Genomic DNA, 241722 nt, shown 5'->3' on the forward strand with positions numbered 1-241722 from the left:
TGCAGCTCTGATCCATCTGTCCCCATGACATTTCATTATCCCTAATGCAATTTCCAAACCAGGGTGCACACCTCCAGGGGTTCTGAAAAACACAATAAGGGGTGAAAGGGATACCTCTTTTATGGCTAAATAGGTTGTTTTAAAAGAATAGATTGTCCAGCTGCCCGGTATCCATGTGTTCTCTTTCCTCTGACTGCTCTGCCTCATGTAAACTGCCACCCCAGTCTCCCTCGCCACTGGCCCACCTCATTCCCCTTCTGCCACTTTAACCCAGGGATGCCATCCATCTCACCCAGAACCTTAGTATTACCTCCAGCGCACTAAAATTAGAAGCAAATTAAAATTATTAGTATCCTCAAAGCCTTTAATCAAGGCCCCAAGGACCATCCATTCTCATTAAGAGATGCATTTCCAATACAATTTTAGTTTATTATTAATTATCACAATGTGTAAAATCTTTGCTATACTAATTACACATTTTGTACTACTAACATGTATTATGAGAACTATATCCAGAGGAAAAACGTTTTAACTTCTAGAGCTTTATGATCACAGGAAATATTTAAAAATTAAGTTTTAGTGGCGCCTGGGTGGCTCAGTTGATTAAGCAGGCCAACTCTAGACTTCAGCTCAGATTCTGAGCTCCCAGGGAGTCTGCTTGGGATTTTCTCCCTTTCCCTCTGCCCCTCGCCCTGCTTATGTGCTGGCTCTCTCTCTAAAATAAGCGGGTAAATCTTTTTTTAAAAAAATTAAGTTTCAAATTATATATATTGTTTTTTTGGCAGAGAAGTGTGATCAATAAAAGACTCAGGCATAAAAACATATTCAGATAGATTCTGTGGGGGAAGTCTAGTAGAAATATAATTTCTGACTATTAAGATTTTGTCACTTTTTTAAAATGGTTAGTGGTAAGATATATAATCGCTGTATTAGCTCCCATTGGGTATATTTAAAAGAATGAATGGAAAGATGATTGATTGATTGATTGATTGATAGACAGAATGGGAAATTATGTCTTGTGCAACTATTTAAAATTACAATGAAAAATTTTTTGTCAACTTAAAAATATGTGAGGGGTTCTTTAGGTCTTCCTATTAGGGTCCATAAACAGGGACTATGTTGAGGTTTAGGCTTTAGGATCTAGATAGAATCTGATTAATCCATCTTGATCCATTTATGGATCTGGGCACTGAGGACCAAGGAGGGTTAGTTGATTTTCCCAAAGTCACACAGTTCAGGATTCAGGGGTACTTGCTTGCTCATTCCTTTCACTACTTTGTGAGCCTCTACTGTGCTCTGAAATCCCACCAATTCTGAGGAATGAGGAAGGATAGCAAAAAGGGATCTCAGAACAGTTACTGAATGACAGGGACATCCCTTGGGTAGGTCGCTCTCTGCCTTGTGGCTGTAGCCCCAGGGGTCAGGCTGGGAGGCCAATGTAGGGCTCAGGACCCAGGGTAACCAGTTGGAGGACACACCTAAGGTTTTGATGGGCTCCAAGCTGGGGATTTCTCTTGTAGGGTTTCCCCCACCCCAATCCCCATCATGTGGCAGTAAGCCTAATCTTTGGGGTTCTGAAAGTCCAACCTGGGCCACCATCATCTCTCATACAGTACACCTTCCACAGGACACTTGAGTTTCATCTGTTGGCTGTCATAATAAACATACCAAAAAGTGATCCCATCTTAGATCTGATGGCTTGTGCATTGCATAACCACCATGGTTTGCATAGGGCGAAACTAGCCCCTCAGAGCCCTTCACACCAGACAGGGCCTGGGGCTAGGTCAAGGCCCTAGGGTCCGGTGCACCTAAGTGGATACCCTTGCCGATGTGCCTCCCCAGCCTGAGCTGGACGCAGTACCGTGCACGGCCACCTTGTGCATCCTGCAGTGGCAGGCTCTTGCCCTCAGAATTCAGGAAAGGAGCCGGATCATACTGATGATGAGGCAGACACAGATTTTTTTTTTTTTTAATAATTTCCAAGGTCTGGTTAGTTTGAATCTTCAGGACCCCTGATTTCCCTGTGGAGCAAACATGGTAAGGGTGGGGTGGGGTGGGAATGACCAGCTGACCAAACAGACAGGGAGACCCAGGAAGGCTGTGGACAGGACACCGAACAGCAGGCCTGGCCCTCTGACATGAACCAGAACATGGTTGGAGTGGGGACACAGGGCTAACAGGAAAGGACACAGGCCACTGTCAGGACACACATCCAAAGCTAGGACCCTGCTGACGTGGCAGCCCTCCGCCCTGGCCCCTTACTGCCCCCCGCCCCTCTCCCCCGCCTGCCAGCTGCCAACAGGGCTCTGCCCTGTGTCTGCCACACCTGTCACTGCCTGTCCTTGTCCAGGGGGGGCCCCATCAGCCCCTCCTCAGCTGCCCAGCAGAGCAGGCGGTTAGCGGGGAGGGAGGGAACATGGAGCGGGGGCCGGCAGTGGGGGCAGGGCTGGGGGCCGGGGCCCGAATCCGGGCATTGCTGGGCTGCCTGGTCAAGGTGCTGCTCTGGGTGGCCTCTGCCTTGCTGTACTTTGGAAGTGAACAGGCCGCCCGCCTCCTGGGCAGCCCCTGCTTACGGCGCCTCTACCATGCCTGGTTGGCAGCAGTGGTCATCTTTGGGCCCCTTCTGCAGTTCCATGTCAACCCTCGGACTATCTTCGCCAGCCATGGCAACTTCTTCAACATGTGAGTCCGCTGGAGGCTGTGGGCGCCGGCTCCCTGCACTCTGGGATCCCAGCTCCCACCTCCAGGTTTCTGTCCTCCTGCCAGTCTGGACACTAAAAATAGGCTAGGTGGTTGACGAGAAATTGGGAGGTGGGGGGAGGGGAACAGAGTCATGGGGTACAGGGGAAATCAGAAGCAGGGCTGAAGAGCAAATGTGGCTCCTGGAAGGATGAATGGACCTCTAAGGAGCCGACAAAATTTAAGTGGATGGGGAGGAAGCGGGGGAACAACGGGTGATACTATGTAGGACTGGGGACGGAGCAGCGTGGGAACACAGATGGCGTGGAAGCTGGGGTGGAGGGGTCTCAGTAGCTAGTCTCCCTTCTTCTGTGCCCACAGAAAGTTTGTGAATTCAGCATGGGGCTGGACATGTACCTTCCTGGGGGGCTTCGTGTTGCTGGTGGTGTTCCTGGCTACTCGGCGTGTGGCAGTGACTGCCCGGCACCTGAGCCGGCTGGTGGTGGGGGCAGCGGTGTGGCGGGGGGCCGGCCGGGCCTTCCTGCTCATCGAGGACCTGACCGGCTCCTGCTTCGAGCCTCTGCCCCAGGGCCTGCTGCTCCACGAGCTTCCAGACCGCCGCAGCTGCCTGGCGGCTGGCCACCAGTGGCGGGGCTACACCGTCTCCTCCCACACCTTCCTGCTCACCTTCTGCTGCCTGCTCATGGCCGAGGAAGCCGCAGTGTTCGCCAAGTATCTGGCCCATGGGCTGCCAGCCGGGGCCCCCCTTCGCCTTGTCTTCCTGCTCAACGTGCTGTTGCTGGGCCTCTGGAACTTCTTGCTGCTCTGTACCGTCATCTACTTCCACCAGTATACTCACAAGGTGGTGGGTGCCGCGGTTGGCACCTTTGCCTGGTACCTCACCTATGGCAGCTGGTATCATCAGCCCTGGTCTCCAGGGAGCCCGGGCCACGGGCTCTTCCCTCGGCGCCACTCCAGCCGCAAGCATAACTGAAGGAAATAAAGGCAAATCAGGCCTAGCTCTGGCTCTGCTCATCATTTGGTTGGGAGGGGGGTTGGGGGGCTCAAAAAGGGTGGGAAGGCTAAGAAGGGAGTCAGGCAGTCTCAGTTCCTTGGTCATTCCTTGCTGTTAGTGACCATATATGTCCTTCCTTATGCTTGATCTCCATCCCTCCTGGTATCCTTTCAAGTCTCCCAGTCCTTGCAGACTTCAAGCTCTCTGGGGGGCCTCTGATGTCAAGGAATGGCAATGCTAGAGCAGATAAAAGTGCCCTTTGGATATGGGCAGCACTCCCATAGAGCAGGTGCTTCATCTCCAGTCTGGTTGATTTGTTTTTTCTGCTTCTTCCACTGAATCCCTCTTCCGCCTTCCTTAAGGGCCTGCCTGCCTGGGCACATTCACATAACAGGTATTTTTTGAGCCAAGCATAATTCCCATGCCTTAGGAATAAGAAAGACGGGATCCCTGGGTGGCGCAGTGGTTTGGCGCCTGCCTTTGGCCCAGGGCACGGTCCTGGAGACCCGGAATCGAATCCCACGTCGGGCTCCCTGCATGGAGCCTGCTTCTCCCTCTGCCTGTGTTGTGTCTCTGCCTCTCTCTCTCTCTCTCTCTCTGTGACTATCATGAATAAATAAATAAAATCTTAAAAAAAAAAAGAAATAAGAAAGACAAGGTTTCTGCTGTTTGGGAGCTTAGGGGCTAGCGGGGGAAGCAGATAATTAACTCACAAATAATAGCACACACTTCTCTTGTGCTTACTATGTGTCAGGCAGAGTTCTAAGTGTCTCCAAGTTCTTCAAATAAACCAAGACATTTAGTCCTCATAACAACACTATTAGGTGGGTTTGGTAGTGTTCCTATTGTACAGTAGTGAAAACCGAGACACAGAGGTTAAGTGACTTGTTCACAGCTAGTAGATATTAAAGCCAGAATTAGAAACCCAGGCGGTATGGGTTCTAAACCAAGGACTAGCAACCACAGCCCTCCTGTGGCCAGACTTCATATGGCCTGAGAGTTAAGAAAGGTTTTTTACATTTTTAATGATTGAAAAAAACAAAGAATAATATTTTATGGTATGTGAAGATTACACAGAATTAAAATTCCAGGGTCCATAGACAGTTTTATTAGAACCTAACCCTGCTAATTCATTTAGGTAGGGTATGGCTATTTACCTGCTCTAATGGCAGAGTTAAGTAGTTTCTACAGACACCATACAGCCCTCAAAGCCTAAAATATTTACTATCTGGCCTTTTACAGGGAAAGTTTGTCAAACCCTGGTCTAAACCACACTATGTCCCCCCTCCCCAAATTAAATAGTAATAGTAGAGAGCTAATAGTAGAGAGCTCAGTGCTATGAATGTACTAAACCAGGTCGGTTTGTAATGGAGACTTGGCAGGGAGATACTTTATAAAGGATGATGGAGAGAGTTACCTCTGGAGAGGTGACATTTGAGCTGAGAACCTAATGACAACCCCAGGCAGGGAAAGGGTGTGTCAGGCCAAGGGACTGGTAAGGCCAAAGGCCTGAGGCAGGAATAAAGGTGATACATGACACAACAGGTTTAAGCAACAATGGAAGGCCTGGTTATTTGCAAGTGTAAGGAAGATGGCAAAGCAGTACAAAGTGAAGTTGAAGGAGAACAGGTGCCAGGCAGTCCAGGCAAGCCTTCTGGGCCAGGAAAGCCCTTTAGATTTCATTCTAAAGTAAACATGAAATTGGGAAAGAGCTTTAAGCTGGAGAGGTCTGTGTGGAGAGTAGAGAGGGGTGTAATCCACAATAAGGATCAGGAGGGAGCTGACCGGGCCTGGGTTGAAGAGGTGACAGCGGCTGAATGTCACCGCATGGGTCAGACGATGCCCGTGGAGCCAGGACTAGGGAAGGGAGGCCAGAAAAGATGGAAAGGAGCCAGATAAGGCTTATCACCGTCCCAGGCCGAGCAGGGACACAAGGGAACCAGAGTCCGGGAGCAGGGAGGTAGGAGGCGGGCACTGGCCGAGCGGCCGGCCTATGGGCTCCCGGAGGCGGGGCCGCGGTGCGTGGGGAGGCGAGGCGAGGCGAGGCAAGAAGTAGCAGGGGTGCTGGCCGTAGGCTTGGGGACGAAAGGCGGGAAGCGAGGAGGCGGGGAGGGAGAGGCTGGGCTTCGAGAGCAGGGCGGGGAGGGGAGGCGCGCTGGGGCGCAGGAGGCGGTGGCAGCGCTCCTCGCGGCCGGCAGGGGGCGCCCGGCCTGCCTGCCGCCCTCCGCCCGCTCGGCTCCGGGGCCGGCCCCGCCCCCTCCAGCGCCGCCGCTGGCCGCTCCCCAGGAAGGCCGAGCGGGCGGCGAGCGCCGCTTTCGCTTTCTCTTCCCCGTGCACGCTCCGCGTCTCGTGCGGCGCTAGGCCCCCCGCCCCGGCTATGGCCACGCTCAGGGTCCAGCCTGAAGCCCAAGCCAAGGTGAGCGCTGCGGGTTCGAGGAAGGGCCCGCTAGGGAGGCGTGGCTCCGAGAGGCTGCAGGCGTCGTGCCCCGCCCCCAGCCCCCGTCGCGGGTCTGGGTCGGGGTCGGGGTCGGGGTCGGGGTCGAGGTCGGTAGGAGCCCCGGTGAGGCCCGGTGCCAGGAGCACCTGTGCCCCGGGAGAGACAGGCGAGGTCCGCCTGCCGGGAGAGGCCGGCGGCCGAGGTCCAGCGGAGTGCGGTGAAGCGGAGAGCCGGCGTGGAGGGGAGGTCCGCTGGCGCGGGGCCCGGGGCCACACACGGACGGGTGCGAAGCTGCCCCGCCACCTCATGGCCTTTCCCACGGGAGGGCCCCCGGCCACTCCACAAGGCACTCCGTCCCTGCCCCAGTCGCAGAGGCTCTTACACCCGTCCTTGTACAGCCCAGGAGACCGGAGCGATCTGTTCTCACTTGGACCATTCGCCCTTCACCACCAGGAATGTTCTCATCCCCCACATCCAGCCCCACGGGGATCCACTTCACCCTCCCCAACCCCACGGGATGCGTTCCACCCGTCCCCAGGTCAGGCCCTTCAAAACCCTAAGGGAACGGTCCTCAAGTGAACTGGCCATAAAGCCAGGTGTGTGAAGGGCTGCCTGTGTCCCACAGGTGGACGTGTTCCGTGAAGACCTGTGTACCAAGGTAAGACCTGCCCCATCAGCACCCCACCCCTACCTAACGCCCACTGCTCACCCTTCCTTGCTGGGCAGTGTCAGCCCTGCTTCACTGCCTCGAAGAATATTTGATTCTGACCTCCGTTTTCCCCTACCCCACCTCACACACAGACAGAGAACCTGCTGGGGAGCTACTTCCCCAAGAAGATTTCTGAGTTGGATGCATTTTTAAAGGTATTAGGGGCAGCAAAAAGCTAGAGAGAGGGGTCAAGGGGAGAGTCTGGGGGGCCGTCAGAGCGAGGTGAGAGGGATGCCCTTGCCTCCAGCCCTCCTCCCACCCTGCACCAGGAGCCAGCTCTCAATGAAGCCAACCTGAACAATCTGAAGGCCCCATTGGACATCCCGGTACCTGATCCAGTCAAGGAGAAAGAGAAAGAGGAACGAAAGAAACAGCAGGAGGCAAGCTGGGAAGAGCTGGGAGGAGGGGCCCAATCATGGGGAAAATCAGCCTTCAGCCTGACTCCCAAGAGCTCCTCTCTCCCTGCAGAAGGAAGAAAAAGATGAAAAGAAGAAAGGGGAAGATGAAGACAAAGGTACTACTATGAAGGGACTGGAGTCTCACTTCCCAGGAGCTCTTCCCTGCCCTCACACAGTCCCAGCCTGGTGACTGACCCCGTTGCCCACTGCCTAGGTCCTCCCTGTGGCCCAGTGAACTGCAATGAGAAGATTGTGGTCCTCCTTCAGCGTCTAAAGCCTGAGATCAAGGATGTCATTGAGCAACTCAACCTGGTGAGCCCTCCCAATTCCATCTCTAGGCTTCAGATCAAATCCTTTGTCCTCCTTGGTTCCTGCTAGGTAGAACTTAGCACCAGCCAGGCCTGAGCCAGAGAGCACAGCAAATGCAGCCAGAATTGTGGGCCCTGGGGCTTAGGACAGACTTGGCATACTTCCCTCACCCACTGTGGGCAGGCAAGCAGAGGACAGGAACCTGGAAATTAGGTAGGGAGCTGATGTGGCTTTGATGCCTTTCCCTCTTCCCAGGTCACCACCTGGTTGCAGCTACAGATACCTCGGATTGAAGATGGAAACAATTTCGGAGTGGCTGTCCAGGTGAGAGCGCTGCCCCACTCCTCTGCCCTTCTTACTGCTCCAGTCCACGATGCTTTCCACTTTCCCCGTTGCATTCTTCCCCCAGGAGAAGGTGTTTGAGCTGATGACCGCTCTTCACACCAAGCTGGAAGGCTTCCACACTCAAATATCCAAGTGAGTGACTGCCCACTGGCACCTGCATTCACACTCTGCCTTTGCCTTGCACAGAGCCCTGGGCTCCCTCTTCCTTCTCCCACTCCATACCCTTCTACTTCCCACAGGTATTTCTCTGAGCGGGGTGATGCTGTGACCAAAGCAGCCAAGCAGCCCCATGTGGTAGGTGAGGCCTAAGTCAGGGTATATGGGTGGGGGAAGGATGCATCTGAAGTCTGGCCTGACCCAGCTCTCCCACAGGGTGACTATCGGCAGCTGGTGCACGAGCTGGATGAGGCAGAGTACCGGGACATCCGGCTGATGGTCATGGAGATCCGTAATGCTTATGTGAGGAAGTGAGGGCAGGGATGGGTAGAGGCAGCTTTCCCAGGCCACCTACTACCTGACCCTGTAGGCTGGGGGTGAAGGGTGACAGAGCTTAGCATCTCCATAATGCTAGATATGGGGCACCAGAGCCATTGGGGGCCTGTGGCTGACCCCCACTCCTCTCTGGCCCTGTAGGCTGTATTATATGACATCATCTTGAAGAACTTTGAGAAGCTCAAGAAGCCCAGGGGAGAAACAAAAGGAATGATCTATTGAGAGCCTCCTTTCATTCTGTAATGGGTCCAGCAGAGACTATCCTATCTTCTACTGAGGACTCCAGACTTTCCCCAACTTCAGCCCATTGAGGTTTCTCCCTCCCCTCACCTCCCAGGCACAATAAATAGTCATACCATTGTCCTTCAGCCCAGTCTCTTTATTAGATCCTGACCCTCCCCATCCCACCCCCCAGCCCTGGCTCAGGTATTTCCATTGGTGGGACCAACCCATTGGGTGATTTGGGTGTTCAGCTGCTGGTTGGTCCAGTCCTGCCGGATGTCATCAAGGTGGCAGTCAAAGTCCACAAGGTGCTGGTGGGCCCGGCCCTCCAGGAGTGCTCCCACCATCTGCCGTGACTCTTCCCAGTCCCTCCACATCACTCTGAAATAATAACCCCCGTGGAGGTCAAACTCAGCAGGCAGTGGGGCCAGACACTTGCCAGAGATTAGCATCTAGAGATGGACCCTTGGGGCAAGATCAAAGACAGAGGAGGCCCAGGAGCTGTGGGCTTCCAAGAAGAGGTGGAGGGAGTGGGGCACTCACAAGTTCTTGTCCTTGGGGACCCAGCGGAGACCATGGTTTTCCAGGACAATGACAGGGGGCACATGAGGCTGAGGCACCAGTTTCTGATTGTCCAACTGTGCAGACAAGGAAAGGTGAGGGTGAGGGTTTCAAGGATCCCCCTTCCTACTTTCTCACCAACTCCCCACCCAGGAACCCAAAACTCACCATAACAAGGACTGCATCAGGGAAGAATTCTGCAATCCGCCCAGCAATTTTCAAGGCCAGGGGCCCAGCACTGTGTAAAGGGAAGATCAGAGGAGTGAGGAGCTGACTATGGGTGGACCCTATCCATCTGAGCTGGATTTCCCAGATCTCCTCGATGATGGTACCGTGATGGCCTTTCCCTGTAGCTGGCCTGGGGGGCCAGACCTGCTAGAAGTTTCATACATAACTACTTAATGCTTGAGTGCAGTGGAAAACAGGTGCTCGGGACTGCTAGTCAAGGTGAAAATCAAAGGTCATCTTTTGGGAGGGTAATTTGGCATAGCCACCCAAATTTAAACAGTATATTATACGTATGCTGACCCAGAAATTCCACTTATAAAGAATTTAATGATTGGACAGTGTATTAACAAAAAAAAAAAAAAAGGAAACAACCTCAATATTTAAGGCATTAAATAAATCCTAGTACATCCATACTCATACTATATAGCTATTAGGATAAATTTTTTGGTGTAGACATGGAAAGATGGCAGATACTTACTGAGGAGGGAAAGGCAAATTACAAAACTGCATAATTTGATCCAGATATGTGGTTAATACAAAAGTACATAACTTTTTCTCTACATAAGGAAAAATTTTCCCCCCAAAAGTTACTGGTTGGGCTTCCTCTGTGCTCTTTTAGAACTTGGCCAGGCCAGCCACCTCAGTTCAAATCAGGTGCCAGCTTGTACTGATACACAGCTATCCTCCCCACCCCCACCACAGCTCTTCCAGGGAGCTCCTTCATACCCAGCCTAATGCCTGGTGGATATAGTCCCTGCTCCTAAGCATGTGACGAAGGAAAAATGGAAGGAATGACCAAAAGTTCTCTCGATCCTCATGCGGATCCTCATGCCGTAACCCTTAGCCTTCTGCCTCTGGCTACTCCACTCACCTCTGGTCGTCCAGAGCTGCATTGGCATGGTAGTACCCAGCCACTATCAGACCGGCCTGCGCGCCCCACACATCCACCTGCCGTGGGAAAGGGGCCATCAGAAACTCAATCGTGCGGCCCGCCCTGGAGGTGTGCACTGCTGCCAAGGCCGGGGATGGGCTTGGGCTAAGGGTGTTAGGGGGGTTCGCGGCGGTCGGTGGGCGTCCAGCGGCGGCACCTGGTTGAGGGCGACCTCCAGCATGACGGACAGGGCCAGGTGGCTGTGGAACAGGGGCACACAGTCGGTGAGACACAGACATTCTCCCGACCGCGGCGAGGGCGCCAGCAACAGCCCGTTGACGGAGGCGTGCGGGTACCGCGCGGCGTGCAGACACATCTTCACGTAGGCCCGGGCCGAGATCTCCACCTCCCCCATGGCGAGCGAGGCCCCAGCTCGCGTCCGCGAAGCTCCCTCCAGCGCCCCGGCGCCTTCCTTGGCCCCTTCCCTCCGCCCCCTAGCTTAGATTCGGCAGTGACGCAGACTCGGGTCGAAAACAGCCCGCCGGCTCCGGGGGACCCGGCCCCCGGCCCCCGGCCCCCGGCCCCCGGCCCCCACCGGCCCGGAACGCAGGCGGCCCGGTAAGCACGCTGCGGCGCGGAGCCCCGCCCCCGCCCGCCCCCCGGGGGCGGCCCCAGATCCGCGCGAGACTGGGGGGACTCCAGCCGGCTGCCCAGAGCAGCGCCCGCTTCTGGAGGCCCGCCCACATGGTGCTCCTTGATAGGCTCAAAGGTTCTCATTTTGCCCAATCATCGGCCGCCTCCAAACCTTGCCCCGCCTTTGTCTCCCGCGAACCACAGAAAACTGGAGAGAGCCGCCCGCACGCTGATTGGCTAGGCTGCTCGACTGCGGCCCGGGCCTGAGGATGGCTGGGTCTGAGACCTGTGCCGCCCGCTCCCGCAGGCCCAGCAAAGCCAGCCGGGTGGAGCGCGCGCCCGGCGCCAGGTGTCCCAGGGCGCCGGGTCTCCGAACCTGGGCACGAAGCGGACTGCCTTGCTCCTACTATAGGATGAGTGGATTTGTACTGTAGGCCAGCTCCATCGCTAACGAGCGGTGTTACTTTTGCCACCCAGGATATATGGCCCTTGGTTTCCTTAATGTAGTCTCTGCAGAAGTAAAAGAGGTAATTGGCTGAAGGAGGGGAAAAGAGAACAAATTTACAGACCCATCCTTCCCTTTATGTCCTGCGATATTATTTCCTTCAACACAGTGTCTTGGGAGTGTTTTTTGCCCTTGTCTGCTCTTGAGAAGGAGTCCCACCTTTCACCCATAATTCTCCCAGTGAAACCTCACTCAGGCTTGCTCTGAGCTGATGATGAGTGTTCTTTCTTCTTCTTTTTTTTTTTTTAATAATTTTTATTTATTTATGATAGTCACACACAGAGAGAGAGGCAGAGACATAGGCAGAGGGAGAAGCGGGCTCCATGCATCGGGAGCCCGACATGGGACTTGATCCCGGGTCTCCAGGATCGCGCCCTGGGCCAAAGGCAGGCGCTAAACCGCTGCGCCACCCAGGGTTCCCGTTCTTTCTTCTTTCCCTGATCTCAGCCCCAGAGCTTTCTCCAGATTTGCTCAGCTTTCAGTCCAAATTCCTGTAAGAGGTCTGTGCAAATGCCACTTCTTCCAGGAAGCACTCATGAGCCCCCCCCCAGATGGAAATGATCTTGCGAAATCCCCAAATACAGGCTACCTATATGGCTGTCATGACATGTCACAATCTCCACTCTGTTCTTCACGATGACTTCTTTCTTAAGAAAGAAGAACAGGACAGGCTTCCCGTTCATCTTTGCTGTCATGGCATCCCCTCTCTTTCCCACCAGTAGATTCACATTCAGTATCTGGACATAGGTGACAATAAATGCCTTCTGAACAAATGACACACACCAGAGGTAATCCACACAATCATAGGTCATTTATTTTTTTCCCTGAACTAGTACATAGATGGCTTCTCTTCACCTTTTGGGTTGATAATTTTCTCTAGGTTGCTGCTGATAATATGATAAAGCTCAGCCTGGAAGAAAGCCAGAAGGGTGGCAGTCAGGTTCTTGGCTTTTCCCCTATCCCCCTCAACCATCTCCCATAGGGGCTTATTCCATACTCACATAGAAGGCCCTCAGGTCCAGCACCATGGCCCTGAGCTCCCCATAGGCTGCTTCATCTCTCTCATGCACCAGGGCCCGGTAATCCATCTGGGATGTGGGAGGCAAAGCTGAGTCAGCCCCATGAGAGGTTGGGACATTAATCTGGTTTCCTCATATAGGGAATAGGTAACTTGAGGATGAGCCCCTTCTCAGCACCAAGAAATGGAATCCCACAGGATCAGCAGAGAATGGGGTCAAAGTTTTGGAATCCCAAATCAGTTTTTTGAGCCAATGCTTTTGGCTTAATATTTTCCATATTGGGAAGGTCAGAAAACAGACAAAGAAGACCTCTAGCCCCTCCTTCCTTGCCCCACCCCCAGCCAGCCTCAGCTAAAAGGCTGATGACTATCTACTCACTACATGAGTCTCCTTAGAGGCCTTGGCCACAGCATCCCCACGTTCTGAGAAGTACCTGCCAAAAGCAAGAGGATAAACACAAGAATGGGTAATGAGAAAGAACTCTTTCAGACCCTTTCCAGGGCTCCCCATTGTTCTGATAGGATTGCCCTGCTTTGGAAACCCCAAAGAAATGTCCCTGCAGCCGCCCATGCTGGTCCTTCAGCTGCCCTCACTTGGAAATGGTTGTCTGGAAGGCTTCCACTTTGGTCTTGACTGCATTCACCCTCTCTAGCACCTTCTCCTGTGATTAAAGAGAGAGAGAGAGAGAGATGGGAGGCAAGAAAAACACTTCGTCTCCTCCCTCCTTCACCCACCAACTTCCTCCTCCTCCCAGATCATAGCTAGTTCCTACCCCTCACTCCCTAAGTCTCTCCCTGCTCTCAATGTCCTCATATACCCTTTTCTTACCTGGATTGCCACCCCAAAGTCATTTCCATCCTCAATCTTGGGGATCAGGTGCTGGATCCATGTGATCACCTGAGTTATGATCATGTAGGAATCATTCAACAAACTTACTGGGTTTTTCCTTTTAGCTGCCACTTCCTAATAACTATATTTAATTGAGGACTTATTACTGTACCAGGCACTGTGCTATATAGATCTCATTTAATCTTTACAGCAACTTTTATTTATTTTTTTTTTTAAAAGCTGTTTCTTTTTAAAAATTTTTTTTTTTTTTTTTTTTTTTTTTTTTTTTTTTTTTTTTATGATAGTCACAGAGAGAGAGAGAGAGGCAGAGACACAGGCAGAGGGAGAAGCAGGCTCCATGCACCGGGAGCCTGATGTGGGATTCGATCCCGGGTCTCCAGGATCGCGCCCTGGGCCAAAGGCAGGCGCCAAACCGCTGCGCCACCCAGGGATCCCTACAGCAACTTTTAAAGATACATGTTCCTACTGTATTCAAAGGATGAAAAAAACTGAGTCACAGAGTGTCCAAGAAACTTACCTAAGGTAACCAGCTAGGTAAGTATAGACTCAGGATTTGAGCCCAAGCAGTCTCTAGGACCTAGGCTTTTTTTTTTTCTTTTTTTTTTTTAATTTATGATAGTCACACACACACACACAGAGAGAGAGAGAGAGAGAGAGAGAGAGACAGAGATAGAGACAGAGACATAGGCAGAGGGAGAAGCAGGCTCCATGCACCGGGAGCCCGACGTGGGACTTGATCCTGGGTCTCCAGGATTGCGCCCTGGGCCAAAGGCAGGCGCCAAACCGCTGCGCCACCCAGGGATCCCCTTTTTTTTCTTTTTTAAAAGATTTTATTTATTTATTCATGAGAGACCCAAAGAGAGAAGCAGAGACAGGCAGGGGGAGAAGCAGGATCTCTGAGGGGAACCCCCCCCTCCCAATACGGGACTTGATCCCAGGACCCCGGGATCACAACCTGAGCCAAAGGCAGACACTCAACCGCTGAGCCACCCAGGTGCCCCTAGGACCCAGGCTCTAAACCAACTCATGATGGCACAACACCTGCACTGTGTACCTAGTACAGAGGTGGGTTCTGACAATATGGAGGTGGACACAGCAGGCTCTGATTACAGGGATATCACTGTGAAATCAGAGGTCTAGCGGAATGAGAACCCAAGGTATCCAAACCCAAAGCCCAGAGGAAGTTTCCTATTTCAGAAACAGGTCCCTGAGTGAAAGACTTGCATCTCCAAAGAAGATGAGGGCCTGGCCTGGCTTGTCTTCCCTTTCTCCTTCTCCCAGTCCCCAGGCTTACCAGAATGCATTTTTCTTTGAGAGTCCAGACTTCTGGCTTAACCAGGGCAAGTAGGGCGAGAACCTTCTCATTTCCAGGGAGAAAGCCACACTTGGGAACTGTGAAAAAAAGGGCATTCAGGCCCCTTCTCATCTAGCAGTCAATGTGCCATCTCTTCTTCCCCAGCCACCCCTTCCTCTCTTACCTTCTTTCTTTTCCTGCTTATCTGTTTCCATCTAAGGTAAAAAAAAAAGGGGGGGGGGACAGTAGCTTCAGGAAAGTCTTGGGAGGTTGGAGGCCCATCATCTCCACCTGGTTTATAGTCTGAGCTTTGCATCCTAAGTGCCTCACCTCATCATCCTTGGGTGGAGGGTCTGGGATGGGGATGTCCAGCGGGGCCCGGAGAGAGGTCAGGTCAGCCACATTGAGGGAGTCCTCCTGCACAGAGCTCCTGTCAGTGGCGGCCCAGCCTATGCCCTTCATTCTGAGTCACAGCCTTCCCTCCAAGCAGCCCACCCACCCTCTGCCCAGGCTCAGGCCTCACACCATCCTAACGCTTCCAGTCCACCCCTCATAACTGTTCTCTGCATGCTGAGCCCAGTTGTTAGCTAGAGGGGGTGGGTGGAGAGGAGAGAGGCCTTGGGATGGGGTGTGAGGGGGTCCCCACCACTCACCTGCAAGAGTTGATTCAGGTGTATGATTTTCTGTGGCAAGAACCTGTAGAGGAACTCCTCTGCCTGTGGGTTACATTGCAAGGGTGGGAAATCTCGGAAGATGCTCCAGAGGTGTCTGAGAAGTAGGACTGGAAGGGTCCTCATAAATCATTGACTCTAATACTTACAAATAAGGAAATGAAGCCATGAGAAGTGAAGGGACTTGCCCAAACTGGGAAGTGGCAGACCAAGGTTAGGACTTTGGGGCCACACCTTTTCACTCCACACCAAAAGAGGGGAGAGGAAGTGGCAGAAGTAAAGAGAATATTAAGAGGAGTCAAACTAAAGGTAGAGATCAATAATTAGGAGCCTTGGGTGAAGGTCTGATAAGGGAAGTAGGGCCCAGGATGGATTTGGGGGTCACTCTGAGAGGTTTCTGCCCTCAAGTACTAGTCTAAGATTCCGAGTCAAATCGCTTGAATCTAGAAGACTTACCTCCTGGAAAAGATTTTGCCTGAAGACATCCACCTGCACAGAGAGCAGTACCCGGATGTTGGTTAAGGGTCTCAGTTGTCAAGAGTGAGATCCCACTCACACACGGATGCCCTCCAACTTGGCTCAGGCCCTCCCTACCACAAGCCACATCTCCCTGGAAGCCCAGGCTCAGTGCAGAGACTGGCCAGAAGGCAAGAATCTGGGAATCCCCGCCGGGAGAAGTGAAAGCACTAAGGAGAGGTCGAGTTCTCTGGCACGGCCTTGGTCCCCTGGAGTACCCAGCCTGGCCTCCATCCAGGAGGGCTCCCCGGCCCTTTCCTGGCCTCCCGATCCCCCATTACCTGTTTGCGGGCTTCCCCGCTCAGGCGCAGCGCACAAGGCTTGGCCATGCTGCTCCAGTTGCAAGATCTTGGGTCTCCAGGCTCGCCGCCGGCCTTTCGCTTTCACTCCACAAGTCCAGGCCCGCCCCCCTCAGCCCCGCCCCCTTCCTTCTTTCCCCCTCCCTCTGGCAGGCCGCCAACGGCAGGCAGCCCCTCAGTCATTCTCCGCCAGCTGCGACTAGTGGAGGCGGCGCGGCCTTGGTCACAAGCCCAGGGGCTGTCCGAGGGAGGCGCTGGGATAACCCGACAGGGGCTGCCCCTCGAAGGGGAGGGGCTTCCAGGGAGAGGTAAAGGCGGTCCCAGGAAAGTCCGGAGTCGGGGTGGGAGGGGCTGGAGAGTAGGGAAAGGGAGAGCTGAGTGGTGGGGCTCCCCCTAGGAGGCCCGACTGCAGGGAGGGGCCGAGAGGGATCAGAGTGGAAGTGGGAGGGAGGGCCTGAGGCTGAGGAGGGCGAGGAGGAACCTGGAAGGGGGCAGTCTCAGGGAATCCCTCCGGGAGCGCGCTCTGCCTTCTCAAGACCGACTAGGGAAGGGCCAGGACTCGCTTGAGTAGGGCCCAGACCGGCCAAAGCTGAGTCCCGGCAGAACGGGGCTTCCCCGGTGGGTACCGGAGCAAGGTAGACTGGTCTAGATAGAGGTTCTGAGCGAGACGAGGGGACCCCGCGCCTAGGGCCGCCGGGCACCAAGGCGGGGAAGCGCTAGTTCGGCGTTCAAGGCCCAGGCGCTCTGGGGGCGGAGCCAGGGACCACTTGCCCTTCTCATTGGCTGGGCCCTGGCTCCCCTCTTGGCCACGCCCCCTCGCTTCCTGACCCCCGCCCTGTCCCAACCTTAAAGCCCTCCCCTTCCCCTGAAACTAGGTTGCAATCCCGCCCTCTCTGTTAGTACTTCCTGTTCCCGGCTAACCCTGGCGCAGGGCCCGGGGCCGAGGAGTGACCGTGGCCTGGGTGACCTGGGGCGGCTTTGCCGACCGAGTCGGGCCGCGGAGCCGGACACCGGGCGGGAGGGGTGGCGTCCAAGCCGCGCGCAGCCCGCGCCAGGTCCCGGCGGGCGGCGCGGCTGGGGCTGACTCCGGTCTCAGGATGCCGGGGGAGGAGGAGCGGGCCTTCCTGGCGGCCCGCGAGGAGCTGTCGAGCGCCCTGAGGAAGGATTCCGGGCAGGTGTTTTCCGTAGAGCAGCTCCGGCCGCTATTGGTCACATCCCTGCCGCCAGCAGCCCGCTACTTGCAGCTGGACGCCGCACGCCTGGTCCGCTGCAATGCTCATGGGGAGGTGAGGCCCGGCCCCGCTCGGGAGGAGGACAGGGGACCTGCGCCCAGGGTGGGACTCACAGCTCTCCGCTCTCTGACTGCTCCCAGCCCCGAAACTACCTCAACACCCTGTCCACGGCCCTGAACATCCTGGAGAAATATGGCCGCAACCTTCTCAGCCCTCAGCGGCCCCGGTATTGGCGCGGGGTCAAGTTTAATAACCCTGTCTTTCGCAGTACGGTGGATGCTGTGCAGGTGAAGCCCCTGGGCCCCTTATGGGAGAAGGGGACGTGGCCTGGGCTAGGGGGTTGGTTAGAAAGAGCCTGAGGCTGCGCTTAATGGGGAGGGTTCCAGCCCTTTTGAGAAGGGGGCTTGGTGGGTGACTGGTCTGAATATGCGGTAGGGGGGCCGGGACGTTCTGCGATTGTATGGCTACACAGAGGAGCAGCCAGATGGGTTGAGTTTCCCTGAGGGGCAGGAGGAGCCAGATGAGCACCAAGTAGCTACAGTCACACTAGAAGTACTGCTGCTTCGGACAGAGCTCAGCCTGCTGTTACAGGTGAGATGTTGAAGTGTCTCTAGTCCTGAGGACTTAAATACCAGATCTGGGAGCCCACCCTCACTCCCAGAGGCAGTCTGGGGCCCTTCATGCTGCTGAACCATGGACATAGTCCCCATAGCAACCTGGGAACTCCCCATACTCTTCTTCCTGTGGATGTTGAGAGACCAGGGCTTTGAGGGAGGGCCTTGTCCTAGGGTTCCAGGTAGGAATGCTTCATACCTTGTTTGCAGAATACTCACCCAAGACAACAAGCACTGGAGCAGCTGCTGGAAGACAAGGTTGAGGATGATGTAAGGAAGGTAGAGATGGGGCTTTAAGACCTTATGACCAAAGGGGAAAGGGGTTTTGGGACACACGGTTGCCCTGCCCTTTTTTTTCTCAGATACTGCAGCTCTCAGAGTTTGCCCCCTTACTGAGAGAGATTGCTCCTGGCCGCCTCACCACACCCTCTGCCCCAGGTATCGTTTGTCCTATGAAGGGGGGTGGGAGCGGTTTCTAATAGACTATACTGATGGAAATTTGAGGCCCTCCTCTGTTTATCTTCTTTGCCCTTTAAAAGAGATTAAAATTGTTTCCTTGGGTCTGGATATGTTGAAAAGTAGCCTGATTTGTTCCCTTTCACAGCAAATTCAGATGTAACTTGGTCTTTTTCAGAAAGATGTTCAGTTTTTCTTTCTCCTATTCTCCAGGCTCCACTCCTGGTCCCTGCTTCCTCTGTGGTTCTGCCCCAGGCACACTGCACTGTTCAACCTGTAAACAGGCCTTGTGCCCAGCTTGTGATCGCCTATTCCATGGACACCCGTCCCGCGCCCATCACCTCCGTCAGACCCTGCCGGGGGGCTCCCAAACCACCCACCTGACTCCCAGGTGAGAGATCTTCTCTTCTGGATAGGAGTGAAATTGAGAGAATTTAAGAGTTACATATATATCTACTATACGTCAGTTTCTACGTTAAAGACTTTAATAGAAGGCAAGCAGCCAGTTACTGCCCTCCAAGAGGTCACAGAGGTACATATCAAGCAAGTAGCAGTCACAGCAAGATAGGTTATTATGTTGTGCAAATAAGATAGGAAGCGGAGGAACCTAGCCTAAAAGACTAGCTCAATCAGTAGGATTTCTAAGCACCTAGTATGGGTCAGGCCCCAAGTTAGGAATATCCATCAGCAAGATATGAGCTTTAAGTTATAATTTAAGTGTTGAATAGGCTATGGGTATGGAGTGTTCCAGACAAAACAGCATGTGCAAGGGACAGGGTCTGTGTTGTCCCACAGAGAACGAGGGATGCCCGGGAAAGAGGGACCGAGGCACCAGGGCCCCTCAGCAGACCACCTCTGCTTTTTCATTACAGCTTACCTGCCTTAGCTCCACTGCGGCCTCAGTCAGCATCCCTGCTGGCCCTGGGAGACAGCTCTCTTGTGCTTCCCCTGAAAGCTTCCCCTGATCCTGCAAATGCCCGTCTGCCCTGGCACTGTGCTGCCTGTGCCATGTTAAATGAATCTTGGGCAGTGCTCTGTGTGGCCTGTGATCGGCCCCGAGGCTGTAAGGGGTTGGGGCTGGGGATTGAGGGTTCCCAAGGAACTGGGGGCCTAGAACCTGAGCTTGCACGGGGTCGCTGGGCCTGCCAGAGCTGCACCTTTGAGAATGAGGCAGCAGCTGTGCTGTGTGCCATCTGTGAGCGACCTCGGCTGGCTCAGCCTCCTAGCTTGGTGGTGGATTCTCGGGATACTGGCATTTGCCTGCAGCCCCTTCAGGTAACCTACTCCTTCCAGCTCTTTCGTTGCACCTGTCACCACCCAGGCCATTCTCTATTTCCTCCTCTCCTGTTTTCTTGAGTTCCTCTGTGTCTTTCCCCCCAGCTCCCTACATTTGGGCCTCAGCCAGCCTTCAATTGGGTAATACTTTTTGCCTTCCCAGCAGGGGGATACTTTGCTCTCCTCTGCCCAGCCTCCAGTCTGGTACTGTATTCACTGTACCTTCTGCAACTCGGGCCCTGGCTGGGTGTGTGCTATGTGCAACCGGACCAGCAGCCCCATCCTGGTACAGCAGGCCCCCCAGCTCCATGCCAGCTCTTTGGAAGAGCGACTTCCTGAGCCACGGCCTCCACGATGCCTCAGTGCCCCCCTGCCCGGTTACTGTGGGGACCCTGAGAAGCAGCGCCAGGACAAGATGCGGGAGGAAGGTCTCCAACTAGTGATGAAGATCCGGGTGAGGATTTAGGCCTGGAATGAGGTAGGGTTGAGCTAGTAGGGGAAGGGAAAAGCTACAATGGATTAATACAAGTTCTTGCAAAACTTGCTGTTGTTAGCAGTAGCTGCCTCTTACTGAACACTTCTCACATGACAAATATCATACCATGTACTGCTGACATGATCGCTGTCAGCATTGTGGTTCGGGCTGAGGGTGGCTGGAGGGTGTCCTTCCTGATGGGCCATCTGTCTGGGTGGGACTGTGCCTTAGGAAGGGGAAGCTGCAGGTGCCTGTCCAGAGGAGGTCTTCTCAGCTCTACAGTACTCAGGCACTGAGGTGCCCCTGCAATGGTTGCGCTCGGAGCTGCCCTACGTGCTGGAAATGGTGGCCGAGCTGGCAGGACAGCACGACCCGGGGCTGGGTGCCTTTTCCTGTCAGGAGGCCCGGAAAGCCTGGCTGGACCGTCATGGCAATCTTGATGAAGCTGTGGAAGAGTGTGTGAGGGCCCGGCGGAGGAAGGTACCCGCTGTGCTGGCAGGAGGGTGGACAGGGTTGAGGACTATGGGTCTCAGAACCTCTCACACTCTTTTCCTTGCCATCTCCCTCTTCACTCCTCTCTACCCACAACTCGCAGGTGCAGGAACTCCGGTCCCTGGGCTTTGGGCCCGAGGAGGGGTCTCTTCAAGCATTGTTCCAACATGGTGGTGATGTGACACGGGCCCTGACCGAACTACAGCGCCAGCGCCTAGAGCCCTTCCATCAGCGCCTCTGGGACAAGGGCCTTGATCCCACTCCTTCCTGGGATGGGCCAGATAAGCAGGTACTAGGAGGAGAATCCACTTGGAAGAGCAGGGGGAAGGGTGAGGGTAGGATTCTTGGGGTCTGACAGCCACTTCTTCCCCCTGTACTCGAATCACATTGTAGAGTCTGGTCAGACGGCTTTTGGCAGTCTACGCCCTCCCCAGCTGGGGCCGAGCAGAGCTGGCACTGTCACTGCTGCAGGAGACACCCAGGAATTATGAGCTGGGAGATGTTGTGGAAGCAGTGAGGCACAGCCAGGACCGGGCCTTCCTGCGCCGCTTGCTTGCCCAGGAGTGTGCTGTGTGCGGCTGGGCCCTGCCCCGCAACCGGGTAAGCACATCCATCCCTACTGTGTCTGGCCTTAGAATGACACTGTTCCCTTTGCACCCTGCTCCATGTCAGCCCCTGTCTCTGGCCCTGTCTTCTACTCTGCAGTTGCCCATGTGCTCCTGATGGCATCTAGGAAGGGAGGGGCAGGAATAAACCACCTCCTGGCCTCCACTATTATTTTTTTTAGGGGCTTTATTTATTCATGAGAGACATAGAGAGGCAGAGACACAGGCAGAGGGAGAAGTAGGCTCCCTGCAGGGAGCCCAATGTGGGACTTGATCCCAGGACCCCGGGATAATGACCTGAGCCAAAGGCAGATGCTCAACTGCTGAGCCACCCAGTTGTCCCTGGCCACCATTATTTTTACTGTGCCACCATGAAGCATTTCAAACACAAAATGTAGGATTTCTTCCTCCATGCCCCCCCAGTGTATTCATCACCATGCTTCTGCAGTTATCAATATGTCACCAATCTTTATTCCATCTACACACGCAAAATTATTTTCTTTTTTTTTTTTTTCCAAAATTATTTTCAAGCGGGCAGCCTGGGTGGCTCAGCAGTTTAGCGCCTCCTTCAGCCCAGGGCGTGATCCTGGAGACCCGGGGTCGAGTCCCACATCGGGCTGCCTGCATGGAGCCTGCTTCTCCCTCTGCCTGTGCCTCTGCTTCTCTCTGTGTCTTTCATGATTAAATAAATAAAATCTTTAAAGATTTTTTTTTCCCAGAGACCCTAGGATCACGCCCCAGGCCGAAGGCAGGCGCCAAACCGCTGAGCCACCCAGAGATCCTGCTCTGTGCCATTTTTATTCTGCTTATAGGTTCATGTCACCACCAAGATACAGATTGTTCCACCACCGTTAAAGTAACCCTCTTGTACAATCCCTCTATGGCTGCAGCTTTCTTCCCTTCTTCCTGTCACCTGACAACAACCAGTCTGTTCTCCATCTCTAGTTTTGTCCATTCAGACATATTGTTTGTTTGCTTTCCATTAACATGAGTGCCTCTGGAGGGCACTCTTCTATTTCCTTGAGGCCTCAGGATTGTCTGTTTTCTTCCATCACAGTTTTCAGACATTCAGATTGCCTGCTAGGCACTTATTAGAGGTTGCCACATTGGCCAGTTGTTAATCAGACCCTGGTTTCCAGTAGACACCTGGCTACTGCCCCTTCCCCACTGCTGGCAGCTGTGGCTTCAGACCCCCTCCTGCCCCTGCCTCCTACAGATGCAGGCCCTGACTTCCTGTGAGTGCACCATCTGTCCCGACTGCTTCCGCCAGCACTTCACCATCGCCCTGAAGGAGAAACACATCACAGACATGGTGTGCCCCGCCTGTGGCCGCCCTGACCTCACCGATGACACGCAGTTGCTCAGCTACTTTTCTACACTTGACATCCAGGTACTACAGTCCCTAAGACTCAGGGTGCCCTGGCTTTGAACAGGAACCCTGCCCACCCACCACTTCTGCATCCTGTCCCCAGCTTCGGGAGAGCCTGGAGCCAGATGCCTATGCACTGTTTCACAAGAAGCTCACTGAGGGTGTGCTCATGCGGGACCCCAAATTCTTGTGGTGTGCCCAAGTAAGTGGCCTGCCCAGGGGAGCTGACTGGAGGGGGCAGGGAGGAGGGCAGGGTGCCAGATCAGGCCTCAGGTAGCTTTATACTCTTGTACCCACAGTGCTCCTTTGGCTTCATATATGAACGGGAGCAGCTGGAGGCAACATGTCCCCAGTGTCACCAGACCTTCTGTGTGCGCTGTAAGCGCCAGGTGAGGCCCATTCATCCTTTCAGAGTAACTTGCTAAGCTACTGACAGGTATCCTGTCAAGACTCGGGGTATGCTGAAGCATGGAACAGATGTGAGCTCTGGGGTCAAAGAGCTCACAGAGTAGTCAGGAAAGGAGGGAGGGAGGGTGAAAGGTAAGGTGAGGAGGAAGAGTGGGGAAGGAAGGCAAGAAAGGCAGTGAGGGAGAGAGAGAGCCTGAGTACACATAGCATAAGTTCTATAGTGAAAACAGGAATCTGAGATTAGGAATAACAGAATACACATACTTAGGATGGAAAGGTCAGACAAGTCTTCTCTAAAACGGTTTAATTTAAGCTCAGGCCTGAAAGTTAAGAAGAAGCCAACTATGCAAAGGATATTTGGGACAGAAAGAACAACACATGGAAAGTCCAAAGTCAGAAAAAGTGTTGTGTGGCTGGAGCCCCAAGAGCAAGGGTGAGAGTGGCAGGCGGTTGGAGAGGAGCTAGCTGCCAGATCAGGAAAGACCGTGAGGCCAAGTGAGGCAGGTATTTGCCTTTTATTCTAAGACTAACCAAGGGGTGATAGTATCTCATTTGCCTTTTAAAAAGTTTGCCATTTAAAAAAATAAAAAATAAAATAAAAAGTTTGCCATTTGATTGCTCACTTTGACGGCACATATTCTAAAAAGTTTAACTTCTAATGCCAAAAAGTTACATCTGTGTTATAAAACACAATAATAAAATGACCACCCAAGACCCTATTACTAAATCTCAGATCTAGAACACTGCCCATACTGTTGAAGCTGCCTGCCTTATGCTCTCCAAGGCACTATGGCCACAGGCGAGCAGGAGTGGAGGTAGAGACACCAGTAACCGAGGCAAGACCTGACCTGGCCTGGAGTAGGGTGGCCACAGCAGGGATGAAGGAAAAGGGGACAGGGCTGAGGTAGGTTTAGGGGGGTGGAAATACAACCTGCCGGTGAATGTGTGCTAGTACAAAGAGGTGAAAGAACCAAGCCTGGCCCCTCAGTTTAAGACTGGAGCAAACAGTGAATGACAGTAAAGTAAAGCCAGGGCCCACAAGGTATGAGAGGCGGGGTCCTTGGGAAGGGCCCAGGGTGGAGCTTTCATGCGAAGCTTGCCTTCCCTCCTGCAGTGGGAGGAGCAGCACCGAGGCCGGAGCTGCGAGGATTTCCAGAACTGGAAACGCAACAATGACCCTGAATACCAGGCCCAGGGCCTAGCCCTGTATCTTCAGGAGAATGGCATTGGTAAGGATGTGCCACTGGGCCTGTCTGCCCAGTCATTTGTTACTGCCAGAGGCTCTCTTCCCAAAGGCCTTCAGGAGCAGTGGCAGCACCAGCCCTGACCTGCTGTTCCTTACAGACTGCCCCAAGTGCAAGTTCTCGTATGCACTGGCCCGAGGAGGCTGCATGCACTTTCACTGCACCCAGTGCCGCCACCAGTTCTGCAGCGGCTGCTACAATGCCTTTTACGCCAAGAATGTGAGCCTGGAGGAGAGGGATGGAAGGGATTGGGGGCAGGGGAGGGATGCTGCCATTGGGTGTGAGGGGCAAAGGCACTAAGGAGTAGCCTAGGGGAAGAAAAGGGGAGGCCAGTGGGGGTGTAAAGCACCTCTCTCTGTTCCCTCTCCCCTTCTGCTTGCCTGCTTGCCTCCAATGTCTCCATCTTCCCCCCTCTTCCCTACACCCCTCATACAGGGGTTCTGAGAAGCCAGGACCCCAACCGTCTCCAACTTCCCCTCTCCCATATGGGTTTCCGCCAGAAATGTCCAGACCCTAACTGCAGGGTGAAAAAGTCCCTGCATGGCCACCACCCACGAGACTGCCTCTTTTACCTGCGGGACTGGACTGCTCTCCGGCTCCAGAAGCTGCTACAGGTCAGGGGTGGCCAGCCACGCTGGGTTTGCAGATTGCCCAGGGTAGAAGGCCAGGCACAGGGTGGCAAGAAAGGGAAGGCTCTGGGCTGGGCAATTCAGTAGGCTGGCATCAAGGGGAACCTAACGCCCACCCATCTGCCCCTCCTCAGGACAATAATGTCATGTTCAACACAGAACCCCCAGCAGGGGCCCGGGCAGTTCCTGGCGGTGAGTGTCTGAACAGGCCTCAGAGAAGGGGTGAGGGCGAGCTCCCACTGTGTTGTGGGTAAAGGGGAGGCTTGGGTCCATGCTCAGAGCTTGGCCTGTGCCCACTTGTGGCTTCTTGGCAGGTTAATTTCACTGGGTCTGGTTTCTCCATCTGTGACGTGGGAGTAAGACCCCTACTTTGTAGCTCAGCTGTTTACTTGAGGCCATATTAAAGCACTTGGCACTTAATCCTGATTTTCTTCTCCCATTTCCAAAGGATAATGATTCATTAGTTAACTCAAGGAATATTTAATGAGACTCAGGAGTTGCACTGTTTTAGATTCCATGAGGGCAACAGAAAGATGTTACATATGGTTCTAATCTACCCCACCCCTTATTACCATAAGATAAGGCCTTAACAGCATGAGTTAACCAGGCACAAAGGATCATAGTCCAGAGTTGTCTTGAGAGTATGTGACAATAAAAAAAGAGGGTACATGATTATGGACCAAAACCAAGCTTGGATAAAAGCAGGGCCTCCCATGATGGTGTCTCTAAGTACCCACTCCTCTCCGACCCCAACACCATTAGAGCAGTCCCCTCCCTGGAGGCTGTCTCCCATGCCTCATACCCCTCTTCTCTGGGGGCTTTGTGGTCAGTCACCTCCTCCCAATACAAGGATCCCTTCCTTCCCTTATCCTTAGGTGGCTGCCGAGTGATGGAGCAGAAGGAAGTCCCTAATGGGTTCCGGGATGAAGCTTGTGGCAAGGAGACTCCAGCTGGCCATGCTGGCCTCTGCCAGTGAGTGTCAGGCACGGCATGGAGTTGGGGGCAAGGGGATACACCTGGGTAGTCAAGGGGATCTCTGGCTGTAGTAGGTCCTGCAGGGGAAGTGAGAGGGGGGGCTCTCTGGGCAAGGGCGTGGCTAGGTAGTAGCCAGCAGTGCACACAGGGAGATAGTACCCACCACTACAAGTGGCAAGAGTCCCCGGTCCTGTTTGTCTGAGTACACCAGTGCCCAGCAAGGTGTGGGGCACACTTGGTTAATATTAGCCAAATAAGGGACCCCTGGGTCACTCAGCAGTTGAGTATCTGCCTTCAGCCCAGGGTGTGATCCTGGAGTTCCGGGATCGAGTCCCCCATTGGGCTCCTTGCATGGAGCCTGCTTCTCCCTCTGCCTGTGTCTCTGCCTCTCTCTCTCTGCCTCTCTCATGAATAAAAATAATAAATAAATAAATAAATAAATAAATATATATATATATATATATATATTAGCCAAACAGAAGAACAAATACTCCACCCTGTCATCTCTGCAGGGCACACTACAAAGAGTATCTTGTGAGCCTCATCAACGCGCACTCACTGGACCCAGCCACCCTATATGAGGTGGAGGAGCTGGAGACGGCTGCTGAGCGCTACCTGCACGTGCGCCCTCAGCCAGTGGCAGGGGAGGATGCCCCTGCCTACCATGCCCGCTTGTTACAGGTACAGCCTCCCTCCCCCCAGCCTCGCCTTTGACCCACACTCTACAAGTCTCCTGTCCAGCCTGCATCTGAGCTCTAGGCTTCCAGTGTTATCATTTTCTCTCTCCTCCTGCAGAAGCTGATGGAAGAGGTGCCCTTGGGACAGAGTATCCCTCGCAGGAGGAAGTAGTGGGGGAGAGGGGGGCAAGGATCCTCATGAGTGTCTCAAGGCCGAACCTCCTCAGGAACAGCTCCAGCACCAATAAAGAGGCATCTCCTTGCCCAGGCTTTTTGGTGGTCCTTCTTCTGCCCCACCATCTGGGGCACCAGGGAAAGGGGGTGAACAGAGAGCTTTGTTGAAAGGGCCGCCTGCAGCCCACCACAGGACCCTCCTTGGACTCGGCCAGGAAGGAATTGACACCGTGGATGGGCAAGGAGGCTGTCCCCAGCCCCCCACCCGACCTGGGCTTTCTCCTCCCCAGCGTCCTTTGTTCCTTCATGGAATCCAGCTGATATTTGAGGTCACCTGCCAGGCACCAGGCAGGCACGAGGGGGTAAACACAGATGCACGGGTGGTAGAGGGCTAGCCAGAGGCCTCCCGCCAGACTCCAGAATCCTGGCCTCCCTGGGAAGCGGCAGCGGCTGGCAATCAGGAGGGTCTACGGGAGCGGTGGGGGCCCTCGGATGCTGCCGCCCCCTGGTGGCGCGCGGTTGCCCTGCAGCTCGGACCACGTGATTTCTGAGAAGCGGCCGCGCCTGGAGAACTGAAACTTAGGGTGGGGACTGTAGGAAGGGGCGGAGAGATCTGGAGGGTGCCGGGCCGAGGGCCGCTTGCATCTTGGGACAGCCAGCTGGCCGCACAGGTAAGACCGGCCGAGAGTGGAGGTCAGCCCGGGTCTAGAGCTGGAAGGCCCGTCCGGATTAGAGTTGGGAGTGGGGTCTCCTGGGGCCCCTCTGTGAAACCGGAATCTACAGATGGCCTGTGAGCCGGGGGCGGGGGGGGGGGGGGGGGAGTTTGCCTGAGTGAGAGGCTGACCAGGGGTCAGGGGCCCCAGCCCTAGAAGTAAGGGGCAGAAAGCCCTGCTGCTAGATTGTTCAGAGGCCCAGCTCTGGCTGCCCGTTTGTTTTCCTGCCTTCTGGCCCTGCCCACTTCCGCCGCAGCCCTGCCCCACCTACCTATAGGGGAAGGGTGGGGGTCAAGGACCAGGTTGTTGGGGGGGGGAGTGGGTGAGGGACCATTGAGGCAGGCATCTCAGAAGCAGATACTGCTACTGCAGATGCTTGGGCTAGAGACCGGGCCGGTCCCCACGAGCCACACCAAGAGAGTTCTCTGCCACACAACAGATTTCCCAGAAAGTCTTAAAACTAGTACCAGTGTGTAGTTTCCTCCCAGATGTCACAGCCTGGGAGGTTAAAAGGGATGTGTCTTTTGTTGTTTTGTTTTGTTTGTCATTACTAGTGAAGGGACAAACCTCACCATTCGGCCTCAGAATTTTTGAGAAAGGTCTACAGGCAAAAGATAGATGGGATTCCGGGGTCCCTTGCCAGAATCCAACCCCGGTGGTAAGGATCTTGGCAGACATCCCCTCCCAAAGCATCAGTCCCACTGATGCCACCTGCCACTCTTGTCCCTAGGATGGCTTCAGGCAGGGCACGCTCCACCCGAAAGCTGCGGAACTGGGTGGTGGAGCAGGTGGAGAGCGGGCAGTTCCCGGGGGTGTGCTGGGACGACGCAGCCAAGACCATGTTCCGGATCCCCTGGAAGCATGCGGGCAAACAGGACTTCCGTGAGGACCAGGATGCCGCCTTCTTCAAGGTGACAGCGCGGAAACTGAAGCCTCCGAAGGAGGGGTGGAGTATACACTGAAGCTCTCACCCCCAAGGACTTGTGTCTGCCTGGGTTTCAGATAAAGGGGAGATTGGAGGGTAGAACCAGCTGCGTGATCATCACATCCCGTGCATGGTGAAAATGCCAACATTGTGAAGGATTTCAAGAGGGCAGTAGCGGAGCATAAACCTGAGCGCTGGCCCTTCTGTGCAGATGCTCGGGTGGCCCGTCTGCCTGGTGAAGCTGGTGCGAGTAGGGGGTCAGCCGGGGTGTGTAACATGCTGTCTCTGCTTGACTTCCTGTGTTTTGAAGGCGTGGGCCATATTTAAGGGGAAGTATAAGGAAGGGGACATGGAAGGCCCGGCTATCTGGAAGACTCGGCTGCGCTGTGCGCTCAACAAGAGTCCTGAATTTGAGGAGGTGCCTGAGAACGGCCACAGGGACGGAGCTGAGCCCTACAAGGTGTACCGGCTGCTGCCCTCCGGGACCCTACCCGGTGGGTGTCCCCTTGCCCCACCCCTCCTAGCAGCAGCAGACCTGCCTCTCTGCAGCCCCTTGCTGGTACCTCTGCCCCAACACTGTCCTTGGCAAGCTCTGCTGGCTTCTCCTTCCTGGTCCTGCCCATCCTTCCACGGCCTCCTGTCCTACCCTCTGTCCCCACTTAAGGCTCTGCCATTTCTCCCCTTCCACAATATTCCACAGCCCAGCCTGGGACCCAGAAATCACCATCAAAGCGACATCACAGCTCTGTGTCCTCCGAAAGGGAGGAGGATGAGGGGACCGCAAAGAATGGTGCGCCCAGTCCCTCCTTGCTTGCGGACCCCTTCAGAAATGTAAGAGCAAGGGTAGGAACGGGGTGGGGGGTGGGGCGCCTGAGGGCAGGGACCATAACTAGGGGAGAGGTGGGCCAACCATAGATCCTGTGTCTGCAGGAGGAGGTGGGGGCCAATGGGGGAACGAGCCGTTCAAACTTTGGGAGTAGCAGCAACAGCAGCCCTGAGCCCCAGGAAGGTACCACCTCCCCCGCCTCTGTTTGTCCCCCCACACCGCACCCTCTGGCCCTTGGAGTCCCCAGTCCTACTCTGAGCGATGCACCGCTGCTTCCCTTCTAGGCACAGGTACCGTTGAAGCCCCTTTCCAAGGAGATCAGGTGTCACTGGAGCTTCTGCCCCCTCCGGGCTCAGGTGCGTGGCGTTTCTGACTCATCCCTGCACCCTGTCCCCCCGCCTGTCTCCCTGCGGACATGCATGCATCATTGTGTCTGGCAGGGCTCATAGCAGCCCGGGCCCACCTTGCCCAGACAGAGGCACTGGTTTCTAGGCAGGATACCTGGCCAGACTCCAGACTCCAAACACAGCTCAATTCTCAAAAATACCCTCTCTACACTCTGTTCCCAGGAAATACACTTTGAGACATTAATTCCTGGGGGTCAAGCAGAGACCCAGGCTCTGGGACCTAAACTGTGAAGCCCTGGGTGATGGGAAAGTCTGGCAGGAGGCCCCTAGGCTGGTGAGGGTGGCGATTGGGCAGATGAGGAGGTGGCCCCTGGCCTCAGAAGATGAAGCTGCTACCCCTGTCCTCCCTTGGCTTCTCTCGCTGGACCTCACGTTTCTCATCAGCAAAATGAGGATGTGGGGTTCTCGAGGAGCCCCTCCTCATCCCCCAGGCCCTGGGGCTGACCAGGCGGACCCCTCAGGTGAAGCACAGGGGCAGCTGGTGGTTCTCTGTCCACAGACTACTCGCTGCTGCTCACCTTCATCTACAGTGGGCGCATGGTGGGCAAAGCCCAGGTGCAGAGCCTGGACTGCCGCCTCGTGGCCGAGCCCTCCGGCTCCCAGTGCGGGATGGAGCAGGTCGTCTTTCCCAAGCCTGACCCTCCAGAGCCCACCCAGCGCCTGCTGAGCCAGATCGAGAGGGGTGTCCTGGTAGCCAGCAACTCCCGGGGCCTCTTCGTGCAGCGCCTCTGCCCCATCCCCGTCTCCTGGAATGCACCCCAGGCCCCACCTGGCCCAGGCCCACATCTACTGCCCAGCAATGAGTGTGTGGAGCTCTTCAGAACCACCCACTTCTGCAGAGGTGAGGCTGTTCCAGCTGAGCTGAGCCCCTGGCTCCTCGTAGCCCCGCCCTGGGACTTGATAGGCTCTGCCACCACCCTGTGTTTCTGCCAGTAGATCCCTCATCACAGCTGCTGTGTGGCACCCTGCCCTTGCACCGTGCACATCCTGTGGGGCCCTGTGCTCCGCCCCGGCAGCTGTCTGGCAGCCACCCTTCCCTAGTCCAGGCCTCGGAAGATGAGGCTTAGGTGGAGCTCAGCACACACGTCACATCTCAGGGACTGCCCCACCTGGCAGCATGCAGTGACAGGAGGTGTGCCTAATGGGCCTCTCCTGCACACGCTCCCACACACGCCCTCTACCTACTCACGGGCCCTGCCACACTCCAGGCAGCTCCTCTGGTCATTCTTCTCCCATCCACTTCTGGAATTCTTCTTCTGCCTCCCTTCACCTGTAAATCTGGCCAGGAGTGTAGGGGACACAGAACGGGAGAGTTCCAGGGCCGTGGGTGCCCTTGGTGCGGGGGGGGGCGGTGAGTCAGCAACAGAGTGGGGCACCTCTGTGTCAGGCAGCCCCGGCTGCCAGGAGGACTCTTAAGTTTTCCAGCAGAGAGCTTGCAGGTCGTATAAAAATCAGTTACCTCAAAGTATTATTCGAGGAAGGGGCGCCCTTTGCTGTTTGCACATGGGAGTAGCAGCTTAGTTGCCACCGTTCCTCCTGGCATAAGGCAGCAGCCTCACAGCCCTGCGGCTCCAGTTCTGGCCCCACAGCCATCCGTCTTTGTCCATGGTGGGCCCCTCTCGGTCCCCTCCCTGCCTGTGGCCCCTGTCTTCTCTTTCTTCTAGCCCTTAACCCTTTTTTCTTCATCAGACCTGGTCAGGTACTTCCAGGGCCTGGGTCCCCCACCTGAGTTCCAGGTGACACTGAATTTCTGGGAGGAGAGCCCCGGCCCCAGCCGCACCCCAAAGAGCCTCATCACGGTGCAGGTGAGTTCAGGGCAGGGGAAGAGTAGGCTAGCCTGCCCCTGGAGGGCGTGTGTTGGGGTGGTTCCAGCAGGAGACGGGGCCTGGGGGGAAGACCTCCTAGGGTAGTGTCTGCTCTTGGCTGTGCTCCTGACAAGCTCTCCCCCACCTTCTCTGGCACAGATGGAGCAGGCCTTTGCCCGACATTTACTGGAGGAGACTCCAGAGGAGCAGTCAGCCGCTGTGTCCCTGCTGCAGAGCCTGGGAGACCCCGCTTCCTCCTCTCCTCTCTCTTCCTCCTATCTGCTTTGAAAGAGACTCATTCTCCACGCTGTTGGCCTGCCTCCCGCAGTGACAGTTCTCCGTGGTTGTCTCTGACAGCTGTGTCCTTCAACTGCTCATGTACCCGGCTGGTGGAGAACTCAAGGATGATCTTTATACCCCTGTTTTTTGTTTTTTGTTTTTGTTTTTTTTTTTTTTGAGATACACCTTTCATTTCTGAGGAACTGACCTGGGAAAGTCCAAATGGTATGAACTCAGGGGACCTTTCCCTCTTCCCCCAGTCCTAAAGCCAAGCACTTTACATTTTCTTCTTAGATGTTCACTAGGGATTTAAAATAAAATTTTTTGAAAGAGGAGTCAGTATCTGCTTTGTTGGGATGAAAAGGTAGCAGGGGTCACAGGGAAGTGAAAGAGATGTAAGGTGAGAGTGAAGTACTTGGGTTCTCTTCCTGCTGACCTCTTTGGGCCCCTTTCATCTCTTCCACCGGCAGGTCTGGCTAGGACGCTGTCTGGGCTCTGTGGGTTCTGGGCATGGGGAGAGGGGAGAGGTTAGCCACCCGGAAGAGCACGGCCTACAGCTGCTGTAGCCACCAACCTCACGTGGAAAAATCTGGGCTCTTCTCTTCTTGGCTAAGGCCTCCGATTCGGGCCTTACAACAGGCTTAGGGTTGGACTCTGGGCAGGAGTTCTAAATGAACAGGAGAACTTGAAGTTGCCCTCAAATTCTGGGCTACAAGCACTGGGGCCTGGAATAGGCAGCAGAATCAGAGGGAAGAGCTGCTGAGCCTCCTGTGCTGAGGGAGACCAGGCCCTGGCACCTCTTCTCCCAACACATGGGGTACTATCCTCTCAATGGGAGGGACTCCCAAACTGTTTTCCTTGCTCTACCTAAGCCCCATAGAAGACCATCTGGCCTAGGCTGCAACATCACCCACACTTGCTCACTGAGATTTGAGGGCTCCAGGTCAGCTGGCCCCTCTGAGCCCTTACCCCCTGGGTTTGCCACCAAACTAAAAGTTCTTCCTCTTTAAGGCCACTCGTCATCTTAATCTCTCCACTCACGTCCAGACCTAAGTCACCATTTAGCTGATGTTGCAGCCTCCAGCTCCCCTCTTCCTGTAGGGGACCCCAGATTGGAGGAAGAGGGGCTCCCAGACCAGACTCCTTCCTGTCAGACTGCTCTTGGAAGCCTTGCCTGGTTCACCTACGTGATCAAAACCTAGATGCCTAGACCCTCAAGGATCTTCCTACTGGCATGTTTGACAAACTTCAGTGCTGCCCTTGAGCCTTCCTGCCTCTTTGGATCTTCCTCCTATTCAGTCTTGACCATCGTCCTCCTGAGAAGCCAAGAGCCCAAACAGGCCTCTGCATTAGCAGGGAAGAACGCAGGTACTGAGTGCTCAGGTACTCGAACTCCAGAGTGCCCTCTGCTTGCTAGAATCCCTCCTGGCCCTCCTGTGCCCTTGCTGCCTCCTCAACTTCATCTTCTTTCTTTTATTTTTAATTTTAATCCCAGTATAATTAACATACAGTGTCAAATTAGTTTCACGTGTATAATTACTTATCCATTTCTTTATCGATGGACACCTGGGCTGCTTCCATAGTTTGACTCTTGTAGATACTGCTGCTATAAACATAGGGGTGCCTATATCCTTTTGAACTGGTGCTTTCATATTCTTTGGGTAAATGCCCTGTAGTGGAGTCGCTGGATCATATAGTAGTTCTATTTTTAATTTCTTAAGCACCCTCCATACTGTTGTACGCAGTGGCTGCACAGGTTTGCATCCCCAACAGTAGTGCACAGTTCCTTTTTTTTCCACATCCTCACCAACACATGTTGTTTCTTGTGTTTTTGATTTTAGCCATTCTGACAGGCGCAAGGTGATAGATCACTGTGGTTTTGATTTGCATTTCCCTGACGAGTGATGTTGAGCATCTTCTCATGTAGCTGCTGGCCACCATCTGTCTGTCTTTTTTTTTTTAAGATTTATTTATTTATTCATGAGAAACACACAGAGAGAGAGAGAGAGAGAGAGAGAGAGAGAGAGAGAGGCAGAGACACAGGCAGAGGGAGAAGCAGGCTCCATGCAGGGAGCCTGATGTGGGACTTGATCCCCAGTCTCCAGGATCACACCCCGGGCTGCAGGCGGCGCTAAACCACTGCACCACCATGGCTGCCCTGTCTGTCTTCTTTAGAGAAATGTCTGTTCATGTCTTCTGCCCAATTTTTTAATTGAATTATTTGGGGATTTTTTGGTGTTGAGTTGCATAACTTCTTTATATATTTTGGATACTAGCCCTTTATGAGATATGTCATTTGCAAATACCTTCTCTCGTTTAGTAGGTTGCCTTTTAGTTTTGTTGATGGTTTCTTGCACTGTGTAAAAGCCTTTAATTTTGATGTAGTCTCCATAGCTTTTTTTTTTTTTTTAAGATCGTGTTTATTCATGAGAGACACAGAGAGGCAGACACACAGGCAGAGGGAGAAGCAGAATCCCCTCCATGCTTCCCTCCATGCAGGGAGCCCGATGTGGGACTGGATCCTTGGACTCCAGGTTCATGCCCTGAGCCAAAGGCAGACGCTAAACCGCTGAGCCATCCAGGCATCCCTTATTTTTGCTTTTGTTTCCCTTTCTTCAGGGGATGCATCTAGAAACATGGTACAGCTGATGTCAGAGAGCACTACTTGTGCTCTCTTCTAAGATTTTTATGGTTTTAAGTCTCACATTTAGGTCCTTAATCTATTTTGAGTTTATTTTTATGTATGGTGTAGAAAAGTGTTCCAGTTTCATTCTTCTGCATGTAGCTGTCCAATGTTCCCACCACTATTTGTGGAAGAGACTGTTTCCCTTTTCATATACTTACCGCCTTTGTTGAAGATTCATTGATCATGTAATTGTAGGTTTAGTTCTGGGCTCTGTATTCTGTTCCATTGGTCTACATGTCTATATTTTTTAAAGATTTATTTACTTATAAATAAAAATTAAAAAAAAAAAAGGGATCCCTGGGTGGCGCAGCGGTTTAGCACCTGCCTTTGGCCCAGGGCGCGATCCTGGAGACCCGGGATCAAATCCCACGTCAGGCTCCCGGTGCATGGAGCCTGCTTCTCCCTCTGCCTGTGTCTCTGCCTCTCTCTCTCTCACTGTGACTATCATAAATAAAAATTTTAAAAAAAGATTTATTTACTTATTTTAGAGAGTGAGGGAGCGAGTACGTGTGGGAGGGGCAGAGGGAGTGGGAGAGACTCTCAAGCAGACACCAGACTGAGCACAGAGCTGACACGGGGCTCAATCCCAGGACCCTGAAATCACAATCTAAGCCAAAACCAGGAGTTGGATGCTTGACCAACCGTGCCACTCAGGCACCCCTCTTTGTGTCTGTTTTTATGGCAGTACCATACAGTTTTGATTACTACAGCTTTGTAATAGAACTTGAAGTCTGGATTATGATGCCTCCAGCTTTGCTTTTCTTTCTCAGGATTGCTTTGGCTATTTGAGGTTTTTTTGTGGTTGCATACAAATTTTAGGATTGTTTGTTCTAGTTTTTTGAAAAATATTGTTTTTCAAAGTTACTATTGCTAGGGATTCATGCTATTTTGACAGGGATTGCATTAAATCTGTAGATTGCTTTGGATAGTATAGACACTTTGACAATATTTGTTCACTTCATGAGCACAGAATCTCTTTCCATTTCTTTGTGTCATATTCAATTTCTTTCATCAGTGTTTTATAGTTTGCAGAGTACAGATCTTTTACCTCTTTGGTTAGGTTCGTTCCTAGGTATTTTATTATTTTGGGTACAATTATAAATGGGATTGTTTTCTTCATTTCTCTTTCTGCTCCTTCATTATTAGTGTATAGAAATGCAATGGGATTTCTGTACATTGATTTTGTATCCTGTGACCTTACTGAATTCATTGATCAGTTCTAGTAGTTTTTTGGTGGACTTTTTAAGGTTTTCTATATATAGTATCATGTCATCTGCAAATAGTGAAAATTTTAATTCTTCCTTACCAATTTGGATGCCTTTTATACCTTTTTCTTATCTGATTGCTGTGACTAGGACTTCCAGTACTATGTTAAATAAAAGTGGTGAGAATGAACATCCTTACCTTTTCCTGACCTTAGGGGAAAAGCTTTCAGTTTTTCCCCATTGAGAATGGTGTCACCTGTAGGTCTTACATATATGGCCTTTATAATGTTGAGGTATGTTTCCTCTAAATCTACTTTGTTAAAGGTCTTTATCATGAATGAATGTTGTACTATGTCAAATGCTTTTTCTGCATTTATTGAAATGACCATACGTTTTTTATCCTTAACAATATGACATATCATGATTGATTTGCAAATATTGAACCACACTTGCAACCCAGGAATAAATCCTTCTTGATCGTGACGAGTGATTTTTTTTAGTGTATTATTTGATTCAGTTTGCTAATATCTTGTCGAGGGCTTTTGCATCTCTGTTCATCAGTATCACTGGCCTGAAAAAAAAAAGAAGAATCACTGGCCTGTGGTTTTCTTTTTTTGTTTGTTTTTTGTATCAGGACAATGCAGACCTCATACAATAAATTTGGAAGCATTCTGTCATCTTTTTTTTTTTTTTTAAGATTCTATTTACTTATTCAACAGAGATAGACAACACAAGCAGAAGGAGAGGCAGAGGGAGAGGGAGAAGCAGGTTGAGCAGGGAGCCTGCCATAGGACTTGATCCCAGGACACTGGGATCATGACTTGAGATGAAGGCAGATATTTAACTGAGACATCCAGGTACTCCTTTTTTTTTGAACAATTTGAAAAGCATAGGTATTAACTCTTTTTTAAATATTTTGTTGAATTCACCTGTGAAGCCATCCAGTCCTGGACTTTTTGTTTATTGACAGTTTTTTGATTAATGATTGAATGTCATTGCTGATAACTGGTCTGTTCAAATTTTCTATTTCCTTCTGACTCAGTTATGTTTCTAGGAATTTACTCATTTCTTCTAGGTTGTTCAATTTATTGGCATATAAGTCTTCATAATATTCTTTTATGATCTTTTGTATTTCTGTGGTATTGGTTGTGATTTCTCCTCTTTCATTTCTGATTTTGAATGCTTTTCTTTTTAGTCTAGCTTTTAACAGTTTATAAATTTTGTTGATCTTTTCAAAGAACCACCTCCTATTTTCATTGATCTATCCATTTTTAAATTTTTAAAAAAGATTTTATTCATTTATTCATGAGAGACACAGAGAGAGGCAGAGACATAGGCAGAAGGAGAAGCAGGGTCCCTGTGGGGAGCCCGATGTGGGACTAGATCCCGGGACCCTGGAATCAAGACTTGAGCCAAAGGCAGATGATCAACCACTGAGCCACCAAGACATCTCTCTGCTCTAATTTTTATTATTTCCTTACTTCTTTCCTTTTATTGGTTTTGGGTTTTGTTCTTCTTTTTCTAGCTCCTTTAGGTATAAGGTTTGAGATTTTTCTTGCTTTTTGAAGTAGGTCTGTATTACTATAAGTCTTGCTCTTAGAATTGCTTTTGTCGCATTTCAACAATTTTAGACTGTTGTGTTTTAATGTTAATCTGTCTGTATTTTTTCTTAAGATTTTTTATTTATTTATTCACGAGAGACAGAGAGAGAGAGAGACAGAGAGAGAGAGAGAGAGAGGCAGAGACACAGACAAAGGGAGAAGCAGGCTCCATGCAGGAAGCCTGACGTGAGGCTTGATCCCGGGTCTCCAGGATCAGGCCCTGGGCTGAAGGTGGCGCTAAACCAGTGAGCCACCCAGGCTGCCTGTGTCTGTATTTTTTGATATCCTTTTTGATTTCTTCATTGACCCATTCATTGCTTACTAGCATGTTATTCAATCTCCATGTATTTGTGATCTTTCCAGATTTTTTCTTATGGTTGATTTCTAGTTTGATAGTGTTGTGGTTAGAAATCAGTTACATGGCATGGCTTCGATGTTTAATTTGTTGAGACTTGTTTTGTGGCCTAATATGTAATCTATTCTGGAGAACGTTCCATGTGTGCTTGAAAAGAATGTATATTCTGCTGTTTTAGGATAGAATGTTCTGAATATATATGTTAAATCCATCTGGTCCAATGGGTCATTCAAAGCCACTGTCTCTTTACTTTCTGTTTAGATGACCTGTCCATTGATGTAAGCGAGGATTAAAGTCCCCTACTATTAAAATAAAAATAAAAATAAAGTCCCCTACTATTATTGTATTACTATTGATTACTTCCTTTATATGTTATTAACTGCTTCATGTATTTGGGTGCTTCCATGTTGGGTGCATAAGTATTTACAATTGTTTTATTTTCTGGTTGGATTGTTCCATTTATGATTATAGTGTCCTCTTCCATTTTTCTGCCATACCCCACATCCAATCCATCAGCAGATCCCCTTGTTCCTTCAGAATCTATCCAGAATCTGACCACTTTTTTCTGCTTTCACCACTAACACTTTGGAACAAGCTACTGTCATATCTCTTTCTCCTTCCTTCTACATCTTTTTTTCTCCCTCCACTATTGTCCACCTTTGCCTATTCTCAACACAGTAGAGATTGTCTTAACACATAAATCTCATGTCATTCCTCTGCTCAAAACCCTCCATTAGCTGTTGACTCCTACAGAGTAAAAGCCCAAATCCTTACAGTGGCCTCTGTGCTCCTTGTGATGTAACCCCTATCTTCCTCTCTAACATCACCCCTTGTCATTCTTGCTCCAGGCTCCTTGAACTTACCATATTTCTGTCTCAGGACCTTTGCAGTTGCTGGGGGGTTTCATGTAAAATATCCTTCCTTCAGGAGGGTGCTTTTGCCTTCTCTCTTCAGAGAGGGCTTCCCTGAGCACCGTACGTAAACATGTAAACAGCAGCGCTCACTATTCTCTATTCTTCTACGCTGCCTCATTGTTCTCATAGTACTGGTCAGCACTTAACATATTTCTATTTGTATACTTGCTTATCATCTCTCCTTCCTTAACCCATAAGAACAGGGACTTGGGGCATGCCGGGTGGCTCCCCGGGTTTAGCACTGCCTTTGGCCCAGGGCGTGATTCTGGGGACCCGGGATCAAGTCCCACGTCGGGCTCCCTGCATGGAGCCTGCTTCTCCCTCTGCCTGTGTCTCTGCCTCTCTCTCTCTCTCTCTGTTTCTCATGAATAAATAAATAAAAATCTTAAAAAAAAAAAAAAAAAAAAAGAACAGGGACTTGTTGGTTCATTGCCCTATCCCCGGTGCCTAGAGGAGTACATGGCACATAGGCACATCATAAATACTTGCTGAACAGAGGGATGGATAAGTACATTACTCTATTTCTTATCTCCTACACTAGGTTCTAAGTACCTTAAGGGTGGATGCCCCCTTTGTCATCTTTGTGGCCCCACGTGAATTTATAAACATTGATATATGTACAGTGATTGAAACAATTTGTATTATTTAGAAACTAATTTAGCCAAGCACCATGGAATAGGTACTATAAACACTGGAACAGAGTTCCCAACCAGGCTGTCATTAAGAAGCTTTGTGATCTGGGAAAAACCATCATATGGGCCTGTTTTCTCACCTGTAAAATCAAGTCCTGTATAGCTTACAAGGACTAAATTTGGAAATCTGTCAGTTCTGACTTTCCGTGGTTGTAAATTTGGGGTATTTGACAAATGTTTACTGCCTAGGTTCCGGGAAGCAGTTGGAGAAAGAAAAAAAAAAAATCTCAAGCTTGTAGACTGAAGGAACAAAATAAAATAGGGTCAGCTCAGCCGTAGTAAGAGCCGAGTGTTACAGAGGCAGAAGCAAGCCCTGGGGTCAAGGCTGGGAGGGGCATCCTAGGCCAAAGTCGAGGCTGTACCAAGGCAGGAGGCAGGAGGCGCAGGGAGAAACAGTGGTTTGAGCCGAATGGCTTTTGTCCGCAGAGAGGTATGCCCCGCATCGCACAGAGGGGAGGTCTGTTTCAGCCAGAACAGTCAGAGCTGGAAAACAGCCGGGCAGGGCATGCCCATGATCTGACTTCCTCCCCATTGATCTTGGCGGCTTCAAGCCCACCGCACACCGTTTCCGCCTGCCCAGGTGACAACAGGCCCAAGGCTGCGCGCAGAGGCGACCGATCCTGGATCTTCGGTGCTTGGTTGGGCCTGGGTGGGCTTCAGGGGAAAGGGCGAGGTCTGACCTCAGGTCAGGCGCCCAGAATGGGGCAGGGCAGTTGCCCCGGGCATGACCCGACCTTTTCTAGTAGTTGAAACGCCCTTGTTACCAAGCCGGCTGGGGCCGGCTGGGGGGGCTGGGCCGTGCTCCTCGCTCATTGGTCAGCAGAGAAGTGCCACCGAGGAGCCCCTGTTACCAGAGGCGAGAACGAGAGTCCATTGGTCGGGACACCTCACAATGGCCCGCGGCACGTGGGCTCCTTCTGATTGGCTCGCTGCCCGCCCAGGAGCCGGGTTGCCTCGACGCCAAGTGGGCTGCTCGGCGTCCTGGAGCAGAGCGCCCCCAAGCCCATCCCTGCTGCCCATTGGCTGTTGTGGGGTCCGCCGCCATCTAATGACGAGGGAGGCGCCCGGCTCCCGAGCGCGCGCCCCCTGCGGCGGGATCTAGCCGCGCCGGGACTGCAGGTGCCCGAGCGGAGTGCAAGGCCCGGGAGCAAGGCCCGGGAGCCGGGAGCCGGGAGCCGGGAGCCCGCCCTCGGGGAGCTCTGTACCTCCAACCCGGAACCCGACCCGGAAGGCCCCGTAAGTTCGAAGCAGCCACGCGGCGTGTGAGCCCACTCGGGGCGGCAGGAGGGGGCGTCCCCACCGGCCTGTGCGCAGTCCGCGCCTCGGTTTCCTCCTCGCCCTAATTGTTTACCCGCCGCACGTCGGTTCCTTTACCTGGCTCCTGGGGGCCACCCGGGGTGCCGGCTCTCCAAAGCCTTTGCCCCGACGCTGTAGGGAAGCCCAGTGCCACAAGGGATTCAGATCGAGATCGAGGTCCAGCGGAGGAGCGGTGGGGACGAGGGTGAAAGCCCCGTGGGACGATGTTCTACTATCCCAACGTGCTTCAGCGCCACACTGGCTGCTTCGCCACCATCTGGTAAGGGCCCAGCCGTGAGCCCCGGGAGGGGCATCCAGGGGCCCCAGCCAGCGCTGCCCCCGCCATCCACCCCGTCCCCTCCTCCGCCCCCGCCCCCAGGCTGGCGGCGACCCGCGGCAGCCGGTTGGTGAAGCGCGAGTATCTCAAGGTGAACGTGGTGAAGACCTGGTAAGGCCGGAGGAAGGGGAGGAGCGGCCTGGCCTGAGCGGGCGGGGCAGGGGAGGAGGGCGGGCCGTGGCGCAGCGTGACCAGGGCGCGTGGTCCCCCCAGTGAGGAAATCCTGGATTACGTGCTGGTACGAGTTCAGCCCCCGCAGCCTGGCCAGCCGCGGCCCCGCTTCTCCCTGTATCTGTCAGCCCAGCTGCAGATCGGCGTGATCCGGGTCTACTCTCAACAGTGCCAGTACCTCGTAGGTAAGGCTGGGAAGGCTCGGAGATGGGGCAGAGCCGAGTGGCCCTGGGCTAGGCATGCGCTCTACCTTGCCACCCCTGCCCACAGAGGACATCCAGCACATCCTGGAGCGCCTGCACCGTGCCCAGCTGCAGATCCGCATTGATATGGTGGACACTGACCTGTGAGTGCCCCGGGGGCCTGAACCACTCAGCCGCCCGTGTGTGACCTCCCTGCTTGGAGTCAGCCCTCTGCCTCAGTGCTTGACAGCCCACATTTTCCCTCTCTCTCAGACCCAGCCTGCTGCTTCCTAACCACCTGGCCATGATGGAGACCCTGGAAGATGCTCCAGACCCCTTTTTTGGGTTGATGTCTGTGGATCCCACACTTCCCAGCCCATTCAGTATCCCACAGGTAGGCCTCACCGATGAGTTGACAGTGCAGAACGGGAGTGCTGTCCCTGTGCCAGTCTAACGCTGGGGGGCTGTCATGGTGGACCCCTCCCAACAAAGACGGCTTCACTCATCTATTCAAGGTCACCCTCCAGGCAACTCTTGTCTCAAGTACTCTCCACACAGTTCCCACTGCCAAGGCTCTACTGCAGCCCTTTATCATCTCTTAGCCCTGGGTTTCCTGTCCTTGTTCCTTGTCCACAACACCCTGACACCTCCACAGTTTAAGACAGCGCTACTTCCTTCTTTCAAAGATGCCTCCAGGGCACCCCGGGTAGCACAGCGGTTTAGCGCAGCCTTCAGCCCAGGGTGTGGTCCTGGAGACCCGGCTTCCTGTCCCACGTCAGGCTCCCTGCATGGAGCCTTCTTCTCCTTCTGCCCGTGTCTCTGCCTCTCTCTGTGTGTGTCTCTCATGAATAAATAAGTAAAATATTAAAAAAAAAAAAAAAAAGTCGCCTCCAGCGGTTCCCCACTACAAGCGGCTCTCCACGCCTGTGCTGGTGCTCACCCTCGTTCTGTATTAAGTCATATGTATCCGTATAGATATGTATCCGTACAGCAGACCTGGCTCCAATGTCACCCCTTTCTATGAGGCCTTCCCCCTGGCCAGGCCCACACATTGTTTTGGAAATGAGCACTTGGCTAGGGGCTTGTTTCACCCGTTGTGTGGACTCTTGCTGGGGTCCTATATGAACTGATCTTCCTCTTAGACTATAAGCTACTAAAGCTCAAATGTCTTTTCTGTTCCTCTATACCCCACAACACTTGACATGAGGATGCAGTGCTTCCTGCACAGAAAAACTGTTCTTAGGGGCAGGAACGGGAGGCAAGAGCAAATGGCGAGTGACCTCAGGGCATGCTCATGTCACAAGGCTTAAACACGAAGCCTTAATCTATTGTCTGAATAAGGTGGTGGAAGTAGGAAAACGGGCTGAAGATGAACCTTTCCTTTTTCCTCCCCAAAGATTCGACACCTCCTAGAGGCTGCAACCCCAGAGAAAGTTCTTGAGGAGGCCCCTCCTGAAGTCCCCATGGAGCCTCTGAAGCCAGGTGAGCAGAGAGCACCTCCTTCCCAGGAGAGGCGTAGGAAGGCCCAGGAACTGAAGAAATGACCATCTTTCAGCTTCTCTTAAGAGCCAGGCCCTGTGAGGGGCATTTTGTCACTTTATTTCTGCCTCACAAGAGTCCTGTGAGATCAGAATTCTTATCCCCATTTTACAGAGGAGGAAAATGAGGCCCGTAGTGGTTAAACAGCATAGACAGGGGCAGATTGCCAGTGACCGGCCCAAACCTGACCAGAACCCAGGCTGACTTGATTCTAGAGTCCATGCTTCTGCCTTACCACACGGGTGTGGGAATCTGGAAGGAAGCAGAGGGCCTGGTGTGACTCTCCTGCCCCTCCAGACAGGATCCCGGTCACTGTGCTGTCTCCAGAGGCCATCACCCTCCAGGAGGCGGAGCCAATCCGCATGCTGCACATCGAGGTGAGTTGTCCTGGGGCAACAGAGCCTCAGGCCTAAGGCCTGCCTCTGGAGGCTCAGCCCACCTTACCCGGCCCTGTCTGCTCCCCCATCCCAGTCCTGCCTTCTTGTCTCCATTTCAGCAGGCCTCCTGCCACTCACCTCTCACACCCCATCTCCTAGAGCTAACTGCCTTTTCCAGAAATGGAATTGCATTCCCTCTCCTTACTCCTCTTCTCGACAGGGTGAACAGGACCTCCCAGAGATTAGCCGCCGAGACCTGGACCTGCTGATTGCCGAGGAAGACGAAGCTATCTTGTTAGAGGAGCGGCTAGGCAGGCCTCTCCGGCCTCGTAGGGCCCCTCCGCCAGTGGATGGTCAGCGCCCTGGCACGGGCAGGCCGGGCTGGGGCAGTAGTGCTCCCATGTCTGCTCTTCTGTGCTCTAAGCCCTGATCTTCTCTGTGCAGTGTCCAAGGAGGAGCCCCGGGCTCTTGAGGGGGAGGCCGAAGTACCCCCACTCTCACCTGCAGCTCTCACACTGTAAGGGCAACACCCCCTTGGGCCAGCTAGGGGGTCTGTGCTGAGAGGGCTGACCTCAGTTCTCTTGCCCGTTTTCCCTCAGGGCGGAAGGGGTTGCAGAGCCACTTCCAGTCCTGGTCCCGGAGGAGCTGAAGCCAGCAGGCTGGGAGCCTGAGGCCCTACCTACTGGTGAGTGCCCATCGTGCCTGGGGCCTTCCCCAGCTACTGCAGCCAAGGGCCCTGGATTCCATCTTGCCGAAGGGAGGCCTTCTTGCTTCTTGCCTGGGTGGCTGCCGGGGTGAAGGGGTGTGGCAGATCTGGGACCTAGAATGTTGTTGCAGAGGTGACCCCTCCTCTGGAGCTGCGTCTGCCAGCCCCCCTCAGCCCAGAGGTGAGTAGTGCCCTTCCAAGCTCTCTCCCCCTTTGCCCTACTCTCACAACTCCCAGAGCTGCTCATCCCTACTCAGCTGCCCCAAGCCCTAGGCAACTGCTAGCCAACCTGGGTCTTTGTGCAAATGGTAAAAGGTGCCCCCGCCCACACTCCATTTTGTCCAGCCTGCACTTCCCAGGTGGGTCCCCTCCTGTGAGGTCAGAGCTGCACTTGAGGCCCTGCCCAAGCTCTTTTCCAGGGTGCCTGCGGAGCGGGTATGTGGGGCCTGTTTCATAGTCGGCCAAGGTGGCAGGAAAAGGAGTAATGGGTATCCTTGCCCCCCACCTCCCCTCTCCACTCAGAGGCGGCCTCCAGTGCCCCCACGTCCTAGGATCCCACCCGCTCGTCGCCGCCGCCGCCAATTATTGTTCTGGGACAAGGAGACTCAGATCTCCCGGGAGAAATTCCAGGAACAACTGCAAACCAGAGCCCACTGCTGGGAGTGTGTAAGCGCAGCCCAGGTTCTGCAGGGGAGGGACGAAGGGAGGGAGGCAGGCAGGGAGGGCCTGGGGCCACATATACTGCGCCTTCTCATCTCTGAGGCTGCACTGGGATCCATCCTCAGAGAGCACATGTTATAGGTCTACACATGTTCCTTCAGTGACCCACATAGCCCATCCATGGGCACCAGTTAGCAGTGAGCAGGGCAGGCAGGGGCAGAAGCCTGACACTTGGAAGGTCAGAGGCCTTGGAACAATGAATTGCAAAGAAGTGGAGAAGGGGCAGGGAGGAGTGGCTCACTCCTGTGTGGCTCTGCCCCACCTCCCCCTTACAGCCAAAGGTGCAGCCTCTGGAGAGGACCATCAGAAGCCCCACAGAGCTATTCCAAACCCCGACTCACTGTAAGGAATGGTGGGAGCTGGCATGTGTGTGTGTGTGGGGGGGGGAGTTGAACCCATATTCCTTGCTTGTTGTGTTCCTCATACCTCAGACCCCATCCCTGCTGCCCTCCCTCCCTTCCTCCCCAGCTGGCTGGCTGCCCCCAGAACTGCTGGCTCTCTGGACCCACTGTGCGCAGCCACCCCTCGGAGCACTCAGGCGAAGGCCACCTCCGGAGCCTGAGGAGGAAGAAAGGAGGATGGAAACCCCAAGTGATATCGAGGTAACTGCACGCCCTGAGGAGGGGTGCCCTCAGGGCCGGCCCCCTCTTGAGGTCCAGCAGGCTGACCTCTGGGCCCCTCCCACCCCCCAGGCCAGTGGCGCCAGGTCCTGTCCCCAAGTGCAAGCCTGCGTCACCCTGCCTGGGCGCTTCTGACACTTGAGGACTTAGTTCTCTTTCTCCCATCCCCAGGTCCTGAGAGAGGCCCAGGAGCCCAGTGGGCCCCTCATGCTGTCTTCAGGTAGGCACCTGGGGAAGGGAGGGGACCATCACCCCAGCCACTGTCCCAGGAAGCCAGTACCGGTACCCTAACTGCTGATGGTTTTTACTAGAGGAAGCATTGAACGTAAGGGGGCCTAGATCTCTTTAACAGTTTCTCCTACCTGTGTACTTTGAACAAGTCACTGCAGTGGCATCTAATTCAACTGAGTGGCCTCAAGGTCCCTGACCACTCAGATCTCAGCAGACCCCCTTGGGATCTTACCTTCCCAACAGAGCTCTCTCTAGAAACGGCTGAGGAAGAGAAGTCCCGTGCCAGCCTCATCCCCCCGGAAGAACGGTGGTAAGCCACCCACGCAGGTGACCTTGGGTATGGCCCTCGTCAGTGTCCCAGCCTGCCTCCCTCCTAGCTCCACTGACTCCTGTTTTCTCCCAGGGCCTGGGCTGAGGCAGAGCAGCCAGAGGCCCCGGTGTTGCCTGTGGTACCTGAGGTCCCTGAAATGCCCCTGGAGTTGCCTTTGGAGCTGCCCCCGGAGCCCAAGTTGCTGTCGCTGGAGGCCGTGTACAGGTGATGGGGAAAGGTGCCTTGGGGTGGGCCCAGGCTGGGACTTCGGCTCATAGCTCTTGATCCCCCCAGGGCTGTAGCCCAGGAGCTGCAGGCCAACAGGGAGCCTGATTTCAGCAGCCTGCTGTCCCCCTTCAGCCCCCGCTGGATGGCCGCCCGGGTCTTTTACTTGCTTCTGGGTGAGTGTGTGCGTGCGTGTGCACATGGTCGGGGGAGGGAGGGAGGCAAGGACACACAGGCCAGAGGCCGCTACACAGATTCCACCCCCTGACTGGGCCCATCCTCTTCTCTTGACCAGTGCTTGCAGCCCAACAGATCCTTCGCCTGGAGCAAGAGAAACCATACGGGCGCCTCCTGATCCGGCTGGGGCCTCGATTCCATTGTGGTTAGAACTAATTATAAAGCCACCGGGAAATTGGCTATATTAAAATACGTCTTCCTGCCTCTGTTCTCAACATGTAGCTAGCTCTATGCTTCCTGCTCTCGGAGCTACTGTTCAAGCAGAAACTGAACTGCCTTTATTAGGGAAGGATGGCAAGAATCCATTTGTATTGTCCGCGGCATAACAGATTGAACCCAGAGACACCCTCCTGAAGCAGCAAATCGGGGCTGAGATTCCAAGTGGGTGTGAGGCCCAGAATCTTTGGTAAGGCGTGAGCTGAAACTGGCCTGAGAGCCAGGCCCGGAGCCTGGCAGACTCGGTTCTCTCTGGCCTGGTTCAGCACCCAGTCTAGGTGAGGCCCAGGACAGCCTGGAGCTCCTGAGCTTTGTCACCAGGCAACGAGCCCAGTGCCAAGTGGAAGCTGTCAGTGTGCTGTCTGGCCAGGAACGTCAGGAGCAGCAGCAGTGCGGCCTTGGTGTCTGGTGGAGAGCGAAGAGGGAGAGATCCGGGGAGGACTGGCCCCCAGACCCCTAGCTGCCCCCCCTCCCCCAGCCCTGCCCACGACCACCACCCTCACCTGCGGGAATCTTGTTGTCAGCCAGAATGAGGCTGCAGATGCGCAGGAGTTCAGGAGCCACATCTACAACCTGTGGGGGTGGGGCAGGAGGGCTGACTCAGGTGCCAGCTCCCCTAGGTCCTGGGACCAGGGTTGAGGCAGGGCCTCCCACTGGGGGATACTTATAGCGTGATATTGATTCATATCCAAGACAACTGAGAAAGCCGAGAAAGACCCATGAAACGTGGGGGGATAATATTTTTTTTAAGGGGCCATATTGTGACCGAAGATAACTAGGTTAGACCCAAAGAAGCCCAGACACTCAGGGGAGGTCCACCATCACAAGTCTCTAGACACAGGACTGTTGGAACCTGAGTCCAGACCTCGCTGGTTGGCACAGACAAATCTCATTCAGAAAGCAGAGCTGCTCTGATTGGAAGAGATGGGGGTGGCCCAGAGATACATATGCTCCATGGAACACAGTCTGAAGGAACCCCAGCGCAGGAAGAAGTCAGCCTAGGGAAGTTGTACCAGGGGGTGCAAATGGCCAGGGAGGATGGAGCCTCCCTGGGGAAAAACACTGTGAGGTGAGAAGAGGCTCCTCCCCTCCCATTTCAGCCCTGGCTGCTAACCCTGGCAGAGTAATGACAAAGTGTCTGAGGGCAACTTAAACTTACTCCGCATCAACTACAAGGGAGGCCAACCCTACCTCTGGCTGGAGCGTCAAGCTCCCTCCCAGTTACCTGGTCAGGGCTGCTCTGATACAGGAAGCTGAAGAGGTGGCCTATAGTGACCCACTCCTCCAAGTCCTCCTTCAGTGGCAGGGCGTGCAGCAGGGCAGCCAGCACCTGGACACAGACATGCCTCAGGCCCCCTGTTCTGTAACCCTTGCACCCCCCTCAGTTTCCGTGCCCTGCTGGATGCCTGCAGCCCTCACCTGAGGCTCTGGTTTCCTGGTGGGACCGGCCATTAGCAGGCGGGCCAGCGCCCCACAGATGTTGTCACGGACCCGATCATGGCGCTCCCGTGCCAGGAGGGGCAACAGAAGCCCCAGCAGCTTGGGGAAGTATCTGGTTCCACAGTCAAGGAACAGGCCCATGGGCAGACATCTTCCATCCCCGAGCCCCAGAGATACTCCCAACCCCACCTGTGCCCCCTCCTGTAAGCCAAGGATACTCCTGAGCAGGGCGGCCGCCGTGCTCTGCCAGCACACCCAGCCCAAAGATGGCATTGCTCCGCACTTCGGGGTCTGCCTCCCGGGCAGTGCTCAATAGCACAGGGAGCAGCCGGGACACGAACTGGGCGGAGGCACCACCCAAGCCCTGAATGGACTCTGCCAGCGTCCCCACTGCGAAGGACTTCTCTGCCACCGTGCAGCCCTGTTTCTGGTGCGGGGAGGAGTGCAAGTCAGGCTGCGACTGGGAAAGAGTGGTGGGCTGGGCACAGGGTGCATGGGCCAAACAGGGTTTGAAGGCAGAGCGTAGAGCACTCACCATCTTGCACAACAGCAATGGTAAGAAGCTGGCAAAGAAGGGGGCAAAGGTGTCTCCCCCCACGGCGGCTGCCAGGGCAGGGATGGCCTCTCCAGCATGCTCTAGCAACATGGCATCGTATTCAGCCTGTGGGCCAGGTCAGGGGCTAGAGCACCAGGGCTGGCTCTGCAATGGTGGCACCTTCCGGATGCTCTGCCGCTGCCACAGGTGGTCCCCAGGGGTTACCCCTGGTTGACAGGACTGGCCCCTTCCAGGCTGGCCTTGTTTGAAGCACAGCTGCTTCTCCTGGTGCACCTACTCTCCCCGCTCTCAGTCCCAGCCACCCGGACCCCCACCTGCAGGAAGCCTCTCCTGAATCTCCGCTGCCTCAGCGGGAGCAGGGGTGCCTCATTTAGAGCCATTACCAACTTTTTAGCAGTTCTGGCTCCCCAAGGCCAAGGCCAGGTACCCTGTCCATCCCTGCCTTGGGGACACTACCCAGACAGCCTGGTCCCACAGTCTGGATTCGCAGCTCTCACCTGGTCCTCCTCCTCCTCCTCCTCGTCAGTGTCCTGACAGGCTGTCTGCAAGAAGGGTCCTTGGCTCAGCTTGGGCTCTCCTGCCCTTCTCATCTCTGAGAGGGGAGGAGGGGGAAGCTGGACCTTTAGCCTCTGACTGTCCCGCCTCCCTGCCCCGCAGCCTACCCACCCCACTCACCTTCCTCTGCAGCACAGCCCTGAGCATGCCACAGAGCTCAGCAAGGCGCCCAGGCGGCTGCAGTGCGAGGTGCCCACAGCCTCGCAGCACGCTAGTCAGCGCCTCCAGCACAGCCATCACCACCTGGCGCTCACGCTCCTCGCTCACCGCCTGTATATAGGACGGTAGCACCCGGGCCAGGGCAGCCTGCAGAGCTGGGGACATTATTGGCTGAGGCCCCGGTCAGGTCCTACCCCTTTCCCACAGCCATCCCCCGTCTCCGGAGGCCCCAGCATCCCCTGCTCACCTGCAGCGTTGGGTTCGGAGGGGCAGCTCTGACAGGCCTTGTGCAGTGCGCAGCAGAACTGCCCTAGGGCCTCATAGGCCGCCTTGCGCACATTCAGATGAGGGCACTGTGGGTCGAGGAGGGGCAGGAAGGGCCTGCCTCATTCATGGCTAACACAGGGCCCCTTGCCCTTGGACCCCACCCACTCCGTCCACCAGCCCCCTCACCTCCAGCAGCTTGAACACTTCTTCAAAGACACTCTCCACGTATGGAAGAAAGGCCACACTGTGGACAGACACACAGCCATGCGGCAGGAGCTCCCAGATGGGGCTCCCGGGATCAGGAAGGGCCGAGGTTTACCTGGTATTCACAGAGATCTCCCCTAGAGCAGCACAGGCGTCTTCCTTCTCATCAAAGAAGGCATTTTCCACGCTGTACCTACAGTAGGGTGGAGAGGCCGCAGTGATTAGGCACCAGTGGGGGCAGGTCCGGCACAGGGCCCTCATCCAAAGCCAGCATTCCTCTGACCAGAAGGGCACCCCTCCGCACCCTGAGATCTCAGAGTCCTCCTCCTCTTCCTCATCCTTGTCCATGAGCTCCTCCTCTTCCTCCCCATCACTCTCATCATCAAATAGAAGGAAGGATCTGCTTCCATCGTACTGAGGCTGGGCAAAAGAGACACAGCAGGGACTCTGGCTCATTTGTCACCCCAGGGCAGCCCTTCCCCAACTGACCCAGCCCACCAGCTCCCAGCTCACCACAATGCCCTCAGTGGAACGTAGTGACAACAGCATGAGGGTGGTGATTTGTGGCAGGTGGGGTGCCAGGCCCTCACCCATGAGCCCTGATAAAGCTGCGAACAGGCTGTACCTGGTGGAGGCAGGTGAAGGCTGTACAGTCCCACCTGTCACAGCCAGACAGAACAGGGAACCCCAGGGACACCCATGTCCAGAAACAGAGGACTGGGTTCCGGGCTTAGGGCTGTGGATCCAGCAGGCAGGGGTAGGAGGCATGAGGCAGGGAGAGGGCTCACTCACGTGCAGCGCCGCAAGTCAGGGTCGTCTACCTGGTCACACAGGCCCAGCCCCAGCTGGCAGCACTCCTCAGCCAGGGGCCTCATGGGCTCTCCCACTGCTCGAGCCAGCACCCCCAGGGTCTCTGTGGAGGCAAGGGCTTGATTAGTACTGGGATGCAATGATGACAAGCCAGACGTGTGCAAGGCCAAGACCTGGGAGACTAAAGTCGGCAGCTCACGGGTGATTCAGGAATCCCACCTATTTCTTAGGTATCCTGGGAAGAGAAGATACTTGTGCCACCCTGGAGTAGATGTCCAGGAACGCCTTGGCCCTTCTCTGGCACCAGGCAGCGTGCCTAAGAGCCCCTTACTCACCCAGGCTCTGGATCTGCACAGGCTGCAGGTCCCCGTGGCCTGCCAACAGGAATTCCCGCAGGTGCTCCATGATGGTGGGGAAGTAGGGCAGTAGGGAGGCCTGGGCAGCTGTGGCTGTGGGACAGATGGAATCAGAGCTGGAGTGGGGATCAATGGGACCACCTGCCACAGGCTCTGGGCAAACCCCATACCCAGCCTCCTGCCTCCTGCTCCTCACCAATGGCCCCCAGGGCGCTCACGGCCAGCTCCTTGGCCCGGGGGCTGCTGGGATTCCTCAGAGGCTGTAACATACACTCCATCAACTCGGGAAGGTAGGGCTGCACTTTAGGACCTGTGGGAAAGGGCATTCCTCTAACACCTAGACGAGGTCTCCTACATTCTAAGCACCCCCTTGTGCCTTGGGCTGACCTCTACCATCCAGCCCAGGGTTCCTCTCCCTACCACAGACAGTGGTTCAAGGGGTTCCATGTCCCACCGCCTTCATCCAGAGCTCTAGCTCTGTCTCCTCCCTTGCAATCTACCTAGGTTCTCCACGAAATTCTCCAGGGCATAGCAGGCTTTTGCAAGGTGGTTTGTGTGCCCGGGAGGCACTGACTTCAAGTAGGCAAGGAGCAGGGGCATCACGTCCCCAGAATAGCTGCTGATATGGGGCTGAGGAGAGAAAGGAGGCTCTGAGTCAGCTGACCAGGGGTGGGCCCCGCTTAAGTGTTAGTGGTGGCAGGGCGAGCTAAAGAGAGGAGGCTGAGGGGAAGCTGGTCCTGGAGATGGGTGGGGACTCTGCCACAGTGACCACCCACATTCAGCCTCACTGACCTGGAGGTTCTCTGAGAACTGGCCCAGGGCAAAGAGCGCAGCGTTGCGCACCACTTGTGATGGGTCCTCCAGGCCTTTGCACACGATCTGCAGCAGTGGGGGCAGCAGTCTGGGTGGGGTGGAACAAGACGATGCAGTCTGAGGGATAGGGCCAGAAAGCCTGAGGCTAAGCCCTCCTCATTTCCCCGGGGGAAACCAAGGCTTTCTCCGTCACCAATCAGTAGGCACCACCCGCTGGTCCCTATAGCTGAGGTGCCTATTTAAATTATCTTTCAAACCAAGGCACTTGAGACTGAGGGGAAACGCTTCTGATAATTAAGTTCCAACAAGACCAGGACCACCATGGACCATGTGGTAGTACTCCCCACAGCCTGCTCTCAATCCAGGGCAAAGGAAGAGGCACCTCTGTCTGATGTGGTCACCAGCTCCATCGGACAGTACAGCCAGCACCAGGAGCCCAGCCTTGCGCTGGTATGGTCTCTCACTCCGCAAGGCTTCTTCCAGCATGGGCATCTAGGGGAATGGTACTCTCCTGAAACCCTGCTGCAGGTCTGCCCAGCCCCGTGGCAGCCGGCCCTCCACATCTGCCAGGGCCCAAACATCTTGAGTGTCAGGAGACTTGGGGTGAAGGGCACCATAAGGACAGGGCCACACTTACCAGCAAGGGACAGAGCTTCTCAGGGGGCAAATGTAGTGCCAGCATGTCCACGACCTGAAAAAAGACAGGAAGACTTTGCAGGACTCCACCTCTGCCCTACAGCTACCTAACGCCCTGTCCCTACCCATGTCCCATATCTCACCTGTACAGCAAAGTGCTTGGGAGTCTCTCCCACCAGCCCAATCTCCAGCTCTTCCTCTTCTGAATCCTGGTCCTCAGGATCCAGCTGGCCCAGGGCAGGCTCGGCAGCCATAATGGGGAAAAGTGTGTGTAGCAAGGGTGGCAGGAGACGATTCTTTAGTAAGGCCTTGAGATGGAAAGGGGAACGGTGTCCCTGAGAATCTGCTCCTGAGATGGAGTCACATTAAAAACTCTAACCTTCAGCTCCTGGGAGGCTCAGTAGGTTAAGCATCCAACTTGTGATTTTGCTCAGGTCATAATCTCAAGGTTGTGAGATTGAGCTCTTCCTTGGGCTTAATGCCCAGCATGGAGTCTACTTGAGATTCTCTCTCCCACTTTCTCTGGCCCTTCCCCTGCTAGTGTGCAAATGGCTCTCTCTCTAAAGTAAATAAATCTTAAAAAAGAAAAAAAAGAAAACAGCCTCCTATGCCACAAAGGGTCCAAGCAGGAAGATTCCCAAACTCCCAGCCAGGAGTTTTGCCAGATCAAGTTTTGAATACTTAAGCATACCCCTGAGATGAACAGAAAGCCAAGGAGCAAGGCAAAGGGTAGAAACGGGTGTGTGGTAATGTACATCAGAGAGTACTTACCTTGCTCTTGACTTTAACCAAGAAAGTGAGGCAGCAGAGAATACGTACGCGTATTGCATCACCCAGAGCCACGTTTCTAGCCACCTGCCCAGAGATGAACTTGAATCAGAGAGAAGCAAGGAAATTCCCAGCAAGCAGCAGAGGTGGCGCTCATCCCTGGCTCACCTCCAGGCAGAATGTGAGGACCTCAGAGAGGTGGGAGGTGATGATGGGCACCTCGGATTCCAGCAATTCATCCAGGGCCTCCACAGCCTCACAGGCCTTTGCCTGCCAGACAGACAAATTATAGGATTACCATGCTCTTTTTTAGTGGACCAGCCGTGTGCTCCTATACTCTCCTTCCAACAGAGCTCTTGCTTAAATGTTCTCACCTCATCTAAAGGGATCAGAGTCTGCATAGCCACAATGAGCTTGGGCACCAACATCCGTGCGAGAGACTAGAGGACAGAAAGCAGAACGCATGCTCATTCATCTCAGGCCCCTAAAGCTGGCAGCTTCCTCAAAGCCTGGACACAGGAGGAGCCCAGGTACAGCCACCCACAGTATCCCTTCTCAACTGTTAGGGAGGACAAATGGCAAAGAAAGAATCTCAAGTATCTCTATATCCTGCAAGGGTGAGGACATGGAAGCCCAAGGCCAGAGAACCAGGGAAGGTGAGGACCCACATCTCACCACATCATCAGTGCCCAGGTAAGGGGCCATGGTGGTCAGAGTGCGCAGGGAGTAGAAGAGGAGCCCAGGAGAGCCCACCTCACCAAGGGTCTCATTCAGAAGCCGAAGGAGCTCCCGGTGGTGGGGTTGGAAGGCCTCAGGTCGGGAGGACACCACCACACTTAGCAGCAAAAGCCCCATCTGTCCAGGTATAGGGGATGAGAGAAAAAAGTTTATATGGTCTATCCAGTCTCTCAGTTCCTCCTTCCCTCCCTCCCAGCCACCAACCATGTGCTCATACCTCTCTCTCCGGGATGTGGGTGCTGTGGGTACTGTGCTGAAGAAGTTGCATGAGCTGAGGCCAGGCTTCCAGGCCTTCCTTTCGAAAAATGGTGGCTGAGAGCTGGGCCAGGCTAAGGCTCACAGAGTGCCTGCAAATAGGAGAGATTCCCCTCCACCCTCAATCACCCTCCAATACCCTCCCCAACACACACTGGACCTGTCTCCATGGGGTGGCCAGGACAGAAACCTCCAAGTGTGGGCAGAGGGTCTTTGCCAAGTTGGGACACATAAGACGATGGCTCATGGGGAGACCAGCAGCAAGGTGGGTATGTAATCTGGTGAGCCTAGTCTCACACTGAATTTCAGTTACATTTTTCTGATTCAGGTTTGGGAGACCACCGTGGCCCATTCTCATGAAATTTACTCTTCAACACAATCTTAGAATCCTTGCTCCACTCTCCGTCTAGAACTGAAATCTTCTCCCCTCCCCAGGCCCTGCCTGGAGCTGAAACGCAAGGCGGAAACCCATAGCGGTCTCAGCCTGGAGTCAGTCAGGATCCCCAGAAGAGGCAGGTAGGCACTACTTACTCAGTCTCCCTCTGAAGGGCGGTCAGGACTAGGGACTTGAGGCTGGAACACAGGTGGCAGGTGTGGGTACCTGGGCCGCCCAGCAGCCGCCCCGCCCCGGCCCCGCCCCCGGCCCCGCCCACCTCTCCCGATGCTCGGCAGCCAGCCGTCGCCAGCGGGTGCTCAGTCGTCTGCGGGTCAGCACGGCCGCGAACTGGCGGATCTGAGGCGAAGAAGCACGCCTGTGAGGGTCCGGCAGGAAGGTGCCGAGCAGGGGGCAAGCCGGGGCTTGACCGGTGGCGTACTATGGGGACGCCTGGCGGGGAGGGGCAGGAGCCTCACCTGAGGGTCGGCCGCCGAGGCGAGCAGGTCGCAGAGGGCGGGCAGGGCGGCCGGGTCCCGAAGAGCGGTCTGGAGCTGCTCGGTGGCCTGGGGGAGATGTCCGGGGGTCAGAGTCGGGCCTTTCCCACCGCCTCCCACTCGCCCCGGCCGGGCCCCCCGCCTGTCCCGTACCCGGCGGATGCGCTCGGTGTCCGGCAGCAGCAGCTCCCGCAGGAGCCGCTCCAGGCCGGCAGGCTCCATGGCAGCAGTCGAGCCGCCGCTCCTGGGCCGGGAGGGGGGAGGGACTGCACGTGGAGGCCCTGAAACCCACTTCCGGCGGAAAAGGCGTTGCTCCGGCCCCTCCCGTCGCCAGGGTGATTCAACTCGTTTCCCACTCGGAGCTCCGGCCTCGCCACTTCCGCCGGCTGCGCCGCGGCCACAGGCCCTGGCAGTGCAGGTTCCCCCAGCGGAGAGTCCCAAGCGCCGCGGAGAACTCGCGTTCCGTGCATTCCGCGGCCGACCGGGCTTTCTACGGAACAGTGCCCTTAACGGCAGGCCTCGAATTCCTATATCCAGACCAAACCCTCCAACTACAGGACCCTTTTTCTTAATAAATTTTATTTTGATAATTGTAAAAAGAAAGATCAGGACCAAGACTAAAGGCAACTTAAAAAGTTCAAATATATACTCCTTATATAATAGAGATTTGTAATTCCAGGCCCTCCCGGGGGAAGGGAGGCCCAAAAGGCAAAGGGGAAGGCAGCAATGCCATCACACAATTCAGCCACTCAATCAGAAGAGATCAATGGGCCCCTGGACGTGAAGAATGGGAGAGAAGTGCAACAGTTTTGCCACCCAAAACTCAGTCCATCTTGAGGTTGACATAGATATAACGGATGAACTTTAGGGAAGAAAAAAAGGAGATGGTGCCTAGCATGAGGAAGAAGACATAACCAGTGAGTAAGGAGTAACCAAAAAACTCTACTGTCTGTACTGCCCCTGACATGTTGGAGCGCCGGGCATAGTAGAAAACTGAGTAGAGGAAGATGAAGAGCCCAGTGGAGCCAACGCTCAGCACAGATCGCCACCACCAGCGGTAATCCTCCCCAGACAACTGGAAGTAGGTGAGTGCAATGGAGATGCAAGCCCCCACGCTCAGCAGGATGGCGAAGACAAAGAAGAGGATGCCATACAAAGTGTACTGTTCCCGACCCCATACTGTGGCAAAGATGTAGTACAGCTCCACAGAGATGGCACTGTGAAGAGAAGAGACAATACACAGCATTAAAGGGCTGTGTGCTGCCAGCACAGTTACCGGGGCACTGTGGAAAAGTGGGTCCACTCCACTCCCTGCCCTGGAGTTCCTGGCTTGCTGGGGACTCCTCCACCCATGACTAGCTGTGTTCATCTCAAGAATATCTTCCCTAATCTGTTGAGAGCAAGGATCTTGTCCGTTTTATTTTCTGCTGTATTATTCGCCTGGCACTAAAGGTACTCAGCAAATTGAATGAGCAATCATATGGGCTTCAAGCCCCACATGGTGCTTGTGGACACTAATGTCAGAAACCAGAAAGGTGGTGGAAGGAGCAAAGTCTCTGGAGAGCTTTCTAAGTGAGACAGCCTCATCTGTTTGAACTAATTCAAGCTGAGTCCTGCTTGGAGCTAGGAGAACCCATTTAATGATCTCTAAATGGTACAGCTAAACCAGGGATTATCACTCTTATTGGGTTAGGATACTGGGGAAAGAAAAGCCAGGAACCTAAGTGATGGCCATGGCCTAAAGGGAGGATACCTGAAAGGCAGGAAGCCTCCAACAGTCATGTGGATGAGCGTAGACTTGTACCAGGGCTGGGGTGGGATTTCCCGGGCGATGTTCTTGGTGCGACAAGGTGCATCAAAGGGGCTAGCATTGTTCTTCCCGAAGATGCCTCCAATGACAGTGAGGGGAAAGCCCACCAGCAGCCAAACCGTCAGAAGCAGCAGGATGGTGGTGGCTGGCAGAGCCTGTGTCGAACCATTAGCCCAATGCACCGAGTTCACCACACTCCACGTCAGGAAGAAAGGCACTGCAGGGACGGGCCCCCAGAAGGTGGGTCAGCAGGAGCTACATCCCCTGGGGCTACCCACTCAGATTAGACCTAACAGGAGATGGGTGAAGCATCCTGTTCCCAGGCAGACCTCACCCTTCCACACCTCGTTTCCTGTTCCTTATCTTACCAGCATCCCCTCTCCCATCTGTTATCATTAAGGATCAAGGCAGCTGTTACATGATGATCTAAGAGTAACACAATCCACCTGCCTCCAAGGGCCTATCCTGCTGTGGCATCAGTGATTCCTAGAATGAGACGTTCCTTTGGATTAAGGCCTTGCTTTCAGAAAGCCCTGGCTCAAACATAAATGTGATGGGATATATATCAGACAGTTAGGATTGGGAACACAAAAAGCTTCAGAATGCACATTATTACTGCCTTTGAGAAGACAACCTGGCTTGTAAGGCTACAATCGGGTAGCCACCTCCAAATAAAGTTTTTTTTTTTTAAAGAGGGAGTATCACAAAGTTAAGTTCCAGAAGGAGTATTATTTCACTCTTAATAATGGTCAAGAACACAGGTTCTCGGGACAGACTGGGTCTGAAACTTGCTTCACTCCCTTTTAGGAGAGTAATCTCAGGCAAATCACTTAACCAGCATGAAGTTCAATTTCCTCATCTGTAAAATGGGGACAATATTGCCTACCACACAGGGTTACTGTGGGGATTAAATGAGATAAAGCTACGTTGGATGCTTACCATGCTAGAACATTTTAAGGACTTAATTTGTGACTATGCAAAAGGAATGCATTCTTGTCTTTTGCATGGTTTTCTTGTTTCTTTTGCCCATGTTTATTCCCTTAAAGCCTTACTCTAACTTTGTCCCAGGTTCCACAATGTATTCTAAGCTTCTCAGTCGGCCCACCAGGCCAGCCCACCAAGGAAAGGGCAGTCCTCACCAGAGAAGAGGCTGGTGGTTAGAATGATGTTCCACACCCAACGCTCGCCTCCAATCTGCCGGTAGAAGTGGCTGGACACGTAGCCAGAGATGCAGCAGGTCAGGGCATACAACAAGATGGCTGCCGAGTTAATGGCCCCATGACGGTGCACATTGAACATGCCCAGCAGCGCCATGACAATAATGCCTGCAGGGTGGTAGTGGAAAGCCTGTGTCAGGTCTCACCTGTCGTTTTTCTGGCAACTTCAGAGGAATCAGACCCTTTCGCCCAGACCTAAAGTCTCCAGGAAGACAGTATAGTATCCCCTAATTCTGTTGTTTGGCAAACCCACAATGGAATATACACATCTGGGCAGCCCAGGTGGTTCAGCGGTTTAGCGCCGCCTTCAGCCAAGGGCATGATCCTGGAGACCCGGGATTGAGTCCCACATTAGGCTCCCTGCGTGGGGCCTGCTTCTCCCTCTGCCTGTGTCTCTGCCTCTCTCTCTCTCTCTCTCTCTCTCTCTCCCTCTCCCCGTCTCTCTCATGAATAAATAAAATAAGATAAAAAAGGAATATACACACCCTTTCTTTTTTTTTTCTTCCAATTTGCTTTCACACCTAGCATGGAGCCCAAAGCAGGGCTTGAACTCACGACCCTGAGATCAAGGCCTGAGCTGAAATCGAGTTGGACACTGAACCGACTGAGCCACCCAGGTGATCCTGTACACATCCTGTCGGACCCTGCCACACCACCCCTTAGGTATGCCCCTCACCTTGGACAGAAGAGAAGATCTGTAGATCTTTCCAGAACAAACCACCTCCTTAGTTCTACCCCTTGAGAGAAATCCCTGATTAATTTTATCACCTCACCAGTGCCAAGGGCCAGGAACTGGGCACCCACACCAAGCACAGCACAGAGCAGACCACGGTATGGAGGGAATCGGAAGACATCTGTGTGGATAATTTTCCAGCCATTGTCACCTTGGTCAAAATCATCACCAGAACCTGCAGATGTAGTCTCCTCGTCCAAGTTGTATCGAGCCAGGTCGTTTCGAAGCACACGCATAAGAATGACAGCCACAAAACCCACCAGTAAAAACACAAGCACCATGGAATTGATGATGGACAACCAATGGATTTCCAGTGTTCTGGGAAAGAAACCACCATCATCACCACGGCGCCTGTCACTCCGACGCTCCACTGAAGTCTCAGACCAGCGCACACTGTAGGTGTGGGTGAGGCCTAAGAACTCATCAGGTCGCAACCCATCTAAGCTATGGGGCTTGACATCCCTCACAGAAACGTTGGCAAATATAATTCGATCTCCATGGAATTCTAGGTGGAAGTCCAAATGGGTCCAGAGCCCTATCTTGTGGCTGTGAGGCAGGAAGCCACTCTCCTCCATGTAGCCCACAAAGCCACGGATTGGCAAGTCGTCCACTACAAATTCAAAGTAGTAGAGTTCCTCAATGGCCTGGCGCAGTTGTTCCACCTACAAAGAGCAAGTCAGGAGTCAGACAAAGCCTCCCAGCCATAGGGTTAGAGAAAGATTTCACTACTGACATTTTGGGCCAGATAATTCTTTACTGTGGGGAGCTGTCCTGTGCGTTGTAATATGCACCATCCCTGGTTTCTTCCCACTAGATGTCAATAGCAGCCCCTTACCCCCACCCCCCATGGTAACAATCAAAATGAGCTCCACACATTGCCAAATGTCCGGGCAAAAGATGTAGAAAAAGGAGAAAGGCAAGGTGTAAGGAGGTCTGGGTAGACTAAAGAGTAAGTGCCCTAAGAGTGTAAAGGAGCTAGTTAAGAAAGCCAAGAGGTAGGTATGGAAGGAAGCAACTATGCAGGAGTGACAGCTGGACCTTGTTACCAACAGAGCAGCTTGGAGTCAGGAGCCCTGGGCTCGAGTATCACTTCTCCAATTCAATATCCATGTGTCTTGGAAGTCACTTTTGAGCAAGTATGTTTCTTCCTCAACTGAATGCAAATAATATCACCTGTCCTGCCTACCAGTGGGGTTGTAGAAATCAAGTCAGCCCATTTCCATAGAGATGCTCTAAAACCATAAATTGTAAGGCACGGTTATTAGTTCCTGGGAGGGAGAGCTAAGTGCTCGCCAATGTGGAGTGGCTAACCTGTGCAGAACTGAGCTGCATGTGGCACAGAATTCTTTTCTCCACATTCTCCCGAAAGCGGATCTCGTACAGAGATTCGGCCATTCGGTCCCCATCCAGCACTTCACCCAGGCTAAGGCTTTTGTGACGGATCTTCTCAGGGCAGCAGACCGGAAGCTGATAGTAGTGGTAAGTCTCCTGAGGGTTGTGGTAGGGTCCCACTTTATTGACATAGAGAATGACGGGGTCACCGGTCTTGTAGTGTGTCACACCTTCCACCCGCGGCTCCTGGCCTCTGCCCAGCAGCAGTATCAGGAATGGCAGCCACTGGCAGCTCCAACTCCGCGGGGGCCCTAGGACTGTCATCCTTAAGGCGGTGGAACCTGTTTGGGGGAATCCTGCAGTTATGAAAACCAGGGATCAATTCCGGACGCCCCAGGTCAGGTCCTTCGAAACGAAGCCCCAGGGCTCCAATTTCTCCCCTTGGCCTCTACACCCCTCCCTCGAGAGGCGCCTCCGCCGACCCCCACACAGTGCTGTCTCTCCGTGCTCCGCTGCTCTCATCCTGTCGATCTGGGGTCCCCGTCCAGCAGCCCGCCTGCCCGGGACCTCCCGCGCGCCCCAGCCTGTTTCCATGGCAACGCCACGCGGCCTCGCACCTCGGGCACCTTCCCGCGGCACCCCCGGGGTCCTCACCGCACGGGTAGGGCTGGCCTCCGCGGCCCGTAGCTGCCCTTGGGCTCCTACCCGGGTCTCCCCGAGAGCGGCGCGCTAGCTGCGGCCGGGAGAGGACCTGACGACCGCCCGCCCCGGGGTTGGCCGCCGCAGTGCCTGTTCGCAGCGGCGGGAGCCACACCACGCGGGACACCACACCCGGCCCAGGAAGCGCTCGCGGACGAGCCTTCTCCCCCGGGAGCCCGGCCCAGCTCTGGAGAGCCCCCAAGGCTCGGCTAGCCCGCCCCGCGGCGGGGGACCCTCCCGGCGATCTGCAGAGCGACCCAGGACACGTCAGTCTTACCACTTCCGCCTCACCGGGAGGGGTCCTCGGCCCCGCGGGAAGCTCCTCTCCCGGAGCCTAGAGGGGACCACGCCTCCGCCGCTGCGGCCGCGGCGCTTCTCCGGCGGGGGCTACGGCTGAGGCCTGGCTGCGAGGACGCGGACGACCCTTCGGGGTAAGTCGCCGCCAGACCGCCCGCCCGTCCCTGGCAAGACTTGGGCACGGGCGGAGGCCGGGGAGCCGTAGCCCGGTGGGTGGCTGGGCCCACATCTAGCGGACGCCCCGGAGCATTTGCCGGCTGAACCAATGGGACTGGCCACCGACCGCAGAGGGCGAGCTCTGGGGGGCGGTTCGTGCCCCCAACCCGGGCGGGGCTGAGACTTTGGGCGTCACTGTGCTAGGGCTGCGCGACAGTCCAGGCAGGGGTCCTGGAGTCTGGATCTCACCTCACTGCTTCTCTCCCAACCCGTCACGAAAGGCCTCCCGCCGAAAAATAAGTACGTAAGTAAGAATATCTTGCCGAGGCTGCAGCGGAGGCCTTCCTGTTCCTATAATGACCGTCCCATGTTCGAAGATGGCAAGCCTGAGCCCGGTCTGGTGCTGAGGCACGCAAACAGGGTGTCAGCCCTTTTATCCGGTGAGTTGGGCAGCCTGACACGCTTATTGTTACTTTCAGGTTAAGAATCGTGGCATACGTTCGACTCTTTCGATGTTTTTGTTCGTATTTATCCGTTATGTGTTTGGGAATTTTGTATTGCAGATTATCCTGTCCTGGAAAAGTTTACACTTGTCCGTCGCCGCTATTTTTTTTGAAATTTATGTATTTATTCATGAGAGACACAGAGAGGCAGAGACACAGGCAGATGGAGAAGCTCCCTGTGGGGAGCCTCCGCTATTTTTTTTTAAAGGTTTCTTTTTTATTTATTTATAGAGACAGAGAAAGAGGGGCAGAGACACAGGCAGAGGGAGAAGCAGGCTCCATGCAGGGAGTCCGACGTGGGACTCGATCCCGAGTCTCCAGGATCACACCCCAGGCCGCAGGCGGCGCTAAATCGCTGCGCCCCTGGGGCTGTCGCGTCTCCGCTATTTTAAGGGGATGAGCCTTTAGGGGAGTTTCGAAGATCAGACCCAGGGCAGTGACTTCCGTTTGGCCACGTGGGGGCAGCATGTAAGTATGGAGACTTAAGGTTCCCTTTGCCTGGGGAAAGTGGTACAAGGGAAAAATCACAAGTGGCTTCAGGCCTGAAAAGTCCTCCATTTACCCACTTCTGACCTCTCTGCCCCAACCCTCCTCCCTGGCGGAGGAGGAGGTGAGGTTCCAGGAAGTAGGAGATGGGAGTTTTTTAGATAACCAATGAGTTTTGTAATTATAAAAGTAACTTAAAGAAGCCAGAAATCTGGGACCCTTTCTCACTTATTCCCTGGTCCCACCCCCCAGCCTCCTTGGATCATCGCCACTTGGCCCCCTGCTGCTTATTTCCTTAATATCTTCCAAATACTTGCCTTCCCTGGCTGCCTTGGTTCAGGTCCCATCCTCTCACTTAAATTACCATAGTAAGCCACCTTGCTAGTCTCCTGGTCACCTCTGCTCTTGGATCCATTTTCCACTCTGCTGCTGTAAAGATTCATATTTATACACACACTATATATATTATTTCCTGCAACAGTGGCTCTCAAATCTTGGTGTGCATCAGATTCAGCTAGAAGCTTATTAAAAACAGAGAGACCAGGGCACCTGGATGGCTCAGTGGTTGAGCATCTATCTGCCTTTGGCTCAGGGTATGATCCCGGGGTCCTGGGATCGAGTCCCACATCAAGCTCCCTGCATGGAGCCTGCTTCTCCCTCTGCTTATGTCTCTGCCTCTCTCTCTGTGTCTCTCATGAATAAATAAACAAGATCTTTAAAAAACAAAACAGAGACACCTAGGTCCACCAGAATCAGGATCTTAGAGGAGGAGGTGACTGGGCATCATTATTTTTTTAACAGGCTCTGACTTTGATAATTTTAACCAAAATTTGACCATGAGTACATAGGATAAACTCTAAAAAGCGTGGTATATGAGGCCTGTCAGACCTGGATCTTTATTACTTCTCCAGGTACCTTACCTTTTGGAACCCTTCCTGTATTCAGATTAGAATCTTGAATGCAGGGATGCCTGGGTGGATCAGTGGTTGAGCATCTGCCTTTAGCCCAGGGTGTGATCCTGGGTCTGGGGATCGAGTCCCACATTGGGCTCCTTGCAAGGAGCCTGCTTCTCCCTCTGCCTATGTCTCTGCCTCATTCTCTCTGTGTGTCTCATGAATAAATAAAATCTTTAAACAAACAAAAATGAATCTTGAATGCCATGTTTTCTCAAGCCTGCAAGCCTCATATAGTTCCCTCTGCCTAGACTGCCCAGTCTACCATTCCCTGCTTACCTGCCCAGAGACTCCTCTTGAACAGTGCAAATGCCTCCTCCATAAAGCCTGCCTTTACATCTTCCAGTCTTTGTTTATAGCACTCTTAATCTCACTGTACTGTTATTTTACTTATTTGTCTGTCTTCCTTGTTAATTACTAAGTACTCACAAGAAGACTATAATTTATCCATCTTGATATCTTTAGGACTTAGCAGTGTTTTTGTATAAAGTAGGCAGCTTAATACACGTTTCATGCATGAACTGGTTTACCTCCTAGACATGATGAGGGACAGAGCTGCCACCAAGCTACCTACATCTCCAGGGGCCAGCTACCTATCCAGAGGAGCAGGAGATGGGCAGGGCTGGGTGGGCCTCCTTACCATGGTGTGCCCTGGACAACTTATCTTGGTCGTTTGAGAATGTACATCTAGCTTCTAACAAACTTTGAAACCATCCTGCCAGCAGGAGCAGCAGGCTGTCAGATAGGAATTTACCAGTAGCCTATGGCATAATCCATACCATACCAAACTCCATAAATGGAGTTGAGGTTTTTTGTTTGTTTATTTTGGAGGGGGAGAGATAGAAATAAATCTGATTTTTCTCTTGTTCTTTTCCCTGCGTGCCCCCCCTCACCCTGTACACACATAGTCTTTAAATCCAGGTAACTGGGCAGCCTGGGTGGCTCAGTGGTTTAGCACTGCCTTCGGCCTAGGGCATGACCCTTGGAGACCCAGGGTCGAGTCCCATGTTGGGCTCTCAGCACGGAGCCTGCTTCTCCCTCTGCCTGTGTCTCTGCCTCTCTGTCTCTCATGAATAAATAAATCTTTAAAACAACAACAACAAAAAATCCAGATAACCCCTCTATCAAGAGACCACAATCTCTTGTTCTCTCATTCCCTCCAAACTTGTTCTTCCGTTTCACCGAGACCTACAACCCCTCCTTTTGTCCCTTTGGACTTTTTCTAGCTTGTGTTTCTAACCCATGCAGCTGACTCTGTATTCTATCATTTCAACTACATTCTTGCCTGTGTTCTTGATGCCTCTCTTCCATTATTCTTTCTTCCCAGCTGCCAAGGGAAACCTTCATCTTGGGTTCATCGGCCAATATGCAAGCACCTATACCCAACATGCTAAAAAAATCTTAACACTGTGTTAAAATCATGTGTCTATAAATTGTGTTTTTAACCTCATTTGGACCCCCCAATGCTGCCCAGTGATCCTGCTCATTTTCCGGATGAGCTCTCTTCCATTTCTCCACAACCCATTCTTCTCAAACCTCTGACTTCATCTCCCTCTTCTGCTCAGTTGACCTCCCTTACAGCCCCAGTGAGATATGCAAGCAGAAAAAAACACAATTACAGACACTACGTTAGATGCTGTGACAGAGAAAGTACTGGGGCTCTGGGATTACCCAGAAAGGAGGAACATCCAGTTTGAGTTTGAGTGGTCAGCAAAGGTGTCCTTAAAACAGCTCAGAGCTAAGCCCTGAAGGGAGAGTCAGGGTCCGCCAAGACAGAGGGAACAGCAGTGAAGGACAAGTGATTCTGTTTGGCTGGAGCATTACATGTATCTTAAGAGATAAAATTGGAGAGATGTTGAAGCCATATAAAATAATTTGGGCTTCTCTTTGGGGTCGGCCGTGGAAACAAGATGACGAAGGGGACATCATCATTTGGAAAGCATCGCAATAAGATGCACACGTTGTGCTGCCAGTATGGCTCTAAGGCCTGCCACCTTTAGAAGTCCACTTGCGGCAAGTGTGGCTACCCAGCCAAGCGGAAGAGAAAGTATAACTGGGAGTGCCAAGGCTAAAAAACGAAATACCACTGGGACTGGTAGAATGAAGCACCTGAAAATTGTATACCGCAGATTCAGGCATGGATTCTGTGAAGGAACGACACCTAAGCCCAAGAGGGCAGCTGTTGCAGCATCCGGTTCATCTTAAGGATTTCAACGATTAGTCAAAATAAACGTTCTGGTTTAAAAAAAAAAAAAAAAAAAAAAGAATTTGGACTCGATCCTGAGGAGAAAGGGGAGGCAATGAATTGTTTTAGGTGGAAATAAAACCAGTGTTATGCCTTGGAGTTCAGGGTGAAGACCTGAGGGGAACAAAAAGCTTGCTAGAGTGATCGGTTGATGGAGGTTTGACCTAAGACAGTGGCAGCTGCTCTGAGATCCCAGAATGTATTATGAAAGATAATTAGGAGGGAGAAGAGGTGACAGATTGGATGTAGGGGCTAAGGCAGACAGAAGGGTCTAGGATGACACCTGGGTGTGTAAATTGAAGCAATGAGTATAGAACTTAACAGAGAAAGTCTAGAGCAAGAACCTAAAGAGTTCAGTTTTGGACAGGGTGAGTTTAAGATACTTGAGGAAGACATGTCCATGTGCTGTCCAGTGAGCAACTGGTGCTGGAACTCCAGGGGACATCTGGGATAGAGATGAGATTAGGAGCAGTCAGCATTGATGTAATGTTGGGAATGGGTGAGATCCTAATGGGAGGACATAAAGCTTTGAGGAAATAAGGCCTGTGGTAGAACCTTCAGGATATGCTGGAGGGACAGATAAAGAAGATAAAGCTCCAGGGAAGTCTGAGGAATGGCTAGAAGGATAGGAGTAAAACTATAGAACTTAGGGTCATGGAAAGCAAGACAAGAATGCATTTCAGGGTTCACAGGTGGAGTCTATTACACCCCTTCGATCTGAGAGATCCTTGTAACCCTGTAACTGTCTTTACTTGTAGAAGTGAGGTTTTGCAACTTTGGAGTCTAGGCTTCAGGTGACCATGCAATTTCTCTTTTTTTTTTTCCTCTTAAAATTCAGTGCTATTATGTCAAAGAACTCTGGCTAGTCCACTGGATAGTGAGACCATATACAGCAGAAACAAGCCATCCCAATTAAGATGAGGCCACCAGAAGAACCAGCCACTGAGCCCACCTCAACTTGCAAAAGAAAAAAAGAAAAAAGGCAGTTGCTTTAAGCCAAGAAAAAAAAAAAATCACTTAAGGTTAAGATTCGTTAGAATAGGCTTCTCCAACACCTTGTAAGTCTCTGTAATATCCTCACACGTGTTTCTCATGCTGGAGAATACACTCTAGGAGCAGAGGGTCTCTGTTGGCGTTCTGGGCTATTTTGGCCCAGTACTCGCACACTGCCTGGCACACAGTGGGTGTTCCATAAACGTGGATGGTTGAAGGGACTAGATCTTGGCCGGGGCAGGGGGGCGGGCATCTCACCAGGTTGCAGAGGTTGCCTCCAGGAATATATTCCACAGTGCACTTCATTCTCAAGCCTCGTGGCCAAGGGCACAAAGAAGGTGAATTGTGAGGTATATGGAACACAGGACCTTGGGAGTTCCGTAACCAGGAGGAGAAAGAAGTAACAACAGCTAGTGGGAACAAAAAAGAACTGCTGCTCCCTTCATCCCCCTCCACGTTCCTAGTGGAGAGTTGAGCCCAGCACCCCAGACTCGCGTGACTATATAGGCAAGCATTTGGAGACTTAACTTTACTTTGGTATCCTAGCCCTCAGTAGCTCAAGGTTGGCTTTCTGAGCAGATAAATAGGCTTTTAAGTAGCAAAGTTCCCTGCTCTCAGCAAGCCTGACACCATGGGGAAGGGAGACACCTTGGAGATAGCACCAACCCCCTCTGCCTACCGCTCTGTAATGGAGGAGTACGGTTACGAGATGGGCAAGGTCATTGGCAATGGCTCCTATGGGACCGTGTACGAAGCTTACTACACAAAGCAAAAGGTCATGGTGGCTGTCAAGATCATCTCAAAGAAGAAGGCCTCTGAGGACTATCTTAACAAGTTCCTGCCCCGTGAGATACAGGTTGGAAAGGGGGCTGGAAGAGGGAACTCATACTGAGTTGCTAAAGACTTCTCAGAAAAGGGTAGGGTCAGGAAGCGGGCGAGCCAGCACACCTGCTCCCTCCCCCACAACCAGGGCTGAATGTCTTACTGAGCAGCAGGAAAAGGACTCCATGTAAATTCAACCTCTTTCCATTCACCCACAGGCCCTCACAAAGTAAAAGTCCAAAGCATAAGGTTCACCCACAGCCCACCAGCCCTCTGGAATTTAATCCTTTTGCATGGTTCTAAGTAGGTTAGCAGTGGGATGGCAGGAGGGCTGGGAGCACAGCCAGGGTTCTCCCTTCCTAGGTTTGATGGATCCCTCTTCTGGGGCCAGGTAATGAAGGTCCTGCGGCACAAGTACCTCATCAACTTCTATCAGGCCATTGAAACCACATCCCGAGTATACATCATTCTGGAGCTGGCTCAGGGTGGTGATGTCCTCGAGTGGATCCAGCGGTACGGGGCTTGCTCTGAGCCCCTTGCTGGCAAGTGGTTCTCCCAGATGACCCTGGGCATCGCCTACCTGCACAGCAAGGGCATCGTGCACCGGTGAGGGCACGGCCACCCAGGCTGGGGCCTTTGGGCTCTCAAGGGGGTATCATGCATGTCTCCCACTTTCTTCCCTTTTTTTCCCCCTCCCTCAACCTTCCTGGGTTATCTAGGCCTATTCATCCCCTCTATTTTAATGCTTTGCTCAAGAACGTTTATGTAGCAACCCTCTGTGAGCACAGCACTCTATGAAGTACAATGATGAGCCCCAGCGGTCCTCAGGTACCCTCCTCTCTCACCTCGCGGCTCTGCTCACAACTCCACAGCTCCTCCCTCTCTACCTTGTGTCCTCATGACTGTGCCTCTCTCCCACTCTGCCTTTCCACCTCTAGCCTCTGACCCCTGGCCCTTCAGCTCCCGGTCTAATACTGAGCCCTCTTCCCAGCCTGACCCCCAGCCTTTCTGCTGCTGGTAGGGACTTAAAGTTGGAGAACCTGTTGCTGGACAAGCGGGAGAACGTGAAGATCTCAGACTTTGGCTTCGCCAAGATGGTGCCTTCTAACCAGAGAATGCATAGTAGCCCTTCTTACCGCCAAATGAACTGCTTTACCCACCTCAGCCAGACCTACTGTGGCAGCTTTGCTTACGCATGCCCGGAGATCTTGCTGGGCTTGCCCTACAACCCTTTCCTGTCTGACACCTGGAGCATGGGCGTCATCCTCTACACTCTAGTGGTCGCCCGGCTGCCCTTTGATGACACCAATCTCAAGAAGCTGCTGAAAGAGACTCAAAAGGAGGTCACTTTTCCATCTAACTACTCCATCTCTCAGGAGTGCAAGGTGCTGGCTCCCCCAGGAGGGCTGAGGCCTTGGGGATAACCTACAGGGAGGGAATACCCATCCTAGGAGTCCCCACCCTGGGGGAGGCTCTTCCCCACCAGAGCAATCTCACACTTGAGCCCCTACCCTAGAGTAGTTGCTGAGGAGGGAATTAAAGGGCTACCCCTGGGCGTGTGAGGGATAAGCAGGTTTCAGCCTCTTGTCTCTTTAGGCCAGGAGGGGATTATGTAAGCGTTTTCCCCCAGGGAACCCTTCCTTCCCTTCTCCTCCAAGGAGATAGATAAATGCCAGGCTCTTCAAGATAAAATCAGGGCCATACCCCCTTTCACCAGAGTGGTGTGATGGGCTATCTTGCTTCTCTCCCAGGTCCAACAGCTAGTTGCCTGTGTGGCACAATGGGGGGCAAGCTCAGCCAAGACCTCTCTCTCCTCTGCCCTAGAACCTGGTCCTCCAGACACTATGCCAAGCCACCAAGCGTGCCACCATCCTGGACATCATCAAGGATCCTTGGGTGCTCAAGTTCCAGCCTGAGCAACCCACCCATGAGATCAGGCTGCTTGAAGCCATGTGCCAACCCCCCAGCACCCCTAATCGGCACCAATCCTTGGAAATCAACACCTAAAAGTGGTTGAAAGGGGGTTGAGAGAGGAGCAAAGCGGGAGGGTCTGGGGCTAAAAATATTTTATACCAATAATAAATCTATTTCTGATTTAGTTTTACTAGCTGGGGTCAAAGACATTCTTTCCTCAGGGGAACCTTAGCAAGAAACACTACTGAGGGTAAGAGGTGGATTTCTAACCAGTCTGGAACCAGCCATATTGGCACCTGTGAAGTCCACGTGGTAATTCACAATGTAGCACATATGCAGCTCATGGGAGAGAGGGTGCTGGGATGAACACCCACTTTTGGGAAGCTTCATTATTCTGGCTAAGGAAATGCTCACTATTTTGTATCTATGTGCATTCTAAATGTTCAAGTAGGGGGGTAGAGGCCCTGGCTGCTGTTTGGTTATGGCTCTATCTCTGTTTACTGTCCAAAGGGATGGCAATATTCTCTTTGAAGAACAAATATCAGGGGTATCAAGATGTGTGATGTATCTTGGTTCCTGCTCCCTCCTCCAAGTAGTTGTTTCACTACTGAAAAAAATCCCAGTGAATCATGGCCCCTCAACTAGTGCTCGTAGAAACAAACGACAAGGGCGCATGGGTGGCACAGGTGGTTGAGTGTCCTGAGCTGAAAAGCTCAGGGTCATTGGATGGAGCCCTGCATCAGGCTCTGTGCTCAGCAGGGAGTCAGCTTGGGGTTCTCTCTTCTTCCCCTGCCCCTCTTGCTTATGAACGCATGTACTCTCTCAAAATAAATAGCTAAATCTTAAAAAAAAAAAAAAAAAGTTCAAACCAAGCCAGAACCATGGGTTCTGAGTAAAGGAAAGCCAGTTGCTCCTTTATCCCCATATTGTCCCTCCCTTTCCTAAAAATGGGCTTTGCAAAAGGAAAATGAGTTCCTTTTGGGCCATCTTGGCAGAGGCATGATTGGGGGAAAGCAATGAAAGAGGACTCAGAGACAGTTCTATACAGTTCTAAGATAAATAATACTTGTGCTTAGCCTCAGCATTAGGCAGCTCTAAGACAAACCAACTTGAAAGATGAAATAGTACCTACTTAGAACATAGTAGGCCAAGATATTGTCAACGCCCATTTTTTTCTCTGTTCCAACGCTTCATTACTTCCTTTCTTACTCCCACTGTGATTCATTGCTTGAATGAAACAAAGCTCCAAAGGCCAGGGAAGGGTTTCAGATGTAGACAAGGCAGTATAAGCACTACAGTTCCATCTGCCCGATTTTATTGGGAACGAAGGCACCGTGACTACTATCAAAGAGAAGGGGGCCTGGGGGCTCCTCTCGCGCCAACATCCTTTTTCAGAGTTGGGCCAAGAAGGGGAGGGCAACAACCCCTTTCCAGGCAGGGTCACACTATCACCGCTCAGCAGGACCTCCCCAACAGGTAGGTTCCTTTAGCTTAGCACTTGGCACTTAAGGAAAAGAGACCAATGAAGGCAGTGCCGGGAAAAGCAACCCAGACTTATCAGGATACCCACTCAGCCAACTGCTTAAGTGCTGCTTCATCTTCGTCTGCTTCGGGAGCTTCGGGGACAAGGATACCCAGAGAAAGAAAGAAGTGTTAGGACCGTAGCAACTTCAACAATCCCCTGCTATAAACCTGAGAGTCCGTTGGGTTCTCTCTCCCCAGCAAAGAACCTAGAGGTGTGATCCTTCTGCTTGCTGGGCTGCTGCTAATTCCCAGAGCACCCTGTAAAATTAGGAGAATGGGCCTCTTTCTCCTAGCACTCGCAGCCCTATACCAGGAGGTATACAGCTTGCTGAGTGAGGCACAAGCTGGAATTTGGTCTTCATTCCTCTTCAGCCAGGTGCCCTTATGCAGTCAACAACCTGTACAACTGTAGCAGCAGCCCTCTCTGCTTGGTTCCTTTGAAGCAGGATATAAATGGAATAACCTTTTCCCATATCTCTCCCACCTCCTCAAGTCCTTGAGATAATAGTATAGCCCCGAGTACCTGGTCCCACAGGCAGATGTGTAGAGGGTACACTGGGCAGTTCAACGGGGGGTTCTTCCTCTTTGTCACCCACGGTTAACAAGTCCCGGGCCAATTCCTCCTGCTCCAGCTCCTCTAGCTCTTCCAGTAGCTCATCCTGGATATGGAACAACAAAACTGGCACAGTTAAGCATGCAACTCTTGGTTTCAGCTCAAATTGTGATCTCAAGTCCCTGATCTCAGGGTCATAAGACTGAGCCCCATGTCGAGCTCTGAGCTCAGCAGAGTCCACTTAGGACTCTCTCTCCCCCTGCCCCTCCCCTCCCATGCTCTCACACACTCTCTCTAAAATAAATAAGTACACTTAAAAAAATAAAATGAAGAAAGGAAATTTCTACTTCCAAAAATATATCACTTTTGGAGTGCCCCACATCCCTCAAACTTGCCCCATGATTCTCTTGAGTATTCCTTCTGGCTGGTCTCATGTTTTCTCCCATATTCCCTGACCCCTCACTCAATCACCTCATCTACAACATCTCCAAAGCCCACAGGCCGAGAAATGGCATCTGAAATCTGCTGGGCCACCTCCTGTTGTTCTGTAATGTCAGCCATCAGTTCATCCACCTTGTCAATGTCCCTGAAAACAAGGTATACAGTCAAGAAATCAGGCAACAACCCTCCTGACTCTCCCATCTCTCCTCCTGTCTGTGGCCTCAGACTGATAAATCCATGGGTATCAGAAGAGATCCCTGGGATATTGTACAGAGACAAGGCTGGCCTGAAAATTGGCAAGAAGCCACAATGGGGAAGACAGGCTGCACTGCCCTTTCTGAAGATCTTTAAAATTAGAAAAATCGGGATGCCTAGGTGGCTCAGTGGTCGATGTCCTGGGATCGAGTCCCACATCAGGCTCCCTGCATGGAGCCTGCTTCTTCTTCTTTTTTTTTTTTTTTTAAGATTTTATTTATTTATTCATGAGAGACACAGAGAGAGAGAGTCAGAGACACAGGCAGAGGGAGAAGCAGGCTCCATGCGGTAAGCCTGACATGGGACTCGATCCCAGGACTCCAGGATCACGCCCCAGGCCAAAGGCAGGAGCCAAACTGCTCAGCCACCCAGGGATCCCCCTATGGAGCCTGCTTCTCCCTCTGCCTGTGTCTCTGCCTCTCTCTCTGTGTGTCTCTCATGAATAAATAAAAATATTTTTAAAAAATTTTTAAAAATTAGAAAAATCATCTTTCCTCCCTGTAATGCTTTGGCCAGCAGAGATCTTACAGGAAGCAAGAAGACTGACCAAGGTCTAGCTGTCATAGCCATCTATACTGTAAATTCACATTCTGAGGTTTTAAGATTCAAATTATAATACCAATCTATTTTCCCCAGTGCCTGGGTCCCCTGCTTCCCTCCCCCCGTACCCACATGTCCTGGTAGGCCTTCTTCATGCCTTGGGCAGCAAGCTCCATGGTACGAAGCACTTCTGCATTGGTGGTGGCATTCTCAATGGCCTCACGCTGAAACTCCAGGGTGGATAATGTCCCATCGGTTTGTGCCAGCTGCTGTTCCAATCTTTTCTTCCTCCGCAAAGCCTGTAGGGCGGCTGACCCAGCCCACACCCTGAACATCAGAACCAAAATCCCTTGCTTCCCACCTAGGCCCGCCCCATTGGCACCTCTCCCCCATTACCTCTCTTATTTTTTATCCCATGCTTCTTGGCCATTTGTAACTCCTGTTGAATCTTCTGTTCCAGAAACTCCTGTTTCTTGATCAGTATCTTCTCTGTCTCCTTCAGTTTCTGTATTGCCTCCTCAGGGGTTGGCCCCTTCTCCTTCTTCCCTGGAGTCCAATCAAGCAGGCCCATATTATGTGAAGGAAGAATATTAGCCACCAGTCACTGAGTGCATAATGTGTGCGAGGCACTTCACTGTGTTATGAATCCCAAAATGACTCTCTACAATGAATGTATTATCTTCAGTTTACACATATGAAAAGTTACAGAGATGTGAAATTTTTTTGTTTAGAATCACAACCAGTAAGAATTGAGGAGGAATCGAAAGGTGGTAGTATGACTTCCAAATCCAGTATTCTTTTGCTATTCCAAGCTGCCTTTCAAGTAATTTCTAGGTTTTTTTTTTTTTTTTTTTTTTTTTTTTTTAAATAATAGACTTTGTTTTTCAGGGCAGTTTTAGGTTCAAAGCAAACCTGAGTGGAAGGCATAGAGTTCTATACACCCCCTGTCCCTACACATGCACAGCCTCCCAGTTATCATCTCCCAACCAAAGTTTGGTCTGTTTTTATAATCACTGTTCCATTTGCTGTCCTAGGAGATGCCCAAGGTCCTGACTCCACAGGATCAAACTGAATAAAGTACTGGGACTAGAGGGAAAAAAAAAAAAATCTGATCTCAATTTTCCCCTTCCTTTTCTGCACTTCTAACAATTAAAAAGAAAGAAAGAAAGAAGAAAGAAGAAAGAAAGAAAGAAAGAAAGAAAGAAAGAAAGAAAGAAAAGGACAGCCTTTGCTTAAAATCCTTCCACACTCTATTGCCTCTACAGGATAAAATCCAAAACTAATGAGAAATACAAGGCCCTTCTTGGTCTGGCCTTTGTTTACCTCTCCATCCTTTTTTTTTTTTTTTTTTTTTTTAAGATTTTATTTACTTATTCATGAGAGGCAGAGAGGCAGAGACACGGGCAGAGGGAGAAGGCGGCTCCCCGCAGGGAACCCGATGAGGGACTCCACCCCAGGACCGGGGGATCACCACCTGAGCCCCCCAGGTGTCCCTCTCCATCCTCTTTAGCACGCGCGCTCGCACACAGGGCCGCCAGAACTCCTTTCCCCCAAATACACCAGACTCTTTCCTGCTGTCCTGCAGTTACCTCTCCCTAGAGCATCTCAGTTCTCCACGCATACCTCTAGCCTTCTGGGTCACAACCCCCCACACTGCTTCGGCTTCGGCGCTTCCTGGTTGGTAGGAGCATCCCCGCCATGGAGTTGCTACCCTACACTGTGCGTGCCAGTTTTTGTCCCCCACCAGGAGCTTTAAGTAGGCAGTCCTCCTTCACCACCTCAGATTCCCTTGGCCGGCATAAAGGGTGCACCAGCGTTTCGGGAAGGGCTAGATGACGACAGCCGGGGACTCATCCCCCCCACCCAGCCTCAACAGTGGGGGCGTCCATTCACGTCTGGGGCCGGCCCCCCGCTCTTCCCTCGGGGGGCGGGGAAGGGAGGGCAGCCAGAGCCAGGCTCCCCGACAAGGCGGGGCCTCCTGCCACGTGAGGAGGCCTCGCTGGGCCGCGGACCGGGTTTTCGGGACCGCCCGGGGCCGCGGCCTTGCCCCACAGCCCCGCGGCCAGCACCTCCCGCCGACCAGCGTCGCCCCGGCTCACCCCTCCCGAAGAGTCTGCCGAGACCACTCATGTCCACCCTCGCTGGCCCGCCTCCGCCCCACTGCGCGTCCCGCCACTTCCGCCTTGCCCCCGGGAGGGAGCGGCCTCAGCGCTCAGACAGGCCTGGGCCAATCCCTCCTTGGGGCCCCGCCGCGACATCATCAACTGGAGCCGACCCGGCCACTTCTACCACGTGACCCGAGCCACCCCAACCCACCCACTCCCCTTAAAGCGGCCGCTTCACTTTGGGCTATAGAAAGGCCGCCCCCACCCCAACCCCAACCCCAAGGTTTGTTTTCCTGGAAGGGAGTGTGCAGAATCGTGGATTCCACTACTTGGGGCCAGTGGAAGTGTTCTTCAGGCGCTCGACAGAGCTCAGGAAACGGGGTGCGGACCGGGCGAGCACAAGGGGGTCACAGTTGGGAGTGCCCCGATGAAGCCTAATGCCGCTAGCTCTGCTCTTGGCCCCTCCGATAACAGATGCCGGCTACAACGCTAGAAAAGTAGATACAAGCCGGAAGCTCTCTTCCGTCGCACACAAACATACTTTAATAATTTACAAATACACCTGAAAATGCCTTCCTGATTTCCTTTCAGTTTTATGCCTCAAATGAGGCTCATCCACAGGCCTGGATCTCAGGGCCCAGCTTGGGCCTTCACAAATGTCTCTAGTCCTTGAGTTAGGGTTTGAAGATTCATTCCATTCTGGACATGAATGCAGGTAACTCCTAGAAAGAAAATAAGCCACATTTCATCAGGCCTTGTTGTCCTCTCACCCAAGGCTATCATGCAAACTACCCATCCTGTGCCTACCTGCCTAACCCCTCATAGTAACCCTTTCTCCTCATCCCCCAAAGGGCTAACCTCACCATTCAGTACCTAGTTTGCTGACGTCTACGATATTCCGCTTCTCGTCATCAAAGAAGATCATCTGGGAGAAAACAACTCCAGTCTTCTGCTGCAACCTGTGCAAGGAGGGGCAGGGAAGGGCCACGCTGGCTTCTTAGCTCCTTCCTCCTCTCTGGTCTCCCCGTTCCTACCCTTACCTCCGCTTACCTCTCAAAGTGGGTGACCTTGCTGCCTGGATAGATTTCCCGATGAACAAAATATCTGTCAAGGCCAAAGAGCTCCAGTAGCTGGTTGGCCCCTTCGATCTCCCCCGTCCTACAAAAAAGTGTCCTAGATGGGATCCGGAAGGCCTGGGCTGCAAGCCAAGTTATGTTGAACCAAGGGGAAATCAACTTGTTATTTTTCTGGGATAGGTAGGCATCCTCGGTCCTCACTCAACTCCCTAGCGTCCCCGTCTGACACAGGCGGCGCTGGGCCAATGTTTAATCAACAAAAGGCACCGGAGACGGTACCTCAGATACGCAAATAGGTGCAAATCTGCACGGCCCAGGTTCTTGCAGCCACCCGGCTCCGCGAGACGTCTCCCGCACGCGTCTCCCGGCGTGAGGCCGGCGGCGTTCTTCAGGGGCTCTCCTTACCGTGAAGCGGCCGCGACGGGCACGTCAAGGTCTTGCAACTGCTGCAGGACGTCAGGCACCTCTGGGTACAGTCGGACGGCCTGGCCCCGCCTATCCCGGACGGCCCCGTCGCTGGAGGGCGAGAGCGCGCTCAGCCGCGGCCCGGCCCGGCCCGGCCCGGCCGCCGCCCGCCCCGCCAGCGCCGCCTCACCTGCTCCTGTGGAACGGGGGGTCTACGTGCGTGTCCACCCAGAACGGCCAGAGCGTGTAATCTGCGGGAGGACGGAGGCGGGTTCAGGCTCGGGGCGCGCAGGCCTCGGGCGCTGCGGCCGGGGTCTGGAAAAGGAGAGCTCCCCAGGCCCGTCGCCTCACCGAGGTCGAAGACCGCCAGCTTCGGGAGCCGCGCCATGGCCGGGCCGGCCGGCTGCGCGCTCCGAGGCGAGGCTCTCCGCGGCGGCTACCCCTGCCCCGCCCGCCTCACAGAACCGGCGACTAGAGCGGCGCGGCGCGGGGCTGCGGCCGTGGGCCTGGAGACCGCGCCAGAGCGCCTTCTGCTGGGGGAGCGGGGGAGGGACCGCGGCAAAGCGCTGGCGCCCCGGCCCGGACCCGGGTCCGGCCTCTCCAGGGCACCTGCCTCCTTCTCCACTCCACCCAGCCTGGCCGCAGGGGGCTAAACCAGTGAAGCCAGGGAGAGGAGCCTCTGGCACTTTATCTTACCAATTGAGACCTAAGCGACCCAGAGCTTGTCACTCCCCAACCTTTCTCCAAATCTGCCTCTCTCTACAAGTATAGCACCCAGAGCCCTGAGCAGCACTCTAGCCACAACAGATGTAGTGTTCGTAAAGCCCTTGATTGAAGCCCTTCTGGAATCAGGCCCAAATGTCCAGTGGGGCTACAAAGGGAATCACTGTCCCGGTTTCTACCTCCCACATCAGTAGTATACTGGTAAATGTGCAACAACCAGTTTGCATTGTTTGTCACTTGTGGCCAATTTCAAGCTACCGGCATGAAATCACTTAGGGGATTGGGAAGAGATGCCAGTAATTAGATCTCCTGAGCTAGTAAACCCCGGTTCCAGACCACCTAGAGTGGACTTTCCTAAAGTCTGATAATCCCCACCCCAAGGGCACATTCCCCTCCATTGTCCTACTTCTTCAGAGGTGTAAATGAGCGTGAACGGGGCCCATTTCAGTCACATTTGTGCAATACAAGAAAGATTCCAGGAGGTTAGGAAATATTTTATTGACAACTAGGGACATGGCCGTAAGAGAGGGAAGCACACAGGACTGCAAACTAAAACCCAATAGCCAGCAAGGGCCCTTTGGGCCAGGAACACTGCATCCTGGGGTCCTCACCCTCTCCCACCAAACAAGACTGAGCATCCAGGAGAGGGGGCAGTGGCTCTGATATCCCACAGAGTGAGAGGATATATGGTGCCTCATTATGAGTGACAGGGTAAGGAGGTAAAATGGAGGGAGGGCCCATCACTGCCTAAGACCACCTCCTCCTCTCAGAGCCAACACCAGGTGGAGGACTGAACCACCTAGGATCTTGTAATCAGCTGCTGTCTTCTCATCATTCCTGCAGGAAGAGGGGGAAAAAAAGACCTTAGAAATACCATCTAGAACAGGATTCTCACACTGGGTTTCTTAAGTCTTTTTCCTGGTTTATGAACTCAGGTGAGAAAAAAAATTACATCTTTATTTTTACTAACCCTTAACTGACATTTGATATTTTTAATTGTGAACACAGGCAAAAAACCCACAGTGGTATTAGCAACATGAGCCACGTGTTAACAACAGAAATTATTTTCATATCATATTACAACTGTTTGCAAATATTTTGAAAATGTCAAAATTATGGTAATTAGACCCACTATTAGATCTTAATGTATTAACAAACTGCATATTATATCACAAACTTGTTTTTAGTAGTTTGAGAACTGTATCTCAATATAATTTTGTAAATCTATGTATTTTATGTCTGCAAAAATCTTATTCTGAGAAGGAATTCATAGGCTTCAAAGGATCTGAGGCTCCTCCTCCAGTATTTGCTCCCTCAACCTCATGTAAAATTGCCACACCTCATACCCATGTCAAACTCACATCTGTTTTCCACTGTAGATGAGCCGCTGCTGCTGTGGGGGGATTCCCTCTTTCTCCTCCACACGCTCCTTGATTCGCTCCACCTTTAGGGGTACAAGTAATCAGGGACTGCTAAGGGGTAGAACCATGGAAGTGGAAAGAACAAGAGCTATGCAGATAGCATGAGAGGGAAAAGGACTGAGTTCATCAGCATATCCACACAAATGTGCATGTAGGGAGACAGGCATGAAGTATTGGCCATATATTACCTTGTCTGTGGGTTCAATGTCAATCTCAATCTCCTTTCCGGTCAGCGTCTGAAACAGGCAAGTGTTTTATGAGTCCTACAGCCTAACATACAAGTTTTCTACATAAAACACCCTGCTCTGGTCTCTGGGGATCTACAGCTTCTGAGAGAAGCATGTTCGAGGCAAAGCTGCTTGAAGAATGTGACCCATACCTGTATCTATCAAACACTTTTAGGCTGTAGACAGTTTTGATAGGACAAGATGCTGTGAACCATTTTACCCCCCCCCCATCCTCCCACCCCACCTCATTATAATCCAAGAGAATATTGGCATTCCTTTGATGAGATAGCAGTAAGAGATGTTCTAAGGACAGCATGCCTTTGAATCAGGACACTTCTGTTTCCTTATTAAAGCTAGCAATTAACATATAATTTCTCAAATTCTCAGGGACACCAGAGACCACCTCTAACCAGCTTTTTGTTGTTGTTTTTTAAAAATTTTATTCATTTGAAGAAAGCGAGCAAGCACAAGCGGGGGGAGGGGCAGAAGGAGGAGAAGCAGGCTCCCCACTGAGCAGGGAGCCCAACGTGGGCTTGATCCCAGGACCCTGAGATCATGCCCTGAGATGAAGTCAGACGAGCCACCCAGGCGTCCCAGCTTTTTAAGTAACACTAAAATTCAATATTCCATTCTCCTCTAACTTCTCCAGACTCCTACCTAAGTACTAAATTGCAGCTCTAGTCTTGACTTCTTCCACAGGCTAAAAGCTGCTAATACATGTAATAATTACACTGATTGTATACTTTAAAATGTTGTGCTTCGGGCAGCCTCGGTGGCGCAGCAGTTTAGCGCTGCCTGCAGCCCAGGGCCTGATCCTGGAGACCCGAGATCGAGTCCCAAGTCGGGCTCTCTGTATGGTACCTGCTTCTCCCTCTGCCTGTGTCTCTGCCTCTCTCTCTGTGTGTGTCTCTATGAATAAATAAATTAAAATAATAAAATGTTGTGCTTCATCTAATTTAATCTCCCATTCACCCTTGCTTTTTTTTTCATCCTTGCTCTTAAAGCTCTATCTGCACACCAGTCTACAGTAATCCAGACCACACCAGCCTGATTAGGAATATTTCTTTGTTTCTACTGTTTTCTTTGTTCCCATACGCTCCCCCACTCTTTCCCAAATGTTCAAGGACCCTTTAGAATTGATGACTGGTTCCCAGCGCACTTTAATACCTATTGCTAGTTGTTTAAGTGTCAAACCCTCTAATTTACACTCCGACCTTCAGAAAAAACAGAAATTCATCTTCCTAATCTAAGCACAAAGCACAGTTTGACACATAAATGATGAGTATTTGTGAAAGGGCTAAGCACACAAATGATTACATTATGACCACAGCCAACATTTAATTAACACTTTCCAACAGCCAGAAACTCCCCTAAGTGCATCAATATATTTAATCCTTGTAAGTATTCATGAGATACGTACTATCACTATTACCATTTTATAGATGAAAATGGGGCTTGGATAAGTTAAAAAGCATGCCTATGAAATCAAAAGGAGAGTGTAGACCCAAACACACCCTCTGGTCCCAGTGCCTGTGCCCATTTTTTTTTTTTTTTTTTTAAAGCTCTGTACACAGTAACTGCCTGAGTCTCACTGGTCTGGTTTTGGGACCCAATGTATGCTGTGATAGGTTAAAAAAATAACATATGGTTTCTTTTTTTTTTTTTTTTTTTTTTAATTTTTTTATTTATTTACGATAGTCACAGAGAGATAGAGAGAGAGGCAGAGACACAGGCAGAGGGAGAAGCAGGCTCCATGCACCGGGAGCCCGACGTGGGATTCGATCCCGGGTCTCCAGGATCGCGCCCTGGGCCAAAGGCAGGCGCCAAACCGCTGCGCCACCCAGGGATCCCAACATATGGTTTCTACTTATGGTATTCACATTGATCAGCATGATGACAGTACTTAGGACCTAATTTCTCAACCATGAGAATCAGTTCAGTAAAAAAAAATTTTTTTTTAAATATTTTTTAAAGATCCAAGAGTAACTCCTTTAGATTTATTTGGGTGCAAAAGAGTAAATTACAATAGTGATTCTCAAGATTCTACCCCAACCCATGCTGGGCTGTGTGACAATTTATGGGAAAAATGACAAAAGTGAGATTTTTCATAAAAATATATTCAGGGCACCTGGGAGACTCAGTTGGCTAAGTGTTCAACTCTTGATTTGGGCTAAGGTCATGCATGATCTCAGGGTCATGAGATGGAGGCCTGAGTCAGGCTCTGTGTTCAGCTCAGAGTCGGCTTGAGATTCTCTCTCCCTTTCCTTCTGCCCCTCCCCATGTTCTCTAAAATAAAATCTTTTCTAAAAATTAAAAATAAATAAAAACTAAAAAAGTTCTGAATGACAGAAACAACATACGGTGTTTTCTTTAAGCCCTTTCGGACAAAATGAAAAGTTTGCAATTCTGTGTCATTCATAAATTATTTCACTTTATTGATCTTAATACTTTATTTTTTAAAAAGATTTTATTTATTTTGAGAGTGAGAAAGAGTGCACAGTAGGGAGGGGCAGAGGAAGAAGCAGATTCCCTGCTGAGCAAGAAGCATTAAGCCGGACTCAATCCCAGGACTGTGGGATCAGGACCTGAGCTGAAGACAGACACTCAACCAACGGAGCCACCCAGGTGCCCTGATCTTAATACTTTAAATGCAAGAATTCTTCAAGCAGATAATCTATTTCTAGATTAACTAACTTAAAGGAAAAACCTGAAACTTGAGCAAATATCCGAAGAAGAAAGTGTTTATTAAACAGGTTTACTGTAAACCATTAGGAACAGCCTAGTGCCTATTAATAAACTATTCAACTATGGTACAGAATGAAGTGTTTATTAGCAACAGTTTGTACACTAACACAGAAAGATCTAAAGAATGTATAATTAAGTATCATTTTCCATTTGTAGCTATATACATATGTATTTGCATAGAAGAAAGGATTAAAAGCATACATATCTCCTGTAACAGTAATTATCTTTGAGGAGAGTAGCACTGAGGAGAGGGTTTATCAAGGGTAACTTTCCCTTTATCTGCACTATTAAAATTTCTAATAAAAATATACTCCATGACATTTATAATAAACAAATACTCATTCTGATTTAAAATAAGAAATTTTAAAGAGTATTAAGTACCCTTAGAGGGGCGCCTGGGTGGCTCGGTTGGTTAAGGGTCTGCCTTTGGCTCAGTTGGTGGCCCCAGAGTCCTGGGATTGAGTCCTGCTTCCATTGTACTCCCTGCTCAGAGGGGAGTCTGCTTTTCCCTCTCCCCTTTGCCCCTTCTTCTACTCATGCGCTCTCTCAAATAAAATCCTAAAAAAAAAAAAAAAAGACTAAAAGAACTGCTCTCCCAAGGCTAGGATGCTTGGACCTAATGACATTAAGAAAAAAAAATTACTGGTTTGTAAAATTTAAAACTCTAAGGACTGGCCTTTGTTTCTGACTGTAGAAGCCTATATATCCAAAGAACAATCTGGCAAAGTGGTGTCCCCATAACAACACTTTAAGGAAGATAATCATGACTGTTAAAAAGTGTATCTATGACAATGGTCATTATAGCCTTTCGGTACTGAAAAATTACAATCAACCTAAATATCAAACAACTGAGGGTTAAATAAATTATGACAGAGGGAAAATTACATAATCCTCAAATAATGTGTGGAATAAGGATATAAGTCCAATTTTGTTTAAAAAAAAAAACCCACAAAATACATATGTGTATCCATCCATATGGTTTCAAAAAAATTTGGAAAGAGGGATCCCTGGGTGGCGCAGCGGTTTGGCGCCTGCCTTTGGCCTAGGGTGCGATCCTGGAGACCCTGGATCGAGAGTCCCACGTTGGGCTCCCGGTGCAGGGAGCCTGCTTCTCCCTCTCTCTCTCTTTCTCTCTCTCTCTCTCTCTCTCTCTGTGTGTGACTATCATAAATAAATTAAAATTTTAAAAATGTTAAAAAAATAAATAAAATCTTTAAAAAAAATTTGGAAAGATAATATTCATGAATGTTTTTATCTTGAGTTGTGAGATTATGGATGCTTTTAATTGTATCACTTGTGCATTTCTGTATTTTTCTTTTTTTTTAATATCATGGATACATTGTAATGAGAAAAATATTATTTTTAGAACAATGTCCTTGATGAGAGTATAAGAAAATGATTCTGTAAAGCAGCACTGTCCAAGAGATGTAAATGTAACGCAAACCACACATACAATTTTAAATATACTAGCAGTCACATTTTTAAAAGGTCAAATTAACTTTAATATTCTTAAACCCAATATATTCAAAATATTATCAATTCAACGTATAACATAAAACAATATATTTTGCATTCTTCTGTTCTAACCAAATGTTCAAATTTCTGTGTGCTTTTCATACTTGCAAGCATGCCTCAATTCAGATGGTAAATTTTCATCTGAAACACCTGATCTATATTTAAATTTCTTAATTTACAATTAAAAAAGTAGATTTACATACCTAACTTGTTCTGAGCATACTTAAGTTTTTCACTGACTAAATAAAGTCTCAGGCTTTATATTTATATAAGTAAAATTAAATACAAAAAAAAAAAAGAAATAGGTAACTCAGTCAGTCTCACTAGCAACTTGTCAAGAAGCGCTCAATAGCCCATGTGACTAATAGGTACTGTTAGAGCATTCCAGCTAATATGAGAAGTAACAATAAAATTAGACACCCCCATTTTGTAATCACCAAAGAATTGTAACAGACCTAGGCAATGACTAACATCATAGAATGCAAAACAAGTTGACAGAATTCCATACCATACCACCGTCTATAAATTATTCTCACAAGAACACATACAAAAGACAAATCAAGCTTCTAGATGTTATTACCAATCAACAGGAAATACTGAAGGAATATATATTAAAAATCAACACGGGAAGAGCGGCCTGGGTGGTTCAGTCAGTTGAGCATCCGACTCTTCATTTCAGCTCAGGTCATGTTTTCAGGGTCTTGAGGTGGAACCCTACCTCAGGCTCCCTGCTCAGCAGGGAGTCCGCTTGGGATTGTGAGTGCTTGCTCCCGCTCTCTTTCTCTTGCTCTCTAAAAATAAGTCGGGAGGCCTGGTGGCTCAGCAGTTGAGCGTTTGCTGGAGTTCTGGGATCAAGTCCCTCACTGGGCTCTCTGCATGGAGCCTGCTTCTCTTCCCTCTTTTATAAATAAAAAGTAATAATAAATAAATAAATCTATCTTTAAAAACAAAAAAGTCAGCATAGGAATGTAATCAGCAAAATCCAAACTGTGGGAGACTCTATCGCACCACCTAGTTTATTCAGCAAAAAGGGGAAAAAGGGGGAATTACAGGTTTTTTGAAAAACACTTAAGATCCCTATCAACCAAATGCAACATATGGATCTTAGTTGGACTCACATTCAAACTGTACAAAACAAATAAGAGAATGGGATACATTTGAGGATAGTGAGAACTCACTTAATCTTTTAGATGTGATAATTATAGTTAATTTAGAAAAAAAGTCCTTTTTTTACATATAAATACTAAATAAATACAAATAACACATGCTATGCTATTTGGGATTTGCTTCTTAAAACATCAGGTAAGAAAAAAAAAAACATCAGGTAAGGAAAGTTAGTGAATATAATTAAGATTGGCCATGAGGTGATAGTTTTTGAAGCTGGATATGAGATGCTTTATATCCTCCGCTCTCTTGTTGTATATGTTTGAAATTGTACATAATTAAAATTCAAAGAATTGGACAATTTTAAAAGACATTCTTGATATGTCTTAGTGCGTTTCTTCCCCCATATCTGGTCACTGTGACTTTGGAATACATTCAATGCTGTTTAGCAAGTCAATGATGAACCTAAACCCAACATACTGCTTTAGGCACCAGAGGGGATATAAAAGAAATTAAGTGATCCAGCTCTTGCCAACAATCTTTCTCTTTTTTTTTTTTTAAGATTTTAATGTATTTATTTGACAAAGCACAAGCAGCAGGGAGCTAGCGGCAGGCAGAGGGAGAGGGAAAAACAGGCTCCCTGCTGAGCAGAGAGCCCAACATGGGGCTTGATCCAGAGACCCTGGGAGCATGACCTGAGCAGAAGGCATTTAACCAAGTGAGTCACCCAGGTGCCCACCAACAATCTTTTCCAAGTAAATATTTACAACCAAGAAACGGTGAGACATACAATGACTAGAACCAGTATAAAAGGAAATGCCATATTGAATATTACTATCCAAACACAAGGTATAATGCCAAAGTGCTATGTTGGGTGAAATCACATCAGTTTACATCTGAATGAAGGGCTCCTGGGTGGCTTAGTCAGTTAAGTGTCTGCCTTTGATATAGAGGGAGAAGAAAGAGAAATGTAAAAAGAGAGTTTATTCTCTATATAAGCAAGGTATTATTTTCTATACACAAGAGAATACTGAAGACCTGTAGATGGTTCTTAGGCTAATCTATTTATTTGGCACTGGAAAGTAGTTTTTAAACTGTGCTAAAATTGTTGATCCAAGGCTTTTCAATTTTTGCCCCTAGTTACAGACTTGATAATTATTTTCATTAACCAAGAAACCTAGGGGTGCTGCAGAGCTAAGCTAATGATTGGCTTCTTGCCAATGCCTAAATGATAAGGAAGCAATTTCTCCCAGTAAATCAAGTATAAGAGATGAGAATCCTCTAAAATGAGTGTGTGTCTGTAGTGTGTGTGTGTGTATGTTTCCCTTAGTGGTGGTCAGTGAATGCAAGTATACAAAGAGTGGGGATATGTGCAAATTCACCGGAAATATACTTTTTTTTCCTATGTGGGATGAGTCAAGGATAATTTTGTAGAGTTTCTTCTGTTGTATTCAGGAAAATAAAACTGATCAACTAGGTATAATCCTCTATTTCTTCTGTCAGAGAGCTAGGTCATTTCACAATCTATACAACTGTTGAATTTCTATGTTGTACACTTGAAACTAATGTAATATTGTATGTCATTTATACTTCAATAAAAAGAGAAAGTTAAAAAAAAAAAAAAAAGTGTCTGCCTTTGGCTCAGGTCAGGACCTCAAGGTCCTGGGATTGAGCCCAGCCTCCGGTTCACCACTCAGCAGGTAGGGTTGCTTTCTCTTCCCCCCTCTGCTCCTCCCTATGCTCTCCCTCAAATGAATAAAACCTTAAAAAAAAAAAAAAAGCCGGAATGAAATTAACATTTCACACCTAGTTTAATAGCTAAAATAAAAAGGACATAACTAAAAATTAGCTAGGATATAAAGGAGCTGGAATGCTTATTCACTGCGAATGGGAATGTAAAATGGTACAACCCCTTAGAGAACTGTTTGGCAGTATGTTTTAAATTTACATAGATTTACCACACGACTCAGTAATTTCCTTAACAGGTATATACCCAAAGTAAATGAAAATATATGTCTACAAAAGAACTTGTATAACAATAGAAGCCGTCTTCATAACAGCCAGAAACAGGAAACAACTCAAATGTCCATCTACAGGAGAATGGCTAAACAAATTGTGATAGTCAATCAATGTAATACTACACAGTAAGAAGGAACTACACAGATACGACAACGGACACAATGCTGAAAGAAACTAGACATAAAATTACATACCCTATAACTCCATTTATATGAAATTCAAAAACAAGCAAAACTAACCTATGGGATTTTCACAGGGTATGGGTGAAAATGTTCTAGATCCTGATGCAGGATGTGGGGTCAAGGAGTACTAAAATAAAAAAGATTATTTAAAGAAGGGGCGTCTGAATGGGTCAGTTGGTTAAGCGTCTGCCTTCAGAACAGGTCATGATCCCAGGATCCTGGCTCAGTGGGGAGTTGGCTTCTCCCCCTCCCCCCACTTTTGCATGCGCTTGCAAATAAATAAGAAAAGAAAAGAAAAAAAGAAAAAAATTTAAAGATTTTATTTATTTATTCATGAGAGACACAGAGAGAGAGAGAGAGAGAGAGACACACACACGCAGAGGGAGAAGCAGGCTCTACACAGGGAGTCTGATGTGGGACTCGATCCCAGAACCACAGGATCATGCCCTTGGGCCAAAGGCAGGTGCTAAACTGCTGAGCCACAAAAGAAAGAAATTTACAGAAGACCTGTACACTGATTTTTTTTTTTTTTGTATGCCATGTTTCAGCTTAGACTCTGAACTTTAGAGTCTACATAGTAGGAGATACATAGTAGGAAAACCTGGTTGGAAGTATTACAGAGAAATAAAGACATCAATTAATGAAACCCTAGACCAGAATAAGGGTAATGGGAATGGAAAGAAAGTCAAGTAAAAAAGAAGTTCTCAAAGGAAAAATTAGGTTCTGTAAGTGAACAATGACTCTAAAGAATTGGGTTCCAGATACCTGGTAGATTGACAAGATCAGTATGAGATGAGTATTGGAAAGATGGCCTAAGGCTGAAGAGGATGTATTTAATTTCTCAGAGATGAGACATCAAGAGAAGACAAATCAGGAGAGATTTTGTTGCAAAGGACTGCAGAAAGAGATATGGGAAAAATTAGCTACATGGAGACGACAGTTGAAGAATTCACAAAGGAACTGTGCTAATAAAAACCTATAGTAAAAAAAAAAACCTATAGTAAAGAAGAGCTAACTAATTGCTTTCGTTTGCATTTAACCTATTTTTTAAAATGCAGTTAACAAAAAAGATGAAGGACACAGAAACCTGTTTGTGGAGGCACAAAGAAAAGTGTTTCAGGAAAGGAGACTTATAATTGTAGAGAAATACTAAACAAAAAATGGATTCAAAGAGACAAAATCTAGTAGTAGTCCCCAGACAAGCAGCACCAGCATCACCCAAGAGCATGTTAGAAATACAGACTCTCAAGGCTCACCGTAGACCCACGGAATTAGAATCAGCATAACAAAATCCCCAGGTGATTCTTGTGCACGTTTAAAGTGAAAAACCCAACCAGAACGCAGTGGTTTTTTTTAAAGTGCAGGTCTCAATCCATCAGTGAGTTATGAAATCTACCTAGAATGGAACTGGAAATATCAGAGCATTACCACATATGATAAGTTTTTTGTGTTTGTACGGGACATTAGTAAGATTTTCTTAGTGTAGGTAGGTTGAGATTTTTAGAAGTTTACAAAACCCTGAACATGACTAATAACCTCTAAGAGGATGTGAGAATCCATATTCAAAAGCATTCTAGTGTTTCTCAGACTTCGACAGTGACTCACACTAAGAATTACATACAGGCTAATAACACAAACGTGTTTCATATATATTGAACATATACATATATATAACGAGAACAAAAATTTCACAAAACAATATCCTGATATTTCTATTTTCTTTCTTTTAATGTTGCTTGAGACCCACTGAATTGATCTTGCAATTAGTGACTTTTAGTCTAATCAAAGTTTGAAAAACCATGATTTTTAACATGCTCTTTGGCCTCAATCCCCAGCTAAGAAATGAGTTGGAAAGACTGAAGAGGTTAAGAATGGCCGTTAAGCATGGTAAATATACTAAAGAGCTGATGACAGACTTACTCTGCAGTAAAAAGGTCAAACTAATGTTGCACTGCGTCAATTTTTAGTTTCTCTCTCGGTCTGTAGGTACGAAAGAAGCAATAGCAGATAGGACTAATGAGAGTCCGGAATTGGTGAAGAATCACGCGAGAGATGGAGATGTAAGAAACGCTACTAGTTCCAAGAACCAGGGCACGGATAACTAACCTGCCTCAGTCAAGGAAGTGAGGCTGGTCCAGGAGGCCCGGCTCAGAAAGGCAGGTGCTGACTGAACACACTCCCAGCTTTGGTTCCTGAAGGCCGGCTGAGACACCGCACATTGGCGACAGCTAGCAAAGGCTTACAGTCTAGCTCCTGAGAGGCCCTCGGTTCCCCAGGCTAACGTTTTTGTGCCGTGCTTGGAAGCAGTTGCGTTAGGGGCTGGGAGAAGCAGGTAAGAAGGGCAATGCAGAATGGAGATTACAGCTTATTCCTAGAATCCGAGAAGGCGAGCCAGGCTGCTGCTTGGCCTTCTCTATGACCGTGGGGGTTCTAGGAGAGCGAGACCCCAGACAAAGGCGGCCTCCATCTGGGTCATAGCACAGTCCTGGTGAGAAAGCAGGACCCGACCCGGTATTCGGGGCGGGGGGGGTCCCCAGCCCTCAAAGCCCTCTTGGGGGGGGCTACTTCCCATCACCCCTCGCGCGGAACCCTGAGGCTATCAGCACCCTCCAGGCTCGGGAAAGGCGTGGTTTTCCTTCCCTGCTTCTCCCGCAAGGCACAGCGGCCAGCCCAGTACCACAGCGTCTTGGCAAGGCTGGAGGTGCTCCCACCTTCACTTTAATTAGCATCTTCTTCCCAGTTTGGAGCTGCACACAGATAATTTGCTGCTTCCACCGCTGCGGTCGCCGCTGCCGCTCCCCAGCAATCCGCCTGTGGAAGTCACTTCTGCTTCCGGGTCACTGTCTGGCTCCACCCCTTCCCTTCCTCTTCCCCCCCCCAACTTCTTTCCACCGGGTTCCCGAAAAGCTCAGGAATGTTCCCGCGTTTCGTTTTAGTGGTGTCGTAAATAAAAAGAAGGCGGCGGTTTAGTTACAGCAGAGATGACGTCTCCGCGACTCTTAGAGTCCCTAGCGAGCCGGGGCTTGGAAAGCGGGGTCGAAACGAACTACCTCTCCCATCATGCCAGGGGACAGCTCCACCCGCTCCACCCTGGGAGTCGTAGTCTTCCGCCCCTCGGATCCAACTGCAAGCTCGGTGTGTGAACCCTGTTACCCAGAAGACCGCGCACTGCCGCTGCCGAAACCGGGATTCTCCAATTAATCCTTACCGCCCGCAATTAGCGGAACGTGTTGGCACGGCCCACAAGGCTCCGCGGGGCTGCACGAGGCTAGTTGCTAAGCAAGGGCTACTGTGGTCAACTGCCGGCTGGGCACGGCGACAGGAAGTGAGTACCCCTATTCCGGAAACTAATTGTGGGAATACGCCCCCTACTCCTACTCACCCCCAAATCATCCTCTTACCCCGAATTGGTCTTTGAAAGGGTAGAAGGAAGAGTAGTGGGGGCAAGGAATGCACATTTTTGGGGTCATTCACGACTCCATCCTAATTCTCCCCAACAAATAGTACCTGGGACGGAAATACCACGGGTACTTGCAATCAAAGACAGATAGAGGTGATAGACTGGAGGGACCATGCCTCAGCGAATGCCCTGATCTTCCATAATTTAAGCGAGGAGAAAGATGAGCCATGCCATTAGCATTAAGGCCTATGGGGAGATTGGTTCTGATCCCCCCCACACCTGACTTTTCTTGCTTTCCAGTTTTCAGATCTGTTGCTACCCCAAGGTCCCCATCATGCCTCACATCGACAGTGACATCAAACTGGACTTCAAGGATGTCTTGTTGAGGCCCAAACGCAGTACCCTTAAGTCTCGAAGTGAGGTGAGCCTGCTTTTCTAGTTGCACTGTCTTGACCCCAAGCTCCTGGTATGCCAGGACTGAGAATGATTCCTGGTTCTTTTCCTCCTACAATACTTGTTTATTTGATGGATGAAATGCTGTTTCCTGTTCATATCTGCAGGTGGATCTCACAAGATCCTTTTCATTTCGGAACTCAAAGCAGGTGTACACTGGGATCCCCATCATTGCTGCCAACATGGATACTGTGGGCACCTTTGAGATGGCCAAGGTTCTCTGTAAGGTAGGACTTCCCTTATGTAGGTTCCTCACTGATGACCAGTTGTGTGGGCCGACTGCAGAGGTATTTGCATCCCCACCCCCATCCCAAGTCAGCTATCTGGCAAGTAAGTTAGGATGCTCCAATTTACTTTTATCCATTTTATCCATTTTCTCCAATACTGATGCCCTTTATCTGGTAAGCTCAAAGGCACATGTGAATTAATAAAATTCAAAGCTAAGTTTTGCCCCATTTTTCTGATACATAAACATAACTTTTCCTTTTCTCCTGTCCAGCAGTTTACATACCCTGCCAACTTTTCCCACCTCCCAGATCATCCCCTCCAAATCACATTCATCCCTCCAGTTAACACTGTTGTTTAGGACACAAAATATCCACTGTTTTAGTCAGAAACTAAATACAGTTTGAGTGTTCAAAAATTCGTAGCTAGAAGATCCTAGAGAAGAAGCAGCTATTAATTTTCTTTCATGTCTACTATCCTTTTTCAATTTTTATTATTTTTAAATCTTCCTCTTCTTTAAGTCTTAGGTTTCTGGGAGTTGCTGGGATGTGCCCAAAACGGAATGTGTTTTTCTTATGTACAGGTTATTGTTCACTTTGAAAATAGAAGATGCTGCTCCTGTCAGTAATATTACCTGCCTCTATACTTGTAGCTGAGAAGGTAGATAGATACTGTGGGCACTCAAAGAACATATGCATTCTTCTGGTTAATCCATGTAGCCCTCATTGTTGGATTCTGCTGCTGCTTAAGGCTCTGTTAGCCTTAAGGACTTCATCCTTTCTCTCTTTTTGATCGCTGTAAGTTTTTGTGGAATGTCTGTTGTCACTTCTCTGAGGTTGATAGTTATACAGTTTTAGTACTTTATTGCTGTTGCAATTCACTAGCTGCTTAGGAATCTTCTTGTCCATTGTCCACCTGCTCTGCACAGTAGAGTTGAGGAATAGTGAATCTGACTTCAGCATTAACAAATGTGCTGGAATAATACGTGGACTTTGTGGGGACTGTCTTAATGCTTTGAGACTGGCTTTCAGTACTGCTGATGAATGCTAAAAAAAAAAAAAGATTTTAGAGGTATAGCCAAATTTCACAGTAATAATAAGGTTGGATATAAATATTTTTTTCTAGATCTCTTGCTTGGTATGTAATTGGATGTGCTCATCATGTCTCCAAGGTCTACTGACCTCGTGATTTTTTTTGTGTGTGTATCAGCATATTGATGGCAGAGTGTTGCTGAGAAAGCAAATTCAGTACCAGCTTTAGCTAGGTAGTGTTGATGAGTACAGCAATAGCACTTCCTTACTCCTAGCTGATACTTGACTTCCTTGGATTTGTCATTTGGAAGACTTGAGCTATCTCTGTCAACCGCTCTCTTGTCTATTTGCATGCCTGCACTTTTAAACCACAAGCACTAGTGGGATGCCTGGGTGGCTCAGTGGTTGAGCATCTGCCTTTGGCTCAGGGTGTGATCCCAGGGTCTAGCGGTTTGGGGATCAAGTCCCACATCGGGCTCCCTGTGGGGAGCCTGCTTTTCCCTCTGCCTATGTCTCTGCGCCTCTCTGTATGTGTCTCTCATGAATAAATTATTATTCATGAGAGACACACAGAGAGAGAGGCAGAGACACAGGCAGAGAGAGAAGCAGGCTCCATGCAGGGAGCCCGACGTGGGACTTGATCCCAGGACTCCAGGACCACGCCCTGGGCCGAAGGCAGATGCCCAACCGCTGAGCCATCCAGGGATCCCCAATAAATAAAATCTTTTAAAAAATAATAATAAAAATAAAGCACAAGCACTGGGGTGCCTGGCTGGCTCAGTCAGTGGAGGATGTAACTCTTGATCTTAGGGTTGTGAGTTCATACCCCACCTTGAGTGTAGAGATTACTTAAGAATAAAATCTTTATTTTTTATTTTTAAATATTTCATTTAAAATTTTCATTCATTAACAGTGGCCTTTGAGTGCCTTTCTCAAAGTACTGGGATATTGTTTTGCAATTTGTTGACCTAGAGAATACAAATCTGGTGAATTAATTGTATCCTTGAACTTTGTTGACTTAAGTACATGGAATGAAATGGACGTTTTAGGTTGTCCATGTCTCCAAAAAAATTTGTCCTTTACCCCAGTGGACATGGAGAAAGAATAGGGTAGCACCTTATTGGCTCCATTAAGGCCTTATTTTTTGTGAGCATTTAGACTCACTGAATTACTGCCAGTAAACGAACCAGAAGATACCAAATAGGTTAGTTCAGTACTGGGTTACCATAGGGGGAGGGGCTGAATCAGTGCAAGCAGACATTGGCTCCATCCAACCTCTTCATGGTTCTTTCTTGTCTGCTGCTTGTCCCACTGCACCAACAGCTTGCCTTTGTTACTTTTTTTTTTTTCTTAAGATTTGAGAGCGAGCGAGCGAGCATGAGTGGGAGAGACATAGGGAGAATCTCAAGCAGACTTTGTGCTGAGCAGAGAACCCAACATGGGTTTAATCTCATGACCCTGAGATCATGACCTGAGCTGAAAACCAAGTCAGATGCTTAACCAACTGTGCCACCTAGATGCCCCTTTATCACCATTTAAAAATTTTTTTAATTTATTTTTTAAAGATTTTATTTATTCATGAGAGAGAGAAGCAGAGGGAGAAGCAGGCTCCACACAGGGAGCCTGACGTGGGACTCGATCCCGGGTCTCCAGGATCATGCCCTGGGCTGAAGGTGGTACTAAACCGCTGGGCCACCCGGGTTGCCTTCTTTGTTACCTTTTAAATCAGAAGCCCTGTATGTGCCGATAGGTAAAATCCAATCCAGATGACTTAGTACTTAGTGTTGGACAAGCATTGGCTTATGGTATAAAGCCCTACTGGTATTTGTAGGGAGAATAATAGTTAAACTAAAATTCCAGCACAACCAGCAGTTTCTTCAAGTTGTTTTCCAAATTTCAGTCTATTTCTCCTCAAATAGAATACTATAAAGGTCTATTTCTAGCAAAAGAGATGCTAGTGAAGTTCTCTCCTTTTTGATGGCTCTTTCTTCTCCCCAGTTCTCCCTCTTCACAGCTGTCCATAAACACTACAGCCTCCAGCAGTGGAAAGAATTTGCTAGCCAGAATCCTGACTGTCTTGAGGTAATGCTGGTCCTTTCCTGATCCCTTCCTTATCCCAGTTTTCCAAGCATCTCTTTTTGGCTTCCTGGGGATGAACCCTCACCTTCCCCTGCTGGCTGCTCACTGGGTCATTTGTGACACGCAGTGGCGCTGTTTTCTTCATAGCATTTAGCTGCCAGCTCAGGCACAGGCTCTTCGGACTTTGAGCAGCTGGAACAGATCCTGGAAGCTATTCCCCAGGTGAAATATATATGCCTGGACGTGGCAAACGGCTACTCTGAACACTTTGTTGAGTTTGTAAAGGATGTGCGGAAGCACTTCCCCGAACACACCATCATGGTATGTTTCTGTTACCCTGTAGTTGGTACATTCCTCCTTTTACTCCTTCCTGACACTCCCATTTTGTTACATCAGTTCATTTCTCCTGTGCTGCATTACCATTTTCCTAGTCTACTGAATCATGTCACTGGGTGATAACCCATGGTTCCATGCTTAAAATGTTTAGATTGGTTAGTGCAGTTATCTCTGTCCCTCAACACATGCCTTGTACGTATCTATGATATATATTCATCTGCCTACTGAAGCGGACATGTACTAAAATCATATTAAAGGGGTTGCATGGAAGAGTTTTATTTTTTTTTACAAGCTTAGGGGACTGATGACAAGGCCTCGTTTTCTCCACAGCCTCAAGGGGTCTCTCTGTACTGTCCATACAAAGTAAATACAGCTATGCACATAGGTATTTAGCTTACATTACTATGTCTTTTCCTTTCTCTGAAGTCAGAGATTTTATGGCATAACAGCATAAGGACAGGGTATGTTTGGGTCTCTTGGAAAGAACAGGGAGATAATCTACCGTAAGTCAGCTCTGCCCTTGGTCCAGTTGGGCTCCAGCTTTACCCCTAGTGCAACAGTGACACTGGCCACTCACCCCCTTACCTCAGCTTGGGAAGCAGTCCTTTCCCAGTAGAGGGAACCTAGGTACCCTTCTTTGTAATAATGTTGGAAGGTTATGGTTCAGGTTTGGCGTGTATGAGAGCACACAACCTCCCCTCTCATTTTTAACCCTCAGAGTGCCCTGTTTCGATTGCTTTGTCTCAGGCAGGGAATGTAGTAACAGGAGAGATGGTGGAAGAGCTGATCCTATCTGGGGCTGATATCATCAAAGTAGGAATCGGACCAGGTAAGGTGGCTCACTGGGTGCCAAAGGCTACCTGTCTGGTGTCAAACGCCTGTGAACACTTCACCATTCTCATTGCATTCTTCTCAGGCTCTGTGTGCACCACCCGGAAGAAAACTGGAGTGGGATACCCACAGCTCAGTGCAGTGATGGAGTGTGCAGATGCTGCTCATGGCCTCAAGGGCCACATCATTTCAGTAAGGCCCAAGGGCAGGGTAGGGTACAAGGCTGCCAAACATCTTCTTTTCTGCGTGGTGTGGAAGCTGTGGTAGCGGTGGCTCAGGAGTCCTGGGTTCCTGTCAGCTTTGAGGTGGGCTGCAGGGACATTGTTCAGAATGCTTGGGAAATCCATGTTGTCTCTTCCTAGTGGTCCTTACTTTGCAGGATGGAGGCTGCAGCTGTCCTGGGGATGTGGCCAAGGCTTTCGGTAAGGATGTTGGGAGAGCATGGAGGGAGAGTCCTGTAGAAGAGGATAAGTCACCTCTGAGGGTCAAGGATCAGGCTTGGGGAGGCCGAGAAAGCCATTCAAATTCTCTCACAATATGAACCAGTAACCCTGAAGCTATAGTGTTATCTGGGGCAAGCCAGCAAGAGAAATCCTGAGACTCTGATAGAGACTGCCCAAGTGCAGGCCAGGTCCATCTGTAATATCCCCGGACTGTTGGACTAAAGTTAGAAACCTTTGCCCCTGGAGGACACTTGAAGCAAGTCTTGTTTGGCTGCACATAGTGAAAAGAAACAAAATGGCAAAAGGAGCAAAAACAACAACAACAACGACAACAGAAGCCAGGGAGGGAATCTCCAGATTCCTTTTCAATTCTTGGAGAAATCAGGCCCACTGAGGAGTAGAGGCCAGAGCAGACCAGGCTTATGTGGGTTGTGTGTCAGCTAGGGAAACAAAACCAGTAACATGTTAGACTCATTGACAGGACTGAGAATTTGGTGAGTTGCTTCTGAGGGTGGGCATGTGGGCACCCGGACCAGATTCAGTTCTTTTCCCCCTTCTTGATGCTGGCAGGGGCAGGAGCTGACTTTGTGATGCTGGGCGGCATGCTGGCTGGGCACAGTGAATCAGGTGGTGAGCTCATTGAGAGAGATGGCAAGAAGTACAAGCTCTTTTATGGGATGAGTTCTGAAATGGCCATGAAGAAGTATGCTGGGGGAGTGGCTGAGTACAGGTATGTGCAGAGGTCCAGGAGCTGAGGGTTCCTATAAAGTGTGACCAAGAGGGTGGTGGCAGAAGTCCTGGCTGCTGGGAGGTGCACGGTACGATTCTTGGAGGAAAAGCAGTGAACTGGGGTAAATGCCAGAGACCAGGGAAGAGCCATTGGGCTTATGAATCCAAAAGGGAAAGGTAAGAAAGTTTTTCCTCCTCTAAGGGCCTCAGAGGGAAAGACGGTGGAGGTGCCCTTTAAAGGGGATGTGGAACATACCATCCGAGACATCCTTGGAGGCATCCGCTCCACATGTACCTACGTGGGAGCAGCTAAACTGAAGGAGTTGAGCCGGAGAACCACCTTCATCCGGGTCACCCAGCAGGTGAATCCAATCTTCAGTGATGAGAGCTAGACCTGAGCAGCTGTGCCCTCTCAAGGCACTAGCACCTCCCAAGTGGGTTCCTCACCCATCCAAACTACTATGGCTATTTATCACTCAGTCATTTCCTGTTGTCTCACTGCTGAGGGCTCCTGCAGTAATTCTGTCCTCTGTACACACATAATGCCCAGGGCACACACTGGGGAGGAAGCGAGGCAGCCAAGCTAAGAAAATGAAGACAGTCAAATGCACACTGGGGACCCAGCATCCTGAAGATTATTAAAATGAAAAGATGCTGGTTCCTACCTAGGTGTTTAATATGGCTTTGATCTGGAAGAGTTAGGCTCTTGAAATCATGTTTTGGTAATGAGCTTCATTAAATAGGATCTTTGAATACCTAAAAAGCTCAGAAGTGTTGATGCATTTTAAATATCTCAATAAAGAGACCTCAGTGACTTTAAAGAGATTCTGAATCTTTCTGCACAAGCCTCGCATCTGAGTGGTGTTCCAGGGCAAATAGAAGCAGAGTTGGCATAGTAGAGTCAAGGACAGGAAGCACATTTTCCATGTAGTATCTCCATCCTAGTGCCACCACTCCCGGGTAATCTGGCGGCATGAGAGTTTACAAAGTACATCCTGGCATCATGACACACAGCTATTTCTAGCATAGCAAAGGGAAATTTCTCTATCAACCCTTCTTGGCACACGTGAACAACATTTTCCAGGGGAAGTGCTAAGGCAAAGGGATTCCTCCAGCCTTGGTGAGGCCAATTCTAAGGAATGACCTACACTAACTTGGTAAGAGCCTTCACTGCCCTCCCTCACACCAAGACCATGTTTAACAAATCCAAATTTAGATTAACAAGGATTACAGAGTTTTTAGCAAGGCAGGTACCACGCTTGGGGCTTCCACTTTATTCCCACTAAACTGTGTATAGAGCTGAGGAAAGAGACAGGCAGGGTGCAGAGGGAATTCTCATCCTATCCTAAGTGTCTGGACTTGTCCCTGTGGTCATGGAAGGGACAGACATGGCACTGGGGCCAGAAGCGGGGAGGTATTCATAGAAGGTGGGAATCAAGGTGTCAAACTTTGTCTTCTGATAGTCTTCCAGAGACTCCTGCAGAGAAGGGAGCAGGCAGATACTATCATCATCTCAGTCCCTGAGCCCTCCATATTTTGGTGGGTTTCTCTGGTTCTGCTCAGGCCCTTCCCCAGCTTTCTGTGCTTTCCTACTCACCCTTCCTTCCTTCTGGACATTTTCTTCTTCGTCAGAGTCCAAAACCAAGTCCCCTATGGTAATGACAGAGCTGCACAGAGATGGAGGACACACTGTAGGAAGGAAACCAGAGTCAAAGCACCCTTCTAGGGGGACCCTCAAGAGTCCCCAAGAGAGGAGACTGTCTGACCCAGTCCTGACTCAGGATACTTACCTGGTTTCCTGGCCCTAGGAGGGGACAGTGAAAGTTTCAGGGGGTCCACTGGGCAGACCAAACAATTCCTGCAGGGGGAGCAAGCAAAGAAGAGAGGAGAGGTGAGGGGAAAGCAGGCAAAGAATGTGCTGCTGGTAGGGAGAAGCAACTGTTCCACTCACTCTTCTTGCTCTGAAGCCAACAGGTCAACTGGGTTCTTCAGAATCCTTTCCCCCAGGATTGGGGACAGATTCTTAGACTTTCCAGTGGAAGCTGCTCTCGTGCCCACAGCACCTGCTGGATCTGCCATGTGCATCCCATGTTTTTCCTTGTTCTCCAGCTCAGATAGGACTTGGGATGGTGAACCCAGATTCCTAAAAGGGAACAGCATGACTGTGGGGCGCTCCTTATGGCCTCCCTTAGTGGATGCCCATCGGGACTGGATTTTTCGCCGGCCCAGAGGGGCCAGATTAAAGTGGCAGCCAGCTATAGGTACTGGGAGCTTCCTTGAGGCTGGTTCCTGAGGAAGGTATGGGCCAGGCCTGGCTTTTGGCAAAGGATGGTGAAGTGCCAGTTTTGGTTGCTGAGGAGGACTCTGCTCCGTGGGCTCTGTCATGCTCACGGAGTCAGTAACGGAGGACTCTGGAAAAGAAAATGAAGCTCTTTAGGACAGAAACACAATTCAGTCTGGTTTCTTATGCCTCAGGTCCATGTAACCTTCCCAAGAGCCCATCTCAAAAGGTTTCAGGCCAAACAATCCACCCTCAAGTTCCCTGGTACCTGAAAGTGGCCACCCCATGTCCACACCATATTGGCTCAAGGCAAAAGAAGAGGTGATAGAAACTCCAGGCTGCATCCAACTCAGCACATCCTGAAGCTGTGGGCAGAGGGAGAGAGGCATGAAGACCACAGTCCTTGATACAACCATCCCACACACTGCCCTTCTTTTTGCCCCAGGAAAACCTGCTGTGTTTGCAGTGCAGGCAGTGCTTTTTCTAGCTGACACAAGTATTCAAAAAACAGCTTTTCCATGGCAGCCAGAAATGGTTCCCCATACTCTTGTTCAAGTTCCTGCAGTGGGGAGAAAAGGAGGTCAGAGGAGGATTAGGAAAATCAACCGCATAATAGCTTCCAAACCAGCCAGCCAGTCTCACCTGCAGCTTGGAAGCCAAGTCCACTGGGGCCTCTGCTAGTTGCTTCACCTGTTGGCAAAACGTCTCCTGTGCCTCCGAGATCTTCCTCAGATCCTGCTTTGTCTGTTGAGCGTAATGAAAAGCAGTCAGTCTAGGGTCACCGGGACCCAGCGGCCGGAAGGAGAATCAACATCGTGGCACCCAGTGTTAACGGGGGAATAAGGCTTGTCCCAGGGATTACTCACAGCTTTGGGGTCCCGCACTACATGTCCAGACTCTGGGAAATGATGATGCAGGGCATTCAGAACCTGGGCCCACGGCCGGCCCTGCAGGATCAACTCCACCACTACCTGTGAAGGGGACTAAATTCACAACCTGCGCCTTGGGCCCAGCTGCCCTTTTCCAACCAGTCCCAACCCCTAGTGGTCGGACCCCATCAGGTCCGCTCGCACCCCGCCCTTTTCTGTCTTCCAGCTCCTACTGGCTCCGATACCTTGGCGTTTAGGCCCATACACAGGCGTTCGTGGTGGCGGTAGCGAACCAAACCGGGGGCGGCAGCGCGCAGTGACCGCAGGAACTGTAACACCCGCGGGAAGTGCTCCACGCAGCGCCCCCGCACGACTTGCCAGCTGGCGGCGGCGGCGAAGCGCAGAGCGGCGGGACCGGCCCCCGGGGGCGTGGCCGCGGCCGCGGGCTCCGCCCCCGGAGCGGTCCCTCTGGCTTCCATCCTCCGCGCGAGGCTTCGCGACTCCTCCTACGGGCGAAGCTTCCGGTGCCTCTCAGTGGCTGGGCTCCGGCGGTCCGCGCCGGGAAGCTCGCGATCCGCCGCCTCCCATGGGGCGCCCGAGTCCTGGAGGCCTTCAGCGCGCGCGGGCGGCTGAGAGGAGAGGAGAGGAGAGGAGGAGCTGGCCGGCCCCAGGGCCCCGGGTCTCTTGGCCGCGCCGCCGCCCCCTCGCGTCCGAGGGCTACCCCGCTTCCGGCTCTGCCGCAGTTTCCCTGCCCCGGAAAAGGGCGGCAACGGAGAGCCAATGGGCCAGCGGGCGGGGAGACGCGGCCTGGCGTCATAAGGCTACGCCTCCACAGCGGGCGCCGGCCGGGCCGCCCCGCCCCGCCCCGCCCCGCGCCGCCCCGCCCCGCCCCGCGCCGCCCCGCGCCGCCCCGCGCCGCCCCGCGCCGCCCCGCCCCGCCCCGCCCCGCGCCGCCCCGCGCCGCCCCGCGCCGCCCCGCGCCGCCCCGCGCCGCCCCGCGCCGCCCCGCCCCGCGCCGCCGTCTGAGCCACTGCGGTTCCGTTCCTGGAATGGAGCCTCCTGGCGGCGTCTGCTTCCACTAAGAATGCAACTGTTCCTTTCACGAAACAGGAGAGGGCGCCCGCCTTTCAAAAATGAGGTACTTGGGGCCCCCGGGTGCTCAGCGGTTGAGCGTCTGCCTTTAGCTCGGGGCCTGACCCCAGATTTCCGGGATCGGGTCCCGCCTCGGGCTCCCTGCATGGAGCCTGCTTCTCCTCCTCCCTCTGCCTGCGTCTCTGCCTCTAGTTCAGTGTCTCTCACGAATGAATAAATACAATCTTAAAAAAAAAAAAATGAGGTACAGAGTTTGAGAAAATAAAGAAGGTGGTTAACTGGGTGTTTTTTTTTTTTTTTAAGATTTATTTATTTATTTATCATAGAGAGAGAGAGAGAGAGAGAGAGAGGCAGAGACACAGGCAGAGGGAGAAGCAGGCTCCATGCACCGGGAGCCCGACGTGGGACTCCATCCCGGGGCTCCAGGATCGCGCCCTGGGCCAAGGCAGGTGCTCAACCGCTGAGCCACCCAGGGATCCTCCAAACTTGGTTTTCTCTGGATGATGGGACTGTAGGTAATCTTTTGTGCTCTTTCTGTTTGATAGCTTGTAGTTTTAAAATTAAAAAAGTTTCCCTTTTCAGATTTTTGTTGTGTGCTTACCCCAGCTAGTCCCTTGATGTGCCTGACTCACTCCTCTCCTTGTCACCCGTCCTGGTGCGTCTCCTTATTTTCATCACCAAGAATAGAACCTGGCACACAGTGTGTATTCTTTAAATGTGGGTTGAATGAATTACCTTCCCTGACTACCTTCCAGGGATATAGAGGAACTACCCTCGGCTCGGACCATCTCCCTTCCTAGAGGTAGCGCCTCCAGGATCCCTCCTTGACTCACCCTAGATGGGTCTTAGGTGAGCCACAGGGGCTGCTGGGCTGAGAACCGGATGTTATCTTCCCTCCTAACTTCTGCTCTTCCTCCTGGGCTCTGTATTTCTGTGCCCGCTGCCACTCCTGGCCTGTGAGTGAGAAACCCAGACCACAGCCCTTAACTCCGTCCTCCCTCCTCTCCACATCCAATCCATCAGCAAGTGCTACTTCCTATGGAATCTCCCAACCCACCCCGTTTTCATCCTCACTGCCTCTGTCCTGTTTCAGGTTTTCCTGTCTCTCACCCTCCCCACCTACAGCCCAACTCCTTTCTAATTTCTTTTCCACATTGCTTTCATCACGAATCTTGTGCAATGCAAAATTGATCACATCATTCCTACCTGAAAGCTCTAAGTTTCAAAAGAAAGCCCAAAATCTGAAACAGGGCAAAAGGGTTTTGAACTTGGCCAAGCTTCTCTTCATCCATATCCCTTGCCACTTTGCACTTACGCACCTACGTGCCAGACCTCAGCAAACAGGTTTCATTTTCCAAATATACCATGTTGCCTTACACTTCTATGCCTTGCACATACTAGATGATTCCTCTGTCCTTCTTGCCTCTTGGACTTGACTCTTATCTTTTGTGGTTGATAACCACTTCCATGAAGTCCATCATAGTTTTCTTCTCGGGGTCCTCAGTACATCTTTTTATTACCACCACTGTTGCAGAACCTTTTTTTGTAAGGTTGTAAGGATTAAATAAATTAGTAAATGTAAAGCACTTGGAACAGTGCCTGGCCCATAGTAAGTACTACATATGCGTTATATTTTCAATGTTTTTTTTTTTTTTAAGATTTTATTTATTTATTCATGAGAGACACAGAGAAGCAGAGACACAGGCAGAGGGAGAAGCAGGCTCCATGCAAGGAGCCCGATGCGGGACTTGATCCCCGGACCCCAGGATCACGCCCTGTGCAGAAGGCAGGTGCTCAACCGCTGAGCCACCCAGGTGTCCCTGTATTTTCAGTGTTTACATGTCTGTCACTCCCACTGAGTGGGAAACTCCAGGGAAGAGCTGGTTCCTTTTTGTACATGCAGCATCTTGTTTGTGTGTTTACAGCTAACACAACCAGCTCCTTTTTTAGCCTTCTTTCTCCTGTCTTAGGAGCCCCTTGTCTTGAAGCCTTGTTACATTCATAGGTTCAAAAAGACAAGTGGTCAGTCAGAGCTTAGAACTTTGGCCAGGTAATCTCATGGCTGCTGTGGGCGCAAGAAGGGTCTTGGGAGGGAGAACATGGGAAAAGTCCAGCTAAGAAGAAAAATAGAAGGTGGTTGTCCTCAATCCTTACATGCATAGGAGCCGACCCTTTGGGAGCTTGTTAAAACAGACTTCTTGGCCTCTGTTCCAGGGATTCTGGTTTGTGAGGCACCCAGAAATCTGAATTATTAACATCTCAGTTGATTTGAATGTAAGTGGTCTAGGGACTATGCTGGAAGAACCCTGAGCTAAGGGAACAGTTTCAGTCAGACCAAAACGAATCCTCCAAGTCACCCAAAGGAAAATTGACTGTGTGTCTCTGAGCATCACCTTCCCCTGCAGTTTCCTCTCTCTGGGGAGGGACCCCTGTCCCTCCATCCCTGGATGGCACCCAATCGGTGCTGCTCTACAAACCTGAAACCTGGGGCTTCTCCTACTATTGCTCCTCTCCGCCCTCCACCCTGCCACATCCTGTCCTTCCCCAAGTTCTGTGAACTCTGTCTCCTAGATGTTCCACCAAGCTTTCTACTTCTGTCCCCAGCACTACCACTCTGGCCCCAACTACCATCTTGGGCATAAATGACTATGATTGCCTTCCAGTCTGGGTCTCTGCATCCACACCAACCCAGCTCTGATCTATTCTTGATATGACAAGCCCAGCAATCTATCCAAAACACAATCTGGTCATGTCACCTCCAATTCCTCAAAGTTTTCAAAGGCTTCCCACTGGTCTAAGGCAGACAGAGATCCTTAATCTGGCCTATGAGGCCCCACAAGGTGTGGCCTGTGCCCCTCAACTCCAGCTCCTACACTCTGCCCTTTGCTCTGCCTTAGCCACATCATCTTTCAGTCTTGTTTACTCTTCCAGACAGACTTCCTCCCACCACAGGATCTTTGCACAGGCTATTCCTTCTGTCTGCAGTGATCTCTTCCCTTTCCTCTGCCTAGATATCCTCCAAGGTCACCTATTTAGAGAAAGCTTTCCTAACCACCACTACCAGGCCAGGTCACATGCCTCTACTGTAAACTTCAGAGCTATTTACCCTACTTTATTTCATGTAGTTATTCTGTTTCTTTCGCAGACTGCAAGCTTCCATAGGGCAAGAACTAGCATTGTCCTGTGCTTCAGCACTTAGTCCATTGCTTGGCACACATCACTGAATATTAGTTAAATGGGCAAAGGGATAGGTCCACTAGCCACTGCCATGGCTGGATCCTGCCAGTCAGTCTCTCCTGCAAAATTTTGGTCCAACTGTAGACAAATACACCCTTTCCAGGGTGGACCTTAGAACAACTGAAGGTAGCCATTATTTTTAACATGTAAAATAAAAAATTTAAAAAAACTTTATTTAAAAGAAAGTGCAACCACTATGATCCATAAATCTAGGAAACATTTGTAAGTCACATCTCATGCATTTTTGCCTTTATATTTGTAATTAGCTCCACCTGGCTTATCATCAGGAAAATAAAAATCTTTGGTGTTTTTATTTCTTTCAGAATTTCCCAAGCACTGCGTCCAAAAGGGCCAGCCTTCCAGCTTCCATGCTTATTTGGCGGAGAGCTCTGCTGTCCACAGGGCCTGCTATACTTCTTCCACCCACTTCATGTCCTCTTAGAAAATCAACCACAAAGGTTGGTACATGAGCTGCCAGGCTTCGACACTCAGGTCCAGCCTTTGCTCCCTGAGCCAAGGGGCTGCAGGAGCTTCTAGCATTAGCCATAGGCTTGGCCAAATCAAACCCACTTGGCGGGGGTTCAGGGACCCTCAAGCCTAGGATGGTCCCCTTCCCTCCTGTCAGGCCTCAGTTGAAGCTACCAGAGTCCACACTAGTGACCCCAACTTTAAATCTTGGGGCAGAAGGAATTAAAGAGAATACTGGTTCTTTACACTCAGGAAACCCTGGGCTACTGATGCAAAGAATATACCACCTCCCTAGTGATCAACTTTGTATACCAGGTGTCCCAGGAGAACCGAAACAGGTCACCAAGACTCTCAGACAATGACTGCTTCATCAGTCCAGCAGCAGCAACCAAGAGGGCAACTCTAGTGAATTTCTTAAAACCAAAACTATCTTCTGTTTATTTAGAAAGAAAAAGGGAGGGTGCCCAGGTGGCTCAGTTGGTTGAACATTTGACTCTTCTTTTTTTTTTTTTTAAGACTTTATTTATTTGTGGGGTACCTGGGTGGCTCAGTGGTTGAGCGTCTGCCTTTGGCTCAGGTTGTGATCCCAGGGTCTTAGGTTCGAGTTCCACATCAGGCTTCCTGCACGGAGCCTGCTTCTCCCTCTGTCTGTGTCTGCCTCTCTCTCTGTGTGTGTCTCTCATGAATAAATAAATCAGAAAGGAAGGAAGGAAGGAAGGAAGGAAGGAAGGAAGGAAGGAAGGAAGGAAGGAAAGAAGAAAGAAAGAAAGAAAGAAAGAAAGAAAGAAAGAAAGAAAGAAAGAAAGAAAGAAAAAGAAAGAAAGAAGTATTTATTTGCAAGAGAGAGAGAGAGAGCACAAGCACGGAGAGGGGCAGAGGTGGAGGGAGAGGCAGGCTCCTCACTGAGCTGTAAGCCCAACAGGGGGCTCCATCCCAGGACCCTGGGATCATGACCTGAACCAAAGGCAGACGCTCAACCACTGAGCCACCCAGGTGCCCCGAGCTGTCGCCTTTAAATTGTAAGAAGCAAACATCTCTTTTTTTTTTTTTTTAAGATTATTTATTTATTCGTGAGAGACACAGAGAGAGAGGCAGAGACACAGGCAGAGGGAGAAGCAGACTCCATGCAGGAAGCCCGATGTGGGACTTGATCCAGGACTCCAGGATCACACCCTGGGCCGAAGGCAGGCTCTAAACCACTGAGCCACCCAGGCGTCCCAAGAAGCAAACATCTCTTATGCCACTCAGCCCTAGGCCCCATTCTAGGGCCTGGGACCAGGGTGTGAACAAGACACAGAAGGTCTCGGTTCTTTTTTTTTTTTTTTTTTTTTTTTTTTTTTTTTTTAAATATGTATTTTATTTATTCATGAGAGACACACACAGAGAGAGGCAGAGACACAGGCAGAGGGAGAAGCAGGCTCCATGCACCGGGAGCCCGACGTGGGATTCGATCCCGGGTCTCCAGGATCGCGCCCTGGGCCAAAGGCAGGCGCCAAACCGCTGCGCCACCCAGGGATCCCCAGAAGGTCTCGGTTCTTACAGAACTCACATTTTGGAAAAAAGAGACAATTTAATAAACAAATACTCCAATGTCAAACAATGAGTGCTAGGCAGGACATGAAAAAAGATAGGATGACAAAAGCTAAAGAGACCAGGGGGCAGGAAAACAAATCAGATTGAGGGCCAGGGAAGAGCTCCCTGAGGAGGTAGCCTGAGCTAAGACCTGAATAACAGGGAGGAGCTGGCCTTGTAGGCTGGGGGCTGTGCTCTTCCAGGAGGAAAAGCAGGGGCCAGGCCTGTAGAAGGTTTTGAGCGGACGACTGACTCAATTAGATTTACCTGGCCATTCTGGCTGCTACATGTAGAGCAGAGGATTAGAGGGCAAGAGTGAAAGTGGGGGAAGTGATCAGGAGGCTGGGGAGCAATCCAGGTGAGAGCTGAAGGCAGCTCTAGTAGCTGGTAGTGGAAGATGCTGGACATCTCTGTACGGGAGACAGACCGTCAAGATTCACTGATAGACTCAACATGGGATGTAAGAGAAGTCAAGAATGACCCCAAGCTTTGGGGCCCATGAAACCTGGAAAGATGGAGTTGCCATTTGCTAATAGAGGGAAGCCCGTGGGAGGATATGCTAGAGGAAGTCAGGAAGTCAATCTTGGACACAATACATGGGGCGTCTATGAGATATCCAGTAGACATGCTGAGAGAGCAGTAGATAAGCAAGTACTGAAGTCCAAAGAAAACAGATACAATCTGGGGACCCAGTAGTCCTTAAAATCATGAGACTTGGTAGGGCTTGCCACGGCAGAGTGTAGCCGGATAGGGGAGCTCCTGGGTGGAGGCCTGAGACACTCCAACACACTGGGGCTGAGCAGGGGCTGCAGGAGGACCATGAGGATGGCCTGGAAGCCAAGACTACTATCCAGTGTAAACATGAGGTTTGGGAGAATATTTACTGCTGTAAGAAAATGCTCACCCCAGATTGCATGGGGGTGGGGTAGGAAACAGCATATGAAATGCAACATTAACAGCTAATTTCCATACCTGGTGGTGTTTGAGGCTTCTTTTCTTCTTTACAATTTCTATATTTTCTCAATTCTCAACATTGAACATGTATTACTTTTGTAAAAACTCTCAGAAGAGGACATTTGAAAATAAATATTGGAAAGTGGTTTTTGCTGTTCAGAGAGAACTCCAGACTATCTGTACCTCAAATATGTATCTACAAAAGGCAGTTTAGATCCTTCACTCCTACTGTAGATGCCATGGAAGGGAGGCAGTCCAACCCCACTCCAGGGGGCTGCCAAAGGGTTTTGGTCAGTAGATGCACCCTGGGGGGGCTGGGGGGGGCCTTGAGTCAAACACTCAGGGTTGTCCTTACGCTAAGCAGGCACTATCTCAAGAACTGCTGAGCTGGCACCATCGCTAACTTGTCAGCCAGGCTTCTCAGAACCAGGGGCGCCAGAAATGCCACCTGCATGCCCAGGACACACTGTGAGTCCACACTCCTTGGCCTGCCATGAACTCACAAATGGATGGACAGTTTCATTAAAAACAGTTCATTAAAAAAGTTTATTAGCATCTGTGCTGCCCTGTGCAAGTGAAGATTGGCTCCCTCCCCAGATGCCCTGGCCTCCCCACCTGAGCCTTTTGGGGAGCAGCTGTGCAGTGGGCACTTGAGTGCACTTGTGCACTTGAGGCAATGTCCTTGTTCATCTGACTCCAGTCCCATTGCTCCCGGCCAGGGGCTAAGCCCCACCTCGAGATGCCATAGGGATGGTCTCCCCCGAGGGACTATTGCCTCCAGCATTTGAAAAGAAGCCCCCACCCCCAGGGGCTGGAGCCACATCCACCTGGATGACACCATGCACCTGGGAGAGCTGTGGGCTGTCCAAGCTGGCGATGAGCTGGCGGGGGCCTGGCCGCACAGGCACAAACTTCTGGTGTAGTGTCACTGTCTCGTTGCCCCCAATGTCCCTGTGGGGAGAGACAGGGTCATAGGCCTGGAGTGACTGGTGGTAGAGTTTGGAGGAAGGAATGATGGGCCAGCCAGGAAAGAAGGAGCAGAAGATGGAGCCCTTCTGGCATTTCTGGGCTCAGCTGGAACCCCCATACCCACAGCCAGGACAAAGCCTAAGCCCCAAGGCCTCCTGGCCTTTGCCTCTGCGTAGCCAGTCAGCAGCCACCCTCCCAGCTGCCTGAGCTGGGAATCTTCTGGTCATCCTGGGACTCTTCTACGACCCCCTCAGAAACACCTGGACAGACACTGCTGCCTTGTCTCCCTCACCTCTCTATCACCAGTGCTCCTGCCCTAACCACACCATCCATCCCTAACCCATCTGGGGTTTCCAGGATGAAGGAAACTTCAAAACAAGACTTTGGGGACACCTGGGTGGTTCAGTTTGTTAAGCATCTGCCCTCAGCTCAGGTCATGTTCCTGGGATCCTGGGATACAGCCCCAAGTCAGGCTTCCTGTTCAGTGGGGAGTCAGTAGGCTTCTCCCTCTCCCTCTGCCCCTCCCCCTGCTTGTGCTCTCTTGCTTTCTCTCTCTCTCTCTCTCAAATAAGTAAAATCTTCAAATAAAACAAAACAAAACACAAGACTCTGGGGCTCAACACAGTATTGCCAAATAACTTCAGTTTTGCCAAGAAAGAAAGTGGAAGAAAATTATCCTCTGCTATGATCATCTTTCCTTTTTTTTTTTTTTTTTTAAATTTTTTTTTATTTATTTATGATAGTCACAGAGAGAGAGAGGCAGAGACACAGGCGGAGGAAGAAGCAGGCTCCATGCACCGGGAGCCTGATGTGGGATTCGATCCGGGGTCTCCAGGATCGCGCCCTGGGCCAAAGGCAGGCGCCAAACCGCTGCGCCACCCAGGGATCCCTATGATCATCTTTCCAAACTAGAAGGCACATTTTTAATACCCCAAAACATTGAAAAGATGCTATCTCAGAGAAAAAGAAAAATTCTCCCCAAGAGCAGACAAATGGCATCTTTAAAGTGACAAACACCTGTGTGCCTGTGAGAGACAAACATATGTGTGTCTGTGTGCACACACATACTACAGCGTCTTCATTTTCTCCCTTCTTCATGGACCTGGAAATCTAGTCCCAGACCATCCTTCTGGGAGTCACAATTTCACCAACCTTCTAACTGGCCTCCTTGCCTCCTATGTTCTATCTTATTTTTCTACTCTAGTCTCTAGTCACTCGGAAGTGAACTGAACTCTTCGAGGGCTTGGCTTCCTTGGTGCTTATGGGATGAGACTGCAGCTCCCTAACCCGACACACAGGCTCTCTGACTCAGCCCTGCCTGTGCAGCCTCATCACCCTCCACTGTTCCTCCTGCCCACCCACCCTGACAGCCAGCTCCTTCCCCTCCCTGAACTCACTCTGTTTTTGTGCTCTGCTCCTGGGCTGGTTCCAGGCCCCGCTCACGCCACCCCCTCAGTGAGGGCTCCCTTGAGCACCTCCTGCCCTTGGAAATGAACCTCATCCTGCCCTGAGCTCCCACAGCAGTCTGCTTGTGCGCTTTACACACTGAACACAATTGCATTTCCATCATGCCTGCTTGTGCCTGTTAGCATCTGTCCTCCCCTGCCTCTGCCCCGAACCCTTGCCTCCAGCCCTCTCTTCAACCCAAGCCCACCCTGGGGATCTTCTTTGGAGCCTGACTCTGTGCAGACACCTCAGTCCTCCAAGAGAAGGCACCACCACCCCAATTTCAAAGATGAGCTCTCCTTGGGGCAAAACATTCAGCTTGGAACCTGCTTCCAAAGGGCTTCTCTGGACCACCTGTACTCTTTTCTTCTACCCCTGTTAGGTGCGTGGTTTACAAGTTACTAAACTTCTCCAATTCTCACTTTCTGGTCTGTAAAACGGGAGTGAATGTAAAATGAGGGGTAGGATCAGATGGTCTTGCAGGTGCCTCTAAGCTCCATGAAAGAAGGAGGGAAGAAGTGGAAGGTGGGGAGAGAGATATGATCTACCTGTTAAGTTATAGACCTCATATCTAGACTTATAATATATAACTGGACATTACATCTATAACTTCATAGGTAGGCTATGCTGTGGCTGGTTGCAAATCTGCATTTTTAACTTGTGTCTACTTTTCCATGAATACAAGCTGCAAGTTGTTTAGGCTCAGGCCAGCCTTCCAAAGTCTACTTCATTCAGACTAGAATCGAACAGTACTATCTCAGAACAAAGCCTTTACTTGCACCATTATTTCCAAGAGAAGTTGCTTTCCAGCTTCCAGCTAGCAATGTCAAGACCCCTCCCAGTCCTGGCCTTTGGGTCAGCTGTGACCTTGCCACACCCACGTCTGCAAGCACATTACCTGCTATGGCTGGAATGTGCCTGAAACTGAGTGCAGTCAATGAAACCAACTCTCTGACAAGGACACCAGGAATTAGACATCCAAATGAGCACTGTCCTTCAATTATGTACTTGTTCAACCATGTTGCCAAGGCTTGAAACATTTTTAAAAACTTGAGAGTTTTCTTCAGAGCCACCGAAAACCACAGGTACATCATGTGCACCCAGTCTAGTCTCTCTCTGTCCCTCTCCCCTCAATGCCCCATAGACACCCTGTTCCTCCTTTACAGCCAAGGAGGACGGAAAAGAGCACTATTTTTGATGGAAAAAAGCACTATTACCCCCTTGTCCACTTGCCTTATTAATTAGTCTTTGCTCTAAATGGCTTCGGGCTGTTTCTCCAAAGTCAAACCTGCCCCAGAAGGCCCCCCTAAAGACATTCTAGAGACTATGATTCAGGCTGCGAGGGAAATTCCCCAGAAGAGTTTGGAACAGACTTCCAGCCTCCCCTGGTGACTGGTTTGGCGGTGACAACAGCTACCTGGAGGAGTAAGTCTGGAATGTTTATTAAGTGGCCAGTCACCCCGCTGGGTGGCACACCTTATGCTTAATGGGGTTTCCATTCCACGGCTTTTGATGTGCCAACAAGAGCAAAGTAACACCCTTCTTGGAATCTAATATATCTGAACCACCCGCATAGAGACCTCCCCCTTGGAGTTCTCAATTGTTCTGTAGACCCCACACTGGGTTCGAAGTAGTGAGGAGCCACAGAATGTCCAGGGAGGACCTGCCTTGAGAAACCATCATCCAACCCTCTTGTTTACTGGAGGGAAGGAAGACTGGGGCCTTTAAAGGCAGGGGTTAAGGGGAGGCTCACAGAAGCCCCACAGCTAAAGAGAAGGGCTGGATCTTCCCATGCTCAGCACATCTCTTTACTCCTAGGCAGGGGCAAGAATCAAAGGTCTGGTGGAGGTGCTGAGGGGACTCCAGCTCGGGGTTCCCTTGGAACAGGGGGACCTCATCTGTAGGTGAGAGATGCCTGTAGGGTGAGCTACCTGGGAGCCCCAGGCTGCACTCTCTAAGGTGACAGAGACCCACGTAGGGCAAAATGGGGAAAGCACTCCTTTGTGGCATATCGCATCATCCAGGGTCAAGGCTGGGGCAAAGATCAAGAAGGCAACTTTTCAGCTTTGGTCTGTTGGCAAAAGCGGGAGCCGCCAGCAGGCAGAGCCTGCTATGTGTCCAGTCAAGGAATGGGCAGGGTGGGCAGGGACCCTCTGCTTCCCCACCCAGCTCCTCCATAGGGGCCACCCCTTCCCTCAGGCACTCTTTGTCAAAAGAGGAAAGTACCTGCCCCTGTCCCCAGAAGTCTGATTTAAAGGTCAGCCTCTGGCCTTCTCTGCTTTCCCTCTGTGCTATTCCAGGGAAGGACACACCAGTGTGTGTGGGTCTATGTCAGAGAGGACAGCACAGGCCCAGGGACACAAGCCCTCAGTGTGTCCTCACTGCATTCAGAGCCTCGCCTGGCCAGGGCAGGGTGGAGGGTGGCCCAGGGGGGCGGGTGGAAGGCCTGAGGCACAAGGCCCTCTCCTTGGGAGCTGCTGCTCAGCCCTCATGGCCCTCATGGCACAAATGAAGCAATAGGCTTGAGAGCCTGCCTGTCGGATGTGCCCTGGTGGGAAGAGCACAGTCTGCCCCTATGGGCTGGGAGACCTTATGAGGCATGGCTGCCAGCTTCCCTATCGCAAAGTGGGGGTGATGGTGGCCATACTTAAAAATAAGAATGGCCAATAGAGGCTCACGCTGTGTGCCAAGGCTGATACTACTTTCCATGAGTATCTCACCCAGCTCTCCCAGCCACCTTTGGAGCCGGAACAGTTATCACCCCCACTTTCCAGGTAAGAAAATAGACTTAAAAGAGACAAGTCACTTGCTCCAGGGCACAGAGCCAGTGAGTGCTGGAGCTAGGACTTGAACCCAAGTCTTCAGGATCCCAAAGCTTTGCTTTTAATCACATGATGATCATGACTGTACTTTAAAGGGTTTTTGTGGTCTGCAAAGGAGATAATGATCTTCAAGTGCCCAGTCGGTTCCTGAGTGCTGGGCACGTGTTGGTGATGAGTTGCTAAGATTCCTAAGTGAAGTGTTGGCTCCCTAGTGAGGAAGGACCAGCCCAGCTGTAGGCACAGGGCAGGTCTCCTTAAATGCTGTTGGCACTGAACTGGGTCAGGAGGTATTGCTGGCTGGCCCTACTGGGTCCTGGCTGACTACTGTCCTGACCAAGAGAGAAAGCAGTGTGGGACCCGAGGCAGTCTGGGAGGCAGGAAAGGATAGGGGCAGGGGAGAGGCGAGACTCACCCCACATTGAGGATCTTGGGTCTCTGTAGCCCGGAGCCCTCAAGCCGGAAGACGACATTGGTGAGGGTGACAGGCAAGGGGTTCTTGAAGACAATCTGTACTTCGCACTCCTGGCCAACCACAGCTGCCCCCAATAACTAGGAGAAAAAGAGGCCCACCTCCACATCAGAGACCCCCGCCAGATACAGTGGAACTACACACTCCACCATACAAGGGAAAATTCTCTGCATCCAAACCTCCCCAAGTCCCACATTTCTGTCACTGAGAGAAATGGGGCTCCACAAAAGCCAGAGAAGCAACTCCAACCTGCTCCCCCACCAAAGCTTCTGCAGGGTTGAGAATATGAGATCCAATTTTACAGATGAGGAAACAGGCCCAAGAGCCCAAAGCCAGTCTCTGACCTCCTTCTCCTGGAACTGCTCGCCAGGCCAGGCCTCTCCCAGCTTACTGCTCTCGCTCCTTCCCCTAGTATTTCCCTCAGCCCTAGAGCCTCCCACACATCCAGCAACCAGCACTCACTGTGAGGGAGAGATCTGGGGTGCGCAGACGGAAGGTATGCTGTTTGGCCAGCACCTGCCCATTCTCCTTGACGTGGCCTGAGACATTGAGCAGCATGGACCCCTGGTCTACGAGTTGGGGCCGGTATTCCTTGTAGGCCACAGGCATGGACACACGTTCCGCTGCGGAGGAGACTCAAGGTGTCACCAGGACCTGCTTACACAGGCGCGGCCTCCTGGGGTCTCCAGGCCCATGGCCATGGGATGCCTGGCCATCAGTGGGGCAGGGCTGGGGAAGAAGCACTTACTGGACCCTGGCGCGAGCACCACTTCCTTCTTGCTCTCCTTGAAGACAGGCCCTGTAACACCAGTGTAGAAGGTGACTGAGAGGTAGAGATGCAGCTTCACAGTGCGGGTGCTGCTGCCGCGATTGGTCAGCACTACAGAGACTGTCAGGTCCTGCCCCATCACTGCGTCTTGGGCCTCCACCTGCATGGCCACATCCTCAGCCGAGTCGCGGTTGGTGTACACGTTGGGTTTGCTGCCATGCGCAGCTGCTGTCTCCACCGCCTTGCGCTCTGCTTCTGAGCCTGGGGGTTAAGGGTCAAGGTGAGGTTACAGCCACTTCCAGGGTGGGCACGTGCTCAGTGGAAACCCTTGGTATAGGCCAGAGTTGATGAAGCTGGAGGGATGGTACCTTCTGGGTGTTTATAGATGTGGGTGACATCGTCCTGCATGTTGGATCCAACAGCTTTTGTGATGATGAGCGTGCCAATGGCCTTCTCTTCCACATACACGATCTTGAAGCTGCCATCGTCCTGTCGCTGCCAGTAAACTTTGTCACTGTTGACCTGTTGGGGGAGTGTGGGGGGTGGAAGCCAAGAATGAGCAGGCCAGAGGGTCTGAGTATAGGCCTAACCCCCAGCTGCCTTCCCCTGACCTCCAGCAGGAGGGAAGGCAGGATCCAAAGGTTGGGAACTTCCTGGCACAGCCAAACTGGGAGACTTTCCAAGCTGAGCCAGATGAAGCCAGAGAGCAGAGAAGAAACTGGGAGGGTCCTTGCAGTACGTTTTAGCATTAATAACAGTAATCCCTTATGCTCCTTCACGGACTTTACAACTTATAAAGCAGGTTCGTACCCATTATTTCTTTTGATCCTGAGTACAGGAAGCACAGCAGCCATTATTATCACCCTTTTACAGTTGAGGAAACCTAGACTCTAGAATAAGTGACTTGCCCAAGATCACACAGCTGGTCAGTCAGCAGTGAAATCAGGACCAGAGAGCCCAGGCCTGACACCAGTGCTGTGGTTCTACCAGACAGCCCAAGAAAGCATCTGGAGCATGGCCCTCACCTCGGCAAAAATGAAGGGTGTGTCATACTTCATGTAGACTAGGCCATTCTTGATGGATTCCACAGAGCAGGGGCCACAGCAGAAGATCCCTGGGGGAGCAGGACAGAAGTGAAAGATCCAAGGAGGCCAAGGGGACCCTGTGATCCTGGGGAGAGGCACACCCAGCCAGGTGCAGTGCCCACTGCCTCAGGGGCAGGTGCCACCTGGTCCAACCCAGGGAAGTAGCACAAGGAAGAGCTCAGGTCGATTTGGGCCTCAGCCAACCAGGGCGGGGCTAAATGTGGGACAAGCCTGCCTTGATAACCAAATCATCAGCACATCCTTCCTCCACTGTCTGAAGCTGGATGTTGGCTGTCTGTGACCCCCCGAGGTCAGGACCATCCTGCATCAAGACAAACCCAGAGCCCATGATGGCTCTGCTTGCTGGCTGGGAAAACAGCCACCCTTCCAGAAAGATCCAGAAGAAATCCTCAGCTCTGTATCCTGTGGTGTGTCCTCTCTGTGGGGAGGTGGGAGGGGATCTGGTAGGAAATAGAGTCTATTCTCAGCATGCTCAGGAGAGTTTTCCGAAGGAGATAGGCTGGCAAGGGAGAGGCTTGACAAGAGAGGACAAAAAATAGGAAGTGCGGGCCATCCAACAGAAAAGAATCTTAGAAAACACCAGCACATCCTTTTACAGATGGCCCAAACAGATGTTAGAATCTGACAAGATAATCATATCAGAGAATGGAAGGAGCTGATATTTACTGAGTAGCTGCTATGTTCCAGGCATGTTGCTAATCTCTCTAATGTGTGATGATCTCATTTAATTCCCCCAACGACCCTATCTGGTATATATTATCCCCATATTATAGACAACACCAAAGCGCAAAGGTGCAAGCAACTTGCCTAAGATGACATATCTGAGAAGTGATCAAGCTGGAATATAGCCTGGGTCCTGCCCGGCCTTGGAACCCTTGCCTGGCTATGCACCTTCCCAGAGCGGGGACGGGAACTCAGATCTCCCAGTGTCCTGGGCCAGGCTGTTCTAGCATGGTGGGCATCACCGGCTTGCACAAGTCAGGGGCACCACTCATGGAGATGACTGAGAGGGAGGGGTCTGGCCAGAGAAGAGGGATGAAGGCTAGGCAAGCACCCTCTGACCTGGGGTGAAGAAGGGAGAGGTGGGGAAGAAGGCAGCAGGGAGCACAGTCTGGCTGCCTGGAGCTGGAATGTTGAGGCGGGAAGGGAGGGCTATTTGAGAATAGAGTGGATAGCAGGTCTAGTTTTTGCAGAAATGTGTGCACTGGGGAAAAGGTGATGTCAGCGATGATTTCTGAGGGCTCGGTAATGGGGGCTATTTTCTTCTTCGAACTATTTGAAACCCTGGTTTTATTCCATACTATGCATACAACGTAAAATGAGCAACGAAACAGTCAAGAGGGAAACTTGGGCGAAAGTGAGAATGTGTGAAGGGAGGGAGTCAGGGACGGGAGGGGCTCTGCCACTGACCTAATGCTCTGTGCCCTAGTGAGAGCCACTCCACTTCTCTGGGCTAGCACTACCCATGGGTCCCACAAAGGCTTGCAGTGGTCCCCATCCCAGCTGATCTTCAGCATCACCAGGGGAATTTTCAAACTTTCAGAAACATAGACTCTTCACATCAGTCTATTCCTGGAATGCCTGATGTGTCAGGTCTGGGATGGGACCTAGACATTTACACAAAACAAAACAAAAGCGTCCTGAGAGAATAGGGAAAATTTTACATTTTGTGTTATTCAATTGTATACTCTTTCCCTCCTTGCAGGCATGTATTACTTATTATAATGACCTTTCTAGCTTTAAAACTATACATAAATTATTATCTCTGGGATGTGTAAGCAAAAAAGCAAATGAGAAGCGTGGGTGTCTTAGAGAGGGAAACCTCTCACTGAACTCTCTTGAATCTTTTGACTTTTGAGCCATCTCAATATAGCAATCATAATAAATCATAAATAAAGAAAATCTAGGCAAAGAGTTACACAGAAAGGTGAAAATCAGCTAAAGTCCAATCAGTGATGCTGCCGGTAAGCCTGTTTACAGAAACATAGGGGTGAAAGGGCCTGACTCTGTAGGCCAGACTGGCACTGATCCCCGGGGTCTGTCCCTCAGGCTGGGAGACGGGCATGGGGCCACAGTGGGGCATAGGAGAAGGCAGGACCCCGGCTTACCGCTGCTGGTCTCCTGGGGCGTGGCGTCCACCACTTGCCACCCGTCAAAGCCAGAGGGCAGGTCTGGCCTCTTCATCCAGCAGTCATTCCACACGTGGAAGTTCCTAGATGGACACAGGGAGGGGCTGGGTCTGAGCCACCTGCTCAGGGCCTCCCCCGTGTCCTCTCCACATCCAGGTGTTAGGGGTGACCATCCTTCAACAGGGATGGGCAGCCCAGCCCTGGCCCCAGCCTCACCAAACAGAATCATGGTTCAGGTGCTCCAGGGGCTTCATGTTCTCGTCAAAGTAGATGTCCATGGTGAGGGATGTGTCTGTGTCATGTGCCGAGTTGAAGTTGGTGACAGTGCGGGTAGCCAGGCCCAGGCAACGCAGCACTGTGGAAGGGCCAGGGTTGGGGTTCACATCCCACACAGGGATGGGGTGGAGGCAGGTGAGTGAGGTATCAGGTGAGGAACAGCAGTGGGACAAGGCCACTGGGGTTCCCAAGCAGGGTCAGGGGTCAGGAGGCCTTTGGGCCAGGGAGCACTGGGAGTTAGGGGAAGCCAGCACACCTGCCCGACCTTTTCCTGCCTGGCCCTCTCTCTCCTCTCCCCTAGGCCTAAGTAGTTAACACTAATTAATGATAATTAAGGCCAGCCTACCAACCACCCCCTCAATCTGTCCCTGCACTATAGTCACCGCTGGTTGGGGCTCTGGATTCCCTCCCTCTTTCGTGTAGGGCCCAGGCTGCTCCTGTCCCAGTCCCTCCACTACCTGTGGTGGTCACAGCGGCGAAGACCCAGCACTGGCCATAGGGGACAGAATAGCCAGTGCGGAGGTAGCTGAGTAGGATCTCCACGCTGCCCACCCACGCTGAAGGGTTGGTGCCTCGAGAGTAATCACCAGACCAGTTTCCAATCAGGACCCCATTGTCATCCAAGGAGTTCACCTGCCCAGGACAGGATGGAGTGGGGTGGAGTGGAAGGGGAGGGTCAGGACCTCCCATGTGGTCCCCAGCTCTGCCCCTGCCACCACTCCTCAGGATCTAGCCAGCAGCCTAAGCCCTGCCTGCCACTCCCAAAGACATCAAGTCTTGCCCCCTCACCCCCCACCCCCCACCAGATCTGACACAGTAATGTGAATCCTGGGTGTGCCAAGTTTTGGGCTTGGCCCTACATTCCACAAGAGCTGGGACCAAAGCCAAGAAGGGTGGGGTGGGGCCACCACAGGAGGAAAGAGGAGTGAGACCCCTCCCATAATACCCTTTGCAAGAGGAGGATAGGGCTAAGTTCCTGGAGAAGTCAGAAAGGGCAGGAGCAGAGGGCAGGGGAGGCGAGAGGCAGATACATAATAGCACTCAGAAACACGGGGGTGCTCACCATGGCAGAGATGACCCGGGAGACACTGACAGGGTCCCCACGGCCTCCATATGGCATGCCCCGCCGGTCCAGAATGTATAGGCAAGCATCCAGCACCCCATGATCAAACTGGAGGGAGGGAGAGAGAGCAGAGGTGACCCCTTAGCCAGCAACCCCTCTCACCCCACTCCACCTGCCTTTTACTCCCACAAGCACACTTGGCCCCGGCCAGCCATACCTGCCCATAGTTCCAGGTCCGCTCACCAATCTGTGCTTCAGTCCCGTAGTAGATTCTCCCAGACTCATTAAGCACGTACTCCTGTCGCCAGTCCTCATGGTCCACGTACACGATGTCCTCTATGTCCCCAAAACACAGGCCTGGTCCCCTCTAGCCCTCTGCCTGGGCCCCACCTGCCCCTGGGCCAGTTCTGCAGGACTACTGTCCACAGAGGAGGAAGGGGGGGAACACCTCAAGCCTGACACCTCCTCCCTGGGAGGGTGAACAGAGCATGATAGAGATGGTGGGAGGAAGGTGATGGAACCAGGACTGTTCACCAGGAGACGCAAGGCTGCATGACCTTGAACTGTCATGCAGTTCATGCAGTCCACTATGCTGGACCTGTGTTTCCTCACGAGGACAATAGGAGGCTGGCTTCTCCTAGAGCCAGGCACCTAGGCACCTAGCCTAGGATTCTAGGAGGAAAACTGACCCGCCTACCTTCCCGTCCACACCGAGCTCTTGACTCCAGCAGACTCACCTGGGCACCAAGGATTAAAGAGGATGTAGATCTCGTTGTGGGGGTCAAAAGGCAGCTGGAACTCGCCAGCCTCTGAGTGTGTGCGGACAGTGAACTGAAACTTGCCGATGATGGCACTGGGGGAGGTGTGGACTCGGAGGTTCAGATTCTGCCCACTGGCCTTGGTCACCTGGGCTTTCCAGCCTCCACTGCCCCCCTTGCCCACTGGGATGATCACGTGGGTGCCCTTTCCCACCTCAGGGTTGTTTCCTGGAGTAGGGGAAGCAGCAATTAGCTGGTGAGGCCTCTCGGAGAGGAGACAGAGCCTTAGACTTCTCCCAGCCCCACCCAGAATGTGAATGAACCAGGTGTGTGTGTGTCCCTGAGTTGGGCCATCACCTTAGTCTGTGACAGTCACTGAGAGCAGCTGTCCCCACCCGATGCTTGCCCACATGCCAGGGCAGAGCCTCAGTCCAACATCCCAAACCTGTTCTCCTGACACTGAACTCAGGGGTGGGTAGAAGAGATGAGGCCACCATCACCTTCGCTTGTATGACTGTCCCAGTGCCTGGGCTGGAGGAACTGAGACACCCTGGCTGGGTCCAGATGCCTCTACCCCATGTGAAACGGCAGCCCAGATCCCGAAGGCCAACCCTGCCTACACCGTGGGGCTGTAGCTTCCAGAGCCTAGAGCATCCCTGGTGGCGGTGATGGGGGTACTTGGGAAATTAGAGGCTGGGGTGGGCCAGGCTAGGTCCTAATCAAAGGGTATGAGGAGTCGCCCGCCCCCGGCAGCAGCATAATCACCAGCCTGTGCAGTCAACGGCCACCAAGCAACGCGGTGAGGGAGGCACCTGCCCTGGGCCATGGGGACAGAGAAACAGAGAAACAGAGTTGGACAGAGAGGAGAGGGCTAGCCACACCCTGGGGAAGGACAACAGACCCAGAGAGAAAGACACACAGAAGCCACAATAAATAAGACATTGATTACAGCGACCACCTGAAGAGAAAGTATTTTGAAACAGATGCTCCTGAAGGCTCAAAGAGGGGGAGCTTAGGGAAATGGGACACCAGCACTCTGAAACACACTCCTATGCTTGCACCTGTCTTATCTGGCAGAGGTGAGGAGTGTGGTGAGGGAGGAACTTAAAGATATCCCTTTGACCCTAATACCAGAGCTGGGAGGCCCTGCTAGCCAGCGCCTCCACCTCCCCCCCACCCAATTCTAGGGCTTTCACCCTTCCACTGCAGGCCCCACTGACCAATAAGCAGCTCCAGGGCGACGCGATCAGAGGATTCATAGGGGCGAGAGAAGTGCAGAACCACGTGAAAAGGCTGCCCACGGCGTATAATCAACTCATCGTATTCAAACTCATCTGTGTGGTGCTCTCGGCGATTCTGGTCTGACCGCGAACTCAGCAGATCCACACCAGTCACCACCAACATGCCCTCTGCAAGGCCACGGCGCTAGGTCAGCAAAGCCCCCATCCTTAGCCTCCCAGGCCCCCCAGAGATGTCAGGATGAGTCTCAGGCCCCACTAAGGCCTTTCAGCTCTCAGAGAAGGTGGATAGGAGGGCCTCACCTCGGATGGTGCCATCTCCAGCTGCGTTCACACCGCTGGCCCGGGAGCCAGGCCGGCGGGAATCTGAGCCCCGGGAGTCGGGTCTTCGCCTTCCAGAGCCAGACCCTCGGTCTCGGTGGGGCTCAGGTCCCCAGTCATCATCTGCCCTGTTTCGGCAGGAGCAGCAGCCACAGCAGCGAGCCCAGAAGGAACGGCCTCCTCGACGAGACCGTCTCTCTGGCTCTGGCTCTGGCTCTGGCTCTGGCTCTGGCGAAGGTGTGGTAGGGGGCTGCCAGGGGATCCCGCCCCAGCGGCCCACATCTGAACGAGGACCATCCATCACGCCTGAGTGGAAGAAGCAGTGAGTCTCTGATCACTCACTCAGGTCTCCTGTACTTCGAATGCCCCAGGCAGCACACACAGAAGCCCTCCATCCAGAGAGCTGACTCCGTCCCATCCAGCAGACTGAGATGATCTTTTGCCCTGGAGATTCCCCCAGACCCAACCAGAGATCCTCCCCAAAGATTATTTTCAGGTTCACCTAGAGAAACTACCCACAATGCCGAGAAATCTTCTCCCTCCTACCCCCACAGTGACATCCACCAAACCAGATGCCCCATTGAGAAACCTGCTCTCAAGGACCCATCCCAGAAAGGAGTGGACACTTGTCACAGCCTCAGGACCCAGGACACAGACCATCCCTGGGAGATGCTCCCACCATCTGACAAACTGACAGCTACTCAGTTTGGATGTAGGAGCTGCCTGCCTCTAGGACCCATTCTTAGCAGATACCCCACCCAAGGCTCCTTGCAGAAGACAGGTGGGTGACATGTGGGACTCGGGGTCCTTGGCATTCTCCACATTGGGCCAAGCACCCACACAGAGCTGCAGGAGTGGTGGGGTGCTGCAGGTGCGGGAGCCCGTGGTCCCCGGGGCGCAGAGCTTCTGTGTCTGGGAACCTGACCAGGGCTGGCAGGCTCAGGCTGGCCTACACCCCACCTTGCTGGGGCCTGACCTTGGCCCCCTGGGCTCAGCACCACCATCCCCAACGGAGCCTCACCTGGTGGCGGTGCTGGCGACAGCAGCACTGAGTCCAGCAGCCAGGTCGGGACTGCTGGGACGGGGCTGGCGGCTGGCAAGTGGAAGGTGTGGGGCCGGCGGTATGTGGTTTATGAGGGGGAGAGGGCGGGGCTGAGGCGCAGAGAAGGGGGAGCCTGATTGTTCCATCCCCCCACACAAAGGCCGGCCTCTTGGGGCTGTCTCTGGAGGTAGGGGCAGGAAATGAGACCTAGGCACGTCCCCTTTCCCATTTCGAGGAACTGTGGAAATGTGATGACACGGGGTGGGGCCAAGGTCTGTCAGGACTCAACTGAGGGGAAAGTGGAAGGCTTTGGTGAGCCTGCCCCACAGATGGACCCCACTCCGGGCTGATTCCTGCCAGACTGGTGCAAAAAGGGCCCCTCTCCTGGCTGAGAAGCCCGTGGGCAAGGGGCCAGGGTGCCTTCCACCCATGCCCCTATGCAGTGTTCCCCACTCCCAGACCCCCTTTCCTGGTCCTGCCCAGGGAATCCTGGGATCCTAGGCTGCCAACTGGTGACATCAGCAGCCAGGCCCTCAGACTGGCTCCACCAGCCAGCCCCTGACCTGCCGGCTCTACCAGATCCTCTCACCCCCACACCCCTGTCCTTCCTTCTACCTCCGGCTGCTTCACAGCCCCTGGCATGAATGAACTGCCCCCAGCTTCCTGTGTCTCTGCAAGTTTGGGACTGGACTGAGGACTGGGGGGTGAGTTGGGGTAGGAGCAGCTTCTTGTTTTCCAGCCCCAGCCTGGGGGCTGGGTGAAGGCTCAGGCCCTGGCTCTGAGGCACAGGTGGGAACCGAGGCCCCCTCCCTAGACTGCAGGACACCCCCTCCCCTCACTGAGTGGTGGCAGTCAGCTGGAGTCCAGGATTCTCCAGCCTGGAATTCTTCCCAGAAATCCTGACCAACCGGCTCCAGGCACCTGCCCCTGTGTGGATCCCAACTCCACCCTGGCATCAGAGAACACCGGGGATGCCCCTGAGAGAGAGCCCTTAGGCAAAGAGGAGGCCAGGCATCTTTGGGGAGGCTCTCCTGAAAGTTCTTTGGGAAGGTGGGGGCCCTTTGCTTGGGATCTCTTCCCTCCATCCCGCTGTTGCCCTAGCTCTGCCCATGGGCCACTGCAGAGAAGACAGTGACAACAGGGTGGGCCAGATGACACAAGGAAGCAGAGCTGAGGAAGGGCAGAGTTTGGTGATGCATCGGGCTAGGAGGGGCCTCGGGGAGTGGGGACTGAGGCTCCAGGACCTGGCAGGGAGCCCTTCACACCTGCACTGACCTATACCTGCCCAGCTCCAAGCCACAGATCTGGCAGGGAGTCCACCTCCACCTCTAACACTCTCAGGGAACGCACAAGTACAAATCAAAATTCCAAGCAGGTGTCAGGTGGGTCAGCCAAAGGGCTTTGCTGAGGTTGCCTGCCTGTGCATCACTAAGAACATGGGAAGGGGCAGGGCCCCGTCGATTCCCAGAGAGCTGGGAAATGCCGTCATACTCTCCCCCTTCTGTTTCCCTTTCCCCACCTAACCAGTTTTGACTCAGTGCCCTAGCCCCTGAGCTGCTCCCCTCTCCTCCCTTCAGGAGACTCAAGTGCCTCAGGGCTTTATAGTCGGGATGGGGGGGGGGGCACCATGGGAGGGAGTAGACACCCAGCTCAGTGCCTGGGTGTGGAGGCCAAGCTCTGCCCATCACTCTGCATCAACACGGAAGAAAGGACACAAGTCTGGAATCCCCGACCAAGGTGCAGAGACAGCTGGGGCTTCGGCAGGCAAGCCCAGCAAACTTGGGCATGCCCTAATAGCGGCTTCCTCGTTAGTACATGGGCCTGACCATCTCATGCCTGAGCACTTGGGAGGGCCAGCTGAGATGGAGGATTTTTGAGGGCTCTTCAACCGCAGGATGCTACTCCAGAGGACAAATGCTGCTGTAACCCGTGGGTGGAGCATGGACACTCTGGTCAGCTCCTCATGGGAATGGCTTTCTGAGCTGTGGTGAATGAGCCAGGGCACAGAAGGTATCTGGAAGGGGCAGGAGTCACGGGAAAACTTTTCTGAGTCCTTCTAGTTAGACTTACAGCTGCTTTGTAGCCTGGCCCCAACCGGAACCTGAACCCAAACCCAATCCCAGCCCCAGCCCCAACTAGAAGGTAAACTCAGATTTTGCCGATTCTGGCCCAGCACCGAGACTTTGGTTCCCCGTGGTAAGAAACAGCTGGATTTGACATAAGATGAAAGTGTGAGAGAAAGCTGACACACCCTCTCTCCCTTTCTTTTCCAGAACAGATGGCAGAAGGAATGGTGGTGATGGTGGTGATGGTGGTGGCGGTGGCAGCAGCAGCGTAGCAGCCTGAGGGAGCCTCTCCATTGTTTATTCAGTCCCAATAAGTTAAAGAACGAGGGCAGAGAAGGGTCTCCTAGACAAGGATGCTGTTAACCAAAGGCAACAGCTCAGCCAGGTACTCAGAGGTGCCCACTGCTTGGCACAGGGGGTTGCCCTGCAGGTTGAGGAGGACCAGCCTGGGGCAGGAGGCAAGAGGCTGGAGCACCATGGGCTGCTGGAGGCCTTGGGCAGGAGAGTCAAGGAAAGCGTGCCAGGTTCCCCCAGACCCACGTGCTCCCGGGTGCCCATCACCATCTTCCCTCAAGAACGGGGACTGCTGCCTGGAAGTCTGGCTGACAGGCATCTTGCACATTTCCCTGGATGGAGTAAGGCTCCAGACTGCAAACCCCTGCCCATGGGGCCAGGCAGGAAGCCCAGGAGGTGGGCAGGCGTGGTATCAGGAGTGGTGGGCTGCTGCCAAGAAGAAAGCTAGCTCTGACTACAGAGGCATCCACAAATCAACAACGACAAAGGGTTGCTGAGCGGACATGCACACTAAGGCCTGCTTTAACTTTCTTTTCTTTTTTTTTTTTTTTTTAGTAGACTTCACACCCTACATTGGGGTTGAACTCAAGACTCAGATTAAAAGTCATATACTCTACCAACTGACCGAGCAAAGCCTCCCTAACCTCTAATTTTTTAAGTAAAATCATAATTCTAGACTTTTTAAATACAAAACTTCTTGATTTTTAAAATACTATGTGTTATCCAAGAGTATGTGCAGGGCGCTGGTTTGTGAACTCCAGCTTGAAGAAGTCACTCCCACCTGGCAAAACCACCAGCGCAACTCAACCATGCCCCACACAGCCCCAGGCTACCTCTCCTTAGTTGAGAATGCCAGAGCCCCCTTTCCCACTCACCCCGCTGGCTGTCTGTCCCTTCCCAGTGTGGCACCTCATCCCTCCCACTGTCTGAAGGGCCCTCAGAAGGAAGGATACGGTTGTTACACAGCGAGAGCTCCTGCAGCCGGGGCAGGTTAGTGACACCGTCCAGGGACTCTATGGCATTATCATTGGCCTGCAGGACCTGAGGAGCAGGGAGGGCAAGGAAGTCAAGGCAGGGCAGGCAGCTGTCAGCCTGGGACTGGTGTAAGCAAGCAGGGGGGAGCCCAGAGCGATCAGCTTACAGTGAAGGGAAAAGCTGCTGGGGGCAGGTCAGGTCACGGGAACAGAGAAAGCAAGGGGGTCACCTGCAGGGGCCGGGAAGATGTGGACAGCTCTTTGGAGGGTGGGCCGACTTCAGAGGGAGAGGAGAGGGAAAAGGACCACCCAGGACAGTGGTGGAGGAGTGCTTTACCTCAAGGCAGCGCAGGGCAGCCAGGGCAGGGGGCAGGGCTCGGAGACGATTGTGTGACAGGTCCAGATGAGTGACCAAGAGCAGCTGTTCCAGATGACAGAGTACCGTCAGATCCTAGGGAGGAGGATGAGACACCGAAGGAGACGTGGAGGAGGGTCCTCAGCCATTGCTCACGCGGCACTTACCCTCTGGGTCCCACACAGGCCCTTGGGGGCACTGGCCGAGGACAGGACAGAGCAGGTGAGACGCTTACCTTACGACCCTCAGCAATACACGCTCTGCATCAAAGACAAGGGACAGATGAGGGAGTGCTGGGGTGGGGTGGCTGGCAGGTGGATGGGGTGGAGGCAGCCTAGAGTGGAGGCAGGTACAGGGGATGGCAGAGGGTGCTGGAGGAGGCACAGCCGCTGCCAGAAGCGGACCTGCTGAGTCTGGGGGGTCGGTCTGAGGGCAGCGGAAGGCTGCAATGATGTGACCAAACTGCTGCAATGGAAACACTGACTGGGAAAGACTACAAAGCAGGAAAACAGCCTGGGAAGTTTGTCAAACATCTCTGGAAGTTACCCAGCTTCGGGTGCTGGGGCCTGCTCTAGGGAGAGAAGCATCGGAGCGGGGGGTGGGGGTTTCAAGGAGGGCTCACTGGGAGGGAAAAATGAAGATGTGACTGGTCCCAGAGAAGGGGGTGGCATGAGGAGGCCCTGCTGACTCAGGATTTGAGACTGGGTAGCACGAACGATGGGGCAAGTGACAGAAGGCAAGATGAGGAAGGGGGGTAGGCTTGAAGGGAGATGAATGCTATCTTGGTTAGGAACAAAGCCTAGAAAGGCACCTGAGACTGAGGCCAAAGCCAGGGGCACGGTGAGGCCAGACTGCCTCAGTTCAAGCCCATGGAGCAGACACCAAAGCTGGCCAGGTCAGGAGGAAGAAGGCAGTCCATACCTTGTGACCGAGGTGCAGCACGCGCACCTCGGCGTACTCCATCTTGAGCAAGCTATTCTCTAGCAGGAACTTGCTGCGCAGGTCATCCAGGTACGCTGCCCGCATCGGGTCCACAGCCTGGCGGGGAGGGGGATGACAAGAAAAGCCCATCAGTTGTCTTCCTGCCCCTCACTGGGCCTCTCCTGCAACCCCTGTCCTGTTCCCACAGGCCTGACTTGCCTTGAGGGTCTGAAAATACTGCAGTGTCTCTTTCTCATACAGCAGGGGGTCCAGTGCCCGCATCAGCAGGATGATGGTGAGCAGGCACCCTGAGGAGATGGTGAGGAAAAGGACTGTCTCTTCTAGATCCTCCTGTGCTCCCATCTCTTGAGACCCTTCCTGCTCTCCCTGAGAAGCCCTCCTGGAAAAGGACCTCCTCAGAAGAGCAGGATCTCAGGGAATGGTAGGGAATGGGGCCTCACACTTATTCTCAGGCTCCAGCTCCTGCAGCTCCTTACAGGATTCAAGTTCAGACTGCAGCACCGTGGACTTCTCCACTGACAGCTCACACCTGAGGATGGACAGGGCGGGGGAGGGGATGGTGTCTACTCTGGTACCAGTCATCCCTGGTATCCAGTCTGAGACCATCTGCCCAAGCCCCCAGCCTCCCAGCCCAGTTGCCTGATGTCCAGAGTTCAGAGCCCCTCCCCTTGTCTGTGTGCTTCTCTGTCATCACCTGAAAAGCTGCTCATCTGTGGCTGAGTCCCGGCACCAGCCCTCCTGGTGGCCTGAGAACAAGAATGGGTAGTAGAATGGGGCCCCCGTGAGAGCAGGAGAGGGATGAAAGTGCTGCCTCAAAGGGCAGAGGTTGTGTTACCTTTTAAAAGCACACACTCCTTTTGGGCATTGCCTGCTGTCCAAATGACACGAAATGTATGGTGGGGCAACTGGTCATTGAGGGAGGTGGCGGGCAAGTCACAGAGCTGGGAGCACTGGGTTAAGGAAATGCTTGAGCCTCACCACTTTTCTGACTATCCCACTCCAGCCCTGCCCCAGTCCCCCACTCTGCTCCTCGAATCCTGGGATACCCAGACGTGGCCAGGCCAGTTTCTGCCATCTGGGGTCCTCCATTCCACAGCCAAGGGTGACTCGTCCACCATGAGCAGCAATGTCTCTGTCCTGGGCCCCACCTGGCCCAGGGGACAAAGACAGACCTGTCAGCCCCACAGCACCAGACCCACATCTATGATGCTTTCTCGGAAAAGCTGCAGGACTCACCAGGACAGGCCGAGAGAAGGAGACAGTCAGACAGGCCTCATCTCGGCTCACGTGCAGGCAGCGCAGGGCATCCTGGGGGTCAGCTGGGGGAGACACAAACTCAGCTCCCCTTATATCCTCTTCTGTTCTTTCAAAACCCTAAATACCCAGCCTCTTTCCCCACTGCTCACCTCTTCCCAGGAGCCAGCGGTGATAGAACCAGGCGCTCTGATCATTGGGGTCAGTGAAGAAGGCGTTCTGTACCAGCTCCAGTTCTGAAGGGGCCAAGGAGCATGGGCTATGGCCAGGACCCTGGTGGGCTCCTGGCCACCCCAGCATCCCACCCTCCCCCTGGAGTGCTGCCAGCCCTCGGTTCCATTTATCTGCTGGCCTTGCACAGCAGCTGCATCTTTCCCACTGGACACTTGTGTTCCCTGCAGCCAGGGGCTGAATCTTACATACCCCCAAAGCCAGGCACAAAGTAGGTGCTCAATAAGCCCAAGCAGCAGGTTCAGGAACAGGGTTAGGTAACAAGGCTGGAAAGGCAGCACCATAGTCTTCCCCAGCACCCTCTGACCCTGCTGACCTTTGAGGAGCACATCCTCAGGGAGACGTCCCTGTGGTCCGGAGTCTGGCTGGGGGTGCAGCTGGGGCAAGAGACAGGAGCGGTAATGCCAAGAGGAGTAGTTGGAAAAGTTTCGGGTAATGAGGCTGTCAGTGAAGGCTAACTCCTCTGCAGGAGGCACAGCTGCCTGAGCGGCCACAAACCGCCGGTAGTCCCAGCAATGAACTAGGGGAACAGTGACAGCACATCTCAGAAGTAGGGCAAGGGGAGCTCCATAACTGGAACCCCTCAAGTTCTCTTAGAAGCCCTCAAGAAACACCCATGTGTGTTCTACAGGGCATTGGTTTGTCTCCATCAGCCCCTTTGCCATCAGCTCAGCAGGCCCATCCTGGCCATCCCTCCCCACTCTGGGCCTTCCTGAGGCCCCAGTAACCAGAATGTAGGGCAGATGTGGCTCTGTCAGCAGGCAGACACGTACAGTTCCGCTCATCAACCTCGAGGAAGCGGGCACATAACTCCAGCTCCCGGGCCCAGTTGGGCTCCGGCAGGCGGCCCAGCAGCCAGCAGCGGTGGTGCCAGGTACCATAGGACTTGGGGTTCACCCGCAGGCAGCTTTCCAGGAAGCCCAGTTCTGTCTTCACCAGAGCTGCCAGCTCCTCAGGGGACCTGCACTCAGAGGGAAATGGGACTCAGGGCCCTCCAGCACTCAACCTAAGCTCACCTCTGCCTTTCTACACCCAGCCCTCCACTACCCTCTGCCTATACCCCTGGCTGCCCCATTCTTCCTCTACCCCTGCACCCAGGCAGGGCAGGGCCAGTACCATCTTCCTGGGGCCCTGAACTCCTACGCACTTTTGGGCCTCCAGCCGCTGAAGCACCTCACGGCGACAGTTCCACAGGGTGGCAAAGTCAGGGTTGGCTCCCAGAATCTGGCTAGTCAGTTCCAGCACTGATTCATCCAGCTCACCAGCCTGGCGCTTGAGAAGATAGGTAGCAGGGTCAGAGATCAAATCATTCTCCTACTGTGAGGTTAAGTAGCATAATTAGAACTACTGAATATTCTGTAAACACATGCTACACAATAGGTACCACGCAGAATGCTTTATGGGCTTCTGGGTATCCTCTCAATGAATTTTCACAACAACTTTATGCAGTAAGGCCCATTTTACAGAAGAGCAAACTGAAACTTAAAAAAAGTCGAGAACTTGCCCAAGGTCGCACAGCTTAGCTTGTAAGTCATAGAACCGAGATCTAGATCCTGGCAGTCTGACTCTAAGGCCCAGCTCCTGGCCTCTGTGCTATACTAAGAGGCCACCTGGAGAAGGGGCTACCCCGAAGGGCCCCACCTTCTGGAAGACAGTCTGGGTGGCTGACTGGTAGAGCTTCAGCTTCTGCTCCCGCTCTAGCCTTTTGGCCTCCGCCTGCTCTTCCGAGGTCTTCACCTTCAGACGCCCGTGCTACAAGGATTGCGGGGGCGGGGTTGGAAGGGTGCAGGCTGCCTTGCAGGGGCAGGCCCCCCGACCCCCCAACTGCGGAGCCCTAGGTATACAGAGGGCAACGGAGGCGAGGCTACGCGGTCCGTGGGCATGCGGAGGTGAGGGGCTTGGCAGTTCTCACCATGGTGCCGGCTCAGGGTTCAGGACAGGGGAGGGGTCCAGAGAAAGCGCGAGAGACCTGGGGAGAGAAGCGTCAATCACGGGAGCCCCGCCCGCTAGCCCCGCCCCCAGCCGGTCCCGGAAGCCGCAGCGAGCCTGTGCAGAGGACCCCGGCGTGAGCGGGTCCCGGGACGCGCAGCGCTTGTCCGGGAGGAGGCGCCCACCCACGCTGGCGCTCGTACCCGTGCCGCCTTGCCCACAGCCCGATCCTCCGGGGCCGGAGCGACGGGGACCACTCCGCGCCCGGAGACTGCCGCTACCCGCCCACCCGCAGATGCCGGGCGCTCCCGCCCCCCGCGGGCGGACCCACCTGCGCCGAGGGGAGGTGTATGTGGGGCCCGCGGAGCTGAGGCGCCCGCCACCGAGCCCGGGCGTAGGCTAGAGCGGCTCCACGCCCGGCTCTCCGAGGCGCAGCGCCCTCTGCAGGCCGGGGAGGGGCCGGGGGCGGAGTAGGCGGGCTCGGGAGGCCAAATCCCCGTGATTAGCCGGCTGGTGCCTCCGAGTGCGCATGCGCGGCTGTGCCGCGCGCCTGAAAGCTGTCGGGCCTTGGATTTCGTCAGCTGCTCAAACTGTAGTTTTTTTTTTTTTTTTAATTTTTATTTATTTATTTATTTATGATAGTCACAGAGAGAGAGAGAGGCAGAGAAACAGGCAGAGGGAGAAGCAGGCTCCATGCACCGGGAGCCCGACGTGGGATTCGATCCTGGGCCTCCAGGATCGCGCCCTGGGCCAAAGGCAGGCGCCAAACCGCTGCGCCACCCAAGGATCCCCCAAACTGCAGTTTTTTAGACGGCCGGGGGCTCACGCACTCGCCATCCCGCTGACATCACTCTGGGACCGTGGCCGCCTCCTAGTTGCCACATCGAACGGGTGGAGTTTCCTGTCCTGATCTCCACTAACCTCTAGCTTTTATGTAGCCGACTTCCTGCCGCTTGACAACCTTGCCTGGCTTCTCCTGCGCCTCTCAACCGCTCTTCCTCGCTGTGCACCTTCTTCCGTAGATGTTGGTGATCGCCAGGGCCCTTTCCTCACCCTCTTTCACATCACACGCTAGTCCTGGGAGAACATTCACAAATCCAAGCTTTCTCCCGTTTGGAGTTGGAGCTCCCCGGAGCTCTGTCCTGGACCCACAGAGTATTCTGGCCTCACACTTTCTCTGGGTGACTTCATCCACAGTCATGGTTTTAATTACTCCCTGTAAGCTGATAACACTCAAACTTGTGTCTCCAGCCCAGATGTCTTGTGAGCTGTAAAAATGAACATATATATGTACACATTCATCAGCCTATTGGACGTCACCTGGGTGTTCCAGAGACATCTGAGACTCCTAAAGTAAAAGGTTTCACTGTATTCCATCCATTCTTTTTAAGTTTTTTTTTTTTCTTTATTTATGATAGTCACAGAGAGAGAGGGGCAGAGAGAGAAGCAGGCCCCATGCACCAGGAGCCCGATGTGGGACTTGATCCCGGGTCTCCAGGATTGCACCCTGGGCCAAAGGCAGGCACCAAACCGCTGCGCCACCCAGGGATCCCTATTCCATCTATTCTTAAACTTTGGCCTTTATGTTTCCTACTATAGGGAATGGCACTATTCTCTCCCCAAATTTCTGTAGTAACTCTTAAACACTGCACTAGAATTCAAGCTCATTTCTTCCCTGTTTGTTGAAAGCCTTTTCAATGTTTCCCCAATCTCTACTCTGTCATCTCCATTATAAATTCATCATCTGTGCTGCTGGATCAACTTTCCTAAAATGCAGGTTTGATCATATCACATCTCTGCCTAAAGCCTTCTGTGGCTCCTGGACCAGCTCAGGAAGGTTTCCTAAAGAGCCTTCCTGGGGTTCAAGGTGGCCAGTGAGTGTGTATATGTGACTGAGCCTATGTGATGTATTTGTGAGAAGTGTGTGTCCATGTGGCCTGTGTTTATAGCTCACATTTAAGAAAGTATGGCTTTAAATTCTTAATATTTCTTCCACATCTTTCTCAGGCTCTGCAAATGTATATATAGTGCCCACTATATAGTCTGTCTTTCCTAGGCCCTATAATGAATTACAGAGGAAAAGAGACACTTTTCCTGGCCTCGTGTACTTGTGGTCCTAGTGAGGAAAGAGTCATACCATTTATTAGTTAGCTTTGTGTCAGGCATTGTGACAGGAGCTCTGCGTGCACACAGGATTGATTATATGTGGAGGCAGTAAGCAGAGTACTTGTGAACACAGACCCTTCGGTGCTTGGGTGCACATCCTGGTTTTGCCACTTGTTAGCTGTGAGATCTGGGGCAACGGACTTTGTATCTTTGTATCTCCTTTTTCCAACAGTTTCATAGGAAAAATATTACCTACCTGTGAGAGTTGAAGTGAAGATTAAATAAAAGAATCTATGTAAAGTGCTTAGCTTAGAATAATCCTATATCAGGTAAGGGCTCAGTGAACAGTGATGGTAGTAATATTATCATTATTTCTAATCGTCATGAAAAACAGGACATTGAGGTTCAGAAAGATTAAGGGCCATCCATGTAGTAAGTGGCCATATAGGACCTGTGTCTGGTCTGATCCAGCTCTCCCACCTTACCAGCTGCTTCTTTCTTGCTTGCTTGCTTGCTTGCTTGCTTTCCTTTTTTTTTTTTTTTTTTTTTTTTTTTTATCACTACCTGCTCTTGCTTCCTGCTCTACACATGCTCTACACAGACTCACATGTACAACCAGATTCCTGGGACCACAGATACCCACAGGTGCAGATTTTCCAGGTAGTCTTATATCCTAGTCACTAAGAGAAGAGGAAAGAGGGTGGTTGAAGGCCAAATCAGGCATGAGATAACTTTTAGTGATTAGCTAAAAATTAGTGATAATTTTTAGTGATTGAAACTGGGAAGGTTGAATCAAGTTGGCTTGAGAAAGGAAGTGAGTCTCATGAAAGAATCTACTTCTGAGAAGACAGGGCTGGGTTTAGGAAAGAGAGGGCGGGAAGGGCATTTCAGGCATGTACTGGGATGTGGAGGTGGGGGAGAGAACTGACCTGGGTGGTAGATAGCCAGGTACCTTTGGAGATAAGTTGGAGACAAGAACAATGGAATTAATGACAAGCCTCTTGCTTTAAGGCAAAGGGAGCTGTCAGGAGTTATATTTGGTTTCCTGTGTGGGAGATGGGAACCACACAGGTGTCTGAGGGCCGTGATCTGAATAATGTTTAAGGAAGAGATCTTCCTGCCCTCTATGTCGAGGAAGGAACAAGCAATAACTGAGTACCAACTGAATCCCACACATGTTATTTAATATACTCACTGCCTATATCAAGTTGGTATTACTATCCTTATTTAAAACAAGGAAACAATGCATACAGTGGCTTCACAGATATTAAGTTGCTTGCCCAATGTCATACAGTTGGGAGGAAACACAGCCAGAATTCAAACCAAAGCCCGGGGTGGCTGCCCACCACATAGGTAGGAACAGCCATTGCTAGAGGCTCAGATTTGAGCTTCTTGAGGCCTAGAACTCTGGTTCTCTTCATGCTGACCACCTCTTCCGTGCCAGTTATTTCTTTGCAACCACTCCCCAACACACACACACACACACACACACACACACACACCACACACACACACACACACACTGACAATGTTCCTAGAACCCTGAGCCAGTCATGGACCGGAGCTGGTTGGAGGGAGGAAAGAGATCATGAGCCCTGGGTCAGGGCCCCAATCAAAGTTTGGCTAGAAGCCATGGTCTGGAGGCAGGGAGACTAAAGAAGAGGTGGGTACTGGCACTGGTGGTAGGCCTCGTGCAGTGTGACCATGAATGAAATCTCTTGATATTTGTTTAGTATCAGAGCTGGACCTGAGAGTGTGCTGGGTGCCAGGGATACGGTGCAGGACCAGAAAGACTTGGCTTCTGTCTTCCTGGAACTAGACTTAATGCAGTGCTTTACTAGGCCAGAACTTTCTGCAGTGTGGAAATGTTCAATGTCTGTGCAATCCAGTATGGTCACCACTCGTGCCATGTGGCTATTGAGCACCTGAAATGTGCCTAGTGCAGTTGATTTATACTAATCTAGTTTTAATTTATGTTCCAGCTACATGGGGCTAAGAGGCTAGTATTGGACGGAACAGGTCTCATGGGTGAGACAGACATGTCAGCATGTAAGCTAGGGTAGATCAGGGGCCCGTGAGGAATGGGTGCTGACCCAGACTGAGGTCAAGAGGAATTTGTTCTGGATCTGGTGATATATAATGGTTTATAGTTTGTTTTCTTAAACTCCTAATTTTTTTTTTTTTGTTGTGAAACTTGTGCTTCATTAAGCACAACATATATACTGAAAGTGTAAAGCTTTGATCCTCCTACTTTAAACTCTCCAGCCACAGGTATGGGAAAGGGGTTATCATGTAGAAATACAGGGAGTAGAGAGGAATGTGAGGAGGGGGCAGTCAGTGAGTGGAGATGGACCCATTATGAGGACAGACTTTATAATAATTGAAGCTGTCTAAAGATGGAATGAGTGAGTTGTGAGTTTACCATCATGGGAGGTAATCAAACAGGTGTTATTAAGCCACTTTTGGACAATGTGGTAGAAGACATTTAAGGACCCATCCCAAAGTCCTGAAAGGTTCTTTTTTTTTTTTTTTTTTTATGATAGGCACACAATGAGAGAGAGAGGCAGAGACACAGGCAGAGGGAAAAGCAAGCTCCATGCACCGGGAGCCCGACGTGGGATTCAATCCCGGGTCTCCAGGATTGCGCCCTGGGCCAAAGGCAGGCGCCAAACCACTGCGCCACCCAGGGATCCCCAAAGTCCTGAAAGGTTCTAATCCTTGGGATAGACCAGTGGACCAGAATGATAGAAAGCCCAAGAAGATCCTCTACACTGCCAATTCCCCCAGTCCTGGAGTTCCTTGAGCACTTGGCCTGAGTGCTTGGACTTTTTTCTCTTCTCTCTGCTCCCCAGTTTCTCCTGCCAGGCTAGGAAGATTCTTCAGTGGCCCACAGTGCCACCATATGCCCATAGCACATTTCCTGGCTGGGGAAAAGGAAGAATCAGGCTCACTGATGATAGGGGAGGGCAGACCCAAAAGACAGAAGGACCCCAAAGGGAAGTCCCCACAACAGAGCCTCATATTTCACCCAGGGCACAGTGGATGCTGACTCATGCTGGCATTTCTGGGGTAAGAGATGCAGGGAAAGCATCCAGGAATTGGGCTGAAAAGCTGGAAAAACTCCCCAAGCCAGAACTGGAGCCTCTGTTGCAGGAGCCAGGCACTACACAGGGGGTCGTGAAGATGACAGCATTGCCTTAAAATTGCTCAGAGTGAGATAGGAAGCTGAAGGGACTCTGTTGTAGAAGGGCTCCACTTCTAGACTCCTGGGTGGCTCAGTGGTTGAGCATCTGCCTTTGGCTCAGGTTGGGGTCCTGGGGTCCTGGGGTCCTGGGATCGAGTCCCACATTGGGCTCCCCTCAGGGAATCTGCTTCTCCCTCTACCAATGTCTCTGCCTCCCTCTCTGGTCTCTCATGAATAAATAAATAAAATCCTTTAAAAAGGCGGGGGGGGGGGGGCTCCACTTCTGTTTCCAGAGAAACATGGGTTTCATTTACTTATGCTCTATATTTCACCTTGCATCTGAGTAAACTAAAGAAGGACTCCTTTGTTCCCACTCCAAGAGGGAGGCTAGAAAGTTAGTCATTCCCTGAGTTTCATCCCAGGCCCCCAAACACCTGATAACATCTAAGAAGAACCAGATCCTGAGCATGTTGCAGGACATTAGCTTCAAACAAACCACTGTCGACATTGGTGTCAAAACCTCCTATCTTCAATGATTTATGGAATAACACCTGACATTTGCCTTTGATTGGGCCCTACCCTGGATGCCTGAAAGAACATGTACTCTGGACCTTTTTTCAATATAAACTCCTTAACCCCAAGCGATGGGGAGACCCACTCCTTTTCTGAGACACTCCATCTGCATACTCTGTCACTTATGCTATTCAGTAAACTCTGCTCTTACCTCCTCCTGACTCAAGTTTGAATTTTATCCTATACGAAGCCAAGGACCCTCTTGGCTGGTGCTGTGGAACCCTCTCCAGGTCCTTGGACCCAGCCTGCCTACATCAAGAGCACTGGTGGAGTTAGGAAAGTGGCCAAGAACTTCACTGCCTGGCAGGGCCTGAGAGGCAACCACCATTGCACAACTCCAGGGGGCCCTTTAGGTATAGGGCATATAAAATGTGAGTAGTGCCAGGCAGCAGCCCTGAGGTTTTATACCCACATGAGAAAAAAAGCCGTGGAACAAGGTAAGACTGTGTGTACCTGGAGCAGGAAGGGTTAGATGCTCGAGTTGATAGATGAACATAGGGGACAAACTAACTAGTCCGGGAAAGAAGGAACTGCTTCCTTGGGGATGGGCCCAGACCTTACCCCTTCCTTATTCCCTTCAATCATTCAACAGATAGCAACTAAGTGTCCTCTGTGCTGGACACAGTGACAGGCATGGGAGTCATAGTGTTGAGGAAAACACAGATATAGTCCTTGCCCTCATGGAGCTTATGGCCCAGTCCAGTAGAACTTTCTGGATGATGAAAATACTGTAGAGAGGCAGACAACTGTATAAGCAAGTGTAAGGTTACAGTCATGCCCTTATAGAGAGGGGTGTATGCTGGATGTGTCCTATGGTTGAGGGGAGCTGCCCTGTCTAGGGTGGGGAGATTTCCCAGGGAAGCGAGCTTAGGGCTGGGGCTGTCAGTATGGGATAGGAGCCTGGGTTTGTGGCTCGCTGCACACCTACTCTGTGCCACTCCATCAGTGAGGTCTATGGGGTGTAGCATCCCCATTTCCACTCTCACTGTGAAATACCCAAGGAGGCTGGTTTGATTGCATGTCCCCTCACCTAGCCTGGTGCCACAGCGCTTGCTCAACGAACATTTACACAATCCAGCCAATCATCAAGCAGCAATCATTGAGCCCCAGAACAGCTCACCCCACAGCAGTGACGGAGACCGCCCCTGCTGTCATTGAGCTTATACTTGAGTCAGGGAGACACACCTTGTAGAAACAAATACATACAAGAGGTGATTTTAGCCAGTTATAAGTGCCCCAAGGAGAATTAAAGAAAGGACTGACAAAGAGTTGGCGGTGGTGGTGGGAGTCCTGGGGAAGAATGAAAGAGTGAATGAATAAATGGTGAGCAGTTTAGGTCAGAGGATGCACACTGTGCCCCACTGGACTGGGGCAGGGATTAGGAGGGGAGCCAAGACTCTCAGATCCCAGGGTGGGGAGCTTGGGTAGGGAGGGGTCGTCAGGGGTGGCTGCACTCCAGGCCTCATGGGCAGGCCTGAGTAATGTGGGAGGTAAGGGACAGGGAGTGCTGTGGGATCTCAGTGCTCTGAATAAGGAAAGAGGACACCCAGAAGTGCTGACAGCAGCAGCATCATGTGCCAGTCTCCTGTGCACATTCATGACAGGTTTGAGTTCTGAGGGGAGGGGTGGAGCAGGAAGGGCCTGGAGTTGAGGTTCAAGGAACTTGCCTTGGGTTGGCCAGCCTCCCAGGGTTCCCTAGGGCCCCCAGAGCTGGCAGCTTTGCCAGGCAGTCCTCTCCCAGGCCCAGGCCACTGAACAGGAGGCAAAGAGACTTTGGAGATGTGTGTGATGAGTGGGATTGAGGCCAAGGGCTGAGGAATATAGAGAGCAGTAGTGTGGGGGAGGGTCAGTCCTGGGTACATAGGCGGACTGGTACATCTGATTCCAGGTGGGCAAGGGGGCCCCTCTAAAGGGGCTCCCATTGGGCCTGTGAGCTCAGCCACGCTCTGGGTGGTATGGACACTCCAGGCACTGTTCTGATCTGTCTGTAGGGTTCAAAGTTTCTGTGAGTGTGTGTGTGCGTGTGTGTGTGTGTGTGTGTGTGTGTGTGTGTGTGTGTGTAGGAGAGGTGAAGGGTCCAAGATCCAACCCCTGACCTGGGGCGATTGTCAACCTTATCTAGGGGATGGGATGAGGACATCTGTGGCTCTGATACTAGTCAAGAGCCAAGTGATTGTCAGATGTTCCCAGAAAGGGGAAGGAACGATGGAAGAAGGCAGAAGTTTCTGGTTGAAATGGGCCCTGTGAAGACAATTCTAGCAAGTGGTAATGGAGCTGGGGCTGGGAGGCAATGGCACCTTAGGGAGCAGATCAGCTGGAGCAAAGGCAAAGAAGGGAGAGGGTCAAGGTGAGGGAAGAGCAACTGTGACATTGGCCAGGGTATCCTTGGGTTGAGTGAACTTGGGAATCCTTTCACCATCCTGCCCAATCTCCATCCCTCTCTGCTAAAAAGAAAAGATCCTCCCAAACCAAACCAAAACCCGAGCACTAGAGGCAGGGGGGAAAGAGCCCACACTCTGGAGTCATACATTGAAGCTAGACACTTTTGCTATAAAAACTTGCAACCTAGACAAGTTCCTCAAATTTGTGAGCCTTTTTGAGTTTCCAAAGCTGTAATCAGTACCTGACCTCATGTGGCAGATGTGAAAAGATTAAGTAAGACCTAGGCGGATGGTCTAGGTCAGTGCAGGTGCTCAATAGATGCTAACTCCCTCAGCTCCTACCGTAATGCAAGTCTCTGGCTGGCTTAGTTTTGTTCAAGAGAAAGTAAAAGTCCAACACTGAGTTACCTTTGCTCCCACTGGCATGAGCCCCTCTAGGGATGCCAGCATTGTCTGTGGAGTTCTGGCTTTCCTTGTTTCTTCTGCAACCACCTCTCCAAGGAGTGGGGAGCCAAGACCTGCTCACTCTGGAGGACAGGTGCATCTGTGTCTGCATCTGCTAACAGAGATAGCAGCAAACTGACTCTCCTTCCTCCTTCTGCCTCTTCCCCAGCATTTCTCACAGGCCCCTCCATTTCCAGGGGCCTAAAATGGGGTCCTTTTCCCTCCTAGACTCCCTCATTGTCACATGAAGCACAAGCAGCTTCCAGCTCCTCTGCTCTTCTGGCACACAAGTTCAGGCAGGCCCCAGACCCCCAACCTCGCTCCAAGCCAGCTGGCCCACTTCTGAGCTCCCCAAGGCACCTCAGTACAGAGGGCAGCAGTGTTCACTCAGAGAAGGTCCAGCCCGTGCCCATCCTCAGCCCCTGCTCAAGGGTGGATTCTGCATCTGCAGCTCAGCGTGAGCTCTCCGGGCTGGGTCAACCTGGTCAAACGGGAAGCCCCGCGGCTGTGTGGATGGGCCAGAGCAGACACCCACAGTTGCACGCGGGGTGGGGTGGTTGGCCAAGGTGTGTGTCGGGGAGGGGCCAGCACAGAGATGAGCAAAGGCTGGGTAGAGGGGTAGGTTCCAGCTTTCAGGACAAGTCACTGAGGAGTTGTTCCCATCAGTTCCTGAAGGCCCCTGTGGGTGATGTGAGAGTGGGATGGGGATTCAGGCAAGGGGAAAGAAAAGCCCACATGAGGGCCCCACAGGAGCCCGAGCCCAGTGGGGGAGTCAAGATGAAGTAGCTGGGCGCAGGCCTGCCCATTTTCCTTCTCCTTGCTCCTACCTACCCATAGTCTTCCAAGGCCTCGATTCTTCTGAGATCTTTCTTGAGGCCCCTCCAGCTCCTTGGTCTCCCTATCCCTGGGCAGAGATTCCACGGTAACCTCAGAAGTCACTTTGCTACAGCCTGCCCCCATCCCATTTGGTCCCTGGTCCTCACCCACTTGGTTAGTCTACTCCTCCACAAAGCCCTGTCTCTGGACCCTTCTGCGTAGGCCCTCTCAGGTCCCCCATCCTTCCATTGCTCCTCCTGGCACCACAGCCCATCCTCTCCTGCTCCTTCCCTGGCCCCTGTGCTGAGTCTTCTCCCTGCCCTTCCATTTCCTGGTCATCTGGCGTCAGCTGCAGCCTCCTCTGTGCCCAGCCCTGGGCAGGGAAAGGTGACAGGTGCAGGCAGGCCTCATAAAACAAAGATCTGGTTCTCAAAGTGCTTTCAGTTATCACCAGGAGACAATGAGATGACCATGGGGAGACCCAGGGTGGGGACTCAAAGAAACAGGAGAGGTCAGCATAGCCAGGCTGCCTCCCAGGCCACACAACTCTCATTCCTTTCAGGCTTCACTTTCCTGGGAGTGTTACGACATCCTCATCTCTGCCTTTCCCTGCAAAATCTTTCGGTTCCTGCCTCCAGGCCTCCAGGGTCACCCCTGCTCATCTCTGTGCTGGCCCCTCCCTGACACACACCTTGGCCAACCACCCCACCCTGCATGCAACCATGTGTGTCACTGCTCCGGCCTGTTCACACAGCCGCCGGGCTTCCCGTTTGACCAGGCTGACCCAGCCCGGAGTGCTCACGCCAAGCTGCAGACGCAGAATCCACCCTGAGCAGGGGCTGAGGATGGGCACGGGCTGGACCTTCTCTGAGTGAACACTGCTGCCCTCTGTACTGAGGTGCTTTGGAAGCTGAGAAGTGGGCCAGCTGGCTTGGAGCGAGGTTGGGGGTCTGGGGCCTGCCTGAACTTGTGTGCCAGAAGAGCAGAGGAACTGGAAGCTGCTTGTGCTTCATGTGACAACGAGGGAGTCTAGGAGAGAAAAGGATTGCCTTTATGCCTTCGTATGTACCACTTATTTTTTAAATTAGAAATAATTTTAAAAAAAGAAATAATTAAACCTCCCCTTCCCCATTATTTAAGTCTCTGGCCAGTATCACTTCCTTGGGTTCTCTAATGGAGCTAGTTGCTTCCTCCAGTATTCTCAGGGCACTCCGTGTAAACTTGTCCATGACACTTGTCTCACAAACTTAACTAGTCTTTCTTGGTGTCTGACATGGTGCTGGGAAGGGTGTAGGCATTTAATACACAGTTTTTGGAAGAAATGTCAATCCCCTCAATGTCCTGAGACTGTTATTGGGTTTCTTAGATGTTGAATCTCTTGTGCCTCCAATCAAAACTCACTGTCCACATTTCTTTCCCTCAGAGCACTGTTACTCTATTGCTTGTTTTGAAGAGTAACTGATGCCTGTTAGGGGGAAGCAGGGTGCTGTACCAGAAAGAACACTGCCCTCTGTTTTCCTGCAACTGAGGACCAGTTAGACCAGGACTGAGGTAGGATTGAGTCCCACATCGGGCTCCCTACAGGGAGCCTGCTTCTCTCTCTACCTATGTCTTTGCCTCTGTGTGTGTGTGTCTCTCATGAATAAATAAATAAAATCTAAAAACAAAACAAAAACAAAACAAAACAAAACAAACAGGAAAAAAAAAAACCCCACTAGGTTTAACTCCATGTGATGTGGACCCTAGGGCCCTCAGCTCCCTCACTTTCTCTGGTCGGTGGAAAATCTAGATGGCTCCTAAGGTCTTCTGGGGCTGAAGTGAAAGTCCTTTGTGGGCCAGGGCCTGGTTTGTCTTGTGCTCTGTGCTCCTCCCAAAGCCAAGAATGGTGGTGATTGGAGCAGCGCACGTTCTTTAATATTTGTCAAGAGAAGGAACTTTTTTTTTTTTTTAAGCACTTGTTAGCATTTAATGAACCTCCCCCTACGTGGCTTCAAGCTAATAGAACGCAGGCACCCCCTACACCCTTTATCTTTTCCTCAGCTCTTCTACTGAAAAATTTGGCCTTCACGATGATAGGCTGTTTTGGGAGCTTTCCCTTTCCCAAAACTTTGTAGTAGCCCGATCACACATCGATAATAGGAGCAGCTCCAGTCTTGTTTTTGGCGGCATTTACCTGTGTCTGCTCACTGACTAAGGTCCACACTTTATCAAGGTTGACAGTTGGGCTAAAGCTCTGGTTTCTCTTTAAGTGGTAATGTCTCATACCGACTTTTCCAAAGTAACCTGGGTGATATTTATCAAAGTTGATCCTGTGATGATGCATGCCACCAGCATTACCCTGGCCTCCTGGGTGCTTCTGGTGGTTGCCAATGCGGCCGTGGCCATGGCTCATGTGGCCCTGAAGTTTCCGGGTCTTCCTCAGTCTGGATGGTATGTTGGCGGCCCAGAGAAAAAAGGGAGGAACTGACAACTTAGATGGCTACATACTGCCTTGTGTTTTATACATGTTATTTCATTTTATTCCCAAAGTGGTGGGGTCAAAATTTGTATGTAGGTTTACATGACTCTAAGGCCCATATTCTTTCCATAATCCCTTGCGGTCTTTAGAAGACAACCCCATCAGGCAAGGATTTGTTCAAATGGTAGCTGTGGAAGGCTGCAAGAGATCTAGAAGCCCTTATTCATATTGCATTTAGGCAATGCCTCTATCCGTCACCAGCCTTAGGAGATAATAGGAACTTTGGGTGGTGAGTGGAAGGGGGTGAGAGGGTGCTAAGAATATCTGACCACTGTGATCTAAATGGAGTGCTTGGGCAAATGGTGGCATTTAGGTACATAGTTCTAGTCATGTGCTAAGCCAGCTCTTTAAAAAAATAAAAACCCTGATTAGCAGCCTTTGTTGGTTTTTGTGGCTTCTATACCCTCACTGTGGCTAAATTCAAGCAACAAATGTGAAGTTACCACTGATTGCAGAGTTGGAAGAGAAGCACAGCCAGCACTCACAAGCCGGTGAACTGCCCTAGCACATCACTGGGACAGTAAGTAGAGCCGTTCCCAAAAGCCACAGGAAGGTCATAGCTCTGCACATGCTATGCAGCTTTGGGAAGCCTCAGCTCTCATTTTGCATTTTCCAAAGATTAGAAATGATCTTTGCACCTCTGACTGACAGCAGCCATCCCATTCCACTGATGGCCATCTAGGCTGTTGCTGCAAAGGCTCCCTCAGAGTGACTCTTGGCTCCTCCTTGCCACACACACCCTACTGCCTTGTCTCAGGCTGGGACAGCCCCTGGAGCAGGGCCTAAAGGGCTCTTGCAGTCAGTTCCTCAGGAAGCAATTCAGGTGATACCATCCCAAGAGGAAGGATGAAAGTATGTCATTACCATCAGCTATTCCTCTGCCTTTCACTTGGATTTGGGCATTACTTTCCTCCCAAATGCCAGGAAATCATAAATGCCAAAGAATCTGCCCTAGCTGCCCTGAAATCAGGCCCAGCTAGAAGGCAGCAGCCATCACCCAAAGAGATGGTGGAATGAGGGGGTGGGAAAGTCCTGAGACAGGAGTATGCCTGGTTCTGGTTGTGGAGGGACCTTGTTCCCCAGCTGAGGGTGTGGAAACAGTCCTCGCAGTCAAAGGGCAGGTGTCCTGAGATGGGCAGCTCTACAGGGAAGAGCATGAGCACACCTGGAAGAAAGGGGCTTTGTCCTGGGAATGGTACTCCTTGAGGACCTGAACATTTTGCATATCTTATAGTCTTTCTCTCAAGTACTTAACACTTTGCTGAGCACAGAATCAACAGTCAAAACTCACTGAAAGAGAAATGAGACTTTTATTAGCCCCCAGAATATTTTTTAACACTAAGGCAAAAAGTAAAATGTAGGGGCAGGTAAAATTAAGGCATAAAGGAGGATCCCTTAGGGGCCCCAGGGCTCACCCAGGAAACACAGTGGAAGCTTTCTCTTCCTATCAAGGGTATGCGGTAGGCAGAAGAGCCTGCCTTGTTTCACTGAGACCCACCCTACCATGTAGCCTGAGAGAGAACAGAGTTGTGACATCAGGCCAGGACGGTTAGAATTTGCTAGCGTAGAGGGTCATAATCCACTTGGGCATACGAAGGAAGCCAGGCAAGTAGGAGGCCAGCCAGCCCAGGCTAGAGGCATGGGAGAGAACCGAGCTCAAAGACAAATAGTCTTGGATGGGGCGGCCTGTGGACCACAGGAAGAGGAGGAAGGTTAGAGCCTCACTTCCCACTCCATAAACACCTCTACCCTGGCTGAAGAGCCCAAGTGGGATGTGAGGGAAGAAGGAATAGGGAAAGAGTGTGGGAGAAGGAGGAGTGAGCACGCAATGGAGGAAGGGAGGTCCAGGCTGGCTGCTGGGCCAGAGCTCTTACCATCCACATCCTGAAGGCTGTAGCGGCGAGCAAGGTCACAAGATGGCAGCACCTTCCCGCTCAGGCTCAGGATATCGGGGTCTGTGAGCACAAATAACAGCTGAGAAGGCAAGGAAGTGACACAGTGTGACAAGGTTTGGGCCCGATGGGACTGGGTAGCGCTCAGACAGGTTTGGGTGCCCAGAATTATTTCTCCCTATTCCTAGGAAGTTTCCTATACATCTTGTAAGCCAGTTCCTGAGGCTCCCAAAACTCAAACAGGGCCGCTTTGGGTCTCCAGAAGCCAGAGAAAAGAAGGGCATATTCCTCAACCACTTCCTGAGCTAGGACTCACCCTGCAGATTCTTCAGGCCCTTCTTGTTACCACCTGTCCCTAACCTCTTTACCTGTTGCCAAAGCCACCACACATTTGCCACTCATTTCTGTGGTCTCTGCAGAGGAGAAATTAGATCTGAGCTGAAACACAGGGGTCAGAGAAGTGAACGGTTAATCTCCAAGCGAACTGCCCACATTTCTTCCCCACTTTCAGTTTCTATTCCAGGAGAGACAGGCCCTCATCACTGTACCTGCAGGACTCAGAATCTTAGAAGGTGTTGGAACCACTTTTCCCTACATCCAGGTGAGCCCTGTACTCCGGCACCAGGACCCACTGCCTCTCCCTAAGTGGAAGCATCCTGGGATGTCAGCTATGTCTGGACCTCCTAGGCTAGTTTAGTGCAGGGGTCAAGAGCAGAGGCCTCAGGGCACGAGGCCTTTCCACTTATGGCATACATGACTTTGAGCAAGTTTCTAATCTTTCCAGGTTTTGGTTTTGCCATCTGTAAAATGGAGATATCTCCCTTACAGGATGAAAGGGCACAGCGTGTGTCCAGTGCTCAGCCTGCTGTAGTAGGCACTGGGGGACTGGCTCTCTGGTTACTGTCTTGTCATTGAGGATGGAGAGGCTGAGTCCTCTACATTCTCTACCTCCCTCACCCTCCTCTTGCCAACCTGTTTCAACAGGGGATCGTCAGTATTTTCGTTTTTCACCACGACCTCCTTCACTAGTTCTGTTTGCACCAACCCTGGCCACAGAGACACGTAGCTGACCCCATGGCGCCGCAGCTCCTGGGCACAGTCAGCAGCCAGCCTGTCGCACTGTAAAGGACAGAAGGCAGGGTAAGAGCAGGGTACCTGGCCATATCGCCTTCCTCCCCTGCCTTCCCTGCTTTTGCTGGGATGCCCAGCCCCTGCCCTTCCCAGGAGCCCTGTCTCAGCTGTCAATGGTCCCCAGTATTTTGCCACCCAAGAGCCCTGACAGAGGAATTATCTGTGGAGCGGCAGAGGAGGACGTGGGGGCCAGTGGGCTGTACTACTCTGACCACTGGGGATTATGTCTCCTGAGCTATAGGTACCATCACTGTCTGATGCCTCCCTAACCCGCAGCTATTGGGTCCTCACCGCAGCTTTGCCCACACCATAGGAGACATTGAAGAGATACCGCAGCCCTCCAATGGAGGAGATGACCACGATGAGCCCCTGGCCAGCTGGTACCATGAGCCGTGCTCCATACACCGAGCACAGGTAGTGGCCTCTAGAGGGTGGGGCAAGGAAGAAGAAGGAATAAATGATGTTCTCTTTGGCCTAGCTGCTGTAGCCCTGGAAGCTTCCTCTGCCCTCTAGTGGCTGCGTCAGCTGGGGGAGGGCCACATGGGGGTGGCTGCAGAGCTGGAGAATGAAGGGCTAGAGGCCACTTTCTGAGAGGAACACTCGTAAAACAAACCACCAATGGATGAGTGCAAAACAAAAACTCAGCTTTCCACCTTTTTTGTAGGGAAAACCCAGCACACACATACTCAGTAACCAGAAAAATACTTCATTTGCATGGGAAACAGGACCCTCCAAGTGGAAACAAGTAGAGGGAATTATATTTTCTTTTTTTAAAAAAAGGTTTTATTTGGGGATCCCTGGGTGGCTCAGCGGTTAAGCACCTGCCTTTGGCCCAGGGCGCGATCCTGGAGTCCCGGGATTGAGTCCCGCGTCAGGCTCCCGGCATGGAGCCTGCTTCTCCCTCCTCCTGTGTCTCTGCCTCTCTCTCTCTATATATATATCATAAATAAATAAATAAATCTTAAAAATGTTTTATTTATTTATTCATGAGAGGCAGAGACACAGGCAGAGGGAGAAGCAGGCTCCATGCAGGGAGCCCGATGTGGGACTTGATCCTGAGATCACGCCCTGAGCCAAAGGCAGACGCTCAACCAGTAACTGTGTACGTGAATGTGGGGGGAGGGGAGGAGGTGAGAACGTGTTGCTAGACTCCCAGAAGGCTCACAAAGGGGCCTTTATCTTGGAAAATTCATCAGGGCTCAGGGGCCAAGGTCTGAGCCTCTCTGCCTTATAGGCTCAAAACTCTGACTCAAAAGAGATCAGGTTGTGGAGAGCCTCTCTCTTTGGAGGGCTAAGTGTGTGGCGTTGCCAATTACCAGCTCTTTGGGCTTTCTTTTCTTGCCTCTTGGCTAACCATCCCTCTGTATCCTCATCATCTTTCTTCTACCTTGGAAATCACAGCTGGATTCTAATCCTGCTTCCCTGGGATTGCCACTAGAAGCTGTGGGTGTTCTTCAATGCTTTAGTCACAGATTTTCAGATAATCTCTTAGTTACTCCCACAGGTGGCTGATCACATCCACAGAGTACAGTTTCCAAGACGGCACCATCATTCCAACAATAAAAAAGAGACCCAAATAGTGTGTCATGCTAGGCGAACTCTGAGTGCTGTGTTTCATCTCACTCCTGTGCCAGATGTATGTGTAACTCTGACGTGGGAGTGCCCTTGCCTGCGGATCTGGAGTGAGGATGCGGCGGCTAAAATGGCAGGCACTCGCTCTTATGGACCTTCTCTTGATCTAAGACAAAAGAATTTCTTCCCCTAAATATTTTTGTTAATGACAGCTACAGGTGGTATGCCTTACTGAGGAAAGGAGGCTCCCTTCTGGGCCATGCATTTGGATGTGCAGAGTGAAGCAGGAGAGTGGCCAAGAGCAAGTTCAGATGAAAATTCATGATAGAAATGAGGTAAAAGTCAATGTTCCCAGGTACAGATCTACCTGAATGGAAATTCTCCAGAGGTGTGAGACAAATGGGACAAGAAGGAGAAAAGGGAGATGGGAAAGGCAGAGGGACAAGGAGAGGGCATATGGGGAAAGGTCCAGGCCCTCAGCTGAGTGAGGGAGGAGAACCCAGCTCTTGGGGTGGGACAAAGGGAACACTCACCTCAATCCAACATTATTGATATCATCCCAGATGGAGGCCGGGCTTTCCCAGAATGCCTTGTTAGTGTTCTTCATAATTGCCTGGAAGACACAGGGAGTGTGATGAAGGATGATCTGAAGGCAGGAAGGTATGAGGGCTGGATAATGAAAGGGACAGTGAGCCCAGGATGAGGACCCTGGGGTCAGAGGGGGAGGTTAGGAATGTGGAGCTGGAATCAAAGTTTAAAGGGTACCGGGACTCCGGCATAGGCATTGTTGACTAGCACATCCAGACGCCCCTGCTGTTCCCGATCCACTTGCTCAAACAGCCTTTGGACTTCACTCTCCTGGCTTGAATCACATACCACGGGCACACACTGGCCCCCTCGAGATTGTGCCTGGTGAAGGACAGAGGGTGTATGAGTTTATAGTTGCAGATGAGTGTGAGACATAAGGCAACTCTTCAATTCCCAGCATGAGGGGGCCCTGCCGGCAAGAGTAGGAATGGAGACCAGCAGCTGAGGGAAGATGGTGAGCAATACCGCCCTCTGGTGCCTGTTTGAGGAGCTTCAGGAATGCGAGGTCCTTTCCCTACAGACCCAAAGGACTGGGATTCCAGGTTTAAAATCTACATTCACTGAGGACTACCAGCCGCAAGGCCTTGAACTCTGCTAGTGGAAGGCAAGGGACAAATAAGGCAGGGGTGGGGAGGTGGGGGGGGGCGGCTGCTCCTGGGACAGGAGTATCATTCTTTTTCCTTATCCTTGTTCATTTCCATCTCTCATGCCCTGAGCTCCCACCCTTCACCACTCACCATGTAACCCCTACTGTAGTTGACACTAACAAAAATATTTAGAGGAAGAAATTCTTTCGTCTTAGATCAAGAGAAGGTCAATAAAAGTGAGTGCCTGCCATTTTGGCCTCCACATCCTCACTCCAGATCCACAGGCAACGATGTATGTGTCCCACGTCAGAGTGACACATACATCTGGCAGGGGAGTGAGATGAAACACAGCATACAGGGTTTGCCTAGCATGATACACCAGTTGGGTCTCTTTTTTTATTGGTCACGATGGTGACTCTCATTCAGTCCCAGCCCTCTGACTGTCACCTCGCCAGTGCTCCCACCTGGTAACTGAAAAATCAAAACTCTCAGCTATTTCTACTTTCCGTTCTATCACACCCTCCACAGATGTATTCCCATCCTCTAACTTCACAGGAAGAAAAATTCCTTATTCAAGGCCAATCCTCTTATTCTCCAGATCCATGCTCTGGGTCCCACCCTCTTACCTCCTTGCTTCCTAATTGCTCACCCATGCTCCCAGAGCATTCTGCATCTGCCTCTGATTGCCTGCTGGGCCCTATCTTTTAAAAGCAGAAGTGACATTTTACCAGTCTTGGTTAACCTCAGTGGTTCACACAGTACCTGGCAAACCACATATTTATTTAACTGAAATCCAGTAGAAAAGTCAAGTGAGTATACAACTCAATAAAGTCTTGCCTAAAGCAGAGGAAAGCACAGGTCTACGACGGTTCAGTTGCAATTCCTAAACCCCTGAAGGTCTCAGACAGAAAGTTTTTTCATAAAACTCAGTGGCAAAATTTGATCTGACCTCAAGTTATTTATGGGCTTTATTTATTCTAGTTTAAGTATTCACATTTTGTTGAGGAATATCATGGCTTCAGGTAAGGGATCAGTGGAAGGTGTGGTTTTGGGCCCTGTGGTTCAAGAGGAAGCACCCACCTCCTCAGCAGTGGCCTGCAGTGTGTCCATATGGCGGCCTGTGATGTAAACTGTGGCGCCCGCTTGGCAGAGCTGCAAGGCGATGCCGCGGCCAATACCCCTGGAAGCACCAGTCACCACGCACACCTTGCCCTTCATAGAAGCTGCCATGGCTCACAAGCAAAGGGGGAAAATCTGTGGAAGCAAAGACTTGCTCTAGAGAAAGCCTACGAACTGTGTATATGGAAGGGTGACCTGGACAGTGTGGGGGGGGGGGAGCCAAGGTTGGACTCCTATGAGCAGAGACAAGTTTCAGAACGGGACAACAGTGCAGGCCCCAGGGTAAGGCTGTTGGTCCCTTTTGGGAGGCCAAGGAGTTGGCCACTGCCTTCCTGCGAAGGGACCGTCCTGGGACTAGGACTATGACCCCCAGGGGCTGGGTGGGCCTGTCCCCGGTTAGACACATACTGGGACCCTAAGAGGGTGCGGGATGCTGGCACGGCGGCCCCTCACGGCAGCTCCACGCAGGCTGCCGGCTGTCTAGAGCTCTGGCCTCTGGCCTGGCCTGGCAGGCCGAGCCCGAGGGCGCGGCTTCCGGGTCGGGGGCGAGCCTGAGGCCCCAGGGACCCCGAGTCCGAAGGAGAGGGCGCTCGCGCCCCTTACCTGACGCCCGCGCACTCTCCCGGCGCCGTCAAGCCCGGAAAGTCTTTGGGCTCGAGAACTGCGATTCCAGCTCCGGGGGCGGGACGCGGTGATGCAACTGGGCCAGAGGGCGGCCCAGGAGGAGCCGGGGACGTGGAGGAGAGGCTGAGTCCGGGACGGTTCTCAGCCGGCACAGGGGACGGCGACCGGAGGCGGGGCGACCCAAGAGCGGGGGCGCGGCCTCCCGGCGAGGGGCCGTCGCGGGGCTGTGACGTGTACGCTGCGCCCCAGCGCGCCGCCGTTCCTGGACTGCGCGGGGCCTCGCGCGCTCCTGGCTGTCTGAGGATCCCTGTGGCTTGGGCAGGACTTCGCGGACGGACGAGGCGCTTTAGTACTCATGGGGCTGGGTCCGCGCTCCCCGCACAAGGCGGGGCGCGGGGTCCCAGCAGGTGGCAAACGAGGGCGCGGGGCCGAGGGGTCAGGGCGCCGCCCGCCAGGCCGCCGGCGGCCACACTGCGCTCCCGCGGAGGGGAGCTCGGAGCCGGCCCTCGGTGCGCACCCTCACCTGAGCCCCGAAGCCCTGGGGTATTTCCGCCGGGCGCTGGCCGCCCTAAAGGAGGCTCCCGAGCCCGGAGAGGAACGAGGTGGGGAGCAACGGCGGGGTGGGACTGAGAGGGATTCTTTAGGCAGAAGTTCCAGGACACGCAGGGAAATTTTCTCGGGTCCCCAGGGCATAGGGACTGAGTCTCATCTCCCACGTCCTCTTCATCGCTCCCCGCTTCTCCCTCCCTCGGCTAACTGATGAAACATAACCTTTTTTTTTTTTTTTTTTTAAGATTTTGTTTATTTATTAGCGAACAAGAGAGACAGCACTAGTGGGGCAGGGGCAGAGGCAGAGGGAAAGGGAGAAGCAGGCTCTCCAGTCGAGGGAGCCCCACGCACGGCTCATCCCAGGATCCTGAGATCATGACCTGAGCCACCCAGGGGCCTCTAATGGAACATAACCTTATCCTACTCTCAGTCTTTTTTTTTTTTTTTTTTTTTTTAATTTTATTTATTTATGATAGTCATACAGAGAGAAAGAGAGAGGCAGAGACACAGGCAGAGGGAGAAGCAGGCTCCATGCGCCGGGAGCCTGATGTGGGATTCGATCCCCGGTCTCCAGGATCGCGCCCTGGGCCAAAGGCAGGCGCCAAACCGCTGCGCCACCCAGGGATCCCTCAGTCTTTAAAATATTTCTTTTGTCTACCCAGAACTGATGGTGCACAATGTTTTGAAGGAAGTGGAGGCTCAGGCCCTGGCCTTGGCCACAAACAGGACTGGCAGTGAGATTATGCAGGAACTGTTGGGATTCAGTCCCCTGAAATCTCTGTGTCGAATCTGGGCTGCTTTGCGCTCCAGCTTACGCCTAGTGGCCTGTCATCGATGTGGGGTGCATGTATTGCAAAGTGCTTTGCTGCAGCTGCCTCGGTTGTTGGGGAGCCTGGCAGAGAAGGAAGAGGCGGAGGATGTGGAGGAGGAGGATGGCAAGGATGGACCCTTGGAGACCCTGGAGGAGCTGGTTTTGGGACTAGCCTCTGAGGTGTGTGACGATTTTCTTTTCTACTGTGGAGACACACATGGCAGCTTCGTGGTCAGAACTCTGCTGCAGGTGTTGGGAGGGACTCTTCTGGAGTCTGAGAGAGCCAGACACCGTGGCTCTCAGTCACTTGGTAAGTATATGAGGGAGTGAAGTGGACCTAGAGGAGAAGAGAGCTTAGGAAGTCCAGAAGAAGGGAGTAAGCAGAAGAGTAATTCTTCATGACTGAAGAATTAGCAGAGAAATGAGGATGAGGCTTAACAAAGCAAAGATTAGTGCACACAGAGGCCCAGTGTGTTAGTGTGTTTGGGGGGACAGCTAGTAAAATGAGCCAGGGGTGAGAGGTGATTCGTTTGAGCAGTGGATGTCAGGCTTTTTTTTTGTTAGACTACAACTTACAGAATTTCTTTTTTAAAACATCACTGAACTTGCCTATACTGGACGCAAACAGAACTTCAAGAAACAATACTCTTTTTTTTAAGATTTTAATTTATTTCTTCATGAAAGACACAGAGAGAGGCAGAGACATAGGCAGAGGGAGAAGCAGGTTCCATGCAAGGAACCTGATGCGGGACTCGATCCCAAAACCCCAGGATCAAGCCCTGGGCCCAAGGCAAACGCTCAACCGCTGAGCCACCCAGCCGTCCTGAGAAACAATACTCTTAATATATGCAGTCCACTTCAATGTTTTCCTCTCGTTTTTTTTTTTTTTTTATTCTGTTCTATTCCATTGAAAAAGTGCTAGTCAAGATCCACTAAAATGATTTCATGATGTACTCATAGGCAGTGACCTACATGTTGAAAAACTTCGGGAAATAAGGTTAGAGAGTTTAGATGAGGCCAGATTTTGGAATACCTTAAATTCCTGACTGAGAGTTGGCCTATCTCCTATGGACCACTGGGGAGCTGGTGGAAATTCCTTCGAAAAATTAAAACTCTGTTCAGTCTTCCAGATGTGAAGAGATAATTCATACGTGTTCTGCATGTCTGAGCTGAACCCTTCATCATCTCTGGAATTATTTTCCCTCCTGGATGGTAGTCTGTGATCCCAGCACTGCACATGTTTTTGATCTTTCAGACACACAAAGGGCCCCAGCTCGGGAGTGTAAGCCAACTGATTTTGAGGTCCCTAAAACCTTCTTGAATCACCTTCAGGACCTGAGCTCTTGTTTTCTGAAGGACATTGCTGGTAAGGATGGTCTAGGACCTGTTTTTCTGGAGGTGATTGTCATCATGCAAAGCCCTTACTTAGATCAGTCTTCTTCCTCTTCAAATCTGATCTGGTTTGATATTTCAAAGACTGATTAGAGCCTTTAGGTCTATAGCCCCTGGTACCTTATTGCTTGAGGTTTGAAGTTTGTCTGGATTTTGGACGAAATGCTTTTATTATTTCTGCCCTCTTCCACAGTATTTATCACTGACAAGATCTCCAGCTTCTGCCTTCAAGTGGCCTTGCAAATCTTACACCGCAAACTGCCCCAGTTTTGTGCTCATCTCTGCAGTGCTGTGATCAGTTATCTGAGTAGCCGCAACTCCTCAGCAGGCGGCAGGTATGTTCAGGACCTCAGGATCCTCCGAGGTTGATAAGGCTGTGTGAAGTGAATGGAGTGGTGTGGGTGTCTTAGATGATGTACAGTAAAGGCTGCCTGGTGACCTTCTCCTTGTCTATAGCCCCCTACTGCTATTTCTGCGGGATCAGACGAGCTCCAGACTCCTGGAGCAGGTTCTGCTGGTGTTGGAGCCCCTGAGGCTCCAGAGCCTCTTTGAGGATCACTTCCAAGGGCAGCTGCAGGCCCTAGCTGCACACCCTATTGCCAACTTTCCTTTGCAGCGTTTACTGGATGCTATTACTACCCGTGAGCTGGTGAGTTGGGAACGGGGCTGGATCTGTTCGTGTATTCCGTTGTTTCTGCTACTCTTTGTTCATTGGGCTTTATTTGATTGTGTGCCTGCCCCGGTGTCTCTGGTGGTGTGCTGGCCATTCCCCTTGAAAGGTTATTCCTGGGGGCTTCTCAGAGCTTAGGACAAAAGTGCCTTCTTCCCAGAAAGGATTTGTGTTGGCTTCTCAGATGCCAGTACCAGCAGGAGACTGGCTTAATCCAGATTTGCAGCTTGAGGTTCTATGGCCCATTCAGACTCTGGGTACTTGGCTACAAATCTGTATGAGTGCTGGACCTATTGCCATAGTTTCTTTTTTCCTTTACTGCTTAGCATGAAGGCATACTTGCCTGTGATCTCATGGATTGGGAGTTGGGGTAGAAGAATGGATTTAATTCTAGTATCCCCTTATCTTGTGCTTCCCCCAAGTAAGGCAGTACTCTAAGACTGCTCCCTTGTCCTAGACTTTATGTGGCAAAACCAAAATCCTGATATCAGCAATGCTTATCTAGCATTTTTATTTGTTTTCTGAAGGAAGATATCTCTGAATAACTTAATCCGTTGTTACAGAATGCCAAAGATTCTTTATTCTCTGTCTCTCCTCAGCTGTCCCCTGTGTTTGAGGAGCTGAGCCCTGCCCTGGAAGCTGTGCTGGCTCAAGGTCACTCAGGGGTGGTCATTGCCCTGGTGGGGGCCTGCCGCAGAGTTGGGGCCCACCAAGCCCAGGTCCTGCAGCTGTTGTTGGAGGTGATGTTACCTGCAACCTGTTTATGCCCTTAGTTCAAATTCTACCTGTTAGGGCTTCTCTGAGCTTCAGTGGTTGTATCTCTGGACTCAGGAGGTCTAATGCCCAAGTTCACAGATAGAGAAATGAAGCCAAACCCATCTCATAGCCCTGGAATGAAAATTGTCTCCCAGAACTAAGAGAGCAGTTTGTTTAAGGACTAAATGTCTATTCAACCCTATTATGTGTATAGAGGCTGGGAATATAGCAAGGCAGATGAGATTCTGCCCTCATGCAACTTACATGTTCATGTCTCCTGAATGCTTTCCCCTGTCAAGAGAGTCGGGGTTAGGGATGAGGGAGTTGGTTCTCAGATTCATCGTGTTTTGTCTTCCCCTGTAGGCATTCCACTGTGCAGAGCCCTCTTCCCGGCAAGTGGCCTGTGTGCCTCTCTTTGCCACTTTGATGGCTTATGAGGTGTACTATGGACTGCTAGAAGAGGAGGGGGCAGTGCCCGCAGAGCACCAGGTGAGGTAGGGGAGGGGCCAAGCCAGTGACTAACTGGAAACCAAGAATTAAAAAGTCCTTCACTCTGGTGTTGCAGGTGGTGAGATCTCTGGCTTCATCTAGGCAGAGGTGGCAGTTTGGTGGCTGCCTCTTGATTCCTTCTGTCTGTCCTTCTAGGTGGAAATGGCCATGGCGCAGGCCCTGGGGCAAGTGACAGTCCTTGGATCTCTGCTGCTCCAGCATCTGTTGCACTTCTCTAGTCCTGGTATTATACTGCAAAGTCTGGGTGCCTTGACGGGACCACAACTTCTGACTCTAGCCCAGAGCCCTGCTGGCTCCCACGTGCTTGATGCTATCCTAACCAGTCCCTCCGTGACACGCAAGCAGCGCCGCCGTGTGCTGAAGACCCTAAAGGTTCTAGTTTCTGTTTTGATTCCCCCACTGACATCCATTAAAAGAACATGAGCTTGCCCCAAGACTGTCTTTCAGAGTCAAAGAGAGAATATATAGTTCCCAGACTCTTTTGACTCAGACTGTAAACTTCTAAAACTTCATTTCACCTTTGCCCTCCCCAGCATACCTTTGTGGACTGCCATAGCTTATCTTGACCTACCTTGCTTATCTTACTGCAGGGACAGTATGTGGCTCTGGCCTGCAGTCGCCATGGCAGTCGTGTACTAGATGCCATCTGGAGTGGAGCAGCCTTGGGGGCCCGGAAGGAAATTGCTGCTGAGCTGGGTGAGTACCAGCACTTCTCTCTGACCTTTCCAAACTTGACTCGCTCCAGATGGCTGGGTGGCTGGGGAGGGGACTTAAATTCAGCAGACTTCAGTTCTCAAGGGTGGTGTGGCTATGGGTTCTTAGCAGTCTGCTCCCCTCCCCTTCTCCTCTGCTGAGTATGCAGCCCTGTGCCCCTACCCCTTCTCACTTCCCTGCTTTGGAGAATGAGGTATTAATTATTCCAAGGTCAACCCAGAGCTCAGGGAAAATAGAGGGACCTTCACCCAGAGAGAGTCCCTTTGAGCTTGGTGGGTGACTGCATGATCATACTTAACGTGAGTGGTTCCATTTGCAGGAGAACGGGACCAGGAGCTGATAAGAGACCCTTTTGGCCATCATGTGGCTCGAAACGTGGCACTGACTACTTTCCTGAAGCGCCGAGAGGCTTGGGAACAGCAGCAAGGGGCAGTGGCCAAGCGGAGGCGGGCTTTGAACTCAATACTTGAAGACTGAGGCCTTTGGATCTGGGATTAGGTGTTGATGGGGGAGGGATAAAAGGCATATCTGTCCTTTCCCCTTTGTAGTTCAAGTTGGAGTCAAAAGTCTTAATAATAAGTATTTTTATATTTTTATTGGAAATGTTTTTGTTATTTTGGGGAGAAGGATATAAAGAAATTGAGATCTCAAGGTGAAGTCAAAGGCTGAATACAGTGCACTGGGAAGCTTAGGGACAGGAGGAATTGCAAGAAATCTTGATGTAGCAATGGTCAGAGTGGAATGGAATCAAGATGCTTGGGGATGGGCTTGTGGCCTTTTAGGGTAAGGGGGAAGCTGGAAAGATGGCTAGGAAGAGACAGTATTCTTTGGGAAAGGATATAGGCTAGAGGTATAAGGCCTTATGCTGATGGGACCTGTTGCAGTGGGGTCAGAACACCATGGGGAAATTGGGTGAGTTCTCTCATCTGCACTATTCTCAGATCTCCAAAGCCGATGCTGTCAGAGTCCTTACAGTGTGTCTTGGAACAAATCTAGTGGCCGAGAGCAGCTCAGAGCCCCTTCTCAGTAGGGATGGAGGCGACCCTGCCGCTGCCAATGCCACTGCTCGGCCCCTTCTACTAGGTGGCGAAGGCTGGAGGAAATTCCCAGCAGCATGTGGCCTAGGCCTTGCAGCAGTGCAGATGTCCAACGGAGGAGCTCCCTGAAGGGCAGAGACAAGATGGAGTTGGGTGGGTGGGGGAACCTGGGAGGAGGCCATAGAGGGGATTTTCCACAAGGGAGCCCTAATAGGATAGGTAAATGCAGGAATTAGGGGGGCTGTGACTGTAGGGGGATGGGGAAATATGACATGTTGGTCTCTGACCTGAGTACTTTCTTTGGGCCAAGTCCTTGAAAATCACAACTCATGGAGTAGAGCCCGTAGAATGTGGCTTTGACATTGAGGCTGCCAAAGAGGTCTCGAGGGTTTTGCTTGTATACGTCGAAGGTGATGCGGGCGATGTCTTTGCTGTGCTTGGGCTTCTCCCGACCCAGGCCATATGACAGCATCCCACTCTGTAGGGCACATATGACAGCATCCCACTCTGTAGGGCATCTCCATCGGTGCAATGCATTCTGACTTGTGGATACCCACCACTGTTCCCCATCATCACTGGGTCAGACCCACCCTCACCTGGACTGTTTGTCCCCTATGAGGTGTCCCTGGCAACTCTTCGCCTCTCTTGGTACCTCTGATCATGGTTGGGCTCGAGAAGCTTGAGAGAGATGTAAAGGACTGGTGGCCCACAGCAACCCCACCGTGGGCCTCTTACCCTGCTGGGGCTCCAGCTCTGCCCACACTCCAGCACCATCAGGCACGTGTCATCCTCCAAAAGCTGGAAGAAGTCCTCACTCTCCACAGCGGTCCCATCCTCCTCCAGCACCAATGTTAGCATCCCACTCAGCAGGAGGGCCTCTGTTGCCTGCCCAGCCCCAGGAAACAGGAAGAAAGGCGGGGAGTTTAGCCATGCTTCCCTCTCTCTCTCCAGCTACCTCGCACCCATTGGTTGGCTCTAGATACTGATGGATACCCCAACTCCACTTCCCAGAAAGTTGCCAACCCTTAAGATGGCTCCAGATCTTGGTATTGTTCAGTTGCTGGGGGTCCCTCAATAAGGGTTGACTTTTTTCCTCTTTGCTCCTATGTCATCGTCCACATTATTGTCTTCTCCCCCTATTCCCCTCTGAGCCACTCTACTGGCTTGGAATTGAAAAGCAATCTTGCTTCTGTTGAGGACCATCCTTCAGTCTTCTCTCCAGTGACCTAGCTCCCTGTCCCCCTGCCCTTGGAGAGCCCTCCAGAATGGTTTCCTACAACAATGATCCTTAACCTTTTTAGTCTTTGTTAGTGCCAGATATCTATGTAGCACTTGACATACGTGGCCCTCTTTGACTCCTCTCAACAACCCTGTGAGGGAGGTGTATCATTATTTCCGTTTTGTACATGAAGAAACAAGATTTGATAGAACGAACAACTTTCTACAGGTTGATATCAGCAAACCAACAAGTCTTCATAGGATCAGGACTTTAAGTTGATTTGTCATACAAATTGCCTTTCCATACTGATTTCTGAAAACCAATCCTCTGACCTCCCTCCCGCGCCCCCCTCACCCCCCCTCCGCCCCCATCTATTCCTTCCTCTACCCACTGGAAGAGAAATGAATTGACCCAAATACAGCATGGTCATTGGGCTGACCATCCCCCTCCCCCCTCTTTTTGCCCTCAGAGGGAGGGGCAGCCATGTAACTAACCTCAGCCTTTCGGTTCACTCCAAGTTCTCACTCTTCTCTTGCCCCCTGGCTGCCCCCACAAGAGGAACTTAGGGATCTGGCTCACTTACCTTGTCCAGCAGTTCCTGGCGGGTGGCAGCTGTCAGACCTTTCCGGGTAGTCCGCTTGTGATCACAGACTCGGAAGGGTCGCTGGGGTGGTGGAGGTGAAGTCCAGACTTTCCGGCCAAACTCAGAGCTCATATTGGATACTGACCTGGTAGTTGGGAAGAAAGGTCAAGAAGTGAGTTTGATGAGTGCGATGGGGGTGATTGGAAGTAGGGTGCTTGGAAGAGTTAGGGAGGGATCTAGGTTTGGAGATCAGAGAAGCCTAGGGAGAGAGGGAGAAACCATGGAGTGGGAGTGGTGAATGGTGATTCCATAGCTGGAGAGGCCCACTGTAGAAAGTGAGGGCGGGGAGGGGGAATGAGTGTCGGTCTCCTAGGGGCTGGATGGAATTTTGTTACCGTGCACTATGGTCAGAGTTGGAGGGTAGAAAGGAGGGTTAGAAATCACCTGAGCAGGCCACTGGGGTTCAGGGCTGAGAGGTACTCCATGGTGAAGGGAAGGAGCAGGGGAGTTGCCTCTCCCGGTGCGTTCTAGGCTGGGTAGTTCTCTCCTGTGCAATAGTGGTGGTGTTTTGTGTCACAGAGCTGGGATTTCAGCCCCAGGGAGGAGGGGGATGAGTCAACCCGGACTCTGGCCCCCCCTGCCAGGCCAGTAAGAAGGGCAAAGTCCAAGGGGGAGGGAAAGAGGAAGGAGGGGCCTGGATGGGATCATGGAGGTGGGATTGAAGCCCAGAGTTTCTCGAAAAAGTCACTTGAAGCTTGTGTGTGTGTGTGTGTCTGGTGGCGGTGCGTGCTGAGGATAAATGGGAACTATATAAGAGGATGGGATGTGATCTCTGGTCTTTCTATGGAGAGAATTTCTAGGGATAGTTTCTGGTTCCCAATCCTTGAGAAGCTGCATGTATGTGATGTGTGCTGTACTTGCTGCCACCTACTGTGAGAGCTGTAAACTGCAGCTTTGGGAGTATAGGGGCCAGGCTGAGGGTGGGATCGTGGGTAGGACTTGGACAAAATGAGGAGTGAGGCAGTGTGCCAGGGTGGGCTGTGAGGGGAGGATGGATTGTGCTCCATGGATCCAGGATCACTAGGATCCTGTAGGGGACCCTGGCTTCCCGCTTTCCTGCTTCTTCCTCCTTGATCTAGGGGAGGGGCTGGTTCTTCAACATTTCTCTGGCTTTGTTCTCCAGAACTGCTCTTTGTAGCCACACTGAATTAGGCACTTTCTCTCTCATCTTTCTCTTTTGGCCACTTAATGGGCATGAAGGAAATGTGAAGAGGGGAGGTGTCCTTTGAGGGCATTAAGACTAACTTTTGGTGCTCTGAGTTCCATCTCTGATTTCAGCCACAGTTGTGGGGGACGTTTGTATAGAAGCCCAGACTCTCACTAAGACTGAACCCATCACATGAGTGTAAATCTGCTTTCCTGCCTAGGTGTCTGAAGCTGTGGCAGCCTACTCAGCCCCCTGACAAGTGTATCATGCCTCTGGGACAGCCCTCAAACCATGGGGGATACAAGCTAGGCACCAATGCCCCGGTCTTCTGTCTTTCTGGAAGGCATTCTGTGTAATTCTGAGAGCTTCCTGATCCCTACTGAAGAGACTCAAGAGCATATTCTTCCTCGCTTTCTTTTCCCCTCTTCTCCCCTGCTCCCTCACTCCTGCTCCCTGAGCAGACCTTCCAGTTGCAGGATTACCTGTACCCACGCCCTTAATTCAGGCTGTGCTTTGGAAATAACCCAAACTGAGACAATACTGTCCTTGCCCCCAAGGAGCCCCCAGTTCCAGCTGCTGACTGGGAAGGGGTCTTTCCCCTTACCTCAACTTTATCAATGTACCTGGTCTCCCTCAAATTTCTCCATTTCCAGGCTTTGCCTGACCTTTTCACCTAGAGGAGACTTCTTGTCAGTATGTCTCTACTAACGCACCATTTCCTTTCTTCTTATCTTGTATCTTGATGTGGCCTGGTGTTAGGGTCTCTTCGAGGTTGTGTGTTATGATTCCTCAAGGAGGTTATAAGCTCCTTGTACCTCCGTGCACCCCCATAACTCAGCACCAAGACTGGAAGCTGTCACTAACAGCCCAGTGAGAGCCCCTGGGGAGGGGGGTGGGGGATGACTGGGGCAGGGCCTAAGGTAAGAGATGACAGGTGTAGGTAGGAAGCTGAGGAAGCTGAGTTTGGGTCACTTCTGCTGAGTGCAGGTCAGGGAAGCCTGAGAGCATAACAGGCGGCAGCAGGGTTGGGGTAACTGGGGCCAGAAGTGGGTGAGGGATGAGTGCAGATACATGACCCAGAGTCAGGATTCGGCCGTGTCCCCACTCACCTACACAATCAGAGAACATTACCTGTACCCTTCAGCTTCTCCTGTTTCCCAGGGAGGCGGCCTCTCACACGCCTGGACGTGTTAGTGATGGGAAGGAGTAGAATGCCCGAGGGGGCCCAAGAAAGGCCTGAGAAGAGAGAGCTCCACCTCATCGCTCCTCATTCTAATCTCACACTGCAAACCTGACAGGAGTAGACACCTCACCCACTGCTGCTGCTGCGCCTTTCAGCTTCTCCATGCCCCTTGTACGCCTCCGAGCCTACTAGCTCCCAGCTGGGTAAGTAGATTGGCTCAGGGACCTTTACTTCCCACTGCTCACTTTGAGCTCAGGCGTAGGAAGGGGGCTGGCCAGAGGAGGGGCCCAGCTAAATGGGTGGAGGTGGAGGTAAGGGAGAGCCTGGGAGTCAGGACTGGGGCAGGAGATTTGGGTTCCAAGAAATCATGTTTGCGTTGCGGCTAGGGTCTTCTCTCCTAGACAGAAGAGACAGAAGCAGGAGGAGACACAGTCCCTTCTCATCTGGCAGAAAGGGGTACCGTGGGCTTTTGCCCCGACCCCTGAATGCCTTCCATGGCCCTTTCCGTCCCCCTTGGTAGGTGCAGAAGAATGTCGGCCTGCTATCGGCCCCCGGGGAACGAAACGTTGCTGAGCTGGAAGGCCTCGCGGGTCACCGGCACCGCCTTCCTGCTGCTGGCGGCGCTGGTGGGGCTGCCGGGCAATGGCTTCGTTGTGTGGAGCTTGGCGGGCTGGCGGCCCGCACGGGGGCGACCGCTGGCGGCCACGCTCGCGCTGCACCTGGCGCTGGCCGACGGCGCGGTGCTGCTGCTCACGCCCCTCTTCGTGGCCTTCCTGGCGGGGCAGGCGTGGCCGCTGGGCCAGGCGGGCTGCAAGGCCGTGTACTACGTGTGCGCGCTCAGCATGTACGCCAGCGTCCTGCTCACCAGCCTGCTCAGCCTGCAGCGCTGCCTGGCTGTCACCCGGCCTTTCCTGGCGCCCCGGCTGCGCAGTCCCGCCCTGGCCCGCAGCCTGCTGCTGGCCGTCTGGCTGGCCGCTCTGCTGCTCGCCGCCCCGGCTGCCGTCTACCGCCACCTGTGGGGAGACCGCGTGTGCCAGCTGTGCCACCCGTCGCCGGCCCACGCCGCCGCCCATCTGAGCCTGGAGACCCTGACTGCCTTTGTGCTTCCCTTCGGCCTGGTGCTCGGCTGCTACGGCTTGACACTGGCGCGGCTGCGGGGTGCCCGCTGGGGCGCTGGGCGGCAGGGGTCGCGGGTAGGCCGCCTGGTGAGTGCCATCGTGCTGGCCTTTGGCTTGCTCTGGGCCCCCTACCACGCGGTCAACGTTCTGCAGGTGGCGGCTGCGCTGGCTCCGCCGGGAGGGGCCCTGGCAAGGCTGGGCGGTGCAGGCCAGGCTGCGCGAGCTGGAACCACCGCTCTGGCCTTCTTCAGCTCCAGCGTCAACCCGGTGCTCTACGTCTTCACCGCCAGGGATCTCCTGCCCCGGGCAGGCCCCCGCTTCCTCACGAGGCTCTTTGAGGGCTCAGGAGACGCCCGAGGTGGCGGCCGCTCCAGGGAGGGGACCATGGAGCTCCGAGCTACCCCTCGGCTCAAAGTGGTGGGGCAGGGCCACCGAGGCGGTGGAGATCCCGGGGACGGGTTGGAGAAGGACAGTCAGAGATGGGACCCTTGACTCCAAACCCTACAACCGGGCCTGCCTCTTCCCTATTCCCTTCCATCGTCCCTCCCTGCAGAACTCAGGGAACCACTCTGCAGCATTTGGGGGATGCTTCTCTGGCCACAGTTTAGATCTTTCTGGGCAGAATTATATACCTGGGGCAGGCCCAGTTTCCTCCAAACTGAGGGATTGCAAGCGGTGATGGTATTGTGTGCTTGCGGGTTGCCATGTGCCCATGTACCAGAGCTGCTTACTTATTGCCAATAGCTACTGTGAAATACACTGGAGTGGGGGCATTCCATGATGGCTTAAGCATGCCCCCACTGGTAGTCCATCATGCTTGAGTTGTACTGAAGCCACCTGGTTCCCCACTGGGTCAGTCCAAAGCTGGGCACTGCCAGCCTTCAGTGGCATCTTGACTTATCCTCCTCAGCCTGGGTGGCCTGGTTCCCTCAGGCCAACCTATTGAACCACTCTGGAAATAAAGGAAGAAAGAGGAAGGAAAGGTATAGATGCTTGAATGAGGAATGAGGATAGGATCCATTCTTTGGGGTCTGAAAGAGCTGAGTGAAGAAAACCCTGGCTCTGGAAGGGGAAAGACAATCTGTGGAGTTTGAGAGGAAAGCTTTCCTGTCTTGCAGTTGGTACTGTTGGGGAGGAGCCCTGGGAGTCAGATTTGTCTTCCTCTCTGAAGCCAACTCTTTTCCCAAAGTTCACCAGAGTTCGGGAGCAGGCACATGCTCACCCTGGGGACATTTGGGGCTGAGTTGGGGCTGAGATGAGCAGGTCTGGGGAATGGTGTGGATGTTTGGAGGACAGGAAGAATTTTTCAGGGAGGTGCCACCTCTCCTTTGTCTCCTTTTTTTCTCCACCAAGTCTTGACTCCTCCCAAGAGGAGAAGTTATTGCTCCTGCATAGCTCCCCCTGCTGGCTGTTATTCAGCACCCTCCATACTTTTTGGCTGCGATCTTTTGGAATGCCTCCATCTCTAGCTCCCCAGACAGTTCTGGATCCTGGCCCTTTTGCATTTGGGGATGTAGGATAGGATTGTTTTTAGTGGATGACCACACACAGGTGTGGTCACTAGAGTGACCAACTCATCCCTGTTTGCCCAAGACTTTCCCAGTTTTAGTCCCAAAAATTCTCTTGTCCCAGTCCTCTCAGTCCCTGGCAAACTTAGATGGTTGGTCAACTGAGTGCTCCCTCAGACCATCACCACAAGTTCTACTCTGGTGATGTTTACATCACCCAGGCAGAGGCCTAGAAATAGCAAAGGAAATTCAGGCCTCAGGGTCACCCAGGGCCACCCAAACTGAGGCGGTCTGGAGTTCTGGATCTAGTACCTAGATTAGAGTATCTAGTCTGAAGATGGAGGAAGAAAGGCCATTGAGAGACATGGGGTTGGGGAGTAGTTTGTTAGAGGAGGCAAAGACAACACAGCTTTCATCAGAAGGAGCCTCTGATTGACCCTGAAACAGCAAGCCAGAACTTTCATCCTCAGACACCGACGGCAGGGGCTTTTTCCTGTTCTCATGTGCCGGGGCAGAGGCTCCCTAACTTCCTCTCTTCCGTAGCCCCTGTCTCACACAACTTCTGTGGTCAGAGAGCCCTTCCTCAACTCTGCCTTCTTGCTGCGGTTTCAGCACATTTCTTTGCATCACATCCTCTGCCTCATAGCTATTGGGTCAACTCTGTGGTGGCCTTTCTCGAAGCAGAGAAAGTGGGCATAAGGGTAAGGGACCTCAATGACCATCCTTCTATGCCACATCTCTCTTGACAAGTGAGAGTTGGCAGGGAAGCAGTATGGCTCACAGGCAGACCAAAGGAAAGACTTATCAGATCTTAGCTTCTGCAGGAGAGGTTAAAGGGGGAAACTGCCCTCCCTCCAAGCAAGGAGAAGAGTGGCCTTTTGGGGGGCTGTTTCCCTTTGCACATTCCTGGTTTCCCCTCCTGGCAGGGCAGGTGTGGGGCATCACTGCCCCCACTTCCTCTCTCTATGCTCAGCCTCTACTTTCTCTGTCCAGTGGGACTGGACAGCCAACTACAGGAAGGTAGGAAAGAGGTCGTGCTGACTTCTTTGCTCAGTGCTCAGATCTTAAATTCAAATCCATGTGGCAGTGGCCACATGGGCAAGCACAGGGCAAGTGGCCAGGGAAGGAGGAAGAAATTGACATTTTGTACCATACTAAGGAGATCCTTTGGACTTTGGCTTCTTAGAATTGAAACAACCCTTTTAAATGAGGGAATAGGTGGGAGTGCTGGAAGAGAGCCCTCCCTCTCCAAAGTCACTCATGGTTTGAACCCAAGCCAAAGACAGGGTGCTGTCCTCTTTAAGTCCTGATGTTACCTAAACCCAAACCCATAACTAAGCCACACGTCTAACCTACACTTCCTGTTAATCTAAAAATCTACAATATTTATACAACATATAAAGATACCCAACCTTCTGGCCTCCCAATCTGAGTCCATTTCCTGTCTCTGGCTTCCTTCCCTCCTTCTCCTGTATGACACAGTTTATTACTCTTTCCAATTCTCCAGTCTAGACCTGCATTTGAGGCCACACCCGAGCCTATTCACTCCCCTCACCCTCTCTTTCCTCTCACTACACCTTCCTAGGCTCTTCTCATCTGGTCCCACCCCTAAGGAGTCTTCCTCCCTGCTAGGCTCTTCTGGAACACAAAGACTATCCCCCCCCCCCCCCCCAGTGAAGGGAGGGCTAGGAGTTTCAGCCCCACCCTCAGGAAGATGTATCTTCCCCCTCCTCGGCTTCTCGGTACTTCCTCTCTGGCAGACTTAGCGGACAGCACCCAGGTCTGGGGCTGGGACCCTGGAACTGGGGCCAATCTGGGAATAGGCTACGCCACTCTGCCCTGACCTTGGGACTGGCACCAGTTTCCAACCACTACCCAGCAAAGCCTGTAAGTAAGTATCCTGGGAGTTGGGGAAGTAGTGGTAGAGCAGGATACAATGGTGAGAGAAGGTGCAGAGGAATTTCCAAAGAAAGCCTGACCAGTGGGAAAAGGACTGGGGAGGATTTCTTCTTGTCTCCTATCCACAAACTGCTCGCCATCCCTATTATTCCTGGTGGGCTCTGGGCATCTCTGGAGAAAGTGGGTATATGATTGAAGAAGTCAATGGGACTGAGCAGGCTAAGGGCCTGGCAAGTGATAGAGAAGCTAGCCTTTTGAGGGGTGCATCACTGGTAAGAAAGGCCCCTCTCCCCCATTTTGTTCTGGGTCTCAGAAGGGAAGGAGGCAGAAAGGTTATGGAAATACTACTGCTGCTACTGCTCTGTATTTTGCAGTGGGGTCTGTGTGTAGGAAGGAGCCCCATGGTCCAGTTAGAAAATTAGTCTTTTTGCTCAGCCAGATCCCCCGAGGATGGGTCTGTTGGCAGCGATGAAGGCAGGAGGTTGCAGAGGGGCAACTGACACTGCTGATCTTGGAGACAGGCTAGAGTACTCAAGCTAGGAGTGTCCAGGGTCTCAGGAAACCTTGGTCCCCAACCCTCATGCTCATGTTCGCCCTCACTCTCCAGGTCCTTGCAGTGGCCACGGACACCACATCGTGAGCAGCACCTCCTCACTAGGTGTCATGTTCATCATTCCGTTGACTATCATCCTACTGTCAGTGGCGCTGGCTGTGGGGCTTCCAGGCAACAGCTTTGTGGTGTGGAGCATCCTGGTAAAGATGCGGAAGCGCTCTGTCACTGCCTTGTTGGTGCTGAACTTGGCTGTGGCCGACTTGGCTGTACTGCTCACTGCCCCCTTCTTCCTGCACTCTGTGGGCCAAGGCACCTGGGTTTTTGGACTGGCTGGCTGCCGCCTGTTTCACTATGTCTGTGGCGTCAGCATGTACGCCAGCGTCCTGCTGATTGCCGCCATGAGTCTGGACCGCTCGTTGGCGGTGGCCCTCCCTTTTGTGTCCCAGAAGTTTCGTACCAAGTCCGTTGTCTGGTGGGTGCTGGCAAGCATCTGGGTGATGTCCTTTCTGCTGGCCATCCCCGTCATCATGTACCGCACGGTGCTGGCACCGACCAACCAGAGCCTGGTGTGCTTCACCAAGTACTCCAGCGAACGACTCAGGGCTTTCCATCTGCTCTTCGAGGCCCTCACCGGCTTCCTGCTGCCCTTCCTGGTGGTGGTGGCCAGCTACTGGGACATCAGGCGCAGGCTGCAGGCCCGGCGCTTCCGCCGCAGCCGCCGCACCGGCCGCCTGGTGGCGCTCATCATCCTGGCCTTCGCCGCCTTCTGGCTGCCCTACCACGTGGTGAACCTGGCCGAGGCGGGCCGGGCGCTGGCCGGCCAGGGCTCGGGGCCGGTGGGCGTGTGGCTGCGCCTGGCCCGCTCCGTGTTCATCGCGCTGGCCTTCCTGAGCAGCAGCGTGAACCCCGTGCTGTACGCGTGCGCGGGCGGCGGCCTGCTGCGCTCCGCGGGCGTGGGCTTCGTCGCCAAGCTGCTGGAGGGCACCGGCTCCGAGGCGTCCAGCACCCGCCGCGGGGGCACCCTGGCCCAGACGGTGAGGGGCCCCGCCGCCCCTCCCGAGCCGGGCACCTCCGAGACCCTCGCAGACTCCATCAACCCGCTCCAGTGAAGCGAACTGAACTGGGCCTGGGAGGTGCTGCTGGCGCTGCTGCTGGTGGGGGAGGGACAATGGCCCTTCTCGCGGCAGAGCGCCCCCCACGTTGGCCTGACCTAGTTCTGTACCCTGAGGAGGAGGAGGACGCCGGCGGGGGGAGGGGCGGGGGAGGGGCGGGGCAGCTCTGCAATTCAAACGAGTCTGAGGGTACCTGGGTGGCCCGGTGGTTGACCGGCTGCCTTTGGCTCAGGGCTTAGATCGTGGTCCCGGTTGTCCTGGGATGGAGCCCACACCAGGCTCCCCGCAGGGAGCCTGCTTCTCCCTCTGCCTGTGTCTCTCATGAGTAAATAAATAAAACCTTTATTAAAAAATAATAATAATAACGGGGATCCCTGGGTGGCTCAACGATTTGGCGTCTGCCTTCGGCTCAGGGCGTGATCCTGGAGTCCCTGGATTGAGGCCCTGCATGGAGCCTGCTTCTCCCTCTGCCTGGTTCTCTGCCTCTGTCTCTTTCTCAGGAAAAAATAAATAAAATATTTTTTTTAAAATAAAATAAAACATAAAACAGAAGTCTCAAGCTGGGTCAATCCTGTGTTGGGGGTGCCTGCCTGTGTGATGGGCAAGGGGGGGTTGCCACTGGGTGCTCTTATGGGGGTCCTTCTCAATGGCTGAGAGGCACATCCTTTGGTGTCCCATGACTTTTGGTTTTGGAAGGGACACAAAGATACAGAAACCAGACCCTCCTCTCCTCCCCTATTCTGAGGCAGGTGCTCTGCAGATCATACTTAGAACAACACAGGTCTACAGACTCCTGAAGAAGCTGACCAACGAAGACCACCCACGTGGGCTTATCACTCCAGACTCCCTGAATCAGCAGACGTTCTGAGAACATGTGGCACTGCTGGGGACCTCTCCCCTGAAGCTGGTGATGGTATCACTGTTACCATGGCTCCAGCTTCCTGCTACTCATCTTTGTCCTTTCAGTGGGCAATGTTCTAGGTCACTGCCTTCCTTCCCTCCATCTCCCAAGGAGGTATTACTTGAGAACAAAGTCATCAGACCTTAGGCCCTGTAATTCTGCGTGTTAGCACTCTGCCTGCTCCCAAATACAGCCTGATGCCTTCTGTGACCGTGGTCACTCTTAGGAAATGAGGATTCCCAGAAGTGAGAGGGACAAGTCATACTTTCTGAGGGGTGACTGTTGTTTTAGAGAGCCTCAGACTGGCTCTGTTCCAACTGCATTTTAGGCAGATGGTAGTAGAAGTAAGTATAGTAGTGGTAGTAGTAGTATATTTTTTGAATCTCTCCTATTCTTGGAGAAAAAACAAGAATCCATGTGCAACATGTGTAACAAACTTAGGGTATCAAGATATCACACAGACCCTCAAATATGAACAAGTAGGAATGAACCATGGAAGCTTCCAGTCCCACATAATATAAGCACCTGCACCCACAGGAATCTGAGGGACATGAGAACAAGAGAATCTCAAAACTGTCTGCAGGTCTTGGCTGGAAAGCGTGGGTCAGTTTGACGATAGCAGCAGAAACAGGGAGTGACCTGACAGGTCATTTCCCAGACCTCTCACCCATGCTGCTTAGGAAGCACAGAGCAGGTGCTTATTTAGTGGTTATTGAGTGAATAAAGGTCAAATGACATTTTCCTAGCTACTCCTTCCCAATATTTGTGGGTGGGAAGCAGAAAGGACAAATCCTATTTTGAGTCATGTGGCTAACATTCTTTATCTTTCCAAAGTGTACTAAATACTGGAATCAGGCAGGGAGGCTGAGGCAGTCCTCAGCTTGTGAAGAAGAATCACTCCTTTCTAACACACTCATGGTCATACTTGCATACACACAGACACTCAGTTTAGCCTGGGAAGAAGCATCCTGCTGAGAGGCAAGCAGGAAGTGATCTGCAGCTATACCAGAGAAGCTTCTGACATCAATTGGCCTCAGTGATACCAGAGTCGGGTTTTTTGTTGTTGTTGTTTGTTTGTTTAAAGAGAGGAGAAGGGAGTGCAGAGGGAGAGGGAGAGAGAGAATCTTAAGCAGGCTCCACACCTAGCACTGACCCTACGGGCGGGGCTCCATCTCACAACCCTGAGATCACAACCTAAGCTGAAATCAAGAGTCGGACACTTAACAGACTGAGCCTCCCAGGTGCCCCCCGAGTCCTTTTATTGAGGATCTTAGAATAGAGAGGGTGGTTGGGAGTCTCAGCCTAGGGTGGCTGAGGGAGGGCCAGTTCGTGTCAAATCTGTGTTCAGGAAGTAGGTGCAGAGCTGCCCTTTGCCTTTGACTTTGATGATGCCCCGGCTGTAGCAGGTATAGCCTAAGGACTGCAGCACCTGCGCTGTCTCTTCAGTCACCTGCAATTGAAAGGTGTGAGTCGGGATACCTGGGTGGCTCAGCTGTTAAGCCTCTGCCTTTGGCTCAGGGCGTGATCCTGTAGTTCCAGGATTGAGTCCCCACATCGGGCTTTCTGCGTGGGGCCTGCTTCTGCCTCTGCCTGTGTCTCTGCCTCTCTCTGTGTGTCTCTCATGAATAAATAAATTAAATAATAATAATAATAAAAAAAAAGGTGAGTCTGGAGTGTGGGGGTGGCCTTATCTGATCCCCCCATCCCATGCCTCCAATGTGGCCTCCTCACTTGGATCTTGCCCAGAACTCCTGTACTTTCCATGCGGCTGGCCACATTCACCGTGTTGCCCCAGATGTCATACTGTGGCTTCTGGGCCCCAATCACTCCAGCCACTACAGGTCCATGGTTCAACCCTGACAAGAGGTATGGTAAAGAGAGGCCCTGGGTGGTGGGCAGAATTTGAGGAGGGACAGGGGAAGGGGAAGCTCCAGGAATTGGGGTGAAAGGCCTGGAGTTCTTAGAGGAAAAGAGGGCCTGGAGAAGTGTGGCTCAGGGAAGGAGTGGCTGAGCCCCAGAGCTCCTGGCCCAGCAGCTTCATGCTCCATCCCCAAGGAGGAGGCTGGAGGGGGCTGGGGGTGAGCTGGGGAGTAGCTAATAAAGGACTTAGGGGAGGAAGAGCTTGGGAAGGTGAAGAGGAAGTCCCAGACCTCCCCAACAAGGGAGGGCCCTCACCCACACGTAAGCGGAAGTTGTTAAATGAGTGCTTATTGATGACATCCAGCTTTGATCCAAGGGCCACTGCAAACTCCACCATGGTGCCCAGGTGGCTGCAGCTTCGCTCATCATCCTAGCAACAAGCCGGCCCCACAAGATGGGTCAGTGAGGGCCCAGCAGTGTGAGCCCCTCATGGGCTGATAGCAAAGGAAGGGGTGCTGTACCTGCTGTGCGTCCTGTCCAGAGGTGGCATTTAAGCCTGTAGCTGCCATGTAGGTGCTGCCAATGGTTTTGATCTTCTCCACCCCACTAAACTTGGGCTTTGAGAGAAGCTGTACAGAAAGGAGGCTGTGTCCCCAGGCTTTCTTGCTTTCTCCCTCCTCCCTCTCAGAAGCCCAGCCCGAGGCCTTTGGAAATGAAAGGACCAGGTTGTGGGGGCAGGATTTGTGGTGGGAGGGAGAGTGGATCGTGGGAAGAGTTTCTGGAGAGCTAGAGGATCAGAGAAGGAGCAGCAGGGCCAGGGAGAGGAGGATGGGCTCCTGGCTGGAGAGCAAATGGGCAGGAGGGACTGGTGGGAAATTCTAGCATTCAGAATGAAGGATCTGGGGGACCCTTGGAGTTGTCACCTCATCAAAATCAGCAATTATCTCATTGAGCAGCCGCAGGCACTCTAGACCCTCGTGGTTGATGTTGGATTCAGAGTAAAACTCCTTAAAGTCTGGAACTGAGGCGAAGAGGACACAGACACACTCGTAGGACTGGTGGTAGAGGTCCTAGGGGGTGAGACGCTGGGATGAAGGAGCAAGCCACGTTCCTCTCCTTGTGGGTCTGTCTGCATGGGCCCTTCTCCCTACGTCCATACTCTTACCCCTGTATTTAAGAAGTATTGGAAAGGAAGGAGGGGATAGGGCCAGGTTATCCCAGGGATGTGTGACTTGGGAGTCAAAGACTAGGTCTCATGATGATTCGAGGAGAGACAGGGGTTTGAACTCAGGATCACCTCGTAGCAATGTGAAAGAAGTCTCTTCAAGAATGGAAATGGTGTCAATGGGTATCATCTTTCTATCATATCTTACTGCTAAAAGGTGGTAAGTCAGTTTACAAAGATGGCTACTATTTGGAAGATCAAATAATAGGGAAAATGGGACAATGAGAAAATAAAGGTAAGCTGGTAAAGATGGAATCTTATTTGAGGTTGGTTCACAAAATGGGTGACACGAAGTCCTTGTTCGTCCTAGATTCTGGCTCCGGGCTTTCTAGTAGCCAATGTGAAGATAGAAACAGGAGCAGTTACAAGAGTCCCAGTGTAAATAAGAGAAGAAACCAGGAGATGTAGAACTACTGCCAATTTTGAGTACAGAAAGCTACCGGTGGGCAGCCCCACTGGCGCAGCAGTTTAGCACCACCTGCAGCCCAGGGCATGATCCTGGAGACCTGGGATCGAGTCCCACTTCGGGCTCCCTGCTTGGAACCTGCTTCTCCCTTTGCCTGTGTCTCTGCCTCTCTTCTCTCCCTCTCGATCTCTCTCTCTCTCTCTCTCTCTCTGTGTCTCTATGAATGAATAAATAAAATCTTAAAAAAAAAAAAAAAAAAAGAAAAGAAAGAAAGAAACCAGTGATGGCGTGAAGCTGTGAAACAGCCCCTGACCTGTTTCTTTTAACATTCCTCAAGAGAGGCCAAGAGTATTTCTATAGCAGACAGGGTGAAGTGGTGGTGGTACAACTAAAATGGTGCAAATATGTGGGTGACCTTCTCTGATGGTCTGATTATAGTACGAAATTTGAGGATGGCGATTAACATCTACAAATGGAAATTCCCATGGTGTTGGAAAGTTCTATATATGCAACATCTAATATGGCAGTCACTGGCCATAAGCAGCTCTCAACCACTTGAAATGTGGCCAGTGAGGCTGTGGAAATGAAGGTTCTATTTTAATTAATCTTAATGTAAATGGCCACACATAGCTAGTGGCTACCATCCTGATAGTGCAGGGCCAGAAAGCTGCATGGACTGTGGACTGTGTCCTCCACACAACTCCCATTAACACTCGAAGGCACAGAGTCGCCATGAGTTGGAGAGGATGCTCCTTCTAAGTAAGAACTTAGAACTCAGAGGTTCTGTGCTCACCAGATGAAGCCTAAGAGCTCATGAAAATAGAGGCACTATCTGACAGGAACAGGCAGCCACTTGACCCACCAGGGGCTCTGGGGAGTCCAGAGACGTGGGGCCAAGGGCCAAGACTCTCATCTGAAACTAGTCCCTATGGCATCTGGGGCTCAGAGTCTGGGGTGGGAGTCACCTCGTTGCGCCGGTTCTGACCAATGAACTGGGGGGCCACGTGAGCAGGGAGCACATTCTCCAACAGCAGCCGAGTCAGGTTCTCCATTGTCTCTGTCTCCTCCTGCTCCTGCCGCAGCTTCTTCTTCCACAGGAAGTCCAGGCGGCAGTAATACTCATTCTGGCAGGGTGGCCAAAGGCCCAAGGGGAGATGCGCAGTGCAGGGAGAGCCTCAGCTTCTGAGTGTTCACCCCCCCAAACACATGATGCCCCAAACTGCACCACTCCCCAGTCTAGAGAGAAGGCTCAAGGGGCAACTATCCCCAGGGAGGCTCCCCTGAAACGAGATTCAAACTAAGGGAGAATTGGCAGTGGATGCTTTCTTGTGGGTGGTTTTCCTGGACTTAGGGTGGGAGGGATGAGGGAGGGAGGATTTGAGGGCATCTCCCTTGGGTAGTGAAGGAGAAAGAAAGGGAACAGGAAGTTTCACTTAGAAGCTTCCAATGGGCACACCGTTTGGGCTCAACCCTGGAGATGTAAGATTGAGGGAAAGGGTGAGAAAGACCAAGTCACAAATATGGGAAGCCCTAGAAGGCTGAACTGGGTGACTTACCTGCCGAGCCAGGACAAGGAGGGTGAAGAAGAAGATGAAGAAGGAGATAGCTCCCATCAGTTTGGGCTCCTTCAGTACCCCTGGCCTGCAGAGGCCACGGATCAGGGTTGCCCCTTGCCCTGCCTCTTCCTGATGGCCTCCTCCCTACCCCCAGGGCCCATGTAGCCCTCAGCCACCCTCCCCCTTTGCCCCGTGGTTGGTTCAGGCCAGTGAGGTGAGGACAGCTCTGCTTTGCTCCCAGAGGGCCTGAGCACTCTGTCCAGTGGCTGTGCGCACCTGGAGTCCAAGGGATCCGGATAGAGGTGGGAGATGAGGCAGTCGGACAGCCAGGCATGGGAGTGCAGGAAGAGGGAGCAGGAGGCCCCCAGCCACAGCAGAAGCAGCAGCAACTTCAGCTCGAAGCTCATGTGCAGGAAGAGGGAGCAGGACAGGAACCCCAGCACGCAGCAGTGCATAGAGTACTGTGGGGCCAGGCAGGGCGGTCAAGGGGCATGGCATATGCCACAGGTGTGAATATCCCAGGGCTCCCTGCCCTGCCCTCACAGGGCCCAGGTCCTAACCAGGGGACGGGGGTGTCATACACACAAACACACATCAAGTGTGTTTTATGTCTATCCCAATCCACCTGATGGAATGTTTTTCAACTAAGGAGGTAGGGGGAGGAGCCAAAGAAGGCTCTGGAGAAAGAGATTCAGGGCTATGAGGAACACTCACTGGGATGCTGATAAGAGGCAGGGACCCAGGGAGTTCCCAGGAGAGGTTGAAAGCCACGGAGGACACATTGGGAGCCCGGAAAGGACAGTTCGATGCTGCCGGTAAGAAGAACTGCAGAAAGAGGTGAAGGGCTGAGGTGGGCAGTCGGCTCACCTTGGGTATAACGGTGGCTTGTGCTGGGTTTCAGCTGACCTCGGGATGAGTCAGGGCCAGACTCCTCCAAAGGGGAGGAGTCTGCTATTTCTGGCTAGAGAGGGAGCCCCAGGACTGGGGTCAGGGATGGAGGAATGGGTGTCCTGAGCACTAGTCTGCCAATGGATCCACTGTGTGATCTCGTCAGCCACTTAACCTCTCTGGGCCTCAGCTTCCTTTTCTGTAACTTGGCTGGGGGATGATTCCTAAGGTGTCTTTCAGGGATAGAATTTTAGGAATGATTATAAGTTCTGAAAAATTAGTCAAACTCAGCTACAAAATCATAGTGAGTGAGCACACAATGAAGATCTGCCTACATAGGAAAGATAGGATGTCCACCGAAGTGTTATAAACAATTACGCAGGTGGCAGATTGATTTTTTTTCTTTATACTTGTCCAACATTGCCAGAATCCCCTGGCCTCAGTCCAGCTGCTCTCCCAAATCCAGGAGTACCTGTTCAACCTCTGATAGGTCCAATGGGCCCTGATGGGGGTGAATAGGGGCCCCTCTGCCCTCACCAGGCTGGTAACAGCCATGACAAAAACGAGGAGGATGGTGGCAGTGCCCAGGGCAATTCGCAGTCCAGGCCGGGTGGCCACCAAGCCAGACAGTGTGGGCAGCCAGTGCAGCATCTTGGGGCCTTTCAAGACACACCTCTGTGGAAGGAGCACAGGAATCTTAGCCATGGGGCTGGGGGACTCCCCCATCCCTTGGGCCAGGTCGTGGTAAGGGCCCAGCTCACCAAGCTTCCACCCCCTAGCCCACCTCACCGTCAGGTGTTCTGAGAAGCAGACGAAGAGGAGGAGGAGGAAGAGGAGGAAGGTGATGCTATAGGTGATGGCCAGAGCTGGAGGCCTAAAGGGAGACAAGAGAGAGAGGACTTGCCGGGTCAGAGGAGGCTCTGTGTGTCAGGAGGGTGCTGTGCAACCTGGTCGGGATATGTGAGGAGGAGCAGTCCTGGGGATCTGAACTGGCCCCCAGTGGGGTCTGAGCTGAACAAAGGCATTACACACTGATGATCCAGGAAAGCTGAGGGGGTTGAAGGCAGTGGTGGGGCGTGGCAGGAACTAATGAGGTAGGGTCAGGGGGCTCATGAAGGGGCCGAGGCTGCATCAGGTCAATCTCTGGGCCTTCAGGCCAAAAGGCTTTCCACCTAGCTGAGTTTTGGACAACTCCTTGCAGCCCCTCCTAGCCATGAACTAAAAATGAGGACCTGCTTTCTAAGTTCATTTGCTGTGAGATTTGAGCTTCTCAATGGAAATAGAACCTGTTTTATGGAAAAGCTGTTAGGACCCAGAGACAGGCATGTGAAAGTGCTTGGATTATGTAGGAAGTCCACAGGATGTATGATCATAAAATGAAGGCTGTGATTATCACTGCTTCCCCAGAACACACGCTTCCTCTGTGGGTCAGTCAGTGCCTGAAGCCAAGGGGAAGTGGGTAAAGGAAGAAAGTGTGGGTCAAGGACCAGGAGGAGCCTGGTGGTATGTGTGTGAGTCAGGGCCCCCCTTGCCTGGGGCACTCTCTCACCTGTTGGTCACCAGCATCTGGATGACAAAATTGGAGATGAAAACCAGGAAGGTGCAGGCTGCATAGTATTTGAAGGCAGGGAGTGCAGAGAGTCGATACTGGAAGGGCAGGGGTCAGTATGGAGACAGGGCCCACCAAGGCTGCCCATCACCTTGGAGGTGCCAATTTGAGGCAAGAAGTGCATGTCCGGGCCTCATGACCCCACCCTCCAGTGCAGTCTCTGGTAGCCCCTCCAGGTTCTCCAAGGACCTGCCCTTCTTCCTCCCATCCCCAACTAGTAATTCAATTTACAGGGTGATGTCCATTTGGAGAGAAACACAAGCCCCTCATCCCCGGGATCACAAACTGGTCAGACCTGGGAGGTGAGGTGCGTCCACAGGGCTTGCCCCCGCCCCAAGGCCGAGGACCTAAGGTTAGAGGATTTTCCGCTGCTACCCCCCACACCCACCTCTTTCTCCAGCTCCTTCTCTCTGAAGTACAGTGTCAGTGGGTTGAAGTCCTTTGACTGCTTCCACTGTCTGGTAGGAGGTAGGGGGTGGGCGAGGAAAGGGAAGGGCAGAGCAGGGCAGGGTGGAGACGGTGAGGGGGGGAGGATGGACAGATGTGTGTTTTCCTGGGGGGAGCAGGGAAGCCCTTCCCTTCCCACCAGGACATCAGGAAACACATCTCTCCTCTACCTTACTGCAAGGGCCCAGCCCTCCCGCCCCTCCCGGCTGCCTTTTGTTCTCCATACTTCTGAGAGTTGAGCTGTTCGATGACCTGGAAGAACTTGGCGTCCCCAGTGTCCAGGTCATCATCTAGTCCCCGGGGGGTACGGCTCCTGCACAGTAAGAGCCCAACCTGTCACCATAGGAGATTCTCAACAGTAGGTGGGTGAAGCAGGAGCAGCCCCCCACCCAGGGAGGATAGAGGCAGGTCACTCCGACAGCTGACAGCCTCGCTGTCAGAGTTGCTGGGGCCTCCTCACCGGTCCAGGCTCCACTGGGGGCTGAAGGAGGCCAGCGTCTTCTCCTGTGGGGAGACCACAGCAAAGGGGGAGATGAGGAGATGCTGAGCATCCTTGAAACCTCTGCCATGAGGCATTCCATGTCTATATACGTCCTTGGCCTTGAGCATTTGATGTGAGTTCCCCCTGCCTCTAATGACTTCCTCTTTCCACCAAATCCCACCAGCCCTTAAGGGAAGGGTCAAACCACATTTATTCCTTAAAGTTTCTTCCTGATTCTTTAGACACCCAGGGTCCTTATGCTCTTATATCCTTGGTTCCTACCACTTATGAGACAACCCTGTAGGCTTGAGGAGTGGTCATCTTCCCTAAGGACTGAACAAATCCCAAAGGCAGGGATTTGCCCATCACCCCAGCATGCCAAAAAATCCTCATTGGTTTGAAGTGAAGCAGCAGAACATTCTGATTCCCTTGTGGTCAGGCTGAGCTGAGAGGTGGTGGGAGCAGAAAACAAAAAATGGAGAAGAAAGGGAAAGAGGAAGGAAGAGAAACAAACCTGGTCACAGCCATTCTTTTCAGCACCAAAAGGAAGGTGCACTGTGTGCAAAGATATGAAAGTGAGAGGACAAGCAAAGCAGATAAGACAAGTCCCAAGAAAAAGAATGAAGAGCAGTGGCCACTGCCCGGGACCAGGGGTCTGTTGACTGTTCTTTCCTGCTCCTCTGGCTTATATGAAGGCCACAGGGTCACAGGGGCCCCCAAGCCCAATCCTAGAATATAGGAGAGGGAGAGGGGAGGAAAAGGGAGATTAAGAGGGATGATCTAGGTATGAGCCCATTTATGCCTCTAGGTCTGAGCCTAACTTTTTTCAAACTACCTGCCTGCCTCTCCATCTTGCTCGATGCCTGTATGTTATTCGAAGGCAGGGAAAATGTTTTATTCATTTCTGTCTTCTCAAGAACTAGCCCAGCCCCTGCCACATAGTAGGTTCTTTAAAATTGCAGGAGGGATGGGTGGATGGTGTATACTAGCACCAACACTGCCCTGCCACCTGAGTTCCCCACTGTTTAAGGGTAAGCTAATGTGATTCTCAGGATTTCTAACATTTGACGGAGGGCTTGGCACTTCAGGGGCTGAGGACTGAATTCTGGGCTGATGAGGTCCTGCTTCCGGAGATACCCTTGAACTAGGGGTTCCTACTTCTCCATCCTGACATTTCTTAGTCTGCACACTAGTGGGGTCTTGGGGGAGTCTGGCGTGGGTTCTGGGGGGCATCTCGCCATGGGCATTGCACCCAGCACTGTCTCACAGTCCCCAGGCTCCCACCAAAGCCCACCCTCTGCTCTACCTCCACCTGGGGTGGGGGTGGGGGAATCCTGCAATAGCCAGCAGGGTCTTAGATTCTTTCTTTCTCTCTCTCCTGCTCACTCAGCCCTTCTGATCTTTCTTCTACCCCATGTTAAGGCTCTGAATTAGGTATTCTCCTGAATCACTGCTGTGACATCCCCCCATTCCATAGTGTCTACTAATCTCTGGCCTGCTTTCCTGCTAGGTGGGTGGGGAGGGGAGATGGATCATAGAAAGGGTACTCTGGAGTCATCCCATATATCCAACTGGGTTGACCCAGTAGAGAAGATTCTGAGAGGATGATCTGCAGAAAGGTGGCTGGAAGATCAGATAAAATGGAGGAAAGCAGGCTGAGAAGCTTAATCCTGGGGCAAGCCTTTTGGATCATGGCCTCAGTTCCTGCAAGAGAGGGTTCTGACTGCTTGTGACCAAGCAACAACCCTTAGAACCAGCTGTTGTGGGGGATGAAGGCTGGTTTCCTCTCTTCCCTCTCTCCCCAACCCCTGACTGCTCAGGGTGACTTCCTTCAAGACCATGGGAGATTTTCACTGTCATCTCATCTTATCCTGACACAAATGCTGGAGAGGAGGGGCAATAACTGATTTGCACCACCTTCCCAATCCTAGTGGGGATTAAAAGAGAGTGTGCAGTCTCAGGAATGGAATTTGATAGAGATGTTTTCTGGTGGGAATGGTTGTGAGCACTGGCTTTGGAGCCAGAAGTGTCATCTAGGTCTTTGTGGTACTGATGGAAGAGGATTCCAGAGTGGACGTTGGGGAACAATGGACATAGTGCTACAGGATTTTGCAACTCAAGTGAGCTCAGAAGACAGTCATCTTTGCTCTTTCTCTGGAAAGAAGGGCAAGGAAAGGTCTGAGCCAGTGACTGGAGCAACCAGACAGTTCAGGATCTTGAGAGGTCATCAAATGACTCACTGGTGGTGGGTGTGGGGAAGTTGGGAGGGCAGTGGGGGTGGAGTCAGTAAGTCCTAGGGCTCATGCCAGAGGTGCACTTACCGGGAGAGGGGTGGAGGTGGACACGGGGCTCTCTAGGTGGCTCAGGTGGGCAAAAGGCTTGGCTGCGCCCCAGGACTCCAGGTAGCGGGTCATCAGCACTGAGGGACGCATTTTGGGGCCCTCGAGAGAGGATAGCAACCCTCCTGCAGTGCCCTTCTCATCCTCTTCCTCAGCCTGGGGCATATGAGGACTGAGAGTCAGGATCACAAACATTTTCTACATCTTCCCAACACTCCTTAGAAGATGGGGTCTCCTCCCCCTCAACACACACACTGGGATCCAGGAATTCAATCTCTGGCATAGGAGAGAAGATCAGGCCTGTTGGTTGTGGGTGGTTAGGATGGGCCAGCCCCTGGGGGCCAGACTGGGCTTTTACCCGGGGATCGATGACTAGGTAGGTAGGCTCCCCTAGCTCCCGAAGGTATGGGTCTCGGTGTTCCATGGCTGCATCCTCCACAGCATAAGCCCCTGCCAGCAGGGCCAGGGTAGCTCCTGTAATATGTACTCTTCTGGAAAGAGGGGGGAGGGGGAATCAGGAAGGAGGGCCTGCAAACCTCTCAGTTTTTTTCAAGGATCCTTCCAGAGGTCTGACTTTAAGCAAGGCCCTGTGCTACAGGATATGTCTCCCAGCACCCCTCCCGGCATGCTAGGATCTCCCTTGAGTTCCACGTGGGATTGTGCTCATTTTAGGGAATTATGAATCGGGTGGCAGCATGTGAGGGGCCCGTTTGGTTTCTTCCTGTGCACTCCTGCAGCCCCACCTCTCACCCTGGCACGCCACCCGCCTCCATGTGGTTGGCCAGGGTGACATCATGGGACCAGACATCATACTGCCACTTCTGCAGCCCGATGACTCCGCAGAGCACACTGCCTGAATGCACCCCCACACGCATGTTGATGTCCACACCGGTGGCTGCCCGGAGTTTCCTGAGTACATAGGGCACAGTCTGAAAGCTGCCTTTGACCCTATGAATGCCACACCCTTCCCTCTCTCCAAGAGGACTTCCACTACCCTGCCTGCTGCTCGCCCACATCCAGCCCTTGGTACCCCTCCTGCCCACCCACCTGAGCTGACCTGATGGCCCGGCACATGTCCAGCCCCATGCGCACGCAGTTGATGGCGTGGTCTGGCAGGGAGAGCGGTAGCCCAGAGACACAGTAGTAACAGTCTCCCAGGATCTTGATCCGCATGCATTCATGCTCCTGGGAGTGTGTGTGTATGCAGGGGGAGGGAGGCACCTGGTTAGAGGTCAGAGGAGGCACAGGGCAGCCAGGAAAAGTGGGAGCAAATGTGATATTCCTGAAGAATTTTGCAGTTGGGAGACTCGGTCAGATCTAGGGATTCCCTTAACTTGATATGGGGCTAGCTGAGGTCTGTGGGTCTCCCCCAGCTTTGGCATATGTAAGGTATATTCAGATTTGAGCACATGAAAGTACCCTCGAGAGACTGAGGTTTTCTGGGGGACACCCAAAATTAGGTTTGTTGGGGGCATCCCTGGGGTCTGAACAGGTGGCTGGGCTGAGCTTGGCTGAGGATGTACAGGGCAGAGATTTCCCTTGGAAGGGCTCCCTAAGATTAGAACATATGAAAATCTCTCTAGATTCGGTATAGTGTCCACAGGCCCCTACACTGGGGGTTCTGAGCATATTTGGGGGTGTTGTGGTTGGGGCATCTGTGGAGATGTTGAGAAGTCTCTCCAGGTTTGAGATGTGTGGTGAACAGCTCCATACCTGGGGTTGTTTGAGAGGGTTTCCTACTTCCATTGGAATATCTTCCATTGGGATACATGGGCTCTGAAATGGGACTGGGATCTTAGGTGTCAGGAGTTTCCCTTGGAAGGGGCTCTCCAGGGTGGGGCATTTGAAGGGCCCTGGGTAGGAAGGGAGGCCCCCTCTGACCTTGGCAATCTGGTCGAACTTGCCAAAGAGCTCGTTGAGCATAAGCACCAACTCCTTAGGGGAGCACTCACTGGCCAGCCGTGTGAAGCCCACGATGTCAGCATAGAGCACGCTGGGGAGGGCAGATTGCATCACTGGGGTCAAGATCTCAGCCCATGCCCCTCCTCCCCTCTGGCCATCCTTTCTCATACCTAACTCCTTGGTGTCTCTTGACATAGAGGCTATGGAAGTTGTTGGTGCTCTCTGGCCGTGATCCCTGTCCAGCCTGAAGCCGGGCCATGATCTCTGCCTTCATCTCTCGAGCCAAGTAGGCAGGAAGGATGGACAAAAGAAGGTGTTCCTGGAGAAGATCACCATGAACATCAATCCTCTTGCAACCAAAAGCCAGGAGTCCCAGCCTTCCAACGACTTAGGAGCTCACCCACTTCTCCAGTCCCACTAGATGCTTCCCAGAGGACTCCCCCCCAGATCTCCCCCTTCACATAAAGCTGGGCCTCAGCACCCCATCCTGCACCATTCACATTTAGGGACTTAACTCCCAGCACCAATGCCAGAGTTAGAGTTCTTCGTTTCATATCAAAAAAGTGCTTTTACAAGCTTCAGGTCTTTTGAGACGTAACACAACTTTCCAAGGTGCACAGTAGCCACGTTTTACAAAGGAGGAACGAGAAGGGCAGGTAACCTGCCCAAAGTCATTTGGCCTGCTAAGGAGCCCAGCTGGGTGATATAGACAACTCCTTTCTCAAACCCCGGTCCTGCCCAGCCCCCGGCCCGAGGACCTGGTGCTTCTTCTCCGTGTCCAGCCGCCGGCGCGAATGCAGCGAACGAAGTGCCTCCCGGAACGTGGCGCGCAGCGCACGCTCCATCAGCGCCTTGTGGTACGCTCCGGCCACATTCCCACACAAGAACAGCACCGCGTTTGCTGCCAGCTGTGGGAGAGGGTCAGCCTCAGAGGGCGCTCTGTGGGAGTGGGAGTCCTCAAGTGTATAGCTGGAGTTGGTCCCCAAGAAGGTTGAGGAGGACTCTACAGTTAGAGATCTAAGAATTTCCAGGTAATTGGTGCCACCCTGGGGAGTCTGTAGGGGGGCTTCTCCTCCCCTGCAGTACCCCTGCTCTAGACTTGGTTGTGCACCAACGAGGCCTCTTAGGTCTAGAAACCCTTGCACAAACCCTTGCACAAACCCTTGCACGTTTCCTCTGCCTGGAATACCACTCCACCATCTACCGTCCCTCTGCGTCCGCTGCAGCACAAAACTACTCAAGCTCCAATTTTATATTCCCAGTGAAGTTTCCATCATCCACCTCTGTGCCCACAACTCTGGCTCCCTGGTGAAGTCCCTTCCCCGTGGGCCCAGGCGTCTTCTGGTGTCTGCAGCATTGTGCTGCACTGGTGTACCCGCTCCGTGAGGGCACTGTCTGGGCGTATGTGTTAGTACCTGTGCTTAGCATTGCGCCCTTCAATGGAGTCACAGCTCAGTGAGCGGCTGGTGCATGCTCAGAGGAACAAATGGTGCAGGGCGCAGCCGTCCCCGGGCTCAGACTGGGCTACCAGCGTTCTCACCTGCGGCAGTAGCGCGGGCTGGGAGTCCGGCTGAGGCCCAAGGTACAGCCCAAGGACCACCAGGTGGGAGAGTGATGAGGCAAGGCCCGCGGCGGTGGCATCCCGCATACCCAAGGGCAACATGGCGTACACAGTGAAGATGACAAAGAGGAAAAAGGACACCTGAGGGAGAGGGGCATGGGAAGCTGCCAGCTGCTCTTGGCCTGGGAGTCCTCCTGCCCCCTGCTCCACCTGCCGCTCGCTCCTCTCACCTGGTCCCAGGCGCTCACCAGGCCCCCAGTGAAGAGGAAGCCATGGCCCAGCCCCAGGAGCGCTGCCCACACGAGGCCGGACAGGGGACGGGTCCAGCGCTGTAGCCGTTGCTCACAGGATGCCAGGCCCAGCAGCAGTGAGAAGCCGCCGAGCGCACACAGCACAGTGATCAGGAAGCCTGGGTCTGAGGCTAGATCCTGTGGGGAGGGGCTGCTTGCGGCAAGACTGGAGTGCAGAGTTGGGGAGCTCCTCCAAGATGAAGAAAGGCAGCCCCCTGGGACACTTCTGAAAAGTGTCTCAAACTCAAGTAGGAAAAGGAGACAGGGCACCTGGGCTGGTCATTCAGGTTAGGTTGAACCATAGGATGTTGCCAATAATCTGTTTAGAATCTGCAGAGCTATCTCATACGGTTCAACCTGTATCTCACCTATATCTCACCGGTATGTGGCAGCAGGGCTTGAGGCTTGGGCCACCTACCCAGAGCCTCTGGCTAGAACCCATATTGTGTATTTGTGAATCCGGGACCTTTCTGAGCTTGCTTTCTTGTCTGTCAAATAGGAATTCAAGCACCTTCCTGGGGTCCTGAAGCAAGCGAAAAATCCTACCTCACAGAAGGCACTTAGGAATGAGTGTATCTGAACCTGGCCAATTTGCTCAGGAGATTCCCTGCTCTGGGCACAAGGTTGGGAATAGCCCCTACCCCCACCCTCCAAGAAGTGCCCCAGCGGCCGGGGGCACCTGGAACCCCTCTCCTTGGCAGGCCAGGGAGGAGCACCACACTTTGGCCCTCTGGGCGTCAACCTCCTGCTGCTGCCCCTGCCCTGCGTCCCCACCTCTTCCTGGACTTCGAGGTGGCCCGGCAAGAATTGGTCAGTTTAGCGGCTTTCCCAACTTGCCTCCGAAATGTGAAAAAACTTGGGAGCAGGATATTTCCAGAAATGGAATTGAAGACCCCCTTTCTTCTAAAAACAAAAAGAAACTGGAAATAGCTTTATTTGGGGACTAAATGTGAGTGGAATGGAGGGCGTCTTCTGGGAGTCTATGGGTAGGGCTGCCCCACAGCCCCCGTGAGAGAAAGAAATCCAGGAAACAGATTCCCCCGGGGCCCAGTGTAATTTCCCTTCTGGAAAATGGGAAAACCCGCTGCTGAATTCCCTCTAGGAGGAGGAGATCACGGAAGTCTGTCAGTACCCTGAGAGAAGTTAGAAGCACCCAGAGCTCGGCTTTCCCCAGCGGCCCAGCGGCTGCGGCCCAGAGAGGTGCAGGGACTCGGCCTGACCCTGTGGTGGGGTCACCACAGCCCCAGCCAGGCCCGCACGTCTTTCCTGGGTCCCAGCAAGGAGCGCACACCGGGAAGAGCTCGTCCCAGGTCCGCACCCCGGAGCGCCCTCTCGGCGTGGCCCCCGCCACCCCGGAGCCCCGCGCGCAGAAGCTGCCCCTCACCCTGCCGCTGGCCGAGGCCACAGCCAGCACGGCCAGGAGCGCGCAGAGCACGATCCCCAGCAGCAGCAGCAGCAGCGGGTACTGCTGGCTCAGGCTGTAGTAGGTCTCGTAGAAGAGGTCCTCGCTGGGCGGCGGCCGGGGGCTGAAGAGGCGCGCCATGGTTGGCCCTGCCCGGCTGCGGCGCGGGCGCGGGCGGAGCGCGAACTCGGGGCTGGGGGCGCGGGCGCGGGGCCGCGTTAGTGCCGGGGCCGCTCCGGGCTCGCTGGGGTCAAGCCGCGCGCGGGCCCGTCCGCCCGCGCTCCCTGGGGCCGCCCAGCCTTTTCCCAGCCGCCTGGGAGAGGCTGCCGGCGCCATCCCTCGCTCCTCCTCCCTCCAACCCAGCCGGCAGGGGTGTCCGGGCAAAAGCCTCATCTCCGGGGGGACGGGGCTGGGGTGGAAGCAAAGCAGCTTCGGGTTCCTGCCCTCCCACCCCACGCCCGGCCCCGCCCCAACTCACGGCCCGCGAGGCTGCCGCGGCTGCTGGGCGAGGCCCGAGGAGGGAGCCAGGGGAGCCGGTGGTGGAGCCCCGGCCGCCGAGGAGCTAGTGGCTCAGGGCCCCGGGCGGCAGGCGCTTCCCTCCGGGCGCCGCGGCCCCCTCCCACTTCCCCGGCCGGACCGCCCGGCCCCTTCCCGTGCGCGGCGGCGGACTCCCCAGGCCTCCTCCCTCCCTCATTGTCTCCCCTAACACTGCCGTCGCCTCCCCCCTCCGGTCCCCTTGAGAAAGGGGAATGGGACTGTGGGAGATGCGAGGGGGTGGGCGGGGCGGGGCGGGGCGGGGGAGCAAGTGTCCAAATGGGAGTGGAACCCTTGGTCACAGGGAGAATGCAGCGGTGCTGGAGTCAAAGGCTGATGAGAACGTAGGGAAGAATGTGGGGCCCAATCGGAGACTAGGACTCGGGTCGGGGTGGAGGGGGTTGCCACCGGTCCCCTCCCCTCCAGCCTGGATGCAGCTGCCGCGCAGTCTGAACTGTCCCTGTGGCGCCGTCCAGCCCCATGGGAGGGGGCACGTCTGTGTAGCTCTGCCAGGCCATAGCTCTCCACTCCAGACACCAGCTGAGGGTCAAAGGGCTCCACCTGGGAAGCAAGGCGCGAGGGAGTGGAGGCGTTGAGGGCTTGTAATGGAGGAAAATAAGAGGCTGGGGGCATTGTGCAGGGCAAGAGGTGTGTGGTGTCTTTCAGTGCCCATGGAGAGCCCTTACCCCAGGACCCCAGTGCGGAGTCTCCATAGCCCAGAGGAAAATTTGGTTCAGGGTGGGGTCTCACGGGATCTAGAGGAAGTGCTCCGCCCAGAGATTAGAGCTGCCCCAGGAGCCAGGCCTCCCAGATTCCTTCCTGCCGCCAGCTGGGGCCTGACCTTGTGTGCCACACTGCCCACCCCCCAGTCCTCAGCATCCCGCTTCCGCCTCAGCTACACCACAGGGCCTCTGCCTCCTGCCTCCTTAGGTGTCAGCTCTCCAGTCTCCTACCAGGGTCTCCACCCCTGGACCCTGGCCTAAGCCTTAAGCTTCCAAATATGGCACTTTGGTTGAAAACCCACTGTGTTTAGGGTGCCTGGGTGGCTCAGTCAGCTAAATATCTGCCTTTGGCTCAGGTCATGATCCCAGAGGCCTGGGCTCCCTGCTGAGCAGGAGCCTACTTCTCTCTCTCCCTCTGTTGCTCCCCCTGTTTGTGCTCTCTCTCTCTCTCAAATAAATAAATAAATAAACAAACTTTACAAAGAAACAATCCACTATGTTTATTGACTGCTGTGTGCACAAAGTCAGCCCCCAAAGAAAGTCTCAGCTAATTGCCCCGAGTCCAAGAAGTAGCTAGATGTTTCTTCCTACCAGCCCTGCAGCTCTCTCCAGGCTTCTTGGTTCTTGTGGTCCTCCTTGTGGTCCTCCTTTCCGACCTACTCGTGTGAGGCCCACTGCCAGCCTCTACCCATGCTCCAAGGTGCCTGTCCTTGCGTGGACAAGGCAGTTCCTTCTTGTATAAACCTACTCGTGTGAGGCCCACTGCCAGCCTCTACCCATGCTCCAAGGTGCCTGTCCTTGCGTGGACAAGGCAGTTCCTTCTTGTATAATCAAATAGTTGTTGTCTCCCACCTGCACCGCACAGCTGTCACATATGGTAATAGGGCTACCTATAAAAGAAATTGTGGTGGTAGTGGGAGAGTTAAGTAATTGGAAATTCAAAATTAGGAGACACAGGGTGGAGGGGCAGCGGCACCTTGTGTCCACCCTGGGGAAATGCAAGCATGGGGTCTCCAGGCCGGCTGTGACTGAGTCAAAGTGGGCCTTGGGCATTGGTCTTTGTGCTGCCCCTTCAGACCTGGGTTTGTAGAAGCTCAAAAGGAGTGGCAACTAATGTCTGAGACCCTGACACTTGGGTCTTTCCTTCTAGGAGCCCCTCTGGACCAACATAACAACAGCAGGTTAAGGGTTCACAGAGCTGATTCTGGGACAAGTCTGAAGGCCCAAGGCACATCTAGTCTCTGCTATGTCACCTCAGCAGGATCCAGTCCCAGGGGGTATCAGTTTCTTCATTTATGAAATGAGAAGTTTGGGGGATTTGGCCACTAGTCCTTTCTCTCTCCCACTACTCAAGGTATCCTGGATCTACATACAGTCTTGAGGAAGCCAGTAGAAGAATTGAGTAGGAGAAAGGAAGAAGTGGGGAGCAGGTACCTGGTATTGGATTAGGCCCTGGTGCCCTGGGAGGCCAGTTGGTGCCACGTCTCCTAGCCCCCTGCAAACGACACAGCTCTCTGAGTCTTCCCTTCCTGGAGCCTGTTCCCCTGCTGCAACCCCCTTAGTCTCAAGTTTCCCTAGCAAGGGACACAGGATTCATGGGAGTCCTAGCGCATCCTCTAGTCCTGCCAGTGTCTCACCTGATTCCCTTCAGGTCCAGGACCTGGGGTCTGAGCCAAGTTGGGGCTGGCCATCTGATTTTCAAAATGTGAAGTCTCTGGAGTTTGGGGAGATGAGGCTGTTGTATCAGAAGGTAGCCCTGCTAACCGGGCAGGCTGAACCTTGTCTCCCTGTGCCCTGGTCGTCTCAGGAAGGTTTGTCGATTTTTTAGGAACAGAGCTGGGGGACTCCTTCAGACTTAGTTTGCTTAGCATTTCAGAGGCTGTGATATCATGGCTTCCTGTGGTCCCCCTAGGGCCTTCTGTTTCTATCCCTCCTGGGCCTGGCTGGGGGGCAGACAATATCCGGCTGCCTCTATTTTCACACAGGAACTTCTTGACCTGCAAGGACAAGGGGAGATTTCTGGGCACGGAGGTGGGAGAACCAGCCTAAACCCAAGGGAGGAGTCTCTTGTTCCATTATATATATATATTTAAGATTTTATTTATTTATAAGAGACACGCAGAGAAAGAGAGGCAGAGACACAGGCAGAGGGAGAAGCAGGCTCCCTACGGGGAGCCCAATGTGATCCCAGGACCCCGGGATCATGCCCTGAGCCAAAGGCAGACGCTCAACCACCGAGCCACTCAAGTGCCCCATCTTGGTCCATAATCTATTACCTGGGAACTGAGTGGTGAGATGGGGACAGTGGGGACAAAGATTAAGGCACACTGAACAGTGGTCAGTGAGGAGTCAGCGAGTGGCCAAGGGAACCATGTTGTGCCATCCTCGCCCAGCTCCTGGACTGGGGGGTGGCACTAGACACTCACTGTGGAGACCGCAGCATCCATCTCCTTATTTACCAGATTGAGGGCTTCCTCAGTGATCGGATGGCATTCTGGAGACAAGGCAAGGTGGGTGGCAGGCAGGTGAGCCAAACTTTCCCAGGCAGAAGCCCCCTGCCAACCAACCCAGCCTACCCTGGCTGCCAGCTAACAGCCAGTTCACCTTGGAAGGAGGGCCTGTCCTTGGGCTCATGGCTCCAGCAGTGCTGCATTAATGTCTTCAGTCTTTCCAAGCCAGGAGTCTCAGGGCTGGGCAGGGGCAGCTTGGTCAACGGGGGCCGGATCTGCCGCTCACACACTGCTTCCCGCACCGGTGATGTCTGGGCCACTACTGGGTTGGGGGTGGGGGACGCAAAGAGAAGACATTCAGGACCACGAGTTCCATCGTGGAAGCGGGAAAGGAGTGTGGTCCAAGGGAGGTGAGGAGAAAGTCTGAGCAGGTAAGCTAGAAGAAGAGGGCTTGGAGGCTTGCAGGAGGAGGGCATCTGGAGTTAAGGATCCCAGTGTCTGCCCAGAGTCTTACTCTCAGCTTCTCTTCCAGCTAGCACTGCCCACATTAGGATCCCGAAGCTGCAGGAAGACACAAAACAGGCCTGGCCCACCTTCTGGCAAAGTCTCCTTTCCCATATGCAGTTCCCTAGAAGCCCAGAGATGTGTAGAGATTTGGAATGTGTGTTTGGAGTGAGTATCTTACCTGTAGACATCACTGGCCATGGACGCCTTTTGGTTTACATCAGACAACAGTTCTGGGGCCAGGTAGGCTGGGGCTGACTTCCCAGATCCAGCTCCTGACCTTGAGCCTCTCTGAAATGTGGACAGGCCAAAATCCGCCAGCTGTAAAGGGAGAGAAGAAGGAGAAGGTAGAGGGTGGATAGGGCCAGGAAGCTTCCAGAAGCCCCTCTCCCACCACAAGGTAGAGGTCCTGCCATAAAGAGGGTTATGACGGTTAGGGGAATGGTAGGACTGGTGAGGCCTTTGGGTTGGAGGCCTGGGTCCCCTCTTCATGGGGCTGGGTCAAGGTCTGAGTCTCCTGGGCTAGGTCAACCATGGGTCTTTTTTTGTTTTTCTTAAGATTTATTTATTCACGAGAGACACAGAGAGTGAGAGGTGAAGACATAGGCAGAGGGAAAAGCAGGCTCCCCACAAGGAGCTCAATGCGGGACTCAATCCCAGGACCCCGGGATCATACCCTGAGCTGAAGGCTAACACTCAACCTCTGAGCCCCCCAGGTGTCCTAACAACGGGTCTTTTGGCAGACTGGTGTGGGGTGGGTGTGTCTGTGGAACTGACCTTGTTGGTCAGGCTCTCATACCTGGTGTGGTAGGGGCTAAAGCTCCTGGGTGGGCTTTGACCTTTGGGCAACCCTGTATCCAGAGGGAGATGCTGAGGGTATGGAGTAGAGAGGGCTGCACCAGGTTCTATGTCCAGGGGCTGGGCTGGGCAATGGATAGGCTGACCTTGGCGTGCAGGTCTGAGTCCAGCAGGACGTTGGAGGGCTTGAGGTCTCGGTGCAGAAGCACAGGATTCTGGCTATGCAGATAACACATCCCCAGCACCACCTCCTGCAGCAGGCGGCTGAGGAGTGGCCAGGGCCGGGGACAGTGGGGCTGCAGCAGTCCTACTAGGGAACCATTTTCCATAAACGGAGTCAGCAGAGCAGGCCCACAGGCATATTCCCACTGCAGCTTCTGGGTGACTCCCAGCGGGAGCAGCAGGTGCTGGTTACACAGACTGGCCATGGCCCTCACCTCCCTGGATATCGCCTCCCTGCATTCCAGGAAAGAGTGGGAGTAGCGCTCTGTTCCTGGAAGATCCGTCCCCTCCCTATTCGGGCTCCCAGCACAGCGGCCCCTCCTCCTCGGGCAGACCCGGGGCGGCCGTCAGCTCCGGTCACTCACCCCTCCAAGATCTTGACCGCCACACCTGTGCGCCACGTCCTGTGCCGCGCGCGGAACACGGCCCCGAACCCACCTGCGCCCACGAGCTCGGGATTCTCCAGTTCCTCGACAGGCACCACGGGGGCTCGCGGACCGCTCTGCCTGAAAGAGGGGCCCGGTCTTGCAGCGGCTCCGCGGACGGACGCCCACCTGCCCACCTCCGTGCCCCCGGGGGCTCGACGCTCCCCCGGAGGGCCCAAGGCTTGGAGCCGCAGCCAGCCCTCCACTGACCATAACCTGCCGCCGGACATCGGGTCAGAAAGTGCAAGTCCACACGGGCCGAGTGACTTCTGGGAGCCGGGGCGTGAGAGGGTCAATCTCCAGGGCTAGGGCCCGGCCCCAGGGCACGGATTCCGCTTCCCGGTTCGCACTTCTACGCGGAGGGACGGAAGGACGGAGGGACGACAGCACTTCCGCCCTTGGCTGGGCCGCTGGTGCACGCCCCGGGGGTGCATCTGCGGGCGGAAGCTGGGCGGAACCTTGGTCTAGCCCAGGGCTTCCCCCCCCCACCCCGACCTTTAAAGATTTTATTTATTTATTTCTGAGAATACACAGAGAGGAGAGAAGCAGAGACACAGGCAGAGGGAGAAGCAGGCTCCATGCAGGGAGCCCGACGTGGGACTCGATCCCGGGTCTCCAGGATCAGGGCCGAAGGCTGCGCTAAACCGCTTGAGCCACCTGGGCTACCCTAGCCCAGGGCTTCTGACTTTGTGGTGGGCCCTGGAGGCCAACGGAAGAGAGTGCTTTTCTTTACTAACTCATGTTTCCTGAGCACCTGCTGCCTGTCACAGCCAGCTTAGCTGTCACTGAGCATTTAGGGTGCCGCAGGAGTCCTCATCTGCGGGGAGCCCACAGTCCACTCCTGCAGCTGGTGTCTGTCCCTTCTCGCACAGGATTTTTGGCCCCACCAGCTACTGGGCCTGGGGTGGGGAGGCGATGGTCCCGAGGAGGGTTCTATGTTGCTAGCGCTCAGCGATCCCCCAAATGCCCTTATGATCATAGCTAACAATTCTATAAAGCTCAAAAGTACCAGGTACATATTTTAGCTTACTTAATTCTCATGTCAACCCCAGGGAGATTGGTACTGCTTTTATTACTTCTTTTTAAAAAATATTTACTTATTCACGAGAGGCACAGAGAGAAAGAGAGGCAGAGACACGGGCAAGACACAGGCAGAGGGAGAAGCAGGCTCAATGCAGGGGGCCTGATGTGGGACTCCATCCCAGGACTCAATTGCAGGACTCCAGGATTTCGCCCTGGGCCTAAGGCAGGCGCTAAACCACTGAGCCACCCAAGGATCCTCCTTTATTCCTTCTTTATGGATGAGAGAACAGGCACAGGTAGCTTAAGTATCTTGCCCAAGCCAGTAATGGAGCTGACCTCAAGCCTAGCTCAGAACCCTCAAGTGTTCCCATTTTCAGATAGGCTTCACTGCGCTACCTCCCAACTGGCCCTGAATGTGGCTAAAGAAGGTGTGAAGAGTCTAATAGTGCAGTGGAAGGTCCCTGTCGGTGTTCCTGTCCAGTCCCTAACAGCTAAGGCAAGCCCTTGCATTGGTAGTGACTTGACTCCGAGGGCAAGGTGGTCAGTTAGATGAATTGGCCCAGCCAAGGGCGTCTGGTATTGTGAGAGACACTGGAGGGGAAACACATCCCTGTCCTCCCCGTCTCCGGTCCCACCAATGTCTCCATGCAAATTCCCTGGTTAACATGTGTTCCCAACAAACATATACTCTGGACAAGGGCCTTTGGGAACTCAGGAGCTTGAGGAGGCTTAAGGATGCAGGGTAGAAAAAGATGTCTGTGTTTTACCCACTCCCTACTCTCCACTCCTGGGCTGGATACCCAAGGCCTGACTGGAGGTTGTGGAAACTCTGTGTGGAAACTCTCTGTACTGGGCACTCAGTCCTTCACGGGCAGATCCAACTCTCACTGGAAGATGATCACCTTGGTATGCACTTTCCATTCTGTCCAGCAGTCCTTGGGCTCTGCTGGATGGAGCAGAAGTGGCCAGCGGGTTACTGTGGTTTCTGGAGCAGCTGGAAACTCCAGGATCCATACCATGAGTTCTGGTGGAGTCAGTTTGTGCTATTTTGGAGCTATTTAGGGAATTCTAAGACTGTAGTCTCTTTTAATAGCCAGGACTTGGTAGGCACTCAATAAATATTTGTTGAATTGAATTAATAAATAAACAACCAAGACTTTTGGGGCTTCCTTACAACTTTGGTCAGTCCATACTCATTGGGAGGAAAGAAGGAGGTTGAGCTTCCTTAAGGTTTGGGGGCTCTCTCTTGTACCCGCATGGTTGACAGAACCCATCCGAAGTCAACTTTATTGTAGAGACAGGGTGGTATCTCACAAAATATAAAGGCAAGTGCAGCAGGTCCTCAAACAAGTCAAGTCAGGAGTCCAGAGCCACCAGAAAGGGTAGCTATCCTTTTCATGATTCTCTTTTGGGAGAAGACCCTGGGCTTCACTTGAGGGGGAACAGGCAGAAAGGCATTAGAAGGGTGCTTACCGACCTTTTTTTATGGCAAGTATCTTCAGATTGGGGCAAGCAGCTATAAATGTGGGATTGGGGATAGTGTCAGAGCCTGAACTACTTTTTGACTCAAAATAAACCAAACCCATTTAAAAGAAGTTGGGGTACGGAGAGGAGCCTGGAGTAAGTGCCTGAGAAGACCCTTTGCTTCTCGCTGGTGAAACAGAGTTGATCCCTGGCTTTTGGAACTGTAGCCTTTCCTGAGAGAGGGGGAGAGAGAGAGAGAGAGAGAGAGAGAGAGAGAAAGAGAGAAGAAATTGCATGAGGAGGGGTGGGGGCAGAGGGAGAAGAAGCAGAGGGAGAAGCAGACAGACACCCAGTTGAGCAAGGAGCATGATATGAGACTCGATCCTAGGACCCCAGGATCATGACCAGAGCTAAAGGCAGATACTCAACCGACTGAGCCACCTAGGCACCCCAGAACTGTGGCCTTTCTTGAGGCCTAGTGCCACTGACCCCTTACAGAGCCTTTGCCCTGTCCCAGGCTTTTGGAGTCTATTTAGGTGTCTCTCATCCCTTCAGTTCTTTGCTCCTGATTGTCTTTGGTTACCTTCAGCCCATCCCTAGGACATGCTCTGGTTCCCTATCCTTAGTAGTAGAGGTGGGAGGGCAGAGAATGTGATTTATTTTTATTTTTATTTTTTTTTTAAATTTATGATAGTCACAGAGAGAGAGAGAGAGAGAGAGAGAGAGAGGCAGAGACATAGGCAGAGGGATAAGCAGGCTCCATGCACCGGGAGCCCGACGTAGGATTTGATCCCCGGTCTCCAGGATCGCGCCCTGGGCCAAAGGCAGGCGCTAAACCACTGCGCCACCCAGGGATCCCGAGAATGTGACTTCTTTTCTTACATATTCTACCCTAATTCTTTTTTATTTATTTATTTTTCCTAATTCTTTTTTAAAAGATTTTATTTATTCATTTATTTGAGAGAGAGAACATAAGCAGGGGGAGGGGCAGAGGGAGAGGAAGAAGCAGACCCCCCCCCCAGCAGGGAGCCTGATGTGGGGGTCAATCCCAGGACCCTGGGATCATGAGCTGAGCCGAAGGCAGACACTTAACTAACTGAGCCACCCATGCACCCCACCAAATTCTTATCTGTCATTTGAGTAAGAGATTCCAATTATAGGTCAAATTTTATTAATTGAGGGGATGGCAAAAAGGATTATGGAGAATTTTCATTTTCCTTAGTGTTTGAATAGTTTATATTAGCATATATTACTTTTATAAACAAAGAAATAAGAAGTTCATATGTATGCAATAATTTAGCAGTAAGGATATTCACCGAAGTATTGTTTAACGTAGTGAAAAAATAGAACCCTAAATATCCAATATTAGGAAAAGGATAAATTTATATTATAAAGATTATAAATAAATTATTCAATGGATCACTATGTAGCCATTAAAATGATGCTCTACACCTATATTTATTAACATGACAGATGTTCATCATATATCAAGTTGGAAAAAAAGCAGGTTACAAAGCAAGATGTACCATATAATCACATTTTTGTTTGTTTGTTTCAAAAGTTCTCTTGCAGTAGTATGACAGAGTTCTCAAAAGCCTCCCATAGCAGGATACCTAAATGCTACATAAAACATAACCAACATGTTAAAAAAAATTCCTTAATGAGCTTTCAAGAAAAGAAAGGTAATCTCCCCAGGTCATCTCCTTAAAACTAATAAAATAAAACAACACAACACAAAAAGTAAATAGTAAGTAAACAGAAAGTCAACTAAATAGAAGTGTAGAGTTTTGAGGGCTAGGAAGGGGATATGGAAGGTTGGGGAAGAACCACAGAGTGAGCCAGCCATAGGGCCTAGGAAGGTGGAAGAACTAAATGTGAGACACCCTTATTCCTCAAAAAGTTGGGAACCTCAAATGGGCTACATTCTCAGTGGAATGGAAAAAGTACACCTGCTAACAAAGGGAACTTACGAAGGAGCCTGTCTATAGTACTCGTTAAAACTAATAAAAATGTTGATTTCCATGTGAGATCTGCTCTTACAAGCATCTGTGGCCGGAATTTTTACTTTCCCTTTGACCAATAAATCGTAAGCTGAAAATTTTCAGTGGCCTCAGATTAGTAATACCTTCTGGAATCTGGCAGGAGTAAACTAAATCCTCCTTAGAAGAAAGCATGCTCAGCCCAAGCTTCTGGATTAAATTCTGCCAAGAATAGACTCACCCCCCCAAATTTCCAAATACATAAAAGGCCTCAAAGCACCATGAGGAAGAATCAGCAGAAACAAAAATCAACAGATTTGGATCTTTAAGGACTTCGTTCAGAATTTGGAATAATAAGATAAAGAATTTAAAGGAGCTTCTAGGGGCACCTGGGTGGCTCAGTGTAGTAAGCATCCAACTCTTGATTTCACTCAGGTCATGATCGCAGGGTCCTTATGACCCATGATCAAGCCCCAAGTCTGGCTCCCTGCTCAGCAGGGAGTCTGCTTCTTCCTTTCCCTCTGCTGCTCCCCTGCTTATGCTCTCTCTTTCTCAAATAAAATAAATAAAATTTTTTTAAAAAATTGATTTATTCATTCATGAGAAACACAGAGAGAGAGGCAGAGGGAGAGGCAGGTTTCCTGTGGGGAGCCCAATGTGGGACTTGATTCCAGAACCTGGGAGCCAGACCCTGAGCTGAAGGCAGATGCTCAACCACTGAGCCACTCAGGTGCCCCTAAATAAAATCTTTTTTTAAAAAAATAAAGAGCTTCTGTGAAATGTTTAAAGAGATAGAAGATGGGATAGAAAAAAAATGAGCAAGGAAGAAGAGATTATAAAAAATGTCCATATAGATTTAGAAAAAATAAAAAAGAATATCAAGAAATTTTAAAAAGTATGTAATATTGGGCAGCCCTGGTGGTGCAGCGGTTTAGCACCGCCTGCAGCCCAGGGCATGATCCTGGAGACCCTGGATTGAGTCCCACATCGGGCTCTCTGCGTGGAGCCTGCTTCTCCCTCTGCCTGTGTCTCTGACTCTCTCTCTCTCTCTGTCTTTATGAATAAATAAATAAAATCTTTTAAAAAAAGTATGTAATATTAAAATTGAAGTTGCAATGCTTGGTTAAATAAATAACAGAGCTGAAGAAAGAGTGTACCAAAAGATGAATCTGAAGAAATTCTTCAAAATGCAGCAAAAAGAGACAAGCAGATAGAAAAATTGTTAGACCTCATTCTTCATCTCTCAATTATCTAATTGGAATCCCATGAGGAGAAAGGGGAAAAAAAAGTTGGGGTGAGGCAATAGTTGAGGAGAAAATGGCCGAGATTTTTCAAGATTTGATGAAAGACATAAGTCTACAAATATGGAAGCACAGTTTATGCCGAAAAAGGATTGCTATTAAGAAATACACCTAGGAGATCCTTGGGTGGCTCAGCAGTTTAGCGCCTGCCTTTGGCCCAGGGTGGGATCCTGGAGGAGTCCCAGGATCAAGACCCGCATTGGGTTCCTGGCATGGAGCCTGCTTCTTCCTCTGCCTGTGTCTCTGCCTTTCTCTCTATCATGAATAAATCAATAAATCTTAAAAAAAAAAAAAAAGAAAAAAAAAAAAGAAATCCACATCTAGATACATTGTCAGTAAAATGTAGAATCATGAAGACCAAGGAACAATCTCATAGGCTAGAAAGAAGACATAGATCATCTACAAGAGACCACACCTGAAACCCCTAGCACACCTCTCACAGCCACAGTAGAAACCAGGAGACACCAGATTGACTGAAAGTGAAAAAAAGGAGGGGGAAAAAAGTGTCAGCATAGAATTGTATACTTGGAAAAATTATTTCTTTTTTCTTTTTGTTGGAAAAATTATTTCTTTCAAGAACAAAGGCTTAGAAAAAAAAAAAGATATTTTCAAATAAATGAAAACCAAGTTTAACACCAACAGACTCGTCCCTAGAGAAATTTCTAATGGTTGTGAACGAAGAAGTTAAAGAAAACTTACCTCAGACAGAACTTGTGAAATGCAAGAAAAAGGGAAGCCTGGGTGGCTCAGTGGTTGAGCATCAGCCTTTGGCTCAGGTCCTGATCCCACAATCCTGAGATCTGAGTTCCTGTCTCAGACTCCCCGCAGGGAGCCGGCTTCTCCCACTGCCTACGCCTCTGCCTTTCTCTCTCTGTGTCTCTCGTTAATAAATAAATAAATAAATAAATAAATAAATAAATAAATCTATTTAAAAGAAGGAAAGAAAGAAAGAAAGAAAGAAAGAAAGAAAGAAAGAAAGGCAAGGAAAAAAAGAGTAGTTTTCCCCAAAATTCAACTGCAAAACCAATTAGCATCATATCAGACCCAAGGAAATGGGAGGGTGTGGCTCATTGATTTATAAAAGACCCGCTACAAGCGGGTCTGAGCGCCTGGCTAGCTCAGCCGGTTGAGCAGGAGACTCTTAAAATAAAAGACCCGCTAGTTGGGTCCCTGGGTGGCTCAGCGGTTTAGCGCCTGCCTTTGGCCCAGGGCGCGTTCCTGGAGTTCCGGGATCGAGTCCCGTGTTGGGCTCCTTTCTGCCTGTGTCTCTGCCTCTCTCTCTCTGTCTCTCTCGGTGGATAAAAAAAAAATCTTAAAAAAGAAGAAAGGCAAGTAAGTATAAAAGACCTGCTACTGACAACTCCACTTCTGGGTATATACCCAAAGAAACTGAAAGTGGGGACTCAGATATTTGTACACCAATGTTTATCACAACATTGTTCACGGTAGCTAAAAGGTAGAAACAACGTAAGTGACCATGAATGAACGGGGATATAGATATGCTTATTTACATATAACAGTATTATTTAGCCTCAGAATACAATTCTGACATATGCTATGATGTTGGAATACAATTCTGACATAGCTACAATGGAGATGAACCTTGAAGCCATTACACTAAATAGAATAAGCCAGTCAAAAAAGACTCATATCATACAATTCCACTTATAAGAGGTACCTAGAATAATTAAATTCTAATTATTAGTGATAGAGGGAGAACCATGGTTGCCAGGGGCTAGGGTGGGGAAGAAATGGGGAGTTACTTTTTTTTTTTTTTTTTAAGATTTTTATTTATCTATTCATGAGAGACACAGAGAGAGAGAGGTAGACGCAGGCAGAGAAGCAGGTTCCCTGTGGGGACCCTGATGCAGGACTCAGATCTCAGGACCCTGGGATCATGACCTGAGACAAAGGTAGATGCTCAACGATTGAGCCACCCAGGTGCCCTGTTTAATGAGTACAGAGTTTTAGTTTGGGAAGACGAAAAAGTTCTGGAGATGGTGATGGTTACACAATTATGTGAATGTACTTAATGCCACTGAACTGTACACTTAAGCATTATTAAAGTGGTAGATTTTATTATGTATGTTTTTTCCACAACAAAGACCTGCTAAAATTATGGTTCCATGTTTTAGATGGGGAGATGTGAAGATTTACGTTAATAAACATTTAGTCATTTGATTTGAACATTAAACTTTACTGGGGAGAAAGCAGAAGTATATATTTATATATAATATATGATGTAGGAAAGATGTTAGGGTTCAAAGTCGACAGCCAAGAAAGAATTCTTGAGATATCTTTCAGTACAAAAAGGTAGCTTTATTAAAGCACAGGGTCGGGACCTGTGGGCATAAAGAGCTGCACTGGGGTCAAGAGGAGTGGCCCATTATATACTTTCAAGTTGGGAGGGGTTTGGGGATAGCGTAAGTCTCTAAAGAATTTTGGAAGCAAAGTTTCCAGGACTTTGAGGGCGCTAGCTATTGTTAGGAAAAGGTCATTTATCACTGTCTGGTAAACCCTGAGTCATGAGACCCATCAGATGTATATCAGTGGGTCATATACTTGGGGGATGATTGTCAACATAAATCTTGGAGGGAGAGTAGAGACAAAGGAAGTTTCCAAAGGGATTTTTATATGTTAAAGTTTTATGTTTACAGGGCCCTGGGGGGTTGGGCTAAAATTGCCCTTTGCCCTTAGAGTATTAACATGGGGGCTGCTGAGTTCCTATAGGAATTCACTCTGCCTGTTTCAAGGACTTGTCCATGGGCTGCAGAGAGTAAGGAAATTTAATTTTTCTTTTGCCTTTGTTTCCCACACCAGTATATATATTTAGAAAAATATAATAATATGTATACATTTTGTAATATTATAATATATAATACATATTTTTAAAAATAAATGGACAAATAGAAAAAAGTTATGACTAGTGAGTTTACAGATGATTTTTACTTTCTTTCTTTTTTTAAATATTTTATTTATTTATTCATAGAGACAGAGAGAGAGAGGCAGAGACACAGGCAGAGGGAGAAGCAGGCTCCATGCAGGGAGCCCGACGCTGGACTCATCCAGGGTCTCCAGGATCGCGCCCTGGGCTGCAGGCGGCGCTAAACCGTTGCGCCACTGGGGCTGCCCTGATTTTTACTTTCTTATGTTTTATGTTAGTATTTTTAAAATTTGTATTTCCTAACTTTCTGAAAATCACAGATACTACATTTCAGCCTCTTTCCCCCAGGACATCGATGCAGTGACTTCCCTCTGCCACCTGCCCTAACCTGGAAATCTACCCTGAAGCTGGCTCTTGGTCTTCTGCAGTTACTAAAAAGGCCTACTGGCATCATCTTGGATACGTGTTCAAGTTAGCCCTTGGCAGTTCAATGATGAGTTGGATTTTGACAGACGTAAACCCGGGAGAAGTCATTCCAGTCAGAGGATGTTGTGAGCAAAGGTCCAAAGGTTGTGAACTTTGGAAAAGGCACGAGTCCAGACTAGCTGAGTGAACTGCACCCCCCGCCCGCAACCCAAGCAGTTATCAACATCGCTGTCATCCACCATGATAAAAGCTGGTTTTCTTCACACTTGATGGTTCCCAAAGCGCTTGGTCAGTTCTAGGTTGGACCTATTGTCAAGTTCTAGACATAGAAATTCAAAGGCCTCGTTCTTTTGTGTGGATGTGAAAAACAAACAGAAAATGATCAGGATGCTTTTTTATGGCGGCGGGGCAGGCCGCTCCTGCCTGTCAGGGGCACCCTTATCTCTGCTCCCAGCTGCGGAGAAACCAGCCCTCACCAGAGGGGGTAAGAGGGAAGTATGGGCAAATATGCTATCACTTTGGGGGACTGGGCTGCCATCAATTTGGAAAAGTTACAACACGAACTCCAGAGTTTGAGCGGAGTTATGGGGAGAGTGTTCCCCTTGGAAAGAGATCTGTGATACTGTGATTCACAATAAGAAATATATCCGACCCCATTCCTGGAACAGCGCTCCCAAAACCTTGGAATTTCCTGTGAGGAAAGCGAAAAAAGGTGTCTTCTGTTATGTTAATGAGGTGACGTTCTGGAAGCCCTGAGATAACCTTAAGGGAGGGGGCTGGTTGTCAGGGTTGGTTGCCAGTCACGTAATGGGAGGCCTGAAACTTTCAGTTCCACCCCTGACCTCTGTGAGAGGCGAGATGAGCTGGAGGTTGAATCCATCACCCGTGGCTGATGATTTGATCTGTTGTGACTGTGTAATGAAGCTTCATAAAACCCCGAAAGGATGGGGGCACCTGGGTGGCTCAGTGGTTGAGCGTCTGCCTTTGGCTCAGAGCCTGATCTCAGGGTCCAGGATCGAGTCCCACATCCTGCTCCCCGCAGGGAGCCTGCTTCTTCCTCTGCCTGTGTCTCTGCCTCTCTCTCTCTCTCTGTGTGTCTCTCATGAATAAATAAATAAATAAATTTTAAAAAAAGAATAAGTAAAATCTTAAACACAAATTGTTTTTCCTTAGCAAAGCTGAGAGAATGATGATTTCACAAAGAACCATGCTGCCCCTAGGGCCATCTGCCCCCACAAAATGGAATCCCTGCTCATTTGTCATCTGTTTCTTCACAGAGCACATCAGAATAGCGTTCTCTTGGCAGATTGTCCAAGGCGGGGGAAGCTGGGAAGGGTAACTTCTACTTTTTTTATTCCATCTTAGTGAGATGGGACTAAAAAGATTTTGAGCAGCCATCAATGATGAGTGCACATATAGGACAATCATGACGTACTTTCTATTATTGTGGAGTCCTTCTCTCTTTGCTTATTGTGTCTAGTTAACACTGAAGATCTAATTTTGATATTCTCCAGTCCCTCTCATCCCTGGGGGGTGGGGCAGGCCACTGCTTCAAATCGCTTCTTCAGCTGGTGTTCCCTTTATTTATGTATTTATTTATTTTTAGAGAGAGTTGAGTGTAGCCTGATGGCCAAAGGCCTATGCTCTAAGGTCAAGACTACTTGGGATTGAATTCTGGCTCTGTAAATTACTAGCCATTTGACATTCAGCAAGTTACTCAACGTCTCTTGAGTTTCAGTTAATTATAGTCCTTACTGGATCCGATTGCTGTGGCGCTAAAATGAAAGAAGGCAAGGTACCTGGGTGGCTCAGGGGTTGAGAATCTGCTTTTGACTCAGGTCATGATCCCAGGGTCCTGGGATCTGTCCTGCATTGGGCTCCCCGTGGGGAGCCCCGGTTCTCCATCTGCCTGTGTCTCTGCCTCCCTCTGTCTCATGAATTAATAAAATAAAATATTTAAAAATAAATACATAAAATGAAAGAAGGCATGAAAGAACGCAGCACATTTCCAGGAAAGCATTTCCAGTAATGCCTTCATTAGTGGTAGGCATTCATGCAATAAACATGACTGTGTTTTCAACCTGAGGAACATTTCTAGTTCACAGTGTATTTGTAGAGCAGAGAAAAATGATTTAACCACCGCTCAGTGAAATAGCTCTTCCTTCTTCTGGTAAATTCTCAGCCCCACCCTTTCCTCCCTTGGCCCCTATAATGACTCACTCCTCAGGTATTCTCTCTTCTTTCTCCCAGGCTTCTGTCCTGAGGGAGTGATTAAGGAAGTCAGTTGTGTCCCTGACTGTAGTTTTGGGGAGAGAGGACTTTAATCCTGGCTTTTGGGCTTCTTAGTTGAAAGGTACTTGCGTTGTGTGCCTGACACAAAGGTGCTCCACAAGGTTGAAGCGCAGGTTGTTGACTGGAGGGTGGGCTTTGGGCCTGAAGCAGCTACCTTTGGTGCTCCATGCCACATGTCCTTGGGCCACCTTTGATTTGAGTTGTGGTTACGGTTGCATGGATGGTCCCATAACCCTACCAGTGCCTTATGCAACAGGCCTGTCTCTGCCTCAGTTAATAGAAGTGTGGTGAGAAGAGAGGAGCTAATGCTGAGGACAATGCTCACACAGTAGAGAATTGTGGGCCAGGGCCCCAGCCTCCTGTCCTTTGAGGTTCAATTTATTATTATTTTTAAAGATTTTACTTATTTATTCATGAGAAACACACAGAGAGGCAGGGACATAGGCAGAGGGTTCCCTGCAGGGAGCCCGATGCGGGACTCGATCCCAGGACCCCAGGATCACAACCTGAGCAGAAGGCAGCCGCTCAACTGTTGTGCCCAAGATTGCGAATCCAAGAAACCACCAAGGAGCCGACACCGATGCAAGCGCACGAGGGTTTATTAACAAGCTTGAGCTTGGGTCCAAGTACACCCGACACAGCAGAGCAGGGACTTGGACCCCGAAGTGGGTTACAGCTGGGTTTTTTATAGGCTGGTCTAGGGGATTTTCTGAAGGGGTGGAGGAATTTCTCAAGTTCTTGTTTACATTCTGATATGGGGCTTAAGGGCATTGAGCTCTGTTCTCTTTCGAATATGGGACTTTCTACCAGGGCGTGGGCTCTTTTGTCTTTCTGATATGGGATTCTCTGCCAAGGACATTGAGGACATTCTGCATTCTGTTTTTCCTATAAAGTTCAGCTCTTATTCACAGGGGCCTAAGATGGCTGTACTTGTGCTAATGCTAAACTTGAGGTGGAATGGCCTTGATTTTTCTTGGCCTCCACATTAACCACTGAGCCACTCAGGCATCCCTTGAGAGTCAATTCTGAGGTGCCTTCTATAGTTCTGCAGAGGGTCTCCTGCTGAACTGAGTTCCGTATCACTAGCTAGTTCAATATGTACCTGTTGATTGGCCTTTTCTTCTTCTCTAACTCACATTTTCTGCTCCCTCCTGATGATCCCTGGGATCACCCTGCAGGAAGTCCCAAGTTCTGGTCTCTGGCACTGTTTTCAGGGGAACACAATCCAAGCCCTCTGCCCTGTTTCCTCCTCATTGTTTCTCCTCTGATTGTCTTTATGACTAGGATCCCTCCCTGTTTGGAAGGAAAGGGGAAAGGAAGGGAGCAGAAACACTTTAACTACCTCAGAGATGGGGCCCAATTGTATTCTGATATTAAGATGTACTAGGAACTCTCTCTGTTAACTCCCTCAAATTTTGGCAACAAATCTGTGAGACATATTACTATTAGCCCCATTTTATGGATAAAGCTGTCCAGAGGCTGTGAGAATTTAAGTAACCAGCCCAAGGTCATACAAGAGCCTTAGGACAGGGTGCCTGGGGCACTTAATCAGTTAAGCATCTGCCTTCTGCCCAGATCATGATCCTGGGGGTTTTGGGATCAAACCCCATATCTGGCTCCCTGCCTGGCAGGGAATCTGCTTCTCCCTGTCATTCTGCCTCTGTGCTCTCCCTCTCTCTCCAAATAAATAAATAAAATCTACAACAACAACAACAACAACAACAACCACAACCACAACAACAGAAACAGCTTTATGGCAGAGCAAGTTTTTTATTTTTTTTTATTTTTTTATTTTTTATTTTTTATTTTTTTTTTCAGAGCAAGTTTTAAACCCAGATCTCTGCTCTTTTAGCTACTTGCCTTTAAGAACTAGGTCCTTTGGGGGATCCCTGGGTGGCTCAGCGGTTTGGCGCCCCTGCCTTTGGTCCAGCGTGTGGTCCTGGAGTTCTGGGATCCAGTCCCACACTGGACTCCCTGCATGGAGCCTGCTTCTCTATCTGTTTGTCTCTCTGTGTGTCTCTCATGAATAAGTAAAATCTTAAAAAAAAAAAAAAGAAGAAAAGAAAAAGAAAAAACTAATTAGGTCCTTTGATAGAAGTTGGAAGCAAGACTTTGAATCAAGGGAGACTATTGAGTTTCAAGAAATATTTTAACAGGGCGGGGGGTGGGGATGACTGGGTGGCGGGCACTGAGGTGGGCACTTGACAGGATGAGCACTGGGTGTTATTCTGTATGTTGGTGTTGGACCCTGGCTCACGGGTGCCAACGTGTCCCGGCGGACGCCCCAGAGACTCAGACCCCAGACAGGCAGATGCAATTAGCAAGAGGGTTTATTGGACGTTTGCGCAAACGGGCTCTCCGCCTCCGAAGAGGAAGAGAGCCCCGATTAGCAATTACAGGTATCTTTTAAAGGCAAAAGGAAAAGAAAAAAAACGCTTAAAGACAAAAGAACCTCGGGAGTCGCATAGCATTCAGGTTATTGATTTCACAGAGGGTCAACATGAACCTATTCAGGGACATTCTAATCAGGGTGTGGGGGGAGATGGTTTTCTTATTGTAAACAGAATGCTTTTAGTTGCTAAAATTTCAGGAAGGCGCCTGGATGGGCTGCCTCTGGATTAGGGCTGGCCCTACTTACAAGGGGGGAGGTTTCTTCATTGGCAAATTGAACACCAATAAAAAATAAATTTATTATTAAAAAAAACTTATTAGAGATAGGTAAGAATTTAGTTCCTGCTTTCATGTAGCAGAGATGTTTGAAATCATCTCTCTCCAAATGCTATGGAATTGATTTGAGAATGGTACTATGTGTGCAGATCTATATTTGTTATCTTTGGATGGAATTTTCACACTGGAGAAAGCTTGACAAAGATATTGCATGTCTACAAAAACCAATTTGCTTATTGTAATTGGGTATGTTCCTTTCATATTATTTAAGTTGTGTGTTTGAATAAAAGCTTTTTCTCTATAAAAAAATATTTTAGCAGCTTTATCGATGTAGAATCGATATTCAATAAACTGCACATATTTAAGGTGTATGATGTGATGAGTTTTGACATATGTTTATTCCCATAAAACAATCACCATGATTAGCATGAGGAATGTATTTATCACACCATTTATTTATCTATGACATTCCCCATTTCCCAGCAACCACTCATCTCCTTTCTGTCACTTAAGACTAGTGTATGTTTTCTACGCATTTATTTATTCGTTCATGTCATTTATTTATTTAATTACATTTATGTATTTATGTATTAAAGTAAGCTCTAGGCCCAATGTGGGGCTTGAACTCCAATCCAAAGATCAAGAACTGCATGCCCTATCAACTGAACCAGTCAGGCAACCAGCATTTTCTTTTTTAAAGATTTTATTTATTTATATGAGAGAGAGCCTGGTAGGGAGGGGCAGAGGCTGAGAGAGAGAGAGAGAGAAACTTAAGCAGACTCAGCACTAAATTCAGAACCTGACGCGGGGCTTGACCTCAGGACTGAGATCATAACCTGAGCGTTTTGGCTCAGGAGTCAGAAGCTTAACCAATTGCACCACCCAGGCACGACACCAAATTTTCTATTTTATATAAATGGATCACATAGGGGATCCCTGGGTGGCTCAGCGGTTTGGTGCCTGCCCAGGGCGTGATCCTGGAGTCCTGAGATCAAGTCCCACATCAGGCTCCCTGCATGGAGCCGCTTCTCCTCTGTTTGTGTCTCTGCCTTTCTCTTTCTCTTTGTGTCTCTCATGAATAAATAAATAAAATCTTTTTAAAAAATGGATCACATAATTTTTATTCTTTTTGTCTGATCTGTCACTCAATGTGATTACTTTGAGATTCACCCATAATTGTTGGGTGTACCAAAGATTCACTCTTTTTTATTGCTTTAATAATATTCCGTTGAACCACAATTTCTTCATCATTTACCTGTTCCTGGACAAAATTTCTGGCTATTACAAATAAAGCCCCTATGAATATTCACGTACAAGTCTTTGTAGGGACATATACTTTCACTTCTCTTGGGTAAATATTGAGGAGTGGAATAGCTCAGTCATATGGTAATATATGTTTAACTTCTGAAGAAATTGCTAAATGGTTTTCCAGAGTGGTTGTACTATTTTACATGCCTACTGGCAATGTGAGAGTTCCAGCTTTGTATCCTTTTCAACATTTGGTATATTGAAGTCTCTTTTTTAATACTAGCTATTCTTTTTTTTTTTATTTTATTTTTTAAATTTATGATAGTCACACACACAGAGAGAGAGAGAGGCGGAGACATAGGCAGAGGGATAAGCAGGCTCCATGCACCGGGAGCCCGACGTGGGATTTGATCCCGAGTCTCCAGGATCACGCCCTGGGCCAAAGGCAGGCGCTAAACCGCTGCGCCACCCAGGGATCCCAATACTAGCTATTCTTTTTGTTTGTTTGTTTGTTTTTTATTTTATTTTATTAAATTTTTTTTAATTATTTATTTATGATAGTCATACAGAGAGAGAGAGGCAGAGACAAGGCAGAGATAAGGCAGAGATAAAGGCAGAGGGAGAAGCAGGCTCCATGCACCGGGAGCCCGACGTGGGATTCGATCCCGGGTCTCCAGGATCGCGCCCCGGGCCAAAGGCAGGCGCCAAACCGCTACGCCACCCAGGGATCCCTGTTTGTTTTTTTTTATTACTAGCTATTCTGATAGGTATCTCATTATGGTTTTAATTTCCATTTCCCTAATGGTTCATGAATTTGAGCCTCTTTTCATGTGCTTGCTTGCCATCTATATATCTTCTTAGAGGAAATGTCTGCCAAAATTTTTGTCCATTTTTATTGGGCTTCTTGTTTTCTTATTATTGAGCTTTGAAATTTCTTTATGTTTTATGTATCTATTTTTCCTTTCTTTAGTAGATCATGCTTTTGGTGTTATCAATAAGAAATCTTTGCCTTAAAAAAAAAAAAAAAAAAAAAAAGAGTGCCTGGATGGCTTAGTCAGTTGAGTACCTGGCTCTTGGTTTTGGCTCAGATCATGGTTTCATGGGTCCTGAGATCAGCCCTGTGTCAGACTCCACACTAAGGGGGAGTCTGCTTGAAGATTCTCTCCCTCTGCCTCTCCCCTCACTTGCATACATGTACTTTCTCAAATAAATCAATAAATATTTAAAAAGGAAAGAGAGATAGAATGAGAAAGAAACCTTTGTTAATTCAAGATCACCGTGATTTTTCTCTTTCCTTCTACAAGTTTTAGAATTCAAGTTTTACGTTTATATCTGTTAGTTTTGTTCTATTTTTTATTTTTTTAAAAGATTTTATTTCTTTATTCATGATAGACACAGAAAGAGAGAGGGGGCAGAGACACAGATAGAGGGAGAAGCAGGCTCCATGCAGGGAGCCCTATGTGGGACTCGATCCCCGGACGCCAGGATCACCCGCTGGGCTGAAGGCAGGTGCCAAACTGCTAAGCCACCCAGGGATCCCCTCTATTTTTTTAATAGATCTATTCATTTTAAAAGTTCAGAGATGGGGGATCCTAAAAAGGATGGCATCAACCAGGGAGAGCCCATGAAGAAAGAAGAGGGCAAAGGACAAAGAACCGTGCATAGTGGGGGATCCCAGGCAGGAACAGAATCAGGAGACGATCATCAGAGTCAACCACTACTGAAAAGGCATCTAAGTTTGGGGATCCCCAAAAAAGAGCCTGAGCATGGTTTTAGGTTCAGGTAGACTTTTGGGAATGGTTCACAGGAAGCAGGAATGAGGGAACCTAGAGAGTAAGACAGGGAAGGAGGAAAAGCCAACAGAAGGGTGTTTTTTATTGAGATTGTAGTTGTGGGCAATAGAAGCACTATTCCAGTAGAACCTCCAAATTTAGAGACTGCCTCCCAGGATTGTCCACCTGAAAGATAGGGGGTTGGAATATTCATCCACCAAGGTCTGTAGACATTGCTTAAAGATTGCATCTGGGGCACTGACTCCCTTGCATTTACTGGCTGTGTTTGCATCAGAATTTGGCAGAGAGGGTTGGTGAGCAAGCTCCCATTGTGTGGAATAATGACCTGTGATGGTTACTTTTATGTGTCAACTTGGAGGGTATTTTTGGATGGTATTAACTTTTAAATCAGCAAATTTTGAGGAAAGCAGCCTTTATAATATGGGTAGGTGTTATCTAATCAGTTGAGGGGATTATCTAGCAGACTGCCCTCAGACTTCATTTGTACCATCAGCATTTCTAGGTCTCTTGCCTGCTGGCCTTTGGGCCAAAACTGGGATCTCAGCTTTCCTGAGTCTTCAGCCTGCAGGCTCACACTGCAGATTCTGGACTTGGCAGTCTCCATAATTGTGTGAGCCACTACTTTGTAATAAATCTCTAAAATATATATTTAAATACACACAGGTACAAGTGCACACACACACACACACACACACACTCCTATTGGCTATTTCTCTAGAAAGCCCTGACTAATATAGCCCCGAAGCAGAATGTTAATCAAGGTACAGACTTGAGGTAGGATGCTGGCAGTGCAAGGTGAGTCTGACCTCATATGAACTGTCCACCACAGCTGTGGCTGAACCCAGAGATGTAACAAGCATACCAGAGACACCTGCTAGAAATGATAAACAAGGTAAAGACAGCCCATGGGATTTGGTAGCAGAGGACTTGGGTGACTTTTGTGAGAGAAGATTTGTTTCATTTTGAGTGAGTTAATGAGTGCATAGGATCTGAGGAAGTAGGAGAGAGAGCAGAGATTACTATTGAGAAATTTGGTAATAAAGGAAGGAAAAGAGGCCTATTAGATGTTAGATTAAGCAAGAAGATGGATCAAGGGATTCCTCTCTTTTATTCTTCTTTTTTTTATTTTTAAAGGGGGGATGACTTGGGGCTGTGGAGAAGAGGGAGTTGCAGTAGAGAGGGAAGAGTGACAGGCCCTAAGAGAGGGAGTACGGATCCTGAGTAGTAGCTAAGGGTGGTTTTCAGGGGCTCAGGTGGAAGGATTAGGCTCGCACAGAGATAAGGATATAGTTTTATAAAAAAGTTAAATAAATAAATAAATAAATAAATAAATAAATAAATAAACAAACCAAATAGGAAATAGGTACTACATTATGTTGAAGATATAGGAAGGAAAGCAGTTTCCATCTGCTCAGAGAAGTAGGGAGGAGAGATGGAATGTAGAGTAGTGGGAAAAACACAGATTGATAGACCTGGATGGGGATTTAAGTTTCACCATTTCAGAGTTGTTTGTCTTTGGGAAAACTCCTTAATCTGTATAAATTTCCATATGTATAAAATGGGGAAGCTAGTATTTACTTATGGTCAACAGGTAGATGGAAGTATATATGATGATATGATATGATAGTACAGTAATAAATGATGCATATATTACTGTATCTGACACATAACTGATATTCAAAGATAATTATTATTAGGTAAAGCACTTTTCTGAATGGGAAAAAATATGTAGGACTTGGGCACGCATCAGCTACTATGGGAAGTGAGATACAGAGAGGATCATTTGGGTTGTTTCCATTCTGGATGTTACATTTGATTAATAGATTTCATTTTTCTACTGAATTTTTCCATATTATCATTTGTTTTCTCAAATTAATTGTAGTTATTTCAAAACCCGTGTCTTGTAATTCTAATATCTGGTTCAGCTGTGGGTCTGTTTCTATTGAGTATTTTTTTTTCTCTTGGTTTTCAACCATTTAATGATATCTTCTGGTATGCCTGGTAATTTTTGATTGAATGATAGTATTTTTTTATGAAAAATTGTGGAGATAGTTGTGTGTCTGGATACTTTTAGGTTTCTTCAGTGATGATTTTTTTACTTCTGGTAGGCAGTTAGGATAGAGGAAAATCACTTTCATCCAATATGGAGTCAAGCTCATTTGAAGCTGCGTTTCAGTCTTAGTCTGGGTTCTTCCATTTCTTTTTTTTTTTTTTTAATTTTTTTTTTTGTATTTATTTATGATAGTCACAGAGAGATAGAGAGAGAGGCAGAGACACAGGCAGAGGGAGAAGCAGGCTCCATGCACCGGGAGCCCGACGCGGGACCCGATTCCGGGTCTCCAGGATCGCGCCCCGGGCCAGAGGCAGGCGCTAAACCGCTGCGCCACCCAGGGATCCCTGGGTTCTTCCATTTCTAAATTATCCTTTGTGCCAATTATCAATGAACGCCCAGTTCCAAATCCAGTCTTCACTTCCTGCTTTGCAATATTGGAGCTAGAGTCTGTGAATATTTCTTTTACCAGCTGGCACAATGTTAGGCATTGTCAGTAGAGGGTGCTGTAGGAACACTGGAGGAGTAAGAGGTCTTTTCCTAGTTCTGGTGTTCCTCTGGCCAGGCTCCAGTGGCAGGTACAACTTGTTCAGTGCTGGCTCCTGCAGAGTAAGGCAATCTGCACCTGTGCCCAGTGACCAAGAGCTTGACCTGGCACCTCCTTGGGTGGCTTCTCAATGAATTGCAGCTGATGAAGCAGCTTCATGCCACCACCATGACTGGAAAACTTTGCAGTGAGTTCTAAGGTATGGAATCTCAGCACACCAATGACTCCTCCACCAGCTAGTGAGTCACAGTTTTCTTAAGTTAGGTCTGAATCTCAGCCCTGGGAGTTTCGGGCAGGGTGGGTGATCTTCCTTGACTTATTCCAGCCTTAGAGGTAATGGTACTTTCTTCTATCTGTTATTCCTGTCTTCTTTAGAGTTCTCTTTTCTTCTTACCAAGCCAATCTCTCAGTACTCTAATACCCTATTATAGTTGACATTTTATATTAAACTTTCTTGGTTCAAAATCTTGTGTGATTTCTGTCTCCTGATAGAAGCCCTTACTTATACAGCTTTAGTGTGAGGGTGTAAGTTCTTCAGTCTCTCTTATTGAAACCCTGGGGTGGGGATCCCTGGGTGGCGCAGCGGTTTCGCGTCTGCCTTTGGCCCAGGGCGCGATCCTGGAGACCCGGGATCAAGTCCCACGTCGGGCTCCCGGTGCATGGAGCCTGCTTCTCCCTCTGCCTGTGTCTCTGCCTCTCTCTCTCTCTCTGACTATCATAAACAACAACAACAAAAAAAAAATTAAAAAAAAAAAAAAAAAAAAACCCTGGGGTGTCAGTGAGGGTCCTCCTTCTTGATAGGTCTTGAACTCCATTTTTGTTTTCTCAGTACTGTAAGACTGCTGAATTTTTTTCTCAGACTCTTACCTAATAATTGGGGACCATTATTCTGTCTACCACATCTTGTTTCTCATGAACCATCTATTCCAGTATCGGATAAACAATACCAGATATTAGTCACCAGATCAAAGTGCAAAGAGCACTTAACCTCAATATGGTATCTCCGTGATGGTAAATTAAATGATTGCTCAATAAGTCTTTTCACTGATTTGTAGATAGGATTATATATAGGGAATATGTGGGACATTTGGAACTGGATTTGAAGTAAATATTGAGCAAAATGAAATGAGACTCCTTCCATATCCTAGCAAAGCAAGCTAGATGAGATTCTAAGGGACCAGGTAGCAATTCCTATAGAACAAGTTAAACATGATGAGGGATGTGGAATTTTAGGATTTGATTTTGTTTCTGATAGTATTGGATAGCTGAATAAAAATTTTAGAACACAGAACACCCATCCGAAATCACAGGAGAAAATACAGCACAGTTGTATGCATCTTTCTCTATAGATGTCAAATATAAACTGAATGCTGAAACTGATCTTGCATGTTGGTGAATTGCAGATAAATTTTCTACCTTATCAGGATTCTGCAGTGATTGGGGGATCCGGGTGGTTCAGTCAGTTGAATGTCAGACTCTTGATCTCTGCCCAGATCTTGATCTCTGCTCAGGTCTTGATTTCAGGATGTGGGTTTGAGCCCAGTGTTGGGTTCCATGCTGGGCATGGAGCCTACTTAAAAAAGAGAGAGAGAAAGAGAGAGAGAGAGATTCTGCAGTGAAAGTAAGAATAATGATTTTGGAAAAAGATCAAGGTCTTGACAATCCAAATATGGACATAAGAGGGACTCCTGGCTGACTCAGTTGGTGGAGCATGTGATTCTTGATTTTGGGGGTGAGTTCGAGCCCCATATTGGGTGTAGAGATTACTTAAAAATAAAAAAAATCTTTAACCCCCTCCCCCCCCAAATATGGACATAAGAAAAGAACTAGGAGTCTTGGGAAAACTCAATCCTATGGTCTTCTTTGAAATGTTTTTTTCATCGTGTCCCTCTTACAGAAGGGAGAGTGCTTTACCATTTTGCACCCCATATCTTACTCTCTTTCCTGTGACCTGGATGAACCAGAGGATGAGAAACAGTAACATGTCAAAGTAAATAAGAATGATATTCAGAAGGAACTGCAAGAAATTTCTAAGGCAAAATCTGGGAATTCTTTTTTTTTTAATATTTTATTTATTTATTCATAAGAGACACAGAGAGAGAGTCAGAGTGACACAGGCCAAGAGAGAAGCAGGCTCCCCGCAAGGAGCCCGATGCAGGACTCCGTCCCAGATCCCGAGATCACGCCCTGGGCCAAAGGCAGACGCTCAACCGCTGAGACACCCAGGCATCCCAAAATCTGGGAATTCTATGTGACCATGAAAGGTGTGTGATCATGAATTTATTTAAAAAGGGAGAACATAATTTTATTTAAGAAATTTCTTATGCTTGCAAGATTTTTTTAAAAAAGATTTTATTTATTTATTCATGAGAGACACAGAGAAAGAAAGAGAGGCAGAGACCTGGGCAGAGAGAGAAGCAGGCTCCATGCAGGGAGCCCAATGTGGGACTCGATCCCAGGACCCCAGGATCATGCCCCAGGCTGAAGGCAGGCGCTAAACTGCTGAGCCACCCAGGGATCCCTGTTGGCAAGATTTTTGCACTTATTTATTTATTTATTCTTCCAAGATTTTATTTAAATTCAAGTTAGCTAATGTATATAGTATTGGTTTGGGGAGTAGAATTAACACCTCATCAGGCAGCCCGGGGGTTGAGTGGTTTAGCGCCGCCTTCAGTCCCGGGGTGTGATCCTGGAGACCTGGGATCTTGTCCCATGTCCGGCTCCCTGCATGGAGCCTGCTTCTCCCTTTGCCTGTGTGTGTGTCTCTCCCTCTCTCTCCCTCTCTCTCTCTCTCTCTCTCTTTCTGTGTCTCTCATGAATAAATAAATAAAAATCTTAAAAAAAAACCTCATCAAAACAAGTGCCCTCCTTACTGCCTATTACCCATTTTAGTCCATCCCCCTGCCACCTCCCCTCCAGCAACCCTCAGTTTGTTCTCTATAGTTAAGAATCTTGACAGAATATAATTTTAGATTGAATCAAATTAATTGCAATAATGGTCTATAACTTATATTGTGAATGCTTAGCCCACAAAAAGCTCAGCATCTCCCATTTTAAATGTCTACGGTTTTGCTTTTTGCATGGTTATTCAGGAGAAGCAAAGTCCTTGCTGAGATTTGAGAGAATAGTGTCCCTGGTTAGAAAGTAAGGACTCTTGCTTTATTTTTTTTTTTTTTTAAGATTTATTTATTTATTCATGAGAGAGAGAGGCAGAGACACAGGCAGAAAGAGAAGCAGACTCCTTGCAGAGAGCCAGATGCGGGACTTGATCCCCACACTGGGAATCACACCCTGAGCCAAAGGCAGATGTTCAAGGGCTGAGCCAGCCAGGCGTCCCAGACTCTTGCTTTAGACAACGTCATGGACAGTACTCTAAAAATAGGATAACCATAAATCTCATAAAGCTGTTTCTTCTGAATTATAAGATGAACTTGTTCCGTATAATACATAATGTGGATAATTGTGCAGTAAATCAAGAAAATATCCTGTATTAAAGGAAAGAGATTATATGTATAATTGGAATTTATGGATAATCCCCAAATCCTATTTCTCTAGTTTGCAGAGCCTGCTAATTGGCCCCAGGAATCTGTCTCCCCATTTTCTTTTTCTTTTTTTAAAGATTTTATTTATTTATTCATGAGACACACACACACACAGAGGCAGAGACACAGGCAGAGGGAGAAGCAGGCTCCACGCGGGGAGTCCGGAAGTGGGACTTGATCCCAGGTCTCCAGGATCACGCCCTGCACTGAAGGCGGCGCTATACCGCTGAGCCACCCGGGCTGCCCCCCATTCTCCTTAGTAATAGAACATGACATTTTTAGCTAGACATAGGAATAAATACACTTGGAACAAATATACTTCCCAGCCTCCCTTACAGCTATATGTGGCTATATGACTAAATTCTGACCAATTGAGAGTATAAATGGTGTGCGGACAGAGAGGGTGTATATTCTTCTGCTCTTCTTTTTTCTTCTTGGTTTAGATATGGTCATTATGGGGATCCCTGGGTGGCGCAGCGGTTTGGCGCCTGCCTTTGGCCCAGGGCGCGATCCTGGAGACCCGGGATCGAATCCCACATCAGGCTCCCGGTGCATGGAGCCTGCTTCTCCCTCCGCCTGTGTCTCTGCCTCTCTCTCTCTCTCTCTCTGTGACTATCATAAATAAATAAAAATTAAAAAAAAAAAAAAAAAAAAAAAAAAAAAAAAAAAAAGATATGGTCATTATGGCTGGACGTTGAGCTGAATCCTTTATGGGTCTTCCATGAAGTGGAATGCTAGGGATGGTGGAAGAGCAAGATAGAAGGAACTTGGAAGCCAGATAGTTGTGGAACTGCCATAATAAGCCCTTGAGTGAAGAAAAAAAAAAAAAAGAAAAAAGCCCTTGAGTGCCTACCTGTTGAGCTTTTATATGAGAGAAAAATAAACTTCTATCTCATTTAAGCCACTAATAGGTCAGGTCTGTATGTATACGTAGCCAAGCGTAATTCTAACTGATGCACCTAGTTATTTAAATACCGTCTCTTACCAACTCTTCAGTTGGTCAACAACTATCTTCTATTAATCTCTGTATCCCAGAGCTTAGCATGGTGTGTGGCGCATAATAGATGTTTGATAAAGGTTCCTATCTATCTGCTCCACAGTGTCTGGTGGGGGACTTGAAGGCTGGTAGCTAGAATCATCACACGTGTAGCAGTCGATGTTGAGACTGAGATTTTAGCTAGGGCAATTGGCTGTACCACATACATGTGACTTCTCCATGTGACTCTGTTGTCCTTGCAACATGGCAAACATTGAGAGAGAGAGAGAGAGAGAGAGAGAGAGAGAGAGAGAAAGAGAGAGAGAATGAGCAAGCCATCAAGCTCCAGACAGAACCTATATCCTTTCTATGAGCTAATCTTGAAAGTTATTGTATGTCATTGGTTAAGGCAGTTACTAGCCCCTGGTCAGAATCAAGGGGGAGAACATAGACCTCTCATCTCTGGGTGGAAAGACTAGCAGTTACACTGTAAGGAGGGTATGTTGAATGGGATAAATACAAAATAGAGTCTGTCATAGTTGGCCTGTTAGTCATAGCAATTCACATTCCTCCCATATTCGCCCCCTGCCCTTAAAATCTTCAAGTCTCATCCCATCATGGCATCAAGCTCAGGTACAAGGGCCCAATCTCATCATCACCTAGCTCCTTGACCTCAAGCTTGAACACATGCTCTGTAATAAATCACCCCAAAAGTTAGTAGCTCCTTCCAGGTATGTATCATCTAATTGAGAGAGAAGTTGTAAGCATGTGAAAAGTTATATACAAATAAAAAGGGTTTAACAATAACCAACGTAACATTTTTTTCTAACTATTTATCTGTTGCTTTGTGTAAGGAAAAATCTCAAAAATTTTAAAAATTGATATTTAAGCATAAGAAAGAATGTATTGATACCTATGGCATGGATTGGTGTACTGATACCTATGGCATGGATGAACCTTGAAAACATTACGCTAAGTGAAAGAAGACAGGCATGAAAGTTGATATATTATGTGATTCCCTTTATACAAAATGTCAAGAATAGGCAAATCTATGGAAATATTGGTTAGAGGTTTCTGGCAGTTAGGGGAATGGGAGAATGGAGAAGGACTACTAATCACCCTTTTTTGGGTGATGAAAATGTCCTGGAATTAGATGTATATGGTGAGGGTTGCATAACCTTGTGAATATACTGAAATCCATTGAGTTGTACACTTTCAAAGGGTGAATTTTATGGTAAATCCCAAAACATTTAAAGTTGTTAAAAAGTTTTCTTTGATCGACCACTGAGTGAGACGGATGAACAAATCTGGCTCTATTGTCTATATGGGAAGATCAGTTTTTACAAAGTCATTGACAAATTTGCAAAATTAAAACCTGGAACAGAAATTGTAATGTTATAATTCATTCCTATGACAGGTCAATATATAAATTTTCCTTTTTATTTAAAATAAAATAAAAATATATGTATATAATTACAATTATTAACCCATTCCTTTTTTCCTTTTTTGTACTGTAATATATATACAGTATGAAATATGCACACATTACCGGCATATAGCACTGGCATTACTATGAGCATATTAGGTCAATAAAAGAAAATTTGTACTCTATATTTCTTTTTTTTAAAGATTTATTTATTTATTTATTTATTTATTTATTTATTTATTTATTTATCAGAGACACACAGAGAGAGAGGCAGAGACATAGGCAGAGGGAGAAGCAGGCTCCATGCAGGGAGCCCTATATGGGACTCCATCCCAGAACCCCGGGATCATGCACTGAGCCAAAGGCAGACGCTCAACCACTGAGCCACCCAGGCGTCCCTCTATATTTCTTTTCTGGCCATGATTATTCTTCATATCGTAATTAATACTAAAAATAATATTTGTTACAGAAAAGATGGGCTTTATTTTTTTATTTTTTATTATTATTTTTAATTAATTAATTTATTTATGAGAGACACAGAGAAAGGCAGAGATGTAAGCAGAGGGAGGAGCAGGCTCCAGGCAGGTAGCCTGCTGCGGGACTCAATCCCAGGACTGCAGGATCACACCCTGAACCAAAGGAAGATGCTCAAACACTGCCACCCGGGCGTCCCAGAGATGGGCTTTAAAAATGATATACTTCAGTTGTCAAATACGTAAGGTATACCATTGATGTTAGATGCTGTTATTGAGAGTCTAAGTCAGAAAAAAACCAACGTGTAGGCTGGGATGGCAATGAAGGGAATAGAAAGGAAGTAGATAGATACTGGATGAATAAAACTGATACTTCTTTACAGTTATGGGGGCAAAGAAATATAATTCCAGCTTGACAATTGGCAATTCTTAGGGGCTTTGTTTATAAGTTAGGTACCTAATGCCTAGAACTGCCTCCGAACATAGAGGTGCTTTGATACATATTTTTGTTTGACTGAATGATCTTGTACAGGATATATCTTAGCTGACTCATATACTCTCCAATCATCTTTTTCCTCTAGCTGTTACTGTAGCAACCAACTCTTTGCAGGTGTCACCTGACAGTATCTGCTTCCAACTACAGTTCCTATCTTTTGCCTTTGCCTGTGGACTCTTTTGCTGTAGTCTTGTGGGGCATCTACCATTTCTGACATGTGTGTAAACCTGGAACAGTGAGGGAATTAACACTCAAGGGGCAACTTTTGACCATTGGGGGGGCGGGTAAGAGTGAGTGTATAAATATTCCTATGTCTCTTTCATAAATATTTTTAAATTAAATTAATTTATTTATTTATTGGGGCATCTGGGTGGCTAAATTGGTTAAGCATCTGTCTTGGGCTCAGGTCATGATCTGAAGGTCCTGGGATCAAGCCCTTGTGACAGGCTCCCTGTTAAGTGGGGAGTCTGTTTCTCTCTCTCCCTCTGCTCCTTCCCCTGCTCATGCTTTCTCTCTCTCTGCCAAATAAATAAAATCTTAAAAACTATATTTATTTGAGAGAGAGAGTGAGCAAGAGAGAGGAGCAGGGGGAAGGCAGAGGGAGAGAGAGAAGCAGACTCCCTGCTGAGCAGGGAGTGTGGAGCTCCATCCCAGCACCCTAGGATCCTGACCTGAGCTGAAGGCAGAGGCTTAACTGACTGAGCCACCCAGGCACCCCTCCTCTCTATGCCTTTTTTCTTTTTTTAAAGATTTTTATTGGGGCACCTGGGTGGCTCAGTAGGTTGGGCTCTGTGTTCTTCTCAGGTCATGATCTCAGGGTCCTAGTATAGAGCCCATGTTGGGCTCCCTGCTCAGTGGGGAGTCTCCCTCTCCCCCCTCCCCCAGCTCATGCTCTTTATAGCTCTCTGTCTCGCATAAATAAAATCTTAAAATATATATATTAAAAATTGTATTCATTTGACACAAAGAGAGTGCACAAAGCAGGGGGAGGGCAGCAGAGGGAGAGGCAGGCAGAATGGGATGGAGTCTCATTCTGGGGCTCCATCCCAGACACCCAGGAGCCCTTCTATGGCTCTTGAATCACATTCTATGTGGCTCCCAGTGGGACAATGCTCCAGTTGCTCAGATAGTGATCAGCTGAGTACCACATCCTTGGGCCTGCCTTCCCAGTTTCCCTCTTCCCATTCCCTACCTGCCTTGTCTCTTGTGATTGCTTTCCACAAAAAACTGCCTACATGTCATTCTGGCCTCAGGCTCAGCTTTTTGGGGGGATGCCAGTCTAAGACTGATTCTGTGTAAGATGTGGCATGGAGGAATTTGCACTGGTAAAGGACACGCAGACTTAGCTGTCACTAACCTTCCTTAAAGAGATGGGCACTTTTATCACCATTTTCATATGCACACGTACTGACAGGAAAAGATCGCCAAGCCATTTGTAAAGGAGAAAACAAAACAAAACAAAACAAAACAAACAAACAAAAAAAAACCAAAACCAAGTGGAGGAAAATGCTTGTAGCTACGGTCTCATGTTCCTGAAAAGAGTAGGTGTGTGTGCGTATATGCTGATAAACGTCTACAAAATAGTGGTCTATCACGGTTTGCTATATAGTTTTGTATGGCTTGAATAGTTTACAAGGAGAATGTATCTGTGTATTTAAAAAAATAATATCGTCAGTCACCAAGGCCGCGGAATCAGCCCTCCAAGGGCCGAGAGCGGAAGGCAAAGCGCTGCACCAACACAAGGTGAGATGGCAGGGCTGTGCTCAGGTTTGCCCGCTAGGGGGCAGCGGAGCGAGGACAAAGGCTCGGCGGGCGAGAAACCTGGGACAGCCGGAGGGGAGGGTGGCTGGGTCTTTGCGGTAGCCAGGAAGCAGAAGCGTAGGGCAACCTAAACCTACAAATACCCGCTTTTCCAAAGGCAGGACGTTGCAGAAGTCATAAATTCCATCCCTTTGCCGCAGCCCAGACAGATCGGAGGGTTTTCAGACTCCAGGGGATGCCCCCCTCCACCGCCCCGGAGAGGAGCTTGGCACTCTGCGCGGTCCTCAGGCTCGTTCGTACCACTTTTGCGCTCAACAACTCTCCCCTCTGTTCCCCTCCTTACCCCCGCCCAAAACCCGCAGAGGGGAAATTGAGTCACTGGGAGGCGAGGCCCGAGTCGCCAGGGCTGTGTGTGCCGACGCCAGCCCTCGGGGCCTTCCAGATGCTAGGAGGGGAGGGTTCTCCAGGAAAATATACAAAGGCGGGTGAGAGGGGGAGGTGGCTGGCTGGGCAGGAGCTGAGCCAGACACATGGAGAAACGCTGCCCAGGATCAAAGGAAATATGACATTTGAAAAGAATGTGCACGTCTGCTTGTGCAGCGGAGGGGGGGCGCTGGGCGGCGTGTGGGGAAGCAGGGGCTGGATTAGGGTCTCTACGCGTGCCCCTCCAGCCTCCGCTGCCCTCCTCCCTCGGCACCCTCCTCTTGGGTGGAGGCTGGTCGCGGGTCTCAGGGTGTTCCTTGCTCTCCCTCCTCGTGGGTCTCCTTCCTTTATTTCCCAGATGAAACTGGAAGGGAAATGTAACCTGAGGAGACCAACCGAAGTGGGGGTAGAAAGGAAAATCAAACCAGGCCGCCTCCCCGCTCGGCCTCGGAACATTCTTCTCTCCCCGCCGGCCTGGCCTCCAGTCCCCGCCCCCTCCAGCGTCGCGGTCCCGGGCTCCCAGCCGGAGCAGCTCCGCACGTCACAGGGGTCCCCGGGGGCGGGGGGGGTCCCCAGGGCGGGCCAGCGGGAGGACGGGAGGGAAGGGAGGGGAGCCGCCTCGGCCGCTGCGGAGCTCCGGCTCGCTGGGCCAGCCCTCCCCTCTTCCCCTCTTCCCCTCTTCCCCTCTTCCTCTCGGCCCGGCAGAGCCTGTTTCTCATTAGAGTAACGGGCGCGGTCCCCGCCCGGCTCCCGAGTGTTTGTAAACGTCTGACCCGAGGGCCTGGACTTAACCCTTGAGTTGCGGGTCTGGAGCGCCGCTGGGGGCGCAGCCCTGAGCTGGAGGGATTTAGGGTAAAGGCCGCTGCAGCCGGTTAGAGAGGTGTGAAGTAGACCTCCGGGGTTGGTGCCGGGGGTGGGGGGCGACATGGTACCTCCCACCCCCGGTGCGGCTTCCGAGTCGAGGACCTCCGCTCTAGCTCTCTCTCTCTCTCTCTCTCAGCAGGGCCCCACCAGGCCTGCCCTTCCAGGAAACTCCAGTCCAAGTCTTCCTTCCTCCCCTCGCCCAGGTGACAGGTGTCCAACCCTGAGGCCCGCACGGTCGCCGGGCTCCGGGCTCTTAGAAAACCTGGCTGGGACTTCCCAGGCTAGTCGGAGCGGGATGCTCGGATCGAAGATTCATTCCAGACTACAGTTCCAGGGAGGAGGGAGCCGACTTCCCGTGGCGGCTAATTAATGGCCCCTCTGGGTGGCTGGGACCGGGGCAGCGGTAAAGCCCGGCCTGGATCACCGCCCAGTAAGGGGCTATGGACTTTGCACAGCGCCCCAAGACGCCTAAAAGGTCTTCACCTTTGAGGGTCGGGGAGAGACGGTGGCTGGAAGGGCTGACTCGGCAGGGCTTCCAGAGAGCCGACGCAGGGCGGCCTCAGGCGAGGGATGACCTTTTCCTTTTCCGAGCAGCCCGCAGCCACTCTGAACCCCAGAGCCCGCTGGGCCTCCAGGCTTGGAGCGAAAGGGGAGGAGAGGTGTCCTTCCTGGGGAGTGGCCGGTTGCACAACTCTTTAGAACTTAAGAAAGGGTATCCCGGGGCTTCTCTGCACGATGAGCCCAGGAAGGGGCCGCTTTAAGGCGCTCGGACCCGGAGCCCCCGAACTTAGACCAAGCTGGGGGTGTGCGTGGTGGGGTGCACCCTGCGGGATGTGATTGTCACGAGTGCGGGCCAATAAGCTGCAGTACGGTCGCACCACGCTTGAGGGACCGTTCTCCAATTCAGTTTTGTTCTCTCTCTCTTTTTTCTAAGGGGAGGGACCGGAGCGAGGACAGAGGGAGGGAGGGTGGGGGAGGACGAGGGGCGCGTGGTTTTCTCATCTCATCCCTGGAGGAGGGGCTGGAGCATCCCGGGCAGCCAATCAGGGACAGGCTGGGGGGGGCGCTTTGAAGAAGTTTGGGGAAAAAAGTTTGGAAAAGTTTCTATAATAACGAGGGGGCGTCCGGAGGGAGGAGGCAGCGGCGGAGGAGGGGGCGTCTCAGAGAAGGGGAGGGAGGGAGCCACGGGTGAAGATACGGCAGCCTCCTGAGCTCCCCCCTCCCACCCAGGCCGGGACCTGGGGGCTCTGGCCGGCTCCATGGGGGCAGCGAGCTGCGAGGATGAGGAGCTGGAATTTAAGCTGGTGTTCGGGGAGGAAAAGGAGACCCCCCCGCTGGGCGCGGGGGGGTCGGGGGAAGGTTAGTGCGGGGCTGGGAAGGGGGCCTTGGGGTCAGCGAAGGAAGGGCCCGGGGACCCCGAGTCTGGGGATTTTAGGGCGGCGAGCCTGGGGTGGAGGATGAGGGCCTGGGAGGTGGAGGGGAGTCGCGGGGCTCCGGGGTCTGAGGCGGTGGGGCTGGGGGCCGGGCACCACTTTCTCCTTTTTAGGTCGTGACTGGGGTGGGGGCGGGGGTGCCGTTGGCTGCGCGCCGCCTCTCGGCTGGGCCGTCTGTCACTGGGATGGGGCGCGGGGGCAAGAGCGGCCGCGAGAGCCCCGGGCGCCGTCAGGGGCAGGGGGGCCCCGAGCCTGCGGCCGGCGGATCGGGCCCGGGGCCGGCGGACCCGACGCCGCGGGCTGGGGGAGCTCCCGGGCCCCGCCACGGCGCCCCTCCCCCCCCCCCCCCCCCCGCCGGCCGCAGGGAGAGGCGGCTGGCGGGGACGGAGCCGGGGGCGGCGGCCGCGGCTCTCACGGAATCCGCGCTGCCCGCGCCCCCTCCCGGGGCCGGCCCGGCACGCCGCATCCCCTCCGCCGCACCCCGCCGCCAGATGGGGGGAGCGAGGGAGGAGCCGCCTCCCCTCGTCGCCACAGCCCCGGCGCCCCCCCCTTGGCCACCGTTGCGATGGCAACTGGGGCTCCTGCCAGCACCGTTTGGGGGTTTGGGAACCGCTGCTAATTGGGTTCATGTGTGAGTCGCCCCCAGCCCAGCGCAGCGCCTCCCTAAACACGCCTCCAGGCCCAGCTCCAGCCCCTCTCCGGCCGGCCGGCTCCCTCACCTTAAGACCCGCCCCGTCTGGTACCCCGGGTCCCAGGGCCAGGGGCTCAAGGCCTGGGACGTCTGGATCCCTGTACTCCTCGAGTCCAACTTTGTTTTTGTCTTCGTGGCTCTGAAAGGCACCTAGGAACCTGTGCTGAGGAGGGGGTGGCATAGAGGACTTGGAGGGCAGGTCACTCGAGGGACCCAGACGTCTCACCTGCTTCTCTTTGTCCCCATGTCCCGTGGCATCCCTCTCTCTGTCCCCCTCCCTTCCCATTTTGACAGAGCTGGACTCAGAGGACGCCCCGCCATGCTGCCGCCTGGCCCTGGGGGAGCCCCCTCCCTATGGCGCTGCCCCTATTGGCATTCCCCGGCCTCCACCCCCTCGGCCTGGCATGCATTCGCCACCACCCCGCCCGGCCCCCTCACCTGGCACTTGGGAGAGCCAGCCGGCCCGGTCAGTGAGGCTGGGGGGGCCGGGAGGGGCCTCCGGGGGGGCTGGGGGAGGCCGTGTTCTTGAATGCCCCAGCATCCGCATCACCTCCATCTCTCCCACGCCTGACCCGCCGGCCACGCTGGAGGACAACCCGGATGCCTGGGGAGACGGCTCCCCCAGGGATTACCCCCCGCCGGAAGGCTTTGGGGGCTACCGAGAGACAGGGAGCCAGGGCGGGGGCCCCTTCTTCAGCCCCAGCCCTGGCAGCAGCAGCCTGTCCTCGTGGAGCTTCTTCTCCGACGCTTCAGACGAGGCCGCCCTGTATGCAGCCTGCGACGAGGTGGAGTCTGAGCTGAATGAGGCGGCCTCCCGCTTTGGCCTGGGCTCCCCCTTGCCCTCGCCTCGGGCCTCCCCCAGGCCATGGACCCCCGACGACCCCTGGAACCTGTACGGTCCGAGCCCCGGAGGCCGGGGGCCAGAGGATAGCTGGCTGCTCCTCAGCGCTCCTGGGCCCACCCCGGCTTCCCCACGGCCCGCCTCTCCATGTGGCAAGCGCCGCTATTCCAGCTCCGGAACCCCGTCTTCAGCCTCCCCAGCTCTGTCCCGCCGCGGCAGCCTGGGGGAGGAGGGGCCCGAGCCACCTCCACCACCCCCACTGCCTCTGGCTCGGGACCCTGGCTCCCCCGGTCCTTTTGACTACGTGGGAGCCCCACCTGCGGAGAGCATCCCGCAGAAGACCCGGCGGACTTCCAGCGAGCAGGCAGTGGCCCTGCCTCGGTCTGAGGAGCCTGCCCCGTGCAATGGGAAGCTACAGTCAGGAGCCGAGGAGGCTGCGGCTCCTTCCGGGGGTCCTCGGAAGGAGGTGGCCGGCATGGACTACCTGGCAGTGCCTTCCCCACTGGCTTGGTCCAAGGCCCGGATTGGGGGACACAGCCCCATCTTCAGGTGAGGATTGTGCCTGGCACCACCTGTGTCTCCCGCCATCCCACTGAGGGAGCAGGAAAGTCAAGGGATGGGTTTCAAGAAAGGTCCTGGTTCTGTGCCCTTGGTATTTCAAAAGAGAATCTGAGACCAGCTTGACTGCTGCCATTTTTCCGGTTTGGGGGAGAATTAAAAGACAATACAAAACAAAATCAAAACCCCACCCCCTCCAGACATAATTTGCAAAAGGACAATCACTCCCTGTGGACCAATGAGGTAAAACCTCCCACCACCCAGAAGGATCACTTAGGTGAAGAAGGAGTGCCTCCAGTGTCCCCACCCCCCACCCTCCCCAGCTCTGTGTTGGCACTGGCTGGGCTTGAACTTGGCTGGATTTCAGCCTTATGCCGGGTGGCAGGAAGTCTCCCTTCTCTCACTTTAATTTCTAGGGCCCAGATTTATTGATTAAAAGGATAGCTGCTAATTTGAATAAAATAGCTGGCAAGTCAAAGGAAGGATTCAGATGAAAATAAGCAGTTCTTGCAGTTCTTGCAGTTCTTGCACTCCTTTCACTCTCAAAGAACCCTGCCAGCTTCAATAATCCTAAATCTTGGGATGTCAGATGGAGCTGGCTCCATCCAGGAAAATTTCCTGGGGAGGAAAACCTGAATGCCTGTTCCCCTGGGTTCTTGTAGGGCAGGGTTTCACACCCCCAGCACTATTGATATTTTGAGCAGGATAATGATTGGATGGGGCTGTGGTGGTCACAGATGACTTAGCAGCATCCCTGGCCTCTGACTACTAGACACTAGTGACACTCTTCCTCTAGCTGTGACTACCCAAAGTGTCTCCAGACATTGCCAGCCACCACCTGGAGGATGTCTTCGAGCTCAATGCAGGAAAGTTGCCCATCTGTAACCCCCAAATTTCTGGAACTAACCTATCCAGGCCCAACTAGTAGAAAAGGTGCTGGAAACAATCTTGGCTTCTGTCAGTCACTGGCTTGCTTGGCCTGCTGGATTCTAACTCCTTGGGCCTCAGTTTCTTTATTTAAAAAACAAAGGGATGAACCTCTGAGGACTTTTCTAGTTTGAAGTGGTATTTCTTTACTTGACTCTTCCTATCCAGGTCTGGGGATTAGGATTAGGATTAGGTCTAGGTTCACTTCTGTATCCGGATGAATGAACCCTTGTCACCCCAAACCTTGTGCTCAGAGCTGGAAAAAAGGGATTCTCAGGCCTGCTGCCATCTTCCATGCCCTCATCTCAAGGGACCCTGAGAGGGCTGTGTCTTCTCTCCCGTTGCTTCTGGGTTTTTGGACTGTTTTATTTCTGCTGTGATTTCCTCTCTCCCACACCCACACCCCCTCCTCCCTCACATCGCAGGGAGCTGGGCGCAGTGCTTCTCTGACTGGAGTCTGGGGCTGCAGATGCTCAGTGCTCTTCTCCTATCCAGGACCTCTGCCTTACCCCCGCTGGACTGGCCTCTGCCCAGCCAGTATGAGCAGCTGGAGCTGAGGATTGAGGTGCAGCCTAGAGCCCACCACCGGGCCCACTATGAGACTGAGGGCAGCCGAGGAGCTGTCAAAGCTGCCCCTGGTGGTCACCCTGTAGTCAAGGTAAGGGGCAGGGGGCAGGCCCCATAGCCTTTCTCTTCTCCAGTCCCAGATCCCTGCAGATGGGCTCCAGCTGGGCTGACCCATGGCAGTGCCCTTTCCCACACTCCTCAGCAATGACCCTGCAGGCGGCCTGGGGGAGGGGCTGGAGTTATGGCAGGAAGGGTGCATTTCAAGGACCCGGATATACTTTCTACTCCTCTGTCCCTCCACCCCACCCCCACCACTCTTCCCATGGGACACCAGCCTTCTGTCTACTCTGGAAAATGGTGGCGTGCCAGATGTGGGGGCTGGGTTAGGCTGAGGCCAAAGTTCACTGGGAGTTAGGTTGTCTGTTGAGTTGGGCCAGTCTCTCTTGGAAGATTTTTCCCCTTTGCCCAGCCCAGTTTGGGCCTTATTCCAAGAATAACACTGTGAACTCCAGGCCACGTTTTCTCCACAGCTGGTGCCCAGTCTCCACCCCCTACCCCCAATCCTTTTCAGGATATCCTTTATCTTTCACCATCCTCATCCCCTGGTAGACTGAAAACCCAGGGATGGCTGGAGGATGAGACAGTGGGGGATTTCAACTGGGTGGCCTCTCTCTTCCCTCTGCCAGCTCCTAGGCTACAGTGAGAAGCCACTGACCCTCCAGATGTTCATTGGCACGGCAGATGAAAGGAACCTGCGGCCTCATGCCTTCTATCAGGTGCACCGTATCACGGGCAAGATGGTGGCCACGGCTAGCTATGAAGCTGTAGTCAGTGGTACCAAAGTGTTGGAGATGACCTTGCTTCCTGAGAACAACATGGCAGCCAAGTAGGTCCCCAATTCATTTCCCCTCAGTTTTCAGGCTTTCGGGCCAACCCTCTCCATGAGGTCTAAGCTAGGACCACTCTTCCTCTTCCCAGAAGAGCTAGATCTCACCTCTAGGAGGAGGTTGCAGGCTTCTCACCATCTAGAAGAGGACTTTGGGGGCTAGGGAGCACCTTGGACAGACCACCTGTGATTAGAAAAATCACTCCCCTCAGGCTCCCAGAGGAAGTCATTCAGGGCTTTGGATGAAGGGTGGGGGCTTCCCTCTTGTGGAGGCATCACTCTTCTGGCTTCAGCTAGGGGGCTTGCCTTCCACTCTCTGCCTTCAGCATTGACTGTGCTGGAATCCTAAAGCTCCGGAATTCAGACATTGAGCTGCGGAAGGGGGAGACAGACATTGGGCGCAAGAATACACGTGTGCGGCTCGTCTTCCGGGTGCACGTGCCCCAAGGCAGCGGGAAGGTCGTCTCGGTGCAGACAGCATCAGTGCCCATTGAATGCTGTGAGCAAAGAGGCCCTGTGCCAGCTCTATGTCTCTTGCCACTCCTTCTCTGCCGGTCTGTCTGGCTTCCTACATCTTCTGCATCGTGTTCTGTGTCCTGTCTGTCCCATGGAGCCCTGAAAAGGACTCAGCACTTATTTCTGTTATGGAGGAGGTGGAGGCAGTGTTCTAATTTATCTCCGCTGCACACTCTGTCTCTGGGCTGGACTAGAGTGGCCTTGTCCTCCATCTGTCCCTGGGTGGCTCTGTGTACTTGTTTGGGTAACTCTGGCCTTAGGTGACCTTGTTCACCTCTCTCTGTCCAGGCTCCTTACCTGGTCTGTGTGACCCCAGGGACACTGTTGATTTCCTTGTGTGTCTGCTACTGGGGAGTATTCCTCCAGGGTCCTGTGGCAGTTACTCCAAGGGCGGAGGGGTTTGCAGAGGAGGCTGTCCTCTGGTACACAGCCCAGCCAGCTTCTTTCCTGCACTGCTCTGCAGCCCAGCGCTCAGCCCAGGAGCTGCCCCAGGTAGAGGCATACAGCCCCAGTGCCTGTTCTGTGAGAGGAGGAGAGGAACTAGTGCTCACTGGCTCCAACTTCCTGCCAGACTCCAAGGTGGTGTTCATTGAGAGGGGCCCTGGTGAGTACCCACGGGGTGGAAGATCTCTGGCACTGTCACTAAACTAACAAGCTGAGCCTTACCTGTAACAGAGAACAGATAGATTGCCCTTCCCATTGTCCTGATTCCCATAGGGAGATGGGTATAGCAGCAATCTCAAATGCTCAAGAGAGGGGCGCCTGGCTGGCTCAGTCAGTAGAGCATGTGACTCTTAGTCTCGGAGTTGTGAGTTCCAGCCCCACACTGGGTGTAGAGATTACTTAAAAAAATAAAAATAAAAAATAAAAATACTCAAGATGATGAACAGATGTAAGAAGTCCACATTCGTTTTATTAAAGGGGAGTCAGCTTTGACATAATTTACTCCCACGTGGATGGGCTGTAAAGAGAAGGGAAGAGGGGACTTATACCCTCACCACTCCTGAAACCCTCCTGAGTTATGGCCCTGGTGGCACAGCCATGATTACAAAGCCTGTGAAGCGCCTCAGGTCAGCTGCAGGGCTGGAGAAGGGAAGACCGAGGGGTCCAGGTAAAACCACCAATCTCCCCTAACCTTGCCCATCAGGAGCCCCCGCCCCTACACTCAATATAGCACCCTGAGACTACATCGAAGCAGGTTCAGAGGTCCTGGATCTTGAGAATGGGGTCTTATCTCATTGCCTTCCTTCAAGCTAGGACCCTTTCCTACCCTTGAACTTCCTCCCAGTACTATCATGGGAGGGGATGTTTGGAGCTGGATGGGAGGGTTCAAGAGTTGTCTCCATCATGAACTCTCTCTGGTTCCTGGGCTGGCCTTGCCATGTCTCTTGGTTTCTGTTTGCTACCTCTTCCATCCAATTGAATAAACAAGCAGTGGGCTCCTCTGTGAGCCAGGCCCCGTAGGGGACTTTTGAGTCTGGCCTCTGCTCTAGCAGGAGGAGAAATGGCAGGGGGGCAGAGGGAAGGGGCTGGGAGCTGGGCTGGAGCTCTGTGTTCCTCCTGCACAGATGGAAAGCTGCAATGGGAGGAGGAGGCCACGGTGAACCGGTTGCAGAGCAATGAGGTACCAATGTCACTAGGGCACCAATCCTGGGTGGGTAGTGGGAGAAGTCAGGAAACTCCCAACTATGTCTCTTACCCATGGGAATGGAGTCCAGAAGCTACCTTTGCTGGAGGAGGTGGCCTGGCTACTGTAGAAGCAGGCTCATCTCTAGGGAATGAATTTGATGTTACACAAATGAAAAAAAGTGAGGAGATGGAGTTTGGGTCCTTGGAAGGGCTGGGTTGAGCCTGGATCCCTGAGGGCTCCCTGGCTCATCCTGTGCTCTTTCCCAGGTGACGCTGACCCTGACTGTCCCCGAGTACAGCAACAAGCGGGTATCCCGGCCGGTCCAGGTCTACTTTTATGTCTCCAACGGGCGGAGGAAGCGCAGTCCTACCCAGAGTTTCAAGTTCCTGCCTGGTACACTCTAGGATGGCCCATGGTGGGGGTTTGGGAGGTGGGGGTGTGGGAAGCTGAGGCAGGGGCGAGAGACATGCAGTGCCCCATCATGAGGGGCCACGGGAGGACTGAAGCCTGGGGACGGAGACATGGTTGGAGGTTTTGTAGTGGGGAGACTGTTGGCCCTCTCACCAGCGTGTTCTCCTGATTTACCTTTTGCCTAGTGATCTTCAAGGAGGAGCCTTTACCGGACTCATCTCTCCGCAGCTTCCCTTCAGCACCTGGCCCCCCCTTTGGCACTGACATGGACTTCTCACCACCCAGGCCCCCTTACCCCTCCTATCCCCATGAAGACCCTGCTTATGAAACTCCTTACCTGTCAGAAGGCTTCAGCTATGGCACACCCCCTCTGTACCCCCAGACGGGGCCCCCACCGTCCTACAGACCTGGCTTGCGGATGTTCCCTGAGACCGGGGGTGCCACAGGTTGTGCCCGCCCACCTCCCGTTTCCTTCCTTCCCCGGCCCTTCCCTAGTGACCCCTATGGAGGACGGGGCTCCCCATTTCCCTTGGGGCTGCCATTCCCTCCTCCAGCCCCCTTTCGGCCTCCACTGCCTTCATCCCCACCGCTTGAAGGCCCATTCCCTCCCCAGAGTGGTGTTCACCCCCCACCTGCTGAGGGATACAATGAGGTAGGGCCAAGCTATGGCCCTGGGGAGGGGGCTCCGGAGCAGGAGAAATCCAGGGGTGGCTACGGCAGCGGCTTCCGAGACAATGTCCCTATCCAGGGTATCACGCTGGAGGAAGGTGGGTGTGCGACTGGGGGCTTCGAGTGTGAATGTGTGCAAGAGATTGCTCTGCATGTTTGCTGAGGGCTGGAGTTTGGCTTCCCAGAGATGGGGCATCCTCGGTCCCTCAGGGCCAGTCGGAGGGTCTCAGGAGGCAAGTGCTCGGTGCATGTGGCCACCTGAATCCAGTTAAACTCAGTTCCAAAGGGTGCATGGAAAACCTGCCCCAGCCCTTCTGCCTCTGCCCTCTGCCCCAGATCACAAAATCTCAGGGCTAGAAGCACTTTCCAGCTCATTTAGCATAGCTCCCTCAATTTGTGGATTTAGGCACTGAATTTCAGAGAGGGGCAGGGGGTTGCAGAGGTCCCAGTCAAGCATGCTTTCCCTTCCTCAGCTCTCCCCTGCACATAGTGATTGTGGTCAGGATTGGTGTTGAGGAGCCTTGTTATTTTGTGTCTCCTTCTTACTCCTGACTACACACACCTGCAGCCCTGCTGACAGCAACTGCCCTAACCTTGTAGGCCAAGCCAGCAGGAAAGGGCTGGGATGGGGGCCTGGGAACCCACATGGATGGAACTGAGCGAGATTTGATTGGGACCAGATATCAAGACACATTGGGGGAACTGAGGCCCAGTGGAAGAGAAGCCAGTGGAGGAGGACCCTAGAGGCATCCTAGACTGAGGCCTGCCTGGAATGGATTGGGGGTCTCTGGAAAAGGAGGGAACCAGTCCCTAGCCCAATTGTTCAACTGCCCCTCCTTTACAGTGAGTGAGATCATTGGCCGAGACCTGAGTGGCTTCCCTGCACCTCCTGGAGAAGAGCCTCCTGCCTGAAGCATCGCCTGGCAACCCCAGCTTCCCCCAGCCTTGCCCACTTTCCCTTCATCCCGGGGTGGTGGTTCCAGAAGCTTGGGGCCAACCTGGCTCCTTTCTCCAGCTTTTGTCTCCTCTCCCCTTCCCCTAGCTGAGGTGTGGCCCTTGGGCCTGGTGCTGCCTTGGAGGACTAGGATGGGAGTGGGGCCCGAGGCCAGGTGCAAGGACAGACTGAAACTGGAGTGAAGGCTGTGTCTAGTTGTGTACAGGCCACGGTGCTGGGAGGCTGGGGACAACTTGATGGATAATAAACTGCTCACTTACTAGTGCTTCAGGCTCCAGAAGTTTTTGGAGAGAGAGAGAGATGGGGCAGCTTACTCTAGCCCTGGCTCAAGAAGGCTTAAAGGTTGTATCCCAAAGAGTTTCTCAGTGGAGGGGTGCTGGGGAAGATTTGGAGGGACTCCAGAGACTCCCCAGCTGGGGTGAGGTTGGGGTCCAGGGCTGGAGGAGGCCTCTTCTCCACGTGGGTTCAGATTCCTTTAGGAGCTTTGGGATGGTGCCCAGGGACTTGTGTGTTTTCAAGTTCCTTTCTCTTGCTGCCGCTCAGATAATCCTGATTCAAGATCACGAAACACCAGTCTAGTCTCTCTCCCTCATTTGTAGAGGAGAAATCCCAGGCTCAGAGAGGGAAAGGGGTTACATAGCTAATCAACTAGCAGGGTGAACACCATACTCCTGGGCACCTTCAGATACCCTGACCCCCGGGGCTCAGGCCCCACCCAGGCCTATCTCCTTGGAGTAGGGTTGGGGGTGAGGGAGGGCTGGCATGGATCCATCTACACTGGATTCTCCCACCTCTGGGGGCTGTGAAGACCTGGAAAGAACTGTGCTTCAGAGGTAGACTGGAAACCGAGCAGCTCTCCAGCAGCTTTAGCTACCACTTGCCCTGGCTCAGGGCATTGTATGATCTCCTGGCCTCTCTTGCAGGTACACCCACATGTTACCACTGACAGGCCAGGGTTGGAAACCTGGTTTACCCCAAATGACAGGCTATGGGATCAGATAGTGGGTTGGGGAGACTCAGACCTTGTCTGCCCTGCTCCCCTGGAGCCTGGCACGAAGTAAGGATGGAGTACCACCAGGCTAAGTTGGTGAGACCTGGTTGCAGGGGGCCATACTCAAAAGATATTCAGGGAATTAGTACTCAAGAGACTTGCCTCACCTAAGGCTGAGGGGACCTCTCTATGCCCAGTGGGTCCAGCCTGGCAAGTACCTATATTTTCAGAGGCAGGTGTGACAGACACTGGATTGAAGGACCAGAAAACCAGGGTGATACCTTCTCCCCACCCTCTTCCATCTGGTTGCTGCTCAAGATGCCTGGCTGGTGCATTCAGTCTCTTAAAAAACAAACAAACAAACAAAAACAAAAAACCCAAAAACAGAACAGTTCAACTGGATAAGTATTTCTTTAAAAAAAAAAAAAACTTTTTAAAAATAATTAATTAATTAATTTAGAGAGTATGAGCAGCAGGAAAGGCAGAGGGACAGGGAGAGAGAGAATCTCAAGCAGACTCCCACTAAACGTGGAACATGACCCAAGGCTCAGTCTCATGACCCTGAGATCATGACCTGAGCCAAAATCAAAAGGTTGGTTGCTCAACTGACTGAGCCACCCAGGCGCCCCAGTAAATATTTCTTGTATAGGTCTTGTTGTGGAGGGGGGGGTGCAGTAAATATTTTTTTTTTTAGACAATAGTTCTCTCGCTCTCTTTTTTTTAAAGATTTATTTATTTATTTATGGTAGACATAGAGAGAGAGAGAGAGGCAGAGATACAGGAGGAGGGAGAAGCAGGCTCATGCCGGGAGCCTGACGCGGGACTCGATCCCAGGACTCCAGGATCGCGCCCTGGGCCAAAGGCAGGCACTAAACCGCTGAGCCACCCAGGGATCCCCCGCAGTAAATAATTTTAATATGGGGTATAGAAGGAGCAGAGATCAGGGACATGTCATCTAGCTGTGGGGTTAGAGGGAATTAATTACAGGGTGACAGGATCGGGACGGGCAGGTTAGACAGAGCTACCAGAATGGGTCAAATCCTGGAGGAGAGAGGCAAGCAAGGAAGGCTAAGGAATTGAAGGCTTGACATTTTGGAGGAGCAGGAGAGGTTCTGTTTGGTGGGGATGGGATATAGACTAAGTTCTGACAGCTGGAGACTAAAGGATTGGAGAAGTAAGCAGGGCTGGATTCTGAGGGAACTTGTATCCATGCCAGGGAATTTAGAGTTATACAAGGATGGTGGGAGCTTTCCCACTAGAAGGTAGGCCTGAAGCTGGGCGTGATACAGTGGATCCTGCCTTGAAAGTCTTCCTGGGTTGAGCTGATGTCTGCTTCCCTGTGGGGCTTGTTCTGCCCTCTGGGCCCACACTCTACAGGCTTAACCCCTCTTCCTATTGGAATCCTGATGTGGGTCTGCCTCCCAGGGTCATTGTCTCTTCGCAGGATCCCTATAGACATCCAGGTCGCTGAGGCTGGAGTTGAGAGAGAGAGAGAGAGGAAGAGGCCAGATCTTTAGCTGGTGCCAAAAAAGATTTTCTTGGCCAGGGTTTCCCAAAGTGTGGTCTGAAGATTTCTTGCATTTGAATCACTGGGAAAATTTTTTTGTTTTGTTTCGTTGTTGTTGTTTTCAGATTCTATTCTTTGAGTAATCTCTACACCCAATGTGGTGGGCTCAAACCCACAACCCTGAGATCAAGAGTTGCAAGCTCTGACTGAGCCAGCCAGGTGCCCCTGTTTTGGTTTTTAATGCAGATTCTTAGGCAAACTTTGACATACTCAATGATATTCTCTGGGGGCAGGGTCCAGGTATCTACATTTTGGAAAAAAAAAAAGCATTTTATTTATATATTTATTTGAGAGTGAGAGAGCAGGGGAGTAGCAGAGGGAGAGGGACAAGCAGACTCTGTGTAAATGTGGGGCCTGACGCTGGGCTGATTCCAGGACCCAGAGATCATGACAGGAGCTGAAATCAAGAGTTGGATGCTTAATGGACTGGACTGCCTGCCTTACCCAGGTACCCTGGTATCTGCAGTTTAAAGAGTGCCCTAGGTAATTACTCAACAGAAGAATGCTTGAGAACTAGAGTCATTTGTGTGCTCCTTCCCATTTCAAACTCTAAAACAGCTCCCCACCCCCTTCTCACAGATCTTGCCTGGGCTGTCCTGGGTGAGGCCACCTGGAAAAGTGTTCTTAGGGGAGGGGAAGGGCACACACATTTTTTTTAAGACTCTTTTTTTCCCCAATATTTTATTTATGTATTTGACAGAAAGAGAGAGAGAGAGCATAACCAAAGGGAGCAGAAGAGGGAGAAGCAGACTCCCCACTGAGCAGGGAGCCTGATGTAGGGCTTGATCTCAGGATTCTAGGATCATGACCTGAGTTGAAGGCAGACACTTAACCCACTGAGCCCCGGGGACACACATTTTTGACACTGCAACCCATCTCTCTCCTCACCTGGCTGTTTTGCTGCTAAGATAATCTCAGTTCTCTTGAGGAAAGTTACAGAAAAAAAATCCTGGAAATTCCAGATGTGGGAAGGGTAAAAGGGGTTTGGCTGCTTTTTTGGGAGCTGTTGTAGTGGCCTCAGTGTCTCATCGCTCACTTAGCCAAATCCTCACAATGTCCCCCATGGGCCCTACTCTATGCCAAACCCTGTGGGCATCACCCTGGGGCTTTACTGTGGAGGAGCAGATAAACCAGTCACTAGTAGGGGCAGCCTTCCTCCCCAGAGATGAGAATGAGGTGATTTTATCTGAACTGTCCAAGAGGCAGAAATGGCATGTTGCTATGGCAACACTGGGAACTGGGCTTGAGAGAGAGTGTCAAAGAACATTTTACAAAGGCAGGTGATTTTGAGCTCGGTCTTCAAGAGGGAATGGGAGTTTTCTGAATAAACAAGATAGGCATGAGAAGGGGTCATGCCTGAAGGTTAAAATGTGAGGTCAAGACCCACTGGTGGGAAGGAATCAGACAAGGGATGCTCTCTAATAGGTCATGCAAAGGACTGATGGGTCAGAGAGTCTACAGGTGTGTGTGTGTGTGTGTGTGTGTGTGTGCGTGCACATGCGCTCATGCCTGAATGATTTAAGATTTAGAAACTGTATAGAGGGGACACCTGGGTGGCTCAGTGGTTGAGTGTCTGTCTTCAGCTCAGGGCGTGATACTGGGATCTAGGATCGAGTCACACATCAGGCTCCTAGCAGGAGGCTTGCTTGTCCCTCTGCCTGTGTCTCTGCCTCTCTGTGTGTATCTCTCTTGAATAAATAAAATCTTAAAAAAAAAACTGTATGGAGAAATAATGGTAGGGAGATCAGAATTGCAGTAGTTTAGGCAAGACAAGTTTGGGCTTTACCTACTGATTAGCTTAGCTAAACAGGTTCAGCTAAGTTGGGGGATCAGGCGATAGAAGAGGTCCTGGGCTGGAGCCCTAACTCAGCCATCAACTCTGTATGTGATCTCTAGCATGTCCCAGTCCTAACTGGGCTCTAGCTGCCTCATCTGTACATGTTTATCACGGTCCTACTATGCAGCAGCCTCTGTGGTAGCTACTGGGGATAGAACAATAAGTGAGACAAACACAGATCCTTCTCTCAAAGTTTATAATAGCTGGTTAAGGAACACTGTGTAATGGTGGGGACATACTGGGGGGTTTGGGATCTTTTAGAAAGCTCACTGAACCTGTCCTTTCCCACCGTTTGTGTATCTCTTAGAGTAATGGTAGGTGACTATGTTTTGAGAGAATCTATTGAATCTGTCCCTTTTCAGGGGTGTGGGGGACAAGACATCCCCTGGAAGGGATGGATATTTACAATGTCCGTTATCCTGGATGAAGAGCATCCAGGGTCAGGAAATGAGGATTTGTCACTCAGAACTTGGGTAACATTAGAAGGAGCATTTCTATGTTTTTCTCTCTTGGGCCTGAACCCTGAGGGATGTAGTTAGACCTGCGTGTTTCCAAGTGATCTCTACTACAGTGAGGCAGGATCCTGGCAGGGCAGTAAGTCAGAGGGCCAAGGTTGGGCAAGGTGGCAGTTGTATGAGTAGGTGGCATGACATTTTATGTTCCTCTGAGTAATTCTTTTCAGCTCTTTCTGTTCTCTCTTTAAAACTTATTTTTTGGGCAGCCCAGGTGGCTCAGCAGTTTAGCGCTGCCTTCAGCCCAGGGCCATCCTGGGGTCCTGGGATCGAGTCCCACATCAGGCTCCCTGCATGGAGCCTGCTTCTTTCTTTCTGCCTCTTTCTCTCTCTCTCTGTGTGTGTCTCTCATGAATAGATAAATAAAATCTTTTAAAAGAAAGAGAGAAAGAAAGAAAGAAAGAAAGAAAGAAAGAAAGAAAGAAAGAAAGAAAGGAGGGATCCCTGGGTGGCGCAGCGGTTTAGCGCCTGCCTTTGGCCCAGGGCGCGATCCTGGAGACCCGGGATCGAATCCCACATCGGGCTCCCGGTGCATGGAGCCTGCTTCTCCCTCTGCCTGTGTCTCTGCCTCTCTCTCTCTCTCTCTCTCTCTGACTATCATAAATAAATTAAAAAAAAAAAAGTTTTAAGAAAGAAAGAAAGAAAGAAAGAAAGAAAGAAAGAAATTCAGTGTGGTAGGTGGAATTGGGTCACCCAAAAAGATATGTTCCAGTCCTAACTTCTAGTATTTTGAATGTGACCTTATTTGGGAATAGGGTCTTTGCAGATGTATTCAAGTTAAGATACAGTCATACAAGGATAGGACAGGCCCTAAATTCAATGACTAGTCTCTTTATAAGAGAAGTTTGGACACAGAGACACAGAGGAGAGGCAAGAAGAATTACATGTAATGACAGAGGCAGAGATTGAAATGATGTTTCTACAAGCCAAGGAACACCAAAGAAGGTACAATAAAGGACTAGAACAGATTCTCCCTCAGAGCCTCCAGAAGGAACCAACTCTGCCAGACTTCTGGACTCCTGAATTATGAGAGAATAAATTTCTATTGTTTATGCCCCCTAAGTTGGGGTGCTTTGTTATGGCAGCCCTAGGAAACTAAAACATTAAAAAGGGGCTAAAAGGATGGGCACCTGGCTGGCTCAGTAGGGAAAGTATGTGACTTTTGATCTCAGGGTTGTGATTTCAAGCCCCATGTTGGGTGTAGAGATTTACATACATACATACATACATACATACATACATAAATATTGGGACTCCTGGGTGGCTCAGCAGTTGAGCACATGTCTTCGACTCTGGGTTTGATCTCGTGATCCCGGGATCGAGTCCCATATCAGGCTCCCTGCATGGAGCCTGCTTCTCCCTCTGCCTGTGTCTCTGTCTCTGTCTCTCTCTGTGTGTGTCACTCATGAATACATAAATAAATAAAATCTTTAAAATAGATAAATAAATAAATATTAAAAAGAAAAAAAGAGAGGGAGAGAAAGAGGGGTGCCTGTGTAGCTCAGTTGGTTAGGTGTCTGGCTCTGACTTTTGGCTCAGGTTATGATCTCAGGGTTGAGCAACTGATGCTGGGCATGGAGCCTACTTGGGATTCTACCTCGCTCTCTGCCCTCTCCCTCCTGCCCCACCTCCCTTGCCACCCCACCCACTCACACCCATGCACCCTGTATGCCAGCCTGCTCTCTCTCTCTAAAAAAAAGAGAGGACAGCCTGGGTGGCTCAGCGGTTTAGCGCTGCCTTCAGCCCAGGGTATGGTCCTGGAGACCCACGATCAAGTCCCACGTCGGGCTCCCTGCATGAAATGGAGCCTGCTTCTCCCTCTGCCTGTGTCTGTGCCTCTCTCTCTCTTTCTGTGTCTCTCTCTGTCTCTCTCTCTCATGAATAAATAAATTTCTTTTAAAAAAAATAAAAAGAAAAAAAAAGAGAAAGAAAAAAAGAAGGAAAGAAAAATAAGTGTTTTTTTTTTTTAAAGATTTTATTTATTTACTCATGAGAGACACACAGAGAGAGAGAGAGAGAGAGAGAGAGAGAGGCAGAGACACAGGCAGAGGGAGAAGCAGGCTCCATTTCATGCAGGGAGCCAGAGGTGGGACTCAATCCGGGGTCTCCAGGATCACACCCAGGACTGAAGGCGGCGCTAAACCGCTGAGCCACCAGGGCTGCCCGGGAGGACCTATTTTTGAGGTGATTCAGTTAGGCTGGAAAGTTGATGTTGGCTACTGGTGGAAGGTCTCAGTTCATTTCATGGGCCTCTCGACAGGGCTGCTTGGGTGTTCTCATGACATGGCAGCTGGCTTTCCCCAGCATTAGCAATCTAAGAAGTCAAGGTGGAAACTTCATAAGCTAGCTTCGGTCATCTCCATTATACTCTGTAGTTATACAGACCAACCCTGACTTACTGTGGGAACAACAGGAGGTGAGGGTCCTATGGGCTATCCAGGAGGCTGGTACCACAAATATGAATCTCCATTTATTCATTCATTCAGCAAATATTTACTGGTGCCTGCTATATGCCAGGCACTGTTCAAGACACCAAGGATACAACTTCAAACCTAACAGACACATCCCTACCCTCATGGAGCTCACATTCTAGTGACACTTCACTCACTCAATATCTGCTTGAAACAATTTGGGACATACTGCTTCACAGGGACATAGAAGAGTAAATGAGAAGCGTGAGTGCAGAATGTTTAATGCCAAAAAATAGGGGAAACTCATAATACCATGAAACTGGGGCTTCTGACTGAGGCTTGACATTCTGGAAGAGGCAAAAATGAGAGGGAAATAAACAGATCAGTGGTTGCCAGGGAGAATGATTAGAGAACATGGAATGGTTGACTATAAAGGCACAGCCCACAGGAATTTTTAGTACAATGGAATTGTTCTGTATGGTATGGTGGTAAATACAAGACTACCCTATTATCAAAATCCATAGAACTCTACAAAGACCAAACTTAATTGTATTCAAATAAAGAAAATCATTGAGTCTCAGGATATAACATATGAATTTAACTGTACTATACATATATATGAAAAAGGTAAGTGGGGGGGGTACACTTGGGTGGCTCAGTGGTTGAGCATCTGCCTTTGGCTCAGGGCATGATCCTGAGTCCTGGGATTGAGTCCCACATCAGGCTCCCTGCAAAGAGCCTGCTTCTCCCTCCGTCTGTGTCTCTGTCTCTCTCTCCGGGTCTCTCATGAATAAATAAATAAAATCTTAAAAAAATAAAGAAGAATTCCAGTGAATAAATGTAAAAGGTATAAGTGAAATAGAAAATCACCATTAGACCATCACATTAATAATTGCTACATTAATAATCCCTAAAGGCAAGATCCACTGATGAATGCTAAAATCAATAGGTAAAACTTTAAGGAAGAATAAGATAATATCTGCAGGCTTCAAACTATCTATTCCAAAATAGGGACGCCTGGGTGCCTCAGCAGTTAAGCATCGATCAAGTCCCACATCAGGCTCCCTGCATGGAGCCTGCTTCTCCCTCTGCTATATTTCTGCCTCTCTTTCTCTGTGTCTCTCATGAATAAATAAATAAAATCTTAAAAAGGAAAATCAATTTAGGTAGGTAGTTATTCTTTCCATTCTGTAAAACAATTTTTAAAAAAACCAAGATGTGGGGCAGCCCCGGTGGTGCAGCGGTTTAGCGCCGCCTGCAGCCCAGGGCCTGATCCTGGAGACCCGGGATTGAGTCCAACGTCGCGCTCCCTGCGTGGAGCCTGCTTTTCCCTCCGCCTCTCTCTTGCTCGCTCTGTATCTCTCATGAGTAAATAAAATAAAATCTTAAAAAAAATAAAGACAACCCCCCCCCCCCCCAAAAAAAAAAAACAACAATAAGATATACTAATTACTGTGAGGGTTTTAAAATACAATCCCAGGCAGCCCGGGTGGCTCAACGGTTTAGCGCCACCTTCAGCCCAGGGCCTGGTCCTGGAGACCTGGGATGGAGTCCCACCTAGGGCTGCCTGCATGGAGCCTGCTTCTCCCTCTGCCTGTGTCTCTGCCTCTCTATGTCTCTCATAAATAACGAACAAACAAAATCAATCTTAAAAAAATACAATACAATCCCAAATTCTTTGATACCCCTTGCTTTAAGAGGGAGAGCTTACTTAATTTCTCTTACCTTGAATGTGCCATGGACTTAGCAACCTGCTCTAATAAATAGAGTTATGGAAAGGGAAAAAGAGCAACTTTACAACAGAGAAACTAAGCAAACACCACCTTAACTGCGTGAACAAGGTTAACACCATCAGGAATAATTCACGTTGCTATCGGATGCCTCTGATATGATGCATTGAGAAGCATCTATCATTTCTGTGATATTCTTTCCCAAATCCCATACCCTCAGTCTAACCTAAGTTGGGTAACATTCTACAAAAGATCTAACCACAAATCTTGAAAGGAGTTGAGATTTGAATTTTCATTTTGAGGACAAACACATGCTATATGTATATATTGATGCCAGGTAGGGAGAGAAATTGTAATCTTGTTTTTTTTTTTTAGATTTTATTTATTTATTCATGAAAGACACACACACAGAGAGAGAGAGAAAGAGGCAGAGACACAGGCAGAGGGAGAAGCAGGCTCCTTGCAGGGAGCCTATGTGGGACTCCATCCCAGGACCCCGGGAACATACCCTGAGCCCAAGGCAGACCCTCAACCACTGAGCCACCCAGATGCCCAGGCCTTTCACTTTCCACTGGACAATAATTCTCAGGTCTCCCCTTTCTTCCACCCAGGCAATTGCTGTCTGCATCCTTGCCCAGGCTGGAGAATCTGAAGAGAAGAGAGACCTCCTTTCTTGCCAGTGCGACCTGGCACAGCTTCAAGTCCTGCCCCGGGTAGATGGCTGCCTCTCCCTCCAGACTGCCCCAGGGGTGAACAGTGTCCAGATTATCACCCAGGGGTGCTGGGAAGGTGACTGACACCAGGGGGCAGCACTAACCAAGTGGAAGGCGGGTGGGCTGGGGGTGGGGGTGGGGGCAGGGGAGGAGGAGAAAGGTCAGAAAAACAATGCCCCAGGCCTCTGTGAACTTCACGTCTGATCTTCTAGAGCGTTTTCTCAGACCACCCTTTGCAGACTGGCTCCCCTCCCACTTCTCAGAATCCTCTGTCCTTTGGCGCTCAGTAAGCAGAGATTCGCCTTGTTAACTGTATTTTTAGGGAGCTTTCCCTGTTTCCCCTGCCAGATTGTAAGGTTCTAAAGAGCAGAAACAGTGTTTATAACTTTGTGCCTTCTTGTGCAGTGAATAATAAAAACTGCCATTTTGTGATGCATATTAGGGGAGTGCTTTATGTATTTTAACTCCAAGTTTGAGGCAATCTCGAACTAAGGCTAGGAGAGATGCTCTGAGAATAGCAGTGACACAAATAGGTAACAGGGGAACTCACTCTGCTCTGAGCACCTCCTCAAGCCCTTTACATGAATCATCTCATGTTATCCTCTCCCAACAATCTTGGCAAGTTGTTTCTATTTTATCCCTGTTTCATGGATGAGGAAACTGAGGCATAGAGGGCTTAAGTAATGTCTAGAGTCACAGTTCCCTGGGGACAGTTGTTGAGCCACCCAGGGATCCCCCCACATAGGTGAAATCAGATTAAAAGTAAACATCTGGGCACCTGGGTGGCTCAGGGATTGAGCGGCTGCCTTTGGCTCAAGTTGTGATCCCTGGATCTTAGGATCAAGTCCTATCTCTGCCTATGTCTCTACTCTCTCTCTGTGTTTCTCATGAATAAATAAAATCTAAAAAAAAGAGAGAAAAGAAAGAAAAAAAGTAAACATCCAAAGAGGTGTCTGAGTGGCTCAGTTGGTTAAGTGTCTGACTTTGGCCTCTGGTCATGATGATGGGGCCTTGGGATTGAGCCCCGTGCCAGGCTCTCCACTAAGTAAGGAATCTGCTGGTCTCTCTGCCCTTCCCCCTGTTCTTACTCTTTCTCTTTCTCTCTCCTTCTCTCTCTCAAATAAATAAAATCTTTAAAAAGGGGGGGATGGTAAACATCTAGGACTCCCTTCAAATGAGGCAGCCAGGCAGCCCAGAGATTGAACTTCAGAATTTTAATCAAAGGTCTTCGGATTCATGCTTATGTTTGAATATCATTTGCTTATTAAGTAGTAAAATGCCAGAGTTGGACTGGTCCAAATGGTATCTGAAATCTCTTCTGATTCTAACACTCCAGGAATTTATGTTGCAAATGGCGGTGTGCAGAGGAGCCTGTAGAAGGAGACTGCCCACTCAGGATTGCTAAATAAACAATAGGATGTCCTCATCCCCTTTGAAGGTGTGGGGTGGGAAAGAGGTACATAGGTGGGGGATATGTGGAGATGAGGGGCAGAACTTGTTCTGAGCCCCCACTGAGCCTTTTCCCTCCATTCTTTAAGTCCTTTAAGGATGTTGCTCAGCCTCAGAGAGAGGTCTTCTTCATTCTTTGTCCTCCTGGTGGCAAAGGGCCAAGGAAGAAAGTGGGCCATTGCCTTGGCCTGCCTTGTTACCTGGCCAGCTGTGACACCCTGGCTGTGCAAAGCCATAGTCCTTAGATTCAACCAAATGTTGGAATGCTTTATGAGCTCTAACAGAAATGATGCTGTAGAGCATGAAAGGTTTTCCAAGGCAGAGAAGATTAAGTTTCAGTTCCATTTTGGATTGTTTTTGGATTATTTCTCCATCCTGAAAATCCCAACACTTCTTAACTTGTCACCCCATTGGCTACCAGCTATAACCGTGTCTGGTTTTGGAGTTTCCCAGTTTTGGGTGGCCCTGGCTCCTTTCTGTTTCCTGCCTCCATCAAGATTCCCCATCCTTTCTTTGAGGTTGCAGTTGGTCAGAGTGATCTTCTCTTGCTCTCCGGAGATGTAACCAAAATTCTTGTTGGCTTAATCATTAACTAGCCATCCAGAATTCCATTCTAGTATGCAGTTTACACTACTAATCCATCTTATTTATTTATTTATTTATTTATTTATTTATTTATTTATTTGAAAGAGAGAAAAAGAGAGAGAGAACATGAGCTGGGGGGAGGGCAAAGAGAGGGAGAAGCAGACTCCCTGCTGAGCAGGTGAGCTAAAGGCAGACACTTAAGGCAGATACTTAACCAGCTGAGCCACCCAGGTACCCCACTAATCCATTATTTAGCAAACACCATTTTGTTTTTTTTTAAATTAATTAATTTATTTATGATAGTCACACACACAGAGAGAGAGAGGCAGAGACACAGGCAGAGGGAGAAGCAGGCTCCATGCACTGGGAGCCCGACGTGGGATTTGATCCCGGGTCTCCAGGATCGCGCCCTGGGCCAAAGGAAGGTGCCAAACCGCTGTGCCACCCAGGGATCCCAGGAAACACCATTTTGACAAGGAATATGGAACTGTAGGGAAAAGTGTTGGTCTTTGTTGGGATTTAAAAGGCATATATAACAAAGGCCTGTCCTCAAGCATGCTGCAGTAGGAGTCTATCATACAGCCACATTTATTTCTTTGCAAAGGACTTATTTAGTAGAAAGTACCAGGCAATGGTACACACTGGGGGATACTAAGATCAGTAAGATTTGATTCCTGTCTTCCAGGGGTTCACACGTAAGAGATCACTAATGGTGACTTGAAGAGTTTGTCTGGTGAGTGTGGTGTTTTAATAATTTCTGCCTCTTCGGGACGCCTTGGTGGCTCAGTGGTTGAACATCTCCCTTTGGCTCAGGGTGTGATCCCAGGTTCCTGGGATCAGTCCCCCATTGCAATCCCTGTAGGGAGTTCGGGTTCTCCCTCTGCCTATGTCTCTGCCTCTCTCTCTGTGTGTCTCTCATGAATAAAAAAATCTTAAAAAAAAAATTTCTGCCTCTTCTCTTTTGCTATAAAATAAACCATCCCAACTTAGTGGCTTAAAACAATAATGATTTACTTTCCCTCACCATTCTGTGGCTTACTCTGGTGGTTCTTCTGCTGGTCCATCTGGGCACACTCAGTGGGCAGTTTAGCTAGTCGGTCCTGGATGGCCTCACTCCCACGGCTCCTCAGATGGGACAACTAGAATGGCTGATTAATTTGCTTCTCTCTGACCCAATGGCCTCTTCCTTTATGGGGTCTCATCCTCCTTTGGGTGATTCTGGGCTACTTAGCATTTTTAGAGGGTGAAAGCTAAAGTCACAAGGCCTCTTGAGGTTTTGGCTCAGTGTTGCAAATGTCACTCTCACTGCATCCTTTTTAAAAAAAAAAAAAAAAAAAAAAGATTCTATTTATTGGGATCCCTGGCTGGCTCAGTGGTTTAGTGCCTGCCTTTGGCCCAGGGCGTGATCCTGGAGTCCTGGGATCGAGTCCCACATTGGGTTCCGTGCATGGACCCTGCTTCTCCCTCTGCCTGTGTCTCTGCCTCTGTGTGTGTGTGTGTGTGTGTGTGTGTGTCTCATGAATAAACAAATAATGCAGGACATGAGAGACACATAGAGAGAGGCAGAGACATAGGCAGAGGGAGAAGTAGGCTCCCTGAGGGGATCCTGATGCAGGACTTGATCCCAGGACCCCAGGATCACAACCTGAGTCAAAGACAGATGCTCAACCACTGAGGCACCCAGATGCCTTACTCCCACTGTATTGATCAACACTTCCAGTGTATTGATCAACACTAGACACAAGGCGAGGCCAGAATTAGAGGTGAATAGGTGAAGATGACTTAACCTTTGATGGGCAGAACAGCAAGGTCACATTGTAAAGGGTGCCTATGTAGGGATGGGAGAAATTTGTGGCCATGCTTTACAGTCTACACAGTGCTGACATAAAAACAAAAATGAGATTTTACATAAAGATCAGATTTACTATTTTTTCTTGAAAAATGAGATTTGGCAACAAACTGCTGAAGCTGAGTAACTACTGGCCCATTTTACACTGGACATTGCATCTCTAATCTTTGCAGTCCCCACCACTCTCAAATGCTTATCCCGGGCTCTACTCACTCAATAGGTCTCCTGCCAATGAAAGTTTTCCTTTTGGGGAGATAAACAAGGGAGGCAAGCAGACTACTGGGACTCCTTAGGTCCAGGCCAATAGGAGGGGTACTCTTGATGATGGCTTTTTTTTTTTAAATTAAAGACAGAGGTTAGCAAGATATTTTGCATTTGTTTTTAATTTTTGGTACAAAACATAGAAAACTCAAACTAAATCACACATTTAAAAAAGCTGATAAATACCACCAACCCCCCCCCCCCAATTTCAGAAAAATAGCATGGTATTAAAAAATTATTAAGTGCTTGATGTGGGTTAGTATGACTTATATCTTTGTGTGGCCATCCCAGGTAAGGCAAAAGGAATATTTCTGAAAGCCATTTCAGCACAGGAGTGGCAAGCTATAACTGAACTCTGTGTGGAAGTTACTACAAGCCACACAAATCAATCCCACTAAACTTATAATTAATGTATCTCTAACCTACCTTCCCTTTTGCTAGATCCCAAAACTGTCCTTTGTTCCTCAGACATCACCTGACACAATGGGAAGTATGACAGAAGAAGTCTGAAGGGAAAGACACAGTAGTCTTACACACTAGGGTTAAAATATCTTTTGTGCATGGGGCAGCCCTGGGGGCTCAGTGGTTTAGCGCCGCCTTTCAGTCCAGGGTGTGATCCTGGAGACCCGGGATTGAGTCCCACGTTGGGCTCCCTGCATGGAGTCTGCTTCTGTCTCTGCCTGTGTGTGTGTGTGTGTGTGTGTGTCTCATGAATAAATAAATAAAATCTTTAAAAAATATATTTTTTGTGCATTTCACAAAAACATGACTGTGAACACATGACAGGGGTCTGTGCTCCAGAGTGCCCCCTTCAGCCTCTGCTTCCTCAGTACAGGTGCCTCTGGTTGGTGCCAGCTGGTGGGCTGGAGCAACCTTCTCTTGCACTAGGCTTCATAAAGCTATGGGGCACCTGGGTGGCTCAGTGGTCGAGTGTCTGCCTTTGGCTCAGGTCCTGATTCCAAGGGCCTGCGATTGAGTCCCGCATCAGGCTCCCTGTGGGGAGCCTGCTTCTCCCCCTGCCTATGTCTCTGTCTCTCTCTGTCTCTCATGAGTAAATAAATAAAATATTAAAAACAAACAAACAAACAAAAAA

The 241722-nt window shown here is 51.2% G+C and overlaps 25 protein-coding genes, 3 long non-coding RNA genes and 2 pseudogenes across 76 annotated transcripts; 13 read left to right on the forward strand and 17 right to left on the reverse strand.

Annotated features, from left to right (window-relative positions):
- Positions 1-2088: 2088 nt before the first annotated feature.
- On the forward strand, positions 2089-3698 carry FITM1 (fat storage inducing transmembrane protein 1). Its single transcript, XM_026007580.2, has 2 exons — positions 2089-2682; positions 3061-3698. Exons 1-2 carry the CDS (start codon positions 2417-2419, stop codon positions 3671-3673), a joined length of 879 nt encoding a protein of 292 aa, XP_025863365.2. The 5' UTR covers positions 2089-2416; the 3' UTR covers positions 3674-3698.
- A 2220-nt stretch (positions 3699-5918) lies between these two features.
- On the forward strand, positions 5919-8752 carry PSME1 (proteasome activator subunit 1). The gene is made up of 11 exons (XM_026007581.2): positions 5919-6110; positions 6757-6789; positions 6933-6995; positions 7110-7220; positions 7309-7354; positions 7453-7550; positions 7803-7871; positions 7957-8024; positions 8132-8186; positions 8265-8351; positions 8526-8752. The coding sequence occupies exons 1-11, from the start codon at positions 6072-6074 to the stop codon at positions 8604-8606; spliced, it is 750 nt and encodes a 249-aa protein (XP_025863366.1). The 5' UTR covers positions 5919-6071; the 3' UTR covers positions 8607-8752.
- Positions 8743-10908, reverse strand: EMC9 (ER membrane protein complex subunit 9). 2 transcript variants are annotated; one of them, XM_026007583.2, is made up of 5 exons: positions 10484-10908; positions 10267-10343; positions 9336-9405; positions 9150-9244; positions 8743-8987 (listed from the first exon to the last, which is right to left on the reverse strand). In XM_026007583.2, exons 1-5 carry the CDS (start codon positions 10679-10681, stop codon positions 8807-8809), a joined length of 621 nt encoding a protein of 206 aa, XP_025863368.2. In that variant the 5' UTR covers positions 10682-10908; the 3' UTR covers positions 8743-8806. The 2 variants fall into 2 exon arrangements, with proteins under 2 accessions (XP_025863368.2, XP_025863367.2); XM_026007582.2 differs by having other exon boundaries at positions 10267-10897.
- A 1285-nt stretch (positions 10909-12193) lies between these two features.
- On the reverse strand, positions 12194-16821 carry PSME2 (proteasome activator subunit 2). 3 transcript variants are annotated; one of them, XM_026007591.2, is made up of 11 exons: positions 16035-16821; positions 15694-15726; positions 15220-15282; positions 14897-14983; positions 14751-14781; positions 14567-14664; positions 13252-13320; positions 13017-13084; positions 12802-12856; positions 12406-12492; positions 12194-12314 (listed from the first exon to the last, which is right to left on the reverse strand). In XM_026007591.2, exons 1-11 carry the CDS (start codon positions 16080-16082, stop codon positions 12234-12236), a joined length of 720 nt encoding a protein of 239 aa, XP_025863376.1. In that variant the 5' UTR covers positions 16083-16821; the 3' UTR covers positions 12194-12233. The 3 variants fall into 3 exon arrangements, with proteins under 3 accessions (XP_025863376.1, XP_072617355.1, XP_025863377.1); XM_072761254.1 differs by having other exon boundaries at positions 15220-15381; positions 16035-16277; XM_026007592.2 differs by lacking the exon at positions 13252-13320 and having other exon boundaries at positions 16035-16798.
- Positions 16822-17149: 328 nt separating this feature from the next.
- Positions 17150-26773, forward strand: RNF31 (ring finger protein 31). 7 transcript variants are annotated; one of them, XR_012002103.1, is made up of 21 exons: positions 17150-17338; positions 17425-17571; positions 17720-17875; positions 18109-18177; positions 18261-18336; positions 18568-18745; positions 19227-19629; positions 19793-20083; positions 20336-20584; positions 20700-20885; positions 20990-21196; positions 22418-22591; positions 22674-22772; positions 22870-22959; positions 24093-24207; positions 24323-24441; positions 24658-24836; positions 24986-25043; positions 25727-25823; positions 26339-26507; positions 26622-26773. XR_012002103.1 is itself a non-coding variant. In XM_026007584.2 (21 exons), exons 1-21 carry the CDS (start codon positions 17150-17152, stop codon positions 26673-26675), a joined length of 3240 nt encoding a protein of 1079 aa, XP_025863369.1. In that variant the 3' UTR covers positions 26676-26773. The 7 variants fall into 7 exon arrangements, 5 of the variants coding, with proteins under 5 accessions (XP_025863369.1, XP_025863372.1, XP_025863373.1 ...); XR_012002104.1 differs by having other exon boundaries at positions 18109-18168; XM_026007584.2 differs by having other exon boundaries at positions 24723-24836.
- A 444-nt stretch (positions 26774-27217) lies between these two features.
- Positions 27218-31967, forward strand: IRF9 (interferon regulatory factor 9). 2 transcript variants are annotated; one of them, XM_026007590.2, is made up of 9 exons: positions 27218-27348; positions 28121-28301; positions 28626-28809; positions 29016-29146; positions 29246-29324; positions 29426-29497; positions 30048-30389; positions 31238-31353; positions 31513-31967. In XM_026007590.2, the coding sequence occupies exons 2-9, from the start codon at positions 28122-28124 to the stop codon at positions 31639-31641; spliced, it is 1233 nt and encodes a 410-aa protein (XP_025863375.2). In that variant the 5' UTR covers positions 27218-27348; position 28121; the 3' UTR covers positions 31642-31967. The 2 variants fall into 2 exon arrangements, with proteins under 2 accessions (XP_025863375.2, XP_072617353.1); XM_072761252.1 differs by lacking the exon at positions 27218-27348 and adding an exon at positions 27349-27467.
- Positions 31968-35882: 3915 nt separating this feature from the next.
- On the reverse strand, positions 35883-40598 carry LOC140599340 (uncharacterized). The gene is made up of 2 exons (XR_012002107.1): positions 40460-40598; positions 35883-36094 (listed from the first exon to the last, which is right to left on the reverse strand). It is a non-coding gene; the product is annotated as an uncharacterized lncRNA (long non-coding RNA).
- REC8 (REC8 meiotic recombination protein) lies at positions 40543-46251 on the forward strand. The gene is made up of 19 exons (XM_026007605.2): positions 40543-40661; positions 40761-40829; positions 40932-41074; positions 41160-41235; positions 41345-41465; positions 42469-42553; positions 42908-42987; positions 43208-43340; positions 43432-43504; positions 43587-43672; positions 43825-43874; positions 44216-44359; positions 44689-44755; positions 44882-45015; positions 45205-45253; positions 45508-45574; positions 45668-45799; positions 45869-45975; positions 46095-46251. The coding sequence occupies exons 1-19, from the start codon at positions 40606-40608 to the stop codon at positions 46184-46186; spliced, it is 1764 nt and encodes a 587-aa protein (XP_025863390.1). The 5' UTR covers positions 40543-40605; the 3' UTR covers positions 46187-46251.
- A 40-nt stretch (positions 46252-46291) lies between these two features.
- Positions 46292-55080, reverse strand: IPO4 (importin 4). The gene is made up of 30 exons (XM_072761255.1): positions 54833-55080; positions 54662-54748; positions 54463-54542; positions 54341-54382; positions 53772-53901; positions 53492-53671; positions 53191-53256; positions 52985-53086; positions 52820-52903; positions 52192-52356; positions 52050-52103; positions 51795-51904; positions 51392-51500; positions 51100-51229; positions 50796-50909; positions 50579-50692; positions 50226-50346; positions 49947-50058; positions 49738-49853; positions 49549-49626; positions 49416-49473; positions 49210-49315; positions 48924-49117; positions 48746-48790; positions 48228-48353; positions 47911-48119; positions 47672-47804; positions 47478-47582; positions 46756-46825; positions 46292-46657 (listed from the first exon to the last, which is right to left on the reverse strand). Exons 1-30 carry the CDS (start codon positions 54899-54901, stop codon positions 46527-46529), a joined length of 3240 nt encoding a protein of 1079 aa, XP_072617356.1. The 5' UTR covers positions 54902-55080; the 3' UTR covers positions 46292-46526.
- A 161-nt stretch (positions 55081-55241) lies between these two features.
- Positions 55242-61051, reverse strand: TM9SF1 (transmembrane 9 superfamily member 1). Of its 5 annotated transcripts, none has more exons than XM_072761256.1 (6): positions 60748-61051; positions 59751-60112; positions 58480-59101; positions 57629-57814; positions 56433-56706; positions 55242-55896 (listed from the first exon to the last, which is right to left on the reverse strand). In XM_072761256.1, the coding sequence occupies exons 2-6, from the start codon at positions 60093-60095 to the stop codon at positions 55503-55505; spliced, it is 1821 nt and encodes a 606-aa protein (XP_072617357.1). In that variant the 5' UTR covers positions 60096-60112; positions 60748-61051; the 3' UTR covers positions 55242-55502. The 5 variants fall into 5 exon arrangements, with proteins under 5 accessions (XP_072617357.1, XP_025863380.1, XP_025863379.1 ...); XM_026007595.2 differs by lacking the exon at positions 60748-61051 and adding an exon at positions 60426-60743; XM_026007594.2 differs by lacking the exon at positions 60748-61051 and adding an exon at positions 60389-60717.
- Positions 60773-69029, forward strand: TSSK4 (testis specific serine kinase 4). 7 transcript variants are annotated; one of them, XM_072761262.1, is made up of 5 exons: positions 60773-60901; positions 61205-61363; positions 67289-67531; positions 67947-68310; positions 68750-69029. In XM_072761262.1, the coding sequence occupies exons 3-5, from the start codon at positions 67320-67322 to the stop codon at positions 68930-68932; spliced, it is 759 nt and encodes a 252-aa protein (XP_072617363.1). In that variant the 5' UTR covers positions 60773-60901; positions 61205-61363; positions 67289-67319; the 3' UTR covers positions 68933-69029. The 7 variants fall into 7 exon arrangements, with proteins under 7 accessions (XP_072617363.1, XP_025863388.1, XP_072617362.1 ...); XM_026007603.2 differs by lacking the exon at positions 61205-61363 and having other exon boundaries at positions 60804-60901; positions 67917-68310; XM_072761261.1 differs by lacking the exons at positions 60773-60901; positions 61205-61363 and adding an exon at positions 61773-61894 and having other exon boundaries at positions 67917-68310.
- Positions 64642-65186, forward strand: LOC112926542 (large ribosomal subunit protein eL37 pseudogene; annotated as a pseudogene).
- A 1103-nt stretch (positions 69030-70132) lies between the features above and the next one.
- On the reverse strand, positions 70133-74418 carry CHMP4A (charged multivesicular body protein 4A). The gene is made up of 6 exons (XM_026007607.2): positions 74252-74418; positions 72549-72698; positions 72285-72462; positions 71388-71502; positions 70887-71022; positions 70133-70455 (listed from the first exon to the last, which is right to left on the reverse strand). The coding sequence occupies exons 1-6, from the start codon at positions 74280-74282 to the stop codon at positions 70397-70399; spliced, it is 669 nt and encodes a 222-aa protein (XP_025863392.1). The 5' UTR covers positions 74283-74418; the 3' UTR covers positions 70133-70396.
- A 359-nt stretch (positions 74419-74777) lies between these two features.
- Positions 74778-76262, reverse strand: MDP1 (magnesium dependent phosphatase 1). Of its 2 annotated transcripts, XM_072761266.1 has the most exons (6): positions 76090-76253; positions 75929-75989; positions 75739-75849; positions 75308-75415; positions 75131-75216; positions 74778-74979 (listed from the first exon to the last, which is right to left on the reverse strand). In XM_072761266.1, the coding sequence occupies exons 1-6, from the start codon at positions 76124-76126 to the stop codon at positions 74888-74890; spliced, it is 495 nt and encodes a 164-aa protein (XP_072617367.1). In that variant the 5' UTR covers positions 76127-76253; the 3' UTR covers positions 74778-74887. The 2 variants fall into 2 exon arrangements, with proteins under 2 accessions (XP_072617367.1, XP_072617368.1); XM_072761267.1 differs by lacking the exon at positions 75131-75216 and having other exon boundaries at positions 74778-74977; positions 75360-75415; positions 76090-76262.
- A 678-nt stretch (positions 76263-76940) lies between these two features.
- Positions 76941-88663, reverse strand: NEDD8 (NEDD8 ubiquitin like modifier). The gene is made up of 4 exons (XM_026007612.2): positions 88386-88663; positions 78071-78118; positions 77823-77905; positions 76941-77298 (listed from the first exon to the last, which is right to left on the reverse strand). Exons 1-4 carry the CDS (start codon positions 88401-88403, stop codon positions 77202-77204), a joined length of 246 nt encoding a protein of 81 aa, XP_025863397.1. The 5' UTR covers positions 88404-88663; the 3' UTR covers positions 76941-77201.
- On the forward strand, positions 87640-96022 carry GMPR2 (guanosine monophosphate reductase 2). 6 transcript variants are annotated; one of them, XM_026007610.2, is made up of 11 exons: positions 87640-88006; positions 88742-88999; positions 89375-89495; positions 89635-89754; positions 92782-92865; positions 93010-93183; positions 93946-94027; positions 94115-94221; positions 94409-94451; positions 95043-95202; positions 95404-96022. In XM_026007610.2, the coding sequence occupies exons 3-11, from the start codon at positions 89409-89411 to the stop codon at positions 95591-95593; spliced, it is 1047 nt and encodes a 348-aa protein (XP_025863395.1). In that variant the 5' UTR covers positions 87640-88006; positions 88742-88999; positions 89375-89408; the 3' UTR covers positions 95594-96022. The 6 variants fall into 6 exon arrangements, with proteins under 6 accessions (XP_025863395.1, XP_072617358.1, XP_072617361.1 ...); XM_026007609.2 differs by lacking the exons at positions 87640-88006; positions 88742-88999 and adding an exon at positions 89040-89227; XM_072761257.1 differs by lacking the exon at positions 87640-88006 and having other exon boundaries at positions 93946-94221.
- Positions 96023-96436: 414 nt separating this feature from the next.
- Positions 96437-99106, reverse strand: TINF2 (TERF1 interacting nuclear factor 2). The gene is given in 10 exon segments (XM_026007608.2): positions 96437-96576; positions 96579-96678; positions 96799-96890; positions 96992-97059; positions 97153-97612; positions 97751-97847; positions 97934-98041; positions 98125-98226; positions 98349-98453; positions 98597-99106. Coding segments are annotated over 10 exon segments (1401 nt in total). The 5' UTR covers positions 98831-99106; the 3' UTR covers positions 96437-96541.
- A 3950-nt stretch (positions 99107-103056) lies between these two features.
- On the forward strand, positions 103057-105833 carry LOC140599341 (uncharacterized). Its single transcript, XR_012002108.1, has 3 exons — positions 103057-103138; positions 104204-104448; positions 104675-105833. It is a non-coding gene; the product is annotated as an uncharacterized lncRNA (long non-coding RNA).
- A 358-nt stretch (positions 105834-106191) lies between these two features.
- TGM1 (transglutaminase 1) lies at positions 106192-122445 on the reverse strand. 2 transcript variants are annotated; one of them, XM_026007614.2, is made up of 15 exons: positions 122334-122445; positions 119023-119346; positions 118702-118890; positions 117461-117709; positions 116941-117059; positions 116724-116831; positions 116119-116293; positions 115601-115739; positions 115364-115467; positions 113175-113263; positions 112518-112671; positions 112129-112410; positions 111843-112003; positions 111324-111460; positions 106192-106625 (listed from the first exon to the last, which is right to left on the reverse strand). In XM_026007614.2, the coding sequence occupies exons 1-15, from the start codon at positions 122440-122442 to the stop codon at positions 106397-106399; spliced, it is 2568 nt and encodes an 855-aa protein (XP_025863399.2). In that variant the 5' UTR covers positions 122443-122445; the 3' UTR covers positions 106192-106396. The 2 variants fall into 2 exon arrangements, with proteins under 2 accessions (XP_025863399.2, XP_072617369.1); XM_072761268.1 differs by lacking the exon at positions 122334-122445 and adding an exon at positions 120062-120179.
- Positions 122426-128668, reverse strand: RABGGTA (Rab geranylgeranyltransferase subunit alpha). 4 transcript variants are annotated; one of them, XM_026007615.2, is made up of 17 exons: positions 128459-128668; positions 128111-128167; positions 127840-127950; positions 127346-127470; positions 126972-127159; positions 126515-126718; positions 126120-126203; positions 125950-126032; positions 125760-125861; positions 125549-125654; positions 125408-125459; positions 125154-125242; positions 124912-125000; positions 124693-124809; positions 123754-123867; positions 123396-123483; positions 122426-122640 (listed from the first exon to the last, which is right to left on the reverse strand). In XM_026007615.2, the coding sequence occupies exons 2-17, from the start codon at positions 128111-128113 to the stop codon at positions 122492-122494; spliced, it is 1704 nt and encodes a 567-aa protein (XP_025863400.1). In that variant the 5' UTR covers positions 128114-128167; positions 128459-128668; the 3' UTR covers positions 122426-122491. The 4 variants fall into 4 exon arrangements, with proteins under 4 accessions (XP_025863400.1, XP_025863401.1, XP_072617370.1 ...); XM_026007616.2 differs by having other exon boundaries at positions 128331-128517; XM_072761269.1 differs by lacking the exon at positions 127840-127950 and having other exon boundaries at positions 128459-128584.
- A 55-nt stretch (positions 128669-128723) lies between these two features.
- LOC140599342 (uncharacterized) lies at positions 128724-136930 on the reverse strand. Its single transcript, XR_012002109.1, has 2 exons — positions 136780-136930; positions 128724-129395 (listed from the first exon to the last, which is right to left on the reverse strand). It is a non-coding gene; the product is annotated as an uncharacterized lncRNA (long non-coding RNA).
- A 2662-nt stretch (positions 136931-139592) lies between these two features.
- Positions 139593-140827, reverse strand: LOC112926473 (large ribosomal subunit protein uL15-like; annotated as a pseudogene).
- A 613-nt stretch (positions 140828-141440) lies between these two features.
- DHRS1 (dehydrogenase/reductase 1) lies at positions 141441-147992 on the reverse strand. Its single transcript, XM_026007618.2, has 9 exons — positions 147642-147992; positions 147000-147173; positions 145510-145653; positions 145278-145357; positions 143464-143596; positions 143014-143160; positions 142410-142479; positions 142024-142104; positions 141441-141835 (listed from the first exon to the last, which is right to left on the reverse strand). Exons 2-9 carry the CDS (start codon positions 147147-147149, stop codon positions 141699-141701), a joined length of 942 nt encoding a protein of 313 aa, XP_025863403.1. The 5' UTR covers positions 147150-147173; positions 147642-147992; the 3' UTR covers positions 141441-141698.
- On the forward strand, positions 147897-153660 carry NOP9 (NOP9 nucleolar protein). The gene is made up of 10 exons (XM_026007617.2): positions 147897-148264; positions 148874-149332; positions 150278-150388; positions 150608-150749; positions 150871-151063; positions 151684-151824; positions 152204-152329; positions 152486-152722; positions 152941-153046; positions 153384-153660. Exons 1-10 carry the CDS (start codon positions 148018-148020, stop codon positions 153539-153541), a joined length of 1920 nt encoding a protein of 639 aa, XP_025863402.1. The 5' UTR covers positions 147897-148017; the 3' UTR covers positions 153542-153660.
- CIDEB (cell death inducing DFFA like effector b) lies at positions 153641-156515 on the reverse strand. Its single transcript, XM_026007621.2, has 5 exons — positions 156348-156515; positions 155904-156048; positions 154837-154986; positions 154389-154579; positions 153641-154226 (listed from the first exon to the last, which is right to left on the reverse strand). Exons 1-5 carry the CDS (start codon positions 156386-156388, stop codon positions 154088-154090), a joined length of 666 nt encoding a protein of 221 aa, XP_025863406.1. The 5' UTR covers positions 156389-156515; the 3' UTR covers positions 153641-154087.
- A 389-nt stretch (positions 156516-156904) lies between these two features.
- Positions 156905-160020, forward strand: LTB4R2 (leukotriene B4 receptor 2). The gene is made up of 2 exons (XM_026007620.2): positions 156905-158496; positions 158814-160020. The coding sequence occupies exon 2, from the start codon at positions 158824-158826 to the stop codon at positions 159901-159903; it is 1080 nt and encodes a 359-aa protein (XP_025863405.1). The 5' UTR covers positions 156905-158496; positions 158814-158823; the 3' UTR covers positions 159904-160020.
- Positions 160021-162680: 2660 nt separating this feature from the next.
- Positions 162681-164622, forward strand: LTB4R (leukotriene B4 receptor). Of its 2 annotated transcripts, none has more exons than XM_026007622.2 (2): positions 162681-162810; positions 163426-164622. In XM_026007622.2, exon 2 carries the CDS (start codon positions 163482-163484, stop codon positions 164478-164480), a length of 999 nt encoding a protein of 332 aa, XP_025863407.1. In that variant the 5' UTR covers positions 162681-162810; positions 163426-163481; the 3' UTR covers positions 164481-164622. The 2 variants fall into 2 exon arrangements, with proteins under 2 accessions (XP_025863407.1, XP_025863408.1); XM_026007623.2 differs by having other exon boundaries at positions 162684-162806.
- A 1988-nt stretch (positions 164623-166610) lies between these two features.
- On the reverse strand, positions 166611-181959 carry ADCY4 (adenylate cyclase 4). 13 transcript variants are annotated; one of them, XM_072761280.1, is made up of 26 exons: positions 181829-181959; positions 181333-181543; positions 179889-180086; positions 179638-179799; positions 178856-179005; positions 178268-178416; positions 178077-178188; positions 177253-177380; positions 176946-177104; positions 176554-176686; positions 176178-176351; positions 173836-173879; positions 173602-173688; positions 173317-173386; positions 172869-172966; positions 172109-172193; positions 171857-171994; positions 171146-171256; positions 170708-170892; positions 170432-170516; positions 169841-169999; positions 168168-168314; positions 167766-167873; positions 167560-167674; positions 167116-167240; positions 166611-166834 (listed from the first exon to the last, which is right to left on the reverse strand). In XM_072761280.1, the coding sequence occupies exons 2-26, from the start codon at positions 181489-181491 to the stop codon at positions 166682-166684; spliced, it is 3234 nt and encodes a 1077-aa protein (XP_072617381.1). In that variant the 5' UTR covers positions 181492-181543; positions 181829-181959; the 3' UTR covers positions 166611-166681. The 13 variants fall into 13 exon arrangements, with proteins under 13 accessions (XP_072617381.1, XP_072617378.1, XP_072617384.1 ...); XM_072761277.1 differs by having other exon boundaries at positions 177253-177416; XM_072761283.1 differs by lacking the exon at positions 176946-177104.
- A 1122-nt stretch (positions 181960-183081) lies between these two features.
- On the reverse strand, positions 183082-187441 carry RIPK3 (receptor interacting serine/threonine kinase 3). 4 transcript variants are annotated; one of them, XM_072761285.1, is made up of 11 exons: positions 187216-187441; positions 186946-187086; positions 186505-186814; positions 185742-185881; positions 185571-185617; positions 185211-185378; positions 185033-185100; positions 184244-184603; positions 184041-184101; positions 183351-183496; positions 183082-183262 (listed from the first exon to the last, which is right to left on the reverse strand). In XM_072761285.1, the coding sequence occupies exons 1-10, from the start codon at positions 187233-187235 to the stop codon at positions 183351-183353; spliced, it is 1461 nt and encodes a 486-aa protein (XP_072617386.1). In that variant the 5' UTR covers positions 187236-187441; the 3' UTR covers positions 183082-183262. The 4 variants fall into 4 exon arrangements, 3 of the variants coding, with proteins under 3 accessions (XP_072617386.1, XP_072617387.1, XP_072617388.1); XM_072761286.1 differs by having other exon boundaries at positions 186946-187082; positions 187216-187409; XR_012002110.1 differs by lacking the exon at positions 184041-184101 and having other exon boundaries at positions 187216-187409.
- A 29498-nt stretch (positions 187442-216939) lies between these two features.
- NFATC4 (nuclear factor of activated T cells 4) lies at positions 216940-226988 on the forward strand. 3 transcript variants are annotated; one of them, XM_026007630.2, is made up of 11 exons: positions 216940-217115; positions 217871-217999; positions 219059-220154; positions 221586-221748; positions 222344-222543; positions 222870-223042; positions 223523-223663; positions 224628-224683; positions 224956-225082; positions 225286-225867; positions 226614-226988. In XM_026007630.2, the coding sequence occupies exons 1-11, from the start codon at positions 217010-217012 to the stop codon at positions 226679-226681; spliced, it is 2841 nt and encodes a 946-aa protein (XP_025863415.1). In that variant the 5' UTR covers positions 216940-217009; the 3' UTR covers positions 226682-226988. The 3 variants fall into 3 exon arrangements, with proteins under 3 accessions (XP_025863415.1, XP_025863416.2, XP_072617389.1); XM_026007631.2 differs by having other exon boundaries at positions 225286-225546; XM_072761288.1 differs by having other exon boundaries at positions 216945-217070.
- The last annotated feature ends 14734 nt before the right edge of the window (positions 226989-241722 follow it).

The sequence above is a fragment of the Vulpes vulpes genome, chromosome 6 (genome assembly GCF_048418805.1).
Source record: "Vulpes vulpes isolate BD-2025 chromosome 6, VulVul3, whole genome shotgun sequence".
Taxonomy (NCBI): domain Eukaryota; kingdom Metazoa; phylum Chordata; class Mammalia; order Carnivora; family Canidae; genus Vulpes; species Vulpes vulpes.

Coding starts and splice junctions, on each gene's coding strand:
- FITM1 (XM_026007580.2), top strand. CDS start 2,417: ATGGAGCGGGGGCCGGCAGTGGGGGCAGGGCTGGGGGCCGGGGCCCGA. Junction 2,683..3,060: donor CATGGCAACTTCTTCAACAT/GTGAGTCCGCTG, acceptor CTGTGCCCACAG/AAAGTTTGTGAATTCAGCAT.
- PSME1 (XM_026007581.2), top strand. CDS start 6,072: ATGGCCACGCTCAGGGTCCAGCCTGAAGCCCAAGCCAAG. Junction 7,551..7,802: donor TCATTGAGCAACTCAACCTG/GTGAGCCCTCCC, acceptor CCCTCTTCCCAG/GTCACCACCTGGTTGCAGCT. Junction 8,187..8,264: donor CAGCCAAGCAGCCCCATGTG/GTAGGTGAGGCC, acceptor GCTCTCCCACAG/GGTGACTATCGGCAGCTGGT.
- EMC9 (XM_026007582.2), bottom strand. CDS start 10,565: ATGTCTGTGTCTCACCGACTGTGTGCCCCTGTTCCACAGCCACCTGGC. Junction 9,406..10,266: donor GCAGCTCTGGACGACCAGAG/GTGAGTGGAGTA, acceptor CCCTTTACACAG/TGCTGGGCCCCTGGCCTTGA. Junction 9,245..9,335: donor CTGATGCAGTCCTTGTTATG/GTGAGTTTTGGG, acceptor TTGTCTGCACAG/TTGGACAATCAGAAACTGGT.
- PSME2 (XM_026007591.2), bottom strand. CDS start 16,082: ATGGCCAAGCCTTGTGCGCTGCGCCTGAGCGGGGAAGCCCGCAAACAG. Junction 15,727..16,034: donor GCGGGGAAGCCCGCAAACAG/GTAATGGGGGAT, acceptor CTCTCTGTGCAG/GTGGATGTCTTCAGGCAAAA. Junction 15,283..15,693: donor GGCAAAATCTTTTCCAGGAG/GTAAGTCTTCTA, acceptor TGTAACCCACAG/GCAGAGGAGTTCCTCTACAG.
- RNF31 (XM_026007584.2), top strand. CDS start 17,150: ATGCCGGGGGAGGAGGAGCGGGCCTTCCTGGCGGCCCGCGAGGAGCTG. Junction 18,337..18,567: donor CACCACACCCTCTGCCCCAG/GTATCGTTTGTC, acceptor CCTATTCTCCAG/GCTCCACTCCTGGTCCCTGC. Junction 24,837..24,985: donor GGCTCCAGAAGCTGCTACAG/GTCAGGGGTGGC, acceptor GCCCCTCCTCAG/GACAATAATGTCATGTTCAA.
- IRF9 (XM_026007590.2), top strand. CDS start 28,122: ATGGCTTCAGGCAGGGCACGCTCCACCCGAAAGCTGCGGAACTGGGTG. Junction 29,325..29,425: donor CAGCCCTGAGCCCCAGGAAG/GTACCACCTCCC, acceptor CTTCCCTTCTAG/GCACAGGTACCGTTGAAGCC. Junction 29,498..30,047: donor TCTGCCCCCTCCGGGCTCAG/GTGCGTGGCGTT, acceptor CTCTGTCCACAG/ACTACTCGCTGCTGCTCACC.
- REC8 (XM_026007605.2), top strand. CDS start 40,606: ATGTTCTACTATCCCAACGTGCTTCAGCGCCACACTGGCTGCTTCGCC. Junction 41,466..42,468: donor GCCCATTCAGTATCCCACAG/GTAGGCCTCACC, acceptor TCCTCCCCAAAG/ATTCGACACCTCCTAGAGGC. Junction 45,976..46,094: donor GGTCTTTTACTTGCTTCTGG/GTGAGTGTGTGC, acceptor TCTCTTGACCAG/TGCTTGCAGCCCAACAGATC.
- IPO4 (XM_072761255.1), bottom strand. CDS start 54,901: ATGGAGCCTGCCGGCCTGGAGCGGCTCCTGCGGGAGCTGCTGCTGCCG. Junction 49,316..49,415: donor AAGTGTTCAAGCTGCTGGAG/GTGAGGGGGCTG, acceptor CTCGACCCACAG/TGCCCTCATCTGAATGTGCG. Junction 49,118..49,209: donor CTCCGAACCCAACGCTGCAG/GTGAGCAGGGGA, acceptor TAATGTCCCCAG/CTCTGCAGGCTGCCCTGGCC.
- TM9SF1 (XM_072761256.1), bottom strand. CDS start 60,095: ATGACAGTCCTAGGGCCCCCGCGGAGTTGGAGCTGCCAGTGGCTGCCA. Junction 56,707..57,628: donor AACCACCAGCCTCTTCTCTG/GTGAGGACTGCC, acceptor CCGTCCCTGCAG/TGCCTTTCTTCCTGACGTGG. Junction 55,897..56,432: donor GGAGGCTTCCTGCCTTTCAG/GTATCCTCCCTT, acceptor TTCTCTTCACAG/TGCCATCTCTGTGGAGCTGT.
- TSSK4 (XM_072761264.1), top strand. CDS start 66,735: ATGGGGAAGGGAGACACCTTGGAGATAGCACCAACCCCCTCTGCCTAC. Junction 66,960..67,316: donor TCCTGCCCCGTGAGATACAG/GTTGGAAAGGGG, acceptor TTCTGGGGCCAG/GTAATGAAGGTCCTGCGGCA. Junction 67,532..67,916: donor AGCAAGGGCATCGTGCACCG/GTGAGGGCACGG, acceptor CCCTCTTCCCAG/CCTGACCCCCAGCCTTTCTG.
- CHMP4A (XM_026007607.2), bottom strand. CDS start 74,282: ATGAGTGGTCTCGGCAGACTCTTCGGGAGGG. Junction 72,699..74,251: donor CGGCAGACTCTTCGGGAGGG/GTGAGCCGGGGC, acceptor ATTGGACTCCAG/GGAAGAAGGAGAAGGGGCCA. Junction 71,023..71,387: donor TTGGAGATGTTGTAGATGAG/GTGATTGAGTGA, acceptor TTCCATATCCAG/GATGAGCTACTGGAAGAGCT.
- MDP1 (XM_072761266.1), bottom strand. CDS start 76,126: ATGGCGCGGCTCCCGAAGCTGGCGGTCTTCGACCTCG. Junction 75,850..75,928: donor CCCCCGTTCCACAGGAGCAG/GTGAGGCGGCGC, acceptor CTCGCCCTCCAG/CGACGGGGCCGTCCGGGATA. Junction 75,416..75,738: donor CCCGTCGCGGCCGCTTCACG/GTAAGGAGAGCC, acceptor ACTTTTTTGTAG/GACGGGGGAGATCGAAGGGG.
- NEDD8 (XM_026007612.2), bottom strand. Junction 77,906..78,070: donor ACATTGAACCCACAGACAAG/GTAATATATGGC, acceptor GTACCCCTAAAG/GTGGAGCGAATCAAGGAGCG. Junction 77,299..77,822: donor ATCTACAGTGGAAAACAGAT/GTGAGTTTGACA, acceptor CTCTTCCTGCAG/GAATGATGAGAAGACAGCAG.
- GMPR2 (XM_072761257.1), top strand. CDS start 89,409: ATGCCTCACATCGACAGTGACATCAAACTGGACTTCAAGGATGTCTTG. Junction 94,222..94,408: donor TCAAGGGCCACATCATTTCA/GTAAGGCCCAAG, acceptor CTTACTTTGCAG/GATGGAGGCTGCAGCTGTCC. Junction 94,452..95,042: donor GGATGTGGCCAAGGCTTTCG/GTAAGGATGTTG, acceptor TGATGCTGGCAG/GGGCAGGAGCTGACTTTGTG.
- TGM1 (XM_026007614.2), bottom strand. CDS start 122,442: ATGGAGAGGCTCCCTCAGGCTGCTACGCTGCTGCTGCCACCGCCACCA. Junction 118,891..119,022: donor TGGAGATGGCACCATCCGAG/GTGAGGCCCTCC, acceptor GTGGCCTTGCAG/AGGGCATGTTGGTGGTGACT. Junction 112,004..112,128: donor GGTGCTCGCGCCAGGGTCCA/GTAAGTGCTTCT, acceptor TCTCCTCCGCAG/CGGAACGTGTGTCCATGCCT.
- RABGGTA (XM_026007615.2), bottom strand. Junction 126,719..126,971: donor CGAGGTTGATGAGCGGAACT/GTACGTGTCTGC, acceptor CTGTTCCCCTAG/TTCATTGCTGGGACTACCGG. Junction 123,868..124,692: donor TGCTGCACCTCGGTCACAAG/GTATGGACTGCC, acceptor CCTCCTCCCTAG/GATCTGACGGTACTCTGTCA.
- DHRS1 (XM_026007618.2), bottom strand. CDS start 147,149: ATGGCAGCTTCTATGAAGGGCAAGGTGTGCGTGGTGACTGGTGCTTCC. Junction 142,480..143,013: donor ACGATCCCCTGTTGAAACAG/GTTGGCAAGAGG, acceptor CCTGTGTTTCAG/CTCAGATCTAATTTCTCCTC. Junction 142,105..142,409: donor TGTGGTGGCTTTGGCAACAG/GTAAAGAGGTTA, acceptor TTGTGCTCACAG/ACCCCGATATCCTGAGCCTG.
- NOP9 (XM_026007617.2), top strand. CDS start 148,018: ATGGGGCTGGGTCCGCGCTCCCCGCACAAGGCGGGGCGCGGGGTCCCA. Junction 152,723..152,940: donor GTGTGCTGAAGACCCTAAAG/GTTCTAGTTTCT, acceptor ATCTTACTGCAG/GGACAGTATGTGGCTCTGGC. Junction 153,047..153,383: donor GGAAATTGCTGCTGAGCTGG/GTGAGTACCAGC, acceptor TTCCATTTGCAG/GAGAACGGGACCAGGAGCTG.
- CIDEB (XM_026007621.2), bottom strand. CDS start 156,388: ATGGAGTACCTCTCAGCCCTGAACCCCAGTGGCCTGCTCAG. Junction 156,049..156,347: donor AACCCCAGTGGCCTGCTCAG/GTGATTTCTAAC, acceptor CCCAACTACCAG/GTCAGTATCCAATATGAGCT. Junction 154,580..154,836: donor AGAGCTGGAGCCCCAGCAGG/GTAAGAGGCCCA, acceptor TGTGCCCTACAG/AGTGGGATGCTGTCATATGG.
- LTB4R2 (XM_026007620.2), top strand. CDS start 158,824: ATGTCGGCCTGCTATCGGCCCCCGGGGAACGAAACGTTGCTGAGCTGG.
- LTB4R (XM_026007622.2), top strand. CDS start 163,482: ATGTTCATCATTCCGTTGACTATCATCCTACTGTCAGTGGCGCTGGCT.
- ADCY4 (XM_072761272.1), bottom strand. CDS start 181,743: ATGAGGCTTTTGCCCGGACACCCCTGCCGGCTGGGTTGGAGGGAGGAG. Junction 168,315..169,840: donor GTCAGAACCGGCGCAACGAG/GTGACTCCCACC, acceptor CTCACCCCCTAG/GACCTCTACCACCAGTCCTA. Junction 167,675..167,765: donor CTGGACAGGACGCACAGCAG/GTACAGCACCCC, acceptor GCTTGTTGCTAG/GATGATGAGCGAAGCTGCAG.
- RIPK3 (XM_072761285.1), bottom strand. CDS start 187,235: ATGTCCGGCGGCAGGTTATG. Junction 185,101..185,210: donor GGACAGGCCCTCCTTCCAAG/GTGAACTGGCTG, acceptor CCTTGTCTCCAG/AATGCCATCCGATCACTGAG. Junction 184,604..185,032: donor TGGATGCTGCGGTCTCCACA/GTGAGTGTCTAG, acceptor TTGTCCTTGCAG/GTCAAGAAGTTCCTGTGTGA.
- NFATC4 (XM_026007630.2), top strand. CDS start 217,010: ATGGCCCCTCTGGGTGGCTGGGACCGGGGCAGCGGTAAAGCCCGGCCT. Junction 222,544..222,869: donor GAGAACAACATGGCAGCCAA/GTAGGTCCCCAA, acceptor CTCTGCCTTCAG/CATTGACTGTGCTGGAATCC. Junction 224,684..224,955: donor ACCGGTTGCAGAGCAATGAG/GTACCAATGTCA, acceptor GCTCTTTCCCAG/GTGACGCTGACCCTGACTGT.